This window comes from Protopterus annectens, chromosome 3.part1 (genome assembly GCF_019279795.1).
Source record: "Protopterus annectens isolate FY-2018-M chromosome 3.part1, PAN1.0, whole genome shotgun sequence".
NCBI classification, from domain to species: Eukaryota; Metazoa; Chordata; order Ceratodontiformes; family Protopteridae; genus Protopterus; species Protopterus annectens.
In genome coordinates, this window is record NC_056732.1 from 1,723,816,522 (window position 1) to 1,724,104,879 (window position 288,358).

At 41.0% G+C, this 288,358-nt stretch overlaps 1 protein-coding gene across 1 annotated transcript; it reads left to right on the plus strand.

Moving 5' to 3' along the window:
- The first annotated feature begins 122,113 nt into the window (after positions 1–122,113).
- On the plus strand, positions 122,114–234,166 carry LOC122797846 (metacaspase-3-like). Its single transcript, XM_044066367.1, has 2 exons — positions 122,114–123,279; positions 234,067–234,166. The coding sequence occupies exons 1-2, from the start codon at positions 122,114–122,116 to the stop codon at positions 234,164–234,166; spliced, it is 1,266 nt and encodes a 421-aa protein (XP_043922302.1).
- Positions 234,167–288,358: the final 54,192 nt, after the last annotated feature.

The window sequence follows — 288,358 nt, forward strand, 5'->3', positions numbered from 1 at the left end:
ATCATCACAAGATGTAGAACATTGTGGGTTTATATTAGAACATCAAAATTTCACAATTTTGAATGTTCTAATATCGACCCCTATTCAGTGAATGCTGAAAATAGCGAAATGACAGAAAATCAAATTTTTTCCTAGGGAAAGAATTTGGTTGTCCATTTCTGTCATTTCGCTATTTTCATCACTGTGGTGGAAAGTTACGGGTCAGGTTCAGGTAAGTGTGCAATTGGGTGCGGGTTGGGTGAGTTAGGGTTAGGGCGCAGGTGAGGTGAGTGTGCGATAGTGACAGACCTTAGGGTTGGGGTTTGGGTTACGGTAAGTGGATAGTTAGTGGTGTTTGTACAGTTTAGTGTAGGGTTAGCTGTAAGATTTTAGGTGTATGTGTATGGATTGCTGTTTGTTTGGTGTACTTGTGTTGTGTGTATGTGTTTCGAATCGGAACAGCGAATTTTTTCCCTAGAAAAAAATTTGCTGTTCTGCATGTTCGATGTTGTCAGCATTCGCTGAATAGGGGTCGATGTTAGAACATTTGAAATTGTGAAATTTCATGTTCTAATATAGACCCGAACATTGTATATAAGTTGTTGTAGTTATAAATTTTCATTGTACTTAAGTGGAGCTTTTGTTTTGTTCTTCAAGAAATGTGACATGCCTTTATTCTATAATGTATGTTTATTTATTTATTTTGTGCGCTAGAACCTAGGTCATTGCTGGAAAGAGTTCTAAAACCAGCCCACCCACCCGGTTAAGAAACACAAATAAATAAGTAAATAAACTGGCGCTCGAGAAGACAGTTGAGACATTCTGTTGTGCAGGTAAATTAGTTTGTTCATAGACATACAGTGATTATGAACACATCTTTGGGTCTGCTTGTTTATTTCATCTCATCCACTCTGATAAATGCTATAGTGGTGATTTTATGTTGATGTAGACATCAGTAAGCACAGTGCTATGTGTTATCCATATTGCAAGAAGGATGTCATGCCAGTACCACTGCTGTTCTTGTGCCACATACCTTTCCATTATTTCTTTTTTCTTTTAATCCCCTTGACCATCAAACCTATCCCCTGATGGGCAGCTGGCTCATTTATCCCCCCCCCCCCGAGATAACTTCCCTACAATGCATTCATTTCTTGAGGCACAAGCCGAGTACCAAGAGCGGTGCTTTATCCACAAGTATCAACATTTTCTGCTTGGTGTTAAGTTCCCCATTCCACGTCTGTACACGGGCCCCAGCAAATGTGTGTGTCACCTACGTCTCCTACTAATATGATCCCACAGGAGGCCCTGCACCTCCCTAGCAAGCAAGTGCCTCTGTGTGATCTCTGTTCTTCACCTTAAATTTCAGAATGAAGAATGCATCTTGTGTATATGTACACTACCCTCCCCCTAAAGAGAGGTGAGTGGTCATTGCCTCATCACTCTGCCCTCCTCTACCAATCCCTTCAGTGACCAGGTCTCTAATTAACCCAATATAACTTTAACACTATATATGCCAAAGAGCTGGCTTCGAATTGAATGTGTTGCTTCCATCCATCCATCTACAATCCATTTTCCCATTTTTGCACATGGGGTCAGGGTGTCAACTTCAACAGTGACAATCATCTAGAGCCAAGGTTAGCACTGCCGGGTGGCTAGCCTTGCCAAGGAAATTTTTCTACACCACACTCTCACTCATACATTCACAACTATGACCAATTTAGAGTGTTCAGTCCACCTATTGCATGTGTTTGAAATGTAGGAGAAAACCCACACAAACAGATGGAGGACATGCAGATTCCACACAGAAGTCACTCCAGCTGAGAATCAAACCAGGGAACCTCTTGCTGTGAGGTGACAACACTACTCAATGCAATGTGTTCAACAGGTGATAAATGCATACTCCCCCAAAACTACTGCTGCATTATAGGTAGTTAACTGACTCATTTTGTTTTATTTATTTTTACCTAATTGTTGGCCTAAGAGCACAGTCTGGTGAAATGACTACAACTAACGGCAGAAGAAATCAAACTCTGTACCCTGGGTACAGGAAGCAGTGCATTAGCAATGCAGAGTTTTAGTCCTCTGCGTTAATGGCCTGAATTCTTGTGTAAACTACAACATAACTCAGTACAACACACTGCTTCCTCATGCAATAAATACTTTTCCTTTATTGGGTTGTTATTCAATAAGTCATTCCATCCTGTTCCAACACATCTCTATACCCAACTAAAATACCTGGGCAATCAAAAGCTTGCATTTACTTCCCTCATTAATCCCTGTATTTCTAAAACTGCATTGTGACTTGGGTTCTACAAACATTCATGTAAGCAATTACATCACATAAATGCCCTTCTATGGGAACTAAATCAATTGTTGAGTGATTCTTTCCAGAATGCACCTGTTCTTCCAATACATAGCTTTATACTTATTTGCTTGTACTACATCAAACATCATACTAAATTACATGAATTAATGTGTTGCCATTTTAACTTTCAGTTTTCAGCTATCTTATTTATTAGGCAAGTGGAGGAATGATGCATTCTGCTGTCCATATGTATGTACACTTGAGTGCTAAAACAATGTATCCAGCATTATATAGAAGAAAGGCTCATATAGTCTGCAAATTCAAGATTACTATGTTGTAAAGTCTATGCTACCATATCAACTCTATGTTCTAGTGTTTAGGGTGATGAACCAACAGAACATTTTTTTCTTTCTATGTTTTTTTTTTCTATTTGCTCACTGGCTTGGTATGTGGGCTATAGACGAGATATTCTGATATCAGCATGCCAGACATTCAAGGCCATAGGTAACCCCATCATTGTTTTTACCGAGCTGAACTGAGGTGGCCTACCAGCTACAACTCTGGGCTGAGATACCAGATGACTCAGGGCTTCTGAGCTTCCAAAAACCCATAAATAGCCTGCTTTTTTTTTTTTTTTTTGCTTATTTATACTATTTATTGCACTTTTTATTGCCTGCTACCCTACTTATACTGAATTTATTTACTGTGTACTAAACTACACCGTTATACTGCAATTGCCTGTCACACTGTGCCTGTAAAATCAAATTTTGTTGCTGTTTTCACTGTTTAGCGAAACGTTTTGTTGTTTCCACTGTTTGTTAGGTATGTACTTGCATTTTTCACTGTTTTAAAGCTATCTTCTCTGCTTGCTCTGGCTTTCCCACAAAGCAGTACTTTAACTGATATGTTAACTATTTAGATAATTCTTTAGAGCCTCCTGGCTGATTTTCTGCTGTTTTAAACATTTTTTCAGTGCCCCCCTGCTATTTTTCTGTTGTGTTAAATATTCTCTAGTGTTTCCTGTTGAAACTAGGTTAACTAATAGCTTTAGCATAGTCCATATCCAGGCCTGCTGCTTCTGGAACTGTTTGTAGTAGTTTGTTTGTTCTGAGAATATTTTCCAAGCCATCTTGGATTGGAAGGGACCTATCTGCACTTTTGTGACAGAATTGTGTTTGATTGGCACCTGACTGGTAAATGGAGGCCGGTCTAGGGCTTGGAATAAGCATCCTCATTGGTCTATTGAATTTTGTTAGAGTTTTTTCAAGTTTTACCTTCTGGTATTTTTTAGGCCCTGCATCTGAGCAGGTTTCTGCTTGTTTGCAGCGAGCTGAAATGAGGTGAACTAGGAGATACCAGATGACTAGAGGCTTCTGGACTTCCAAAAAAAAACACAAGTTGCCTTTTTTTGCTTATTTATAGTATTTACTGCACTTTTTTATTGCCTGCTGCCTACTTTTATACTGTATTTATTTACTCTGTACTAAACTACACTGTTATACTGCAATTGCCTGCTACATTGTGCCTTTAAAATTGAATTTTATTGCTGTTTTCACTGTTTTGCAAGCTTTTTTTTTGTTGTTTCTACTGTTTGTTAAGTAGTTACTAGTATTTTTTCACTGTTTTAAAGTTATCTGTTCTGCCTGCTCTGGTTTTCCCACCAAGCAGTAGTTAATTAACTGATCTGTTAACTGTTTAAATCATACTACAGAGCCTCCTGGCTGGTTTTCTGTGGTTTTAAACATTTATTCAGTGCAGACCTCTCAACCAATTGGGGACAAATTTCAACAGAATCAGGGACAAGTCAAGCAAAAATCAGGGACAATCAGGGGCACTTTTAAAATATTAGTGCTATTAACTTGAAACATTGACAGAATCAGAGCATATGAATTAATACATATTTTCTGAAGTAAAAGAAGTTTATAACTCTTAATTATTGTCATTATTCATTAAGTGTAATTCACCACCTTTCCTCCAAAAGTCGCTAATTTTAGGAGGGATTAAGAGGGACAGAGTTAAAATTTGAGTCAAAATCAGGGACGACCCTGAAAATCAGGGACAGTTGAGAGATATGATTCAGTGTCTCACTGCTATTTTTCTGCTGTGTTAAATATTGTCTAGTTCATAGGTTCATGGGTAGGTACTAGGCTATCGGCCCTAGGGCCCATGCAAGCCTAGCCAAAAAATGTACCCTTGCTTTCGCCACCCAAGAAAATTATTTTCCTGTGCCCCTGTCAAGCAGAGCCGCAGAAGTGATCCCCGGGGTGAATTTCCCATTTCCCATCCAATCATCAAGATTTTTCTTGAAGAGTGCTAATGAGGAGCTCTGTTTGACATAGATAGGTAGTCTGTTCCTGAGTATGGGAAGTCTCTGGGACAGGAATCTATCCCTCCAGCATGTTCTGTTTATTGTGGTGACAAGGTTAAGGTCCCTAGAGCGTGTAGCTCGGAGAGATTGGGATTTCTTTAAGTGGAGCATGTCCAACAGCTCTGGGTTTGACATAGCTTTGTATGTTAGGCAGAGATCGCCCCTGAGTAGGCGATATGCGATGGAGTAAAGCTGTAGTTTTTTGAGACGGTCTGCATAGGGCATATGCTTGAGGCCAGTAATCCTCTTTGTGAGGTATTTCTGTGGTCTTTCCACTTGTTGTAGATGTCTTGTGAGGTACATACCAAAAGGGGCGTTGTACTCTATAATGGGTCTAATGAGTGATGAGTAGAGGGAAACAAAGACCTCTTTTTTTCTGGATGAGAATCCTTTTGTGATGAGATGAGTCACGTAGAAGGATTTCCTGACCACTGTGGCGATGTGATTATCAAAGGAGAGACTACTGTCCACCTGTGTCCCAAGGTCTCTTATCACATTTTCGGCATTAAGTAGACTACCAGCTATGTGGTAGTTCATGGGTACAGAATTTTTACCAAAGGTGATGACAATACACTTTTTGGCATTGAGCTTCAGGCCATGGCTTTGACACCAGGTATCTGTCTCACTGAGGCCCTTTTGTAGTTTGTCCACATCGTTAGGAGTTTTGATTATGGCTCCTAGTTTGCAGTCATCTGCAAACTTTGTTAGCCAAAGACCTTCTGTGTTGGCCTGCACTTCAGAGAAGTAGATACCAAACAGGAGAGGACTCAGGACTGAACCCTGTGGTACTCCACTTGTCACTGGTCTGATGTCGGATTTGGAATCCGCTACTTTCACAGTGTGGGTTCTGTCCGTGAGCCAGTTGGCAACCCATCTTGTGACATAGGGATTTATACCTAGTTTAGTGAGCTTATCTATAATTCGAGAGTGGGGGATGGTGTCGAAAGCCTTGGCAAGATCTAGATAAGCTGTGTGAACCCTTTTACCCTCATCTATGGCTTTGGTGACTGCTTCAAAGAAGTCATTCAGGTTTAGGAGACATGATCTGCCTTTTACAAATTCAAACTGAGTAGGGTCCAGAGTTTGGAGATTACCAATGTCTTTGTTTATGAGTTCCATGATGATACGTTCCATGGCCTTGCAGACCAGGCTTGTCAGGCTAATGGGGCGGTAGTTCCCAGGGTCCGTCGTGGCTCCCCCTTTGTGGAGTGGGATAACTGTTGCGGTGTGCCATTCAGTGAGTACAAAGCCTGAGATGAGGCTATGATTGAACATGGTACTTGGGTAGGGTGCCAGTTCATTCTGTAGTTCATGTAGAATGCAGCCTGGGATATTGTCAGGTCCCATGGATGCTGTGTTCTTGGTTTTGGAGAGTGTGTTTTTTACCTGTGCAGCCGTGATTATAGGAACTTTGCATTCTTCAGGTATAGAGATGGGCCCTCTAGGGGGTGAGAGGGGGGAGTAAAGTTAGCACTGAACCTATCTGCCAGAATGTTGGCAATATCAGTTGGTTCTGTATATTTAGTGCCATTATGCTGTAACTCAGAGCAGATTTGAGTGTTCCCATTTAGATTCTTGACATAGCTATAGAATGCTTTGTGGTTATCTTTAGAGTCAGTGGCAATTTTGTTTTTGTAACTAGCTTTGGAGGATTTTATGAGGGATCTCAGCTTCTTACTGAGGTTGACCAGGGAGTTCCTCCAGTCATGGGATTTTACTCTTTTTTGCAACAGTTTCTTTCTTCTGTTGTAGAGTTTGTTTATGGCAGAGGTCCACCAGATTGGCTTCCTTTTTTTGGAGGATAACATCTTGGTTCCATTAGGGATAGCATGATCCATACACTCGTGTAAGTGCTTATAAAGTGCATTTGTGTAGGATTCTGCAGTCATACCTCTATTGTCCGTCTGCATGGGTGTCATGAAGTTTGCCACTTCTGTCTTAAGAAGTGTGAAGTTGGCTTTTGAGAAGTTTTTTACGATGGTTTCCCTAATTGGGGCTGGGTGTTGGATGTGGATGTCTAGGCTGATTAGCTTGTAGTCGGATCTGACCAACGAGGAATTGACCTCTGGTGTGGAACACCAGTTTCCCATGTTGGTAATGACCAGGTCTAGGATATTGCTGCCCCTGGTGGGGGTGTGAATAAGTTGATCCAAGGCGTTGGAATTTATGAATTCTAGAAAACGTTGAGCAAAAGAGTTGGTACATGAGTAGTTTTCCCAGTTAATGGTGGGGTAGTTGAAATCGCCCATTATTATTGTGTTGGGTTGTACCCTAATACTTTCCAGTGTATCAAGAAATGGAGTGTGAATCCTGGGGCATGGTGGGGGGTCTGTAGCAAGCTACAATTTGGATTGCGGTCTTGCCCAGAGTTAGTTGCACTTGGATAATCTCGGATGCATTATGCTGTGCAACTAGCCTGGAGGTGTGGATATCCTTAATGAATATGGACACACCTCTGCCTTTAGTGCTTCTTTCTGGGTTAGGTGGCCAAAAGGTGTGGTATGAATTGAAGCCTGGTAATGCAGGGGTGCTCTCTGTAGCTTTGAACCAGGTATCTGTCACTGCACAGATGTCAATGTTCTCCATTTTAAGGAGTGCCTCGAGTGAGTGCATTTTGAGGTTTAGACTTCTAGCATTGAGTAGCATTACCCTCAGATTTTGCTTGCTTGTACCTGTTACGCTGGTGAATTTGTCATTTGAACCTTGCCTAAAAAGGCACTATAGGGGATGCAAGAGTCTTATCCAGTATCCGGAATCCTAAGGGCGACAGGTGCAGGCCATCTCTGGCAAAGCATCGTGGACTGTCAATCATGTCGTCCCAGGCAGACAAATACTGGATCCCCTTAGAATGACACCAGAAGCTTAGCCAATTGTTGAAGTCAATCATTTTGTCCTTGTACTGTGATATCATTCTGGGTGATGGCAGGATACTACTCAGGGTTAGGGTCATACCTGCCTGGGATACAAGATCGGAGAGCTCCTCCATGTCTCTCTTCATGTAGTCCAGGGAGGTACGTCTCAGGTCATTCACATCAACATGGACAATGACAGTGTCAGATTTGCACTTATTGTGGAGTGACCTGAGTGCATGCGTTATGTGGCGGATCCTGGCAGCTGACAGTAACTTTCTCTTTGTTTAGTCTAGTGAGTGGAACATCAGTGTGCCTGACTATAGAGTCACCTATGACTAGAGTGTTGGGTACGTTGTTATGCCTTATGGGCTGTGGTTGAGTGGCACACTGAGTTTGTGGGCTATGTGTCATTTGGGTTGTGTTGGGGGGGTGGAGTTTGCTTGCGTTTATGCTTTGGATGTCCCTGATGCTTGGGCAGGTTTTTATTGAGAGCCTCCGCGAATGTAGGTGTGTGTTTTGTGTTTCTATGTGTGTGTTTTGGTGGCATAGGTTCTGAGGGACTATGTGATGAGTGTGGTGCGGTGCAAGTGTTTACCTTCTCCTCTTGACTGTCTAGTCCAGTCTTGTGTGAAGAGAGCTTTGCTTCCAGTTTGGCTATATAAGTGCATCTCTCACAGGTTGTAGTGTTGGGTGGTAGGAGGAGAGGGTTGTCTGTGTAGATGAGGCAATTGCTGCATTGCCCCAAGATGCCCAGATTCATCAGGTAGACAGGAGAAATCACTGGGAGCTGACCCTTAGACATGCCCGAATAAGTGCTTATTTATTAAGTACTAAAAACTACTTTCCACTAGACAACTGAGGAAAGTTGAGTGCTGTAGTAATTTGCAGCTTATGTAATGCTTACAATGAGTTCTGAACAAGTGCTGAGATCAAAGAAACAGATTTGAGTGCTGAAACTAGAAAACTGGCTAGTTATAAGAAAAAAAATAAGCTAGAAGGCTTCCCTCCAACACAGAAGGGCTTGGGGGCTCAGAAGCCTGTTTCCCAGATGCTCTCTTTGTACACAGTAGGAGTGCCTGAAATCAGAATATGATCTCACGGCACTCAGTTGAGTTAGCAAATGAGATGGGCCCAGAAGGAGTATCCAAACACAAATTTACAAGAGGGGCGGGCAGTTTCAAGGCCACTAAGATTAACACCAAAACAAAAACAGGGAAGGTGGGTGGGACGAACTGAAGAGCAGAGTGCAGATAAAGGTACTTAAATTCTCTTATACATCCAGTTGAATACAGCTAGTTCTTAGCCGGCCAAAGCTAAGGTTTTTAAGCAGAACATATTTCCCACTGTACCACTTAAATAGGCAAGGACAGAAAATCAAAGAATGTGGCTACCCCCACACCTGCAATTACTAGCAAATAATAAAATTCAGCAAGCACTGACTAACTTCCAGTTCAGTTAATATTCCTGCAACAGTTAAATCAATTTAAATACTGTATTTTTTGAAAAAAAGTGCAGATAAAGGTACTTAAGTTCTCTTATACGTCCAGTTGAATACAACTAGTTCTTAGCCTGCCAAAGCTGAGGTTTTTAAGCAGAAAATATTTCACACTGTACCACTTAAATAGGCAAGGACAGGAAATCAAAGAAAGTGGCTACCCCCACACCTGCAATTACTAGCAAATAATAAAATTCAGCAAGCACTGACTAACTTCCAGTTCAGTTAATATTCCTGCAACAGTTAAATCAATTTAAATACTGTATTTTTTGGAAAAAAATGTCCCTCTAAAACTAGGGTAGCTAGTAGCTGTAGAATAGTCCTGATCCAGTCCCGCTGCTTCATGAACTGTTTGCAGTGGTTTGATTGTTCTGAGCATGTTTTCCAGGCCATCTTAGATTGGAAAGGGCCTATGTGCACTTTTGTGAGAGAATTGTGTTTGGCACCTGACCAATAAAGAGAAGACAGTCTAGGGCTTGACATAAGCATCCTCATTGGTCCTTTTCAATTTTGTTAGAGTTTTTTCAAGTTTTAGCTTCTGGTATTTAGGCACTGCATCAGAACAGGTTACTGTTTGTACCAAGCTGAATTGAGGTGGTCTACCAGTCACAACTCTGAGATGAGATACCAGACAACTAGAGGCTTCTGAGCTTCCAAAAAACATACGTTGCCTGTTTTGCTTATTTATACTATTTACTGTACTTTTTTATTGCCTGCTGCCTACTTTTCTACTGTATTTGTTTACCGTGTACTAACTACACTGTCATTCTGCAGTTGTCTTCTGCACTGTGCCTGTGAAATCAAATTGTATTGCTGTTTTCACTGTTTAGCAAGCTTTTTTGCTATTTCCACTGTTTGTCAAGTATTTACTGGTATTTTGCACTGTTTTAAAGGTATCTGTTCTGCCTGCTCTGGTTTTCCCACCAAGCAGTACTTAATTAACTGATCTGTTAACTGTTTAAATCATTCTTTAGAGCCTCCTGACTGATTTTCTGCTATTTTTAATATTTTTTTCAGTGTCTCACTGCTATTTTTCTGCTATCTTAAATATTCTGTAGTGTTTCCTGCTGAACCCAGGGTAGCTAGCAGCTGTAGCATAGTCCAGATCCAGGCCTGCTGCTTCTGGAACTGTTTATAGTGGTTTGTTTGTTCTGAGCATGTTTTCCAGGCCATCTTGAATTGGAGGGGGCCTATCTGCACTTTTGTGAGAGAACTGTGTTTGACTGGCACCTGACTGGTAAAAAGAGGCCAGTCTAGGGCTTGGAATAAGCATCCTCACTGGTCTTTTTGAATTTTTTTAGAGTTTTTTTTTTTTCACGTTTTAGCATCTGGTGTTTTGGCCCTACATCTTAGCAGGTTTCTGCTTGTTTGCACATTGCATGGCACTATGCAGTGCTGCGCAACTGTGTGCCATAGCCAGACAATTAAATTCAACAAATTTTCCCTTAGAACCCAGGCAAAAATATCCATTCACTGAGCTCCCCCGTGATCTTTTCTGAAAAGCCACCCCTAGTGACAACAGTCTTCAACCTAACATTATAGACAGTTGGACTACCATTGTTTCTCATGCCAACCTAGTTGACTTGGGTCACTTGAGGCAGTGTAGCAATTACCTTGTGTACACAGATAACTCTCTACTAATAACACAGTCTAGTACAGAGTGTGAGAGATGTATTTACACCAAGAATCTAGACTTTATGCTCGGTCTCACTCAAAACAGTAACACAAAGAAGGTTGTCAACTCACCCACCACTACAAAGTCACATAGTACCACTACTCATACACATAGTGCGCACAAACACATAAATCCACATATGCAGGGGTTCTCTCAAAAAACTTAGCGAAACACCAGAGATGTTCAAAACACAAGTCTGCTACAGCTAACACAGTTTTGACAGCACCCATGATACATAACACCAGTGTCTCACCCACCAAGCCCATAAGGTGTAACACTCAAAAAAACAAATTTTCTTGCCTTTGGAGACTCGATAGTGAGACACACGAATATCCCACTCACCAGGATGGACAAGGAGAAAGTCACAGTCAGCTGCCTGTCTAGTGCTAGGATTTGCTAAATCACGCATGTACTCAGGTCTTTCAGCAACAAGTACCATTATGACTCCATCATAGTTCATCTTGGTGTGAATGACCTGAGATGTACCTCATTGGACTATATTAAGACAGATATGGTTGAGCTCTCTGAGTATGTGTCCCAGGCAGGTATGTCCCTAGCCTTGAGCAGCATACTACCCTCACCTAGAATGATGCCACAGTATAAACAAAAAATGATGGATTTCAATTATTTTTGCTAAGTTTTTGGTGTCCTTTCAAGGGGTTCCAGTTCCTGTTCACCAGGGAAGCCATGGTCAACAAACCTCGCTGCTTTCCAGAAACGGTTTGCACCTGGCACCGATAGGCTTTCAGTTGCTGGCAAAGGCTCTTGCCTCCCCCATAGTGCCTTTATTTATGTAAGGTTTTGAAAACAACATTACCAACATGAAATTAACCAATCAGAACAAAATAAGGGTCATGCTGCTAAATGCTAGGAGCTTAAACAAAAAACGGCACTCCCTGGAAGAACTTGTATCACTAGAAGATGTAGTTGCCTGTGCAGTCACAGAAACCTGGTTTAAGGCCTCAGACAGCACCCCAGCCCTGTAAGGCTACAATGCATTCCACACCTTTAGACTGCAAAATGAATGTGAGAAAACCGAAGGAGGTGGTGTTTCAATCTATATTAGAGATAAATTAACCTCACGACTAGTTAGACTAGACAACTCCATGGAGTTACTGCAGGTCAAGGTTACGGTGGGTAAGACCCCCATTCAAGTCCTAGCCAGTTATAGATCCCCATCCACCAACCCATGAAGCCTACTTAAACCAAACTAAAGGCAATCCAAATTTTACCAAACACAGTGGTTATGAGGGATTTCAATTATCCCACCCTCAACTGGAAAACCTACTCTAGCCCAAATTTCACTAGCACAAAAGTTCCTTGATTTTGTGAATTCAAACTCTCTGGAGCAAATTGACTATATCCTAACATGAGGAACAAACATTGTAGAACTGGTCCTCACCAACATGTCAAACATGTCCACTGCTGCAGCTGTGGGACCCTCATTAGTTAAAACTGACCATAAATCAGTCACCTTCAAACTGACACTAACAGCAGAACTCACAAAGGGTGAAATCAGACTAAAGAACTTCACCAAGGCAAATTATACCCTCACAGGTAAAGGTATAAATGCATTCCAAGCCCCACCCCAAGCTGAAAGTGGTAACTACATTGAAATATACACTCACTGGCATAACTGTATACTTGTCTGTACCTGATAGAATCAAAGCCAGAGCCCCAAGTAAAATAAAGCTACCATGGCGGACTTCTATCATCAACAAACTCGACAATAAAGGCAAAAAGTTGCTGTCCAAGAAAACGAAGACAAGGAAGCAACAATGTAAAATCACCCTCCTAGGCCTTAACATGCAAATAAGACAACTTGTCAAATCCTCCTCCTCCAAGAGCTCTTTGGAGAAAAGCCTAGCAAGTACTGTCAAGGATAATCATAAGGCCTTTTACAGCAATGTATGTAACCTAAAGGGTAGGACCCAAGCATGTGCAGAACTGGTGGCCAATAGTATCACATACACTAACCCCACAGAGATAGCGAACCTGCTAGCGGATAGGTTTGTTGAAAATTTCACTCCCTTATTCCCTCCTAATTTACAACAAACCTTCCCCCAAACCTCTCCCCCACCTTCCATATCTGAATTTGCAGGTCCTCCAGGCCCTGTCAAAGGCAAAGAACACTGCCTCTATGGGACCAGATGACATCCCAGACTGTCTTCTAAATAGGTTAAAACATGCACTAGCACCACCACTAAGTACCCTTTTCAATCATAGCCTAGCCACAGTCTTTATTCCTGTGGAATGGAGAACAGCTACAGTTATTCCCCTCCACAAAGGTGGCCTAGCAAAAGACCCAGGGAATTACAGACCAATAAGCCTAACCAGCCTCATCTGTAAGGCTATGGAACATATCATTATGGACCTCATAAATTAAGATATAGGTGATGTCCAAACCCTGGATGCTACCCAATTTGGTTTCGTGAAGGGCAGATCCTACCTGTTAAATCTGATGGATTTCTTTGAAAGTGTGACAAAGGCCATTAATTAGTGCAAATCAGTGCACACAGCATATTTCAACTTGGCAAAGGCTTTTGACACAATCTCACACTCAGAAATCACCAATAAACTTAGCAAACTGAATGTAACCCCCTTTGTTGTAAGATGGGTTATCAACTGGCTCACAAACTGGACACACACTGTCAAAGTGGGTGACTCCACATCAACCAGCAGACCTGTTACCAGTGAGGTGCCAAAGGAGTTAGTGTGGGGCCCTGTACTGTTTGGGATATACTACTCAGAAGTTCAGGTCAAAACTAAAGGGTTATGGCTGATCAAGTTTGCAAATGACTGCAAACTAGGTGCAATCGCTGAATTCCCAAATTATGTCAGTATACTCCAGGAGGGAAACACACAGACCAATGACTTTTTTTCTTTATTTTATAACCAGGTAGGTGGTTTATTCCAAAGCTCCTTTACAGCTATGACACAGGCTAGAGGCACAGTTATAACAATTTCAACAAATATAGTATTACATTTAAGTAACAACTGTTCAACAGTAATCCCCAGTGATCAAAGGACATAGTGAAACAATGTTATTGATTGGAGGATAAGCACATCATTCAGCGAAGAAGTAGTGAGACACAAACAACAATATAACATTATGGTAACAGTTGATAGCCAAAGTGTATGTTAGCATCAGATTACAGACAAAGAGAAAAGAAACAGTGCAGTATGTATGCAATAGATATTCATAGGTTCATAGGAGCTTACTAGGCTAAGGGCCCTAGGGCCTTTACAAGCCTCACCATCATGACCATGTTCCCTAACTGACCTTGGTTAGATGGTCATTATTCACAGAGTCAGGTTATGATTAGCACTGACTGTCCCTGAGCGAGAACTAGATATCACTGATTATGAAGAAAATATCTCAGTGTAACACACCTATACTAAATAATCTTACAGGTTATTCAGTTGATCATTTCCTCTGAAACATTGACAGCTACAAATTGAGTAAAGATGTTTTGGAAGCTTGACTTTTAAGTTTTGCAGATTTTGTTCCAGTATGTTGTGTATATGGCTTTGATGTCACAAATGCAGTTTTACTAAATGCCTTCAGTCTTGGCACTAAATCAAAGCCATGCCTCCTTATTATAATGATAGCTACTTCATTCTGGGTTCTAATATGGTAGTAATGAGATAAGATTTCTAACTTCTGTGCCAGTGAAAGATAATACTCTCCATGGAAGGCTTCAAATGTTATGGCTAAATGAAAAGGGAAGCTGATAGGCAGAAAGAAAGACACATAGGTTCATAGGTTCACCAGTCATTGGTCTCAGTGAGGCCTTTCTGTAGCATGTCAACGACACTTGGGGAGTTAATAATAGCTCCCAACTTGGAAATGTCTGTGAACTTTAAGCCAGAGTCCCCTCGTGTTGACCTATACTTCAGAGAAGTAGATACCAAACAGGAGAGGACCCAGGACCGAACCCTGTGGAACACCAATTGTGATTGGTCAGCAGTCTGACTTGGAGTCAGCTACTTTCACAGTGTGGGTTCTATCTGTGAGCCAGTTTGCAACCCACCTAGTGATATAGGGGTTGACGCCTAGCTTAGTGAGTTTTTTTATGATTCCTGAGTAGGGAATGGTATCAAAGTCCTTGGCCAGATAAGGCAGGCTGTATGAACCACCTTGCCTTCATCCACAGCCTTGGTGACTGACTCAAAGCAGTCGACCAAGTTAAGCAGGCATGATCTACCCTTCACAAAACCAAACTGTCTGGGATCCAGAGTTTGGAGAATCCATGTATCCTTGTTTATTAGGTCCATGATGATGTGTTCCATAGCTTTGCATATCAGACTCATCAGGCTAATCGGGAGATAGTTCCCAGGGTCTGTAGTCGCTCCTCCTTTGTGGAGAGAGAAGACAATAGTAGTGCACCATTCAATAGGGACAAAGCCTGAGGTGAGGCTGTGACTGAACAGGGCACACAGGTAAGGTGTCAGTTCACTCTGTAGTTCATGTAAAACACAACCAGCGGTATTGTTAGGTCCCATAGAAGCTGTATTGTTGGCCTGGGACAGTGCTGTTTTAACCTGTGCAACAGTAATACTGGGTGCCTGGAAATCTACTGACATTGTGATTGGTCTTTTGGGGGGGGGGTAAAGTTGGCACTGAGTCTTGTCAGCCAGTATATTGGCAATATCTGTTGGCTCGGTATAGGAGGTACCATTGTACAGTAGCTCAGAGCAAATCTGGGTATTGCCATGGAGCTTCTTTACATAACTATAGAAGGCCTTGTGGTTGTCTTTACTGTCTGCTGCAATTCTGTTTTCACAACTAGCTTTAGATGATTTGATGAGGGATCTCAACTTTTTGTTGAGGCTAATAAGGGAGTTTTTCCCAGTCTTTTGACTTCACCTTATTCCGCATCACTTTCCTCCTTCTGTTGTAGAGTTTATTTATGGCAGGCAGCCACCAGATTGGCTTCCTTTTTTTGTAGGCGGGCATCTTGGTTCTATTGGGTATGGTAAGATCCATGCTTTTGTGTACATGTTCATACAGTGTATTGGTGTATGATTCAGCAATCATGCAACTATTCTCTATTTGCATGGGTGCCATGAAATTAGCCACCTCTGTTCATAAGAGCCCAAAGTTAGCTTTGGAGAAGATTTTCATGGTGGTTACCTTTGGGGGGGGTGTGGATTTCCAAGATGGCTAGCTTGTGATCTGATCTAACCAGGGAGGAGTTTATATATGGCCATGTTACACTGCAATGTTTCATGGGTTAGTACTAGGCTAACTGCTCTTGTGAGTCATTATAAGCCTAGCCAATTATTGCTTGTGAGACTCAAACCCTGCACCTTGATTTTGTAAGGCAAACACCTTAACCATTAGGCCACCCTCCCAACCCACTATTGGTGTAGAGCAACGGTCGGCCATGTTAGTAATGACCAGGTCAAGGATGTTGCTACCTCTAATGGGGGTAAGAACGAGCTGGTCCAGAGCATCGGAAATAATGAATTCCAAGAAACGTTGGGCAAGTGTATTGGTACATGAGTAGTTTTCCCAGTTAATGGAGGGGTAGTTGAAGTCACCCAGTATGAGAATGTTAGGTTGGACCCTAATATTCTCCATGGTGCTTAGGAACATGGAGTGTGAGTCTTGGGACATGGTTGGGGACCTAGAGCAGGCTACAACATGAATCATTGTCTTACCCAATGTTAGCTGCACCTGAAGTATCTCTGATGTGTTATGTTGGGCCACCAGTCTGGAGGTGTGCACATCCTTTATGAATACGGAAACCCCACTGCCTTTGGAGCTTCGGTCCAATTTCTGGGTCCGAAAGGTGTGGAATGGGTTTTAGTTTTGTAGTGGAGGAGTGCTTTTTGCTGCCTTGAACCAGGTCTCTGTTGCAGCACAAATGTCGATGTTCTCCATTTTAAGGAGTGCTTTGAAACAGTGCATTTTGACATTTAGACTTCTAGCGTTGAGCAGCATGACCCTCAAATTGCATTTGTTTGTAGCTGTTATGGTGGTAATTTGGTCTTTGGAACACCACCTAAAAAAGGCAATATAGGGTTGGCAAGAGCCTTGGCCAGTATCCAGAAGCCCAGGGGTGACAGATGCAAGCCATCTCTGGCAAAGCGTTGAGGTCTGCCAATCATGTCATCTCAGGCAGACAGATACTGAAACCTCTTAGAATGACACCAGAAACTTAGCCAATTGTTGAAACCAATCATTTTCTGCTTGTACTGTGGTAGCATTCTGTGTGATGGTAGGATGCTGCTCAGGGCTAGGGTCATACCCACCTGGGCTACATAATCCGAGAGCTCCTCCATGTCTCTTTTCATGTAGTCCAGGGAGGTACATCTCAGGTCATTCACACCCACATGTACAATGACAGAGTCATATTTGTACCTGTTGTTGAGGGACCTGAGTGTGTGCATTATGGGGTGGATCCTGGCAGGCAGCTGACTATTACTTTCTCCTTATTCAACCTAGTGAGTGGGACATCACTGTGCCTCATTATCGAGTCACCTGTGACTAGTGTGTTGGGCATGCTGTTTTGCCTTGGGGGCTTTGGTTGAGTGGCACACTGTTTAGGAGAGTTATGTGTCTCGTGATTAGTGTTGTGTTGTCGTGTTCGAGTGCATTTCTGCCTTGGAGGTCTCTGCTGTTTGGGTAGATTTTTGAGAGCCTCCATGAAGGTGGGTGTGTGGTTTGTGTTTTTATGTGAAGGCAGTGCTGGTGTGTGTTCTGGAGGGCTATGTGTTCCATGTGGTGTGGTGCAAGTGCTGACCTTCTCCTCTTGACCAGCTATTCTAGTCTTGGCTGGAGAGTGCATGGCTTCCAGTTTGGATATATAAGTGCATCTCTCGCAAGTCTGAGTGTTGGAAGGTAAGAGAAGAGGGGTGTTGGTGTACATGAAGCAGTTGCTACATTGCTTCAGGATGCCCAAGTTCACCAGGTTAATAGGGGAAAGCACAGGGAACTGACCTTTAGACATGCCTGGAGGGGTGGGCATTAATAATAAGTAGTGGAGCTGTTTCCTTGTAGAACACCTGTGTGCTACGATAATTTCTGCAAGAAGTCTGGTAAAGTGCTAGACTAATAAGCTAGTAAACGTGCAGGAAAAGAGAAAACTAGCAGATCTAAGGGAAAATTGAAGAGTGGACTTTGGCACCACTCAGAAGCTTACAAACAGTCCTGGATAGAGCAAATATGTATCTGGACTAGACTAGTTACAGGAAAGGCAGGAAAAAAGTGCAAACTTGGGCTTTTAAACTAGAAAGTTGAGAGAGATTAAAAATCTGTCCAAATGGCCAATAATTACAATTTCAGGGCCAGAAACCACTCCTCTTGTAGTAGATAAGTTAAGCTACCTAGTGCTTACCATTCCCACTGATAAGCTAGAAGGCCTCCCTCCAACACAGAAAGGCTTGGGGGGCTCAGGAGCTTACACACAGTCCTGGATACAGCAAATCTGTATCTGGACTAGACTAATTACAGGAAAGGCAGGAAACAAGCTTAGAATTTTTTTTACAGAAAAGCAGCTAAAACAGCACTAAAAACAATTCAAGTGTAGTGCAAGCTAGCACACTTGAGTGTGTAGCAATATTAAAGCAAGTAGAGTTTAAATAAATGTAGTTTATTCAAACAGTATTCTGAACTGAATTCAATTATTGTTTCATTCAACTCTGAACAGTTAAAGTACCAAAAAAAATTACTAATCAGCTGAGAAGCATACTCCACCAGAACACAAGGAGAGTCTAGCAAAGTTTTTTTAGTAAACTGGAAAGGGAGAAAGGAGAAACAGAAGATATTTATTTATTTCCAGTTTGATGACCAGGGAGGCCCACTGAGCTCAAGGAGCCCATTTTCAGTGGAGGCCCCAGGAGAAAAGCTCCATAAAACATAGCAGACATAGTAACAGTTAAGCAAGTAGTAAGTATTACATAGTAAAACATAAGCACAGTAAAACAGCAACATAGTATAATATACAATGCATATTTACATGTTTATACATTAGAGAACAGTAGTACACAGTCACCATTGTACTGAGATTTTAAAGCATCTGAGAATGGTATAAAAGTAACATTTGTAAGAAAATAGTAAATAAGATTGATCTCCTATTGGGTAAGGTGGAAGGTACTTTATGTGTATGGATGTATTCGTGTATTGGGCAGGATTAATTAGGTAGAGTGCAATTGCATGTCCTGTTATTGGAGAGGTAGGAATGGAGCTGGGTTTTGAAGTGATCAAAGTTTTCAAAAATTCTTAGAGAGGAAGGAAGAAAGTTCAACTTTTTTGGCTAAGGAAAAGGATAGGAGAAGCTGACCTGGGAGATGATTTGGTTTGTGTACAGAAATTAGATTATGGTGGGCAGATCTTGGTGTTCTGTGAGGGATGTATAGTGGTAAGATGTTTGTTAGTGCAGGGTACTTAGTAGGTTTAAAAATAAGCTTGTGGGCTTGTAGTGAGTTAGAGGTAGTCCAGGTAATTGGGAAGTTTTAGCCACTGCAGCAGGTGGAGAGGTATGCAGTGGTGAGTAGAGTACTTGGACTTGGTGGAGAACTTTGAGATTTTGTTGGAACAGTGTGGTGAGTAGAGTACTTGGACTTGGTGGAGAACTTTGAGATTTTGTTGGAACAGTCTTCCAGTTTAGAAGAGATGGAGGAAGACAGGTTGATTAGTAGGGGGGCACCATACATCAGAGATGGTAGTAAGTAGGTAGTGGTGAACGTCTATCTTGTGGAAGGGGAGAGAAAGTGAAAGTTTCTGTACATCATGCCAAGTTTTGGATATATTTTCTTAATATTTAGCTGAATACGGGCATCAAATTTTAGGTGTTCATCAATAGTGACCCCAAGAAGTTTAGCAAAAGGAACAACTTCTATAGTGGAGTTGACATGGCTGATAATATTGAAGGAGGTTTCATCAAGAGGGTGAGATTTAGAGGGAGAGGACAGTAGAATTTTAGATTTGTTGCCATTTATAGAGAGGTGATTTTGAAGCATCCAGTTCTCAGTAGTAGAAAAAGCAGTTTGGGTTTTTGTTTGGAGTTCGGGGAGGTCAGAAGCAGAGCAAACTAGAGTTGAGTCATCTGTGTATTGAATTATCTTAGTGTTAGGAATTGCTGCGTGGAAGTCATTAATAAAGATGATAAAGAGCATTGGGCTGAGTATGGATACTCCAGTTGAGGTTGGAAGGAAAGTAGAGGTGCCAGTTTTCCATTTCATGACCTGAGATTGGTCAGAGAGGTAGCTGCTGAACCAGGCAAGGGTGTTGTGTGAGAGATTAAGATTAGAAAGGTGGTTTAGGAGGTGGGAATGGGAGACAGTATCAAATGCCTTGGAGAGATCAAGGAGGACTGTGGATACAAGTTCTCCAGAGTCACGGGCATGGTTTACTATGTCTAAGAAAGAGAGAAGAGCAGTTAATGTGCTGTGGTCAGGACAGAATCCATGTTGAGTTGGGGTGAGGAGTTGGTTATTTGTAAGGAATGGCATGAGATGGAGGTGGATGCATTTCTCGAGTATTTTTGAAAAAGGTGAGAGAATGTCTATGGTACGGAAGTTGGAGATGCTATTATTTTTGCCTCCTTTGTGGAGGGGTAGGATAAAGGCTGCACGCCACAGTTTGGGGACATAAGATTCCTGTATGGATCTGTTAATGAGAATACTAATGGGGATGGTGATGCCGTCTGCTGCAAGTTTTAGAAAGAGTGAGGGGATGTTGTCAGGGGCATTGGAGCATGGCTTAAGCTTAGAGAGGAGTTTTTTTATATATGAGGTGGAAATGGGTTTGAGATGAAAGATGGGAAAAGAGATAGGGATTGATGGTTGGGGAGGGGGATTGAGTAGGGGGGAGAAGTTGTTTGGGAAGGTCTTGGTGAGTTCTGCTATGGAGTTAGTCTGACCCAGAAATAACCACACTATTCAACTCCTTCTTTACTAACTAGTGTCAGGTCAAGGATTGTTTTTGGTACCTGGGTTGAGAAGAGAGTTGCTGGAATTCCAGAATTGTTTGGGGTTTTTGGAATGACTAGATTGGAGTTTGGTATAGTATGATTTTTTATCCTGTATAGTATGTTTTTTAGATAGGTTATGGAGTTGTTTATATTTAAGAAGGGTGTCAGGGTGATTATTGTGATGGTAAAGTTTCCAGGTCTTGTCCCTTTGTTGCATAAGTATTTTGTGTCTTTAGTAAGCCAAGGGGCTGGATTGTTTTTTATACATTTTGTTCTAGGAGGGGCTTGGGAGTTAAGGGTATTTAAGAAGGTTGAGATGAAGAATTCAATGGCCTGGTCTAGAGGAAGAGTTTTTAGATTGTCCCAGTTTATTAGTTTGAGAGAATTGGAGAAAGTTGTGGGGTTAAAGTTTGTGAAGTTTCATGTGTGGATATATTGGTGTTGGTGAGGAGTGGAGGGGGTTGTTCTATGAATGAAGGCTGGCAAGTGGTCACTAATGGAGTCTGGTAAGTTGCCACTATGAGAGATTTTATTTGGGTGAGAGACTAGGATCCAGACAAGTATGTATTTCTAAGTTGACTGAAATTAAATAGGTTGATTGAGATGGTGGGATTATTGTTATCAATTTTGTTCCTGTCAATGTTTACATCTCCTAGGATGTATGTCTCAAGCTTAATATTGGTTGAGATCCATAGTAGAATGTCTTTGAGTGTAGATGTATCGTCTCCAGGGGGGATATAGAGGGCTATAACACAAATACTTTTATAGTTATTTAATTTGAGTATTCCTATGACTAGTTTGGTGCTGTTGAATTGAGGAATAGGCATTTGGTAGGGAGTAATGGAGAGTAGGCTAGAGTAGATTAAGGCTACTCCACCTCCTTTCCTATTTAGGTGGTCATATCTGAGAGCTTGAAATCCAGAGGGAAGGAATTCAGAGTCAGAAATATTGGGTTTTAGCCATGTCTCTGAGACAGCTACTATGTCAGGAAGGGTATGGTATAGCCAGGCATGGAAGTGGGCTATTTTGTTTTTAGACTCTGGGCATTGATGGTCAGGAGTTTGAGATATTTAAGGTTGGTAGTATTGGTAGTGATAAGGGGAGTTGGATTGTTGCTGGTAGCAGGGCCTGTTGGGGTGTATGTCACCTGCTAAGCACAGGCAGTTGAAGGGGATTGGGAGCAGGGGTTTAGGTTTATTCCTTGAGTTTTGTGGGAGGTGCAGTATTGCTTTAGGTATGTGATGTTTTATTGGGGAGGGAAAAGGTTTTAGTTTGATGCAGTGAAGTGGATTTGGTTGAAGTAGAGAGGAGGATATGGTGTGAAAGTGGGATCTGGAGGGGTGAGGATGAGTGTTGGTGGTGATGGTGAGGGATAGGAAAGAAGGGGCAGTTTGTGAAAGGAATAAGAGGTAGCATGGTATACAGGAATTAGAAGACGTATGGAGAGGGAGAGAAGGATTTGAGATAGTGAGGGAGACATGGTATGATTTAGAAATAAGTGAGTAGTTGGAAGGTATATGTGTAGGAAGAAGTTGGATGATAGGGGATTGTGAGAGGGTAACCGGGTGGAGTATGGAAATGACTAAGGGATGGACCTTATGGGTTGGAATGGGGGACAGGGGTGATTAAGTATTGGAGGAAGTGAAGGGGGGGATAATGACGACATGTGGCTGGATTGGCTAAGTGGAAGGGGATGGGACTTGAGGCTAGAATAAGTTTAGGAATAGTGGGGGCAGGTGGTATTTGGGAGCAGGGTAAGGGAGCGGAGTGAGCCCGAAGGGTGGATGGAGCAGGTAGAGCCAAAGGAGATGAAAGAAGCCAGCAAGAAACAATCAGTGAGCAGGGAGCAGTTAGAAGGTAAGGAAGGTAACAGGAGCTGAGATGGGGCCTTATGTATGTAGGTAAAGAGATAAGCAAGAAGTCACCTGACACAGGGGGCCCTTATAGAGACAGTGCTGTAGGCTAACTTTGGATAGGCTTGGACTATGTGATACACTAGTAATGGGGTGCAAGAAATGTTATCTTCGGATAAGGGTCAGCAAGGGAGTGTGCTGCCACCTAGTGGTTAGACTAAGAGCAAACTACAGGATAAGGACAGGCAGACTAGGGAATGGGTAAGGAGAAGTTAGGAGAATATATGGCTGTATTAGGCTGCTAGCGAGCATACGCTTGGTAAGGTATAACAGTAAAATGACAAAGCAGGGACAGTAGTTCATAATACAGGGTTGCATACACTTAGAAAAATCCTAGGTAGTGGGTAGGCTGATGTGGTAGGAAGCATTGTAGGATCTTCTTTTAGGTGGTTCATTTCAGAGGCAGGATGCCTGGAGTTTAGCAGAATAGAGGGATACACCAGGAGTAACATGGCTGTATTTGAGCTGTTGAGAAAAGGAACAGATAGGTAAGACTTTACAAATAAAATAACTATATGTAATGCTAGCATAGGAAAAAACTTTAAGAAAGAGTGGGTCTGTGTAGACAAATGGTGGGTAACCTAGTGAAGGGTTCATAGTGGAGGGAAGAGCATGCAGACACTAGAGGCAGAGAGGGACCAGATCAAATTAAGCATTTGAAGCAGAGGTATGCATGTTAGAAGACAGGCAGATGAATACAATACACATTGGCAGCAAGAACATTTACACCTTGGGAGAGATTACAGTCCTACTGCAGCAACGCTCATGTACAAGCAGATAGCAGTGCAACTGTTAGGAAACCAACCTGATTTACCGACTGCATAACATTCAGCAGCATATGTGCAGTATGCAGTAAATCTTTTACACATCAGAGGAAGTTAACTGCCCTGAAAAGGTATTCATTCAATCATTTACACTTTGGAGGATACTAAGGTAATTAGCTCTCCTGTAGCCGCCACGCTCATGTACGACCAGACAGCAGTTGTAATTTTATAGAATTAAACTGGAATTACCGGTTACACAAGGTTTGGCAAAGAGGAAGAGACAAGTACTGTTTGTAAGCTAACAGCAACTGCTTAGCCAGTAGTCAACATTAACAAGGCAGCAGTAACACCACTAGCAAGCCGCAACAATACAAACAGGCCACGCACTAAATACCATAACACATGCAGAAGTTATCACAAGGAGGAGGAGGGTAAACCTAGTGAAATCAGCTGTTTAGCTCTATTATGCACACAATGCCCAAAAGCTATGTATAAAGCGTGGAATGATTAACAATCACTGGCAATGATCAGTAACACCTGTGGTCTGAAAACATTCAAAACGAAATACAAAACTTGACAAACTAATAAAACAAAAAACCAAGACAAACTGGAGCAGCGTAGAAGATGCATTCATAGGTTCATGGGTTCATACTAGGCTATCTGCCCTAGTGCATTTATAAGCCTAGCCAGAATGTGTTTGGCTTTCGCCACCCATTTTAAATTAATTTTGCTATGCCCTTTTTCGAGGTTAGTATACTGTGCCTCTGTCTAACAGTGACACAGAAGTGATACCCAAGGTAAACCTACAATCTCCCATCCACTCAACAAGATTCCTCTTGAAGAGAGTCAGTGAGGGACTCTGCCTAACCTGGACTGGGATTTTATTCCGGACTGGGATTTTATTCCAGAGTGAAGGGAGCCTCTGGGTTATGAATCTGTCCCTCCAGCATGTCCTATTTATTTCAGTGCTGAGGTTCAAGTCTCTCGAGCACGTAGCTCAATGGGATTTGGATTTTCTGAGGTGCAGCATGTCCTTTAATTCCGGGCTGGACATGGCTTTATACATCAGGCACAAATCACCTCTAAACAGGCGGTATGCCACTGAGTAGAGCTGGAGTTTCTTTAACCGGGCAGCATATGGCATCTGTTTGAGCCCTTTGATCCTCTTGGTGAGGTACTTTTGGGGTCTTTCCAGTTGCTGCAGGTGTCTGGTAAGGTACATCCCAAAAGGGGCATTGTACTCAATTATGGGCCTGAAGAGGGATGAGTAAAGAGGCACGATGACCTCCCCTGATCTAGATGTGAATCCCTTCATGATTAGGTGGGCTATATAAAATGTTTTTCTAACCACTTTGGCCACGTGGTTGTCAAATGAGAGATTGCTATCAACTTGGGTCCCCAGGTCCCTAATTACTTTTTCTGTACTTAATGGATTACCACCTATGTGGTAATTTGTGGGCACTTTGTTTTTGCCAAAGGGGATGACTATACACTTTTTGGCATTTAGCTTGAGGCCATGGCTCTGGCACCAGTTGTCTGTTTCTATGAGGCCCTTTTGGAGGATGCTTGTGTCAGCTGGAGAGTCGATTATGGTGCCCAGTTTGCAGTCATCTGCAAACTTGGTCAGCCATAGTCCTTCCATGTTGGCCTGTACCTCCGAGAAATATATACCAAACAAGAGAGGTCCCAGAACTGAGCCTTGTGGGATGCCACTTGTAACTGGTTTGGAGTCTGACATGGCTCCAGCAATTCTAACCATGTGGGTTCTGTCCTTGAGCCAGTTTGCAACCCATCTAGTGACATAGGGGTTTATAGTTAAGCTGGTGAGCTTATCTATAATTCCCGAGTGGGGTATTGTATCGAAGGCTTTTGCGAGGTCCAGGTGGGCTGTGTGGACCACCTTCCCCTCGTCAATGGCCTTGGTGACTGTTTCAAAGAAATCAACCAGGTTTAAGAGGCAGGATCTGCCCTTAACAAAGAATAACTGGGTAGGATCCAGTGTCTGTAGGTCCCCAATATCTGTATTTATGAGGTCCATGATGATCCTTTCCATAGCTTTGCAGACCAAGCTAGTCAGGATTATGGGGCGATAGTTTCCAGGATCCGTTGAGGCACCACCTTTGTAGAGAGGGACCACTGTTGCTGTACGCCACTCTTTGGGTACATATCCTGTAGTAAGGCTGAGATTGAACAGTAGTTTTATGTTTGGGTTTAGCTCTTCTTGGAGTTCATGTAGGACGCAGCCCGGGACACCATCTAGTCCCATTGATGCTGTGTTTTTTGCTTTGGAGAGGGCGGCTCTTACCTGAGTATCTGAGATGTCAGGGGGGGCAGCACTCTGCTGGAATAGATATTTGCCCTTTTGGTGGGGAGGGGGTGGAGAAGTTTGCACTGAACCTGTCAGCTAGGATATTGGCAATGTCTGTGGGGTCGGTGTATTTTTTGTCATTTTGGACTAATTCTGAGCATATCTGGGAATTACCACCCAGGTTCCTAACATAACTAAAGAAAGCCTTGTGATTATCCTTAGTGTCCCGTGCAATTTTTCTCTCGAAGCTGGCCTTAGACAATTTTATGAGTGCCCATAGTTTTTTGCTAATACTGATCAGAGTTGCCTTCCCTTTTTGGGATTTTGCTCTATCATTTAGTAGCTTCCTCCTTCTATTGTATAGTTTGTTTATGGCTGTGGTCCACCAGACAGGACGTCTGCCTTTGGAGGATTGGGTCTTGGTTTTATTTGGGATTGCATGATCCATGCATTCCTGAAGGTGTTCATAGAATGCATTTATAAAGGATTCTGCGGTCTGGGCCGTATTTTCCACAGGCCCGGGGGCTTTGAAGGATTCCACCTCAGTTTTGAGGAGTGTGAAATTTGCTTTAGAGAAGTTTTTCACTGTGGTTTTCTGGGCAGGGGGTGGGGCCGGGATGTGAATATCCAGTGAGATTAGTTTATGGTCTGATCTTACCAGTGATTGATACACTTCTGGTCTGGAGCATAGAGTCCCCATGTTGGTGATGATCAGGTCCAATATGTTTTCCCCTCTTGTGGGAGTGGTAACAAGTTGTTCCATAGCATTTGAGTTTATAAATTCTAGGAACATTTGGGCTAGGGTGTTGGAGCTAGAGTAATGCTCCCAGTCTATGTTTGGGTAGTTGAAGTCACCCAATATAATGGTGTTTGGAGATACTTTCATATTTTCCAGTGTTCTCAGGAAGGCTGAGTGGGGTTCCTGGGTTTGGGAGGGTGGTCTGTAGCAGGCTATAAACTGGAAGGCAGTTTTACCCACTGTTAGTTGCACATGGATAGTCTCTGATGCTTCGTGCTGTGCCACCAACCTGGAGGTGTGGGTATCTTTGACGAATATTGATACTCCCCCTCCTTTTGTGGGTTGGTCCAAGTTTTGGGGCTGAAAAGCATGGTATGAGGTATAACCTGGTAGTGCTGGGGTGCTCTTGGGAGCCTTGAACCAGGTTTCTGTTACTGCACAGCTATCGATGTTCTCCATGCTAAGGAGAGTTTCGAAAAGTGCATCTTGAGGTTTAGACTTCTGGCATTGAGTAGCATTACTCTTAGTTTCTTATCCCTTGTGATACCTATGGAGGTGGGTTTGTCTTTTGAGCCTTGCCTAAAAAAGGCACTATGGGGGTAGCAAGAGCCTTTGCCAATATCCGAAAGCCCAGGGATGACAGGTGCAAGCCGTCCCTAGCGAAGCATCGTGGCTTGTCGAGCATGTCATCCCAGGCTGACAGGCATTGGATCCCCTTTGAATGACACCAATACTTAAGCCAATTGTTGAAATTGTTCATCTTGTCTTCATATTGTGGCATCTTTCTTGGTGAGAGTAAGATGCTACTCAAGGTCAGGGTCATACCGGCCTGGGCCACATGCTCAAAGAGCTCCTCTATGTCTCTTTTGATGTAGTCCAGGGAGGTACATCTCAGGTCATTCACACCAGCATGGACAATGACTGAGTCATATTTGTATTTGCCTTGGAGTGTCCTGAGTGCTTGTGTTATGTGGCGGATCCTAGCGCCCGACAGGCAGCTCACCGTGACCTTCTCCTTGTTCAGCCTGGTGAGCGGGACTTCAGTGTGCCTGATGATAGAGTCACCTATTACAAGTGTATCAGATGTGTTGTTTAGCCTTAAGGGCTGTGACTGTTTGGCACACTGGCTTTGTGAGCTATGTGTTGCACGTGTTTTGTTTTGGGGTAGTGGTTGCTTGGGTGTCTGCTTTGGAGGTCTCTGCTGCTTAGGCAGATTTTTATTTAGAACCTCCGAGTATGTTTTTGTGTGTTTATGTGCTTGGTTTGCTGTCGTGGTAGGTCTACGTGAGACTGGAATTGTAGTGAGTGTGGTTTCCTTCTCATCCTGACTGGTTAAGCCAGTACTGAGTTGAGAGAGCTTAGCCTCCAGTTTGGCTATATGGATGCATCTCTCACATGTGTTGGAATTTGTTGGGAGGAGGAGAGAGTTGTCTGTGTACATGAGGCAGTTGTAACATTGACTCAAGATTCCCAGATTCACCAGCTGGACCAGAGAGGAGATTGACAACTGACCTTTGGACATGCTAGAATAGTATTGGTAATTCCTTTATAATTGAAAAAACGGGCCAATGGGGAACAAGGTACTCAAGGGGAGTTTGTGAGGGTGTAGTGCTTTTAATTTTTTAGTTCTGACTTATATAATTGCTTTAGTGAGCAAGTGCCAGGTAAGTTAAATGCAATGTGTTACAGGTAACTTAAATGCAAAAACAACAAACAGTAACTTTCTTTTAAGTGAAACAAGGAAATAAGTACAGTAAGCAATGCAGATATCATTAGGGATCCACAGAAGCGCTGAAAAGCTGCATTTTAGGTGGTATTAGCGTTTCAGGGAAATAACAAGCAAACAAACAAGCATACAAACAAAGCTAGATTCAGCAGGCCTGGATCTAGTCTATGCTACAGCAAACAAGGTGTACCAATTTCAGTAAGAAACAGTTGAAACATGCAGGCTCTATAAGCCTTTAACCAGAAATTCCCAGCTCAGAATTGATTTAATATTGTCTTTTCCTATATTTATTGTCTATTCCTGACCACATTCACTTCGTGACCCTTTTACAGCATGCTGTCCACATGCTATGTACTGCGGATATTATAATGCCCAGATAAATCTGTGAGCTATTGGTATTTAGTGCCAGCAAGTATCAACACCTAGTAGTAACGGCCTACGGCCAGTAAAACTTAATCATTATAGAGGCTGTATTTAATGCATGCACTGTAAAAGCCCTGACTATAAGGGCTGGCGCAAAGAACACAATTGCACAGGGCTTTGTGAACCATCCGCTAACTACAAATCGCTAACTACAAAGCATAGGAACATCCATATTCATCAACTGTACAGTATTACAGCTGAATAACCATACATTCGGCATCAACTAAGGTACAATCTTATTAGAAGCTACAGTCCAGATAAAGAACTTACCAACAAACAGAACCAGCAGCCTAGGGCTGTACAAGGGTGGAGAGTGTAAGAAAGGGCATTTGAAAATTGTGCCACAGCTAGTGACGTAGCTATAATGGTTCTGGAGTGGGGTCCAGGTAAGAGAAAGGAGAGGGAGTGGCCAGCAGGAAGGCAAAAGCAAGGGATGGAGGGAATATAACAAAGAGGTGGAGGGGGAGGGGGTAAGAGCAAAGGAAAAGAATGGAAGTAGAAAGAGCCAAAGGAGATGAAAGAAGCCAGCAAGAAACAATCAGTGAGCAGGGAGCAGTTAAAAGGTAAGGAAGGTAACAGGAGCTGAGATGGGGCCTTATGTATGTAGGTAAAGAGATACGCAAGAAGTCACCTGACACAGGGGGCCCTTATAGAGACAGTGCTGTAGGCTAACTTTGGTTAGGCTTGGACTATGTGATACACTAGTAATGGGGTGCAAGAAATGTTATCTTCGGATAAGGGTCAGCAAGGGAGTGTGCTGCCACCTAGTGGTTAGACTAAGAGCAAACTACAGGATAAGGACAGGCAGACTAGGGAATGGGTAAGGAGAAGTTAGGAGAATATATGGCTGTATTAGGCTGCTAGCGAGCATACGCTTGGTAAGGTATAACAGTAAAATGACAAAGCAGGGACAGTAGTTCATAATACAGGGTTGCATGCACTTAGAAAAATCCTAGGTAGTGGGTAGGCTGATGTGGTAGGAAGCATTGTAGGATCTTCTTTTAGGTAGTTCATTTCAGAAACAGGATGCCTGGAGTTTAGTAGAATAGAGGGAGACACCAGGAGTAACACGGCTGTATTTGAGACTTAGAAAAATACTAGGTAGTGGGTAGGCTGATGTGGGTAGGAAGCACTGTACAATCTTCTTTTAGGTGGTTCAATTCAGAGGCTAGATGCCTGGAGTTTAGTAGAATAGAGGAAGACACCAGGGGTGACACGGCTGTATTTGAGACTTAGAAAAATCCTCTTTTGGTAGATAGATGGGCTAATTCAAGGTTAAGGACCTAAGTGGGTTGGCCTTCTCAAATGTTCTCTCTGTATTAGGTAGAATGAGCTAATGACACTAGACGGACAGAATTGAAAAAGAGATGAACAGATGGGACTGGTAGGGAGTGTCTGAAATCAAAATATGATCTCACTGTATTCGGTTGAGTGAGCAAATGAGATGGACCAAGGAGGAGTGTTCAAACACAAATTTGCAGGAGGGACGGGCAATTCCACCAAGATTAATACCACAACAAGAACAAGGATGGAGGGTGGGAAACCAACTGCAGAAACTCAGAGAGACCACAATACTCAATGAAACAAATAAATAAACAGGAAAATAAAATGCAGTACTATCTTGATCACTGCAAGATTGTACTTAACTTGGCTTGTAATACAGCGGATTGTAGGTATATAGCAACCAGCCAAACAGCTCAGATATTGAGCAGAAATAAATTCACAGATATGTGGCTAACAATTATAAGCACAGAGAAAACCTCTAAGCTAAGATTTAAACACTGGATATCAATTAAGTGAAAACAACAATAACCCCCACTTACTGCAGAGAAACAGAGAGATCACAATATTCAATGAAACAAATAAATAAACAGAAAAATAAAGTGCAGCACTATCTTGAACACTGCAAGTTTGTACTTAACTCAGCTTGTAATACAGTTGATTGCAGGTATATAGCAGCCAGCCAAACAGCTTAGATATTGAGCAGAAATAAATTCCATAGGCTAAGATTCAATAAAATCCATGCATGAATAATGATATTCCTGCATGGAGTGAACCGTGTCCATTTCCCCTTAGCTTTAACAGCAGTACGCCTTTCATATTCATGAAGGCATGCTACTGCTAAGGCTATGTGGCCACGAACACTACTGAGTCCAGTGGGCATGTTTAAGTAGTGGATGCACATCTAACACAACCCCTGCATTCAGAAAGTGCCATATGGCACTTTTTAAAAGCTTTTCAGTATCTGCAGACACTGAAATCAAATAAAATAGTAAAACAGTGTCCGCAGACACTGAAATAGATGGATCAACTAAGTAATGCAGGAGGTGTGTGACAGGTTCTGTCACACACACCCTCTGTATTGTCAAAGTGCCATATGACACTTTGCAAATGCTTTCAGTGTCCGCAGACACTGAAAGTAGGAAGTCTGGATAGGAAGCAATGCATTGGGGTGTGTGGCAGGTGCTGTCACACACCCCCTGCATTGTCAAAGTGCCGTACGGCCATACCCCTCAACTGTACAGATTTTTCAGAATGCCCAGGTGCCTGCTTCACATACCTCTCAACCTTCTAGAGCAAGAAATCTGTACAAAGCCATAAACAATGTTGGGACAAAGGCACAAAAATAGGGACACTTTACAAATATTGCACTTACAAACTTGGAAAGTTGATAGAATAAATAACAATGTTTTGCATTAGCTTGGATTTTCTGAAGGGTATGAAGTCTGAAACTCAAGTGTCTGTCAGTATGTTCTGATGTAAACCCTGACTGATTTGCCAATGATGTGCTAGAAACCCACAGTCATACGAGAAATGGACCACACATATGAGGCAATAAGCTTGACATTCTGCAAATATCTTGCACAGTTATATAATTTCAAAATTATACATTATAAAGTGGTATTATTAATATCCCCTTTAATCCATTCTAGAGCTGCAGCAGAGAGGGCTAGTAACATTGTGGCTCATGCAGACAGACTAACACGGATATGACGACACACTGGTGAATACAGGTCTAACTTGCAGTATATAGTGACATAAATTAGAAGGAGTACATTGTTTACTGCCAGTAGGAATAGTGTGAACTGTGTCTAATGAATAAATTATGTTTGTCACACTAATATTGATCCACAGGACATCCATTAATAAAAGTGTAATTTCACTGTAATAAAGATGTATAACACAAAATGTTGTGTTTACTCTGGTATGTTGTTGTAGAAATAGAATGTGTACAGGTTCATCACAGCAAATATGGCATTGACAGCATGAAATATTTCTTACTGTGGCTGTTCTGAGAACCAGCTAGTATGCAAAACAGTAGAATGTGGAGATGTAAACCAAGATATAAAAGAAATATGAAATAGTCTATGCACTAAGTTCTGAACCCCGAATAGTAATGTTTACAGTATTATAGTGTGTCCCCTGCAGCATTGCATTCTTGTGTTAACCTTTGCTTTACAGATAGTATCATTTCAAAGGATTAATACACAGTACAATAACTATCTGTTATGCATGAATGTCAGGATTACAAGGTCAGGCATTAGGTATTAGGCAGAAATCAGTCAAGCAAGAGACATCAGTTTCCCAGTATCCCGATGTGATGGACAATAGCCATGTTGTTCATTTTAGCACACCCAGACACTGTTCGAATCCAGGGAGCGGTACTGAGATGTGTGCATATATACACAAAGAAATCCTGAATATTTGCAGAAACAGTCAGAAAGTGTTAACAGATATTTTCTCCACAGGTCTTACAGGTAAAGAAATTTGTGTAATAGCTGTATGAAGGGTATACTAATACACTGTCTACAACTGTTCTACTGTCCAAACCCATATGCCTGCAAATGACAACAGGATAGGTACATACACCATGCAATCTCACTGATACATGTCACCTCAAGTGTCACAATGTCACAGCTAGTGGTCACTGCTGCCAATAACCTTGGACACAGACAGGAATCCAGGGAAGTATGCCAGTAGCAGACTCACACAACATCAGTGCAGGGTACCCCTTCTCTGTCAACAATGTAACCCTGACATGTACAAGCCCCCTCCAGTAATGTAGCCATTGTCCTCCCAGTTTGCCCCACACCATTACAGGTTGACAGGCTAATGGGTATGTATGTGCTACAAGAAGCTATAGGCCATAGGTAGATGTAAAGTGAGGGCAGACCTGCAGAGTATCGAGTAGTACAGTTGTAAAAAATGGAACCCTATACAGATGTTAATGGACTTTTTCTCTCCACCTACTCCTCATCTGCATAAATAATTATTATTCATATACTATAGGTATGTTGTTCTCAAAACCTATTGTTGGGACATATGTTCTATTATTGTTCATATATTTAATTGGTTGCATATTAATATACCTTGTTCAAATACTATTATTGGTGGCCTGTTGCCATCAATGTAACTTGCATGCTGTTAAAATGTTTTTTGCTGTCCCATTTATGCATGTGTTATGTTTGCTATGCATCTGTTTCAAATCTGTTGGTTTGGGTTAACTGGAACACCAATGCATGCTGTTATAACTAATTTTGAAATGTTTTGTTCATGACTAACTAATTTATCTTGGATAACCTCAACATCATAGCATGTTTGAGAAGGCAGATCCTGGTGGATCTGCCTGTCACACCCCATCTGGCCATGGCACCGGCCCCCACCAGATCCGGGACCCAAACTGGAACTTCTTCATCTGCTGGTCCTGCACCACCTTCAGGTGGAACTGCATCAGGGGACAGGGCCCACACCCCAGGTGCAGGTGCAGAGAGAAGCCTGTAACTCACCACAAGTTCTGGGGTATGGTGCACAGTGTCATCCACCACAAGTTGGATGGACATCTGCACCAGTTGGAGGGCCACCTGACACACCTGGAGAGGCAGGCTGACCCTGTTGTCCAGCCCCCTGCTTTAGGGCTGTGAAGGTGCAGTGGTGACTGCCCATGGGTGGGGACCTCAGTCCCACTGTATCCATATGGGGGCTCATGGGCCTTTGATTCCCAACCACCCTCCCCATCCAAGGTGTTCACCCCCCTCATGTGTCATATACCACCCCTGTCTGCTGTCTTGTGTGTCTTGTCTGGCTGCGAATGCAACCTATCCTTTCCAACCTACCACCCCAAACATACCTATAGACCTTCCCCAACATCCCACTCACACCTTAATTAAAAAAGAAGGGCATCTGTCCCACAAAAAAAAATCATTGCTCCATACATAGCTCTACATTTTGCCCCCATGCCCAGTGACATAAATCAATCAACACTGAAATTACCCTACAAATGTATGCTGCCAACACCCCTCCCTGTGGGGTGTGAGGCTGTAAATCCCAAATTTTGAACATTAGGCACAGCTGTTGCTGCAGTAGAAATGTAGAGCTATGGTCCTTTCCTACACCCATCTAGCACATCGCTAGCTGGTTTTCCTAATGTTCTACTCCCTGCTTGTCCCCATTTCACCACTTTCCTATCACCCTTTTTTCCTTTTCTTTAATTAAACTTAGCATGGGTGTAAGCAGGAGTAAGCTCCGCTAACTGAAGTTAAGAGGACTTAACCTTCAGTTAGCATTGCTTAGCTTCACGTGAAACAATGCAAACCCGCTTACAACTGCTTAAAAGTGCTTTAATCACTCTGTTTCCAGCAGCTCTTGTTCTGCCCAGCAAGAAAATAATCAGTGTTGCCAAGTCTCAAACCCAGGACCATGTGCACTACAATCACAGCAGTGTACCACTACACAATCTGAGTTGTGGGAATTTGTAATGCTTTTCAAATATATCATGCATTATGCTCATTTAACATGAATGAAAAAAAGTCATCACTACTAAGTCTTGAACCCAGGACTCTGCGCACTACAAGGACTCTGCGCACTACAATCACAGCAAAGTATCTCTACACCATCTGAGCTGTAGGAATTTGTAATGTTTTTCCAAAAATATCATGCACTACAGTCATGTAACATAAGGGAATAATACATATCTGTAGTACTCCTATACACACACACACACACACACACATATATATATATATATATATATATATATATATATATATATATATATATATATATATATATATACACACACACACACATACATGCACACACACACACACACATATATATATGTGTGTGTATATATATATATATATATATATATATATATATATATATATATATATATATACATATAACCAACCTCTTACTGCAAGACATCTGCAAAATGCCTGACAAAGTGGGGGGGGGGGGAATTAAGGGCAAACAATAGTGACATATTTGAAATATGGCTGTTCCACACACAGAAGTCTGCTACAGTAGCATAGTTTGATCAAACATATATTTTCTGATACATTTCAGGTCTGAAATGCAAATGGTTGTCATCATTTACTGATGTCAATGCTCACATCATCCCAGTGATTTGTCAGAAACCCACAACTGTTATGGGGAACAGACCAAGCACATGAGCCACACATCTGGACATTGTCTAGACATCTGAGCAGTGGAAAGGTATGACTGCAGTCATGTAACAGAAGAGAAAAATAATGAGAGCTGCCAATCATTTCATCCAGCACCCTATGAACCACAGTAAGACCAACACAACACTACCCAAAATCAGCTCGGGGGAATTACCCATGTATTTGCAAATATATCATGCACTACAGGGATGTAACTGTAGGGAAAGGCAGACATCGGTGATAAATTGTCCACTCACCCCCATTCACACTACAGTCACAACAACATATCAGTACCCCAAATGAACTCTAGAGTATAACAACTGTTTGAACAAACATATCCTGATTGCCAGTCACACACTACACTGACATATATTGCCCCAACTCACAGCCTACTGGGAATCCTGAGGTGTTATAGGACATTTCTCAGTCTGCCCCTACAAACATATAAACCTGATAGACCACAGCAACTGTAGCAGCATGCACAGTCAGACAGAACAGGATCTATGACACCCACATATGCTACTCTCCCTACTAGACCTAAAACATTTACACACAGCACTGCTATACAATCTTGACAGTCTGTTAACAATGGCCAGACATACATGACACTCAGCTGTACAGATTTCCACAGAATGTCTAGGGGGTGGAACCATATTTATGGCCACTGCCACATAACATGCCCGGGAGTCTGCTACGTCACTGGATGATATCAGTAGTGAAGTAACTAAATAATGATATACCATACATCTGAACCTCTTACAGCAAGACATCTGGACAAAGCCTGACACACCTGGGAATAGGGAGTCAAAAAGAGGTACATATCTCACATAATAGTGTTACAAACTGAAACAGTTGCTGGTGTTACAGGATGTGTTTTAACATAACATCCCTGAAGGATATGATGTCTGAAGCATAAATGGATGTCAGCATTTACTGACTACAATCCTCACATTATCCTACTGATTGCTCAAAAACAGAAATTGTCCGAGGAACAGACCAAACATAACATGCAAACCTCTGGGCAGTATGTGGACATTACACAGTTAAGAGGTATGTCAGAGAAATATCACTGTCAGACATCAAGTCACACACAAAATGCATGTACAGACAAACCCTGTTAATCTAGCAATATTCTATGTGTATAACAGCATATCTTACTTACAATCTGTACCCAATTCTGGAACTTTGTCCCCATGTTGTCCACATTTCTTGTTCTGACTGGTATTTCCACCTACCGTCTATGAAGCTGTACCACCCACACCTCCATAGTAGCCTCCTCACAGGCAAGGAAAAGGGGCAAGGCCCACATGAAAGACTTAATTATAGCACTGTGTTGCTATGGCATTGGTTAATGAAAAAACAACACGGCTACTCTGGATGCAAGTAGCATGTGGGAGACACCAATTGCTGCACAGGCCATCACCTGCTCATGAGCATTACCTAAGGCAAGCTGCTGCCTATGTAACACAGGTCTGAACCCATCTACACAAAGACAGACTGCAACTACACAAACCTAAACATCTGCATAATTCTGAGGAAACCCTTCAGAACTATACCAGGTATGTCAATCACTTAGGCTTGTAATGGAATGCAGAAGGGGGATGCAGTAATGTGAAATAGGAAGTTAAACACTAGGTCGCAACAAGACCTGCTGGACTTACTTGCTGCTGTCCAGCACCTATGGCCATTCCTGGTGGCCCTGTCTGCAGTGACATAGATCACAGCTCTGGCCCCCGAGTCACCCCAGCAAAGGTCAGCTCATGTATGATTACCACTGGATTGTCTGTTGTCCAATACTGACTGTGGCACTGCTAAGGCAGCTACCTGGGATGTTGTAAATATCCATGTCACCTGTGAATGTTACCATGAGAGATATGCTTCTCTTACAAATGAGAGAGACTTATATAGGGTATGTGCATAGTAAACAACAGGGGTAGAAGTGTGTGTTGAACTGTACATGATATATTGAGCCCATACCGGTCAGCTGCCTAGAGTTTTGCAGACTGACCACATGTTTGCCTCATATTTGTAGTCAATGTCACATACAGTCGTGTATTGTTTAGCAAATTACTGGCAACCCATTAAAGACTGAAGTCATAACATAATAGCATATCCTCTGGAGTAGTCCTGTGAATGTGAGACTGTCTTTCCTAGCAAGTAAATATTTAATAGGTTCATGCTAAGCTAACTGCTCCTTGTGAGCCATTTTAAGCCTAGCCAATTATCCATTGTGAGAATCAAACCCTGCACCTTGTGTTTGTAAGGCGAACACCTTAACCATTAGACCACCCCCCAAACCCTGTGTTACAGCTAGATTTATAGCAGATGTCTTGTTCTAACAGGAGCTAGGTGTCTTAGCATGAAACCCATGTCAATGCAAGTGTACCTTGTCCTGTAGGATGCTGACATTTGTGCAGTCACTGACACCTGCTTTGCAGCTGTGGAGAGCACAATACCCTTGTCAGGTTATTCATCCCATCATACATTCAGACCCTAAATGGAGGGCTGCAAAGCCACAGGAGGTGGAGTTTTAAACATTATCATACACATAAAAACCTCCAGGCTGGCCAAACAGGATGACACATGGGAGACATCATAAGTGCAGTTAATTGTGGAAAAAACACATACTCAAATCATAGCTAGCTACAGACCTCCAACCATGATTCTGGACACCCATCACATCTATCTGGACTTGCTTGAATCTGTCAAGATTCAACCATCTACCCTGCTCCTGGGTGACTTTAACTAACCAACCATAATGTGCATGACCTATGCTACCAGAACATGAATGCTCAGAGTTTCCTCAGCTTTGTCAATGGCAATGCAGTAGATCGGCTGGTCAACACTCCTATGACAGGTGAATATCTTGTACCTGGTCCTAACCAACAGGCGTAGCCACTGTAGCACTCCTTAAGGTGCCATCCTCTTTGGTAAGATCTGACCACATAGCCAACACTGTTCATCTCCCCTGCTCTCTCCCCTTGTCAGGGTAAAACAAAATAAACTTTACAAAAATTACCATAAAAGTCATCACAGCAGGTAGAACTAGCTTTACAGCCACTGTCCCATCTGTTGGAACTGGCAGTAGTGTCCAAGCCCACACCACAATACTATGTGAGCACCTACATAGCTGTATGGACTCAGCAATACCTGACAGGACAACATCATCTTCCTCAAGGTAGGGTACATGTCTGTGGTGGACAGCAGCAATACACAAATACCATAATAGGTGGAAATAATTGCCGGGCAGCCAAGATGGAGCAGGTGCCTAATTGGAAGCAATGTCACCTTGGTCTGAACAATCAAATAAGGTCACAAGTGGATTAATCTAAGGCTACCTTTGAGTGCAAATTGGACACATCCACCAAGGCCAATCACTAGGCCTTCCACACATATGTCTGCAATCCCAGGGGCAACACCCAAATCTGCTCAGTAGTGGTGGTCAATAACACCACATACACATATGGTATAGATATAACCAAACTGCTGCAGATAGATGAAGTGTATGTGGTGTTATTGACCACCACTACTGAGCAGATTTGGGTGTTGCCCAAATCTGCTCTGTAGTGGTGGTCAATAACACCACATACACATATGGCATAAATATAGCCAACCTGCTGCAGACAAATGAAGTGTAAACATCACCCCCTTGTCCCCCATCAGTACTCATGTGCATGCACAGCACCTGACCCCCTCTCCTCATCATCAGGAAGCAGGTCCATAATGCCCTCTCAAACGCAACACACAGAAGTCTCCATAGGCCTGATACCATCCCTGGCTGCATCCTACATGAAATCAGGCATGAGCTCTCAGCTCCATTATACACTGTAGTCAACCAAAGCCTGAGCACCAGTGTCAGCCCATTTGCATAGAGGGAAGCCACTGTCATCCCTATACACAAAGGCAGAGCAATCTACTGACCCAGCTAATTAAATGCACATCAGCCTAGCTAGCCTGATCTGCAAGGGCATGGAAAGCAATATCAAGGACATTATGAACAGGAACATCAGCAAACTCAAAATGCTTGAGCCCACATAGTGTGGTGTTGTCAAATGGAGATCAGGCCTGTTAAACCTGGTCGACTTCTCTGAAGTGGTCAACAAACACAAGGACAAGGGGAAGATTTTGAACAATACCTACCTTCAACTAGCCTAACTCTCTCAAAATAATCCCCAGGCAGCCAGGATACATAACCCTACACAACTAGGCATCAATCTGTATGTTACTAGATGGGTAGCTAACTGGCTCAATGATAGTACCCACTCAAAGTAGTGGACACCACCTCTAGAATCTTCTAGAGCAGTGTACCCCAGTTATCAGTCTGGGGGCCTCTACTGTATGAGCTATACGTTTCTGAGGTACAAGACAAAAGCAGTGGTCTGTGGTTGACCAGGTTTACTGATGATTGCCAGCTGGCCACTGTCTTACATTCCCCTACTGATGTGAGTATCTTCCAAGAGGCCCACACCCAAATTAATGACTGGTGCAAGAAGCATTGCCACAAACTGAATACCAGGGGATGCTGCATTCTCCCTGCTGTGGTAGATGTCATCTACACTAATTATGACAGTAATAATGTACTGAGCATGCAATCAGATGTGAGGTGACTTGTGCACCCAGGTTGGTAGCAACCTGACAGTTTCCCACTGTGTGGGCACCATTGTACGGATGGATGTATACATGGCCCACCTCACAAATACATGCATGTCATCCAGGAAAAAGGAGGCCACAACATCCCTGTACTCCACCCTTATTAGAAGCATTACCAAGTACAATAGCTCCTTTGGCATGTACCTTGCCAAGCAAATGCAGCAGTTGCAGAGACCACAAAGGTTCCTGACCAGGCAAATCCAAGGTCTGCAACATCTATCCTATACAGATAGGCTGAAAGCCCTGTCCCTGTACTCAGTCTTATACAGACTGATCTTAGGTGATCTGTTTCTGGCAATACAAGGCCATTTCCCAACCAGCCTTGATGGCATTTCTGCATATCTGTAAGACAAATCCCACTCACACAACACCCACACAAGGCCTTCACATGGTCTGTGACATATATAGTACTTGCTGGCGGGATAGTGGAGTGTCACACACAATAAACTGTCTGTAAAGTACACTCCATCCCTATGTCTAGCAGAGTAATGTGTATAGCCCTCTTGAGGAAGAAGCTGGACATCAGGCATCAGGACCAATAGCCTGGTATCATCTCATGAAGCTATGCATCTAGTACTTTACATGTTTCCTGAATGTATTGCAGACTGTCCTGCACTGTTGTGTGAAATGAATCCCTGTGAGTCTGAACTGTGTGGGTACTGCAGTGAAGGTGTATACTCTTTTACCTTCATCAGTTATCATCACATATCGTCACAACTTGTCATTGTGTGTGTGGTCTGTATAGCAGTAAGTCAGCTTTAACAGTACTTGCATATGCACTTGTTGATACTGTATATCTCACTCCAATAGCCTTGGTCTTGGTCACAATTACCATTCTGCTATTAGCTCCATCACACAGTAGGATTTGTCACGCTTTGTTGTGAGCCTTACAGTTGCTGTGAAAGAGATGGAATGTGGCAGGCAGAACTACCATATGGTCTGGCCTGAAGGGCCCAGAAGTGTCAAAGCTGTGCCAGACTTTACCAGGTGTGTGTGTGTGTGTGTGTGTGTGTGTGTGTGTGTGTGTGTGTGTGTGTGTGTGTGTGTGTGTGTGTGTGTGTCAGCAAAAATAATACTGCAGGGTATTACTTTAATTATGTTGTCTTCCCCTCACAGGTGAACATGGGGATTGGTGTCTCTCCCCCTCACAACCAGATATCAGTGTCTTAGCAGACTACCATAATGATGGTGGTCATAGTGAGGCACATATGGGGTTGTTGGGGCCTGCATTTGTGCCATTTTGTTTGGTATCCCACTGTCACCCACCATGTCCCCATGCACAGTCAGTATGCCCACACATACCCAGTCCCTAGCAGCCACAGATAATGGACATTGGAGAGTGGTGGCATGGAACAGGCTAGTGTGTTGACTATGGCAAGTGTGTGTGTACACACCAGCCATAGCCAGACAGCAGGTGAGGTCACACACAGGCAGATGGACAGGGGTGCTCGACATAGGACTGCTGCCCATCAATCCCCTGTTGCAAGTACCAGAGCAGGAGTCACCAGATGCATGTTATGGTCTGTCAAGGAGGCACAGGTGCATACTGACTGACACTAGGGTATGACCCTAGCCCTGAGCAGCATCTTACCATCACCCAGAATGATACCACAGTACAAGCAGAAAATGATTGATTTCAACAACTGGCTAGGTTTCTGGTGTCATTCTAAGGGGATCCAGTATCTGTCTGCCTGGGATGACATGATTGACAGACCTTGATGCTTTGCCAGAGATGGCCTGCATCCTGTCACCACTGGTCTTACGGATACTGGCCAAGGCTCTTGCCACCCCTATAGTGCATTTTTAAGCTGTGTTCTAAACAACAAATTACCACGGTAACAGCTACAAACAAATGCAGTCTGGGGGTGATGTTGCTCAGAGCTAGAAGTCTAAATCTCAAAATGCTCGAGGCACTCCTTAAAATGGAGAATATCGACATTTGTGCTGTAACAGAGACCTTGTTCAAGCCAGCAGAAAGCACCCCTGCACTAACAGGCTATAACTCATTCCACACCTTTCGGCCCTAGAACTTAGACTGAAGCTCCAAAGGAGGTGGTGTTTCTAAATTCATAAAGGATGTGCACACCTCCAGACAGGTAGCCCAACATAACACATCAGAAATACTTTAGGTGCAGCTAACATTGGGTAAGACAGCAATTCAGGTCGTAGCTTGCTACAGGTCCCCATCCATGTCCCAAGACTCGCACTCCACATTCTTTAGCACCCTGGAGAATATTAGCGTCCAACCTAACATTTTCTTACTAGGCGACTTCAACTACCCCTCCATTAACTGGGTGAACTACTCATGAACCAATGCACTTGTCCAACATTTCCTGGAGTTCATTAATTCCAATGACCTGGACTTGCTCGTTCATACACCTGCTAGAGGTAGCAACATCCTTACCTGGTCATTACTAACATTGCTCTACATCAATAGTCAGCTCCTCCCTGGTTAGCTTCGACCACAAACTAATCACCTTGGAAATCCATATCCCTCCCACCCCCCCTAGGAAAGGTAAGCGCCATGAAAAACTTCTCCAAAGCTAACTTTGGGATTCTAAAATTAGAGGTGGCTAACTTCACGGTACCCATGCAAATGGAGAATAGTTGTTGACTGCAGAATCATACTCCCTGGTTAGCTCTGACCACAAACTAATCACCTTGGAAATTCACATCCCTCCCACCCCCCTAGCAAAGATAAGCACCATGAAAAACTTCTCCAAAGCCAACTTTAGGATTCTAAAAACAGAGGTAGCTAACTTCACAGCACCCATGCAAATGGAGAATAGGTGTTTGACTGCAGAATCATACACCAATGCACTGTACGAAACTTGTACACAGATGCATGGCTCTTGCCATACCCAATAGAATCAAGCCACTCTCCTCAAAAAAAAAAAAGGAAGCCAATCTGGTGGTCCCCTACCATAAACAAACTCTACAACAGAAGGACGAAATTGATGTGAAATAAGGTGAAGTCCCAAGAGTGGAAAAACTCCCTTATCTGCCTCAACAAAAAGTTGAGATCCCTCATCAAATCCTCTAAAAGAGGTATGAAAACAGACCTGCAGCAGATAGTAAAGAAAACCACAAGGCCTTCTACAGTTATGTAAAGAATCTCCACGGCAATACCCAGATTTGCTCTGAGCTACTGCACAATGGTACCTCCTATACCGAGCCAACAGATATTGCCATTACACTGGCCAACAGATTCAGTGCCAACTTTACCCCCTCTCCCCCCCTAAGGACCAATCACAATACCAGTAGATTGCCAGGTACCCACTATTACTGCTGCACAGGTTAAAACAGCACTGTCCAAGTCCAAGAATACAGCTTCTATGGGACGTGACAATATCCCTGGTTGTGTTGTACATGAACTACAGAGTGAACTGGCACCTCACCTGTGTGCCCTGTTCAATCACTGCCTCAGCTCGGGCTTCGTCCCTGACAAATGGCACACTGCTACAGTCATCCCTCTCCACAAAGGAGGAGTGACTACAGACCCTATCACCCCATTAGCCTGATGAGTCTGATATGCAAAGCTATGGAATGCATCATCATGGACCTAATAAAAAAGGATATAGGGATCTACAAACTCTGGATCCCACACAGTTTGGTTTTGTGAAGGGTAGATCATGCATGCCCAACTTGGTCGACTTCTTTGAGTCCGTCACCAGAGCTGTGGATGAAGGTAAGGTGGTTCATATACCTACCTTGATCTGGCCAAGGCTTTTGATACCATTCCCCACTCAGGAATCATAGAAAAACTCATTAAGCTTGGCATCAACCCCTATATCACTAGATGGGATGCAAACTGGCTCACAGAACCCACAGTGTGAAAGTAGCTGAGTCATGTCAGACTGCCAATTAATCACGAATGAAGTCCCACAGGGTTTGCTCTGGGACTTCTCTTGTTTGGCATCTACTTCTCTGAATCCAGGCCAACACGAAGGGACTCTGGCTGACAAAGTTCACAGACGATTGCAAGCTGGGAGCTTAACTCCCCAAGTGATGGTGACATCCTACAGAATGGCCTCACTGTGACCAACAACTGGTGTCAGAACCATGGCCTTAAGCAAAATGCCAAAAAATATGTCTTCATCCCTTTTGGGAAAAACCCACTTCCCATGAATTACCACATTGATGGTAGTCCACTGAACACAGAAGATGTTATAAGAGATCTGGGAACACAGGTTGATGGCAACCTCTCTTTTGATCACCACATTGCCACTGTGGTCAGAAAGTCCTTCTATGTGGCACATCTCATTACTGAGGGTTTTTCATCCAGGAAGAAAGAGGTCATTGTCTCCCTCTATTCTTCCATCTTTAGGCGAATCAGCAAGTACAATGCCCCATTTGGAATGTACCTCACTAGACACCTGCAACAACTGGAGAGGCCGCAAAAGTACCTAACAAAGAGGATCCTAGGCCTTAAACACTTATCCTATATGGACAGATTTAAAAAACTCCAACTATTATATGTCTCATATCACCTACTTAGAGGTGATCTCTGCTTGACTTACAAAGCCATGTCTGACCCAGCTGTTAGAAATGCTACATCTAAAGAAATCCCAATCTCTCCACACCACACACTCCAGAGACCTTAACCTCATTACCACAATTAACAGAACATGTTGGAGGGACAGGTTCATAACCCAGATACTGCCCATGCTATGGAACAGACTTCCCATACATGTCAAGCAGAGCACCTCGCTGACCCTCTTCAAGAGAAATCTTGATGATGGATGGAAAACAGAAAATTCACCCCAGGGATAACACCAGTGGATCTACTTGACAGAGGCACTGGGAACTAAGGCTGGGTAGAACTATGCCAGGGTAATCCTATGGCTAGGCTTGTAAAGGCCCCAGGGCCATTAGCCTAGTACACACCTATGAACCTATGAACTCAAGACAGATGCTCAGAGTCATGACTGCAGCACTTCCTGCCATGCATGATGACTGCCATGGGGTTTATGATGCCATGCATCATTTGTCTGATGTCATGGATAGACAGTGGGGGTGAGACATTGACACTGCTTCATCGTGCAATATCTGTGCTTGAGCATGTGGTGGGAGTAGGGCATTGGTAAGATGGATGTCAGTCAGCAACCTGATCTGCTGGGAGCCCACGTGGCAGTGTACATTCATTGTCCCATAGTGGCAGCACCATCAGCACTATCAGAGGGAGGGTGCTGTCCACACCACACAGGAGCAGGTCATAGGCATGCTGTCCTGTCCAGCCCCATCAGGGATGGAGATCCAGCAGACAGCAGTCACCATCTGGGAGTAGTACTGCATCTGTCCTTGGACCTGGTAGCACCAGTGAGACTCATGCCAGAACCATTTCCAACGTCCCTGTTGAGAGATGGTGAACCATGCATCCTGCCATGTATGGTCCATAGCTATCCAACATAGCCCTGTGTCGGCCATCCACATGGCTTGATGGTGTGCAAAATCTTGCACATCCCTATCACAGGCCATTCACCACCAGACATGCACAGCTCCTCTGCATGGCCCACTTGAACCCCCCCCACACACACACACACGCACATGATGTCAGCCATATGGCCCAGCCTATGTCTCTCGTAATCCAACACCACACCCTGTGCCTTTGATATACTTGTGCCACAATGCAGTTATCCATATCATTGATGTAGGGACATGTTCATATGGGTCTGATGCACAGGGAAACTATAGTACAGCATAATAATATAATGCTGTGTAAGGTGCTGTCTGCTGGTAATAGTTATGGATACACATTGAGGTGTATGTACCTTGTTAGCCATGATGCACTATTGCTGTTAGTACTGTTCATAGGTTCATACTAGGCTATCTGCCCTAGGGCATTTATAAGCCTAGCCAGAATGTGTTTAGCTTTCGCCACCCATTTTAAATTTATTTTGCTATGCCCTTTTTCGAGGTTAGTATACTGTGCCTCTGTCTAACAGTGACACAGAAGTGATACCGGGGTAAACCTATGATCTCCCATCCACTCATATAGGTTCATAAATTTCATAGGTTCATAGAATAGTACTAGACTAACTGCCTTTGTGGGCCATTTTAAGCCTAGCCAATTACCCTATGTGAGAATCAAACCCTGCACCTTTGGTTTATAAGATAAACACCTTAACCATTATGCCAACCTTTCACCTGTTGACACACTGTAGTGTAATGTACTGTATTCTGGTTGTGTTCCAGGTGTCTGTGTGTCTGCAGGCTGTGGGCCTGCTGACAGTAGCAATGATGAGTAAGGCGGAGTGGAAACACAGTGACCTTTCCATAACCAAGGTACAGCTGTATATGTTTACCAGATGTATTCACATGCAACAATGTGTGAGGAGCAATTGTGGCAGACAGTGTGACCTTGCATACATACCCTTGACACAGCCACCTAGCCTTCATACATGTTACCTGGGTGTTCTGTAGGACTGCATGCTCACACATACAGAGGAGGTTACTTGAGTACTGGCACCAGGTCCCTCACAAACATAGCCATTACTTTAATTGCAACAGATTCAGCTATCAGAACCTGTTGCCTCTGCCATTTCTGTCCCATCCAATCAACCATCATGCAGTTGATGAGGGTATGCCTGGTACTATGTATGACAGGTTTGGGGTTTGTATTCCTGACACAGGTCAGCCTGTGTTAGTCTAACCTGACAATCACCAGCATGTGTGTCTGCTATCTTATATGCATGTCTGTCCTCTCGTGCTGGTAGTCCACAGAGAGTCATAGTCCTGTACATGGGTCAGCTGATGAAGGGCTCGGCACAGCCCCTACTTGCACAGTCTTACAAATGATAGTGCTCGATACATAACACAAATAACAAAGTGGTACTGTATTGTGGCAGTGTCTGCCACTACTATTCAAGTGGGTGACAATTGCAGGGGCTTGTGGGTTCAGAGGCACTTAATATGTTAGAGCCATCTCTCACACACACACACACACACACACACACACACACACACACACAAACTCACTGTTGCATGGTGATATAAACTGAAACACACATGCACATGGAGGTGACACTTCTCAGAATAGATGACCTACCCATATATTAATGTACAATACACAGTGATATGACCACTGCATGCACCACAGTGGCTTGGTGTTCAAAATTGTGTAACTGTACTTGTACGGTGGATGACATCTGTATGGGCTGATACTAGGTTGGCAATGGGGGAGTTCACAGGGTGGAAGAGGCACATAGAATGGTATAGCCATCACATACACACACGCACACACACACACACACACACACACACACACACACACACACACACACACACACACTAAAGACAGTCACAGGGGCTGTGCATACAGAAACACATACACAAATACAAAACCACAACACCAGGAACCCAATAAAAGCACAACATTTATTAACTTGACACATACACAGTTGCCAGTAGACATATTAATAACCCTACGTATCCACTTGTATGTACTATATTGCTGAATACACATGACATGCTCCACATAGATTCTATGCCAGGGACATAAAACACAACCTCTTACAACAGTTAATCTTATGAATTCCTTCGTGGATGGTATGATAGCCCACCAGACATAGCGATTGGTCTTGTCTACTGCTCCTACAAACCTGCACAAGTGATAGAGTGACAGACTTGACTTTGTATCAGCATGATGTGTCAATCAGGTATGATGTCTGATGCTGGCATGTGTGTCACTTTGCTAACTGTGACACATCTGGCAATGATATCACAGGAATGCTCATTGTTAACAGACACAGACCACATATAGGTTGCAAATGTGGATATTCCATGCACATCTGTACAGACAACTGGTATGGGCTGTATAGTGTTACATGGTGCATGTGAGGCTGATGCCATTAACAGGCTCTTTAAAGTAATGTCATGTGTATGAGGTCAATAGGCCTTAAAATGGTATAACCTACACACAACAGCCCCAGGGGATATGCTTCACATACACTACTATAGGTGTCAGCATTGAGATTAGAACCCTTACCTATCTAATTATTTCTATAATAGTATTGCGCAGTTACTGCAAACACCACAGAGCTTAGAGGGCTTACAAGTGTATAGAGGTACATCTAAGGTGAATGATACCAGCAGGCCTTGTAAAGAAGGGCAATGGGATGTGGGTACATGCCTCAAAATGGTATAACCCACACCACCAGAGGATATGAGTCTCACCCAAACACACACACACACAGGGATGATGTCATTCTCGCATGCACACACACACACACACACACACGCACACATTTGCCATGACTGAGTGTAGAACCCCTGCCTATCTAATTATCTGTACTATATTGATACTTGGTTATTACACATGCCACAGAGATTACAGGACTGAGAGGCTGTCCAAAGGTACATCTAAGGGCAATGACATCAGCAGGACTGCTAAAGTAGGGCACTGGGAAGTGTTGTAGGTGGGAAAGTCCTCAAAATATTTTGTTCTACAAACATACACACTCCTGTACATACATTTATACACACACACCACACACACACGCACACACACATTTGCCAGACCTGAGAATAGAACCCCTGCCTATCTAGTTATTTGTGCTACACTGTTACATAATTATTACATGGACCATGGAGCTTATACTGCTAAGAGCTGCCCAAAGGTACTTCTGAGAGTAATGACATCAGCAGGACTGCTAAAGTAGGGCAGTAGGAAGTGCAGTGGTTGGGAATGGCCTAAAACTGTTTAACCTATAAAGAAACACAAGTCCAATTATAAAAAATAAAAACTAGCGTAAGCAAAACAATGAAGGGGTGTTCAGATAGCATAAATATGCTATCATGAAAGCATATAAACGTCCCAATACTCCAAAAGATCAGCCAACTCAGTAGTATGTTCAAACAGAATGGTGAACAAAATCCACATATACGAAATAAATATAACAAATTTATTGAGTGCACTTCAGGTAAGCGCTTTCGACATAATCTTCATCAGACCTGAATAGCATGAATAATTAGCTCACTTAAAAACACAGAATGGCGCGAAAAACACGCCAATCAAAAAGCTAAACCTTTTAGCTACATATTTAAAATAATTGTTGACCTACATTAAATTAAGTCAATGGCAAATAACTAAACATAATTCATTTGCATTTAAATGCTATACAAAATCTATTCTAACTGACCTAAAATAAATATATCTATATATATAATCAATATAGCATATAATCATGCATCTATATTAACGCATATACCAACATGACATGTCATAGTGCTTCAATATAAAAAAACACATATAACAAATAAATCAAATATTTATCATATGACACACATACCTTACTAAAATTTACTAATATATAGATAGAAACACTTATAGAATACTTGTATGTATACAAACTGTATATACACATGTATGTATAAAACAAATACCACAAACATATAAATGCAGGTGGATATAATAAAAAAAATTGTAAAAAATTAAAAAAAAAATTTTTTTTAAAAAATGAGAAGACATTTCAAGACTATTGATACACCAATAAGCTCATAGATGTATACATATATTTATTCCAGCAACATCAGAACATTTAAATTTTTAATTTTCTCATTTTCAAAAACGGTCTGATAGGTACTTTTCCATTCAAACCTGGAGCTCTATCTGCTCTCAATTTTATAATCCAATTTGATTCCTTCGATTCAGTAAATGTGTTTACATCCCCACCTCTAATGGTGGTGTATATTTTTTCCAAAATCCTAAATTTGAAGGAATGTTCCTGTCCACACTCTCTAACATGTTTTGCTAACGCATTTGTAGGGGTACCTTTTCTAATGTGATATATGTGTTCCCGCATTGTATCTCTAAGGCATCTGTTAGTCTTGCCAACATAGAATGCGGGACATTTAGTACACACAGCTAAATAGACCACATTGTGAGACATACAATTCCCACTGGCATATGCTGAAAAACATCCCATGCCAGATGGATGTATAAATATTTGTTCCGAGTCTATAAATGAACAAAAATTACATGAATTACAGGGGGAAGTAATACCTGCTTGTTCAAATATGCTAGTAGCATTATTTTTTGCATGCTATTACGGTGAAGCAACATGTTTTTATGACAAGGTTTTCTATATAAACCAGTATTAACCATGCCATTCCCTAATCTCTCTACATATATATCCAAGAAGGGAATTTTTTCTTCTGACCAATCAACAGTAAACTTAAGGAAGTTGCTTCACCGTAATAGCATGCATCCGGGGTATATCTATAAGAATATTGTTTGTGGACAAACTATGCATTTGTCTAGATATACCCCAGTTAACTCAGATTTTGAGGAAGGTTTGATTGAACTTAAACATAGATTGATGGAACGTGGATATGGAGAATTAGATTTAGAGAATGGAATGGAGAATTTAGAATATTTAAGAGGTGAGGTAGCTGCCCCCTATTTCTCTAATGTTGGTTCAGTACAAGTGAGACAGCAGAATACGGGGTTTAATACAAGCAATGTCGTATATCCCATCTTTTATACTCGTGATGTAGGAGATATTAAAGATGTTATTAGAAGGCATTGGCATATCTTGTCAGTGGACCCCAGAATTAGACAACTTTTAGGGGATAGTCCAAAGTTCGTGTATAAAAATAAGATGAACCTTAAGAGGCTATTATGCCATTCAAAAAATAATGCTAACAGACTAACAGATGCCTTAGAGATAGAATGCAGGAACACATATATCACATTAGAAAAGGTACCCCTACAAATGCGTTAGCAAAACATGTTAGGGAGTGTGGACAGGAACATTCCTTCAAATTTAGGATTTTGGAAAAGATATACACCAACATTAGAGGTGGGGATGTAAACACATTTACTGAATCAAAGGAATCAAATTGGATTATAAAATTGAGAGCAGATAGATCTCCAGGTTTGAATGGAAAAGTACCTATCAGACTGTTTTTGAAAATGAGAAAATTAAAAATTTAAATGTTCTGATGTTGCTGGAATAAATATATGTATACATCTATGAGCTTATTGGTGTATCAATAGTCTTGAAATGTCTTCTCATTTTTAAAAAAAATTTTTAAAAAATTTTTTACAATTTTTTTTATTATATCCACCTGCATTTATATGTTTGTGGTATTTGTTTTATACATACATGTGTATATACAGTTTGTATACATACAAGTATTCTATAAGTGTTTCTATCTATATATTAGTAAATTTTAGTAAGGTATGTGTGTCATATGATAAATATTTGATTTATTTGTTATATGTGTTTTTTTTATATTGAAGCACTATGACATGTCATGTTGGTATATGCGTTAATATAGATGCATGATTATATGCTATATTGATTATTTATATAGATATATTTATTTTAGGTCAGTTAGAATAGATTTTGTATAGCATTTAAATGCGAATGAATTATGTTTAGTTATTTGCCATTGACTTAATTTAATGTAGGTCAACAATTATTTTAAATATGTAGCTAAAAGGTTTAGCTTTTTGATTGGCGTGTTTTTCGCGCCATTCTGTGTTTTTAAGTGACCTAATTATTCATGCTATTCAGGTCTGATGAAGATTATGTCGAAAGCGCTTACCTGAAGTGCACTCAATAAATTTGTTATATTTATTTCATATATGTGGATTTTGTTCACCATTCTGTTTGAACATACTACTGAGTTGGCTGATCTTTTGGAGTATTGGGACGTTTATATGCTTTCATGATAGCATATTTATGCTATCTGAACACCCCTTCATTGTTTTGCTTACGCTAGTTTTTATTTTTTATAATTGGACTTGGTTTTTGGCAATCCTAGCGAAAGCATTAACTCCGTGTGTGTTTCTTGGTGTATAAAGAAACACACACACACACACACACACACACACACACACACACACACACACACACACACACACATGCATTTATTTGCCAGCATTAGGATTAGAACCCCTACCTATCTAGTTATTTGTACGATAGTGTTACACAGTTATCCCATGCACTACAGAACTTATAGGGCTGACAATTGCCCAAAGGTACTTCTAAGGTGAATGACAGCAGGAATGCTAAAGTAGGGAACTGGAAAGTGTACTGGGTGGGAATATCTTCAAAATACTTCATCCTACAAACATACACACTTGTACATACACTTATACCCACACAGACGCATTTTCCAGAATGGGGAATAGAACCCCTGCCTATCTAGTTATGTGTACTATAGTGTTACACAGTTATTGCACACACTACAGAGCTTATAGGGCTAACCTGTGCCCAAAGGTACTTCTAAGGTGAATGACATCAGCAGGACTGCTAAAGTAGGGTACTTAAAAAGTGTACTGGGTGGGAAAGTCCTCAAAATACTTTATCCTACAAACACTTGTACACACACACACACACACACGCACACACACATTTTCCAGAAATGGGAATAGAACCCCTGCCTCTCTAGTTATTTGTACTATAGTGTTACACAGTTATCACACATGCTACAGAGCTTATTAGGCTGACAAGTGCCAAAAGGTACTTCTAAGGTGAATGAGATCAGCAGGATTGCTAAAGTACGGCACTGGGAAGTGTAATGGGTGGGAAAGTCCTCAAGATACTTCATCCGACAAACATGCACACTTACAAACATTTGTCCACACACTTATACACACATATTTGCCAGAAATGGGAATGAAACCCCTGTCTTTCTAGTTATTTGCACTATACTGTTACATTGTTATTGCATCTGCTATGGAGCTTATAGGGCTGGGGCTGTGCATAGGTACTTCTGAGGGTAATGACATCAGCAGGACTGTTAAAGTAGGGCACTGGGAAGTGTACTGGGTAGGAATAGCCAACTGTTTAACCTTAAAAGAAACGCGCGCGCGCACACACACACACACACACACACACACACACACACACACACACACACACTCTCACTTGCCAGGACTGAGATTCACACACACACACACACACACACACACACACACACACACACACACACACACACACACACATTCTCAAATTTGCCAGAACTGAGATTAGAACCCCTAGCTATCTAGTTATTTGTACTATAGTGTTACACAGTTATCGCATGTGCTTCACAGCTGATTATGGCTGACAGATATCCAATACTACTTCTAATGTGAATGACAGCAGCAGGTCTTGTGAAATAGGGCAGTCGAAAGTATACTGCATGGGAACGACCTCCAAATACTTAAGCCTACAGACACAGACACACACACACACACACACACACACACACACACACACACACACACACACACACAGGCAGGTGATGTGATATTATAACTCCCACCTCAGTACTATTACACAATGGAGCTCACTTTATGCTGCCATGTGCAACTGGTTATGACTAGTATGCCACTGTCCACAGCAGGAGATCGGTCTATGCCATTCTAGGTATCCCTGTGTATGACTCACTCTCTGTGTGCCCCCCTGTGTGTGTCTCTCTCTACCACTGTCTGTCTCTCTCTTCCCCATGTCTATGTGTGTGTATGTTTGACATATTGTTATATGTTGCCCATATTTATGTCTGTGTATCACAAGCAACAGATGCAGATATATCACATATGGGCCACCTACAGCTAGTTGAGTGTAATAATGTCTGATGGGTGTGTGTAGGGACAGTTAAGGTGTACATAGTTGTCTGTATGCAAAGACATAAATGCACAATATAGTTATATAGTCCGATGTGGGTTCCAATTCTAGGTATCCCTGTGTATGACTCACTCTCTGTGTGTCCCCCTGTGTGTGTCTCTCTCTACCACTGTCTGTCTCTCTCTTCCCCATGTCTATGTGTGTGTATGCTTGACATATTGTTATATGTTGCCCATATTTATGTCTGTGTATCACAAGCAACAGATGCAGATATATCACATATGGGCCACCTACAGCTAGTTGAGTGTAATAATGTCTGATGGGTGTGTGTAGGGACAGTTAAGGTGCACATAGTTGTCTGTATGCAAAGACATAAATGCACAATATAGTTATATAGTCCGATGTGGGTTCCAAAATGCCTGTGATTCTCTAAGTGTAGGAGCATGCCCAGTATGACCTTCTATAGTGAGAGTGGGACTCCATTCCATAGACAGTTGTACTCCAGCCCGGCATTTTGTGACTTTCCTAGAAGTACTGGGTTTGTTTTAGCGGACATTTTCTGACATATCTGAAGTCTGACACTGGAATGTAATGTGTCATTACCTAGTGACAGACATCCTCAGATCATCACAGTGCTTTACCAGAGGAATACAAGATGTATGATGCACAGACCAATATTAGGAGCCAGACTATATAAATTTTTGCACAAAAAGGCCAGTTGAGAGGTGTGGCTACAGCAAGTGTACACACTCCAGCAACTTGGCGATATACTGGCTGGGGATTCTTAGCTGAATATTCATATCCTGGTGTGGCCATACCTCTGAACTATACATTTGTTGGCATATTGTCCAGGTGTTTGTCTAGAAGTTTCATCTAGTCTACATAAACTTGTGTTTTTATGTCAAGTTAGTTGCATATAATTGAAGACTGATGTTACACAATAATGACAGACACTAGTGTTTCAGACTTCATAACCTTCAGACAATTTCTGCTACTGCAAAATCCATTGTTCTATCACCTTTCTCAGTATGAAAGGGCAATCTTTACAACATGTGCCTATCATTGGGCCTTTGTCCCACTTTTATTTATGGCCTTGTCCAGATGTCTTGCTGTCAGAGGTTGAGGTATGGCTGTGGGTACAGAGTGCATTCTACTGTGTGGAAATGTCCATTATATGTGTAGTATATTCCACATAGGACTGTGATTTCCAGGTATGTCAGTGGCAGAGCAGTACAGAGTAATGTGGTGAACCACTGGCAGATGGTTGTGTATAGGTTGATAGGTTGCTATGACATTAGTAGGGTATTGGCACTGAAGCCCTTATAACCCGCAAAGACAGGAGTGTAGCCCATGTTATGACATGTCAGCACCCAGAGCCCCTGTCCAGCAGGGACACAGGTGGAATCACAGGACTGTATTTTGTGTTTCCAATGCACCTATACAGGGAGCACATCACTAGGGGTATTGAGGCACTTGGCTTGCTGTTGACAGGGAGTGTATTCCACAGATGAGGGAGTGTGTGGCACACATATCTGTCACACTGACAAGCCATACTGATATCACAGCCCAGGTTGATGCTGCGCCTACAGGTTAATGGAGTGGGCCTTTTGTTCTAGATGTGCAACAGTCCCATCAAGGCAGGTTCTGGATTGCTTTGTATGCCACACAGGGGTCACTTCAGCAAAGTCTGTATGGCACGGGGTAAAGGGACAGTGTTGTTAGCCTATCTGTGTTGGGTAGGTGTTTGAGATTTGGGATAAGGCCTTACTGTTTGCAAGACCCTGGTGTGTTGAGTCTATGTGGTCTGTGGTGTGGAGTTCTCATGTGATTTTGCCACTGAGGTGTCCATTGTTTGGGTTTTTGTTTTGTTGCAGACCTCTACATACATGGGTATGTGTTGTGTATTTGCAAGCGATATTTACTGACTCCATATGCTGCATGGCACCTATGTTACTGCACAGTGTGTTCTGGTGTGTACATTCTGCATTTGTCTGGCCAGTGGTTCCCCTTCCCCTTATGTGTGTCTCTTTGTCCTTCTGTAGTCCATTCACAGGCTTTGGCCACAGTGGCTGCTGTTATGTATTTTTGATTCTGATGTGAGCAGGGTAAATGCTGTTACATCATACACAAGGTTGTGGACTTCACACCACTGAGTGTACCTATTTAGCGGGTTGTCCATCATTACACCACTCCATTTGCTGTGGTCCTTAGATGGTTTCTGTTGCTATATTATTTATTTATTATTTATTCATTTCCAGTTTGATTACCAGGGAAGTCCACTGGGCTCAGAGAACCCATTTTCAGTGGAGACCTGGGGAAAAAAGCTCCATAACACAGAATACAGTAAAGATACAAGTTTAGAAAAGTTACAGTTAAAAGAACAAGTTACAAATACATGAATTCACTATAAAGCATGAGCAACTTAGCTCATTGTGAAAGCTCATATAGGTTATACTGTACAGATTCATTTAGACATACATTCATTCATTTAAAGTAAGAAACTATTTACAATATTTACATAGTTATGTTATTATAAGGCTACAAGTAGGCCTAGCTGTCATACCATCACAGACTGACATCTGGACAGGCCCAACTATGACAGTCAGACAAAGGCCCACAGATGGGGACAGGGTGTTACTAATGTTCTGCCAAACATAGACAGCTGAGAGACGGGTTTGGTAATTGCTTGTTTGCTGTTATGGCTATAATGTCTGCTTCCACACTGTCTGCCATTGCTGTTTTGACATGACCCTTTCTTGTTTTGCAAATAGCTGAAAGGCAAATGGCATGTTAGGACAAGCAGAACAGATAACCAAAGGCATACATGTGCTCCTTCTGTGATAACCTGTTTCATTCCAGGGGTATGGCGGTTGGCCAGTAACATGTCAGTGTTGACACAGAAAGGTGGCAGCCTTTTATAAACTAGCAGTACACTGACCTTCAGGTACCTACTGTCCTACTAGGCACCATACCTCTCAACTTCTGAGAGCCAGACATCTGGACAAACCCATAAGTAATTGGGGGGGGCAGAGTCCTAAATATAGGGACCATTTTTCAGAATTTGCCTTACAAACCTAGAAAGGTGATTCATTAACAGGTTTTGCATTAGTATGCGTTTTCTATAGGGTATGATGTCTGACACTACAATGTGTCATTATTTCCTGACCTTAGTCTTACGTGATTTGCTACTGAATTGCCAGACAACCAGTATTTCAGGATATAGAGACCACAAATATGATGCAAACCTCTGGACATTCTGCAATAGGTCTGTACAGTTGAGTGGTATGGTAGGCACTGTGTAGGTTACTCTAAGCTGTTTACTGACCGTATGTGTGGCACCATGTCCATGACCTGTCCAGCTTTCCTGCAATAACAGATATTGATGTCTGGACAGTGTGTACAACTCCTACCATAGGTGTAGCTGGCATGCAGAATAGATGGCACTGCAGTTCTTGGAACATGGCCCTGTCAACCACAGTACTGTACCTAGGCCACTACGACACAACAGCCGGGAGTAAGTGCTGGCCACATCCTGACAGTATTAACCACACATATACATAGCTCATTGACCCCCTGCATATTGTGGACATGCAACAAGTTATCATGTTGATTGGGACAGCCCTGGCAATGTGAACTCTGCTGCTATCTCCCTACAAACATACAGGTTACTGCATTTCTATGGGAATGTGGGTGTGGGGGGGCACAACTGTCAACTGTACACATTTGCATAGACTGTGCTGATATTTGCTTTACATTTTGGTTCCATTCAGCGAAGTATTGTGTCCTGTTTTGAAGACTACAGGCATATCATTAAAGACCACAGGTCAGATTGTAATGGCATACATTTTAATTTCAGACGTCTTACCCTTCAGAGCCTTACTGCAACTGCAAGACCTGCTGTACTATCACTGTGTAAGTCTGTATTGGGGTATTTCATCATTGTTGCCATCTGTGGGCCTTTGCCAGACATGTCTTTGTGGTTTTCCATGGCTGACTTGGTGAGTGAGGCTGAGGAGTGAGTATGGGACACCCACACTGACATCCATGCTTGTGACCTATGACCCACCCAGTTAGTTGGGTCCCACATATACTGCAGTGGGATTTGTCACCTTGAGTACTGCTGCATAGTGTGGGGTCATGATAGCTTCCAGGGCTGCCAGCATACACACTAATGATAATGCCCTGGGCATTGCACATGACCTGGCAGTTGATGGAGTGAAAGCCCTTTCAGTTTACATAGACCCTACCCTGTTAACCGTGTATTGCTTTGATTAAGATGTGCATGCAGTGAGTCTATACCTCTGGGTAGTCTGCTACATGGTGGAAGAGGTGCATATTGTTGGTCATCTCCTCATGGGTGCTGAGGAAGTAAATGTGCTCACTGGCATGTGGTAGTATGGCTTCAGGAACTGGTGGAGTATCCTGGATTCACATGCCTATTAGACCCCATGATGTTCCCAGTAGGTCTTTGGAAAGTACATGTAGCTAGTATTCTTAAGGCTACACATACCTTGGTATCCACTGGGATGGGTTCCCCTCTGTTGGCTCTGGGTCTGAGGTGAGGCCGGCACAGCTTGATGAGTTGTTAAAGTATGTCTATGTCCACCCTGTAGCATTCTACTATCTCCAGATCATGTAGCCCCTGGTAGGTTACCCTGGGTCTGAACACTCTTCTCCTCCTCAGTCTGGGGCAGTTGCCAGCATTGTCCTCCTCACTGCCTTAGCCTGTAGCACATACTGATGTATCAAAGTAACAGCAGGCCCTAACATTTTGTCAGTTAAAATCCCCCGAGTGTGTACACCAATGCTGCAGAGTTTGTGGGAAAAAACAGACTGAAAGGTGTTTTCATAGTTTATACTGTTGTGCTGCAGATGCTGCCTGTATGATTGGCTGACTATGATACATTCCACCTCCCAATACTATTGGTACTTGATTGCTTTTATTCTGCTATTTTCCTTGTTTTTTTTTCCTTCCCATTTCTGCCCCTTTTAAGCCCCCAGGCAAGCCCCGCAAACCCACTGCCCAAATGTAAACAGTTCTGCTATTTCCGTTTTTTTTTTTTTGTTTTAGACCCAGTGCATGCCACACAAACCCAGTTAACTAAAGTAAATGCTATTAAACAGAAATGGCCCTCTCCTGGACACGAACATGCTCATTTCATGGAATAAGTAAATACAGCCTCAGACACACCCCCTTGCTTAGCTGTGCTTAGCCAAGCTCAAATGGAAGCTGTGGATCTCCAGTGTGCTTACACCAAGCATGACACACCCCCTTTTTATGTCAGCTGCTTCTCCTGCTTACACCACTGCATTACAGCTCCTACACGGTTAGGTTTTGCTATTCAGTAAATGTTACTCATCTGCATTCCCCACTGCCTTAGTCCCTTGTTACATCACTACACCAGAGCCTTTCTCCTTAGCAACCAGTGTTACCTGTTATTGTTTTGATTCTGCATTCTATCCACTATAATGGCAAAATGCAGATTTCACTTAAAATTGTCTTTTCACATTTTTTTTATTTTCTGCACAATCTCGTTTGTGTGCTCCTGCACTATGCTTAAACAGCTGAAATTGACCAAAAAAAAAAACTTTTATTTTTATAATTTTTGCAACTGTTTTACATGCCAAAGACAATATTTCTGGCCATTTGCATGCCTAATAGTCATAATACATGTTTTACTTTGAGTTGTCATGACCCTGTTTTGATTTTTGTATTAATGTACACTGTCAGTAACCGAATACATTTCTGCAATGAGCACTGTTCTGGCACGGATGCCTGCCTGCTTACTGAATCAGTAATTCACCTCATTTGCATGGTTTTCACCAACAAATGATGTAATTAGCATTATTCAGTGGTGTCCATACCAGAATAGTGTTGGCAGGCTTCTGCGCGCCCACAGCCTTGTTTACTGAATCATTCAGCGGTCATATTCCGGGCAGGAGCTGCTACACTATTCTAGAACAGGAAAAATACTTTATTGAATCCCAGGGTATGTTATTTTAGACATGCCACTTCTGACACCATGTAGTTTTAGACATGCCACTACTGAAACCATGTCCTTTGGCTCATGGATTCAGAAGAGACAATAAAGCAGTGTATGGCTTCAAGATATTTTTTGTACATAAACATTGTCAGGAAATGTAATTAGAACATGTATATTCAAGTTAACTGATTCACACATTGCTTTAAACACACTCGCATGTGCATCTCCATTCATGCCTGCACGCAATCTGGCTGACTGTACAAAATGGCACTGTTCTCGCACATGCTCAGTACTTATATGCACATGCTATTTAGCTACAGTGCCTCAATAGGAACAATACACTCAATGATCTCCACCTCTCAACTTCTTAGAGCAAGAAATTTGGACAAAGCCGTACATAAATATCTAGTACTCATCGTTGTCTCTTCACACCTCTCTCACCATCCCTTTATCAACTTACTGTTTATCTCTTCCTCCCGCCCTATTTTCCTATAAAACCCCCTCTTCCCCTCACATCTTTCTGCCACCACTTACCTTTTACCTCATGGCCCGCTCTTTCCTACCTAACTCTTAACAGTAAGAATTTTTTTTTTAATTCTGTCTTCTGTCCTACACTTGTACAGTGTTATTTTCTGATTTAAAAATATGTATAAATAGTGTGACTAATGTATTCTATAAATTGGCTGTCTGTTGTATTGTATATATCACATTATTGTGTGGAGCTTTTCTCCCCGGGCCTCCACTGAAAATGGACATGTATCCAGTCGGACTATCCTGGTCAACAAATGTAAAATAAATAAAAATGGGGCAAAGGCCCAAAAATAGGGACAATTTTTGACAAAAGCCCAAAAATAGGGACAATTTTAACTGCTGCTCTTACAAACTTAGAAAGTTGATAGAATAGCAGGTTTTACATTTTCATGAATTTTCTGAAGGGTATGAAGTCTGAAACTCAAATGTCTGTCATTATTTTCTATCTTCAGTCTTTAATGATTTGCCACTAATTTGCCAGAAAACCAAATTTTTTTGAAAAATGGACCAGAAATTTGAGTAAAAAATCTGGAAATTCTGTGAAAATCTGTACAACTGAGACGTATGACTCAAACACACATAGAATAGCCATCTATGTGCACATATGGAGCAGGCTGACGCCCACCCATGTAACAGTATTTGACCCATGCATAATACAGCCCATACTCACACATATGGAATAGCCCTCTAAGCACACGTATGGCGCAGACTGATGCCCACACATGTAACAGTATTCGGTACACACATGATACAGTCCAAATTCACACACATGCAATCACCATCTATGCACATGTATGGAGTGCGCTGATGGCCACATACACAGAACAGTATTTGGTCCACATGTGACACAGCCCATACTCACACATATGGAATAGCCATCTATGCATGTGTATGGAGCAGGCTGATGTTGACACAGTTAGAACATTATTCACCCCACACATGATATAGCTTATACTTGCACATATAGAATAGCCATCTATGCACATATATGGGGCAGGCTGATGCCCACACATGTAACAGGATTTGACACACACATGATAAAGGCCATATTCACATGCACATGGAATAGCCATCCATACACATGTATGTACCAGGAAGATGCCCACACATGGAACAGTATTCTATGCACACACATAATATGGCAGAGGTTGCTACCAGCACATACACAGCATTCCCTAGCCACTTATATATGGTCTATCCCAATAACCACATATAGGAACATTATATGGACAATCCCAATAACCACATATAGGAACAATCAGCTATGTACAAACATGGTATAGTCCCCTACCCATCTCATGAAGCAGTCCTTTATATGAACACATGGAACAGTTCCATATCTACACCTGCAGCATAGCACCCTATCCTTGCATATTGTACAGCACCCTATCCACATGCATAGCGTAGCCTATGCATCTGCAAGGATTAGACTAGTACCTACCCAAGGAACAGCCAGACATGCACACATTTGGAACAGTCTTTTATATGCCCATTTGGAGCAGCACTGTACCCACAAAAGTGGTACAACTTCCTTCCAATGTACAAAGAGGATCAATCCCCTCTCCACATATATGGAGCAACTCAGTACTCACATATAGAACAGTCCTCTACACACATACATAGAGCTGCCTGTTACTCAAACATATTGAAAGTCCTCAGCTTCTTTCATGTTTACTTATTCACTACCCACAAATGATGTCAGCCCCTACTTACAAATATGGTATAACCCCTTATGCACAGATATAGAATTGTCCTCTCTTTACTAATATGGAACAATTCATTACCTGCCGAAGAAGCATGCACACACCCACATACATGGAACAGCTCTGTCTCAGCCCTCTTGGAAACGCATTGTACACACACGTCATAAAACTCATGTCTATTCATATTGGAAAAGACCCAAACATACACATATGAAACAGTCCATTAACCAAACATATGGTACAGTTTCCTACTCCAGCATAACTTCTAGCTACTTGCACTTGGAATTTTCTAATATCCAAAACATGGGAAAAGACCAATTGTCACACACACGGAATGGCCATTTACTTGATTATGTAGAACAGTTCTTCCTATGCAAATGAGCCTATACATGGAACAGACTCTTACCCAAACATATGATATATCCCCCAACCCATATACACATCAAGCAGCCTGTTTCTCAACACATGGAATGACTTTTAGTTACATGCATATGAAACAGGCACCAATCCACACACATGGACCCTCCTGATACTCCAACATAAAGCAATGCCAGCACCCACATACATGTGGAATAGTCCAGTACCCACTCATGGAATAGTCCCCCACCTACAGACTCATACTATATCCCCTATCCACTAACACAGAGCAGCCCACATGGAACAGCAACATACCTACAGACCTTTTAAAGCACCCACACACATAGAACTGACTGATTATGAACAGAACATTGATAATCATTTTTACTTGAAAATCAGTTTACATGATACCCCTTCCTGCTGCCAGTGTGTGCCACAGTGCAGGTGATGTTGCACAAGATTCTTTATGTAGTCATCATTTAGTCACATGATCATGCAGAGCAGCACTACAGGCAGTAAATTATATTGTAGTTGTTAATCACAGAACACAAGTCTAATGGACAAATTCCTCTGTTGTTTTGGACAATATGTATTTCAACACCCTGTTTCAAAAATAATGTTCAGCTGCAAAGATTTTGCTGTTTGTGAAAAAATGAATTATATATATATATATATATATATATATATATATATATATATATATATATATATATATATATATATATATAGCAAAGGGCATGAAATGCTCTGCTTTCTATGTTGGTAAATACCAACAGAAGGTCTAGAGATCACATAATGCAACGTGTGTATGATATTAATAAACGTAACTTAAATAACACTTTATCAAAACGTTTCACAGATGGGCAATGAACATTTTTCTTTGTGATACAAGTGATAAAAAATATCAGGAGAAGTGATCTAGTGAATAGAACTGAATGTATACAGTATGAATGGTTAAGTAGACTTAAATCTGCTTGTTTTTCTGCCTTAAATAAAACTTGCCCTTTAAAACCAATACTGTGTAGCAGGTCTCTACTTTACTAATTATGTGTTTTTAAATGTACTTAATAAGATGTTCTGTGTATGCTGTTTTAAAATCCTTGAGAAAGTGTTTATACCTGAAACCATGTTTTTTAAAAATTATTGTAGTGAATTTGACTGTGTTTTTGCTTTTATAAAACATGAACAGTTAATCAGTCTGTGATCATGGGGATGTAACACACTGAGGTCTTGTAGGTTTACCTAAACCTTAATTATATCTCCAGGTATTTCTCTTGGATCATCCTATGACACCTCTACATAGTTATTATTACTTGTACATATTTATATTAATAATTCTAAAACTATGTTACATCCATTTGATTGAAAGACTGTCTTAAAGGTTATATAAAAGGCAACAAAAATACATTCATACTTGACCTCTGTGTAAGAGATAATAAATGTTTTATGTACTATTTATTTACAATGTCATAATTTTCATTTGTCTAAATATTTTCTCAACCAAGAAACACTGACAAAAGTGTTTAGGCTGTTATGAAAACTAACAGATGGAATAAAAAATGCTACTTCTAGTACATGAGTAGCTCAACAGATTTCTGTGGTATTGTAAGCTGTGTACAAATTGTGGCAAAAATTAATATTTACTTAGTTATTTTGCCTTAAAATCTAGTTTGAGGCTCAGAATTTAAAGGAAGTGACAGCTACAAAGATTAGTTTATGCTTCTTTTGTGCCAATTAGGTACAAACCCATATGTCACCTAGTGGATAGCCAACTGGCTCCCAGACAGGACCCAGGAAGTTAGAATTGGGGAGCCCACCTCTACAAAGAGGCCAGTCACAAGTGGAGTCCCTCGAGGATCAGTCCTTCAACCTCTCTTTTTTGGCATTTCCTTCTCAGAAGTCAAGGCCAATGTCAGTGGTCTTTAGCTGACTAAATTTGTAGATGACTGCAAATTAGGAGCTGTCACTGAATCTCACACTGACACAAATGTTTGCCAGGAGGGGCTGACACAGACAAACAATTGGTGTTAGAGCCATGGACTAAAACTAAATGCCAAGAAATATAATAGTATCCATTGGGAAGTCATCCATCCCTGGTAACTATCATATTGACAACACAACCCTTAGAGTTGAACTAATAGTCAGGGATTTAAGGACACACAAAGATAGTAATCTAGCCTTTGATCATCACGTGTCTACAGTGGTGAGTAAATCATTCTATGTTGCACAACTTATAAAAAAAAGTAAGGCATCTAGGATCAAGGAAGTCATTGTTCCACTGTATTCTGCATTTATCAGACCTATCCTTGAGTACAATGCCCCATTTGGTATGTACCTAACCAGGCATATCAAACAACTGGAATGTCCATACAGGTTCCTTACTAAAAGAATACAGGGTGCAAGTAATATGTCCTATGCAGACCGCCTCAAGCCCCTATCCCTGTATTCTGCCTCCTACAGGCTTTTGAGGGGAGATCTATGCCTGGCATACAAGGCATTGTCAGACCCCACTCTGATGGATCCCCTGCATATCCACAAAACAAACAGTACCAGAATTACCCATTCTAAAGACTTAAACCTTCCCTGTGATATAAATAGGACTGGCTGGAGAGATAGATATGCATCCCAGAGACTACCACATTTATGGAACAGGATCCCCATCCATGTGAAGCAGAGTTCCTCCCTAACCCACTTCAAGTGCAACTTGGACAATTGGATGGGAAACCAGAAATTCATCCCTGGTTTGTCACCTATGTCTCTAATGCAAACAGGTAACCTGTAAATGGTTCATCTCCCAGGCCCATGGTTACACTTATCAAGGGTATCAGAACTTGTCAGAGATTTGGGATACATGGCTAGGCTTAAAAGGGCCCTTATGGTCATTAGTCTAGTAAAGACCTATGAATCTATAATTATGGTTCAGGACATACAAACATTTGTATGAATTCAAAGAACATAACTTAATTTTTGTCAAAAGGCTCGGAATAAAACAATTGGACGTCAGCGTACAGGCTTTCAATGATTAATTGTAAGGAATAAGTTAAAATACCACTCAAAATCCAGATTCATTGTGATTGTTTGCATAATTTTATTACAGTTAATTTGTATTTCAAGGCATGATTTTCTTTTCATGAAATGGTTCTTTAGGGATTACTTAGAGAAGAACTAAATTATTTACCCTGTCACGTCATTTAGCTGAGGACCTTAATGATATACAGATCCTCACAGCAATGTATATACTATGTGACATCTGCTTCTGTTTTTGATAATTTTTTAGCCAGAGGCAGGAACATCTAGTTGTAGAGCTTTTCATGTTTACCTTCTCTGTGTACATTTGTATGTATTTAACCATTTGTTATCAGAGAGTGCAGAAATGGGCATGAAAGAATTGGAAAATGATCTAAAGCACAATATTTTAAATTTAGTTTAAGACGTATACAATAATCTATATGGAAAACATTAACCGATTAATTAAAAGGGATGTAACAAAACAAAAACTGAAAGAGTCTGAATGGTGTTAATACTAGATGGTATATAGGCACTGCTATAACCCATTACTTTATTTTTTTATATTTTCTTTTCCTTTCGATTTTGTTTTATTTTTAATTTTATATCTGGGCATATTTTCTCCTATAGCCCCCTCTGAAAATGGACCGTGTCCTACAGGAGCAGCACAAAGATACAAATTAAATTAAAGAAAGAAAGTGGCCAATGAGGCAACTGGATACTGGCCCAGCCAGGCATGCATATAACGCATTGCAAGTAGAACACAACAAGCTGAAATCCATCTATACTATAGCTGCTAACACCAGCTCTGGGAGTATACTGGGTGCGGTTCCAAGTAATTCATATTTGCCAGGGTATAAAACTGAGTGTGTAGAAAGCAAAAAGTGCTATATGGTTTTCACTGGAAGTAATACGACGTGATCTTAATAGCAGTTAACATGTGACATACTGAAGAAAGGAGTAGAGGAGAATTATGGTAGAACCTTTGTGTAGCTAAAGGGTGATCCATAGTGCCCCAAATGGATATTTTCATCCCCTCCCAAAAAATGACATATATGTTTGTGTGTATATATGTATCTCTCGATATATATATATATATATATATATATATATATATATATATATATATATATATATATATATATATATATATATATATATATATATATACAAATATATATATATATATATGTATATATATACAAATTATATATATATATATATATATATATATATATATATACATGGATCTATATTTATACATTGAAAGTATGTTTCATCGAAACGTACATTGAACTCACTATCGCAAAAGTGCATTTTATTGAAAATGCACCCCCGCCAAAAAAAAAACACACGCCAAAAAACTAAATAAATAAAACAGTACTCATGTTTATGCAGGGGGTCGAGCCCCCCCTGCACCCCCCATGTTGGGGGCTGTGCCCCCCCAAAGCCCCTACTTTAATATTCTCACTCCGAGATCGCACTACAGTGAGAAGAAGGGAATATTCCCTAATCCCCACTGTACCGCGATCTAACCAGCAGTTTGCTTAGTTATACAATCAACAGTACAGTCGATGTACAACTACATCTATATGCAAACAACTGTTTGCTTACTTACCTTTCAGCGAAAGTGCATTTTTAACAAAATGCACTTTCATGAAAGTGAGATCGAACAGATCAGGACCCATATATATATATATATATATATATATATATATATATATATATATACACACACACACACACACACATATGTGTGTGTGTGTGTCTGTGTGTGTGTTTGTGTGTGTATTACTCGAAACACACATGATTGAGACCACAACAGAGAAATGACACTTCAACTCCTCACATCACCGACAGGTTAATGAAGGAAAGGAGGTAGTTGGCTAACAGCTGTAAATTTGCTCTTTTGTCCACTATGGTGTGATCTCAGAGTTGGTATATTTAGTTGGGGGTGTGGGGCACAGTCCCCCACATTGGAGGTGTGGTGGGGTGAAGCTGCAACTTGTGTGGGTTCATAGTGTTTTGCTTTGGTTTGTTTTTATTGTTGGCCGACTGCCTTCTTTCTCTCGGTAACCTGTCGGAGATGTGAGGAGTCGATGAAGTGCCATTTCGCCGTTGTCGTCTCGATGTATGTTTCAAGTAAGTGGGTGTTTGATACTAAGAAGTAAACCCATATATATATATATATATATATATATATATATATATATATATATATATATATATATATCTACAGATTAAAAGAATAGCTGTAAGAACATCAGCAGTCAAGATGAACTGATAATGGGGGATGTAAGGTTAAAACAGTAAATAATTATGCCCATTATGTAGTATGTTCTGAAATAGCTCCAGCTGGATAGCACATTAGACAGTTAGGATCAGCTACCCATTTTGTATATCTGTCTGTAAAATCATATAGAGGGACACTGTATTCTGTACCAGAGGTGAGGAGGAAGCCATTCATATGTACAGAGATGTACGGCTTGTGAAAGACAGATGGTCTGTGGAGGGGGATAGTCGACCTGCAAAAGCAAGTGGAGAGCAACTTACAGATGTAGTACAAGAAAGAGAGATAGACAGAGGGAATTAATATCAAAAAAGGTCGACAGAAATGAAGCTTAGAAAAAACAACAAGAGACCCAAAATCAACAATATTAAAGGAGAGGAGGGAACAGAGAGCGCTCCATCAAAATTCACCAGAGGAAAGACACAACATAGGTTCATAGGTTCATAGGTTCATACTAGGCTATCTGCCCAAGGGCATTTACAAGCCTAGCCCATTGTTTTGTGGCTTACGCCACCCCTTTAGTATGGGGAACTATACCCATTATTTTGCTGTGCCTCTGTCGAGCAGTGACACTGAGGTAATCCCTGGGGTATATCTGCGATCTCCCATCCATTGGTCAAGATTTCTCTTGAACAAGGCCAGCGAGGTGCTCTGCCTCACATGTACCGGGATTTTGTTCCACAGCATAGGGAGTCTTTGGGTGATGAATCTATCCCTCCAGCACGTCCTATTAATAGCCGTGTCGAGGTTTAAGTCTCCCGCTCTTGTGGCTCTGATGGATCTAGATTTTTTGAGGTGAAGCATATTCATCAAATCTGGGTTTGACATGGCCTTGTATGTTAGGCAAAGGTCACCTCTGAGCAGCGGTGGCGACTGAATAGAGCTGGAGTTCTTTCAGTCGGGCAGCATAGGACAGATTTTTGAGACCCTTTATCCTTTTGGTGAGGAACTTTTGTGGCCTCTCCAGCTGCTGCAAGTGTCGGGTCAGATACATTCCGAATGGGGCATTGTACTCAATCATTGGTCTGATGAGTGATGAGTAAAGGGAGACTATGACCTCCCTTGATCTAGATGAGAATCCCTTCATGATAAGGTGGGCAATGTAGAAGGTCTTCCTGACTACTTTAGCTACATGGGTGTCGAATGACAGACTACTATCAACCTGGGTCCCCAGGTCCCTGATAACTTCTTCTGTGCTCAGTGGATTGCCACCTATTTGGTAGCTAGGGGTAACCTTGTTTTTCCCGAAGGGTATGACTATGCATTTTTTGGCATTTAACTTTAGGCCGTGGCTCTGGCACCAGTTATCCGTTTCTGTGAGACCCTTCTGAAGGATATCTGTGTCAGATGTGTTTTCTACTATGGCGCCCAGTTTGCAGTCATCTGCAAACTTTGTCAGCCATAACCCTCCTGTGTTTGCTTGTACTTCGGAAAAGTAGATGCCAAACAAGAGTGGGCCCAGGACTGAGCCCTGTGGGACACCACTTGTGACAGGCTTTGAGTCTGACATGGCGCCAGCAACTCTGACCCTGTGGGTTCTGTCACTCAGCCAGTTTGCAACCCATCTTGTGATGTATGGGTTAACATTTAAGCTGATGAGTTTTTCAATGATACCCGAGTGGGGTATTGTACCTACTCAGCACAGATCCTCGTGGTGGCCAGCAGAGTAATCCAAGCTTCAGAGAGCTAAAAAAGCGACTTTACCTGATTTAAGTATAATTTTTGTGGCTTTCCACTTCTATTTATCTAGCAACTGTATTTCGCCTGCTTGCTGATACATTGTTACTGTTTTTCTGCATTTATTCTGTTTTTGCACTTGTTTCTCAATTTGTTACTTTTAAAATCTGTAACTGTTGCAAATTGTTTGTGTAGGCTGTGATAGCCGATTTATAGCATTTATAAGTGTTTACTGTATCTGTTTCTGCTTGTTTTCTGAAAAAAAAAAAACAGAGTAAGTAATGCAAAAGTGAATATAGCAAGTTCTAGAAAATGGGTAGAAGACAGGTGTACTGGTGAGAGTAGGAAAAGATCACTCTCCAAAAGTCAGGCAGGAAAACAGGTATGAATGAGGGAAGGACATAATGTAAATGAGTGGAACATTGGTGAGAAGGAACGTTACTCTCCAGGATGAAGGTCAAGGTGCAGTGGACAGCATAGGGAGGAAGTGAGAAGAACATGCTGCAGAAGGGGCCTATGTACTGTTGGGTCAGGACATCCTTGGTGTGGACACCAAATAAGAAGAACATCCATAAAAGTAGATAAGGTAATTATTTAAGTAAAAAAAACTAGAGAAAGGGAAGAAGGAGCAATTGCTTGCTTAGAAAGCACTGCAATTATGTTCATTTTTGTCTCTTTCGTTTCTCTTTTATTTTCCTTATTTTTCCCAGATTATATACCTGCACCCAGATTTAAAATGCTCAGTTAAGAGGAAGACTGAGGTGCACCTGAGACATGCTGGGGAAATGTGTGACCAGAAAGAGAAACAAAAATATTTACCTCAACATATGTGTGCAATAACTGTTTTTGTTATAAGCATAGATAAGGGATGCAAGTCTCTTGAAAACAGTTTTGAGGCAAGAAACACAAGAGAAACACAAGATATTAGATTATGTTGAAGGGAACAATTAAAAGAGCATGAAGAGGGTTGTAGTGCACCGTCTGACAAAAAAAGGACAGGAAGTTCTTACTGTAACTATACTTGGTTGATGTAATGATGTAACAGAATAAGTGAATATATAGCTCTGAAGTACAAAAGGTAGAATGTAAAATGAATATATCAAGAATTAATGAAGTAAAAAGAAACTTAATGTACTTGTGAATAATGCTGTGTGGAAATGTGTCATCAGAGGAACTGAACAAACTGCTTAAATATGGCTAATAATGATACTGCAATTACTGTAGATGTGTATTTTGTCTGTGACAGATTTTGACACCTTCTCACACCAGCTGTATGTCCGCTATAGCCAAAAATGTGCACCTCCTTAAACTAAAATACGGTTTACCCTTACTCATTTTTCTTAAAATGCAAACTTGATAATTCAAACTGCAAGGAACAAAATATGTAGATTCACGCCATTAGCTAATTCTTGTACACAAGGATGAGCCCTTATAAAAGCACTACATTGGATTTTTGCACAAATTAGAGCCACCTCTCTTTACAACTGTCTCCTGCTCAAAATACTAAAGCTAGGATATTGCCCCCTGTGACAAAAGGAAATACTGCCAGCCCAGCTATCTAGAATTTTGTAAATAATTCTATGTCATTTGTGAATATTAATATGATTTATACAGAAGTATGACAGAAGGAGATACTGCCAGCCCAGCTATCTGGAATTTTGTAAGTGGTTGTGTGTCATTTGTGAATGCCAATATGCTTCATGTATGATGCTTGTGCTACAACTGTGTTAGACCTGTATGCTATGGACTGAGCTAAAATGTAACCACACCATGCCTTGCTGGCTTAGAACAGAAAAGTATATAAACTATTGTAATTGTGTGAATGTATATATTTTTAACAGTGGAAACTAGAACATAGAGGGTTAACTTGCAAAACTTCAAGAAAATAGTTGAAATGAAATTGTTTTATGATTGTGCTATAAAAGTTATCTCTCAAGTTTCATTCAACAGGAGAGAGGATGTCTATACTAGGGGACTCTCTGTGTTGTTTTGTAAGTGTTTTATTGTTTTATATCTTCTAGCAGTTGCAAACATCTGAAGGCTATGTATTTTCACACAGAGATGTTAAATGTTAGTAGTTTCTGGCACTGGGGATTTAGCTTGGGAACTAAAGTCAGGTGACAAAAAATAATGTCATCCAAACTAACCTAGCAGTAATATTTGATATTAATTTAAGAACTATCTGAGAGAGAAAAACAGGGCATTTTGTATTTGTATTTGATCTGACAGCATCAGCTGGGAAACATCCACTCACCTTGGTTTGCTGTAAGTTTTTAGGGCCTAGTAAAGCTTTTAGATTCAGATAGGAATATAGTAAATTATAGCTTAGATGTTTTCTTTATTTATTTGATACTGTCCTGCAATGTCGTTTTAAATATTTCCTGTGGTTTTGAACTCTGATGTAACTGATAACTTACTGAGTATTGTCTTGCTCTTTTATTATTTATTAAATATATTTAAACATATCTTTGCAGTTGATATTTGTGAGACATATTTAAGCTCTTACAGTATTTGCATATCTGTTTGGTGACACTGTACAGGCCACTCTTAAATAGCATGCTCTTGGTCAGTCTACCATTTGGATTAATAGTAATATTACACAGTAGGATTGGGCTCCCTTTGTTAAGCGCCTTAAAGTAGATGATAAAGAGTGGCTGGTGACAGTCGGAACTACCTTATAGTCTGGGCAGAAGGAGGCATAGCTAATAAACTTGTGCCAGAATTTCCCAGGTGTGTGTGTGTGTGTGTTTGTATATAAATCAAATCTTAAAGAGTGTCTGTGTCAGCTACTTGAGCAGGGACACAAAGCACTGGTTGCACAGAGAGGGTACTTGAGATATTGGCTTGGTCACTCAGCTGAGATCTCAACCCTATAGCTGTGCCAGTGGGGAGTTCTATTTGGTATCTGGAGAAAGAGGGAGAAAACAGCTCCAGACTGACTGTGATCTGTGTGTGCTCTTAAGGGAAATTGCACTTTACTGTGTGTGTTTACTTGTCATCCTCCAAGTGTGTACATTTTCCACTGTTTTCAGTGGTGAGGACTGAGGCTCCTTGATTACTGGGCCAGTGCAGGGGCATCATATCCCCCTTTCTCTAAGAGCCAAAATTTAATTCAGAGAAAGTACAGTTGTGCAAAATCTTGCCATAACAGTAGATATCATTCTTTTCACCATTGCAGCATTCATCATCTCTGGGATCTCCTGCCAAGGGCAGCTCAACATCCGACAGTATACCAAACCCTTAATTACTTATACGTGCCCAACTTAGAACTGAGTTAAGCCAGGAGAACAAGGACTCCCAGTGGAAAGTAGAACATGTCCATCCAAAAAAAAGGAATGAAGGAAGAGAAGGAGAGGAGCATCTCAGGCAGTACTAAACTACCACCAGTGCAGAAGGGAGAGAAAAGGGGGCAAGAAGGAGGGAGGGAGTGAATACTGCATCAGTGAAAAGAAGGACAGCTACTGTTATGGTAAGATTTTACACAACTGTACAATGTCTTTTTCTATCACTGTTAGAGTATTCATCACATGGGAGATTACCAAAGCTACTGTAATGGATTAGAAGAGGAAGGCATAGAGAAGCTCTCCCCAAACCTATGAAGGATTGCCCTATCAAATCCTGCCATGGCTCTGGCAATGACATCCAATCTGTAATGTTTAGTGAATGTGTGAATGGAAGACAAAGTAGCAGATTCAGGAATGGAGTGGCTGTACAGACCTTTGAAGAAAGCCCTTGAAGAGGCCACTGCTTTAGTAGAATGAGCCCTCATGGAAGTAGACAGTTGCTTACAATGAAAAGAACAAAAGAAATGGCACTGGAAATCCAGGAGGAGATGGTTTGCTTACAAACTGCCAAACCCAATGTCCTAGTATGAAAAGAAACAAAAATATGATCAGATTTATGAAAGGCCTTAGTTTTGTCTAACAATATCTGAGCTGCCTATGCAAATCCAAGGTAGGAAGAACTTTTTCACTGGCAGATTGCGCAGAAGGGAATAAAGGAGGAGGCTGAACAGACTGATTAAGAAACAGTCCACCAAAAACTCCAAAAGTAAATGGCCAAAATACAGATCCACAGCTCAAACAGGGCAATAACCACCACAGGCACAGTTCGCAGAATAATTGTCACGATGCAACAGTTAAAAATCCAGTTTATTACCAAAGAAAATACACTCCAAAAAAACGGTCAGGTTAAGCGCTTTCATTTGACTACGATCAGACTTCATCAGAACCATTAATTAACAGTTGATCGACCCTTATAAAGTCATTTTGGCGCCAAAAAGTTAATAGATTAATACACCTAAAAATACTTTTTTTAAAAATTCTAGTTTAGCATTTTAATTAACACTTCTTACTTGGAAAAGCATTTTAAATCAAAGTTTTTTAAAAAAAGCTTTGATGCTGTTGTGAAGAATTGCTGAGATGGGTGAGGGGGTGGAAAGGAATACCTGGATTGAAAGATAGCTTTCAAATCCACCAGTAGAATTCCAGTTTGAGACAAGGAAGCAGAGATATAAGATGGCCCAGTGGGTGCAGTTGTTGAAGCCAGACTGATTTCAGGTACCACTGAAACTTCCTCTTATGAAGCCTGACCCTGGGAAACATAGGTATAGTGAAGGCCATACACTCCAGAGCTCTGAGAAACTCATTGGCTGAAATAATCTGTGAGGGTAACTTTGGAGGCAGGATGAGATGCTAGCATTGGAACAGTCTATAATCTGGAGCCTAGGAAAACATTGACCTAAGATGGAGTCAGAATTGATTTCTTAAGGTTGACAGTAACCCCCAGGCTGTGCAACAGATGCTTGTAAAATAAAGATCTTGTACCAGCTTGGAATGGGATGGAGCCTGAAGTAAGAGAGATCATCCAGATAAGGAAATATCTACATGCCCAGATGTCTGAAGAAGGTGAGTACAGGGGCTAGACATTTGGTGAACACCATTGGGGCTGTTGAAAGCCCAAAAGACAAAGCATAGAATTGAACATGAGTGGAACAAACACAGAAATACAAATATTTCCTGAACAGAGAGTGGATAGGGATTTGAAGGTAAGCTTCCTTCAGGTCTAAAGATACTGGTGGAAAGGCCTGGGGTAGCAACAAAGGAAACAGAGTCTGGAGAGAGCATTCAGAAGAAAGACACTATGAGAAAGGTGTTTAGAAAGGAAAGATCAAGGAAAAGTCTCAAAGACCCATCCTTTCTGAGGAACGGAGACATTCTCGAATAAAAACCCAAACCCCTCTCTCTCTCTGCAGAACTGGATGAATTATACTGTGGTCCAACAGACCCTGCAACACTACTGGAAAGTGAGAAAGCTGTTCTTCTGGGGGATGGGGAATACCAGAAAAAGAGGGAAGTGTTTTCCAGATCATAAAGTAATCCTGACAGATAACCAAGAGAACCCAGATCTCTGTGGTAATCACCTGCCAAGGTGGAAGAGAAAGAGAAAGCCTGAGGGACAAGGGAACATGTCTGAGAGGAAGGGAGGGCAGATAGATGGCTGCAGATTTGTCAGGAAAATACTGCTTCTGTGTCCTGGGTGTTTGAGCAAGCTTAGTAGAAAAAAACACACCTGGGAGCCTTCTTACTTTTGGAAGACTGTCTAGGCAGTCTACGCAAAAAAGCAGTCTTACTAGGACAGTTCCTCTGGAACTTGGGGATAGGTGAGACAAAAATGTATTTTGAATCTTTCATAACCTTACCTTGATCCTGTAAGGTCCTGAAAAGTTCAGCCACAGCAGTACAAAAAATTATGGTCATCCAAGGAAGTGTCCAGAAGCTTTGCTTTTATATCATCTTCTAAGGCCTGAAGACGATGCCAGGAATAGCACCTCATCACAAATCCAGAGGCAGCAGCTCTGGAAGATGCATCTGTTGCAACATAACTGCATTTGATACAGTGACAAGGTAACCTGAGAGGTGGAACTGAGCAAGGAGAAAGCTGAGGCCTTACCCACAGAGTCTGGGATATCCGACACAACTTTCCAGTATGGGAAAGAACAGACAGGATGTACCAGGTCATATCAGTCTGGTAACTGATGGCCCTGAAAGCTAAAGTAGCTGAAGGGTATACCTTTTTACCAATCGTTTCCATGGCTCTACTGTCCTTATCTGAAGGAAAGAGGTTGGAAGAGGGCAACAGTCTAGAGGGCTTGTCAGTAGATACAGAAATCACTGCATGATTAGAAGAAGGGCACTTGTACAACTTGCAGGCATCTGGGACCTTATAGAACCTGTCAGGATTCCTGGGAGCTGGGGGGGGGGCTGAGAATCCAGTGTCAGGAAGCAGCAGAGTAAGTATCTAATAGAGCAGCCAACATGGGAGGGACAGCAGAAGGTTTAGGAGAGTCCATTTGTAGCAACTCGTAAAACCTCTTCTGGTTGTCCACTACTTGGAAGCAATCCCATTTGAAATGCTCCTTCACACACAGGACCATGTCACCAATGGAAAGCTCCTCTAAAGAAGAACTGGTAATGATAGATTGCTTCTCTTCAGAGCCATAATCTAAAGATGAAGGCAACTGAGAGAAATAGGGTAAAGAGTCAGCCTCAGAATCTGAATCTGAATCCAAAGATTCCAGGTCTCTAGTCCTCTTTGGGGTAGAGGATCAAGGAGGTGCAGGAATTGAAACCCCTTGAGGAGGCTTCAGTGCTATCAAGGCATTATACAAACATTAAGTAAAGTCCTGCCATTCCCATTGTGGATCCCTGGGACCTTATAACACATGCTTAGTCTTCTGCCTTTTCTTCACCAAGGCATCCTCTCTGAAAAAAGAGAGGTGTGGACCGCTGCCTGGAGCCTATTAGGGTACCCGGCAGCTCTTCTTCAACCAGTGTCTGAGGAATCACTCTGAGCCCCACAGAAATAACTAGATATGGTTCCCCATTAATGTTTGCAGCGGATGTGTGCAATGCATCCAAGGATGTGCGAGAAGAAGGTTCCATGCCAGCCTCCAAGAAAGCCTTGGCAGAAGAAACCAAGGGTAATGCCAGGCTAGTCTCTGGGTTCTCACTGACTTCAAGAGAGAAGTCCAGTAGAGGCTGGACAACAGTAGACTTCTTGGCCTTCTTTTTAAGAGGCTGCTGTACCTCAGGGCAAGCAGATTCTCCCATTATACCCTTGGCTAAAAGCTTGAGATGTTGCTTCTCAAGGTAATTAGAAAGTGAAGATAGGTGGCTATGCAAGGTGTTGGGTACAAAGGCCTGACAGACCATACACTGAGTGTGGTTGTGAGATGCACCTAAGCAAAACAAGCACCTATTGTGGCGGTCTTTATCTTCCTCCCACACTGACATTTCCCTTTCTTGGATGACATATCACCCACTGAACAATGTAAGAAAAAGAAAAAAGAACCCCAACTGGGTAATTATCTGATAGACATACATATAGTCCATATAACCAGTGAATGGAAAGGGCATTCAGACTGACATACAACAAAGGTATTTGGACTGGCAGCAATGGAATTTTGAGTTGGGAGCATACATACAACACCTTTATGCCCTATGCTTTTGCAGGGAGCATACTCCTGACATGCAATGCTCCCTAGGTAATTAAGGCTTTGGTATACTGGCAGGACATTGTGCTATCCTTGGTAGGTGATCCCTGAAGTGATGAGTACTGCAAGAGTGATATGAAAGGACATCCAGTATACACCCTAAGAAAGACACAGACTGAATTTATTACTCTGGTGCAACCCTGCTTCATATCTACAACAGGTAAAAAAGCTTTGTCTAGCCTGGGAATAGTCACTTCAAACCGCCTTCCTAATGAAATTTAAATCTCCATCCACATTAAAAGACTTTCAAAGAGCAGTAGAATAATTCCTCAGTGAGGAGCAATGACAGTTCTTATAAAGATAATGGTTAGTTGCCTACGTTATTTTCTAAGCCGTATTATCAAGCTATTAGCTTTCACTTTCTACTATACCACTCCACAATGGTATCATCTGAACCATGTATACATATTGTAAATAAAATGTGTATATGTTGAGTTTTCTTTTACTTCTGTTAGTACATATTATGAATTTTTCATTCTCCTTCCTCAGTTTAGCTAATTAGGACTATTCCTTTGTGATGCACATGTTCACATACTGTGTACTTTTCAACTATTTTATTGTTCCTACATTGTCTTTTGCATTACTCACTTGTATTAATTGTCTATTGAATCATGTATTCCACTGTTGTTCAAGCATAAGTCATGGCAGAAAAGGGTCAACAGACCAGCCAGCCCACTGCTAATGCATAGAGAATAAAATAAATGGTGTACAGAAAAAGAAACACTAGGCTACAGGTGAACCTCATGATAGAGAGAGAAAAGAAGTAAAAATTCTAGACTATTGGTTTAGTGAAAAGGATAATTAAGGAGAACAGGTTTATTTATACAAATTTGAGGGGTTACCATCAGCATGTTCAGCATGCGCTCTGCAGGAGAGAACTGATAGCTATCACAGTGAAAGCAGGCTTGGGTGACTAGTGCTGCTCACTGCTGTTGGGGGGTGAGATTATAGGTCATCCATTGGGGTTACCCAAGTTCTAGAGGGGAGGGATAGGGTAGGACAGGGATCCTGGAATGTAGGAGGAAGCAATCATCCAATAAATAGGGAGAAAATGTTGCAGAAGATCAAACAGGAGGAACTGGATATAGTTTTCATTCAAGAGTTAAAGTTAAACAAGGAGAAACGTATAAGATGTAGATCAGGAATTTGTTTTAAAAGTGTTCAGATTTGTAAAGTAATACTTACTTTTTCTTTTGTCTTGGTTGGCTCTGCCCCGCTTCGTTCGCCCTCGCTAATGCTTGGGCTCTCTCCGCTCCTCTGCCCTGCCCCCTAGTCCCTCCGGTCCCCACTACCTCTACATTTATAGTAATCACAGCCACACCCACAGCTCACCCTCACATCACCTCCACCAGTCACAGCTCCTGAAATCATATCACATTATACCACACCAACTTGCTCCACACAAAATACTCCCTATAACTATCATTCCCACTAGACATTTTTTACATCACCCACACTACTTCCCCATCCACATATAGTGCAACCCTATAATTCCTATTCAGACCCCCCACCTAGAAACAACTTAAACTTTATAGCCATGACTATTACGCAACTAAGTCTAGTCTGTCTTCTCATAATACTTTACAACACCACAAGTTATCACTCTAGCAATATCCCTAAACTTAGTAGCACAACACTGCATTATGCACTCTCGTATACAGACACCACGCATTATAATAATATCTGCCCACAGTTATTCAAGAACTACATAACGGACCAATTCAGGACTAAGCACATATGCTCTCATTCCTACTCCAAAAAAACACAATACTTTCTCACACTCCTCACCAAACTCCAACATCTGTATAACCATTTTAACTCCAGGCTCACCATAAGTGGGGATATCCACCCCAACCCAGGCCCAAATCCATCCTGTCCAACTCAAACTGCTCCAACACAAATGTCAGAACATAACATCCCCACTTTCTTCATCCTTGGGCAAATCAACAATAGCAGCAAAACCAACCATCTTTTAATGCTAAATATTAATATTAGAAGTATCAAAAATAAAATGCCTGAACTCCAGGCCACAACAGCACACTACTCCCCAGACATAGTTGCTTTAACAGAAATCTGGCTAAATAAAAACATAGCTAACTCAGAAGTTCTCCCTACCGGCTACAATATCATTAGACAAGACAGACCACTTCATAAAGGGGGTGGAACTGCCTTACTGTACAAGTCAAACTTAACTGTCTGTTAATTACCAAACTCCTACCCCTTCCCCAATAATTGGGACATACTTATCTCACAACTTCAATTTCACCCTACAAAGGTCATCACCACAATTGTGATCTATATTCCACCTAGTAATACACCTGCTAGCCTTGAAGACTTCTTATCCTGGTGTTCTTCCACATACTCACAAGAAACCCTTATTCTGGGGGATTTCAACCTAGATTGGTTCACCTGTATATCAGAACCACCAAGTAATCTAATAAATCTCCATGGCTACCAGCAGCTAGTCCAAATTCCAACTAGATGTGATAAAAAATCTCAAAGGGAATCCATCCTTGACTGGGTCCTAACTAACAACCCCACATTGTACCCTCACACAGGCAGTCTCCCAAACACCTTAAGTGACCACAACATAATATACTTTATACGTCGTAGAACAAGCATATGCAAAACCACTAACTGTATATCCACTAGAAACACAAAAAAAATTCTCTCCTGAGGTCCTCAACACTTTACTCTGTAACTGTGACTGGACCCCCCCCTTAAAAACCCTCCCACTTGACCAGGCTGTAGCATATTTCAACAAAACATTTCTACAACACCTAGACACTGTTGCTCCATTGCGCAAAATCAAGGTTAGAACCTCTACAAACCCCTGGCTCAGTAAAGAAACCAAACTATCCTCAAATCCAGAGACACTGCCTGGCTTTACTATCAAAAAAACAAAGAAAAACAAAGCCTAACTAAGTACCAAGAACTGCGCAACCATGCAAAAACATGCATTAGGCTAGACAAAAAATCCTACTACACAACATTACAAACTAAATACCAACACAACTCACAAAAAATTTGGAAAAATGTAAACCAGCTACTAAAATCCACCCAAAAGGCTACCCCCAAACCAACCACCCCTGACACTAAAGTTCCCATTGAAACACAATTCAACTCCCACTTTGTGAACTCAATTCTACCCTTAGTATCACAGGACAGTTCCTTCCTCACTATCCCCCCCAACACAAATAACACTAATACAAGCTTTACCCTCAAAACAGTTTCCACCACTTCAATCAAAAGCATGCTCTCCAAACTAAAAACCTCATCAACAGCAGCCAACCTACTCCCCAGCTATTTCTTGAAACTCACAGTAGATGCTATTGCTATCCCAGGCTCCACTCTCATAAATAGATCAATTGTTGAAAACTTTGTGCCCAAAATCTGGAAAATATCCTATGTTACACCCATAAATAAAGGCGGGACGTCCACTGAACTTAATAACTACAGACCCATTGCTTTACTCTCCCCCCTGGCCAAAATCCTAGAAAAATGCATCCATACCCAGATGCTAAACTATCTCCTAGACAGCAACATCCTGTCACCTACTCAGCATGGTTTCAGACCTGCCCATAGTACCACTACAGCCCTCCTCTGCTTCACAGACACAGTAAACCATCTCAAAAATGAAGGCCTACAAGTGTCAACTCTTTTTTTGGATATGCCCAAAGCATTTTACACAGTCTCACACCAAATCCTGCTAAACAAACTAAACCAATATCATTTATCAAATTCCACTCTTACCTGGTTCCAAAGCTACTTAACTGGCAGGTACCAAGCAGTGAAATGGGTAAATTCTCTCTCTCCTCAGCTGCCCATAACTATAGGGGTCCCACAGGGTTCTATCTTAGGACCACTACTATTCACAGTCTTCACAAATGACCTCCATACCGCCACACAGCATGCATCTATAATTCAGTATGCAGATGACACTACCTTAATTTGTGCTGCACAAAACATTCCCAACCTCCTGCAAACAACTCAACTAGCATTCTCTGACGTTGAAAACTACCTTAGCAAAGCCCAACTTATCCTCAATCCAAAGAAAACTCAGCTTATGATTATAAACAGTTCTAACAAAAACACTAACAGTCAATTCACTATCTACTCCACTAATGCTACTCCAATTGCTCCAGTGGCACAGGCTAAGCTATTGGGAATAACCATAGACTCCCACCTAAAATTTGATAGTCATCTCAACTTAACTATTAAAAAAGTACATGCCAAACTGGGGTCGCTCTACCATATCAAACCATTTCTTACCAACAACACAAGATCAGCCATTGCTCGCTCCCATCTTCTATCCACCCTACTCTATGCATCTCCCATTCTGACTAATCTCAACAAAACTGAACTAAGCAAAATGGAAGCCTGCTATAACAGAATTGCCCACGTTGCTGCAAATTGCTCATACAGAACTCATCACTGTACTGCTTTGAGACAGCTCCACTGGCTTGAACTGCCCAACCTCCTAACCTACAATCAGCTCTGCCTCTGTCATTCTATCTATTACCTCCCCAATAAGTGTCCTGCCCTCAAAAACCTAGTACAACATCACTCAGCCAAAATGCCTCTTAGATCATCAAGCAAACTACTACTAGAAGTCACCAACAGCTACAATAGCTTTGGAGATGCACTATATAGTAGTTCAGTTGCTAAAAAATGGAACTCTGTCACTACAAGCATTCAAAACACATCATCCAAAGCCTCCTTTAAAGACCTCATCAGGCAACATCTCAAGGAAAGTTGGCAGTGCCATGATTGCTCCCCAGGCTAGTGAAAGCGGATAACACATACATACAAAATCTAGAGCACTTGATAATAGTTTTCAATCTTACTCACAAACACTGGCTAATCTACAATGTATGTACTGTACCTGTGTACTATGTATGTATTCTACCTATGTTCCAAATTTCAGCTGTACACCACAAATCTATTAATTACCTTTATTTTTAAAATTAATATTTTTTTGTTTGTTCTCTCCACTGTAACTGTTTATGTGCCGCATACCACTGTAAAATCATGTCTCCTGTAATTTGTGTGTATACTGATCATGTCTAAATAACTAAATGTGTCTGTAATATTTCTTTGTGGAGCTTTTCTCCCAGGGCCTCTGCTGAAAAAGGGCCTTTTCGGCTCAGTCAGACACCCCCGGTTAACAAATGTAAAATAAAATAAAATAAATAAAAAATGATGGTATATAGGTGAGTGGGATGGAGCTGAGCAAATGGTAAAAAAAAAAAAGAGAACAGGTTGGTATTACAGAGGCAGTAGATGAAAGACGGCAGTAAAAAGAAGAAATTAAGGATCAAGCAGGAAGATGGATCTTAATGAAAATGTACAGAGAGGGATGTGAGACAGTACTAAGTGCCTTAGATGGCCCAAATGCAGATTATGCCAAGATCTTAAGAGACTGGTTAGCTTGTATTGGAAAAAATGTGAGGTGTAGAAGACAGGTTGACTACTGATGGAGATTTCAATATGGCCCTCAACAACTGAAGAGAAAGACTGCATTGAAAAACAGTTTCATAATAAAAGCAGAGGAATGCTAAAAATGAGTACAGAAAATCTAGAAATAGAAATATGTACAGCAAGAACTAAAATCAGGTGTAAGTCATTTTACATTTTTGAGAAATGAGAATAAACAGGCAAGTAGACTAGACATACTACTGACAATCAGAAAGATACCGGGGCAGAACTGCATAAAGAGGGGTATGTCTGACCATGATACAGTTACTCTGGAGTAGACAGACTACTGACAATCATAAAGATACCAGGGTGCACTGCAAAGAGAGGGGAGCATGTCGGACATTTTATTTATTTATTTAACATTTGTTAACCGGGAAAGTCTGACTTGGAATGAAGCCAATTTTCAGCGGAGGCCCGGGGAGAAAGGCTTTAGATGCATGTCTAATGTGGGAGGAAACCAGAGCACCCAAAGGAAACCCACACAAATGCAGGGAGGACATGCAGACTCCACACAGAAGGCACCCCAGCCAAGAATTGAACTGGAGAACCTCTTGTTGTGAGGCGACAATGCTACCGCTGCACCACTGCGCCATCTGAATGATACATTGACATGAATGACATGAGTGACGATACAGTTACTAAGGTGTACAGATTACTGATGATCAGAAAGATACTGGGGTGCAATGCAAAGAGAAGGGTATGTCCGACCATGAGACAGACTACTGACAATCAGAAAGATACCAGGGGTGCACTGCGGAGAGAAGGGTATGTCTGACCATGATACAGTCACTATGGAGTAGACAGACTACTGACAATCAGAAAGATAGCAGGGTTGCACTGCAGAGAGAAGGGTATGCCCGACCATGATACAGTTACTCTGGCATAGACAGACTACTGACAATCAGAAAGATATAGGGAGTGAACTGCAGAGAGAGAGAGAGAGAGAGAGAGGAGCATGTCAGACAGCGATTCAGGTCGTAGCCTGCTATAGGTCCCCAACCATGTCTCAAGACTCACACTCCATGTTCCTAAGCACCCTGGAGAATATTAGAGTCCAACCTAACACTCTCATACTAGGCGACTTCAGCTACCCTTCCATTAACTGGGAAAACTACTCATGTACCAATGCACTTGCCCAATGCTTTCTGGATTAATTCTAATGCTCTGGACTAACTTGTTCTTACCCCCAGTAGAGGTAGCAACTTGCTTGACCTGGTCATTACTAACATGGGCAACTGTTGCTCTACAGCAATAGTCATCTCCTCCCTGGTTAGATCCGACCACAAACTAATCACCTTGGAAATCGACATCCCTCCCACCCCCACCCCCCCAGCAAAGGTAACCACCATGAAAAACTTCTCCAAAGCTAACTTTGAGCTCCTAAAAACAGAGGTGGCTAACTTCACGGCACCTATGCAAATGGAGAATAGTTGCATGACCGCTGAATCATACACCAATGCACTGTACGAACATGTACACAAATGCATGAATCTCGTCATACCCAACAGAACTAAGACACTCTCCTCAAAAAAATGGAAGTCAATATGGTGGTCCCCTGCCAAAAACAAACTCTACAACAGAAGGAGGAAACTGATGCAGAATAAGGCGAAGTCCCAAGACTGGAAAAACCCCCTTATCAGCCTCAACAAATGGATGAAATCTCTCATCGACTCCTCTAAAGCTAGCTATGAAAACAGAATTGTAGCAGATAGTAAAGACAACCACAAGGCCTTCTATAGTTATGTAAAGAATTTCCACAGCAATACCCAGATTTACTCTGAGCTGCTGCACAATGGTACCTCCTATACCAAGCCAACAGATATTGCCAATATACTGGCTGACAGATTCAGTGTTAACTTTACCCCTCTCTCCCCCCCCAAAGGACCAATCACAATACCAGTAGATTGCCAGGCACCCAGTATTACTGCTGCACAGGTTAAAACAGCACTGTCTAAGACCAAGAATACAGTTTCTATTTGACCTGACAATATCCCTGGCTGTGTTCTACATGAACTACAGAGTGAACTGGCACCTCACCTGTGTGCCCTGTTCAATCACAGCCTCACCTAAGGCTTTGTCCCTACTGAATGGCACACTGCTACAGTCATCCCTCTCCACAAAGGAGGAGTGACCACAGACCCCAGGAATTATTTCCAAATTAGCCTGATGAGTCTGATATGCAAAGCTATGGAATACATCATCATGGACCTATTAAACAAGGATATAGGGAATCTCCAAACTCTGGATCATACAAAATTTGGTTTTGTGAAGGGAAGATCATGCTTGCTCAACTTCCTTGGTTCGGTCACCATAGCTGTGGATGAAGACAAGGTGGTTCATACAGCCTACCTTGATCTGGCCAAGGCCTTTGATACCATTCCTTACTCAGGAATCATAGGAAAACCTCACTAAGCTAGGCATCAACCCCTATATCACTAGGTGGGTTGCAAATTGGCTCACAGATAGAAACCACAGTGTGAAAGTAACTGACTCCAAGTCAGACTGCTGACCAGTCACGAGTGGAGTCCAGCAGGATACTGTCCTGGGTCCTCTACTGTTTGGTATCTACTTCTCTGAAGTTCAGGCCAATATGAAGGGACTCTGGCTGACAAAGTTCACAGACGATTGCAAGTTGGGAGCTATTATTAACTCCCCAAGTGATATTGACATCCTACAGAAAGGCCTCAATGACATGACTGGTGTCAGAACCATGGCCTTAAGCTCAGTGCCAAAAAATGTGTCATCATTCCCCTTGGGAAAAACCCGGTTGCAATGAATTACCACATTGATGGTAGTGCACTGAACACAGAAGGCATTATAAGAAATCTGGGAACACAGGTTGTCAGCAACCTCTCTTTTGACCACCACATTGCCACTGTGGTCAGAAAGTCCTTCTATGTGGCACATCTCATTACTAAGGGTCTTGCATCCAGTAAGAAAGAAGTCATTGTTTCCCTCTACACTTCCCTCATGGGCCAATCATTGAGTACAATGCCCCATTTGTATGTACCTCACTAGACACCTGCAACAACTGGAGAGGCTGCAAAAGTACTTCACAAAGAGGATCCTAGGCTGTAAACACTTGTCCTATATGGACTGACTCAAAAAACACCAACTATTCTCTGTCTCATATCACCTACTTAGAGGCAATCTCTCCTCTCTTACAAAGCCATGTCTGACCCAGTGCTGTTAGAAATGCTACATCTAAAGAAATCCCAATCCCTCCACACCACACACTCCAGAGACCTCAACCTAATTACCGCAATCAACAGAATATGCTGGAGGGACAGGTTCATAACCCAGAGACTGCTCATGCTATGGAGTAGACTTCCTATATATGTCAAGCAGAGCACCTCACTGGTCCTCTTCAAGAGAAATCTTGATGAGTGGATGGGAAATAGATAATTCACCCCGGGGATCACTCCAGTGGCTCTACTTATAGATGCACTATTTTACTTATTTTATTTCCAGTTTGGTGATCGGGGATGTCCACTGGGCTCAGGAAGCCCATTTTCAGTGGAGGCCCAGGGAGAAAAGCTTTGCATTTCACAGTTTGGTTACAGAGAATATTACAGTGAATTATTGCAAAGCATACTTTAGATAGGTACAATTAAGAAGAAGTAAGCAATTACAATTTCATTTTAACATGAGAAACTGGCAATAGCGTTTAACATACATAGAAGAAGAACAACAACAAGGAAGCAATTACATTTTTGTTTTAGCATGAATAACAGCCAATAACATTTAACATACAAAGTACAGTTTTGTTATTTACAGAGAGTACAAATTGTATCAGGTCAACTGGTCAGCTAGAGTTCAGAGTTAGCCAGGGGAGTAAGGGGGAAGGAGTGGTTAGGAGGAGTGAGGGGGAGAGCACAGTTTCATTTCCTGGTTGAGAAGAGATGGGAATGTAGCTGAGTTTTAAAATTTTCAAAGTTTTTGCAGGTCCTTAGGGAAGTAGTGAGAGAATTCCATTTTTTAGCTGAGGAAAATGATAGGAGATGCTGACCTGCAGGGCGGTTGGGTTTGTGGACAGAGAATAGGTTTTGGTGGGTAGATCTGAGAGTTCTGTGAGGAGTATAAAGTTGGAGGATGTTAGATAGCGCAGGACACCTAGTTGGTTGAAATAATAATTTGTGGGCTGTGATGAGTTGGAGGTAATCTAAATGGTTGGGGAGCTCAAGCCAATTTAGCAAATGAAGGGAAGCACAATGGTGAGAGGAGGATTTGGCCTTGCTAGCGAATTTGGAAATCTTATTGTAACAGACATCCAGTTTGGAGGTAAGAGTAGCGGATAAATTAGTTAGTAGGGGAGCACCATATAGTAGTGAGGGGAGCAGATAGGTAGTGGCTAGCGTTAGTCTAGTGGAGGGAGAGAGGAAGTGGCTGTTTCTGTATAGTAAGCCAAGTTTTATATGGGTTTTCTTAATGTTTTACTGGATGTGAGTATCGAATTTTAGGTTTTCATCGATAGTAAAAACCAAAAAAGTCACTGAGAGCAGCCAAATGGAGCACAAGCTGAAGTAGAGTTTATTCAAACCAAAAAAAACAGAGGTACATGCTATAATGAACGCTACACAGTAAAATTGGCGTTTTCGTAAAACCTTTGTCAGATACAAAAACAAGAATGCCTTAACCTTGCTTAAATAATGAACCAGTTGTGATGTAACCAGGTATAATTGGACAACAAATGAATTAATCGACTCCAATAGGAAAAGACAAACAAAAAAACAATGCTTTGAAAATCGCATGCAGTTAAAACCATTTAAAACATAAATTAAACATATTAGACAACTTAATAAGAACTATTATTGTTCATTAGATAGATAAAAACAATCATATACAACTTATCATATGTAACTTAACGATTTAGCATAAAAAAATGCTTAAATCAACTACATAGCATAGTATATAGTGGTATATGTTCAAATGCATTCCAAAGCTGCCTAGAAGTGTAAAAATTAATTACAATTTGGCAGCTCTTAATTTTAAAACGGGTGCAATGGAAAGCATATCATTGAGCCCTGGCTGTTTAGAAGCATCTAACACTATCTGCCAGTAGAGCTCACGATATTCTAATCTGACTTCCTGCATACCCCTTTTATTTCTTTGGGTACAACTTCCGAAACAAAAAATGAAAAAGTAGCCTTATTACAAACTGTCTTATGATGAAAGAGTGCATTGTTTGTATTAGCCTTACTCATCTTGTATGAATACTCATAAATGCGTGTTTCGAGTTTTCTTTCTGTTTTGCTTATGTAAAAGGATTTACATTCCTTACACAAGGCAAGATAGACCAACCCACTAGTATGACACTTAGAAAAACTATTGCTCCTTACATTTCTATTTCTGCTAGTTATTTCTATGTAGGAAGCATTAAAAATTCATCGATAGTAACACGGAGAAGTTTGGCGAAGGGAACAACTTCTATAGTAGAATTGTTTAGGCTAGTGATTTGGAATGACATTTTGTCAATGTGGGGAGCTTTTGAGGGAGAGAAAAGAAGTATTTTGGATTTGCTAGCATTTAGAGAGAGATGATTTTGGAGCATCCAGTTTTCAGTAGAGGAGAAAGCAGTTTGGGTGACTGTTTGGAGTTCAGAAAGGTTTGAGGCACAGCAGATTAAAGTAGAATCATCTGCGTATTGCACAATTTTGGTGTTGGGTAAGGCTTTGTGGAAGTCGTTAATAAACATGTTGAATAGCATTGGGTCAAGTATGGATCCTTGGAGTACTCCAGTGGGGGTAGGAATGAAGGTAGATGAGCCTTTCTCCCATTTTACAGCCTGAGAACTGTTGGAAAGATAGCTAGAGAACCAGGATAAAGTATTGAGGGAGAGATTAAGATTAGAAATATGGTTTAGGAGGTGGATGTGGGAGATGGTATCAAATGCTTTGGATAAATCCAGTAGAACTGTAGAAACTATTTTTCCAGAGTCATGGGTGAGGTTTACAGTGTGTAGGAAGGAGAGAAGAGCAGTGATGGTACTGTGGCCAGGTCGGAAGCCGTGTTGAGTAGGAGTGATTAATTGGTGTTTGTATAGGAAAGGCATAAGCTGAAGGTGGATGCATTTTTCAAGGAGTTTAGAGATTGGGGAGAGGATAGCTATGGGGTGGAAGTTTGAAGTACTATTATTTTTGCCTTCTTTATGGAGAGGTAGAATAAAGGCGGAACACCTTAATTTAGGAATGTATGATTCCAGCATGGATCGACTGATCAGAATACTGACGGGGAGAGCAATACCATCTGCGGCTGTTTTTAGGAAGGTGGATGGGATGTTGTTAGGGGCATTGGAGCAAGGTTTTAGGTTAGAGAGTAGCTTCTTTATGTGAGAGGTTGAGATAGGTTTAAGTTCAAAAGTAGGAGGAGGAGGAGTTGGGGATGAGGAGGATTGGGTGGATTGAGGGGGAAGGTTATTCTGGGGGAAGGACTTGGTTATTTCTGCTATAGAGTTGGTAAAGAAGGAATTGAATAGAGAGGCTATTTCATGGTCAGATTTGCTGGTGTTTCGGCAGGGATTGATTTTAGTACCTGGGTTGAGAATGGACTTAATGGAGTTCAAGAACAGTTTGGGGTTTTTTGGATTATTTAACTGAAGTTTGGTATAGTAAGACTTTTTGTCTCTCGTTATTTGTTTTTTAACAAGATTGCATAGTTGTTTGTTTCTAAGTATAATTTCAGGCTGTTTGTGTTGGAGATATGTTTTCCATGTTTTGTCTCTTTGTAGCATAAGGTTTTTGGTGTCTTTGGTTAGCCAAGTGGCAGTCTTGGCTTTTACTCTTTTTGTTCTTATTGGAGCTAGGGAGTTCAGGATATTTAAAAAGGTTGAACTGAAAAACTCAATGGTTTGGTCTAGAGGAAGGGTTTTTAGGGGGTTCCAGTTAGTTTGTCTTACAAAGTCAGAGAAAGTTATTGAGTTAAAGTTTGTGAAGTTTCGAGTCTGGATAAACTGGTGTAATTGAGAAGAAGAGGTGGTAGCTCGATGGGTGAAGGCTGGTAAGTGGTCTTCTAATGGGTCAGGTATGACACTGGAATTTCTGACTTTGTTTGGATGGGATACTAGTATCCAGTCTAGTATGGAACCAATGTTTGTTTTGTTAGGCCTGGTAATGGAGTTAGTTAGTTAGTTGTGTATAACTAAATAGATTGATGGATAAGGAGGGGTAAGGGTTGTTGATGTTATTCCAGTTCATGTTTACATCTCCAAGTATATAAGTCTCTAGCTTGATATTGGCGGAGGCCCAGGATAGGATTTCCTCAAGAGTACTGGTGGTGTTATTTCCAGGGGAGATGTAGAGGGAATTATGCAGATACTTTTGTGGTTGTTTACTTTTAGAAGGCTTATTACTAGTTCAGCATTGTTGAATGGAGGGATGAGGTTGGGATATGGGCTGATGGATAGCTGGTTGGAGTAGATTAAGGCTACACCACCACCTTTTCTATTTATGCAGTCATATCTGAGGCATTGGTATCTGGGGGGGGGGGGATTCAGAGTTGCTAATGTGAGGTTTTAGCCATGTTTCAGAGATGGCTACAATGTCGGGCAAGTTGTGATTTAACCAACCATGAAAGTGTGTTACTTTATTTTTTAGGCTTTGGGCATTAATGGTGAGGAATTTTAGGTATTTAAGATTGGACTTATTATTGATTACAGGGGGAGCAAGGGTAGGTGTGGAATTTGGTCCTGGGTTAGGGTGTATGTCCCCAAATAAGCAGAGGTAGTTGAGGAAGGGAATGAAGTAGTTTTGGATTGTTAGATAGTCAAGAATAGTAATGTATTAGTTTAGGCTTGCAGTATTTAATAGAGAGTGGAAGAAGTTTTATTCTGAAAAAGTGGAGAGGATGAGATTGAACTAAAGAGGAGGATATGTTATGAAAGTGTGTTCTTGAGATAAGAGGAAGAGGGTAGAGAGAGGGGGGTCTGATAGGAAGGAAGGGTGAAGATGGATGTAGGTGTAGGAGGTGGCAAGGTATAAAGGGAGTAGGAGCAGGATACAGATAGATGGGATGAGAATGATTGTATGGGGAGGCATGGTAGATGATTTCTGTGGAGATTTAGTAGGGAGGAGGGTGAAGGAAAACTTTAGTGGGTGGGGAGGAGTGGTAGTGATTGGCAAGTGGAGGAGGGTAGGGGAGGAGTAGATGAGTGGAGGGGATTGGTTGGTGGAGTAGTGGAGGGATTTACAGCAGAAATAAATGTAGGAGCACTGGGGCTGGGCCGGAAATGGGGGTAGGGTAGGGGAGCGGAATGAGCCCATAGGGCGTACAGAGTGGGAAGAGCCAAGGAAGAGGAAGAGAAGCAGCAGAAGTGTATCAGTGAAGCAGAGAGGAGTTCCAGGGTATTAAGGTACGGGGTAGGGACTATGTTACAGAAACTAAGGGGCAAGCTGGTGTTGCTAGGATAAGGGGAACAGTTTCAAACTGTTGATCTGTTCAGAAATTGTAAAATGAAAATGAGAGGGTGGACAATTCCACCTAGTGGCCAAACAGTTAATTGCAAGAGAAGACCTCAGGCACTTGAGAGAGAGAGAGGGGGGAGTCTTGTAAATAAGAGGGGAAAAATGTATTCTGTGGTAGGCTGCTAGCTGTATCTCACTGGGTTGGTAGACAACAGGGTAGAATGAGGGTAGAGCTATAGTTTACTATAGGGTACATACACTTGTTTTTAGTCATTAGGAGGGATTACAGTAACACAGCAGTAATTCCACAGTGTTTTTCAAAACTCAGTGGCGGGAAACCAGGGTTCCAAGCAGTGTACTGGGAGGCACCTGGGATGGTACAGATGCAGCAGGAGTGAAACTTGTTTTTAGTCCTTGGGAGGGATTACAGTAACACAGCAGTAATTCCTCAGTGTTTTCCAAAACTCAGTGGCGGGAAACCAGGGTTCCAAGAAGTTTACTGGGAGGCACCTGGGATGGTACAGATGCAGCGGGAGTGAAACTTGTTTTTAGTCCTTGGGAAGGACTACGGTAACACAGCAGTAATTCCTCAGTGTTTTCCAAAACTCAGTGGCAGGAAACCAGGGTTCCAAGCAGCGTACTGGGAGGCACCTGGGATGGTACAGATGCAGCGGGAGTGAAACTTGTTTTTAGTCCTTGGGAGGGATTACAGTAACACAGCAGTAATTCCTCAGTGTTTTCCAAAACTCAGTGGTGGGAAACCAGGGTTACAAGCAGTGTACTGGGAGGCACCTGGGATGGTACAGATGCAGCGGTCAATGCTAGGAACTAAGATTGGGTGGCACGATGCCAGGGTAATCTACGGGCTAGGCTTGTAAAGGCTCCAGGGCCATTAGCCTAGTACACACCTATGAACCTATGAACATGATACAGTTACTATGGAGTAGGCAGATTACTGATGATCAGAAAGATACTGGGGGAGGCACTGCTGAGAGAGGGATATGTCCGAACATGATACAGTTACTATGGTGTTGACAGACTACTGACAATGAGACAGATACCAAGCGTGTACTGTGGAGAGAGGGGTATGTCCGACCATGATACAGTTACTACAGAGTAGACAGACTACTGACAATCAGAAAGCTACCCGGGCTGCACTGTGGATAGAGGAGCATGTCTGAAATTATGCAGTTATTATGGACTGGGAGAGAGGTTCAAATTATACCACAGGATGGAAGTGGAAACCTGGCCCGTGGTAGAACCCATAACATATAGAATTGATGTAGCAGATGGAGAAAGATGTTCCTGACCTAAACAAACACAAAGATATTAAAGAGGAAATAAGGGACTGGGATGGAATAAAAGCAGCTTCAAGAGGATTGATGGGAAAGAAAGTGGAGATGAGAAGAAAACTGGAAGAAATGGTGAGGAGAATAAAAAAATGATCAGGGAAACTGCAAAATGAAGGCAAAAGACAGGAAATGGCAGGAGAGGAGGTAGCTCAGTTAGGTTTTGAGATGAAAATCCAACTGAAAACTTTGGTAGCTATTAAAATTAAAAAAAATGAAAAGAAGGGGATAAGGGTGGTGGACTAATGGAGAAATAAAAACTAAACTACTTATATGAAGGATTAAAGACCAAAGGAGGAAAGCTTGAACTGAATAATACAGTCAAAGGAAGGTCATGTGATAAAAACAGTGCTGGAATAAGGAACATTTTTAGAGGGTATTACATGGACTTATACACTAATAAGACTATGATGGAAGGGGTATTTAATGCCTGGAAGGGAAAAAAATATTGAATGAGGGAAGCTGGAAGGACTGAACACATGGACAGGAAAAAGGACAGGTAAAGAAGGCCATAAGGTTTCCTGATGGAATTATCTAAAAGAGTAAGGATGCAGGTGAGTGACAGTGTATTATTTAATGGGATCTTGGAAGGATAACAGTAATGAATGACAGTACAAGTGTCATCATTTTCGATAACCAGAAAGGCAGCCCGAAACGTGGAATTATATACCAATATTGGAGTGTAATGTAAATGTGAAAATGTTCTGTTCAAAAGATTTTTAACAGCATATTTAGAAAGGTATTACAAGGAATATTAGGAGAACAGGTAGGCTTTGTAAAAGGGAGTTACTCGACAGACCATTGGTATGCACTATTAAATTTTTTGCACTTGTCTGAAAGGGATGGGAACATGAAGTCAAGAATAGCTCTGATGGATATAGAAAAAACTTTTAACTGTATGTACAGCTGGTAAACTGACACAACTGCCATAATGGTTCAGGACTTCAGTTCCCATGCACAAGGTATGAGGTTAAAGCCTGACCTCTGGCCAATGAGTGTGTGGAGTTAGCATGTTCTCACTGTGATGTTTCTTCCTCCTCCCAAAAAAGTTGCTGAGTATTTCCACCTCAGACTCACTCAAGAATGGAGTTGTGGACAGCAGCACAACTTTTAGAAGGTGCCTATTGTGGGAAGAGTTGTACAGACCAATTGCTTTAGGCATCAACCTTGGTACGCAGTATCCTCTAGATTGGAAAACACAGATCACTCATTGCACACTGTGTCAGGGCTAGCCATTCTATGGTATAAAAATTGGTTTTATGTGATTTAGACACATTGGATGAATGCTGCCAAAAATGGACATTAAAGAGATTGAGAAGAGAAATTGGAACGTACTAGCGACCAATGCAGATTTGATCTCTATTATTGGAAATTAACCCCATTTTGTGTATAAGACAGATAAAAACATTAAACAGTACCAAGAAATGAGAAAGGCTTGGTCCAACAACTTTTCTGATAACTGTAAGGACAGAATGATGCAGTTATTGTTCAGACTCTTTGGTGGGGAACAAAACTTTGGCTGGTGCCAACAATGATATTTCAGTTACATTAAAAAATGTAACTGACACAGTGAGTTATTTATATAACAAAGTGTTCTGGATGTACTGCATTCTATACTGGTAAAACAGATAGGAAACTGAACAAGAGTATTTAAGAGCAGAAGCATGTTAAAAATTGTAAATCCAACAACGCCTTGTACAAGCACATCTTGAAATGTGCAGATTGTAATGATTTCAAATTTGGCATTTTAGATACTGTTCTGCTTGACCCCAGGGGTGTTAACTGGCAGAAAGATTTAGAATATAAAGAGATTTGGAGGCAACTTAAGCTGAATGTAGCTACATATCCAGGTTTAAATGAGTACACTTCTTTAGCACCTATTATGAAAATAAGGGCAGCTAAGTTATAATTTCCAATGACAAGCTTTTGCACAAAACATGTCTGTAATCTTTAGAGCATTTTTGGGCATTCAAACAGATTAGTAGGTTGATTTTATATATTTTATGTTTTTTACTGAATTTTTTTAATTGATTTTTTTGGGTCTATATCACATTGTTGAAGTTCCATAATGCCGAACACCTACTGGTCGAACTATTATGTTCAAAGTTACAAACGTTCGACTAAGGAAAAAAAAAAAAAAAAAACCAACGGACAACAAAATAAATTGTAAGCAGGGGGGCAAGCCCCCTGCAATCCCCACATGGGGGGCTGGGCCTACCACCCACCCCCACTACTTAAATATACCAACTCCGAGATTGCAACACATTGAACAAAATGGAAACCTCCGCTTATGTAGATTTCCATTCAAATGCTTGAACTTTTACAAATTCGAACTTATGGTCTCGACCATATGTGGCTCGAACTTGTAAAAGTTAGACTATGTGATAGGAACCTGATTTTTTATTATTTAATGGATTTACTAATTCTATTGGTTGTCACTAATTAGTTCCTATATTTAAAATAGATCTCTGTGGATAGGTTTCACTGTGCTGGACTCAGCAGATGGCATTAGGAAACTCAATCAAGTTACAAAGCAAAAGCATAAAGATAAAGAAGACAGTCATCAGATACCCTTTATAAGGGATGTTAGACCAGCAACACTTGCTCACCAGTCTAAGGGCCATCAACGACATGTGGAAGGAGGGCTTCTAGCAGCTTCTGAATGAAGAAAACTCCAAAGAAGCTGTAGTGTTCTGGACACAGCCTACCATGAAAGAAGAGAAGCTCAGTCTGGAAGGAGGAATAGCGGTAGTAAGGAAAATTAAACCAGGGAAAGCTGCAGGCTCAGATGAGGTCACAGCAGATATGATCAAGATGCTGGGTGAGTTAGGGGAGACATATCTTATTTATATATTTATTGGCATTTATTTACTGGGATAGTCCACTGGGCCAGAGCTCATTGTCAGTGGAGGCCCAGGCAGAAAAGCTCCAAAAATGCATAACAAATAAGAACAATTAGTATGAATTGTACAAACTAAGCAGAAAAATTAAACAAGTTAACTTCAAAAGAATCAATATACATATGGATGTATATACATATATACAAAGCTTACACAGATGAGAGAATGAACAACTTAGATAAGTCTCATAATACATTTAGTGTATGGATAATAACAGTCGCTAGGAATTACAAGTAGCAATACAGAGGCATGGAAACTTGCAAGGTGAAAGTTACAATGTGGTATAGTGATGAAGCTTCAGAAGAAGGTAATCAGGCATCTGTTACATATTGAGGAAAACACAGTGATTGAGTAGTGAGTATAAGAATGTGAGAGGAGCTATGGGAGTAAAGAGGTCAGGATCTTTGAAGGTACAGCAATATGTAGAGAAAGGCATACCCCAGATGACTGGAGAATAAGCATACTAATGCCAGTGTACAAGAACAAAGAGGACATTCACAACTGTGGACAGTACAGAGGTATCAAACTCCTGTCACACTGCATGAAAGTTCTGGAGAGGGTGATTAATAAATTAATATGCAACGTTGTATAAAGTAACAAGGGGGATGAGCAGTTAGGTTTAGATCGGGATGCAGTACAACCGACCTAATGTTTGCTGTGAGACAGGTAGTTGAGGAGAAGCTGGAGATGAGGAAAAAGTACAACTGGGCATTCCTAGACTTGAAGAAAGCATATGACAAGGTGCCAAGAAATTTGATATGGACAGTCATGCAAAGATTCGAAGTCCCTGAAACCCTGGTAGAATTAGTGCAGGCCATGTACAAGGTCCCAATAACTCAGGTATAAACTGTGTTTGGTCTCACGGGAGGGTTCTCAGTAGGAATATGAGTGCATCAGGATTCAACCCTGAGACCACTGCTGTTCATACTGGTGATGAACTATATTAGTAAACACATCAGAGGGACAGATCAACAATGCTTCTGCATGGAGACGATGTGACATTATATGCAGACTCTAAGCAAGAATTTTAGCAAAGGGTGAGGGAAGAAAATATTGAACTAAAGCACGTGGGATAAAAATGAGTGCAGATAAGACAGATGTAATTGCAGCAAATGGGGAAATCAGAAGACATTGAAAGCTCAGATAAAAGGGAAAACGATGGAATGGGTTAACACCTTCAAGTATCTTGGAAGGGTGGTTGAGGAGAAGGGAAGTCTGAATGAGGTTAAAGCTAGAATCAGAGGGGATGTAGCCAACTGGCACATAGTCTCAGGGTTAGTGTATGACAGAAAAATGCCAAAGAAGCTGAAAAGTAATGTGTATACAATAGTGGTGTGACCAGTACTACTGTATGGTACAAAAAACTAGGCAATGAAGGCAGAGCAGTTGCGCAAGCTAGATGTGATGGAAATGATGTGCCTGAGACAAGTGGTAGGTTGCATAGAATGTTAATAGGATAGGGAGCACTGGACAAATGAAGAAATGAGGGCATCACAGCAGAAGCCCAAGTAGCTTCAATTTCAGAGAAGGTCAAGAGCAGATTACGGTGGTTCAGGCACATGCAGAAAAGCAGAATACAATCTGGTGAAGATTATTTTGGAACACACCGGAAGAAGGCAAGAGGATACATGGGTGTCCAGCAAAGAGATGGATGAATTGTGTGAGAAAAGACCCAAGACAGTCAGGCATGATTGTAGAAAAAAGGTAGGAGAGTGGCACTATATCAAGAGAGATTGTGACAGCTGATGCAACACCCCAACTCCGTGTAGAAAATGGGGAAAAATGGGACTGTACAGGAAATTTATGCATAAGGTAATAGGACATATTATGGGGAATGAAATGCATGCAGCAGCTGCCTCATATGAGACTCTCTAGCTGAAATATTTATAAATGGGATTGTCAGACAAAACAGCAATGGGAAGGGGTAGTCAACAAAGATCCCTCTTGTTACCAGGACTGTTCCTAACGGTAACTGAATGTTTGATGCAATTAATTAAATGTATATGGAGGAATCGTGAATGCAGTGATAATAAAAATAATATCTTCTTGTTTGCAGACAACAGTATGCTAAAATTAAAGAATGTAGAAAAAAACAACATATTCTGCAAACTTTCAGAGTGTTTGAATGCAGAGCAGGAATAGAATATCATCAAGAAAAATCAATAGAAATAAAGGAAAGAAGTGGAAATGAAAGATACATGGGGAAGAGAGATTTTTGGGCTTGAAGATTTTCCAAGAAGTAGAACAGGTCAGGTGGAGAAACTGGGAGGAATGCAGGGGGAGATGGGCATACCGTTGGATAAATGGGTGGCAATGTTTATGGTCTGGGGAAGGATTAGTGTGGTCAGGTGCATGATATTACCACATGTATCTTTTATGGGAGACATACTCAAATGAAACCTCAAGAAAAATGAATAAAAGAGATTCACCAGGTATGTGAAATGTTTATTTGGAGAGGGGGATGAGGGAAATAGCAAAGGATAAATTGTAACTGAATAGAACACTAGAGGGATGGGGAGCCCTGTCAGAGGGAATTAAAGAGTGATAAATCTAGCTCAGAGATAAATGGACAATAATGTAATAATGGATTTAGAGGGATGTAAAGGGAAATATATATATATATAGAAATACCTATTCGTACCTTACACCTTAGTCTCCCTTCTTCACTCACTTCCTTACTTCTGTCAATTTCTCTCACTTCGTTTCCTGTCAAAATATACCATAATCCTGCTTTTCACTCACTTCATATTGCAATTGCTATTTGCATTATATTACCTTACCTTTAATTTCTCTATAAACTGACTAAAGTTTTGTAAATATCAAATCATTGTCATGTAACTTATATCTATCCTTAACCAATGTTTTCATATTATGTCTAATTTGGTATAATTTGTTTAAACTGCAGGTTTTTTTTGTGTGTGTGTGTTATTTTTAAAGACTGTAAAATTATTGCTCCTAAAATGATTTTGTTAATTCTCTGAAGCTTTTCCACCCAGGTGTCCGCTGAAAATAGGCTCCTACCTAGTCAGACTTTTCTGGCAAGCTAATGTCAACAAATAAATAAATAAATATTGTGTACCTAAAATGAATAATGGCAGACAGGGCAGTGAAGAGTTTTCTCGGAATAAAACTTACTAAAAGCTATATGGCTAGAAAGCCAATTAGTACATTCCAAAAGAGGAAGCTAAAGAAATTAGAAAACTAAGAAAATGCGAAAAGAAAGGTATGTATATAGTGAAGGACTTGAAACAAGAGGTAGCTGGAGACTGAGCTTCTTTTGAAGAAATTCAGCAAACATATGGAGTAAGAAAAGGGGACTGATTACTTCACAGAAGGCCCATGTGACAGTAAATGATGAAGAGGCAAGTAGGACTGGAAAGGAGGAATGTCTAAAGTGTGTAGGCTAATAGCTTTAGTATTGGTCCGCACCCTCCCTCCCTGTTGGTGTCTTGTTGTTATACTTGGTGACTTTGCAGTTGCCCGCCCCTACTGTAAATCTGATCTGGGACACTCCTCCCAGTCTAGTGTCATTAGGTCATTCTACCCAATACAGAGAGAACATCTGAGAAGGCCAACCCGCTTCTTTCCTTCTGTTCCTCCTTTCTCCCTTTCTTAAAAAAAAAAAATGCCTGAATCTCCTTGTGTTCTGACTGTGCTTCTCAAACATTTTGGAAATATATAGTATATTTTAGAGTATTTATTAGAACTGTAATTGCCTTACTATTGCTACAACTCAAGTGCTCTAGGTTGCACTGCATCTGAATTGTTTGCGTGTTTTAGCTGCTTTTCTTTATATATAGACTTCTCTGTATATGTAGACTAGCTACTTATTCTGCTGTATTACTGCCTCTTAAATCGTTTTTCAGTAGTGCACTTGCCTTGCTTCATTTAAAAAGTTTTAAATTGCTAATTTTGTAGAGTTTTAATTGCATTTACTGTTTAGGACTACACACTCGTGTGTTAGCCTTTTCTGTGCTTATTTACTGTATTATTGCATTGTTTATCCTGTTTTAACAAAAAAAAAACTACTATCATATTTGCTCGTTTCCCACCTTTCCTAGCCAGTCCATATCCCCGGCTTTGCTTGTCTCAGGACTTTATTTTCTGTGTTCAGAGATATCCAGACCTTGCTGTGGCAGAGGGAAGTCCTACTGCTTACCAGTGGGAGTGGTGAGCATTGTACTGCCTATCTAACACTAAAGGAGTAGTTTCCAGCTGTGAAATTGTAATTTTATTAGCCTTTTTGGGCTGATTTCTATCCCTTTCAACTTTCTGGCTTAAAACACGTGTGTTTGCACATTTTTCACATTGTGCAGCACCACGAGGCTACAGTTAAACTATTCCAGGTGACAGAAAGTCTGCTCTTCAAATTTTCCCTTAGAACTAGCTTATTTCTCAGTAGTAGCACTAAAATCTGAACCCCTGTGACTAGTACTTGCTCTAGAACCTGCTGGAAAGCACTAGGAAGCCTGAAACAGATACAAGCACTCAACTCTCCTTGTCATTAAGTAAAAATTAATTGTAGGCGCAAAACAGCCTATAATTGCAAAGTACCTTGCAAAGGTAAGGGAAAACAGCTCTTATATTTTACAAAAAAAGCACTTAAACAGGTATGTCCAAGGGTCAGTTTCTGGTGATTTCTCCTGTCCACCTGGTGAATCTGGGCATACTGCAGCAATGCGACAACTGGCTCATGTACACAGACAACCCTCTCCTCCTACCACCCAACACTACAACCTGCGAGAGATGCACTTACATAGCCAAACTGGAAGTAAAGCTCTCTCCGGTCAAGAGGAGAAGGTTAACACCTGCACTACACCTCATGCAACTTATAGCCCTTCAAAACCCACACCATCAAGACCCACATATAGCAAAACTTAACCCACATATGCGGAGGCCCTTAACATTAACCTGCCCAAGCAACAAGGATCTCTGAAGCTGAAACACAAACAAACACCAGTCACAACTAAAGTGACACATAGCTCACAACACCAGTGTGCCACCCAACAGCCCCTAAGGCAATACAATTTACCCAACACTTTAGTCATAGGTGACTCTATAGTCAGGCACACTGATGTCCCACTCACCAGGCTAAACAAGGAGAAAATTACAGTCAGCTGCCTGTCGGGTTCCAGGATCCACCATATAATGCATGCACTCATGTCACTCCACAACAAGTACAAATACAACTCTGTCATTGTCCATGTTGGAGTGAATGACTTGAGACATACCTCCCTGGACTACATGAAAAGAGACATGGAAGAGCTCTTGGATCATGTGGCCCAGGCAGGTAAGACCCTAGCCCTGAGTAGCATCCTGCCTTCGCCCAGAATGATACCACAGTATAAGGACAAAATGATTGACTTAATAATTGGCTAAGTTTCTGGTGTTATTCAAAGGGGATCCAGTATCTGTCTGCCTGGGAAGACATGATCGACAAACCATGATGCTTTGCCAGAGATGGTCTGCACCTGTCACCCCTGGGATTCAAGTTACTGGCTAAAGCTCTTGCCACCCCTATAGTGCCTTTTTTAGGCAAGGTTCAAAGGACAAAACCACCACCGTAACAGATACAAGCATGCAAAATCTGAAGGAAATGCTACTCAATGCTAGAAGTCTAAATGTCAAAATGCACTCTCTCGAGGCACTTCCAAAAATGGAGAACATTGATATGTGTGCAGTAATTGAGGCCTGGTTCAAGGCTCCAGAGAGCACCCCTGCAATGCCAGGCTACAACTCTTACCACACTTTCGCCTCTTCCCTGACATCAGTGCGCCAGGGGTATAAAAGATGCAGCCGACGCCATTTTCTTCAGTTTTTCTTGCCCCAGATGTCAGGTGACCCCAAAAATGTAGGCTAAAAATTCTGCTCATTAAAAAGCATGCAGTAACATAATCATTACCTTCATCTACAAGCAAATACACCACATAGGTTGTATAGAATAGAGAAGTATAGATAAGTCCCAGCAATGAAAAAGGGGGATGGAGGGAGGGTAACCTGGAATGCAACAGTGAATACACTCGAACATCTAAATTTTTGGTAGGTACACAACTGTACTATGTTCATCATGTTTCACTGTTGCAGTCATTACACTTGGGTTGAATCCCAAAGCTGAGGCTGGGCCTAAATAGAATTAGGAGTGGCTATGAGGCCCTGCAGAACTGCAGTGGCAAAGCCTGCTCTGGATTTAGAGTAAAGAGGAAGGTGGTAGTGCTTTGTAAAAGTGTGTACTGAAGTCCAAGTTGCAGCCTCCAAAATATCCTTGGTTGGTACTCCTCTGAGGAAGGCTGCTGAAGTGGTTGCTGCTCTAGTTGAATGTGGCCTAATGCCCTTAGGGACTGATTTGCCATGTTGTGAATAGCAGAAACTAATGCAGTGGCCTGTCCATTTTGAAATAGTCTGCTTTGAAATAGCCTTTCCTTGTGATCCTGCAGCATACGCCACTAAAAGTTGCTCAGTCTTTCTGAAAGCTTTAGTTTTGTCCAAGTAGAAGCGTAACTGTCTGTGTATGTCCAAAGAATGCAGAAGTCTCTCCCCTTTATTCTGTGCATTTGGATAAAAGGTAGGCAAATGAATGGTTTGGTTAAGAGCCACACTGGACACTACCTTAGGCATAAATGTTGGGTTTGTCCTTAGAGAAACCCTGCCCAGATGGAAAATAATAAAAGGTTCCACAGCCGTTAATGCCTATAACTCTGAGACTCTTCTTGCTGAAGTTATTGTTAGGAGCAGAGCTGTCTTCCATGATAAGAATTTTATCTCAGCTGTATTGGCTGGCTCAAAGGAGGCAGTGTGAGCTTTTCCAAGACAAAATTGAGGTCCCATGCAGGTATTGGTGCTCTCCTTGGAGGTCTTATGTTTTTGGCCCCTCTGAGGTACTGCCTTAGCAGTGGATGTGAAAAAATCGGGGGATCCGTATTGTAATGAGCTGAAATGGCAGAGGCATGGATCTTAATTGATGAGAAGGATAGGCCTTTGTCCAGCAACTCAGGTATTGTAAAATCTGAGGAATATTTGGTACAAGCATGTCAATTCCTTGTGCCTGGTTCCAAGCACAGAATCTCTTCCATTTTTCTGCATAAGATTTTCTGGTGCTGGGCCTCCTGGCCTCCAAAATAACATCCATAACCGCTTTAGAGAGAGGTGTGTTCTGAATGGTTACATTATCCGCCATGCAGCCAGATTTAGGGTTCTGAGTTGGCTGTGCAGGATCTGATTATTTTGTTGGGTCAGTAAATGAGGAATTTGAGGTAATGTCCAGGCTGGGCCTTGAGACAAGCTCTTTAGGATTGGGTACCAGTGCTGGCGTGGCCAATCTGGGGCAATCAGTATCATTTTTGGCATTTCATGTCTGACCTTTAGGAGTACCTTGGGGAGGAGAGGCAGTGGAGGAAAGGCATATACTGTAAGGGTTTTCCAGCTGAATGACAGAGCATACACTTTCCATGCTTGTTTGTGATAAGTCCTTGTGCAGAATCTCTGTAGTTGGCAGTTGTGAGGGGAGGCAAATAGATCTATGTCTGGGCATCCCATTTCCTTGTTATCATGCTGAAGATTTGTGGATCCATGAGGTGTCTGCTTAGTTCATCTGCAAGAGCATTTGTCTTTCCTGGCAGGAATTGTACTTGCAGGTGTACTTGATAAGTCAATGCTGTGTTCCACAAAATCATGGCTTGTCTGCAAAGGGGGTAAGAATGTGTGCCTCCCTGCTTGTTTATGTACCACATGACTGTAGTATTGTCCATCTTTATCAGCAGTTGTCCTGGATGAAGTAGATCCTTGAAGGCTGTCAGGGCATTTTGTACAGCTAGCATCTCTTTTTGATTGATATGAAGATGCCTTTGGCTTGCGGGCCATGTGCCCTGAATATATTTTCCTGCCATGTGTGCCCCCCAGGCATAATCTGATGCATCTGTTGTTAGTGTCTACCTGGCTGTGGGTAAAGTGAATGGCTTTCCCTTGTTGTGGTGACAGACCTGTGCCCACCATCGAAACACCTGTTGCAGGCAAGGAATGAGGGTAATTAATGTTTCCAGGCTGTGGCAATGTTGAGTCCAAACACTTTTTAGATACCATTGTAGCTTCCTCATATGCAGTCTTGCATATGGAATTAGCAGAATGCAGGATGCCATGAAGCCCAAAGCCTGCAGAATTTTTCTTTCAGATAACTGGGTCTTTGTTGCCATGCTTTCGAAGTAAGAAGTCAGTTGCCTTTGTTTGTCTGGTGTGAGATATTCCATCTGGGCAGTTGTATTTAAGCTTGCACCCAGAAATATTATCTCTTGAGAGGGTACTAGTTTTGATTTATTTTCATTTACTGTGTACCCTAGGCAAATTAGTAATCTTTTTACAAACGCCAGATGCTTTAGTAGAATGTCTTTGCTCTCTGCTTGAATAAGGCAGTCGTCCAAGTAGGGATATATTTGAATTCCTCTTTGTCTGCAAAATGCAATTACTGGTGCCAGGCATTTTGTGAAGACCCTGGGCACAGTAGATAAGCCAAAGGGCAGAGCAGAGAATTGGTAGTGCATTGAGCCAGCTATGAATCTGAGGTATCTTCTGCAAGATTGTCTGATTGGGAATGCAGATATGCCTCTTTGAGGTCCAAAGTTACAAGCCAAGCCTTCTTGCCCAGTATGGGCAGAAGCTGCTGCAGAGTCAACATTTTGAATTTTGGAACGTCCAAAAAAGTGTTTAGAATAGACAGATCCAGAATTGGTCTCCAGGCTTTGTGCTTTCTGGGTACTAAGAAAAGTCTTGAGTAAAATCCTTGTCCCTGCTCTTGTTGTGGTACTGGCTGAATAGCCCTCATGTCTATGAGAGATGAAACTTGCTTTTGTGCCTCTGCCCATTGATTGTGTGGCAGGTCTGGCATACCTTTTGCCTTTGGAAGGGTGTAAAAGTGGAACCTGTAGCCCTGAGAGACTATATTTAAGACCCATTTGTCCTGGGTGATCATGTGCCAATTTTGTGAAAAAAGTGCTAGCTTTCCCCCTAAGGGTGCGCCAAAAGGTAAGTGCTTGGCATTGGCAGAGGAAAGTCGTTGGGACTGTCTCCTATATGGCTGTGATTTGTCTTCTCCACTTTTGGAGGTAGAAGCACCCCATTGTTTGGGCCTGCATGAGCCTTGGGGCTGTTGTCTGCCTCTAGGGCATCTGTATCTGCCTCTTTGTAGCCTGTCTGACACTGGAAAGGACCAATTCTTAGAAGGCCATTTCCTGCTAAATCTGGGTGGTTGTACATGTAAGAAATCCTTTACTGTCTGCATAGATTTTGCTTTATCCTCCACTTTCTTCAACACCTCTTTTGCCTTAACACCAAACAAAGTATCATGCTGTAATGGAGCATCCAATAATTTTGCTTTAACATGATCAGGCAGATTCTGTTCCTTTAACCAAGCATGCCTTCTAATGACAGAACCTGTAACAGCGGCCCTGCAAGAGGCCTCCAGTGAATCAAAACCACATTGCAAAGTATGCTTTCCCACTTGTTCAGCTGCATGCAATAAATCCTGCATTTCCTTGTTGTCAGAACATTCAGAATTTGTCAGCATTTTCTGTTTAGCAGTGACATTAAGTATTGTTGATATTTAAGCATATGAAACTGACAATTTAAAGCCCTTACAGCCAAGGTAGCAGAAGTGTAAACGTTTTTCTCCCATCTGTCCAGGGCCGTAGAATCCCTATCCGAGGAGACAGGATTTTTTGCAGCAGAGGCCTTGACCCCTTTGGGACCCTGAGATATAGTTTAGGGGTCAGCAGCAGGTTTTTTATATAGAAATTTATGAGAGTCTGGAAACCTGTAGTATCTGTCTGGCTTAACAGGTGCAGGAGGTAAAGAGTCAGGAGACAGGCTAGACAATGAAAATACATCATCTACAATGTCTAGAACAGGTGGAATAGCAAGAGGTCTGTGCTGAGGTAGTAGAAGAAAGTCTCTGAGCCTTTTCTTAGATTCTGAGTAATCTTGGCTCTCCCAGTGGAAATGCTCCCTCATGGTATGCAGGGTTTCCCCAAAAGAATAATCCTCAGGAGGAGAAGCTGAAGGAATAGATATTTCAGCATCAGAATCCTCATAAGGAGGAAAAGAGTACCCCTGTTCTGAAGAGGAGTCAGAGGAAATGGAAACCTGATCAGAAGAATCATATTATGTGTCTTGCCTAGGCCTCTTATCAGGAGGGGGATGGGAACCCCTGATCAAAGTAATTAGGTCTTCGGCCATTTTAAGCATCTGTTTCTTAGGTATGGAAGTCTGTCTTGGAGAATGCTGTACTTGTTTCTTTGTCTTTAAAGCTGTTTTAGTCTTTGCCTTGGAAGCTGAGGTTGGCTTGATATATAACTGTGTAGGTCTGAAAATACCCTCGGAAGCCGATGCCTGCTCAGTGGCTCCGGACCCATCTGAGAGAATAGTTTCCAAGTGTCCAATACCTTGAGTATCCAGAGGCCTAGCTGTCTCCACGTGGGAGTCGGAAGCGGCCTGTGGCTCTGAGGTAGCGGGCATCAGGGGCTGCAAAAGCGTCTCACTGAGAACCGGCGAACTGGCGACTGGCCTAGCGGAGGCCTCGTCGTTGGTTTTGGACCTCGGATGCCTGTCCTTTCCCTTTTCCTTGCGCTTTTTATAAACTCCGGTTGTCGGCTGTTCCGATGGCATTATATAATTAAACCTTCGGCCAAAGTAATGAAAAACAAAATCGTACCGACGCTTAATAGTGCATTGGTTAAATCTAGCACAAAACCGACAGCTAGCAATGTCGTGGTCAGGGCCTAGGCAAGGAATACAGTAAGAATGAAAATCCTTATGAGGTATTTGCTTCCCACAAGAAATACAATTATTAACTTTTTCTGACATTGGTCTGAGCAAGAAAAAAGTTTCCCCAATGGGGTACTTAGCTTTATTGAAGATTTTGGATCTGAAATTCGATTTCAAAAATCTCAGGAGTCGGCCGACCGGCACTTGCGAACTGATTTTGCTTTGGGCACGGCAAGAAAGACTGAAGAAAATGGTGTCGGCTGCATCTTTTATACCCCCGGCGCACTGACGTCAGGGAAGAGGCGACAGCAACCGACGCCAGACCAGGACTTTGGAATTCAGGCCGACTGTGGGTAGCCTGCCAGCAGGATAACCCAAGTGTAATGACTGCAATAGTGAAAAACAATGAACATGAGCATCTTTCTGCAGTAGTTATCACTGACTGCCCATGTATGCACTGGCAAAGACAACCAATAGTCACTCTTCTATGCACATTCAAGCTCATACACACACACACACACACACACACACACGTCCAGCTTTTACCTACTCCTCAGTTGTCATAACATCCCCAATATCTTTTTTGCTCACACAAAACACAGATCTTACAATCAGTCAATAATGGCAGGCATTAGAGTTTCATTTTCCTTATTGTTTATAAGATGCATCATGAAAATAAACCTGTTTTGCTATTAACTTTTTAATTAATTCCCAGTAAATATTCTCCCTGGTGCTGTCTACTGGTTATTCCTGTATATGTACTGAAGCTTCACTCCACAAAGACACATTCCTGGCTGTTGCTGTTTACAGCTACCCTTCCCACACGATTCATGGACTACTGCAATCATTAACTATATGCCAGATATTAGTGTTTTTTACTACTTATTATTAAAAAGAACCATATCAACACCTAATGATTAGTTAGTATAGTGAGTTAATGCTACTGCTTTGTGTGTCGTGGGTGCAGGGTTTGAAACTTGCTCCCCCATTTACTCTACGTATTTTATGGATGTAAAGAAGGGAAAGTGCAACAAATTGCAAATATAATATTTCTTAATGGAATAAAAGGAAGTGTGAGGTATTAGTGTCACCCTAAAGCTCCTGTCTTTTCTGTGGGGACGTACAAGATAGTAATAAAATAAGAAGTGGTAAAAGTGGGAGACATACTATCAGAAACTGCAGTCAAAAATGCGGGGAATGGAATTAACTTGATCGTTTTTGTTTTATTTGCTCTGTGTTAGAAAATGAAAGGTTAGCTAGTGAGGAAGACTGTACAGAAGAAAGCAGCCTGAAAAAAATGTTTCTGGTATTATGATGGTGAAAAAATATGGGGAAACAAGCAAAGAAGACAGACAAAACTCTGAAAAAGAGAAAAAGTGAAGAGGAAAATATGGATAATATGGAAACATGGGAAGAGAGAAGAAGGCAATGATTTAATCAGAGAATATGCTCAGAAGCAAAAGAAAAAAAAGAATGCATGCTTAACAAGTAATGAAAGGGCTGGAGAATATGAGATGGGAAAAGCATGAGAAAACACTGAAAAATCTAGTGGGGGAAGAGTTAGAAAAATAAAAATAAGAACTAGAAATAAAAAATATACAAAAATGAAAAGGATGACATAGGTATAATAACATTAAATGTGAATAGCATGCAACAATCAGAGGATTAATATTGAATGAATGGTGTACAAAATCAAGTGTAGATGTGATATGTTTGTACGATACAAGGTGTCTAGAGCAGTATGGAGAAGATTATGGTCAGTGAGAAATGACAAATGCACAGGGACACATATCATTATTAAGAGTGAACTAAAAATACTAGATGTTATAACAGTATTGCCAGGGAAGGTGGAAGTACATGATATAAGAAGAAAACAAAAGGGTTATTAGATTAACTGTGTTGTATGCATAGACAGACACAAATGAAAGATTAATGTTTGATGAGATAATGAAGTATGGGTTGATAAATATGCTAATTATGGTGGGAGATTTTAGCAAAATATAAAGGTAATGAAAGTAATAGTAAAATGTGGAGGGTTGAAAATAGCTGAGAAATGTTTAAAACTGAATATATATATATTGTGTGTGTGTGTGTATATATATATATATATATATATATATATATATATATATATATATATATATATATATATATATGTATGGGTCTACCTCGACCCACCAAAATTACACTTTTCTGATCCGTTTTTCTGCAATTATATTTATCCAAAAATGTACTTTCAAAAAAAAATGACTCAATGAACAGCAAGCGAGGTTGGTGTTGTAGATTGCGGCGCAGTGGGGATAAGGGAATATTCCCTTGCCCCCACTGTAATGTGATGTCAGAGTTAGAATATATAAGTTGCGGGGTGTGGGGGTGCAGTGGGGTTATTATGTTTTTTTTTTGTTGTTTGTTGACTCGAGTTTTCATGAAAGTGCATTTTTGAATAAATGCACTTTCAGAAAAATGGAGTCACAAAATTACATTTTGAAAAAATGTAATTTCAGTGGTTCAAGGTACATCCATAGATATATAATATGAAAAAAAGTCACACTTTATTAAGAAGCTTTTACTGTATTTGTGTCTCCTCCTACTTTATTTTGCTTTTGCTACTTGTTATTAAAAGTGTTCAATTGCATTTATTCTGCTGCATTTATTACTGGTTGTTAGTTATTAAATTGTAAATTGTTATTCTAAGCTTCATAGCCTTTGTTTAAAGACTTGGGCTTCAGGCCAATTATTTCACATTAAGAAGGTTTGTGGTCTACAGTCTTGTGGGAGGAAGAGGGTAGCCTCTGCCCTTCTGAGCTGGGAATTGCTGGGTGAAGGCTTATTGTGCTTGTTGTTCTAAGTGTCTTTGTTCTGGTTTAAGCACTAGGGTTCCAAACCAGTTATTTCACATTAGGAAGATTTGTGGTCAAAACTCTTGTGGCAGGACAGGATAGCATGCACCCTTCTAAGCTGGAAATTGCTGTGTGTCTGTTATTCTGAAGTGTTTTTGTTCTGACTTAAGCACTTCAGCTCCAAAGCCAGTTGTTTTACATTCGGAAGATTTGTGGTCTAGACTTTTGTGGCAGAAGAGTGTGGCCTATGCCCTTCTAAGCTAGGAATTGCTGGTGAATTGCTGCTTTATTTAAACTGTTTTTTTTTTTTTTTTTTGCTGTTATGACTATGATTTTATGCACTTTGAATTTCTAGTAGTTTTGTATTTTATAGCATAGGCCAGATTCAGACTTGCTGAATCTAGACTGCTTGGTATCACTCGATTCACTTGAGCATTTAAAACAGTTCTTCACTGAGATACTGAAAGATCTGAGGCATCCATTGCTTCCAACTAACTATAAGTGCCTATTTTTTGCTCTTATATTACATTTTAATTTATATTTGCATTCTACTGTCTGTTTGAATTCTCTAAACTGTTTTGCCACATTTTTTATTTATTTATTTATTATTTATTTATTTTACATTTGTTAACTTGATAGTCCAGCTGGATATATGTCCATTTTCAGTGGAGGTCCGGGGAGAAAAGCTCCAAAGAGACAATTTTTACAGAACATACAGAAAAACTTGGGTACATATTTCATCTAGATCCATAATGGTATCTAATTATTGACACTTATAGGTATAAACTACAGATACTTAAGGTACAAACTACAGACAGATACATTTTACAATAGTCATTAAACAGTTTTACGTTGTTCATACAAATACTGTTATATGTATGTTATCATACCTTTGATGTGGTGTACATTTATATGCAAGTAACTCTAGTTTAGGACAATGGTTATAATAGTACTGGAGTGGATCCAGCATTAGTCTGGAGTTGAACAGGGACATAACCATTTGTTGCTGAGGTAGTTGTAGATGGCTTTTTTTAAATGTAGGTAGTGAGATAATCAGGGATAAGGATGTAGGCAGGGAGTTCCAGATTTTAGCCACATAAGAAGAGTAAAGGGAGTCTCCAGCATGGTTGTTGGATCTAGTAACAGTTAACTGTAATTTGTCAGTTGATCGAAGTTACCTAGGACAGGAATATTGTTGGACAATGTTAGCCAGTGAGGGTGATATATTTTGTTGATGGAGTATCTTATGAGTAGTAACCAGCTGATTAATAAGTAATTTAGGTAGTTCTATCCAGCCCAATTGCTTTAGGTTTAGGCAGTGATGTGTTCTGCAGGAGCTGTTGTTAGCAAATTTGGCTATCTGATTGTAGCAGGGTGTCATTTTATTGATTTCTCTTTTGGATAAGTTAATCAAGATGGGTGAGGCATACAGTAGTGTTGAGAGAAGGTGTGTGCGTGCAATTGTAGTTCTAGCATTATGGGTCAGGAATGCTTTATGTTTGTAGAGGCTACCTAGCTTTTTGTTAGTATTTTTAATGGCCAGATTGATGTGTACATCAAATTTGAGCTTATTGTTAATAGTAATACCCAGTAGTTTTGTCTGGGCGTCAGGTGATATGGGGGTACCGTTATTAGAGTGGAGAGTAATGGTGCATGTGGGGGCAGTAGTAGTTGAGGGATGAAATAGTAGGAGCTTGGTTTTTTGGGGTTGAGTATCAAGCCATTCTCAGAGAGCCATGTTTCCATTGAGTGAAAGTTATCCTGTGTCTTTTTGTGGAGGTCTGGTAAAGTGGGGGCATTACATATTATAGTTGAATCATCTGAATATTGAATAAGTCTTGAACCTTTTGCGACTGAGTGGAGATTATTTGTAAAAATTGAGAACAGCAAGGGGCCCAGTATAGATCCCTGAGGTACTCCGAGTGTTACAGGTAGGAGTGGAGACAAGTTATTATTCCATAGTACTGCCTGTTGTCTATTGTTGAAGTAGTTTTTTAAACCAGGAGGCTGATAAGTTATCTAAGCCTAGGTTTACAAGATGGGAGATTAGTTTTTCATGGTTAACCATATCAAATGCCTTTGATAGGTCTAGGAAGAGGGCTGAAGAAAGCTTACCATTATTCCTGTTGTGGTTAATGGTATCTATGAATGCTAGCAGGGCGGTGGTTGTGCTGTGTCCTGGCCTTTGATAGGTCTAGGAAGAGGGCTGAAGAAAGCTTACCATTATTCGTGTTGTGATTAATGGTATCTATGAATGCTAGCAGGGCGGTGGTTGTGCTATGTCCTGGCCTTTGATAGGTCTAGGAAGAGGGCTGAAGAAAGCTTACCATTATTCCTGTTGTGATTAATGGTATCTATGAATGCTAGCAGGGCGGTGGTTGTGCTATGTCCTGGCCTTTGATAGGTCTAGGAAGAGGGCTGAAGAAAGCTTACCATTATTCCTATTGTGATTAATGGTATCTATGAATGCTAGCAGGGCCATGGTTGTGCTATGTCCTGGCCTTTGATAGGTCTAGGAAGAGGGCTGAAGAAAGCTTACCATTATTCCTGTTGTGGTTAATGGTATCTATGAATGCTAGCAGGGCGGTGGTTGTGCTGTGTCCTGGCCTTTGATAGGTCTAGGAAGAGGGCTGAAGAAAGCTTACCATTATTCGTGTTGTGATTAATGGTATCTATGAATGCTAGCAGGGCGGTGGTTGTGCTATGTCCTGGCCTTTGATAGGTCTAGGAAGAGGGCTGAAGAAAGCTTACCATTATTCCTGTTGTGGTTAATGGTATCTATGAATGCTAGCAGGGCTGTGGTTGTCCTATGTCCTGGCCTTTGATAGGTCTAGGAAGAGGGCTGAAGAAAGCTTACCATTATTCCTGTTGTGGTTAATGGTATCTATGAATGCTAGCAGGGCTGTGGTTGTGCTATGTCCTGGCCTTTGATAGGTCTAGGAAGAGGGCTGAAGAAAGCTTACCATTATTCCTGTTGTGATTAATGGTATCTATGAATGCTAGCAGGGCGGTGGTTGTGCTATGTCCTGGCCTTTGATAGGTCTAGGAAGAGGGCTGAAGAAAGCTTACCATTATTCCTGTTGTGATTAATGGTATCTATGAATGCTAGCAGGGTGGTGGTTGTGCTATGCCCTGGCCAAAACCCATGTTGTGTATGAGATATGAGATCTTGATCAATAAGATGTGCCATTAATTGATGGTGAATGCATTTTTCTAATATTTTAGCAAGTGGGGATAATACTGCCATTGGTCTGTAGTTAGATATGTCATAAGAATTTCCCCCCTTGTGTAGGGGTATGATATAGGTAGTTTTCCAGATCAAGGGTACTGAACCTTCTGAGATGGATCGGTTTATTAGGATTGAGACTGGTTTAGCTATTTAATTTGCTGCTAGTTTTAAGAATTCATTGGGGAGGGAATCTGCTCCTAGTGTTGTTGGTTTTAGTTGGGATAGTAGTTTTCTTATATAGGAGGTTGAGGTGAGTTGTAGCTTAAATGTGGGGCTGTTGTTAGGTTTGGGGGGCACTTGTAGTATTTGTATAGGTTTGGTTTTGGGCAAGGGCAAGTACAGTCTCAGTAAAGAATGAGTTAAATGATTCAGCTATGTTTTCTTTTGTTAAGCCTGTTGTTGGGGGTGGAGTAGTGGTTTTTCCAGGGTGTAGTAACCTATTTAAGCCTGCCCAGAATTTTTTTGGATTGTTTGAATGTTGGGTTTGATGAGTGATAAAGTAATTTCTTTTATCTTGCATAACTAGTTTCTTAGTAAGATTTCTTATCTGTTGGTATGCTTGCTGTGTTGCTGGGTTTTTGTTGGACCTCCAGGCTGTCCAGACACTATTCCTTTCTTTTATGTTTTGCCTTGTTTCCCTTGATAGCCATGGAAATGTTTTAGATTTAATTCTAGTAGTTCTTGGAGGGGCATGCCTGTTTAGTATCTCTAGGAAGGTAGAGTTGAAGTGTTTGATAGCTTTGTCTAGGGGTAGATAATACAGTTGCAACCAGTTATAGAGCTGTAGATCTTATAAGAAGTTTGGTAAGTTGAAGTGTTTTTTGTTTCTTATTGTTTGAAGTATAGGGGTTTGGAGGTGGTGGGAGTTATATTTGAGTAGGAAGGTAGTTTGATGATCACTTAGTGAGTCAGGAAAGGTACCCGCTAAATATGAGCAAGGTATTTTGTTCAGTAGAATCCAGTCTAAAAGTGATTCTCTTTTACTGTTCTTGTCGATTCTAGTGGGTTCTTTGATTATTTGAGAAAAGGTAAGTAGGTTGATATGATTAGTGGGAGCCTGGGAAGAGCATGTGAACCAGTCAATATTAAAGTCCCCTAATAGAATAGTTTCTTGTGGCATGGTTTGTGATAGCCATTGGAGTAGATTTTCCATGATGGGGATATTATTGCCTGGGGGGACATAGCCTGTAACTAAGTTGATAGTTTTGCTGTTACCTATTTTGAGCTTAGTTAGGAATATTTCTGCCTCATTCAGAGGGGGTAAAGTCAACTCGGTTTTAGCTATGGATAGTGTATTTTTATAAAGTAGAGCAATACCTCCACCTTTCTTCATTGGTCTATCTTGCTGAAGGATACTGTATCCAGGTGGTAGTATCTCTGTATCCTTGGTGATTGGTTTTAGCCATGTTTCTGTTAAACTGAGTATATCTGGGAGATATTGAGACATTAGAGTATGAAGCTCATGTATCTTTTTGTTGATGCTCCTGATATTTAGAATGAGTAGACTATTTGCTGGTCTGGTATTGATTTGGGTTAGTTTGGGAGGTTTTATATTAGTAGTAGGATTTGTATCATGAGGACCTGGGTTAGGGTGGATATCTCCATCATTTAATAGTTCATGTTGTTGTTTTTGTAGAGTTTTCACTATCTTTTGCAGTATTATTATGTGTTTGTGGGTAATATTGGATATGGGGTTGGTATTGATCGGTTTAAGAAGGATATAAGTAGTGGTAGTGGTGTTGAATAGGGTCGGGCTTATTGTTAGGGAGTATGTAGAAGGGATGGGAGAGATAATGGATGTGGAATTATGAGTGAAGGAAGAGCTATTTTGTAATGGGTAGTTGTAACAAGTGATATGGTAGGTAAATGTTAGGAGGAGTAGTAGGGTTGATTGCTGGAGGTAGATGTTCATTGTGATTGGCTTTGGTTGATTGACAGGAATGAATCAGAGTGATGTAATTAAGTGTATGAGGGTAGTAAGGTATGATAGGTAACAGGAAATGTAGAGGGCAGGAAGGATGTTGAGTGGATGTAAGTTAATTGTGGGAGGGACTGGACAGGATTGGTAATAAGAAATGTAGAGGGCGGGAAATATGTTGAGTGGATGTAAGTTAAGTGTTGGAGGGACTGGCCAGGTGTAAGTGTAGCTGATGTGGGGGGTGGGTGGGTGGGAATTGGGGGTAGGGTAGGGAAGCGGAGTGAAGTATCTACCTTATCACACATGCACTCAAGTCTCTCAACAACAGGTACTGTTATGACTCTGTCATAGTCCATGTTGTTGTGAATGATTTGAGATGTACCTCTCTGGATTATATGAAGACAGACATGACTGAGCTCTCAGATTATGCATCTCAGGCAGGTATGTCCCTAGCCTTAAGCAGCATTTTACCTTCACTTAGGATGATGTCTCAATAAAACAGAAAATGATTGACTTCAATAATTGGATAGTTTCTGGTGTCATTCTAAGGGGATCCAGTATCTGTCAGCCTGGGATGACATGATCGACAGACCTCGATGCTTTGTTAGAGATGATCATTTGTCATCCCTGGGATTTTGGCTACTGACTAAGGCTCCTGCCACTCCCATACTGTCTTTTTAGGCAGTGCCTCAAGGACAAAATTCCCAACATAAACATTTCATCTAAAAACAATCTCAAGGTTATGCTGCTTACTTTAATAAACAGATTTAGTTCTTCCATCTAAGAACAGTGGCTTTCATGAGAATAACATCAAGTTGGGAACACCCAGCTTTGTAAAATTTAACAACCACATGACTAGAACAATTAGTGAGTTAATAAATAAATTTAAAGAAACATTTTTCATTTAATAACAAGTTCACAACAAACACATCTTTAAAAGCATAAGACAAATAACTAAAAAACAAAATGGCAAAATCTCATTTTTTTTTTAAATCAGCCACTTGAGTATAACAGTTTCAAACTATTAGCATTGGAACAAAACTTATATAACAAACATTGCCTTTAATTTTAGCACAATGCTAATAGAGACCATGTCATTTTGTCCTGGGAAAACAGTAGCATTGCATTTCAGCTGCCACCCGAGTTCCTTATATTCAAGGAATTCATCAAATGGTCCACCCCTGAGTTCTAAATTGACATGGTCAATGGCAATGTTCTTGAAAGAATGAAAGGGATGGTGTTTAATATGATTGCACAGGGCATTCCTTTCATCCCTTCTGTGAATGTCATACTGGTGTTGACAAATTCTACTTCTCAGTGCCCTTTTAGTTTTTCCAATATAAAAACATTCACATATGTGGCACTTAGTGACATATATAATCCTTTTGCTGTCACAGTAAAACTTCTGGTTAAGTTTGATTACACTAAAGCCTTCAAGGAAAAGGCAAGATGCTTCCAATATATATATATATGCATTTTGAGCAATGGCCACACTTCACAACACCATTACACTTGGCCACATGGGGTCACTCAAGGAGGGGTTTTGAAACAAATGTCCTTTTTATATGCTATTACTGGCTTTTCACCCACATTACTAAAATACTCCTGATCAGCCCCAAAAAGACTCCAATTTTTACATATAATTGTTTGAATGTTGTCAAAGTGCAGGTTATACGGTAACCCCAATGCTTTCTGAAAATGGCCCTGGCTGTCAGTTGTAATTGAGTCACAGACCCTAGTTACACACAGGCCACTAGTTCCAGTCCCTAACAAAGGGAAAAAATGCCCCTGCAGTCTTTTTCTTTCCACTTCCCTAAAAATGTTGTGCAGAAACAATTTGGAATACCCTCTCTTTCCCAACATCCCTCATATTTTATCACATTCCACTTGGAAATCAGTATTGTTGGTTACCATACGGGCCAACCTCACACATAGCCCCCTCACTAATGACTTTTTTTGGCGGAGGGGTGCCAGCTATTAAAGTGTAACAGAGAGTTAGAATGGTTGGATTTTCTGTACAATGTAGACTCAATTTTTTTCAAAATTCTGTCCTTGACAATACAAACATTCAAATAGTTTACCCTGTCAAGTTGTACATTTGTGGTAAACTTCAAATAGTGAGTTATAGAATTCAAAAACCGAAAAAAAAATGTTCTAACCTAGCTCTGGAGTCGGTCAAAAAAATGATGTTGTTGTCCAAACAAATGACCATATAAGGACCTACATCCAGTAAATTCAGAGGTAAATACCAGGTTGTTTTCCCAGTGGGATAACATTATATTAGCAAAGACCGGGGCACACGCTGCCCACACACGCTGCCCACACTGATTCATTTCCATGCCTTAACAACCAGCTTGATGTTTCTCTTTCCACCCAGGGGATGGACTGCTCTGGTATTACACCAACCCCAGAGATCTAACACTCTCAATGGAACAACAGTAATCCGGGTACAATGGGTAACAGATGCAACATCTCAACCAATGCAATGGTTCCAAATGTAGAGGGTGGTTTACTCTGGCTCCTACTCTCTTCAGGATTGGCTCGAGCAGAGCAATGATCGTCATCTTTATTCAGAGACCCGTGAGGTAAACTTTGGCTCTGTGGATAAACAGTTAAAAACTTTACATGACTATACCTTAAAACTTCGCAAGCTTCAGCTGGAAAATTGATATTTAAGAGAATGCCTATGGAAGGAAGAGGTCCCAAAAGGCTTAAGAACAGGTATCCCACAGGTCTAACAAAATACTCGGACTTGCACCGAGAGTTGATACAGACATGGTTGTGAATTGTTGGAAGTGTTAATCAGAGACAACAATAGGAAAATGACTGTTTTATCAGACTCTATTACTGTGCTTTATGCCCATATTCAAACAGACTTGACTTTTTAAAGTAAAATAGATCGATATAGGGTTATTTTTTCTAATACTGACAATACTGTTTCAGAGTTAAGGGCTAAGAATGCCAATAAATTACTTAGAGATAAGCAAGATTATGAGTCAGGGACAGCTTATTCCGCACTCCCCACCAATAACCCATATGTTTATAGCAATACTATAGCTAATGATGATGCTTTTAACTGTAAGAACAACAATGTACCCAATGATGGTGATGAAATCATATACATGGAACCTTTAGAGTTTCCCCCTCTGATGAGGTCAGAACAAGTGACGATTCAGAGGGAGGGGAACCTAGGGACCCCAAGGGGGAGGAACAGCTTTGCACAGGGATTTTACCAATGGAGAGGCAGAGTGAGGGAGAGGGGGAGAGGCAACCCATGGTAAACTATTCTACAGACACTTGCAATATTATGTTAAATAGTGCTGATGACTTTAAAATGTATAACCTGAGTGACCTGGAGCTTACATGCTTATGGGCAGACTTGTTTGAGAAAGGTTTAACCTATGTACCAGTTAGGACAGCCAGAATTGAAGATGTTCTTGTTAATTTAAAACTTTTTGTTAGAAAGCTCAATTTTGGATTTTATTTTAATAATGACAACAGCATTTCTGCCAGTACCTCCAATGCATACAAAAGACCCAGTGTGTTTAATCCACCATTGCACCCAGTGGTAAACATCTATGAAAGAATGTGTGAATATGATATTAGGAGGTTACTCTTCCTCCCCACAAATCACCCTTCCAATTTAAGTAGTACTGAATGGGGATTGTTGAAAGACATTATAAACAATGAACCGGTCAGAGTTATGAAACCTGATAAGGGTGGGGGCCAGGTGATTATCGGCACCAATAACTATAGGGGGCCAGGTGATTATCGGCACCAATAACTATATCAACAAAATGTTGTTGTTTTATATACAGATACCTATGAGGAAACTTCCATCAGTGAAATGAACAGGACGAATGTGATATTAGATGACCTTTTGTTGACTGAGCAGATCAGTTTAGTTGATTATAGCTTTCTCAAGGTGCCCCACCCTAGGACCTCGAACATTGTTTGGTATCCCCACACTTCATAAATGCATCAGTAACCCCCCCCCCCTTGCATCCTATTGTTGATGTAAAAGCATCTAATACATTTCCATTAGCTAGGTCCATTGACCATCACAACAAGGGGGCTCTTGCCAACCATCCATACCTATACAAGGACTCATGGGATTTTCTTTCTGAAGTGTCTAATGATTTTTACACCTATGACTTGATCTTTGTTACAACTGACATCCAAGATTTTTTCTCAGTTATTCCCCATGAGGATGTCCTTGAGTGATTCAATGACATTTTTGTAATAATTCTGAGTTTGACCATACCAAAATACTTACCCTTAGAATGCTCATGGAGAATATATTGGAAAACAACATTATTATATTTGAAAACCAGTTATTTAGACATAAGAGTGGCGTAGCAATGGGGGCAGTGTGTGCCCGGCTCTTTGCTAATAGAGTGTTAGCCCATTGGGAAAACAACCTGGTATTTACCTCTGAATTTACTGGATGTTGATCCATACATGGTAGCTTTTTTTAGACAATGTTATAATTTTTTGGACCAACTCTAGAGCTAGGTTAGAACAGTTTTTTTTTTTAATTTTTGAGTTCTACAACCCACTTTTTGAAGTTTACCATGGATGTACAACTTGACAGGGTAAACTATTTGCATGCTTCTATTATCAGGGGCAGAATGTAAAAATAAAATTGAGTCTACATTGTACAGAAAACCCACCTATTCTAACTCTCTGTTACATTTTAATTGTTGGCACCCCTCCATCAAAACAAAAAGTCATTAGTGAAGGGGCAATGTTTGAGGTTGGCCCGCATGGTAACCAATGATACCTCCTTCAAGGTGGAATGTGATAAACTACAAGGGATGTTGAGAAAACTAGGGTATCCCAATTTGTTTCTAAACAACATTTTTAGAGAAGTGGAGAAAAAAGGACAGCAGAGGCATTGTTCCCTTACTTAGGGACTATAAATAGCAGCCCATGTGTAACTAGGGTCTGTGACTCAATTGCAACTGACAAACCAGGGCCATTTTCAGAAAGCATTGGTGTTACCATATAACCTGCACTTTGACAATATTTGAACAATAATATGTAAAAATTGGAGTCTTTTTGGGACTGACCAGAAGTATTTTAGTAAGGTGGGCAAAAAGCCAGTAATATTATATAAAAAAGGACATTTGTTTCAAAACCCTCTCTGAGTGACCACATGTGGCCAATTGTAATGGTGTCATGGTGAAGTCTACATATTACAAACCATCCCTCTCATTCTTTCAAACACATTGCCATTGACCGTGTCAATTTAGGACCCAGGGGTGGACCATCTGATGAATTCCTTGAATACAAGAAACTCAGGTAGCAGCTGAAATGCAATGCTACTGTTTTCCCAGAACAAAACAACATGGTTTCTATTAGCAGTGTGCTACAATTAAAAGCAATGTTTGTTATGTAAGTTTTGTTCCACTGCTAATAAACTGCTTTAAACAAGGAGCCGATTTTTAAAATATGAGTTTTTACCATTTTTTTTTTTTGTTATGTGTCTTATGCTTTTAAAGACGTGTTTGTTGTGAATTTGTTATTAAATAAAAGTGTTTCTTTAAATGTATTCATTAAGTCACTAATTGTTCTGGTCATATGGTTGTTAAATGTTACAAAGCTGGGTGTTCCAGACTTGATGTTATTCTCATAAAGTCCACTGTACTTGGATGGAAGAACCAATCTGTTTATTAAAGTGAAGTGCATCAGTTTCTGGTTCTCCTTTCTTTTTTCCCTTATTGGTTTAAAGTTAAAAAAAATAAAGAGTAAGGGGTTTGGTGATGTAAAAATATAATTCACCACACAGTGAACAAATACGTAATACTGAAAATAGACTTCTCTCTCTGTAATTTGCGTATTTTTCTGTCAATCAATGTTTCCGTTTTACTCAGTACTTTCTCATTCAGATCTTTTAACACACCCTCAAACCTAGGGACCGTCAAAGAATTACACAGGTTTGAGCACAACTTAGCAATATCACTTTTAATCTGTTTTTGTTTTAACAAGTCCCTTTCAACTAAAATAGCCACCCATTCTGTCGTGCAATGATGTGCTGCCATCGCCCATCTTTTGGCAAACTGCACATCTTCTACATTTTTTTCATCGAAGGGTGTAGAAGGATTCTTATAAGCTCTTAGTCCTTCTGGAGTAATATTTAACTCCAAATACCTTTGCAAACTAATAATATTATAATGTGTTGCATTTTCTTTAAAAAGTAGACTTTCAAGTTTATTAATAGTACCTTGTAATTCAGCTGAAATAGCTGTAGTATAAATCTGTTCTATAGTGGAAAAGGGATTAACTGTTCGCTTTTGACATCCATCCAGCAACACTTTATCCCAAATCTTTTGCGACTCACCCAACTGGGATACAGGATTCATACCCCTGTCAGGCATACATTCTCCCACCTGTAAGATATTTTGCTCAAATGTTCTCTTAGTAGTTTCTCCCAGATCCTCTCGAGAGGGAGTCTGAAAGGAAGAATCACTGGCCATGCTGACAGTATAATTCACCACACAATGAACAAATAATCCAAGAAACGACTCAGCCAGTAAATCCAATAAATTTATTTTTGTAAGACTGAAAATAGACTTCTCTTTCTGTAATTTGCATATTTTTCAGTATTACGAAAATAAATTCATTGGATTTACTGGTTGAGTCATTTCTAGGAAGTCAATAGTATTTGGGGGATAACCTTTGGAGAGTATGAGAGCAAAATTGGACAATGGAAAGAAATAATGGAGGAAATTTTTAAAAAAGTTATTGGTATAGTGCAGAGTTTTCATTTACCCTTCATGAAAAATGTGTACATGTTAAATATGTATACATTAGGAAAGCTAACATATTAGGGGTGTATATGTTTCCTGCAAACCTGGAGAAAGAATTGTTAGAGATTTTTTTTATTATTCAGGGATTGAGATTGAACACAATTAAAAGAGACGTGATATATAATAAAAACAAGGTAGTCTGAATTTAAATAATCTAGTATATTTTGCATTGATGCATTTGCTTTGGATAATGGAGAATGAAAAGATAGAAAAAAGTGTTAGGAAAAATGTTATATGTTTAACACGAAGAAGTATGGGGAGAAAAGCACCAATAAATGGAAAAAATGGAAAGTAAGAAATAGGTAAATAAAGTGAAGTTAAGGAAACTGAAAGTTAATGAAGCTAATGGAAATCAATAACAATGTTATAATATGATTACAGAAAATATTATTTGCTATACCCCCTGAAATATTTTAAAAAAATGATGTAAAGAAAGCTATACATAATAGAAAGGAAAGGTTTAAGATGTTTTATGAGGTAGATATTTTTTTGGGATGATGTTACTTGACAAATTACCAGTGAATGGGAATATGAAGTATAAGGTGATAGAGGAAAGGAACTGTAATAAGGAAAAAACAATGGAGCATTTTTTTGGACTGTAGAAAGAACAAAGAAGGGTGGTGCTGCGGCAGCGTTGTCACCTCACAGTAAGATGCTGTCCGGTTCGATTCTCAGCTAGAGCGTCTTCTGCGTGGAGACATGCGTGAATGGGCATACCTTCGTTGAAGGTTGCGTGTCAGGGCTGGCAACTCAGCATGTAAAAATCAACTGCCAATCATTAGTGGACCGGAGTTCTGCTGTGGTGACCCCCTAACTGGAAAAAGCCGAAAGACACAACAAGAAAGAACAAAGAAGTTTGGAAAAAGTTTAAAAATGAATATAAATGGGAAGGATTCAGGAACATAAATATGGATATGATACTGCATGGAAAGCATGACACTAGAAGAAAATATGATACTGAAAAATTAGATAAAATATTATTTGTTAGCAACATGGGATGTGGTAAATTACCATATAATAAGAAGAGAGACAATGAAAATGTGTTAATATGGTTGTGACAGAAAGGATGGTGGTGAAGCAAAAAGTTAAAAGAAAATTGTATGTGTATATTGTAAAAGTGACCATGTAATTATGAAAATATGAAAAATGTGAACAATGCTGTTAAACTGAAAGTGTAACTAATGTGAATGTGAAAGTGCAAATAAAAAGATTTGAATAGTATTAAGTTGAATGAATAAATCAAACCCTGTTCTTTTCAGTCTCTGCCACTAGGTGGTGACAGAGGGCTGCTACTAGGCTCATACACTTTCAACAGCACAGTGGATGATCACAATCATAGAATTGAGAATGTTTAGTGCCTGTGGAGCTTAATGAAGCCGTTAACAGGTATGACATAATGGATAATATTATTAATAATGAAGCCGTTAACAGGTATGACATAATGGATAATATTATTAATAATGAAGCCGTTAACAGGTATGACATAATGGATAATATTATTAATAATGAAGCCGTTAACAGGTATGACATAATGGATAATATTATTAATAATGAAGCCGTTAACAGGTATGACATAATGGATAATATTATTAAAAATGAAGCCGTTAACAGGTATGACATAATATAGCAATAACCCACGCCTGGGTGTGAGTAATGCTGGATTTACCCACGGTTGGCGTGGTTTGGTCCCGAGGGCGAAGCCTGAGGGACCAAACAAAGCCAACCGTGGGTAAATACAGCATTACCCACACCCAGAAGTGGGTTATTGCTATTATACCATGACATTATTTAAGAAAAGAAACTATTACTTTTCTTAAATAATGGCATAGTATAATGCCTGTTTGCTGCCCTTCCGCAGATGTCTGGCATCCGCGGCAGTTCACATGTACTGCGCGCCTGCGCAGTACATCAGAGCTGTGGGCAAAAGCAACGGAGAAAGCAAGATCTCCGTTGCTTTTTTTTTTAGTGTTTCGCTATGTTAAATGGGTTTAACATAGCGAGACAGCTTTAAAATAAGCAACGGAGATTTCCGTTGCTTATTTTAAAGCTGTCTCGCTATGTTAAACCCATTTAACATAGCGAGACAGTGTTTTAAAAAGAGAGTTATACTAATGGAAAAAAGTCCGGGCGACCGGACCTTTTTCCATTAGTATAACTCAATTTACAACAGGCACGCTGGCCAATCAGCATGCACGTTTTGGAATAATAATGGGGGGTCATGGTATAATGGATAATATTATTAATAATGAAGCCGTTAACAAGTATGACATAATGGATAATATTATTAATAATGAAGCCATTAACAGGTATGACATAATGGATAATATTATTAATAATGAAGTCGTTAAAAGGTATGACATAATGGATAATATTATTAATAATGAAGCCATTAACAGGTATGACATAATGGATAATATTATTAATAATGAAGCCGTTAACAGGTATGACATAATGGATAATATTATTAATAATGAAGCTGTTAACAGGTATGACATAATGGATAATATTATTAATAATGAAGCCGTTAACAGGTATGACATAATGGATAATATTAATAATGAAGCCGTTAACAGGCATGACATAATGGATAATATTATTAATAATGAAGCCGTTAACAGGTATGACATAATGGATAATATTATTAATAATGAAGCCGTTAACAGGTATGACATAATGGATAATATTATTAATAATGAAGCCGTTAACAGGTATGACATAATGGATAATATTATTAATAATGAAGCCGTTAACAGGTATGACATAATGGACAATATTATTAATAATGAAGCCGTTAACAGGTATGACATAATGGATAATATTATTAATAATGAAGCTGTTAACAGGTATGACATAATGGATAATATTATTAATAATGAAGTCGTTAACAGATATGACATAATGGATAATATTATTAATAATGAAGCTGTTAACAGGTATGACATAATGGATAATATTATTAATAATGAAGCCGTTAACAGGTATGACATAATGGATAATATTAATAATGAAGCCATTAACAGGTATGACATAAAGGATAATATTATTAATAATGAAGCTGTTAACAGGTATGACATAATGGATAATATTATTAATAATGAAGCCATTAACAGGTATGACATAATGGATAATATTAATAATGAAGCCGTTAACAGGTATGACATAATGGATAATATTATTAATAATGAAGCCGTTAACAGGTATGACATAATGGATAATATTAATAATGAAGCCGTTAACAGGTATGACATAAAGGATAATATTATTAATAATGAAGCTGTTAACAGGTATGACATAATGGATAATATTATTAATAATGAAGCCGTTAACAGGTATGACATAAAGGATAATATTATTAACAATGAAGCCGTTAACAGGTATGACATAATGGATAATATTATTTTGCCACTTAGTTTTTTTTATTTAAAAAAAGAGCATTCATTTACTTACATAATCAGACTTTTGTGAAGTAACGTTAGTAGAATGATTTATTAATGAAGCAGAGAAAAAAGCATGCCGTCACCATGGAAAGATTTTCTGCTTCAGAATTTAAGGATGCAATTAAAAAAAAAATTTGTGTACATTTCTGAACATCAGAAGTAGAAGAATACGAGTTAAGAACATTTTTCTGTTTGAAGTAAAGTATATGAAGATAAGAAAATGTATGGTGGAAGAAAGGTTTGGACAGGAGGATGGAAATTATGGGTAATACTGAATGTGGGTGAAGGAAAATACAACATGTACCAAACATAATGTTAAAGAGGAAAACGTGCCATGTTAAATATTGAGGACAACCTAAATATTTCATGGAGAAAAAACAAATTTGGTGCATGATTGTAACAAAAGAAGATGTGGACAATGTGGGAAGAACTGGTACACTGACAGTACATACAAACTGTAATAAGGCTGGACATTTATGGTTTGGATGCTTTTTGGCAGAACATGAAAAAAGATAGTAGAGAAGAGGGTCAATTAGTTAAAGTCACTGCAGATATTTGTGAAAAATAAAGCACAGGGGAAAAAAGTGGAGAGAGCACTGTAGAAAATCCTCAAAATTATGAGATAAATGAACAGCGGGTAACCTAAAGGCAGGAAGGTCTCAGATAAAAGTTAAAATTATGTATACAGTTTTAGAAATTGATGAATGATATGAGGGAGAGTTGGAGACTGGGATAGACAAGAACAAAATTAAAATCATTTGGGGAGGGCTAAAAGAAGAAATAAAAATAAAAATTGTATGTAAGGAAGATGCAAACAAATGAAAAGGTTCATATATGAATACTGTTGTAAATAGTACGTAAAGTGACACCAGGAGCTTGTTATTGACTGAATGGTGTAAGAAATTAAGTATATGTATAATATTCCTTGGACACAATGTGTATGAAGGAATGAAAAGAGAGTCGAAGCAATATGGGGAAATAAAAGTATAATGGTCAGTGGGAAATGGGATATTTTCAGGGATGGGGATTCTGATAAGAAGTGAAGAAATAAAAATATTACATATGATAGTAGCAGCACCTGGGAGGGAGGTAATCTGTAATACGAGAAGAAAAAGAAGTTATGTCTTTCCATAATGTTCCATCTGTATTCTTGATCTTCGTTCAGTCATTACATGTGGGTATCGGTTCCGACCTCGGAACCAAGCCGGCCATCTTCCAAGCTCGCGTCGAGCTAAAACTCTTACCCAGAATTCCCTTCTCCCTGTTACCTCAGATTGAGTTTGCAAGTCAAAAGAAGGTAGAGGCTACCTCTGGTCAAATGACCTAATAGAACCGGATGGTGAGATCCACTAGAGGCCACAGGATGGGGAAGGAGGGAGGGTCGTAATGACTGAATGAGGATCAACAATACAGATGGAACGTTATGGTAAGACATAACTTCTTTATCTGATATTGTTAATCCTCGTTCATTCCGTACACATGGGACAGAGTCCCCAACTACCTCTATTCTTGGGAGGATCTCATGGAAGGACATTCCTGAGCACCATAGAACCAAAAGATGCTCTTCCCCTGGAGGCCAAATCCAGTTTGTAATGATTGATGAAGGTATGAGGAGTAGCCCAAGTTGCAGCTGCACAAATGTCATGTAAAGAGGCTATGGCATGGAAGGCAGCAGAAGTTGCCACCGACCTTGTAGAATGAGCCTTTATGGTAGTAGGTAATGGAATATTACTTTGTCTATAAATTAAGGTCACGCAGTCTTTCAACCATTTAGCCAATGTGACCTTACTAACAGCACATACATCCTAATCTAGGTCCAGAATAGGACAAAAATAACTGGTCTGATTTACGAGAGGCCTTAATCCTGTTCAAGTAGAAGTGGATTTGCCTGTGAATATCTAGGGTATGTAGGCAATACTTTCCTTTGTTTGAATGATTGGGGAAGAAAACTGGCAATTCAATGGTTTGATTAATGGACATTTCAGAGATCACTTTTGGAAGAAAGGAAGGATTAGTTCTCAATGGCACTCTATCTCTATGAAAAATCAAATATGGACTCGATGCATAAGGCTTGAAGCTCAGAGATGCATCTGGCAGAAGTAATGGTGACCAAAAACAAGGTTTTCCATGACAAATATTTGAGGTTGCAAGAAGAAGCTGGTTCGAAAGGTGGTATTGTCAAAGATTGTAGGACTAATGACAGGTCCTATGGTTGAGTAGGTTCTCTAAAAGGGGGTTTTAGATGATTCACGCCTTTTATGAAAGTCTTGCATAATTTGCATGACATAAGACAGGAGTATTGGACACCATCATGGAAATTAGATATTGCAGCCAAATGAACTCTAATGTTAGAGGCAGATAGACCAGATTGAAATAGGGTAGCTAAATACTCCAGTACTATCGACACTGGTGCTGAAAAAGGATCTACCTGTTTTTCTTTCAGCCAAAAGGTAAATCTTTTCCACTTGCTAAGATATGTAATTCTGGTGGAAGACTTATGAGATGCAATAAGAATGTTACGTTCTGACAAAGAAAGATCATTCTGCCTGGCAATCAAGGGAATTGGAGGAGCCAAGCTGTGAGCTTCAGGCTGTTCAAGTTGAGGTGAAACAGATTCTGTGGATAGAAGATCAACCCCGGCAACCACGGTTAATCTAGCAGGTGAGACCAAAGGAAGGGGAACCAAATCTGACGAGGCCAATATGGTGCTATGAGGATTACTTTGCTCTTCAACCGGCGGGCTTTCTTCAGAAACTGGGGAATGAGGGGGAGAGATGGGAATACATAAAGTAGACCTGAGGCCCAATCGTGGACTAGAGCATCCCTGGGTGACTGTCTCGGGCGAAATAGTTGCTGCATTTGTAGTTGGTCGGGGATGCAAAGAGGTCACAGCAAGAAAGACCCCAGTGGTTGAAAATCTCTGCCACTATCAAGGGATTCAGGCACCACTCATGAGGTTGTAGTATACACCTGCTGAGTCTGTCTGCTATCACGTTGGAACTCCCGGGAATATGCGTTGCTAGAAGAAAATGGTTGGTAGCCATCACCCAATGCCATATCCTCATGGCCTCTCAACAGAGTGGGTAAGATTTGGTTCCACCTTGTTTGTTGATGTACCAGACCACCGCCATGTTGTCTGACTGTATCGCAATAGTCCCAGAAGGCAGCGGGGGATGGAATGCTTGCAATGCCAGAAGCACCGCCCTCAGCTCTACAACATTTATATGCAAATGGGCCTCCATTTCGGACCAAGTACCTTGGACTGTCTGTCCCTGACATAGCCCCCCTACCCCATCAGGGAGGCATCCGTGGTCACTGTAGCCTTGGACTGTTGGGGGGAGAAGGGGCAAGACCGCTGTGATGGATTGTGGGCCATCCACCAATTTTAATCCTGTTTGCACCTGTGAGTTACCCGAATCTTGGCTGAAAGTGGGTACTGAAAGGGATATCATTGGGTGAGCAGTAGCCATTGTAGAAGCCTCATGTGGAACTAGGCCAGGGGAACAATGGTGATGGAGGCTGCCATGGAACCCAAAAACTGTAGAACAGAGTGAGCTGTGGATTTCTCCCTTGAAAGGATTGGGATCAGTTGTTGCTTTATCCTTAGAATTCTGTGCTCTGGAATGGATGCTCTGCAATTCTTTGTATCCAAGATGACCCCTATGAATTCTGTGGACTGAGATGGGGTGAGATTGGATTTTTGCCAGTTTATGGTTATGCCTAGCCTTTCTATAGTGAGGAGAGAGTATGACAGGGCTTCTTCCAATAGATGTCTAGTGGGGGCGGGGATGAGCCAGTCGTCTAGGTATGGAAACACCTGGAATCCTTGTGGTCACAAGTGAGCTGTGATAACTGCCATGCACTTTGTGAACACTCTGGGGGCTGTAGAGAGTCTGAAGGGCACTATTCTGAAATAGTAGTGACTGGCTCCTGCACGGAAGTGAAGGAATCTTCTTGATGGTCTGTCCACTTTTATGTGGTAGTACGCATCTTGAAGATCTATCGAGCACATCCAATCATCTTTTTCCAAAAGCAGAAGGATAGACTGTATTGTGACCATCTGGAATTTTTGTACTTTTACAAACTTGTTCAATACACTGAAATCCAAAATTGGTCTCCAGTCCCCAGTTTTCTTTGGCACCAAAAATAGTCTTGAGTAGACTCCAGATCCTATCTGGTCTGGAGGGACTATTTGGATGACTCTTTTTTCTTAGCAGCTTTAAAATCTCTAATGCTGCTTCTTCCCTTTGACCGGGTGGAAAGTAGAGTAAGTTTGTTAGGGGAGAGGGACAAAAGTTGAATGGAATATGATAACCTCTGGTTACTATCCTTTGTGCCCATGAATCAGTGGTGATGGTTAGCCAGGCAGAAGGGTACAAAGAGAAATGACCCCCAACCACTTCCAGAGGAAAGCAGTTGGGCTGCTCTTCAGGAGCACTGGTAGGATTGGTCAGGGAAAGAGTCCCTGGAACCCTGGTTACACGGACCCCCTCTGCCACAAAAATGGCATCTTCCATGTGAGTTTCCCCTCTGCCTCTAGGGGAGAACTCGACCTGTGTATCATGGAAAGGACCCTGTGACTTTTTGTGCCATATCTTCCCACTCTTCTGGTTTCTGGAAAAAGCTCGTTGAGGGGAAGAATAACAGACACCCATGGCAGAAAGGGTCTTACCATCTTGTTCACATCTGGCCAGTGTGCTTTTAACCTTGGGTCCAAACAATGAAGAGGCTTCGATGGGAGCATTGAGAAAGGAAGCCTTGAAGGGTTCCATGAAATTACACAAGCACATCCAGGTGTGTCATCTCAGAACAATGCCTGAAATCGCCGCTCTAGCTGCTCCTTCTGTTGCATGAGATATCAGGCACATGGAGGAGTTAAATATTGATTCAATGGAGGCTAGCTGAGAGGCCACTTTGTCATGGCCCTCATCAGACACAGCTCCAGCCATAGTTTTGGAGAGCTCAGAAATTAAGTCTCTTTGAAGCCTGGTAAAGTGTGCCATATAGTTCAGGGACCTGATTGCAAAGGTTGCTGATGCAAAAGTACACTTCCCTATTCTGTCCAGAGCATGGGACTCTTTGTTGGGTGGATGAACAGTCTGGCTTTCTTCTTCCACCAGGTCCTTTTTAGTTGCAGCCGCCACCATCAAAGCATCTACAGGAAGACCTTTGTACTGATGGGGATCAGTAGCAGGAGGGGACAAAATTTTATCTGGCCTCTGGGGAATGGCCTCAATGGTGTCAGGAGCCTTCCACGCACACTGCACAATGAACCGGACCAGTTCATCGGCAGGTGGAGTAACCCAGGAGGTAGGGGCCAGGTGCAAAAGGCCTGCAGGAACACAGACTCTTCAGCGGTCAGGTTTGAGGGCTACCAGTCACCTCTCTGTTTAAGAATTTCAATAATATCACCAAAGGATACCTCAGAGGGTGATCATGGGGACACTTCTCCATCATCAAAGTCTGTGTCTTCAGTAAGGGACTCCTCTGTGGAGTCCATGTGCTTCCTCTTGCACGAGCTCTTTTGATGAACTTCCTCAGAGGGAAAAGCTGGGGAAAACAGTGCAAAAGGGGTCTCCTGTGGGAGTATATCTTGTGGCCCTTGCGCCCAGTGTCCACTAGGAGTGACTTGTGTAAATTGCAGTCCAGAGGGGGGTGGGGAGAGTGATAGCGCAGGATCTCCAACCAATGCCAGATCCTTCTCCATTAGCTGGAAGGCCAGTCCACCTGAAGAGGGGTGAGTGCCCTGGGCAGGGGTCACCCCTTTCCTAAGTGGCTCAGCCTGCCAACTCTGAGTCCCTGGATGGCTGTGAAACACCAAAGTATGTACACCACAGCTGACATCCTGGGTTGTAGCAAACCTCTCCTGTCAGAAAGGCAGCTGTGGCTCCTTAGTGAGGTCCATAAAGGGAACCATAGAGGGGGAAGACTGTGCTATATCAAGGGGCTTCAAAGGCAATGAAGGAGGAGAATAAGTAGGGGTCTTTGGTAAAGGGTGATCACCTCCCAAGGAAGGATAGGTTCTGAGGGGGCAGGATACCTCTGGTCAAAAGCACTTGATCCACAAGACGTAACATGTCATGTTCAGAGAGGCTTCTAGTGGATTTCATGGACATGGCTGAGGGGGAGTCAGATCTATCCAGAGACGGAGCAAGCTCAGTGCCCACCTCGGAGGTCTGCACTGAAAACAATGGGGCTGTAAAGGACTGAACTGCAGGTGTCTGCACCGAGGAAATCATCGGTGCTGAAGTCAAGGTCTGCACCGATGATAAGGTCGGTACCAAAGTGGTTGTTGGCGCTAAGGCTGGAACTGAAAAAAATCAGTGCCGATAACTGAATGGTCAGTGCTGAGAGGGTAGTCGGTGCCGGGTAAGTTGCCGGAGCCGAAAAGGCAATGGGTGTCGAAAAATCCATCAATGTCATAACAGTCTGCATCGACTGGACAGTCGTTGCCGGTAAAGAAGTCTCAACCGAGGAGCCCCTCTGTACCGATACGGTAAAGGGCACACTAGTCGGTGCCGAAGTCACAGATGGTGCCCATGGCCTCGGTGTTGAAGGTCTAGGTGCCAAAAGCTCTGGAGCCAAAGAAGTCAAATCCGAACTAGAAAGCTTTGCTTTCTTGGGTCTCGGTTCCTGGGGGTCCCCAGCACGGGATGAAGGAAGAGACTTGGCCTTTATATGTTCATCACTCTTTTTCTTATGGGATCTTGGAGGGGTTGAAGCCTCCAATCCAGAAATAACCTCTGAAAAAGGAGATTTAAGTAGCCCCTTCAATATTAATTTATTTTTTCTCTCAATCAACGTCCTGTTAGAGAAATTCTTACAAATCCCGCAGGGTGGGTCAACTGTTAAATGAGGCACACCCAAGCAATAGATACACAGGGAATGTGCATCTGAAGTAGGTAATTTATGGCCACAATCTAAACATCTTTTAAATCCTGGACAACCTTTTTTATCTGCCATATTAGAAAGAAAGAAAGAAGGAAACCCAGAAAAAATACCAGCAATGGTACAAGAATTATCCGAAGGTAAGAAAGAAAGGAGGTTTACCAACGATGGTAAAAAAGAAATTACCTCACGGTAAAGGGGAGGAAAGGAATTGAAAAGATTCAAGAAAGGATAGTTGCTAAATGCGATAAGGTAAGAGAAAACTATCTAATAACTTTTCTGTGAGAAAAGGCTGTTTTAGAATTTAGTAAGAAGAAAAATATTGTACTTAGTTCAAGAGAAGTAGCTTGACACGACCGAATGGCGACGCGGCAAACAAAATCTGAGGTAACAGGGAGGGGGAATTCTGGGTAAGAGTTTTAGCTCGAGAGTTTGTAGCTGACATGAGCTTAGAAGATGGCTGGCTCGGTTCCGAGGTCATAACCGATACCCACATGTAAGGAATTAACAAGGATTAACAATATCAGATGTAAAAGTTGTATCAGGCTAATAGTGATATGTATACACAAATATGTTTGAAAGGAAAAAGATGTTGGAAGAAATAAGTATGTAATGGTAAATAGGTTAATAATTATGGTGGGAGACTTTAGTTGCAACTTAAGGAAGGAAAGAAGAAGAATAACACAAGATATTAAGATGATAAAAAGATGATGGGCAGGATTCACGAAGCCTCCGTGTAAGAGTTAACAAGTCTTACATGGAGGCTGCAGTTAAACGGTGGGATGTCAGCATGCCATGCATATTCATGAGGGCATGCTGACTCACACCCAAGGCTAACACGGTCCGTGTAAGAAAGTAGGGGGCGTGTCCATAGGGCGAGCCGTGCAAACAGACACGCCCCCAGAAGAGTCACAGTCCCAAAAGGAAACCCCCACGAGCGAGTCCGTGGAAATGTCAACAAACACAACACCACACATGCCCCCACAGACTATAAACCCAACTGAAATGTAAAACGTAAAAATGAACAGTTAAATTTTTTTTTTAAATTTTAAAAACGTTTGCCCGTAATTGCGCTCGTTTGCACGGGTGTGCTCTTCGCTCAGCCACAGTTAGCAGTCAGTGGAAAAGCATATAAGATCTAAATAGACAAAGTAAGCCAAGAAGCAATAGTGTAGTGGTAGAGACATCAGCCAAAGAGGAGGCAGTCACGGTTCGAGCCCCAACAACATCATTTTTTTATTTTTAGTGAAATAAGCACAAAACAATTCCCTGACATATAAGTACATATATATAACTATAATTTAGGTAAAATGTAATGAAATGGGCCATGTATTTTGAAGAAATATGATACAATAAAAAAAAAATTTTATAAGTGCCCATAGCTGAGCTACGCTTCAACAAGCTGAGTATGATTGCCTGCAGATGAGCATTGGTTTAACAGGTGTAATATGGGTGCCTGGAGTTGAGCAGCGCTTTAACACGCTGAAACTGTGTGCCCATAGCTGAGCTGAGTGCAATATGCGTGCTCAGGGCCAAATAACACGTAAACCAGCGTAACTCGTTTGTGCGGAGCTGCACATCGCGCCAACCAGCTTACCGGCGGGCAACGTTGAGCAAGCTGTACCAAAACTGCCTTTACACAGACACACCTCCTAGGCTGTGTAGACAGTCATAAAATAAAAAAGCAATGGCCAGGCTCGAACCCAGGATACCATGCACCATAGTCAAAGCACTGAACCACTAAGCCAGGACAGTTGTACTGAGAAATGCAGTATTAGCATATATATAGGAATGAATGGAAAGAGAAGCATGACAAAGCAGGTTTTGTGAAGCTGATACAGTTCTAAACTGGCCAATCACAGATAAGTGCAGGAAAAACGGCATATATAAGCCCCATAGGCAGGAATACACAGCATAACTGATTATGGAACCTATTTGCAGTCAGGATGGCAGGTGTAGGAGAGGGTAGTCGCTTCCGAGCACAGAGGTGGGGTGTTGAAGAGTCCAAATATATGGTTTGGCTCCTTGTCCACGATCATGAGGCTCAACTCATGCAGGGCCAGGTCCTGTGGGGAGTGTACAAGGCTGAGGCATGGGACCGGTTGGCACATGATCTCACCAGTGCCACAGGCACAGGTTCGTCACCACCATGCGGACCTGAAGAGATGGAAGCAGGACCAACTGAACCGTTGGATCCAGGAGGCCAGGCAAATGCCCAACGCCCCACTACTGAGTAAGTTCCATGTAATTATGTATGTAAGAAATTATCCTAGCTGATATCATGGAGATGTATATTCCAATATTACTTAATTTATATTACAGCTGCAGGTGTGCGTTCTGTGAATCGGTGAGCCTATGCTGATAGGTTGTTGCAGTTGCGCCACCAGGCAGGTTAGTAATTATTTTCCTGTAATTGTTATACAATATAAGTGGGACAGCTTGTAAAAGAGTGCAGTGTAGTTACTTATTAATAAAGTTCAAATAACAGTGTAAGAGAGATTCTGCTAGTACTGTGTGATTAGATTAGTGATGCAGCCTGTAATCCAGAAATAAATATTAAACAAGTCTGAAATAGAGATGTTCCACCTGTATTGTAATAGTAGATAACCTGCTGCAGGCTGAAAATTACTGCTAAACAAGCTAAGTACAACACATGTGTGAAATACATCCCCATTTAAAATCTGACACATGACACAAGTGAGTGTGGTGGAAAGGATTGTTTTAACCAAGTAAAACATGTTAATAAATGCTAGAATTAAGTACCATCCTGAACTGTAAAAATAAAACCAGTGAGAGTGTGAGAAAGAGGTACAAATCTACTAAGAAAGTTGTAATAACTCCTGAATAAATTATACTGCAGTCAGTACATAATGAAATGAATGAGACAGGCACAACCAAAGAGTGAAATGTGTGTAATAAAGTACTGAAGCTGGAATGTCTGTCCCACAATTTTGATATGTTGCTGTACCCTTGCAATATAGAGATAGTATGGTTGTATGAAATACCGAACATCCACAGTTGTCTAGAGCCATATAAATCAAATGGAGCAGAATGCTGTAGCTGAACACAGCCAGATATGAATGTGTATGAATAAAATTGCAATGTATATTAATGTAGCAGTAACATTCCCATCACCAACATACCTAAGGTTACATATAGGATACTGTAGTAAGACCTGTAGGGTATATATATATGCAGCTACTAGAAATGTACAGCATATGTATAGGTAGTTGAAGTTGCTAATGAAATATTTCTTCACCCTAGCCTATATTCACGAATAATCCATTCCACATCAAATGGGTATGTGTAATCACATTAATTCCTCTGGACATTTGTCCTGTTGGTTCATACATATTTGCATGTACGTTGATGCATGTGCCCTGTTCACATATCCAAACCTGATGGCTGTTGCCATCAATCAACCCTGCATGCTGTTGGATTGTGTACTGTTGTTCAAATTATGCATGTGTTATGCTTGCTGTTCAATGTTTGGAATTCATGGGTGTTTGGTTAATGGGATTACTGATGCATGCTGTTACAACTAATTTTGAATGGTATTGTTTGTTACTAACCCAAAATGTCATAAAATATTGCTAAACATAGGACGACAGGGAAGGCGGGTTCCAGCGGACCCACCTCTCCCACCTCAGCTGGCGAGTGCACCTGGCACTAGTGCCCAGGCCGGACCCTCCTCTGGTGGCCCTGTGCCACCTTCAGGTAGAAGCGCTGCAGGGGATGGGGCTCATCCCCCCTCTGCAAGCGTGGCCGGAGGAGACCGTCCACTCACCCTCCAAAGTGTCCTGTCTGTGGTGCGTAGCGAGATCAGGCATTCTGTGCTTGAACCCCTATGCCAACTTGAGGCTCGGGTGGCGCAACTCACGGGTGTGCCTGCTGCCCATCCTACACAGCCCCCAGCACAGCCCCATCCTAGGCTGTAAAGGCACAGTGGCAACTGCCCATGGGTGGGGATCTCAGTTCCACTGTTGCCGTCTGTGGGCTCATGGGCTCGCGATAGCCAAACATCCGTCCCCATCAGTTGTGTTCCCCCCCCACATGTGTCATACTCCGCCCCGTATGCGTCTTATTTGTCTTATCTGTTAACCTCCCCCACCTACCTCCCCAAATATACCTACTTCCTGCACCTGACATCCCACTCTCACCTGTAAAAAAAAAAAAAAAAAAAAAGAGCACTCTGTTCCCGCAAAAAAATTACACCCCATACATAGCTGCCCATTTTGCAGACATGTCTGCTGGACATGTGAACTGGTAATTACAATTGGCTGTACAACATATTTTGTTGTCCTCACCCCTCTCTCAGGGGTGGAAGGTTTCAAAATTTCACACCAAATTACACACGTATGCACAGCTGTTGCTGATAAAGAAATGGGCAGCTATGGGCCTTTCCTACACCCTTCCTGCAAATCCCGAGCTTGTTTTCCTACTGTCCTACCCTCTTTGTGCCCCCTTTTTCACCACTGTCCTATCTCCCCATTTTCTTTTCTTTCAAAGAAATTAGCATGGGTGTGCGCAAGAGTAAGCACTTCTAAGCAGTTGTAAGCGGGTATGTGCTTGTGTGCGCTTTGCTAAGCGTGTGTGCGCGAAACTAAACGCCAGTGCGCATGCGTGAGCCCCACACAAATCAGTGCTAACCCGCTTACAACTGCTTAAAAGTGCCTTAGTCACTCTGAATGACAAGGCCTGTAGTCTGCTCAGAAGCAAAATAAAATCCCACTGTCAGTCTCGAACCCAGGACCTTGGAAACACTAGTCTGCATGACTTACCACTAAGCCATGACTGATATACAAGAACATTGTGCTGAAAGCAATATATCATGAAATAGTAGGAATGAATGTAAAGGGAATATAGGAAGGCTATTACACAAAGCTTTTCATGTATCTTTACTGGCAATTCATGTGGATTTGTATAACATTAGTGTGGGAAGAGAAACAGCCATGCTAGTTGGTAGCTAGTAGGTAATAATGTGACAGTAGCACCTTGCAAGCCACACACACTATCAGAGCAGGATAAACACTGCCATATTTGAATAGGTAAGAGGCCAGACCTTGCAACTGTGACTGATTTACAGGGATGTCCCTGATTTGAAAACAGTTGTTAACTGTGCCCCACTGACTCCCTGTGAAATGTACTAACAGTAGGCAGAAAGGTGTTGTAACCCATTTAATGGTAACTATTAATTACTGAAAGTATGCAACACTTGCACGTCAGAAATGGTGTAGTAATACATATGCTCAAAATACCCCACAGTCACAACTGCAGAATATCTGAAAAGTATCATGGGTGTATCCCACTGATATGTACCATTCCCTGAGGCTGAAGTTGAGAGTATCTGAGGCCTGCTCAGCTGCAAAATCAAATACCCTTGTAGGTGTCAAGCCCCACACCCTGGCCAGACCAGACTGCATGCAGTACCACTCTACCACAACAAACATATAAGGAATTGCTGCCCAAATAAATATAGTAAGCATTACAAGGTGTGAATGTAAATGGAAAATAGGAAAGCCATAGCAACACATTCCAGTAAAGACACCTAGCAGGCATACAAGGAGTGAATGTAAAGGCCAAATAGTGAAGCCATAGCAACAAATTGCAAGAGCCACTGCTATATACCAGTTACTCCACAAGTCCCACATGAAAGCACATACTCCCATTGAAACAGTATTAGTATTCCTAGGTATCAGTTAACATACACACTGAGAAGAATAAACTGGAGGAAGCAATAGTCAGGTTTCAGTACAACATGCATTGCAGTGTCTACAACACAGCCTGAAATATGAGAGACATACCAACCTTTACACTCACAGAACAGTGTCCATAGCATACCAGCATGGTCCCCACTCTGAAAATCTGAAAGGGCTACGCCTACCTAACATAACATTTTATAGCACTGTCCTGAAATCACAGTGAGAACTGCAATCACCACACAGCAGGCTGCATGCAATTAGTAAATGCTGGCTAACAATTGGTGCAGAGGCCATCACATGCACATGTGCATATACCTACAAAAGCATCCTGTATTCCCAGTCCACACTTGCAATACTTTCATTGCACCACCTGGAGGGAGAGGCAGAGAGAGAGAGAGAGAAAAAAAAAAAAAAAAAACAACAAAGGAAAAAAAAAACAGATAAACAGAAACTGACACTGACACAGCCGAAACAAACATCAACCGGCAAGATAAGCAGCAGCAGGCCATCACAAACAGCAGTAACAAACAAAGGTAATGTAAACTAATAATCTAATAGTCTACATACTGTGAACCGTTCATATGTGTTATCAGTCTGTATCTATATATATGAAGATGTGCATAGGGCAGGGGACATACTGCAACTGTTAGTGAAGGCTGGACTTACATATGTATGTGAAGGTTGCTATGTGCACATATCAATGTAGGTTGTAGTGCAACGTACAATGTAGGTTGTACAGTAATGGATGTTTAGCAGTATGTTAGTGTGTGTATACGTATGTGTAAATAAAAAGGTATATATATATATATATATATATATATATATATATATATATGTATGTATATTTATATATGTATATATATATATATATATATATATATATATAGAGAGAGATGTAGAAATAGACATATATAGATAGATAGAATATGTATATACATATATATGTAATAGACACATACATATGTAGATATATATAGATACATACACATATACAGATAGATATGACTGTCTACAGATATGTATGTATATGACTATCTCTCTCTCTCCCACCCCCTCTCTCTCTCTCTCCGTCTCTCTCTCTCTCTATATACATATATATATATATATATATATATATACACACACACACACATCTATATATATATATATATATATATATATATATATATATATATATATATATATATACATATATATATATATATATATATATATATATATATATATATATATATATATATATATATACTCAGCGAGGCACATGTGTGCAGATGTATTGCCACAGGTGCCTGGTGACAAAGGCATGGACTGAACACCAGTGTGGATACTGGAGTACCATACCCTATTCCAAAACACTTACACCACTAACCACCACATATGTGGTTGCCTGCCTACTACCGCATGTGTCAGGAGGGAACATGAGCAACAAGTGAACAATAGCCTCCCCATTGATTTTCACAGTGGCGCACTAGTCCTGTAATACCTGTACATGGTATGTGTCAGCAGACATGGTGTGTCAGCTACGGAAATGTAGGTCACTGTACCCCTCTACACCTCACAATGTCCTACACGGTATGTACCTTCCATGACAACTACAGAAATGGAGAAGGACACAGTCATACCTAACAAACAGTGACAATGCACTCAAACACATTACCTATGCAGAGTGACTGACAGGACCACAGAGCACCCTCATACTACCTACACAGAGGTTACCACTGCTGGATATGCATAGTTATGTCACACCCATGACAGTTGTCCAACAACCATGGTAACACCTCACAACATCCACAGCCTAAATGACCTATGTCTGTCATCCTTGTCACCGCAGTAAAGAGCACATGGTGGAGGTACAGGTTCCTACCCACAAATAAGACATACCTTGGAGTAAACCACCCAGAATTAAGAAGCAAGGCTCCCCATTAGTAGATGTCAGACATACCCGTGTTGAATGTTATGCAGATAGGTAATATGCCATATGAGTCACCCTGTGTAACTGTTTGACAGGAGCAAGTACGATCACATCACATGTGTCCCAAGGGGCAGGGTATCATCATAGTATGCTGCTGTAGGCCCAGGGCCAATAGCATACTACCTACATAAGACACAATGCACACACACATGTACTCATTGCAATACCAACTATGTGAGGTGGAATGAGTCTGCCACTGACTGTGTGCATGTTCTGTAATGGTGTGATTGCTCAGCATGACTTACTGTCTGTCATGGTAGTGTGTGTCCTTGGTGTGAGGCCAGAGACAGATGTGTCAGGTATTGGGATACAAACATACTACATTGCCATATATTGTGCTGTGGTTCCCTGTATGTGACTGCGGTGTAGGTAGGGTTATGGAAACAAAGCGTAGGGTGCATTACCAGTGAAATATGTAAAGTGCATTGCACGCAGTGCATGGGTTGACAATGTTCCCCATACATTACCATGATACAAACCCCCAGTGTGAGGTTGTGCATTTGACCTGAAACAGTGTGCCGACTGCTGGAGTATACTAGTTTGTTGTATGGAGTGTGCCAGGTACTGTCACACAGTTGTCGGCTGAGCACTGATATCTGGTCATTTACATGTGTATCCCCCAATAGATAGACAGATGCTATACATGGCAGTTCAGTGATATCACTACAGTAGAGTATTATGTGTGCCATATCACATGCCGACATATTTTTCTTTTCCTTCCAGGGCAATGGTGCACCAGTGCAACCCCACCTAATCTACTGCGGAGGAAGAGGAGATACACCGGAGCCTGGTGCGGGATTTTGCAACACTCTTTTCCCGCACCAGCCAGTACCAGCAGGAGAGGGCTGCACTGTGGCAAGACCTTGTCCGTCGGGTAAATGACATAGGCATGCATAACTGGACATATGAGCAGGTACGCCATCACTGCAGTGATTTAATTAGAAATGTCCGTCAGCGTGCATCTGATATCCACAGGCAACAGCTTGCCACAGGTGGTGGGGCACCTATACATCCCCCCCTCACCAGACTGGAGGGGCTCCTCCTAAGTGTTGTGGCTCCAGCCCAACAACAACATCAGCACACATGTGTAATGATGGAGGCTGGAGCCACCCAGCATCAGGACTTGGAGCGTGCAGGTAACATGCCATATGTATAGCTGACTGTTCTCTACACTGGTAGTTTATGCATGTGTGAGGTGTGTCCTGTGTTTGTAGCTGTTATCCTGGTAATTATTGTGCAAGAGTGATATTCTCAATATTAGCGGTAGACCTGTGAAAGCCAACTGTTGTACTACTGAACTGTATCATACTCACAGTATCAATGGTACAGTTGTGCCCACTGACAATAAATGTCTTATTTGTGCAGGTCCTTCTGGTGTAACAGCAACACAGCCAATCCATGCTGGTGAGTGTGTAATAACAATACTATTAATACCCTTGATACTAATAGTAATAATACCCTCAAACAGTAGTGCTATGTGTTTGATTGCAGGTGTGTTTGTGTCTGTGTGTTGGTATCTCATATTCTGAGGAGTGTGCATGTGTGCCTGTGTGCATGTGTGCATGTGTGCTTGTGTGCCTGTGTGCCTGTGTGCCTGTGTGCATGTGCGCATGTGTGCATGTGTGTATCTGTGGTAACATTGTGTACACATTGTAAACTGTGTTTCCTGTCTTCCTCTCACAGGTTCTGGTGCTGCTCTGGTGTTGTGCAGCAGGGAACCTGAATCCACTGCTGGGGACAGTGATAATGATGATACCTGGGTAATAGCACAGGGAGGTATGCCAGGGTCCATTGTTGGTCAGCCAGTCGACAGTACACAGCTGTCAACCCCATCAATGCGCACAGTCATCCTGCCAATACATCCATTGTCACCAATGTCCCTAGGTGATGGACAGGATACAGTGGGCATTGACCAGGGTAATGTGGTATCAGTGGCACATGCATCCCCTCACAGCAGCCATGGCCAGAGTCCTGACATGGTACCACACAGGCAGATGTCCAGGGGTTCTCGTGGGAGCATCCGTGGCTGTACCACCCCTGTCAGACGTGCCCACAGAGGTCTTTTAACCTCAGCTATGTTTTGGGCTGTAATGCAGGCACAGTCACATATGGAACGGTACACCAGACAGGGTCTGAGGGAGCTGAGAGCACATCACACTGCTATGAATGACACTATACGTGACGTTGCGGCTGCCATCTGCAATTTCACTGAGGTCATTGACAGACGTTGGGGGGACACATTAGATCTGTTCCACAACTACATATCCATGAGCCAGGGTAATGCAGGACGGTTGAGGCGTCGACGTGGACGTATGCCAGCAACAGCAGCTGCTGGCAGTCGTCGCGGACGACAACAAACCTGCGGCTACTCCCATAGTGCCAGCACCAGCCCCAGCAATGCTGGGTTTGTGCTGTCATCAGACCGCCCCAGGAGACCATGCGCATGTGGCTCTGGACAGTCCCAACAGGGACCTATCTCCAGTCACCAACCACCTGCTTCTGATGACAGTACCCAGTCTGGCTTAGTACCTGATACTGTCCGTAGCACCCCTGCCAGGCACAGGTACCGTGTCCGTGGCCAGAGACAGTGATCTGTATGACCTGGCAGGTACAGTCTGTGGCTGTCCACAAACACCCGTATATGGCAGCCACAAGGTGGAACTGTGTGCATGCATACACACATGCATAATGCTAACACCTAGGGCTAACACATATACGCACACACTGCATCAACATTGCCCCATCTTGTACTGTTGTCCCTCACTAACCCACACACACATACATGTTGATTGGTTGTATCAGTGGCAGACTCAGGCATACCAAGTACACACCCTGTGCATATGATGAAACTGTGCCACATCCTGCAATCTGTAACATCGATGCAGGAACAGGTTAACATGGTGGTGATGCACAGGGTGACTACATAGAAGTGTAGTAATATTATCATGTTGTCAACAGTACAGTGTAATGATATCATTGTGGGTATATCCCATCATGCCTGATGCAGTAACAGTATGATTGTCATTGTATTGTTTGGTACACCCACAGTAATTACCATAGTGTAATGTCTGCACATCTTTGCATACTGGTGGTAAGGCTGTAAACAGAAGGCCACCTACATAGGTAGCATAGGGGATAAGACAATGGAAGTAATGATACTCAATGATGGACATTTAAACCGCAAGGTGCATGCAGTCCAAACTGTACTCTGCATGGAGGATGTTGATATCTGTGCAGTACTACACAACAGGTTCAAGACTCCCAAGAGCACCCTAGCACTACCAGGTTACACCCCATACCATGCTTGACAGCCCCACAACACAGAACTAACTATGACAGGAGGGTGAGTCTCATTAAATGTCAAGGATACTGTGGTGGTAGGACAAGTAGCATACATCCTACTAAGTTGGGAACTGCTGATTGAGGGCTCAGTGTCTGTTATTCTAAATGTGTATTAGTTCAGGTTTAAGCACTTGGCCTTCAGGCCAGTTATTTTACATTATGAAGGTACATGGTCTGCACCCTTGTGGGAGGAGAGGCTGGACCCTGCCCATCTGACCTGTGAATGTCTGGCTGAAGGCTTATAGTGCCTGCATATTTGCACTGTTTCTTGCTGGAAGTGGTACACCTTGTTTGCTGTAGCATAGACTACATCCAGGCCTGCTGCATGTAGCTTTGTTTGTATGCTTGTTTGCTTGTTATTTCCCTGAAACAGTAATTCCACCTGAAATGCAGCTTTACAGTGCCTCTGTGGATCCCTAGTGACATCTGTATTGCTTACTGTACTTGTTTCCATGTTTCACTTGACAGAAAGTCGCTGCTTGCCATGTTTGCATTTAAGTAGCCTGTAACACATTACATAAGAGTTACCTGGCACTTGCTCACCAAAACTTTTATATATGCCAGCACTAACAAATTAAAAGCACTACACCCTCACAAACTCACCTGGAGTACCTTGTTCCCCATTGTCCCTTTGTGTTTTCAATTATTAAGGAATTTCCAATACTATTCTAGCATGTCCAAAGGATAGTTGTCAGTCTCCTCTCTGGTCCAGTTGGTGAATCTGGGAATCGTGGGTCAATGTTACAACTGCCTCATGTACACAGACAACCCTCTCCCCCTCCCATAAACGTCCAACACATGTGAGAGATGCAACCACATAGCCAAACTGCAGGCTAAGCTCTCTCAACTCAGTACTGGCAAAACCTGTCGGGTGGAGAAGGAAACTACATTCACTACAATACCAGTCTCACATAGACCTACCACGACAGCAAGCCAAACACATAAACACACAGAAACATACTTTGAGTCCCTACATAAATTCCTGCCTAAGCGGCAGACACCTCCAAAGCAGACACACAAGCAAACACTATCCCAGAACAGAACACGTGCAACCCATAGCTCACAAAGCCAGTGTGCCAAACAGTCACAGCCCATAAGGCTAAACAACACACCTGATACACTTGTAATAGGTACCTTTATCATCAGGTACACTGAGGTCCCGCTCACCAGGCTGAACAAGGTGAAGGTCACGGTGAGATGCCTGTTGGGCACTATGATCTGCCACATAACACAAGCACACAGGTCACTCCAAGGCATGTACAAATGTGACACAGTCATTGTCCGTGCCAGTGTGAATGACCTGAGATGTACCTCCCTGGACTACATGATAGGAGACATAGAGGAGCTCTCTGAGCATGTGGCACAGGCTGTTATGACCCTGACCTTGAGTAGCATCTTACCCTCACCAAGACAGCTGCCACAATATGAAGACAGGATGAACAATTTCAACAATTGGCTTATGTTTCGGTGTCATTCAAAGAGGATCCAATGCCTATCAGCGTGGGATGACATGCTTGACAAGCCACGATGCTTTGCTAGGGATGGCTTGCACCTGTCACCCATGGGCTTTTGGATATTGGCAAAGGCTCTTGCTACACACATAGTGCATGCTTTAGGCAAGACTCAAAAGACAAAGCCACCTCCATAGGTATCACAAGGGATAGGAAACTAATAGTAATGCTACTCAACACCAGCAGTGTAAACCTCAAGATGCATGCACTGGAAACTGTCCTTACCATGGAGAACATCAATATCTGTGCAGTAACGGAATCCTGGTTCAAGGCTCCCAAGTGCACCTAAGCACTGCGAGGTTATACCTCATGCCATGCTTGTCGGCCCCTAAACTTGCACCGAACCAGAACAGGAGGGGGAGTATCCTAACTCATCAAAGATACACACACCTCCAGGTTGGTGGCACAGCACAAAGCATCAGAGACTATCCATGTGCAACTAACAGTGGGTAAGACTGCCTTCATGTTCATAGCATGGCACACACCACCCTCTCATACCCAGGATACCCACTTGGCCTTCCTGACAACAGTGGAAATATGAAGGTCTCTCCAAACACCATTATATCAGTGGACTGCAACTACCCAAACATAGACTGGGAGCATTACTCTAGCTCCAACACCCTAGCTCAAAGGTTCCTAGCATTTATACACTCAGTTGCTATGGAACAACTTGTTACCACTCCCACATGGGGGAAAAACATACTGCACCTGATCATCAACAACATGTGGACTATATGCTCCAGACCAGATGTGTATCCCTCGCTGGTATGATGGCACCATAGATTACTCTCACTGTATATTCACATACCAAGTGCAGCCCCTGCACAGAAAGCCACAGTCATAAGGTTGTGTAATGCAAATGCCATGTATTCACATGAGGCAGGCGTCAGACATGGGAGCTTTTTAAAGTCACAGTACATATGTCTATGTGGCACACACATACCTCATGTGTGCATTGACATTACTGATATAATCCATGTTGTACAATATTAAGAGCAACACCCCACACACATGGACAAACTGTGTGACAAAAAACACAGAAGGCCTTTGCAGGGTTCAAACCCCTACCTAACTATGTTATGACACTTGAGAGAGATGCATTAGTAGAGCACGCTATTTCCATTACTGGGAGGTTTCCCCTTCACCTGCCGTACTTATGAGGTGCTGACATCATCAGTGTTTACAAAGAGGACTGTGCATCATGTAGTGTGTTCTTCTAGTTGTCAAAAGGGACATTTCTTTCACACACACACACACACACATCCCCCCTCACCCAAACACACACTGAGCATTTGCAGGATTCAAACCCCTACCTAACTATATTATGACACGAGAGAGACGCAGTAGCAGAGCGCGCTATTTCCATTACTGTGAGGTTTCTCTTCTCCTGCTGTACTTATAGGGTGCTGACATCATCAGTGTTTAGAAGGTGGAATGTGCATCATGTGGTGTGTTCTTCTACTTGCCAAAAGGAATATTTCTCTTCAAATAAAATTGCACACACCCTAATCCATTTGCAGGATTCAAACCCCTACCTAACTATATTATGACACTTGAGAGAGACGCAGTAGCAGAGCATGCTATTTGCATTACTGGGAGGTTTCTCTTCTCCTGCTGTACTTATAGGGTGCTGACATCATCAGTGTTTAGAAGGTGGAATGTGCATCATGTGGTGTGTTCTTCTACTTGCCAAAAGGGACATTTCTCTTTCAGATGGAATTGCACACACCGTAACCCCCCCTCCCCAATCACACATACACTGAGCATTTTCAGGATTCAAACCCCTACCTAACTATGTTATGACACTTGCAAGAAATGCATTAGTGGAGTGCGCTATTCAAATTACTGGGCATCATTTCTTCCCCTGCAATATTTATAGGGTGCTGACATCATTATTTATAAACAGGTATGTACATCTATTACTATCTGTCAGTAAGGGGGATAGCATATATATGCATTAACTTTGCAGAAGCACAGTAGCCTACTGTGCTGTGGAGGCAGACGCCAAATACACTCTGGATAAGCTTATGTATTCCCTAGGGCAAACAGCCTAGTATTGACCTCTACAACCATATGTTTCATTGTCAGATGCGCAATATCTGTTGCTGATAAACTGTTTGCGGGTCTTTATTGCCATAGCTTTCCCTATCTCTATAAACAAATTGTGTATCTGTGGAAGATGTTTGCATATGGCAGGGATCCAGTACTTTACTTATGTCTCTGTTGTCCTTTAACTGTGTGCACTAGGCAGATTGCTGTATTGTGGGAGGTTCCTGGATTAACACATACAAATGTCAGATATGTGTGGGCAACTGCTGCACTGAGACATGGCCTAAGTGTGTGAGCATGCCCAGTTCACGCTTTGCATGGCTTGTTGCCTGACATATGTCTCATTTATCAAAGTGTGCGAGCATGCCCACTCTGAGCTTTCCATATGTTGAGATCTTGGGTCCACCACATTTGTGGTTGTGTGTGCACTTAATTTAGATTTCACATGTACAGTTGTGTGTTGGAAGTCATGTTGTGTTCTTACTGCCCAAGTGATTTGTGTCAGAACCTAACAGGGATTATAATGTGCCTGCAGGGTTTCCATGGGATAGTTTGCATACAGTTGTCAACATCCTTTCATACTGACACAACACTGTGCTATTGTATAGTGTACTGGTTCAGTGCTTTTACTGTGGTGGACAGTATCCTGGGTTTCAGTCCTATCACTGCTTTAAATATTCATAGTGAGCACACCAGACTGGTTAAGGGCCAGTTTTGCAGATATGACCATGTTGCATTTTGTTCAGATATGCATGACTTAGACCAGGGTTGTCCAACATTGGTAGTGTATTCCACAACTTAAGTGGACAATGACAAACACTAGCTATGTGCCCTAGGCCATATCTAATACTAGTCAGAGAGTGCATTTGTCCTTCAACACACATTTTAACTGGAGTTTGCCATTACATATTTCAAGGTTAGTGTACTGTGCCTCTGTCAACCAGTGACATACAAGTGATAGCCAGGGTAAACCTGCCATCTCCCATCCACTCATCAAGATTCCTCTGGAAGAGAGTCAATGAGGGACTCTCTGGCTAACCTGTACTGGGAGTTTACTCAAGAGTGGAGGGAGCTTCTGGGTTATGGATCAATCAGTACAGCATGTCCTATTTATGTCGGTGCTGGGGTTCAGGTCTCTCATGTGCATAGGTCACTAGCATTCAGATTTTACAAGGTGCCGCATGTTCATTGATTCCAACTTGGACATGGCTTTATACAACAGGCACAGATCACCTCTAGCCAGGCAGTATGGCACTGTGTGGAGCTGCAGTTTGTTTAATCAGGCAACACATGGCATCTGTTAGAGCTTTTAGATCCTCCTGGTGAGGTACTTTTGGGGTCTTTCCAGTTGATGCAGGTGTCTGCTAAGGTACATCCCACAAGGGCCATTGGATGCAATTGTGAGGTTGATGATGGATGACTGGAGAGGCACGATGACATCCCCTGATCTAGATGTGCACACCTTCATGATTAGGTGGGTATATGGTATGTTTCTGTAACCACTATGGCCACATTGTTGTCACATGCAAGATATCTCTCAACTTGTGTCCCCAGGTCTCTTATTACTCCTAAAGTACTTCATGGGTTAACACCTATGTGGTAATTGGTGGGCACGTACTGTTTTTCCGAAGGGGATGACTATACACTATTCTGCATTTCACTTGATAACATGGCTGTGGCACCAGTTGTCTGTTTCTATGTGGCCTATTTGTAGGATGCTTGTGTCAGCTGGAGGGTCCGATATGGTGGGTAGTTTGTATTCATCTGCTAACCTGTTCAGACACAGTCCTTCCATGTTGGCTGTACCTATGGGAATTATATAGCAAACAAGAGAGGTCCCATGACCGAGCCTTGTGGGATGCCAGTTGTAGCTGGTTTGTAGTCTGACATGGCTGCAGCATTTCTAACCATGTCAGTTCTGTCCTTGAGCTGGTTTGCAACCCATCTACTTGAATAGGGGTTTATATTTAGGCTGGTGAGCTTATCTGTAATGAACAACTGGGGTATTGTATGGAAGACTTTAGCAAGGTCCAGATAGGCTGTGTGGACCACATTCCCCTCATCAATGGCCTTGGTGCCTGTTTCACATGAGTCATACATGTTTAAGGGGCAGGATCTGCCCTTAAGAAAGCCACACTGGGTAGGTTCCAATGTCTGTAGGTACCCAATATCTTCATTTCTGGGGTCCATGATGATCCTTTCCATAACTTTGACAACCAAGCTAGTCAGGGTTCTGGGGTGATAGTCTGCAGTATCCATTCAGGCACCACCTTTGTGGAGAGGGACCACTGTTGCTGTACACTGCTCTTTGGGTACATATCCTGTGGTAAGACTGAGAGTGAGCAGTAGTGCTATTTGGTGCTCCATTCTTCTTAGAGTTGTTGTTGGACACAACCCAGGACACCATCTCGTACCATTGATGCTGTGTGGTTTGCTTTGAAGATGCTGGCTGTTACCTCAGCATCTGCAATATCAGGGGGCCAGCACTCTGCTGGGATAGATATTTGGCATTTTGGTGGTGGTGGGGAGTTTGCACTGAACCTGTCAGGTTGGATGTTGGCAATGTAAGTGGGTTTGGTGTATTGCTTGTGATATTTGTGTAATGCAGAGCATATCTGCAAATTCCCACCAAGGTTCCTACCATCAGTTAAGACAGCTGTGTGATTATCCTTTGAGTCCTGCACAATTTGTATCATCGTAGGTTCATAGGTTCATACTAGGCTATCTGCCCTGGGCATTTTTATGCCTAGCCAGACTGTGTGTGGCTTTCGCCACCCCTTGCAATGTGAATATTATGCCCATTTAGGGTTTACTTTACTACACATGACATAGAGATGGCCCCCAGTGTAAATCTACTATCTCCCATGCACTCGACAAGATTTCTCTTGAAGAGTGTCAGTGTGGAGCTCTGCCTAACATGGACTGGGATTCTGTTCCAGAGTGTAGGGAGCCTCTGGTTTGTAAATCTGTCCCTCCAGCACATCCTATTTATTTATGTGTTGAGGTTCAAATCCCTCGCTCTGGTGTCTCTGCTGGATTTGGATTTTCTGAAGTGGAGCATGTCCATTAATTCTGGATTGGACGTGGCCTTGTACATCAGGCATACATCGCCTCAGACTGGGCAGTATGCAACTGAATAGAGCTGGGGTTTCTTCAGCCGGGCAGCAGATGACAATTATTTGAGACCCTTTATCCTCTTGGTGAGGTACGTTTGGGGTCTTTCTAACTGCTGCAGGTGTCAGGTAAGGTACATCCAACATGGGGCATTGTACTCAATTATGGGCCTGATAAGGGAAGATCTAGATGTGCATCCTTTCATGATAAGGTGGCCAATATAGATGGTCTTCCTAGCCACCTTGGTAATGTGAGTGTCACACGAGAGGTTACTGTCCACTTGTGTCCCTAGGTCCCTGATTACTTCTTCCGTACATAATGGATTACCACCTATGTGGTAATTTGTGTGTACTTTGTTTGGTATTTGGACAGACATTCATACTCTGTGGTGTCTTGAGGAAGGCTGAGTGGGGTTCCTGTGTTTGGGAGGGTGGTCTGTAGCAGGCTGCAAACTGGGAGGCGGTTTTAGCTGCTGTTACTTGCCCATGGATAGTCCATGCTGCTTCTTGCTGTGGTACCAACCTGGGGGTGTGGTTATCCTTGACAGTTATTGATAGCCACCCTCCTATTGTAGTTTGTTCCATGTTTTGGGGCTGTATAGCATGGTATAAGGTGTAACCTGGTAGTGTTAGGGTGCTCTTCTGAGCCTTGACCCAGGTTTCTGTTACAGAACAGATATCAACATTCTCCATGCTGAGGAGAGTTTGGACTGCATGCATATTGCAGTTTAAACTTCTGGCATTGGGTAGCATTACGTCCAGGTTCTTATCCCTTGTGCTACCTATGGAGGTGGGTTTGTGTTTTCAGCCTTACCTATTCAAGGCACAGTGGAGGTGACAACAGCCTTTGCCAGTATCCAAATGGCCAGGAGTGATGGGTGCAGGCCATCCCTAGCAGGTGGAGCATCATGTCTTGCTCAGCATGTCATCCCAGGCTGACAGGCATTGGATCCCCTTTGACTAACAGCAATACTTCAGCCAATTATTGTAATTGATCTTCTTGTCTTCATATTGTGGCATCATGCTCGGTGAGGGTAGGATGTTAGTCAGGGTCATCATGTTTGCATATACTAGATGGTGTTACATTGCTTAACACATGGCAATCATGCCTCAGGTGGTGCTGCAAGGCTGCCTATGTTGGATGCACATACTACACTCCCTGTACCTGTATGTAAGCAGGTTGTGTCAACTTAGGCATCCCTTTTACTATATGTGTGAGTCAGAGAGAGGTATCATTCCCAGGGTTCCTATTGAGCTAGTGTATGTGCTATGCATTGCCTCTTTGCCAAGGCCAAGGCATACTGGGAATGCTTCCTTCTGCCTACTGGGGCAGGCGCAAGTTGTTCCTCTTCAAAGTCACACTCTGCCTGTGATGGCCTTGGCAATGGTGGGGGGCTGTTTGGCCCGGCCCTATGCTGGTCCTGCTGCAGCTGTTTTTGCAGAATCATATTATGTAGCATAGCACATACCATGACAATTTGGGTACATGTAGTTGGTGAGTACTGCAAGGCTCCACCAGATGTGTCCAGGCACCGGAACCGTGACTTGAGCAGCCCAAACACACGCTCAATTACATTTTGTGTTTGTGCGTGTGCCTCATTATGGCATTCTTGTTCAGGTGTGTGTGCATTTCTGATAGGTGTCATCAGCCACGGCTCCAGTGCATAGCCATCATCCCCCCACTAAGTGACCATGTGGGATGTCCCCATTGGCAAATGTCTTGTACAGCTGCATCAGATGCCAGATATGGGAATCATGGTAGCTTCCAGGGCAGCCAGCACACACATTCATTATTATGCCCTGGGCATCACACATGACCTGGCAGTTGATGGAGGGGAAGCCCTTGTGGTTAATGTAGGCCCTACCCCACTCACCAGCTGGTGCCTTGATGCGTATATGCGTGCAGTCTATTGCACCCACTACCTCAGGGTATTCCACTATTTGCTGGAAGAGACGCATATTGCTGGCCAATATCTCACGGGAATTGGGGAAATATACATGATCTCCGACATGTGCTGACATGGCATCCAGGAACTGGTGCAGTACCCTGGATGTTGATGCCTGTGAGATCCCCATCATATCACCAGTTGGTCTCTGGAAGGTACCTGTTGCTAGTATTCTTAGGCCAACACATACCTTGGTTTCCACTGGGATGGGTTCCCATCTGTTGGTTCTGTGTGTGAGGCATGGCCTGCACAGCTCAACAATTTGCTGCAGGAGGTCTCTGTCCACTCTATAGCGCTCCACTATCTCCAGCTCATGTAACCCCTAGTAGGTGACCCTGGGCCTGTACATTCTTCTCCGTCTCCTCACTGTGGGTTGTCTGGCAGCATTTGCATTGTCACCACCCTCAGCAAGTCGCCTATGTCTCCTTATAACAGCTATGGCAGCCCCTAGCATTTTTGGTCTGAGTGAAGCTTTTTCAGTTTTCACTTCTAATAGCTTACTCCTCTGTTGCAGTGTCTCTTGAGAGAAACATACTGCACTGCTGTTTGCAGGGTTTTAAGTGCTGGGCTGGGCTGGGCTAGTGTTCTGCTTGTGTAATTGCCTGCTTCTGATTGTTTTCACCTGCTAGCTCTACCAGTATTCCCTGCTAGCTTCCTACTATTTCTCCTGCTTCCTTTTTCCTTTCTGTTTCCTCAGGGGGGAGCTACGCGCATACAAGTGCAAACATGCTCACAGTGGCTAACACGCATGCACACATGCTTACATGGACTAGAATCTGCTTATTCGGGTTAAAACGCGCACACCAGCGCAAACAGGTTTACAGGTCTTTAAACAGGCTCCTACATGCTTACTCTGCCTTAGACGCGCGCACTCGTGCTTACAAGCGTGCACTCTGTTTTACTCGCGCCTCTCAGCACACACACGCGTGCATGCACACCCAGCAAGAAACTTTGGTGTTATCCATAGTGTACACCTTCCATTTCTTGGTTTTCCCATGCCTATTTGTTGACACTCCTCTTTCCCTGATGTGTGACTGACATCTTTCACATGCCACTTTGCTCCAATGAGCTTGATTTCTTTCTGACATTCCCCCCTGTGATGTCACCCATCTCCTACTCTGTTACTCCCCCTTATCTAACTCTTGCAATACACGGAATGTGCTCATTTGCTATGTGACTGTGAGATTCACTATCCTACCACTCATTTACATAGGATTGCCTACTAATGCTTAGTTACGTGTCTTACACTCAGCTGCCCCCCTTAGCAACCACTACACGGTGGCCATGTTGTTTTCAGTCTGTTATTTCCTGCATTGTACATTCATGCATTGCATAAAACCCACATTTGTGGGTTTAAAACTTTTATTTTCTGTTTTTTGTAGCGCAGCCCATTTGCGCAGCGCTGTGCTACATTTAAACATCACCGAACTAAAAAAAAAAACTTTTTTTTTATGTTTGCATTGGGTTACGTTGCCAATGGCCACATATTTGGCCATTGGCATGCTGCCTGGTACATATGCACCCTTTATTTGGAGCTGACAAGGCTCCATTGTGTTATTTGCAGAAACGTACTCAGTTGTCAACTGAGTACATTTCTGCAGATAACACAAGGAGAGGGTCACAGTAAGCTGCCTATCGGGCGCTAGAATCCGCCACATAACACAAGCACTCGGGTCACTCCACGGCAAGTACAAATATGACACAGTCATTGTCCATGCTGGTGTGAACGACCTGAGACGTACCTCCCTGGACTACATGAAAAGAGACATAGAGGAGCTCTCTGATTATGTAGCCCAGGCAGGTATGACCCTGACCCTGAGCAGTATCCTTCCTTCACCAAGAATGATGCCACAATATAGAGACAAGATGATCAGCTTTAACAATTGGCTTAATGTCTGGTGTCATTCAAAGGGGATCTAGTGTCTGTCTGCCTGGGATGACATGCTTGACAAGCCACGCTGCTTCACAAGGGACGGCTTGCACCTGTCACCCTGGGATTCGAATATTGGCTAAGGCTCTTGCCACCCCATAGTGCCTTTTTAGGCAAGGCTCAAATTCTAAACCTACCACCCTAGAAAACAAAAATGGGAAGAAACTGAGGGTAATGCTGCTCAATGCCAGAAGTCTAAATCTCAAAATGCACGCACTCGAGGCCCTTCTCAGTATGGAGAACATCAATGTCTGTGCTGTAACTGAAACCTGGTTCAAGGCTCCTGAGAGCACCCCGGCACTATTAGGTTTTACCTCATATCATGCGTTCCGGCCCCAAAATCCGGACCACACCACAAAAGGAGGGGGTGTATCCATATTCATAAAGGATACCCACACCTCCAGGTTGGTGGCAACGCATGCTGCTTCGGATACCATCCAGGTGCAACTAACCATAGGCAAAACTGCTCTACAAATTGTAGCATGCTACAGGCCACCCTCGCAAACCCAGGAACCCCACACAGCCTTCCTGAAGACACTGGAGGGTATAAATATATCTCCAAACACCATCATATTGGGTGACTTCAACTACCCGAATATAGACTGGGAACATTACTCAAGCCCTAACTTTCTAGCCCAATGGTTCGTGGAGTTCATAAATTCAAATGCCATGGAACAGCTAGTCACTGTTCCCACGAGAGGAGAAAATATACTAGATCTCATTATCACAAACATGGGGACAAAATGCTCCACACCGGAAGTATATCCCTCATTGGTGAGATCTGATCATAAACTAATCTCACTGGAAATCCACATCCGCCCCACTCCAAACAAAAAGGACCACAGTGAAGAACTTCTCTAAAGCAAACTTCACACTACTCAAGACTGGTGTGGTATCCTTCAAGGCCCCTGAGCCAGTGGAAACCACAACCCAAGCTGGAAGCCCTTACAAATGCCTTCTATGAACACCTCCAGGACTGCATGGATCAGGCAATCCCAAATAAAACCAAGACTCTTTCCACAAAGGGCAAATGTCCAGTCTGGTGGACCCCAGCCATTAACAAACTTTACAATAAGAGGAGAAAGCTATTACATGATAGAACAAAATCCATAAAAGGAAGTCACCCTGATCATTATTAGTAAAAGAATACGAGCACTCATAAAATCAACTAAGGCCAATTTTGAGAGAAAAATTGCCATGGATTCAAAGGACAATCATAAGGCCTTTTTCAGCTATGTTAGGAACCTGGGTGGAAACTCCCAGATATGCTCAGAATTAGTCCAAAATGATACAAAAATCACTGAACCCACAGACATTGCCAACATACTGGCAGACAGGTTCAGTGCAAACTTCACCCTCTCCCCTAAAGGAGAGATAACTATCCCAGCGGTGTAGCCTCCCAGAATCTCAAATGCACAGGTGAAAGCTGCTCTCTCTAAAGCTAAAACACAGCATCAATGGGACCGGATGGTGTCCCGGCTGTGTGTTACATGAGCTAAATGAGGAATTAAACCCGCACATAAGGCAGCTGTTTAATCTCAGCCTTACCACAGGATACGTGCCCAAGGAGTGGCGTACGGCAACTGTGGTCCCACTCCACAAAGGCGGTGCCTCTATGGACCCTGGTAATTACCGCCCCATAAGCTTAACAAGTCTAGTCTGCAAAGCTATGGAGAGGATCATAATGGAGCTCATAAACAAAGATATAAGGGACTTGCAGACATTGGACCCGACCCAGTTTGGCTTCGTCAAGGGAAGATCATGCCTTTTGAACTTGGTCGACTTCTTCGAAACAGTCACCAAGGCCATTGATGAGGGGAAAGGCAGTCCATACAGCCTACCTTGACCTTGCAAAGGCTTTCGACACAATACCCACTCGGGTATTGTAGAAAAACTTACCAGCTTAAATGTAAACCCGTATGTCACAAGATGGGTTGCAAACTGGCTTAAGGACAGAACCCACAGGGTTAGAGTTGCTGGCGCTATGTCCGACTCCAAGCCGGTCACAAGTGGTGTCCCACAGGGCTCGGTCCTTGGCCCCCTACTGTTCGGCATCTACTTCTCAGAAGTACAGGCCAACATGGGAGGACTTTGGCTGACAAAGTTTGCAGATGACTGCAAACTGGGCGCCATAGTGGAAAGTGCATCGGACACGGATATCCTTCAGAAGGGACTCACGGAAACAGATAGCTGGTGCCAGAGCCATGGCCTGAAGTTAAACGCCAAAAAATGTATAGTCATACCCTTCGGGAAAAACAAGGTAACCCCAAGCTACCATATAGGTGGCAATCCACTAAGCACAGAAGAGGTTATCAGGGACCTGGGGACCCAGGTTGACAGTGGCCTTTCTTTTGACACTCGCATTGCTAAAGTGGTTAGAAAGACCTTCTACATTGCCCACCTGATCATGAAGGGATTCACATCCAGATCTAGTGAGGTCATTGTTCCCCTGTACTCTTCACTTATCAGACCAATGATCGAGTACAATGCCCCATTCGGGATGTATCGCACCCGACATCTGCAGCAATTGGAGAGACCCCAAAAGTTCCTCACCAAAAGGATAAAGGGACTCCAAAATCTGTCATATGCTGCCAGATTGAAGAAACTCCAGCTCTATTCAGTCGCATACCATCTGCTCAGAGGTGACATGCACCTGACATACAAGGCCATGTCCAACCCGGAATTAATGGACATGCTCCACATCAAAAAATCCAAATCCATCAAAACCACTAGAGCAAGTAACTTAAACCTTAGCATGGATATAAATAGGATGTGCTGGAGGGATAGATTTATCACTCAGAGACTCCCTATGCTGTGGAATAAAATCCCGGTCCATGTGAGGCAGAGCACCTCACTGGCTCTGTTCAAGAGAAATCTTGACCTGTGGATGGGAGATCGTAGATTTACCCCGGGAATCATCTCTGTGTCACTGCTGGACAGATGCACAACAAACTAATGGGCACAGTATTTTTTCATATAAGGGGTGGCGTAAGCCACAAAAATTTGGGCTAGGCTTATAAATGCCTTAGGGCAGATAGCCTAGTATAAACCTATGAACCTACGAACCTATGAACCTTACACGGGCTGGTTTCAGCTTCGTGGATCTCTAAACTACCTCATTTGCATGCCTTTCAGCTGCAAGTGAGGTAATTAGCATATACACGCCCTGTCCGTGTAAGAGATGTTTTAGCTGGTCTCTTACATGGAAATTCAGGCTGTTCCTGGATCGCTATGGCTGCATGGAGTCTTACACAACTCTTAGACTCCGTGCAAGCCATCGTGAATCCAGCCCGATATGTGGATGCTTGTAAATAGGGAATACAGAAGAGGAATTGTTAAAACTGAAATTGATTATATAATATATTCAAAAAAATATGAAGGAAGTGATGGGGTGGAATTGGTTAAATTTTCAGATAGAACAGGGTGGACTATAATAGGATATGACAGGAAGATAAAGTAAAATAATTGAATAAAAAGGTTAACTGGTGAGCTTAGCAAAAAGGCTGAAGTGAAAGAAGATCATAGACAATTATGGAAAGAGCATATGACAGTGAGACAGCACTAAAAAAATTAGACATACTAGTGGGTGGTGTATAAGGAAAAGTATAAAAACATGTTACCAATAATGCCAGAATATGGCATAGTACCAAAGGCCTTAGCCAAGTCCAATTAAGCAGTGTGAAGTGTAATGCATCAGTGACATGTTCAAAAAAAGCTCACCAGGTCTGGGAGGCAGGCTCATGCCTTTAACAGATCTAATTTGGCTTGGGACAAGGGCTTGCAGACTACCTATATCCTTGTCAGTAAATTCTATAATGACATGATACATTGCTTACAGATCTGAAGTTTCCTGGATCAGTTAGTGGATTCTCTGCTTACAGATCTAAAGTTTTCTAGATCAGTAGTGGATTCTCCCTTGTACAGCATTATGACTACCTCAATTCTCAATTCCTCTGGAATTATTCAAGTGGAGAGTTTGCGGTTGAATAGGTTTAGTAGGTAAGAAGCTCGTGTGTGTCATACTGTTTGGCCAGTCTTGAAGAATGTTTGCTCACGGTCCACCTTTTGTTCCTTCCTCCAAAGTATCTGGTCTAAATGTGTGGAAGGCATTATAGCCCTGCATTACAGGGGTGCTTTCTGCCTCTTTAAAACCATGTCTCAGTAATGTCACAGAAGTCAGCATTCTCAAGGAGTGAGGAGAACTTGCAGGGACTGAAGTGTCTTGCTTAAACTCCTGATATTAGCAGTAACACCTTTAGATGCTCTTGGTCTGGTTTTGCTATTCTATGAGGGATATCAGATTGGCAGTGCCTAAAAAAGGCACTATGAGGGTAAACAAGGTTTTAACAAGTATTCAAAAGCTTAGCAGGGACAGGTGCAGACCATTCCTGGCAAAGCACCAGACTTATCCTCCCAGACTGACAAATATTATACCCACTTTGAATGACACTAAAAATGTAATCAATTATTAAAGTCAGTTATTTTCTGTTCATAGTGTGGCATCATCCTTGGAGAAGGTAAAATGCTGGTCAATGCTAGGATCATATCAGCCTGGGCATACAGTCTGAGAACTACATCATGCCTGTCTTCATATAGTCCAGGGAGATACCTCTCAGGCCACTTACATCCAGCTGGACTATGACTTAATCACATTTGTACTTGTGGTTCAATGACCTGAGCGTGGGTGTATGTGAACTGTCTGATCCTGGCCTGATAGCAACTAACAGTGACTCTCTCCTTACACAGCCTGATGACTGGGACATCTGTGTGCCTCACAATGGAGTCTCCTATAAAGAAAATGTTGAGTTGTCTGGAGGTTTGCCTTGTGGGCTTAGAAGTTGAGACCCCATGAGATGTGACTGTATGTGTCGTGGTGGGTGCTGTTTTGGCAAAGGGCTTTTGAAGTTAGTGAGGATAATTATTTTAAATTCAAAGTCTGGGAGGCCTTTGGGGTTTAGGAAAGTTACATTTAAGAACCTCGGCATATGTGGATCTGCTTATGTGGTCCGTACTGTATGTGGTGGGTGTAATGTGTATGTTTCTAACAACCTGTTTGGTATTATAAATGATTACGTGAGAGCCTTACCTCCAGTGACATTGTGTAACTATATCTCTCACATACAGTTATAACTTTGTTTAAGAATTAAACCAAAAAATAAGCACCTGGTAGTCAGTCTCCAGTCTCCAGTCCATTTTATTGTATACGTTAAGCACTTTCATCAAACACAGTTGACTTCATCAGTTCTGATGAAGTCAACTGTGTTTGATGAAAGTGCTTAACTGATTTTTTTATACAATAAACGGACTGGAGACTGGAGACTGACTACCAGGTGCTTATTTTTTTGGTTTATTTGTTTTTTGGTAAGCACTTTCACACCACTTTACTGGTTTTATTTGTTTAAGAATTAGATGGTTTCCAGTAAACATGACACAACTGCTACTTAACTTCAGGATGTCCACATTCACCAAACTGGCTACAGAGATTGTAGGAAAGTGTGTATCCATGGTTACAGATCCTTAGTACATGACTACAAGGGGATGATGCATGAAAAGTTTACAGCTGGCTAAAGAGATAGTACGAAGGTGCATATCCATGGTTACAGATCCTTATTACATGATCTACAATGGGCTGACACAAGAGGGTTTTACAGATGATTGCAAAGATAGTAGGAAAGTGCATATAGGTTCATAGATGTGTACTAGGCCAATGGCCCTGGAGCCTTTACAAGCCTAGCCCATAAAAGTGCCCTGGCATCATGCCACTGTTAGTTCCTGGTCCTTCTATCAAGTAGAGCCACTGGAGTGATCCCTGGGGTGAACTTTCTACTTTCATTCCACTCATCAAGATTTCTCTTGAAAAGCACCAGTGAGGTGCTCTGCTTGACATGTATGGGACGTCTATTCCAGAGCATGGTCAGTCTCTGGGTTATGAACCAGTCCCTCCAGCTCCAGCATGCTCTGTTGATTCTGGTAATAAGGTTGAGGTCTCTGGAGTGTGTAGTGTGGAGGGATTGGGATTTCTTTAGGTGTATCATTTCTAACAGGGCTGGGTCAGACATAGCTTTGTAAGTCAAGCAGAGATCACCTCTTAATAGATGATATGAGACAGAGAAAAGCTGGAGTTTTTTGAGTCTGTCCATGTAGGGCATGTGTTGGTACTTTTGTGGCCTTTCCAGCTGTTGCAGGTGTTTAGTGAAGTACATGCCAAATGGGGCATTACACTCGATGACTGTTCTAATGAGGGAAGTGTAGAGAGAGATGAGAACCTCTTTCTTCCAGGATGCAAAACCCTTGGTAATGAGATGTACCACACAGAAGGACTTTGTGCCACACAGAAGGACTTTCTGACCACAGTGGCAATGTGTTGGTCAAGGAGAGGTTGCTGTCAAGCTGTGTCACCAGATCTCTTATAACGCCTCCAGTGTTCAGTAGGCTACCATCAATGTAGTAATTAGTGGGAACCAAGTTTTTCCCATAGGGAATGATGATGCATTTTTTGACCTTAAGCTTAAGGCCATGGTTTCAACACCAGTCATTGGTCTCAATGAGGCCTTTCTGTAGGATATCAACATCACTGGGGAGTTAATCATGGCTCCCAGCTTGCAATCGTCAGTGAACTTGGCCAGCCAGAGTCCCTCCATATTGGCCTGGACTTCTGAGAAGTAGATGCCAAACAGGAGAGGACCCAGGACCGATCCCTGTGGGACTCCACTCGTGACTGGTTGGCAGTCTGACTTGGAGTCTGCTACTTTCATGTGGTTTCTATCTGTGAGCCAATTTGCAACCCATCTAGTGATATAGGGGTTGATGCCTATCAATAATTCCTGAGTGGGGAATGGTATCAAAGGCCTTGGCCAGATCACGGTAGGCTGTATGAACTGCCTTGCCCTCATCCACACCTCTGGTGACTGACTCAAAGAAGTCAACCAGGTTGAGCAGGCATGATCTACCATTTGCAAAACCAAATTGCATGGGATCCAGAGTTGGAGATTCCCTATATCCTTGTTAATTAAGTCCATGATGATGTGCTCCATAGCCTTACATATCAGACTTGTCAGGCTAATGGGATGATAATTCCCAGGGTCTGTAGTCACTCCCCCTGTGTAGCAGTGCGCCATTCTATAGGGACAAAGCCTGAGGTGAGGCTGTGATTGAACAGGGCACACAGGTGTGGTGCCAGTTCACTTTGTAGTTAATGTAAAAACAGCTAGGGATATTGTCGGGTCCCATGGAAGCTGTATCCTTGGCCTTGGACAATGCAGCTTTAACCTGTGCTGCAGTAATGCTGGGTGCCTGGCATTCTTACGGTATTGTGATTACTCCTTTGGGGGGGGGGGTATAGTTGGCACTGAATCTGTCAGCCAGTATGTTGGCAATATCTGTTGGCTCAGTATAGGAGGTACCATTGTGCAGTAACTCAGAATAAATCTAGGTATTACCATGGAGATTCTTCATATAACTATAGAAGGCTTTATGGTTGTTTTTAGTGTCTGCCACAATTCTGCCTTCATAGCTAGCTTTAGAGGTTTTGATGAGGGATCTCAACTTTTTGTTGAGGCTAATAGAGTTTTTCCAGTCTTGGGACTTCACCTTTTTCTGCAACAGTTTCTTCCTTCTGTTGTAGAGTTTGTTAATGGCAGAGGACCACCAGATTGGCTTCCTTTTTTTGGAGGAGAGTGTCTTGGTTCTGTTGGGTATGGCTAGTTCCATGCATTTATGTACGTGATCATACAGGTCACTGGTATATGATTTGGTGGTCATGCACCTATTTTCCATTTGCATGGGTGCTGTGAAGTTAGCCGCTTTTGTTTTTAAGAGCCCAAAGTCAGCTTTGGAGAAGTTTTTCATGGTGGTTACCTTTGCTGGTGGTCTGGGTGAGATGTGGATTTCCATGGTAATTAGTTTGTGGTCAGATCTAACCACAGAGGAATTGACTATTGCCTTTGAGCAACGGTTGCCCATGTTAGTAATAACCAGGTCAAGGATGTTGCTTGTTCTAGTGGGGGTAAGAATGAGCTGGTCCAGCGCATTGGGAATAATGAATTCCAGGAAGCATTGAGCAAGTGTATTGGCGCATGAGTAGTTTTCCCAGTTGATGGAGGGGTAGTTGAAGTCACCCAGTATGAGAGTGTTGGGTGGACCCTAATAGTTTCAAGGGTGCTTAGGAACGTGGAATGAGAGTCTTGGGACATGGTTGGGAACCTATAGCAGGCTACAACCTGAATTGCCGTCTTACCCACTGTTAGTTGTACTTGAAGTATCTCTGATTCGTTATGCTGGGCTACTAGTCTGGAGGTGTGCATATCCTTTATGAATATGGAGACACCACTGCCTTTGGAGTTTTGGTCCATTTTTTGGGGCCGAAAGGTGTGGAATGAGTTATAGCCTGGTAGCGCAGGGGTGCTTTCTACTACTTTAAACAAGGTCTCTGTTACAGCACAAATGTCGATGTTCTCCATTTTGAGCAGTGCTTTGAGTGAGTGCATCTTGAGATTTAGACTTCTAACATTGAGCAGAATGACCCTCAGATTGCATTTATTTATAGCTGTTATGGTGGTAATTTGGTCTTTGGAGCACTGACTAAAAAAGGCACTATAGAGGTGGCAAGAGCCTTAGCCAGTGTCCGGAAACCTAGGGGTGACAGATGCAGGCCATCTCTGGCAAAGCATCGAGGTCTGTCAATCATGTCATCCCAAGCAGACAAATACTGGATCCCCTTAGAATGACACCAGAAACTTAGCCAACTGTTGAAGTTAATCATTTTCTACTTGTACTGCGGTATCTTTCTGGGTGATGGTAGGATCAGGGCTAGTGTCATACCTGCCTGGGCCACATAATCCAGAGCTCCTCCATGTCTCTTTTCATGTAGTCCAGGGAGGTGCATCTCAGGTCATTCACACCCACATGGACAGTGACAGAGTCATACTTGTACTTGTTGTGGAGTGACCTGAGTGTGTGTGTTATGTGTCAGATCCTGGCAGCCGACAGACAGCTGACTGTTACCTTCTCCTTATTCAACCTTTTGAGCGGGACATCAGTATGCCTCACTATTGAGTCACCTATGATTAGTGTATTGAGCAAGCTGTTTTGCCTTAGGGCCTTAGGTTGAGGGGCACACTGTGTAGGTGAGCTATAGCAGACTATGACCTGAATCGCCATCCTACCCACTGTTAGTTGTACTTGAAGTATCTCTGATTCATTATGCTGGGCTACTAATCTGGAGGTGTGCATATCCTTTATGAATATGGAGACACCACTGCCTTTGGAGCTTTGTTCCATTTTCTGGGGCCAAAAGGTGTGGAATTAGTTATAGCCTGGTAGCGCAGGGGTGCTTTCTACTGCTTTAAACCAGGTGATTTGCGCTGTGTTGAGATTTGGAGTTCTCTGCTGTTTGGGTAGATTTCTATTGAAAGCCTTCGCAAAGGTGGGTGTGTGGTTTGTGTTGTTATGTGAGAGCTGTGATGGTGGGTGTTCTGGAGGGCTATGTGTTCCATGTGGTGTGGTGCAGATGTTGACCTTCTCCTCTTCACCAGCTATTTTGGTCTTAGCTGGAGAGTGCATGTCTTCCAGTTTGGATATATAAGTGCATCTCTCACAAGTCTGAGTGTTGGGAGGTAAGAGGAAAGGGTCATCTGTGTACATTAGGCAGTTGCTACACTGCCTCAGAATGCCCAAGTTCACCAGGTTAATAGCAGAAAGCACAGGAAACTGACCTTTGGACATGCCAGGAGGGATGGTCATTATTAATAAGTACTGGAGCTGTTTCCTTATAGGACGTTTAGTGTTGTTAGCACTTATGTGTGCTACAATAATTGCTACAAGAAACCAGATGAAGTGCTGGGCGAATAAACTAGTTAAATGCAAGAGAGAAAAGAACTAGCAAGATCTAAGGGAAAAACTGAAGAGCAGACTTTCTGACACCGGTAATAGTTTACCCTAGCTTAGTAGCGTTGCACGGTGCACAAACCTGTGAAAACATATACTTTTAAAGCAGAAAGTTGAAAGGGAGCTAGAAACCACTCCTCTTGTGGTAGATAGGCTACCTAGTGCTTACCACTCCCACTGATAAGCTGAGAGGCTTCCCTCTAACACAGAAATGTCTGGGTAACTCAGAAACTACAATACAGTCCTGAATACAGCAAATCTGTATCTGGACTACTCTAGTAACAGGAAAGTCGGGAAAACAAGCTAGAACTTTTTTTTTCATATCCATGGTTACAGATGCTTATTACATGATCTGCAAGGGGATGATACATGAGAAGTTTACAGCTGGCTAGCTTGGGTGCTTTAGAGTACAGACTACAATCAAGACTATCTAAGGTTAAACTTTACTCCTTCTTCTACCAGAAGTAAAAGACTAACACTAGTTCCTAGCTGCTTCCTGACAAGTAGTGTTAACCCAGATGTTTATGGGTTCAGTACACTTGATGTTGTCTTTTCTTAGCAGATACCTGGAAAGAACCTATAGCAGTTGGACAAACTAAAAAGCCAAGCTGCACAAAGCATCTGAAGAGCTTCTCAACAAATGTGCAAACAGATCGAAGTCCCATACACACATAATACCTTATCAGAGACCAGCGGAACCAATGTCCCTCCGCTCCTTCCATAACTCTCAAGAGACCTATTCCACAAGTAAAAATAAATTTTAACCATCCTATGAACTTCCTAGTTGAAGTTGCTAGTAAGCCATTAGTAAGTGTTCTACATTTTGCCATTTGTTCCACATTATGAAAGGCAGTGTTCCTCATTTTGGAGATGGAAGGTTGAGAGCTATGGGTCCTTCTCTCACCAGGAGCAAATTAGAGGCAATAATCCCAAGCTGATTCTTGTGAAGCACTTCATAGGCTCACCAATGATTCTTAGCCTAGTCCCAGATGTTGCAGATTTTAAAAGTAAGATAGTAAAAAAGTATTAACATTCTAAAATTTGCAGTGTGTACTAAGTGAGTGAGAGGGTATAAAACAGAAGATAACTTAAATGTCAAGGGGAGGGCCTTCCTAACTGATCTCTCAGTGTCCAGTAGGAATAAGAAGATGAGATGAGACTGGGAGGAGCTTCCAAATTCAAATTTATAGCTGAGGTGGGCAGCTCACAAGCCACCAAGTTTAAAAGCACAATACGTATGGGGCAGGTGGATGGGAAAATCAAATTCAGTCAGACTAGTCACACAGCACTTCAGCTAAATAATAAATCCTATTTCTCAGTACCCCCAACATATTAAGTAGATTGGATTCCTTTTCAGTCAGTGAATGGAAAAGATTTTTTTTCTAACTGACCCTAGCTAAAAACTTTTAACACTCAGAGAAGAAAAAACTTTTGAGGTTAAACAAAATTTAAAATAAAACAAACTGTAATATAAGAGCAACAATAATAAGCAAATGGAAGTAACCAAACCTTAAATGAATAAATCCAATTCATTGTGTCATCCAGGCATTGTCTGGTGCCAACAAAAAGGTATCCTGTCACAATATCAGGACCCAATGGGACAAGTATTTTTGTCTTCAAAGAGAGTATTCTGGACCTGCTCTGATGTGATCAGAGGTGGGTGGTGTGAGTATAGTAATAAGCTGGGGGAAGGTAGGAAAATACAGTTAGAGCTGAATGTGTCCACTAATATGTTGGCTACTTCTTTAGGGAATGAATAAGTGCTATTATTTTGTATTAGCTCTGGGCATTACCTCTAGGGTGTCTAACATAGTTGAAGTTTTAGTGGTTTTCCATAACAGAGATAGCAATTCTCAGTTAGTACTTACTTTTGAAGGATTTGATTTTGTTTCTGACTTATTGGTTGAACTTTCTGAGTCTATCCTCTTATTGTATAGTTTTGTATGCCAGGGGTCCATCACAGAGGTTTATTCCAGAATCTGGCATTGTCTTGAGTGAATACAACATTCTGCCCATAAGTTGACTGTTTCCCAGTGAAGCAAAATGTTTTATTTCTGGAATCCCCCACCTGTGAACTAAATGAAGGAATATGCCCCCATGTAGCATCCACTTCTGCAGGTCCACACCTATCCTGTTTAGCTGGTTTGTTAAAGACTTCTCCAGAGATGAGAGTCATTCCAAGCTCTTGAAACAAATGTCATGCCTGCATTGCCAATATGCACAAAGGTATGAGTTCCCTCCTTCCTGTTTGTTGATGGTTTTTTTTCTCTTTTCTCATACCTCACCCTAGTGACGCCCTTCATTTCATTTCCACTCCCTCTCCCTTTTTCCTTTCTCATAACTCACACTAGTGACTCCATTTCATTTCCAATCCCGCTCCCTATTTCCTTTCTCATAACTCACCCTAATGACTCCATTCATTTAATTTCCTCTCCATCTCCCTTTTTTCCTTTCTCAAAACTCACCCTAGTGACTCCATTCATTTAATTTCCTCTCCATCTTCCTTTTTCCTTTCTCATAACTCACACTAGTGACTCCATTTCATTTCCACTCCCGCTCCCTTTTTCCTTTCTCATAACTCACCCTAATGACTCCCTTCATTTCATTTCCTCTCCCTCTCCCTTTTTCCTTTCTCATAACTCACCCTAATGACTCCCTTCATTTCATTTCCTCTCCCGCTCCCTTTCCTCCTTTCTCATAACTCAACCTATTGACTCCCATCATTTAATTTCCACCCCTCTCCCTTTTTCCTTTCTCATAACTCAGCCTATAGTCTCCCTTCATTTAATTTCCACTCCCTCTCCCTTTTTCCTTTCTCATAACTCACCCTAGTGACTCCCTTAATTTCATTTCAACTCCCTCTCCCTTTTTCCTGTCTCATAACTCACCCTAGTGACTCCCTTCATTTCATTTCCAGTCCCTCTCCCTTTTTTTCTGTTTCCTAACTCACCCTAGTGACTCCCTTCATTTTATTTCCAGTTCCTCTCCCTTTTTCCTTTCTCATAACTCACCCTAGTGACTCCCTTAATTTCATTTCCACTCCCACTCTCTTTCCTCCTTTCTCATAACTCACCCTAGTGACTCCCTTCATTTCATTTCCACTCCCTCTCCCTTTTTCCTTTCTCATAACTCACACTAGTGACTCCCTTCATTTCATTCCCACTCCCTCTCCCTTTGTTCCTTTCTCATAACTCACCCTAATGACTCCCTTCATTTAATTTTCACTCGCTCTCCCTTTCCTCCTTTCTCATAACTCACCCTAGTGACTCCCTTCATTTCATTTCCACTCCCGCTCCCTTTCCTCCTTTCTCATAACTCAACCTATTGACTCCCATCATTTAATTTCCACTCCCTCTCCCTTTTCCTTTCTCATGACTCACCCTAGTGACTCCCTTCATTAATTTCCACTCCCTGTCCCTTTTTTCCTTTCTCATAACTCACCCTAGTGACTCCCTTCATTTCATTTCCAGTCCCTCTCCCCTTTTTTTCCTTTCTCATGACTCACCCTAGTGACTCCCTTCATTTCATTTCCACTCCCTCTCCCTTTTTCCTGTCTCATAACTCACCCTAGTGACTTCCTTCATTTAATTTCCAGTCCCTCTCCCTTTTTTTCTGTTTCATAACTCACCCTAGTGACTCCCTTCAATTTATTTCCAGTTCCTCTCCCTTTTTCCTTTCTCATAACTCACCCTAGTGACTCCCTTCATTTCATTTCCACTCCCACTCCCTTTCCTCCTTTCTCATAACTCACCCTAGTGACTCCTTCATTTCATTTCCACTCCCTCTCCCTTTTTCCTTTCTCATAACTCACCCTAGTGACTCCCTTCATTTCATTTCCACTCCCTCTCCCTTTGTTCCTTTCTCATAACTCACCCTAATGACTCCCTTCATTTAATTTTCACTCGCTCTCCCTTTCCTCCTTTCTCATAACTCACCCTAGTGACTCCCTTCATTTCATTTCCACTCCCGCTCCCTTTCCTCCTTTCTCATAACTCAACCTATTGACTCCCATCATTTAATTTCCACTCCCTCTCCCTTTTCCTTTCTCATGACTCACCCTAGTGACTCCCTTCATTCATTTCCACTCCCTGTCCCTTTTTTCCTTTCTCATAACTCACCCTAGTGACTCCCTTCATTTCATTTCCAGTCCCTCTCCCTTTTTCCTTTCTCATGACTCACCCTAGTGACTCCCTTCATTTCATTTCCACTCCCTGTCCCTTTTTCCTTTCTCATAACTCACCCTAGTGACTCCCTTCATTTCATTCCCACTCCCTTTCCCTTTTTCCTTTCTCATAACTCACCCTAGTGACTCCCTTCATTTCATTTCCACTCCCACTCCCTTTCCTCCTTTCTCATAACTCACCCTAGTGACTCCTTCATTTCATTTCCAGTCCCTCTCCCTTTTTTTCCTTTCTCATGACTCACCCTAGTGACTCCCTTCATTTCATTTCCACTCCCTGTCCCTTTTTCCTTTCTCATAACTCACCCTAGTGACTCCACTCATTTAATTCCCAATCCCTTTCCCTTTTTCCTTTCTCATAACTCACCCTAGTGAGTCCCTTCATTTCATTTCCTGTCCCTCTCCCTTTTTTTCTTTCTCATAACTCACCCTAGTGACTCCCTTCATTTAATTTCCAGTCCCTCTCCCTTTTTTCTGTTTCATAACTCACCCTAGTGACTCCCTTCATTTCATTTCCACTTCCTCTCCCTTTGTTTTCTGTTTCATAACTCACCCTAGTGACTCCCTTCATTTCATTTCCACTCCCTCTCCCTTTTCCTTTCTCATAACTCACCCTAGTGACTCCCTTCATTTCATTTCATTTCCACTCCCTCTCCCTTTTTTCCTGTTTCATAACTCACCCTAGTGACTCCCTTCATTTCATTTCCACTCCCGCTCCCTTTCCTCCTTTCTCATAACTCAGCCTAGTGACTCCCTTCATTTCATTTCCACTCCCTTTCCCTTCCCCCTTTCTCATAACTCACCCTAGTGACTCCCTTCATTTCATTTCCACTCCCTCTCCCTTTTTTCCTTTCTCATAACTCACCCTAGTGACTCCCTTAATTTCATTTCATCTCCCTCTCCCTTTTTTCTTTTCTCATAACTCACCCTAGTGACTCCCTTCATTTCATTTTGAGTCCCTCTCCCTTTTTTCCTTTCTCATAACTCACCCTAGTGACTCCCTTCATTTCATTTCCACTTCCTCTCCCTTTTTTCCTGTTTCATAACTCACCCTAGTGACTCCCATCATTTCATTTCCACTCCCGCTCCCTTTTCCTTTCTCATAACTCACCCTAGTGACTCCCTTCATTTTGTTTCCACTTCCTCTCCCTTTTTTCCTGTTTCATAACTCACCCTAGTGACTCCCTTAATTTCATTTCCACTCCCTATCCCTTTTTTCCTTTCTCATAACTCACCCTAGTGACTCCCTTCATTTCATTTCCACTCCCGCTCCTTTTTTCCTTTCTCATAACTCACCCTAGTGACTCCCTTCATTTAATTTCCTCTCCCTCTCCCTTTTTCTTTTCTCATAACTCACCCTAGTGACTCCCTTCATTTCATTTTGAGTCCCTCTCCCTTTTATCTTTTCTCATAACTCACCCTAGTAACTCCCTTCATTTCATTTCCAGTCCCTCTCCCTTTTTTTCTGTTTCATAACTCACCCTAGTGACTCCCATTATTTCATTTCCACTCCCTCTCCCTTTTTCCTTTCTCATAACTCACCCTAGTGACTCCCTTCATTTCATTTCCACTCCCTCTCCCTTTGTTCCTTTCTCATAACTCACCCTAATGACTCCCTTCATTTAATTTTCACTCGCTCTCCCTTTCCTCCTTTCTCATAACTCACCCTAGTGACTCCCTTCATTTCATTTCCACTCCCGCTCCCTTTCCTCCTTTCTTATAACTCAACCTATTGACTCCCATCATTTAATTTCCACTCCCTCTCCCTTTTCCTTTCTCATGACTCACCCTAGTGACTCCCTTCATTTCATTTCCACTCCCTGTCCCTTTTTCCTTTCTCATAACTCACCCTAGTGACTCCCTTCATTTCATTCCCACTCCCTTTCCCTTTTTTCCTTTCTCATAACTCACCCTAGTGACTCCCTTCATTTCATTTCCAGTCCCTCTCCCTTTTTCCTTTCTCATAACTCACCCTAGTGACTCCCTTCATTTCATTTCCAGTCCCTCTCCCTTTTTTCTGTTTCATAACTCACCCTATTGACTCCCTTCATTTCATTTCCACTTCCTCTCCCTTTTTTTTCTGTTTCATAACTCACCCTAGTGACTCCCTTCATTCCATTTCCACTTCCTCTTCCTTTTTTTTCCTGTTTCATAACTCACCCTAGTGACTCCCTTCATTTCATTTCCACTCCCTCTCCCTTTTCCTTTCTCATAACTCACCCTAGTGACTCCCTTCATTTCATTTCCACTCCCTCTCCCTTTTTTCCTTTTTCATAACTCACCCTAGTGACTACCTTCATTTCATTTCCATTCCCGCTCCCTTTCCTCCATTTCCATTCCCTTTCCCTTCCCCCTTTCTCATAACTCACCCTAGTGACTCCCTTCATTTCCACTCCCTCTCCCTTTTTCCTTTCTCATAACTCACCCTAGTGACTCCCTTCATTTCATTTCCACTTCCTCTCCCTTTTTTCCTGTTTCATAACTCACCCTAGTGACTCCCATCATTTCATTTCCACTCCCGCTCCCTTTTCCTTTCTCATAACTCACCCTAGTGACTCCCTTCATTTTGTTTCCACTTCCTCTCCCTTTTTTCCTGTTTCATAACTCACCCTAGTGACTCCCTTCATTTCATTTCCACTCCCTATCCCTTTTTTCCTTTCTCATAACTCACCCTAGTGACTCCGTTCATTTCATTTCCACTCCCGCTCCTTTTTTTCCTTTCTCATAACTCACCCTAGTGACTCCCTTCATTTCATTTCCTTTCCCTCTCCCTTTTTTCTTTTCTCATAACTCACCCTAGTGACTCCCTTCATTTCATTTTGAGTCCCTCTCCCTTTTTTCTTTTCTCATAACTCACCCTAGTAACTCCCTTCATTTCATTTCCAGTCCCTCTCCCTTTTTTCTGTTTCATAACTCACCCTAGTGACTCCCGTTATTTCATTTCCACTCCCGCTCCCTTTTCCTTTCTCATAACTCACCCTAGTGACTCCCTTTATTTCATTTCCACTCCCTCTCCTTTTTTCCTGTTTCATAACTCACCCTAGTGACTCCCTTCATTTCATTTCCAGTCCCTCTCCCTTTTTTTCTGTTTCATAACTCACCCTAGTGACTCCCTTCATTTCATTTCCACTTCCTCTCCCTTTTTTCCTGTTTCATAACTCACCCTAGTGACTCCCTTCATTTCATTTCCACTTCCTCTCCCTTTGTTTTCTGTTTCATAACTCACCCTAGTGATTCCCTTCATTTCATTTCCACTCCCTCTCCCTTTTCCTTTCTCATAACTCACCCTAGTGACTCCCTTCATTTCATTTCATTTCCACTCCCTCTCCCTTTTTTCCTGTTTCATAACTCACCCTAGTGACTCCCTTCATTTCATTTCCACTCCCGCTCCCTTTCCTCCTTTCTCATAACTCAGCCTAGTGACTCCCTTCATTTCATTTCCACTCCCGCTCCCTTTCCTCCTTTCTCATAACTCAGCCTAGTGACTCCCTTCATTTCATTTCCACTCCCTCTCCCTTCCCCCTTTCTCATAACTCACCCTAGTGACTCCCTTCATTTCATTTCCACTTCCTCTCCCTTTTGTCCTGTTTCATACCTCACCCTAGTGACTCCCTTCATTTCATTTCCACTTCCTCTCCCTTTGTTTTCTGTTTCATAACTCACCCTAGTGACTCCCTTCATTTCATTTCCACTCCCTCTCCCTTTTCCTTTCTCATAACTCACCCTAGTGACTCCCTTCATTTCATTTCATTTCCACTCCCTCTCCCTTTTTTCCTGTTTCATAACTCACCCTAGTGACTCCCTTCATTTCATTTCCACTCCGCTCCCTTTCCTCCTTTCTCATAACTCAGCCTAGTGACTCCCTTCATTTCATTTCCACTCCCTCTCCCTTCCCCCTTTCTCATAACTCACCCTAGTGACTCCCTTCATTTCATTTCCACTCCCTCTCCCTTTTTTCCTTTCTCATAACTCACCCTAGTGACTCCCTTAATTTCATTTCATCTCCCTCTCCCTTTTTTCTTTTCTCATAACTCACCCTAGTGACTCCCTTCATTTCATTTTGAGTCCCTCTCCCTTTTTTCCTTTCTCATAACTCACCCTAGTGACTCCCTTCATTTCATTTCCACTTCCTCTCCCTTTTTTCCTGTTTCATAACTCACCCTAGTGACTCCCATCATTTCATTTCCACTCCCGCTCCCTTTTCCTTTCTCATAACTCACCCTAGTGACTCCCTTCATTTCCACTCCCTCTCCCTTTTTTCCTTTCTCATAACTCACCCTAGTGACTCACTTCATTTCATTTCCACTTCCTCTCCCTTTTTTCCTGTTTCATAACTCACCCTAGTGACTCCCATCATTTCATTTCCACTCCCGCTCCCTTTTCCTTTCTCATAACTCACCCTAGTGACTCCCTTCATTTTGTTTCCACTTCCTCTCCCTTTTTTCCTGTTTCATAACTCACCCTAGTGACCCCTTCATTTCATTTCCACTCCCTATCCCTTTTTTCCTTTCTCATAACTCACCCTAGTGACTCCCTTCATTTCATTTCCACTCCCGCTCCTTTTTTCCTTTCTCATAACTCACCCTAGTGACTCCCTTCATTTCATTTCCCTCTCCCTTTTTTCTTTTCTCATAACTCACCCTAGTGACTCCCTTCATTTCATTTTGAGTCCCTCTCCCTTTTTTCTTTTCTCATAACTCACCCTAGTAACTCCCTTCATTTCATTTCCAGTCCCTCTCCCTTTTTTCTGTTTCATAACTCACCCTAGTGACTCCCGTTATTTCATTTCCACTCCCGCTCCCTTTTCCTTTCTCATAACTCACCCTAGTGACTCCCTTTATTTCATTTCCACTCCCTCTCCTTTTTTCCTGTTTCATAACTCACCCTAGTGACTCCCTTCATTTCATTTCCAGTCCCTCTCCCTTTTTTCTGTTTCATAACTCACCTTAGTGACTCCTTTCATTTCATTTCCACTTCCTCTCCCTTTTTTCCTGTTTCATAACTCACCCTAGTGACTCCCTTAATTTCATTTCCACTTCCTCTCCCTTTGTTTTCTGTTTCATAACTCACCCTAGTGACTCCCTTCATTTCATTTCCACTCCCTCTCCCTTTTCCTTTCTCATAACTCAGCCTAGTGACTCCCTTCATTTCATTTCACTTCCTCTCCCTCTCCTTTTTCCTGTTTCATAACTCACACTAGTGACTCCTTTCATTTCATTTCCATTCCCACTCCTTTCCTCCTTTCTCATAACTCAGCCTAGTGACTCCCTTCATTTCATTTCCCCTCATTCTCCCTTCCCCTTTCTCATAACTCACCATAGTGATTCCCTTTATTTCATTTCCATTCCCTATCCCTTTTTCCTCTGTCATAACTCACCCTAGTGACTCCCTTAATTTCATTTAATCTCCCTCTCCCTTTTTTCTTTTCTCATAACTCACCCTAGTGACTCCCTTCATTTCATTTTGAGTCCCTCTCCCTTTTTTCCTTTCTCATAACTCACCCTAGTGACTCCCTTCATTTCATTTCCACTCCCTCTCCCTTTTTCCAGTCTCATAACTCACCCTAGTGACTCCCTGAATTTCATTTCCACTCACTATCCCTTTTTTCCTTTCTCATAACTCACGCTAGTGACTCACTTCATTTCATTTCCACTCCCTTTGCCTTTTCTTTTCCTTTCTCATAACTCGCCCTAGTGACTCCTTTCATTTCATTTCCTTTCCCACTCCCTTTTTCTTTTCTCATAACTCACCCTAGTGACTCCCTTCATTTCATTTTGAGTCCCTCTCCCTTTTTTCTTTTCTCATAACTCACCCTAGTAACTCCCTTCATTTCATTTCCAGTCCCTCTCTCTTTTTTCTGTTTCATAACTCACCCTAGTGTCTCCCGTTATTTCATTTCCACTCCCGCTCCCTTTTCCTTTCTCATAACTCACCCTAGTGACTCCCTTTATTTCATTTCCACTCCCTCTCCTTTTTTCCTGTTTCATAACTCACCCTAGTGACTCCCTTCATTTCATTTCCAGTCCCTCTCCCTTTTTTTCTGTTTCATAACTCACCCTAGTGACTCCCTTCATTTCATTTCCACTTCCTCTCCCTTTTTTCCTGTTTCATAACTCACCCTAGTGACTCCCTTCATTTCATTTCCACTTCCTCTCCCTTTGTTTTCTGTTTCATAACTCACCCTAGTGACTCCCTTCAGTTCATTTCCACTCCCTCTCCCTTTTCCTTTCTCATAACTCACCCTAGTGACTCCCTTCATTTCATTTCATTTCCACTCCCTCTCCCTTTTTTCCTGTTTCATAACTCACCCTAGTGACTCCCTTCATTTCATTTCCACTCCCGCTCCCTTTCCTCCTTTCTCATAACTCAGCCTAGTGACTCCCTTCATTTCATTTCCACTCCCTCTCCCTTCCCCTTTCTCATAACTCACCCTAGTGACTCCCTTCATTTCATTTCCACTCCCTCTCCCTTTTTTCCTTTCTCATAACTCACCCTAGTGACTCCCTTAATTTCATTTCATCTCCCTCTCCCTTTTTCTTTTCTCATAACTCACCCTAGTGACTCCCTTCATTTCATTTTGAGTCCCTCTCCCTTTTTTCCTTTCTCATAACTCACCCTAGTGACTCCCTTCATTTCATTTCCACTTCCTCTCCCTTTTTTCCTGTTTCATAACTCACCCTAGTGACTCCCATCATTTCATTTCCACTCCCGCTCCCTTTTCCTTTCTCATAACTCACCCTAGTTACTCCCTTCATTTTGTTTCCACTTCCTCTCCCTTTTTTCCTGTTTCATAACTCACCCTAGTGACTCCCTTCATTTCATTTCCACTCCCTATCCCTTTTTTCCTTTCTCATAACTCACCATAGTGACTCCCTTCATTTCATTTCCACTCCCTTCTTTCCTTTCTCATAACTCACCCTAGTGACTCCCTTCATTTAATTTCCTCTCCCTCTCCCTTTTTTCTTTTCTCATAACTCACCCTAGTGACTCCCTTCATTTCATTTTGAGTCCCTCTCCCTTTTTTCTTTTCTCATAACTCACCCTAGTAACTCCCTTAATTTCATTTCCAGTCCCTCTCCCTTTTTTTCTGTTTCATAACTCACCCTAGTGACTCCCATTATTTCATTTCCACTCCCGCTCCCTTTTCCTTTCTCATAACTCACCCTAGTGACTCCCTTCATTTCATTTTCACTCCCTCTCCCTTTTTCCTTTCTCATAACTAATGCCAATGACTCCCTACATTTCATTTCCACTCCTCCTTTCCTCCTTTCTTATAACTCAACCTATTGCCTCCCATCATTTAATTTCCACTCCCTCTCCCTTTCCTCCTTTCTCATAACTCACCCTAGTGACTCCCTTCATTTCATTTCCACTCCCTTTCACATTTTTCCTCTCTCATAACTCACTTTAGTGACTCCATTTCATTTCCACTCCCTCTCCCTTTTTTCCTTTCTCATAACTCACCCTAGTGACACCCTTCATTTCATTTCCACTCCCTCTCCCTTTTTTCTGTTTCATAACTCACCCTATTGACTCCCTTCATTTCATTTCCACTTCTTCTCCCTTTTTTTTCTGTTTCATAACTCACCCTAGTGACTCCCTTCATTCCATTTCCACTTCCTCTTCCTTTTTTTTCCTGTTTCATAACTCACCCTAGTGACTCCCTTCATTTCATTTCCACTCCCTCTCCCTTTTCCTTTCTCATAACTCACCCTAGTGACTCCCTTCATTTCATTTCCACTCCCTCTCCCTTTTTTCCTGTTTCATAACTCACCCTAGTGACTACCTTCATTTCATTTCCACTCCCGCTCCCTTTCCTCCTTTCTCATAACTCAGCCTAGTGACTCCCTTCATTTCATTTCCATTCCCTTTCCCTTCCCCCTTTCTCATAACTCACCCTAGTGACTCCCTTCATTTCCACTCCCTCTCCCTTTTTCCTTTCTCATAACTCACCCTAGTGACTCCCTTCATTTCATTTCCACTTCCTCTCCCTTTTTCCTGTTTCATAACTCACCCTAGTGACTCCCATCATTTCATTTCCACCCCCGCTCCCTTTTCCTTTCTCATAACTCACCCTAGTGACTCCCTTCATTTTGTTTCCACTTCCTCTCCCTTTTTTCCTGTTTCATAACTCACCCTAGTGACTCCCTTCATTTCATTTCCACTCCCTATCCCTTTTTTCCTTTCTCATAACTCACCCTAGTGACTCCCTTCATTTCATTTCCACTCCCTCCTTTTTTCCTTTCTCATAACTCACCCTAGTGACTCCCTTCATTTCATTTCCTTTCCCTCTCCCTTTTTTCTTTTCTCATAACTCACCCTAGTGACTCCCTTCATTTCATTTTGAGTCCCTCTCCCTTTTTTCTTTTCTCATAACTCACCCTAGTAACTCCCTTCATTTCATTTCCAGTCCCTCTCCCTTTTTTCTGTTTCATAACTCACCCTAGTGACTCCCTTCATTTCATTTCCAGTCTCTCTCCCTTTTTTTCTGTTTCATAACTCACCCTAGTGACTCCCTTCATTTCATTTCCACTTCCTCTCCCTTTTTTCCTGTTTCATAACTCACCCTAGTAACTCCCTTCATTTCATTTCCACTCCCTCTCCCTTTTCCTTTCTCATGACTCACCCTAGTGATTCCCTTCATTTCATTTCCACTCCCGCTCCCTTTTTTCCTTTCTCATAACTCACCCTAGTGACTCCCTTAATTTCATTTTCACTCCCTCTCCCTTTTTCCTTTCTCATAACTCACCCTAGTGACTCCCTTTATTTCATTTCCACTCCCTCTCCCTTTTTCCTTTTTCATAACTCAGCCTAGTGACTCCCTTCATTTCATTTCCACTCCCTCTCCCTTTGTTCCTTTCTCATAACTCACCCTAGTGACTCCCTTCATTTCATTTTCACTCCCTCTCCCTTTTTTTCCTTTCTCATAACTCGGCCTAGTGACTCCCTTCATTTCATCTCCCTTTTTTGCTTTCTCATAATTCGGCCTACTCACCTCTCACTGTTCTACTTGCTTGCTCTAATTCTTCCTACCTCTGACCTCATGAAACTTTGAGTGCATAACTGCCCGCACTCCAAATTATACATATGTACTCCAAAATACTTGTTTTAATTTCATTCAATTCTCTGTTACAACACCTTGCTCATATGTTAGTATTCTGTCTTCTATATCACTGTGTTTTTAGTAGTTTTGAAAATTGTATTGTACTTAACTTTGTTGATATTAGCTTTGTAATAATTGTATATGGATTTTTTCTGCCCAGGCCTCCATTGAAAACAGCCTTATTTTGGCCTAATGGACTTTCCCAGTTAACAAACTGCAAATAAAATTAAAAAAAAAAATAAATGTTTCCCATAACTGTCGTGCTAACAATGTCTGTGGGATTCCTTTTTACCAAATGCACTTGAATGTGTATTTGAATAGTAAGAATAAGTTGTATGACTTCAGAAGATTCTGAATTTTTAAAGGAATGTGATTTTGTTACCACCTTTACCTGCTTCACAATTGAATACCTCTAATACTTCTTCCCCAACCTTTCATATACACCCTGTTCCAACATCTCTTATTTACAAACTACTTACTAAACTAAAACCTTGTACCCCATCCGCTGACCGTCTCCCATCTGAATACCTACAAATTGCTGCACAAGCCATTGACTACCCCATATCTATCCTGATTAACAGAACTATCACTGAAGGCAAAATCCCTACCATATGGAAAATATCACACATTATCCCTCTACACAAAGGTGGAACTTCAATTGACCTCTCTAACTACCGACCTATTGCCTTACTCTCCCCATTAGCCAAAATAATGGAAAAATGTATTCACAAACAAATACTTAACCATCTTTTACAAAACAATCTACTAGCCAACTGCCAACATGGCTTTAGACCATTCCATAGTACTACTACTGCTCTTCTCTCCTTCACTGACACTATAAACAAAAACCGCAATAATAACTCCTTTTCCTCTGCACTATTTTTAGACCTGTCAAAAGCCTTTGATATGGTTAATCATACCCTACTTCTTGAAAAACTAAAGCACCTTTCTCTCGACCTACAAGCATTACAATGGTTCAGATGTTATCTTCAAAATAGACAGCAAGCTGTACTCTGGGATAACAATTTGTCTTCCTTTCTTCCTGTTAATATTGGAGTCCCTCAAGGCTCTATCTTAGGTCCACTTCTTTTTTCCATATTTATTAACGATCTCCACTTGAACATACCCCACGCCACTTGTATCCAATATGCAGATGACTTTACCTTAATCTGTACTACCAATAATATACCCTCACTCCAATCCCTAACCCAAACTGTATTCCAAAAAGTAGAAAACTGGTTCATGCAACATTGTCTTCTCCTGAATCCAAAAAAAACAAAACTACTACTTTTTACACCAACACATAAGTCACCCACTCCATTCTTCTCTATAACCTCCAATAATGCTACTAATATAGCACCAGATACTACCACCCGCCTACTAGGTGTCACAATCGACAATCATCTTAACTTTGATGACCATATTAACTCCACCATAAAGACTGTCAACAGAAAACTTGGTACCCTCTACAGAATCAAACCCTTCCTTACACCCTCAGCCAGGCAAACTATCATACAAACTCACCTCATTTCTACCCTTTTCTATGCCTCTGCTATATATACCAACCTATCAAAAAACAACATCTTCAAACTTTCTACCTGCTATAATAGTATTGCTAGATTCATCACATGCTCTCCCTTTAAAACCCACCACTGCCTTAACCTTAAACAACTAGGATGGTTATAAATACAGAACCATATACTCTGTCAACAGTTACTTATGACACAAAAGATCCTATACCACCCCAATGATACACCCATCCTCTCTAATCTGATCTCTCCATATAAAAATCTGGCTACACTATGTTCTGCAAATAAACTACTTGTCTCCTTAACTAAATCAAACAACAAAGCTGGTGACTCTCTTTTCTCAAACACTATAGGAAAAAAATGGAATCAGCTCCCTCCTGAACTATCTACCCTAGCATCTGCTTCTCAATTCAAAAAACAAATAAAAGAACATCTAAAAACTAAGTGGCTTTGTCCTTGTGCAAACCCAGACTGAAACTTGTATTTCACTTCTACTCCAACACTACCCCTCCCTCTTGCCTCCAAAACTTATTTCTCTCCTCTTGCTTTATTCTTAGTAATTTGATAGGATTTGGGAACTTTGTTCTTTCTGCAATTGCCCTGGTGCTGTCTAGTGCATTTGCTTGTTTATGTCTGGTCTGGCTTTTGCCTAAATGTTTTGTAGTCACTGTTTGTTAGTCCCATTTGCTTTTCTCATTTTACCTATGTTACTATGGTACTGTTGCTTTATTACTTTATTTCACTTGTTTGCTTTTTGTTATATTGTTATTCTTATGCTTGGAGCTTTTCTCCCCGGGCCTCTACTGAAAATGGACATGTATCCAGTTAGACTAGCCCGGTCAACAAATGTAAAATGTAAAATAAAATAAATAAAATAAAATAAATAAATGTTTAGAGACCGATGTTACCCTGAAAACCTGATTTGTGAAGTTAGTAAAGAAGTTTCTGAAGGTAGGAAAGGAGGTTTGCCCCCATTTTGGGTTGTGATGAAGGACCCAACTTTTGTTATAATCCTAACACTTCTACTAATAATTGGGATGAAACATATGTTATGGATTATACAGGTGATTCAGGGTATATAAAACAAACTGTCTCTAGAGAATGGGAACATTTTAGACAAATTTCAGAACTTAAACAAATTCACAGTAAACCTTTAATATTTACTTACAGAAGGGACACTAATTTTAAGAAGTTATTTGAGTTTGGGGGTGGTTCAACAGTTCAAGGTACATCCAAAAGATTAGGGACTTTTAAATGTGGTTCATGTTCCCAATGTTCACACATTATAAATGGTTCCAGTATTTACATCCCCAGTCGCAACAAGCATATTAAAGGCCACTCTTTTTTTAACTGTAATACTAATGGTGTGGTTTATTTAGCTCTATGTTTAATCTGTGGTTCCTTTTATGTTGGTAAAACGGAGAGGAAGCTAAAATTAAGAATATATGAACACTATTATGAAATTAAAAAGCATAATATGAATAATGCATTTTTAAACACACTTTAACCTGCCCACAAGCCTCCTTTGGTTTTTTTGTAATTTAAATGTTGGCCAGAGAAATTAGGGGGGGGGGGGCATGTAGGAGACAAAACTTGAATACAGAGAGTTATTATGGCAAATTATTTTGGAAGCTAATAGAAACCCTGGTTTAAATGATATGCTTTCTATCCTTCCAGTTTTAAAATTAAGGAGTGCTAAACTATAAATTTCCACTAGAGGGTAGTACAGGATTATAATTGGTTCAAAATGACTTATAACATGTTTTAAGTAATTTTATATGGGTACAAAATTGATTATATATTTTACATTGCATATTTTACATTGCATATTTATTTTAAGGAAAATTTTTTTTATATAAATATATTCATTTATTACTGATGTTGAATTGATAATGAAAATTATACTTGAAAAGTTTCTACTTTTAACTAATGTCACTTTTATTGGAAAAAAATGTTTTTAATTGAATCATTGATATGTCAATTGCTTTGAATTCATTGGTCTATTTATTCAAACAGATGTATTTAATAGTAATTTTATTCAGGCTCGGTGTTTGCTTTCTGATGAAGATTTTCGAAAACGTACTTTGTGTGTGTTAAGCATTAGTGTGTTAGCGTTAACCTTGTGTGTCAAGCATTGCAATATTAAATATTCAACATTTGTCTGCAGTCTCGGTCTGGACCCTTATTTGGTTCTCAACTAGCGAACGTTTTTTTGTGGTTTTGGTGCTTTTTGTTCGCTTTCCATCTCTTCGTTTTGGGTTGAAATGCACTTGAATGCCTTGCTAGCTTCAATGATTGCCATCATCTGTTCTGTACAGATTTACATCCTCCTCTGTTTTTATCCTAGACACCATGGATCCTCAGCTCTCCTGAGAGGGCTTCTCAGACTCTGTCCAAACAGTTTGTGGTGAACATCTAAATAACCAGGCCTACCTTGAAAGGTAACCATCTACTGAAATGCACTTGTTGAATCCATCGATAGAGCTCTTCTTTTAAGTAGCTCAGTAGTTGAATGGGACAATGCAGGGAACTCGCATTGCTGGCACAATCTGCTCTCCAGGTACCCCTGTAACTTCCTCATGCATAGCCTCACTAGCGCTATCATCAGATGGGAAAAGACCATGTATCCCAATACTCTCAGGAATTTGTTTACACTAATTTATCTTTGTGTTTCACACTTTAGCTTGACAGGAAAGTGCATTCTGTGATTGAGGAAGGTTCATAGGTGGTTAGTAGATTGAAGTCCAGGGGACTATTGAGACATAAAGACCAAAATTCCCAGTTAGCCCCCAAGCACTGCCTAGTTAAGTGACTTGCTCAAGATCACACAGTAGGTACACTTGGGCTGATAGATTCAAACCCTGTATCCCAGGAACTACAGCTCACACCCATAACCGTATGTACCAACTGCCAGACAAAAGACTTCTGGTGCTATGTGTACAGCAATAACCCTGACAACAGGATCTGTCTGCTGGGTCTAGATGTGATTTTTGTAGGTTTAGAGAGAGACTCACATTTTGTAAACAAGCTAGGGCAAATTGTAGAGCCTTCTGAATTTGCACTAAAGTTGTTTCCTGAATGAGGCAGTCCTCCAGATAAGGTTATATGAATATGCTCTTGGTTTTCAGGTAAACAGTTACTGGAGACATGCACTCCGGGCACAAGGGCAAGAAAGTGAACAGACAGTGGCAAGCACCTTTGAAATCGTATTTCAACCCTGGCTATAGCTATATGTGGATAGGTATCCTTTAGGTCAAGGGTGAGTTGTGGGAACAGGAGAGACAAAAGGCCCAACATGGTTAGCATTTTGAAATTTGAAATCTTTACAAACTTGTATAGCCTTCAGTGATCCAAGATAGGTATCCATGCACCTTCTTTTCATAGAACAAGGAACAGTCTGGAGTAAAAGACAATTCTTTCTTCTGCTTCTTTACTCTCTCTTCATTTCCCTGTTAAAGTAGGTTTTGTATATAGGGCTGGATTGTGTGTGTTTGGTCTATGGGACTGCAGGAATACCTGAGACTTCTGATCACATTATGAACTGCCTTAAAAAACGAAGCACCCATTTGTCTTAGGTGATTTAATTCCATTGTTTATAAAGAGTAGACATATTCCCAATTCGTCCATGGGAAGAATTTGAGTAAAAGTTATTGTGAAGGGAGTGCATTGGATGTAATGTGGTATGTGGGGGGGGGGGGGATAACATGACTAAATTGTAACTGTCCCTCTCTGTGTCTTGGCCTGAGGGCCCAAGATATTCCCCATACAGGTGTTTGACATTGCTTGACACTGTTAATAATAGAAGCTTTTCTTTTCTTCCTGATGTTTTGCTTTGTCTTGCCTAGTATAGAAAAGTTAGCTTTTTTAGGGTAGTCACTGCTGCATTTTGATGAGGGTGAATGGAACAATTATTTTACAAACTCCATAGACTTCCCTTTTTCCTCTAGTTCTTTAAGCATCTTAGGCATCTTTTAGGCAGTTGGTCCAGTTAGTCTCCTTTTCTAAAGGAGCGTAAAGAAGCTCTGCATTTACATGGTCTGTCAAGGCTGTGGCCTTAGGCCAGACTTCTTAAAAATTACTCAGTAGCTGCTACCCTCCATAATGCATCCGGTAAACCATAGCCACATTCCACGTACTGCTTAACTAGAACTAAAGCTTCACATGTCTAGCACTTTCTCTTTTTAGGTCTTCATCTTTTATCTTCTAAGACATTTCCTTTAGTTAAGGCAGGAGTTTCTCCTAGCACTTTAGCATGACAACTTGAACATGAGGATCCTTTCTTCCCTATCTGTTAGGAATCTTACTCTCTGTATCACTGGTAGATGTGTTCTTGGTTGAAGTCACTATTTTTCCTTTACTGGAATACATGATTGGTACAGACAGACAGCAATAAGGTTCTTATAAAGGTATTTGATGGAGTCACAACCCTGTTAAAACAGGTATGCTTATGGGGGAAGGAGTTGGGAATCTGGATCCAAGGATGCACTGGTAAAGACATACTCCAAGGCTGCACTGACTGGAGAAATGGCTAAAGGCTCAGGATCAGGCAGTTCCAGAAGATCTCTTGATCTCTACCAGACATAATTCTTTATCATCCCATTTGAAATTATTCCTCACTCAATGAAGGGTATAAGCAAAGCAAACATCCTTTGATGGAGATGCAGAGGACAGGGTGTACCCACTATTAGGTTCATAGGTTGATACTAGGCTATCTGCCCTAGGGCATTTACAAGTCTAGCCAGAGTGTGTTTGGCTTTCACCACCCTTTTATATTAGTTGACTGTGCTTCTTGTTAGTAGGTCACAGAAGATAGCCCTTTTAAGGTTAGTTTACTGTGCCTCTGTCTAACAGGGACACAGAAGAGATCCCAGGGGTAAACTTATGATCTCCCATCCACTCGTCAAGATTTCTTGTAAAGAGGGTCAGTGAGGGGCTCTGCCTAACCTGGATTGGGATATTGTTCCAGAGTGAGGGGAGCCTCTGGTATATGAATTTGTCCCTCCAGCATGTCCTATTAATTTCTGTGCTGAGGTTTAAGTCCCTGGCGCGTGTAGCTCTCAGGTATTTGGATTTCCTGAGTTGGAGCATGTCCATTAATTTTGGGTTGGACATGGCTTTATACGTCAGGCACAGATTGCTTCTGAGTAGTCAGTAAGCAACTGAGTAGAGCTGGAGTTTCTTTAGCCGAACTGCATAGGGCATCTGTTTGAGACCCTTGATCCTCTTGGTGAGGTACTTTTGGGGTCTTTCCAGTTGCTGCAGGTGTCGGGTGAGGTACATCCCAAATGGGGCATTGTATTCAATTATGGGCCTGATGAGTGACGAGTACAAAGGTACAATGACCTCTCTTGATCTAGATGTGAACCCTTTTGTGATGAGGTGGGCTATATAGAAGGTCTTTCTAATGACTTTGGCAACATGATTGTCAAAGGATAGGTTACTATCTACTTGGGTCCCCAAACCCCTAATTACTTCTTCCATACTTAATGGATTACCACCTATGTGGTAATTTGTGGGCACTTTGTTTTTCCCAAAGGGGATGACTATGCACTGTTTGGCATTTAGCTTTAGGCCATGGCTCTGGCACTAGTTATCCGTCTCTGTGAGACCCTTTTGGAGGATGCTTGTGTCAGCCAGAGAGTCGATTATGGCACCCAGTTTGCAGTCATCTGCGAACTTGGTCAGCCATAGTCCTCCTGTGTTAGCCTGTACCTCAGAGAAATATATACCGAACAAGAGAGGTCCCAGGACTGAGCCTTGTGGGATGCCACTTGTAACTGGTTTAGAGTCTGACATGGCACCTGCGATTCTGACCATGTGGGTTCTATCCCTGAGCCAGTTTGCAACCCATCTTGTGACATAGGGGTTGATATTTAAGCTGGTGAGCTTATTTATGATGCCCGAGTGGGGTATTGTGTCAAAGGCTTTTGCGAGGTCCAGGTAGGCTGTGTAGACTACCTTCCCTTCATCTATGGCCTTGGTAACTGTTTCAAAGAAAATGACCAGGTTCAAGAGGCAAGATCTGCCTTTAACAAAGCCTAATTGGGAAGGATCCAGTGTCTGGAGGTTCCCAATGTCTTTGTTTATGAGTTCCATGATGATATGCTCCATAGCTTTGCAGACCAGGCTAGTCAGGCTTATAGCGTGATAGTTTCCGGGGTCCATTGTGGCACCACCTTTGTGGAACAGGACCGCTGTTGCTGTACACCATTCCTTGGGTACATATCCTGTAGTAAGGCTGAGACTGAACAGAGACTTTATGTGAGGATTCAGTTCTTCTTGGAGCTCGTGTAAGATGCAGCCCGGGACACCGTCCGGTCCCACTGATGCTGTGTTTTTTGCTTTGGAGAGGGCAGCTCTCACCTGTGTATCTGTGATGTCAGGGAGGCTACACTCTTTTGGGATAGACATTTGCTCTTTTGGGGGGGAAGGGGGGAAGAAGTTTGCACTGAACCTGTCTGCCAGGATGTTGGCAATGTCTGTGGGTTCAGTGTATTTTTTGTCATTTTGTGCTAACTCAGAGCATATCTGGGAGTTGCCACCCAGGTTCCTGACATAACTAAAGAAGGCCTTGTGATTATCTTTAGCGTCTTGTGCAATTTTTCTTTCGAAGCTGGCCTTGGATGATTTTATGAGGGATCGTAGTTTCTTGCTAGTACTGATCAGAGATGCCTTCCCCTTTTGGGATTTTGCTCTATCATGTAGTAGCTTCCTCCTTCTGTTGTAAAGCTTATTTATGGCCAGGGTCCACCAGACAGGTCTCCTGCCTTTGGAGGAGTGAGTCCTGGTTTTATTTGGGATAGCACGATCCATGCATTCCTGTAGGTGTCCATAGAATGCGTTTGAAAAGGATTCTGCGGTTTGGGCCGTATTTTCCACTGGCCCGGGGGCTTTGAAGGATTCCACCTCAGTTTTGAGAAGTGTGAAGTTTGCTTTTGAGAAGTTCTTCACCGTGGTTTCCTTGGCTGGGGGGTGGGGATGGGATATGGATGTCCAGTGAGATTAATTTATGGTCTGATCTTACCAATGAGGGGTATACCTCTGGTGTGGAACATAAGAGTCCCCATGTTGGTAATGACCAGATCCAGTATGTTTTCCCCTCTTGTGGAAGTGGTGACCAGTTGTTCCATAGCATTTGAGTTTATAAATTCTAAGAACCGTTGGGCGAGGGTGTTGTGGCTTGAGTAGTTTTCCTAGTCAATGTTTGGGTAGTTGAAGTCATCCATTATAATGGTGTTTGGAGAGACCTTCATGTTCTCCAGTGTTCTCAGGAAGGCCGAGTGGGGTTCCTGAGTTTGGGAGGGTGGTCTGTAGCAGGCTACAATGTGAAAGGCAGTTTTGCCCACTGTTAGTTGCACATGGATGGTCTCCGATGCTTCGTGCAGTGCCACTAACCTGGAGGTGTGGGTATCTTTGATGAATATGGATAATCCCCCTCCTTTTGTGGTTCGGTCCGAGTTTTGGGGCTGAAAACATGGTATGAGGTATAACCTGGTAGTGCTGGGGTGCTCTAGGGAGCCTTGAACCAGGTTTCTGTTACTGCACAGATATCAATATTCTCCATACTAAGGAGAGCCTCGAGTGCGTGCATCTTGAGGTTTATACTTCTGGCGTTGAGCAGCATTACCCTTAGTTTCTTTTTCCTTGTGTTGTCTATGGAGGTGGGTTTGTCTTTTGAGCCTTGCCTAAAAAAGGCACTGTGGGGGTGGCAAGAGCCTTAGCCAGTATTCGAAAGCCCAGGGGTGACAGGTGCAAGCCATCCCTAGAGAAGCAACGTGGCTTGTTGAGCATGTCATCCCAGGCTGACAGACACTGGATCCCCTTTGAATGACACCAATACTTTAGCCAATTGTTAAAATTGATCATTTTATCTTTATACTGCAGCATCATTCTTGGTGAGGGTAAGATGCTACTCAAGGTCAGGGTCATACCGGCCTGGGCTACATGATCAGAGAGCTCCTCTATGTCTCTTTTCATGTAGTCCAGGGAGATACATCTCAGGTCATTCACACCAGCATGGACAATGACAGAGTCATATTTGTACATGCTTTGGAGTGACCTGAGTGCCTGTGTTATGTGGCGGATCCTGGCACCCGACAGGCAGCTTACAGTGACCTTCTTGTTCAGTCTTGTGAGTGGGACATCAGTGTGTCTGACAACAGAGTCACCTATTACAAGTGTATTAGGTGTGTTGTTTAGCCTTAAGGGCTGTGACTGTGTAGCACACTGACTTTGTGAACTATGTGATACGTGCATATTGTTGTGGGGTAGCGGTTGCTTGGATGTCTGCTTTGGAGGTCTCTGCTGCTTAGGCAGATTTTTATTTAGAACCTCTGAGTATGTTTTTGTGTGTTTATTTGTTTGATTTGCTGTTGCGATAGGTCTATGTGAAACTGGATTTGTGGTGTGTGTGGTTACCTTCTCCTCCTGACTGACTGTGCCAGTACTGGGTTGAGAGAGCTCAGCCTCCAGTTTGGCTATATAGTTGCATCTCTCACATATATTTGAGCTTGTTGGGAGGAGGAGAGGGTGGTCTGTGTACATAAGGCAGTTGTAACATTGCTTCAAAATTCCCAGATTTACCAGCTGGACTGGAGAGTAAACCCGAATCTGACCTTTGGACATGCCAGAATAGTATAAGGGACTACTTTTTTTTTTTCAAAACAGGTTTATTGTTTTAACATATAAGAGAAATATCATAACAATTTTATACAAGTAATTAAAAATAGGTATTATTATAATATTCAACAAAACAACTAAAGTATTTACAAAGACATCCACTACAATCAGATCAATTAATTAAACTAAAATACCGTGCTATTGAAATTAGAATTTTTTTAACAAATTTTGTAAATTATCCCATACAATATAATATGATGTTTTTCTAGTTGTTCTCATTCTAATTGTGCTTATTTCCATATGGCACATTATATTCATAACATTTTTAAATTCATTGAACGAAGGAGGTGTATCTGAAATCCAATTTCTAGTTATTATTTTCCTGGCCACTGCTAGGATAGACCATAACAAGGGAAGCTTAATCTTTTAACACATTGAGGTACAGGTGTGTTGAATAATATAAGAGACTTAGAAATAATTAAATTATCTGTAAAAGAGCCTGTAAAATTCATTAATTGACTTCCAGTATTCTTTCAACTTCATACAGTCATAAAACATATGAGCCCAGTCAGCATTAATTTCTACATTACATCTCTTACATAGATTATCTTTATTATTTATTTTATTCATCATCAAAGGTGTATAAAAGATCTATGTAAAAATTTCCATGTATAAAGTCTCCAGACAATGGAAGATGTAGTTCTATAAGCAGATTCCAATATATATTGTTTATCTTGTTGAGTTGGTGGGTCCCCATTAATAGAGGTGAAATAATTCCAGTATGAATCTACACTGTAAAAAGTTTCTTGTCTGATAATTTTATGTATATATGAAAGTTTACCTTTATCAGAAACTTTATGCTGTAAATTTAATATCAAGTAATCAATCAGTTTTGGAATAGATTCTTTAACTGTTATAGACATTAGATCTATTCTATCAATGAGATGTTGTCTAAAGATCTGAACCTCTAACCAGCAAGTTTCTCTTAGATCAAATTCTTGTTTTAAGAAATCTAGATTTTTAACTTTATTATCAGATATCAGCTGATACCAGTACTTTAGATCATTATCTATAGCTAAATGAGCTCCTTCAGAAGTAGATGACATAAGCATACCCTGAGTATACATTATAGGAATACAATAAAATTCCATTCCCTATACTTAGGGTGCATGAATATAAAGTTACGATAACTAATAATAATATTTAATGGGTAACAAACCATATGTTTAGATGTAATAGGTGAAGTACAAAATTCCTTTAGCAACCACAACATGGAGTTATTTACAATCATATTTTTATGTGTTAAGGAGATTTTCATGAAGTGCATACTAATTAGCTCCCAATAATCTTTCCATTTTGCGATATATGACTGATCTATTAATAAAGTAATAACTTTTATAATAGAAGAGATAATATATAAATTAAAGTCTGGAAAAGAAATACCCCTTGAGAACAGCTATTAGTATGTTTTTTAATGCAATCCTAGGTCTATTAGGTGCCCATAAGAAATTTAACATTAGTGTATTCAGTTTCTTGATAATTATTTTTGTAGGTGAAAGTATTATTGATTGTATTAAGTATAAAATCTTGGGGAATATTATCATTTTAATAATTGTAAGTCTCTCCTCCATAGTAAAAACATATTATTCCAGGTATTAAAAAGATTTTGTATATTAAGAAAACAGGTATTATAGTTATTATATATAATAGATTTAATATCTTTAGATAGTATTATACCTAAATAAGTTATCTGACCTGAATTTGGTACATATTTAGTAAAATCACTAATGAGAATATTTTTTCGTGTATATATAGGTAGTATTTTAATTTTTTCTTCATTGAATATTAAACCAGAAATACTTTTAAAATTCATCATTTTATCAAATAAAGACTGCATAGAAGAATTAGATCCTGCTGATGTTATTAGAACATCATCTGCAAAAAGTTGAATTTTTGATGTTGTATTTTCGTCTATTTCAAAACCCTCTATGTCAGTACTTTTTCTAATCAGATTAGCCCAAGGCTCCATTACTAAAGTGAATAATAGTGGAGAAAGTGGACATCCTTGCTTTGTACCTTTAAGAATGGGTATTTTTTGTGAAACATATCTTCCTACCTTAATATAAGCCAGCGTTCCTTTGTATAAATGCTCAATTAAATTTACAAATGCATCAGAGAAGTTTGTGCATTTCAGTAAGGTAAACAGATAGTCCCAACTTACTGAATCAAATGCTGAACCTATATCAAGACTAATAAGTGTTAAATCTTTCTTTTTCCTATTTGCAAAATCAATTAATGTTAAAGTTCTTCTTATATTATCAAAAGTATTTCTATTTACAATGAAGCCCGTCTGATCTATATCTATAATGCCGGGATGATTGTCTTCAATCTATCAGCAAAAATACTCATAAACATTTTATAATCAACATTAAGTAATGAGATGGGTCGATATGAAGAACATCTAGTTGGATCTTTATTAGGTTTTAAAATTGGTGAAATAAATGTATATTGCCAAGATGGGGGTTATTAACTCAGTTTGGGCCAAAATAAAACCTTATGTATTAATGAATATGTAGTTTTAGAAAGGATTTTATATATCTCTGGTATAATACCATCATTACCCGGTGCTTTGTTTGATTTAAGCTTATTTATTTGTGTAATAACTTCTGTATATGAAATACTCTTGTCCAATAGTTTAATCTGTTGTTTATTAAGCTTTTATTCATGTTTGTGGTTATAAACTCCTTTATTTTATCTTTAGGTTCCATGTTAATGTTGTTATGGTTAATCTTGTGAAAGTGATTTCTAAATTCATCCAGTATTTCTGGTATACTAGAAACATTCTTCTTTTCCTTAGAGAAAAGATTTCTTTGATATGGTTTTGTTTATTCAATCTTTTGTTTTATTTTTAAGTCTATGTAAGTATTTGGGGCTTATTGAATAAGACAAAAACTTATATTTCTCTAAAGTTATTTTAACTTTATGAGTTAACATTTCTTTGTATTTCTCATTTAGTTTGTTTATTTCTTCAATAACTTTCTTGTCCATAATATTTTCTTTATTATTATGTTTATAAGAGTCTAATTTACTTTGAATATCTAACAATTCCTTATCCCAAGATTTCCTTTTATTATTATACCATCTGATACTTTGTCTATATATATATGATTTTAAGGCATCCCAAACATAGACAATGGAGACTTCAGGAGTATTATTTATGTCTAGAAAATGTTGTACTTCTGAAAGTATATATTCTTTATAGTCTTTTAGCTGAGTTAAGTATGCTGGTATCCTTTTGATCTGAACATTATGAGTATTTTTTATCATGAATTCAAAAACAATTGAGTTATGATCAGATATAGGACATGAAATGATTTTGGAATTAATTAAATCTGTTACCATCTGGTTAGAAATAAAGACCCTATCTATTTTTGAATAAGTTTTGTATCTGTTAGAAAAAAGGTGTATGGTAATGATTTTGAATCTATCTGATTATTAATATCATTCAAATGATAAGAATTAGCAAAATCATTTAAATGTTTTGCATTAGATGTAATTCTTCTTTTCCTTATAGTGGTAGTATCACTTTCATGTAGTATACAATTAAAATCACCAGCTAAAATAATATCCCCTATAGAGAATGATATGATCTTATCAATATGATGTTTCACTGTATTAATACCAATTCCAGGTATCCAATATACATTAATTAAAGTGTAAGTCTTCCCATTAATTTGTATTGTAACCATACAAAACATTCCTTTGTCATCCTGATAAGACTTAATGGTTTTAGGAATGGGCATACTTTTATTCCATAAAATAGCCACTCCTCTTTTTCTGAGTGTGCTCTGAACTAACCAATACTGTATACTTATTAGTGGCTAGTTTATCAATATCTTTTTTCAAGAGATGGGTTTCTTGCAGGAAGACTAGATTGGCCTTGTGTAAATTAATGTATCTTATTAGGCTTGCCCTTTTACACGGATTATTCAATCCATTAATGTTTAAAGAAATTCCTTTTAAAGATGTCATTTGGCATTTTTAAAACTCAAGAATCTTATGATCGAAATAACAAATAACAAGATAAATAATGCTACATCTCCTCTTTTAGGTGTACCTTTAAATATAGCTGTATTTATTAAATCCCTTATGGGATTTTGTATAGGATTCAATTTTGTTTGTAGTGACAATGAGTGTACAAAATATATTGTGGATGTCAAAACTATATACATATAACAATGAACAAGTGAAAATAATGTAAGGATTAAACCTTGCATCCAGCCTGGAGTTGAAAACTCCAACTTAGAGTAGTATTTACTACTCAAGTTAACCCCCTACCCTAAGCAGCAGTACCTCAGCTACCACCTTATCAATTTAATACTAGTTATATTTAACTGAGGTTAACAGTTTTCAATTCAATTATCTATCAAGACAAAACTACACATTTGGTAAAACAGCATCATATAAACTAAAATAAACTTTTTTTTTTTTTTTTTTTTTTTTTAAACTGTTCATACTACTATATAGGGCTATGTAATATATAACACTTGTATTCAAATAGCATTCAAATAATCTTGATGTTAGAAATCAAGAGGAGAGAAAATTAGGTTCTAACATTCATTTAAATCAAAAACTTTGGCTAATATGATTCAGACATTACATATATTAAGATGCATCTATTTTCTGTCATGTGAATACTATTAACAGCTTCCAAAAAAAAATCTTGAATTGTTTGTATATGAGCATTTACTTAAACTCATTATTGTCAATAAAGTAAAATATTGTATTCATAAAAATTATTATAAATCATATTGCATAGTTATGCTAATTCTCAGAAACACTTGCATTATTAAAAAAAAAAAGCCATCACACACATACACACAGACACACACACACATACATACACACACATACACACACACACACACACACATATATATATATATATATATATATATATATATATATGATCTCACTGAGTTGTGTCTTTGTTGAGCACTATCCTACTTGCTGTCCCTAGAATAAATCTGTCTGCTTTATAGAAAATAATGCACAACAAACACATTTTAGTAACCAGATTTTACAATCATGCTAACCTACTGCTTTAAAATATATCACATGACATTTCTTCCAGAATAGAATTATAAAATTGTTTATGCTTGTCAATCAGATGAATTAAATGAATTATAATAAAGTATATGTTTGGAACAGAAGTTTTTAACACAGATTATTATGCTGCTGTTAAGTAGATTTTCAAAAACATTTAAATAAATGTTTCATTTTCTATGCCTTCTAAAATAAGACATTTACTTACTACAAGAAACTAGATTATTTAAACTCATTATAACTGGCATATTTTATGAATAGAGTATTTTTCCTGAATCTGTGGTGTGTCAGTATGATAACTAGGTCAGAGGTTATACTAACTGCTTTCAGTTTCTCTGTGAGAATTCTGTGAGTTGAAGCTTTTGAAGTAGTTCATGGACACTGTGCATGAGACAGCCCACATCCCAGATTGTCTCCCTTAACATTTTGGCGGGAAACTTATTAAAACTTGTGACAAACATTCATTTTGTCAATAGAGTAAAATATTGTATTCATAGAAATTATTATAAATCATATTGGATAGTTATGCAGATTCTCAGAAACACTTGCATTATTATATAAGAAAAAAAAAGCCATCACACTCACACACACACACATACACACACACACACACACACACACACACACATATATATATATATATATATATATATATCTGATCTCACTGAGTTGTGTCTTTGTTGAGCACTATCCTACTTGCTGTCCCTAGAATAAATCTGTCTGCTTTATACAAAATAATGCACAGCAAACACATTTTAGTAACCAGATTTTACAATCATGCTAACCTACTGCTTTAAAATATATCACATGACATTTCTTCCAGAATAGAGTTATAAGATTATTTATGCTTGTCAATCAGATGAATTAAATGAGTTATAGTAAAGTATATGTTTGGAACACAAATTTTAACACAGATTATTATGCTGCTGTTAAGTAAATTTTCAAAAACATTTAAATAAATGTTTCATTTTCTATGCCTTCTAAAATAAGACATTTACTTACTACAAGAAACTACATCATTTAGACTCATTATAACTGGCATATTTTATGAATAGAGTATTTTTCCTGAATCTGTGGTGTGTCAGTGTGATAACTATGTCAAAGGTTATACTAACTGCTTTCAGTTTCTCTGTGAGAATTCTGTGAGTTGAAGTTTTTGAAGTAGTTCATGGACACTGTGCATGAGACAGCCCACATCTCAGATTGTCTCTATTAACATTTTGGCGGGAAACTTATTAAAAACTAGTGACAAACATTCATTTAGTAGTGTAAATGTATGTAAACATGACAAAACCTTCACAATGTATTCCACAAACCATTACAGCCTCTTACTTCTTTTCAGAAAGAGAAACAAATTGAATCACAGCTTGCCATTAAATCTTCAGATATTTTGACTGATTATGAAACAAAACATTATAACTGACATATTTTATGAATAGAGTATTTTCCTGAATATGTGGTGTGTCCGTGTGATAACTATGTCAAAGGTTATACTAACTGCTTTCAGTTTCTCTGTGAGAATTCTGTGAGCTGAAGCTTCTGATGTAACTCATGAACACTGTGCATGAGACAGCCCACATCTCAGATTGTCTCTCTTAACATTTTGGCGGGAAACTTATTAAAAACTAGTGACAAACATTCATTTAGCAGTGTAAATGCATCTAAACATGACAAAACCTTCACAATGTATTCCACAGATCATTACAGCCTCTATGTAAGTGAAATTAAGCCCAAAATTACCAACAAGCAATAAAACTCAACATTCTTCTCCCAACTCAATTTTCATACAAATCCTATTATTCACTGTGCCCACACAATCAAAAGCATTTCTATATATTAATAAAGAAAAGAAAAAGAGAGTAGAAAATAAAAGGAGTGAGGCAGAAATAAAAAAATGTAAGAGAAAGCTGTAAGAAGTATATACAATGGAATGTTACTTACTGTTTATATTAATAGAGTTAAAAATAAAACATATTATTTACTCTTATTTAGTTCTGATTATTATTAGTTAAAGCATAACAGATTATTTACAAACAAGCATAAGCAGTATAATCAAGAAAGTATAATTAGAAATAGCATTTGAAGAACTTATAAAATCTTTTACAAGGAATAAATATGTTATTATTCTATTAATGATATTTTCATTACTGTTCACTCCCTGCCCTCCCCCACCCTTTACCCACTACATAATCTAAATAGAATGTCATTGTTTAAACAAAGAAAATAATAAAAGGAGAAGGAAAAAAAGGTAAAGATAAAAAAATGTATCAAATTACTAACCTTACTTCTTTTCAGAAAGAGAAACAAATTGAATCACAGCTTGCCATTAAATCTTCAGGTATTTTGACTGGTTATGAAACAAAACATTTCTTTGCACATAGAGAATAACTTTGATTAAATCTTTTCCAAAATATTTGTGGCTTTCTGGAAATGCAGGAACTATATTCAAAAAGATTAATAATGAACTAAAATGATGAGAGAGAAAAAACATATAACAAATCATTTGTTTTTTGTCTCTTCTTCTCTGAAGTCTTCCACGAAGCTTCAGTTGCCAATCTCTTTAATGAAGAACTAGCCCATTCCATTTCTTCTATTTTATCCAAAATCCTTTTTTTTTGACAAACAGTAAAGCAGAGTCTAAATCATCGAAAACCTTAGGACCATCAGGAAGGAAGATTTTAAGCTTGGCAGGAAACAGAAGGTATGTTTTAAACTGTGCTTTTTTAAGCTCCCTTATTAGTGGCAGAAAAACTTTTCTTTTAGCTATTACCATGGAAGAATAGTCATTGTCAAAACGCACAGTTGTCTCATTAATCTTAACAGGAGCTTTAGCCGAAGCAGATTTAAGAACCATCTCTTTATCAAAAGATGATAGAAATCTAACTATAACTGATCTAGGATATTTTTTGTTAGAGTTAGTATTAGCTATAGATCTATGTGCTCTTTCGATACCAAAAGAGAATGCTTCTGTTAAGTCTAAAGTTTTATGGAGCCAAGTTGTTAAAAAAGAAGTAATATTGTTACCTTCAATATTTTCTGGCAGTCCAAAAATCCTAATGTTATTGCGCCTAGATCTATTTTCCAGGTCATCCAGCTTTGTTTGTAAATGTGTATTTTGTTTCAGCAGAAACTCAATGTTGATTTCCTCTTCTTGGATTCTATTTTCCATGTCATTCACAGCTTCTTCTATGCCTGTCATCTGGATCTTCTGTTGTTGCAGGTCTGTATGTAACAGGTCTATTTGTTTTGTAGTTTTTTCTATGAAGGTGTCTATTTTAGTATCCATTTTATCCATTTTATCAGTAAGTTGCTGGATTATAATTATCAGAGACTGAAGTTCTTTCTTGATGCTGGAGTCTTGAGAATTTGTCTTACTGGAACTCATTTCAGACTGATAAATTGACAGGAAAATTTCCACAGTGATTTCTGACAGGAATATTGTTAAGATTTCCTTTCTTTTTTAGATATAGTTCAAGAGCTATATAAAACAAACGTATTTAGAAAGAAAATTACTTCAAAAATTAATTTTTTAAGTAATTAATTCCTGTCAGTGTAATGAAATTGGTGGAGCTGAAGAAATCTGCTGCTATCCTGTGTTCATCCTTGGCCACGCCCCTTCAAGGGACTACTTTTTGACTGATTAGAAAGGGCCAATAGAGAGCCAAGTACTTAAAAGGAGTATAAGAGGGTGTAGTGCTTTAGTATTAGTGTTTACTTATAAGAGCAAGTGCAGGGCTTTAAAATGAAAAGAGAGTGCTTACTTTGAGATTTAGAGCAGTTCTAAGGGTTCAAGTGAAGAGCAGACTTTGTGGAGCCGGTAATAGTTTAAACCTGTTTAAGCGGCGCTGCCCGATGCTGCGCTATGCGCAAATCACGCAAAACCACGCTAAAGCGGGTTTTTAAGCAGAGGATTTGAAAGAGCTAGGAATTAGCCAAAACGGCCAATAAACAACTAGTTTCTGGGCTGAGACCACTCCTCTAGGGACAGATGGGCTGCTCAAAGCTCCCCACTCTCACTGGTGAACAGAGAAGCTTCCTCCTATCCAAGTAAGGATATGGGCAGCACAGGAACTTGTACTAAAGTCCAGAATTCATCAAAACCTGAATTCAGGACTATTCTAGCTCAGAAAAGGTGGGAAACAAGGATATATTTTTTTTGTTTTTTTTTTTCTTTTTTTAAGACAGATAGCAGGAAACACAGTAAATGCTTTGCACAGGCTAGCGCACTTGAGTGGGCAGCCTCAACAGTTAAACAAAAAAACTATTTTAAAGTGCAGGTAAGCAAATAAATACAATAACAAGCTTATTTAAGTAGTACAGCAGTTTCAAACTTGCTATTCGGCGAGAATATGCAGTCACTAATGTAAAGGCAATAAAGAATACTTAGATCAGGTAGCAGTCACTCTTTTTAGTCGCTCTGCTGCTAGCACCAATCTGCAGGACTACAAAGAGCTTTGCTGAGTCGGAACAAGTGCAAAAACTGCGCCAAAGCGGGTTTTTAAGCAGGGGAATTGAAAGAGCTAGGAATTAGCCCAAAACAGCCAATAAACAACTAGTTTCTGGGCTGAGACCACTCCTCCAGGGACAGATAGGCTGCTGAAAGCTTCTCACTCTCACTGGTGAACAGAGAAGCTTCCTCCTATCCAAGTAAGGATATGGGAAACACAGGAACTTGTACTAAAGTCCAGAATACAGCAAAACCTGAATTCAGGACTATTCTAGCTCAGAAAAGGTGGGAAACAAGGATATATTTTTTTGTTTTTTTTTTCTTTTTTTAAGACAGATAGCAGGAAACACAGTAAATGCTTTGCACAGGCTAGCGCACTTGAGTGGGCAGCCTCAACAGTTAAATTAAACAAAAAACGATTTTAAAGTACAGATAAGCAAATAAATGCAATAATAAGCTTATTTAAGTAGTACAGTAGTTTCAAATTTGCTTTTCGGTGAGAATATGCAGTCGCATATGTAAAGGCCGTAAAGAATACTTAGATCAGGTAGCAGTCACTCTTTTTCATCGCTCTGCTGCTAGCACCACTCTGCAGGACCATGAGGAGCTTTGCTGAGTCGGAACAATCGCAAAAACCACGCCAAAGCGAGTTTTTAAGTAGGGGACTTGAAGGAGCTAGGAATTAGCCCAAAACAGCCAATAAACAACTAGTTTCTGGGCTGAGATCACTCTTCCAGGGACAGATAGGCTGCTCAAAGCTCCCCACTCTCACTGCTGAACAGAGAGGCTTCCTCCTATCCAGGTAAGGATATGGGCAACACAGGAACTTGTACTAAAGTCCAGAATACAGCAAAACCTGAATTCAGGACTATTCTAGCTCAGAAAAGGCGGGAAACAAGGATATTTTTTTTTTGTTTTTTTTTTTCTTTTTTTAAGACAGATAGCAGGAAACACAGTAAATTCTTTGCACAGGCTAGCGCACTTGAGTGGGCAGCCTCAACAGTTAAATTAAACAACAAAACTATTTTAAAGTGCAGGTAAGCAAATAAATGCAATAACAAGCTTATTTAAGTAGTACAGTAGTTTCAAACTCACTTTTCGGTGAGAATATGCAGTCGCTAATGTAAAGGCAGTAAAGAATACTTGGATCAGGTAGCAGTCACTCTTTTTTATTGCTCTGCTGCTAGCACCACTCTGCAGGACCACGAAGAGCTTTGCTGAGTATGCAGAGAAGGGGAAATGTGGTTAACATTGACCAGTTCATCCCTATTAGTGGAGTTGGGATTCCTTGGAGTAGTTTCCTTTTCCACCTATGAAAAGAGATCCATGACAATGATGGATGTAAAGAAGGTAACAAAGTGTTCAAGAAATACACAAAAGCCTAGGCCAATCTGTTGACATCCTATGAGAGATGGGGGTGGGGACTATCAGGTCGCATCCAACACATGCAGGATGTGGGCTGGGGTCAAAGACCTCATTCTTGAACTGCTAGCACACCTGCAGACAAAGAAAGAAAGACAACCTCCCTCAACCTTGTTTTTAATATTAGGCAACAAAGCAAGGGGCCTATGTAGATACCTTTGGATCATTCATGCCAAGGAATAATTCAGTTTGGGAGGATATACTATTTTTGCAGTGCATGGTGGCCTTGAAAGATAACACTAGAGACCTTGGCAAAGGATGATACCAGAATCAGGGGATGCAAAATGCCTTGGTACCCTTTCTCTTTATGGTACATCTTCATTTTTTTTTTTTGGTGGGGTGTCCAAAGCAGTTTTGGCCAACATCATAATGGTCCTAGAAATGGAGCATAACTTTTTGTGATTAACTCATTACAGCCGAGTGACGTCTCCAAGCATTTCTGCAGTTACCTCCTACTGCTCCTCTAGACATCAAATATTTCCTGTTCATATTTGCATTAATTATTCCAAATCCATGCTACACACGACATATCAGAATATTTTATCTTGAAGCATACATGATGGCAAACACAACTGTATTGATATTTGACCTCTGTCAATAAGTACTTGTTAGAAATGTAAAGTGATAACTTAAACTTTAAAGGCTCAATACACACCCACTAGGAGTTAAAGGTACACACTCAAAAGAGCGGTACTGCAGGAAATGAGTTAAGGTAGTCATAGAGAGATTTACTTTCTGTTTGACTGTTTTCTTGTTAAGCCTTGAAAAATGGAGACAATTAGCAGTGCTGTTCTCAGGCTGAAGACAAAAAACACCTTTAATGTGGAAGTTGCTATGGGACAGCTACTTCTCACATTCAGTACAATTATTTACGTTTTCAATACCTGATATCTAGCCCTGACATTGAAAGACTACCTGCGAAGCATTTAACTTGGATATAAAAATTAGCTGTTGCTCCCCAATGGGATACTTAGTTGCCAGTACTGGAAGCCAGGCCAAACCCATGGACTAAGAGCATTGTAAGAATAGCTCATTCATTCTTAAGTGAACAGCAGCAAAAAAGACCTGACTATGGTATGAGAGGATGTCCCTCTTATACAACTTATGTTCTATCATCCAGGTTGGAAGGCTGTTCACACTGCCTAGAAAAGGAAGAGTGCTAAGCTCTGGAAGTCAGGTCAATGTCTGGGTCTTTTGTAATAGGCCTACTCTAAAATTATTGCTGCAAAAGTGAACCATGTGATGAACCATGTGATACTCTGTCACATGTCATCTACTCAGAGGTGATCTCTGCTTAACATACAAGGCCATGTCAAACCCAGAACTGTTGGACATGCTACACTTAAAGAAATCCCAATCCATCAGAGCCACACGCTCCAGGGATCTAAACCTTGTCATCACAATGAACAAAACATGCTGGAGGGGTAGGTTGCTGACTCAGAGACTCCCCAGACTCTGGAATAGACTGCCCATACATGTCAAGCAGAGCGCTTCTTTGGCCCTCTTCAAAAGGAACCTTGATGACTGGATGGGAGATAGGAAATTCACCACGGGGATCATGTCAGCTGCCCTGCTAGACAGGGGTCTAGGGAAGTAAATATTGTGGGAAGAAATAGCCAGGGAATTGTTATGGCTACGCTTGTATAGGCCCTAGGGCCGGTAGTCTAGTACCAACCTATGAACCTATGAACATCATGGATGTCAGCTAGACTATCTGGTTCAGGGTTGAGAACCATGGCTACAGGGCCAAAAGTGATCTATCAAAATGCAAATAGCTCCTTCTGTATTTCCTTATTGCAATAACATAAGAGAATAAGGGGAAAAGGCATATTCTAGACCTTTGCCTGGGACATGCATAAAGTGCCCATGGTCAAGAATTTATCACTATGAAATTCATAGTAGAGTGTGGGGAGTTAGTGTTTTTTATTTGAGATGGAATTGTCCACATGCAATTTCACAGTGGGATCTGAAATGACCCAGAAAACCTATTGATCTAGTCTTTGCTTACAGTTGTTAATGGAAGAATAGGTTAGTTTGCCTTCTATGTTATTTTGATCGGACAGAACGGAAAAAGCTTACAAGTGGTGACTCAGATATGTGATTGTCTTCTGAAATAGCATCATCAGTATGAAGCTGTTATAGGTGTGCCCCTTTGCTTGCTAAAGTACAGAGTAACCATATTTTTGTGTCATTATCTTTAGGGTGCCTCACCATAGCTCATTTTTGAAAGAAGTTAAGATAAGTTAGAGGACCATCATTCATAGTTATGTGCTTTTCTGTATGTTTCTATCACATGAGCTACTCACCGTAAGGCACCCAAAATAGGCTACTCATTCCACATCTGAGGAATCTGTGGTGACAGTGACTGGAGGAAGGGTGAGGGTCATGCCTTAGCCTTGTTGGTCCATACCTATGATGAGAACCAAGACAGAAACCCATAAACATTTTGGGAAAAGCTAAAGCATTGTTTAATGTAGTTCAAATGCCTTGGCGCGAACTACAAACTACCAGTTTCAACGTACAGCTTCATCAAAATCTACCTAAGATACCCACCAGACCAAATCCTTTTTTATGGATGACAAGGCAGGAATCCCACTCACTAGCAAAGACAGTAATAATGCTGCAGCCAAACGCTCTTCTGATACAACTGAATTTTTCTTATAAGTCCTACAGCTAGTGGCAACATCAGAATGAATCCTTTTAAGATCTCCTAGGTCAGCAGGTTAACTGCTTGCAATTAACATTGAGATTGTCTCCATTTGGAAGAGGACTTGGGCCTTCTCCTTATTCAGGAGGGCTTCCAATACATTCATAGTCTACAGTTGCAAGATGGAATTGGGGATGGTCAAGCTAATTCCCATCCCAGATAAGTAAACATAACATCTATTGCCACTGAATGGACTTGAGTTGGGAAATCAGCCAGGTATGGATAGAGATGCATCCCTTTTGTTCGCAGACAGGTAAACACTGGGGCTGCACACTTCACAAATATCCTTGGTGTCATGAAAAATACAAAATGTCAGAAGGTGGACTGGAAGAGGTGGACCCCATCATTCACCTGAGAAAGCATCAGTACTCAGGATTAATTAAAATGTATGGAATATAGAAATACAGGAACAAATTAGGCACGAGGACTATAAGATGCCTAGTCATATATACTGTTAAACAAACAAATGTATCATACTATGTCTCCTTCTTCAAGCACTTAAAAGTGTTTAATTCCCAAATTGAGCAACACTGTATATAATAGTCCTGGTGTATGGTTGTACATATCTATCCACTCATTAACACTAGCCTTAAAGGTAGTCAAGTATTAATTTTTTTGACCTGTTGTGGTAAGTTATTCCATAGGCTGTTAATTTTCTAAAACTGGAGCATATCTCTTCATGTATTTTTATTTATTAATGTATTTACTTATTCATTTATTTATTTATGTTTGTTTACAGGGGTAGTGCACTGATCTCAATGGACCATTTGCAAGCATAGCCCATGTGACTAGAATCATATAAGAAATGAACAAGCATGTTTAAAAATACACAGTTATGCCAAAACATATGTATTTACAGATGCAAGAATATAATATAATATTTAGTTGAAGACGCAGTTTACAATGTCAAAACACGGATGGAAAAATGGAGTTTATCTTAGCAGAGCTTTCTGGATAAGATGTAGCCATAACAACTGAGATGGCTTATGTAACAGAAATATCAGCATATCATTATATAGAGAGATATGAAGACATTAGAAGAGTCAAGAGAGAACACTTACAGGAAATTATACCATGGGGAGAAGATAAAGTAATTTTTAGACAGGCATACAGAGGGAAGAGGAGTAGCAGGGAGAGGAAGCATGAGATGCAAACAGAAGAGGGATATAGGATGAATAAGAGGCAGTAACTGAGAGGATGACAAGATGAAATAAGGAAGGATAAAATAGGAATAAAGGGGTTGTGAGAAAACTCCAGGGTTCATGTTACATGTTTGGGTGAAGAGGTGTTCCTTGAGCTGTTGTCTGAAGATCATGTACTTTCTGATCTCTCTGAATGAGAAAGGAATCGAGTCCCATAGTTTAGGTGCTAGAGTGGAGAAAGCATAGTCCGTGTGATGAAGTTTAATTTTTGGAGTTTGTAGGATGGGCTGAGATTGAGAGATACCATTCAGATTATATGTGGGGTTTTCATGAAGAGTTTATAGTAAGAAGGGAAGATGTCTCAGGAGAAAGGCCTTTTTTGAAATAGTCACCCTATTAGAAGATTGTCTCTCAAATGCATTGGGAGAAATTTAGCTTTGGCAAGAGTTATGCAGTGGTGTTCATTAATGGGGGAGTTGCAAATGAACTAGCAGAGTTTACTGGAGATGGTTTGCAAGGTGGTGGTATTTTTCTTTGATACTACCGCTGTGATGGGTAGTCCATATCTGAGTTAAGAGTATTCATTTGCCTATGACAGCTTTGGCTGGCTTGGATAAAAAAAAAGTTGATGGCTTATTGCTCAAAAAATGATGTGTTGATCTTTTCACAAGTGTTTTGAATGTGTAGTTGAAAGTTAAGAGATTGGTTGAGCCAAATCCCAAGGTATTTGAAGGATGTGGTAGTTTCAATGGTGATATTGTTAACATCTTTAATATTAAGTAAGCTGTGTGCTTTCGCTATTTTTGGTTGGTTCCAAACAACATTGCTTTTTTTTTGAGGGAACTGGTGTAAGTTTCTGGCCTATTAGCCATGGCTGAGGGTTAGGATATCATCTTAGAGCAGAGTTTGTATAACAGAGTAGGATTTGCTTGACTTATAGATGACCATGTCATCTGCATAAAGAATTAGCTGTACCTGAGGGTGATCAGATGGAGTTTGTTGATAAATATGGAAAGGTTCAGAGAGGCTAAAGTGGAAAATCGGGGACTCCCTTCATAAGAGGAGCTATTTCATAGGTGTTGGTACCTACATTCACCTTGAAGAATCTACTGGTGAGAAAATTTAAAAAAACAAGATTTTGTGTCGTCACTAATGCCTATTTCATAGGTAGGTACTAGGCTATTGGCCCTAAGGGCCTATATAAGCCTAGCCAAAAGGTACCCTGGCTTTCGCCACCCAAGAAAATTATTTTCTGGTGCCACTGTTGAGCAGAGCCACAGAAGTGATCCCCGGGGTGAATTTCCTATCTCCCATCCAATCAAAGATTTTTCTTGAAGAGTGCTAATGAGGAGCTTTGTTTGATATAGATAGGTAGTTTGTTCCAGAGTATGGGAAGTCTCTGGGACAGGAATCTATCCTTCCAGCATGTTCTGTTTATTGTGGTGACAAGGTTTAGGTCCCTAAAGCATGTATCTCAGAGGGATTGGGATTTCTTTAAGTGGGTTTGTGTCTGGGTTTGACATAGCTTTGTGTGTTAGGCAGAGATCGCCTCTGAGAAGGCGATATGCGACTAAGTTATGGTCAATTAGAGCAAATGCTTTTGTGAGGTCAATAAATTCAGCTCCTGTCAGGTTGTCTTTGCCCAGATTAAACAGGATGGATGCCATCTCTGAATGAGTTCAAAGCTGTTATGGTGCTACATTCAGAACAAAACCAATGTTGTTTCCTAGATAGAAGATTGCCTTGATGTAAATAAGTAGTAATTTGGTTATATTTTTTCACTATTTTACCAGAAGTGGCAAGTATTGAGATAGGATGTTATTGCAAAGCAGTACTTGCCTTAGATAGTTTTGGAATAGGACCGACTATTGCTGTTTTCCATACCTGAGGCATAACCTTATTAGTTAAGCAGAGGTTGTATATGTGAGTGAGAAGGTGGGAGAGAAGTCCTTACAGAGGTGAATGAGCCAATGGGCTAAATTATCTAAGCTCGGGGAAGTATCTATTTGTATTTGTAAAATGTCCTTCAGCTCCTGAGGACTATCCCTGCAAAGCAGTTTAAGGAAGACATGCAGAGTTAGCATTCACTGCCAGAAAACTGGTTAATCTGGATAAGTCCAGATACGGTCTCCACTACCTACTTTTTCCTCAGTCACCCTATAAACAGCAACTACCTCAATATCTCCAATTCATAACCTTGTTGGCATTCTGATATGGCCATGGTGTTCATAAAATGGGGGGTGGGGGGGTTTACATAAGAATTCTGACTGTATCCTTAAAAAGTAATAAATCTTTTTCATTAGCTGCAAGCAAGTTGCATTGAGCAAAGTTATCATATTGCTCAAGGGATAAACAAAGAAAAAGGAAGAGAAATAAAGGGTAGTCTGTACCCTCTGATGAGTTTCTTGTGTGGGTGATAACTATTGATCCTTCCCCTGCCTTGCTGTTTCTCACAACTCCTGTCACCTCTTTTCAACTATCACCTTTCAAACAGCTTTTCTGGCTGTACTGATCTGCTCTTGTTTGCTTTCAGTAAAAGGAACAGGATTTATTGGGATACTATGGTTTATCTTTAGCAACAGACATATGGGACATTTGCATAACTGTCTACATCATTTCCCTCTCCTCTCCAGGAGTTTTGAATACTGAATGGAGTGCAGGCCTAAAGGGAAGTTTTTCAGTAAAGAAACATTTGAGAGTTCGGTATTAACATCTTCTGGTTAGGACTGCAGCCTAAATCACATATGCCGTTTCACCATTTTCTTAGATGCTGCTACACTGATGCTTGAATCCACTATGCTGCATTTGCATTTTATTGTGTGTGTTCCCTCTATCAAGGCTCTTTCAGTAATTCTGAAGATTTTTTATCTCCTAGATTTTCATCAGGGACACCCAGGAACATGTCCATGATTTGTTTTCAGACACCTCCCTATACTTTACATATGCATATGACAATTAACTGTCCTGAATGATAGCATGTCTCAGGTGGAAACCTTCCTGATTTTATTATTTGATAAACTGTTAAGGCCTTGTACCAATTTGGATCATTTGGAAATCTGCAGATAACACTACCACTAGGATGTTAAGACATTTGTCAGAGGTAGCTGTCTGGATGTTTCAGGACAGGTGGATGAAACTCAGTATTAAATGATGCAACCTCAAGGCTCCTCTGCAGGCTGGCAGCATTGCAGAGACAGCCAGTGGCTTGGTCGCTTTTATCTCAACCTTCTCTAACCACTTCTTCTTGAAGTCAAGTATCTCTTTTGCCTTCCACCTGATGATGGAAGCCTGAAGAGTAGATTTTTTTGGATGTTGGTGTCACATCCTAAAGGACAAACCATTTTATGTAAGAAGGACAAATGTTGTACCTCCAATTCTGACTATGACTACTCAGAGGGAAGTATCTCCCCTCCTCTTTTGGGAGGTAGAACTCCCAACACAGAAGGCTGCCAAGGTAAATCAACATCATCATCATCATCATCATCAACATCCCCTTTGTTTCCTATTTTCTACATGGGATCAGGGTATCGTGTTAACTGTCGCCATTTCTCTTGATTCAGTGCCACACTCCTGCCTTCTTCAGTACTCATGCCTGACTGTTGAAGATCTTCTTTCACACAATCCATCCACTTTTTTGCTGGATGTCCTTGTTTCCTCTTACCTTCTTCCTGTCTGTCTCAAATCTTTTTCATCAGCTTGTCTTCTGCTTTTCTGCAAGTGTCTGAACCACCATAATCTGTTCTCTTTCATCTTTTCTGCAATTGGAGCTACTTTGGCTTCTGCTGTTATGTCCTTGTTTCTTCGCCTCTCCCACAGTGTGCATTCTATCACCCTTTTCAGAAACTTCATTTCCATCACATCTAGCTTCTTCATCTGCTCTGCCTTTACTGCCCAGGTTTCTGTACCATACAGTAGTACTGGTCACACCACTATCTTGTACCCCTTACTTTTCAGCTTCTTTGGCATTCTTCTGTCATAGACTACTCCTGAGACTCTCTACCAGTTGGCTGCATCCCCTCTGATTCTAGCTTTGACCTCTTCATTCAGACTTCCCTTCTCCTCAACCACCTCTCCCAGATACTTGAAGCTATTTACCTATTCCACTATCTTCCCTTCTATCTCAATTCTCAGCTTCTTCAGATTTCCCCAATTTGTTGCCATTACCACCATCTTTTCTGTGATTAGTTTCATCCCATGTGCCTTCAGTTTTGCATTCCATTCTCTTATCCTTTGCTGCAGTTCTTACTCAGAGTCTGCCTGTAATGCCACATCATCTACATACAGCAACTTTGTTGATCTGTCCTCTCTGACCTGTTTGCTAATGTATTCCCTCACCAGGATGAAAAGCAGTGGTCTCAGAGCTGAACCCTGGTGTATACCTACTCCCAATGGGACCCCCTCTGTGAGGCCAAACACTGTTCATATTTGAGTCATCGGGTCCTTGTACATAGCCTGCACTAATTCTACCAATGTTTTTAGGACTTCGAACCAACGCAGTACTGCCCACATAAGCTTCTTGGGACCTTGCCATATGCTTTCTCCAAGTCTAGGAATGCCCAGTTGGACTCTTTCCTCATCTCTAGCTTCTTCTCAACTATCTGTCTCACTGCTAACATCAGGGCAATTGTGCTGCATGCTGATCTGAACAGCTCATCTCTCATTTTACGTTCTACTACTCTGTGTATCTGTTTATCAACCACTCTCTCCAGGACTTTCATGCAATGTGATACGGGTTTGATGCCCCTGTACTGTCCACAGTTGTGGATGTCCCCTTTGTTCTTGTACACTGGCATGAGTATGCTTATTCCTCAGTCATCTGGGATACATCTTTCTCTCTCCACTGCTATGAGTACCCTCAAGATCCATTTCTCCACTATTTCACCCAGCATCTTTATCATATTTGCTATGACCTCATCTGAGCCTGCTGTTTTCCCTAACTTCATTTTCCTTAGTGCTGTTCTTACTTCTCCTAGGGTTTCCTCCTCTTCTTCTCTCATCATAGGCTGTTTCAGGGGCAGTACAGCTTCTGTGGGGTTTTCTTCATTCAGACGCTGCTGGAAATCTTCCTTTCATCTGCCTTTGATGTCCTGTGGACTGGGGAGGAGATTGTTGCTGGAATCCCTTATGAAGGGTGTCTGACTATCTTCTTTATCTTTCTGTCTTTGCCTTGCAATCTAATTAGTTTCTTTGTGCACTACTGAGTCACTTTGCAAAAGTTTGTAGAATGCCTCCAGTGCCCCATTCTTTGCTACTGCAACTCCTTTCTTAGCTTCTTTGTTAGCCAACCAGTATTCCTTCCTAGCTTGTTTGGTCTTTTCTATCTCCCATTTTTTCCTACACTCCTTCTTTATTTTGATGACTTCCTAGACTTCTGCATTTCACCACCAGCTGTCCTTATGTACCTTATTTCCATACCTGGCCACATATCTATTCTATAGTCCTAACACATGCTGTTCTGAGGCACTGCCATTCTTCTTCAACTCCACCTATTTCCTCCTCTTCTTGAGTTGCTAGAGCCCTGAGTAATGCCTTGAACTGTTGTACTTTCTCTCCAGTCAACTTCCAGGTCTTCAGCCTGGTCTCTGTTGACCTTAGAGCCTTCTGACCACTGCTTGCAGCTGATTGTGGCAACCAGTTGTTTATGCTGTGGCTGACTGTTTCAATGGGGATGACTTTGCAGTCATGGATTCTACCCCAGTGCCTTTTTCTTAGCAGGAGGAAGTCTACCTGACTCGCATGTTGGATACTCTTGTATGTGATCTTGTGACTGTCTCTCTTTCCGAAGCATGTGTTGGCTACTCTCCAGCCATTTGCCAGACAGAAGTCTAGAATGGCCTCTCTTTTTATTCCTGTTGCCCAACCCATGTGGACCCAGGCAGTCCCAATATCCTATTCTGTTTGTCCTGATATGTGCATTCCAGTCAATTGTTATCAACAACAATTCATGTTGTCCTGCTTTATCTAGTAGGTCCTGCACTGCAGTCTGAATGCACTCTTTTCCTCACTATCACAACCCTACTATGGGGCACAGACTGAGATTACAAATACTGCCCTATCATTACACTGGAGTCTGACTGCCATGAGTCTGTCATTAAAGGACCACAAGGGGATTCTCTTATTAAATGCTCAAGTTCTCTGTCCTTTTTCTCCCTATTTATTGTCCCTGCTATGAATAAACAACAACAGCATTTAAATATTTTATATTGACTGTTTCTCTCCACTACAGCAGTACCTTACCATACTGTGGTGGTTTCACTTTCAAAAAACTGTTATCCTACCCTGAAAAGTCTACAATTCACTGATGTCATTAAGGCCACTGACTACAGGTAGTTTTCTGGCTAATTCCCTCCCCAAACTGACATCATCATGACCATCCTAAAAACCCACCCATGCTGTGATGTCACAGCTCCCTGGCCCTTCCCCTACCCATACAGAAAGTAAAGGCTAGAACAGGGAAACAGTACGAGTCAAGTCTCCTGCTGTGAGCTGTCAATCAAAGCAGGTAACAGCTCATATTACCCTTAGCATTTTGACAGCTAGGTAAGGTAGTTGTGAAGGGGGTGGGAGATGAGTCAAACTAGTACAATTCAAGCTTCACAAAAAAAAACTGCAGTTTAGCCATTCTAAAAAGAAGCAACTGTAAAAACCACTTTGAAAGTCTGTTCTGTGGCATTTGCACTTTGTGTTTTAAGTAGTAACCATAAAAATAAAAAAAACAGCCAATTTATTATTTAAGCAACGTGCTTGTAATATTCAAATGACTCTGAAGAAGCCAGTGTGTTTTTCTGGTGAAAGCGCTTAGTCATTTATGTTTTAGTCTTGCATTAAATTCATTTTTCACTGATCAAGACTACCGGTTTTGTCCTTGGTGGCTGTTTTTTTATTTTTATGGTTACTGCAGTTTTTTACAGTTTTTTTTCCGTTTGGAATTTATGTTATTTTGGGTGTTTTAAGTAGTCATTGAATGGCATGAAATGTTACTTAAAACTAACTGACTGAAAGACAGCAGTGCATGCTGTGACAAGAGCTTTAGGAAGAAAGAGGCCTGCATGATGTAACCTTTTACAGACGAGCAGTGCATTGTGGGATACCTAGAGGCAGACTAAACAATTAAAATTACTTCAAAATGCCAGACCCCATGTGGTCAGACTCAGAACTTACATATTAAAATATTTAAAAACCTGGAAATAGTCCCAGAGTAATGTTAAAATGTAGGAAACACTGAACCATGATGAAATAAACATGTTTTTTGAGTCTGTGGGTGCGGTTCTCCTTTAATTCTAATGATTTCCCTCACTGTCTTCTGAAGCCTCTCTCTCAGTACAATTCCCACACCATTTCTAGCCTATTCCCCTCCTGAGAAGTAGAGTCTGTATCCCAAGCCAAGTGGCTTTGCTGCACTGCCCTTCCATCTTGTCTCTTGGATACATAGGATGTCCAGCCTCCTTGGTATGATCATGTCATCCACTTCCAAGCTGTGTCCTGTCAGTGAACCTACATCAAGTATAGCAATTTTCAGTTCATGTTTGGCAGGTTGATTGGTTTTTGGTTTTTCATCCAGCTTTCGCTGAACAGAGCTCTCCCAGGTAACCCAAGCTGGGCAACTAGCCACCGGCCGGCCAGTAGCTTATTGACCCAGGGTGCTGGGCTTTATGGCAGGCACACACTTGCCAATACTGGCACATACACCCATCCCACCATTAGCATGGGTCCCTTGTGTAGGTTGGATTAGGCCAGGCCCTCAACTCACTTATCACCAGTAACTACCCATGCCCATTTTGGCGACATTAGTCAACATGACCAAATCACTTAGAGCCATATATTACATCGTTGAGTGGCTAGCTCTGCCACAGCATGCAGTCTAATTTGTGTTATCCTATCTTGAGGATACTGCACACCACAGTAGATGCCCAAAGTGGTTGGTCTGTACAACACTTCCTGCTATAGGGCACCATGTAGAGTCTGAGCTGCTGCCCACAGCTCCATTCCTAGGTGAGTTTGAGAGGGAAAAACTCAGCATATTTTTCAGAGGTGGGAGGAACCCACAGAGACAAAGGGAGAACATGCGTACTCCAAACAGGTATTGGTCAGAGGTCAGGATCAAACCTTGTGTGGAGCTCATCTGGTCAGGATAAAACAGATGAACAGGCGGGGTGTTCATTTAAGTAGCTTTATTTTATACAAACACATCAGGATGGAGGATTTGCAACAAACAGACTATAAACTGACTACTTCACTTATACATGTTAACACTCTGACTGCTCACTCAAAATGGCACTGCTGCCTCCACATGCTCTGTATTTATAAGCATGTGGCCACTGACTGGAAAGCTTCTTAAAGATACAAACACACACTCTAATCTACATCCTCCCTCTTTGAAATTCTGGTCATGTACAGTAACATGACGATAAGATTTGGCATGCAATTATACAGACATAATTACAAACAAAACAATCATGTCCAGGTTGCCGTGTATCTTGTACCAGGTCTGGTAATATGACCTGATCTTGTTATATAAACATTAGAACTGGGTTTAGCAACAGGGATAGTCACTGGTGAATGTTCAGCTTCTGGGACATCAGAAACAACATCAGGAACAGGAATGGATGCTGAAACATGTCCTTGGACAGGAACATCATTCAAGCTGCTCTGAGATTTAGAGTCTGTATCACAGGTATGATGCTGCGATGTTGATTCAGACACTGGAAGAAGATGCCTCTGATTCCTTCTGTATTCTATACCCCCAGATTTTACTATGTAAGATCTTGGCTCTGCACATTAACTTTTCACTTGACCAATTCGATTAAAACGTTTTGCCATTTGGATCCTCACTATCTCTCCTTCTTTCAACAGACTGAGAAATTTGCTCATTTTGTCATAATAAGATTTCTGAGATGAAAACTTTTTGAAAAGTTGGGCTTTGGTTGCTCTGTTGTTTTTGGCACTGGGCACTAACAAACTTGTAGTGATTGGCAAGGTGGTTCTGGTTTGCCTCGCTAGAAGTGTCTATGCAGGTGGACCAAGTAAATTGTCTCTGGGTATATTTCTGAGATTAAGCAAATTCAAGAAAACATTGGCATTGTCATGCTTAGATCTCAACAACTGTTTTCCACTTTGTACTGCATGCTCAGCCAAACCATTTGATTGTGGATACTCAGGACTACTGGTAACATGGGAAGTCCCACTCTCTTCCAAATTTCTTGAACTGCTGACTGATAAACTGGGCACCATTGTCAGACATAACTTTGTGTGGACTACCATGGCCTGAGAAATTATGTTTCAACTTAGTAATGACGGGTAGTAGACAATCTCAAACCAATTTGAATAAGAGTCAACTAACACTAAGTAATGACCATTCCACTCGAAGATGTCTGTGGCTACTGTCAACCAAGGTAGTTCAGGAATCTGGCTTAAATGAAGTGGTTCTTTTTGCAAGTGTGGTGTAGTACTATTACAAACTAAACAAGATGAAAGTACTTTTTTGATATCTTTTGATATAGAAGGCCAAAGTACTATTCCTTTCATCCTTCTTTTGGTAGAGTCAGAACCTAGGTGGCTACAATACAAAATTTGGATGTACTCTTGTTGTAAGGATGTTGGAACGATGACTTTAGGACCTTTGAAAATTATACCATCTTCTATTAACATCTCGTCTTGGTAAGAAAAATAAGGTTGTACTTCTGGGGGTAAACAAGATTGCTTTGATGACCATCCAACATTGATGAAGTGGTTGAGCTTTTGTAAAATTGAATAAGATGCTGTATGATCTCTGATTTCATCGAGTCTTGTGGTAGAAAAATTACGCACTTCCATGACATTGAAGTCAAGTGTCTCTCTGTCAAGCTTTTCTGTGGTATTTCTAGGTGATTTGGATAAAGTATCAACAAGATAAAGAAGTTTACCTTTTGTATAGACCACTTTGAAGTTGTACATTTGCAATTTGAGCATCATGCACTGTAGTCTTGCTGGAGCTCTGTGCTTTCTCATAATAGTAACTAGAGGTTGCTGATCAGTCTCAATCTGGACAGGTTGGCCATAAATATAATCATGGAACTTCCAACACGTAAACATAATTGCCAAGAGTTCCTTCTCAATTTGAGCATACTGCATCTCAGTTTGGTAAGAGTTCTTGATGCATAGGCTTCAGGTCTACCCTCTTGAAGAATAACTGCACCTACACCAAACTTTGAAACATCACAGGAAAGGGTTACTGGTTTGCGGATATCATAGTACTTTAATATTGGTGGACTGGCAATTTTCTTTTTCAGGACCTCAAATGCTATTTGGTGTTGGTCCAACCAGGACAAGGAAACATTTTTGCAGGTCACTTCTCTTAAAGGTGCTGATAGTTCACTGAAGTATGGTATAAACTTGCCCAAATAACTGACCATACCAAGAAAACATTGTAAGGCTTGGACATTGTCTGGAGGTGGTACCTCAAGAATGGCTGTTTGGAAGGATCTGGTCATAAGCCTGAACTGTTAAACAAATGACAAACATAAGTGACTTCACGTAACCTGAATTTGCACTTTTGAGGATTGACCTTAAGATTCACTTCACATGCTCTTTCCAGAATTTTCCTGAGGTTTCTGTCATGCTCTGCTTCACCACTGCCTCGAACTAGTATATCATCTACTATAATAGCAAAGGGGTAGCCAGAAAAAAATGTGCTCCATTGCACACTTAAAGACTTCACTGGCAGAATTTATTCTAAATGTCATTCTAAGAAATCTGTATCTACCAAATGGCGTACTGAAAGTAGTCAGTAGTGAAGATTTTCGATCAAGCATTATTTGCCAAAATGAACTTTCTGCATCTAAGACAGAAAAAAAAATTGTGGCATTTGGCATGCGGGCAGCAATTTCCTCAACTGTATGCATGGGATGGTGAGGTCACTTTAATTCTTTGTTCAAATCTCTTGGATCAATACATATTCTGATATAATTTGAGCTTTTCTTGTGCATTACCACCATGGACAATACCCTGGACAAATCACTCCCAAATGCATAATTTTGTCTAACTGAGCTTTGACTCTATTCTGCATAGCTACCAGAACTTTTCTTACTGGACTGACCTCTGGGTCTAACTTCATGGAGTACACAACTGGGAGTTTGCCTAGCTTGTCTTTGAAAATATCAGCATACTCAGAGAAAACAGCATCGGTGAAACTAGAGTGAAGATGTGCTTACATGATGGACTTCATTGGTGAAGGAAAGAAGTTTCATTTTCAAACTGTCTCTGAGGCCTGATAATGACTGCATAAAACTGCAAGTCATAGCAGTTCCCATCAGAGTAACATGAAAGCATTACTGAGCCTTTGGTTTGAATCTCTTCACCTCCATAAGCAACAAGATTCACACAGTTGGCTAAATTAAGATGAACCCCAGCTCTTACTCTAGCAAATATTTTTGCTGACATAAATTACACTTTGAACCAGTATCTACTTTGAGCTTTGTGGATCTCCCATTAATCAGAACAGTAAAAAACACTTTGTTTTCTGGCAACAAATCTACTGCATTGACCTTTTCACCAAACACAGACACACCATCAACATAAAAAGTAAGGTCACAGCTTTCTACTTGATTGACTTGCTTCTTTGAATAACTTTTCTTAATAAAAGAATGTGCCTTGCTTGATTTAAAGAGCATTTGAAAGTGGTACCATTTTTTACACTTGTGGCATTGTTGACCAAAAGCTAAGCACTTTTCTTGCTTGGGTTCATGATTTTCACCACAGTTATGAGAATTAACTATTAAGCCTGCTTCAGGTTTTGCCGAGTCACCCCTTTACTTAACTGCGTGTCCTCTAGGCCTTACTGAAGCTGCACTGAGTTTTGTCTGAATTCGAGCTGTGCTTCTGGGTGTGGCAAGCACGCTCTTAGGCCTGCTTCTGTTAATCACATGCTGCATACTCTCTATGTTTGCTCTAAAAGGTGTTGAAACTACACTCCAAGCACCTGTAAGCATATTGTGTGCTTCTCTGTAAGCTTGTATATTTGACAAATCTCTATGACTTTGCTCAATGTTGTCACAGTCTTGAAGCAAAACTTTTCTCACTGCATCATTAACACCGTACATAAGCCTGTCTTTTATCAACTTGTCTTTCAAATCACCAGATCTGCACGTTTTAGCCTTATTTCTCAAGTCAGTAATATATTCTGGAAAAGTTTCCAGTCTTTTGATCTCTTGTGTAAAATTAAGTGTCTTTCTAATGTAACATTTGTTTGAGGGTTACACATCTTTCTAAATTTACATTTTAAGGACTCAGTGTTCTCCCTTGATTCTGCTTGTACCACAATATAGCAGTTTCCCCCCTCTCCTGCATATACTGCTGGTGCATACACAAATAAATGCTCTTTCAATGGCTTCTGAACCAGCTAAATTAAGCAGAATAAATGCTTTTGTATGTGCATCTTTGTCAGAAAAAGCACCCTGTACAGAAATATTGTATTCCTGTTCACTGTCCATTTTTCCTGCAATATTATCACACACAAGTGGTGAGGGTCTGCAAAATGACTCTGCCATGCCTGAGTAGTTTCAAACACACACACATATGCCAGAAACTTATAGTAATGCTGAACTGCACAATAAACTCTTTGAAATAACTGTACTTTGTGAAATAACTATACTGCGATAAAGCACACGCTGCAAACACTCTGCAAGCTTTGTTTTATACTTTGAATAACTAGTTATGCTTCAAGTAACTTTAGTTAATATGAAATAATAGCTCATATCAAGAAATGTGGTTGTTTGCTAAAAAATGTAGTCATTTTGCCCTTTTCATGCTCATTATGCGAGTCAGAAACTACTACGAGTGTTTTCATATGTATTTTGAATATTTTTATCTAATATCGTAGTTTTGAGCACTTTGTTTAATTAATAATTTATTTTGAACATCTTGAATGCTACATTTTATATTTGTTGCAAGAAAAATAATTTTTGCGAGTTTTAGTACCTGAAATTATTTTCTGACCTGTTTGTGAGTCGTTTTAGCAGTTCAGGATGATGCACTCATATATATTCCTCCATCTTTAGCCAGACACCTCATGGTTTGACTTTTGAATCCCATTCTGACACCATATCACTTGTCTGGTCAGGATAAAACAGATGACCAGGCAGGGTGTTCATTTAAGCAGCTTTATTTCATACAATCACATAAGGGTGGAGGATTTTCAACATAAGCTTAAATGAACTATAAACTGACTGACTACTTCACTCATACATGTTAACATTCTGGCTGTTGACCCAAAATGGCACTGGTGCCTGCACATGCTCTGTATTTATATGCATGTGCAAACTGACTGTACAGCTTCTTAAAGATACAAACACACACATTGATTTACACCTTGTACCTTGTGCATGGGAGGTGAAGACGTTAACCGTTATCCCAACTGGTCATTGTCTAAAGTGACATACCATGGTAAAGTACCTTCTGCCATATCACAACATATTTCTTGACAATTTATTTTTTCACTCAAATTGTAGCAATGGTGGCTGAGGGAACTGGACTGTGATGTCTAATGATGGATGGGGTGTACTTTTTGCTGGGAAGTAGTTTTAACCAACTAATCTAGAATGAGGAATCTATCAAATAACCCTCTGGGGTGCTAGCAATGTGAATTTTAGGGACATAATCTCTTTCATGACAATTTTTAGGGACACCATCTCATTTTTGACATTCATATGAAATGCTACCACCTGAAGAGTGCTGGCATCTTCTGTGGGCATCTGGAAACCAGCATCTAGCCTACATGTCAGTAAGTACTCCTTTGAGGCCTATGTAATAGCAATAGTGTCAGCAGCTACTGATTTGGATCCACTTTCCATCTCTGCTTGGTTTCAACAAAAGTGGTGATTACTTTAGGTACTGTCATTAGGCTGGAGAGGCATGAGACTCCTAATTCATAGGATCAACAGGTACACACCTCTGTGGACTGTCAGGGTCTCTAGGACCTCATGCTTATGTTCAGTTAAGTTAATGTTTGGCCTCACTGAGGGGTTCCCAGTGGGAGTGGGTGTACACCAGGGTTCAGCTCTGAGCCCACTGCTGTTCATACTGGTAATGGACTACATCAGCAAACAGGTTGGAGGGGTCAGAGCAACAAAGCTGCTGTATACAGACGATGTGGCAGTACAGGCAGACTCTGATCTAGAACTTCAGCAAAGGATAGGAGAATGGAATGCAAATCTGAAGGCATATGGGATAAAACTAAGCACAGATAAGACAGTGGTAATGGCAGCAGATTGGGGAAATCAGAAGAAGCTGAGAATAGAGATAGATGGGAAGATAGTGGAACAGGTAAACAGCTTCAAGTATCTGGGAGGGGTGGTTGAGGAGAAGGGTAGTCTGAATGAAGAGGTCAAAGCTAGAATCAGAGGGGCTGCAGCCAACTGGCATAGAGTATCAGCTGTAGTATATGACAGAAGAATGCCAAAGAAGCTGAAAAGTAAGGTGTACAAGACAGTGGTGCGACCAGTACTACTGTATGGTACAGAAGCCTGGGCAGTAAAGGCAGAACAGTTGAAGAAGCTAGAGGTGATGGAAATTAAGTGCCTGAGAAAGGTGGTAGGATGCACACTGTGGGACAGGCGAAGAAATGAGGACATAAGAGCAGAAGCCAAAGTAGCTCCAATTGCAGAAAAGATCAAAGAAAACAGATTACGATGGTTTGGGCACATGTGTTAAAAAGCAGAAGGCAATCTGGTGAGGGAGATTTGGGACAGACAGGAAGAAGGTAAGAGGAAGCGAGGGCATTCAGCAAAGAGGTGGATGGATTGTGTGAAAGAAGATCTGCGACAGTCAGGCATGAGTGTTGAAGAAGGCAGGAGAGTGGCACTGAATCGAGAGAGATGGCAACAGTTAATATGATAACCCGACCCATGTAAATGGGAAAAAGGGGATGATGATGATGATGATGATGATTAGGCTGGAGAGGCATGAGACTCCTAATTCATAGGATCAACAGGTACACACCTCTGTGGACTGTCAGGGTCTCTAGGACCTCATGCTTATGTTCAGTTAAACAGACTTGAATTTGGGGAGTTGTGACATTTTCCTCTTAAGATGAATGACAGAATTTAGCAGTTCAGCTTTTGACTGGCCTGCCAGCATTGTTTCCAGATTCTTCTATTTTAAATAGGATTCCAAATTTCCAATCATAGTCTAAGTTTCTCTCACTGGATAGAGCAGTATTTCCAGGAGAATGCACTGCATTATTCCCCCAAGAATATCAGACAGTGTGAATGTAAGTCTTTGAGTGGAATTTATTGTCTGCAAGCCTACTTTACAGAAAATTTTTAAGGATGTCAAGGACCTTGTAAATATATTGTTTAATTTTAAGCACATAGGTCCTAATAGGGAAACTTTTTTGGTCACGATCAGGAAAGAATAATCAAGAAAATAATAAGATCCTAAACTGTGTACTTATATTTCCTGAAAGTAATCTGGAACCTGCCTGACAGATGTGAACAATCCATACGCTCTGAATAGTAAAACCAACTGAAGTAATGGCATAATCACTGTCTCTTTTATAAAAAAAATCAATCCAACAGCAGCACAGAGAGAGACAGTCACAAGGGGACACCTGAAGAAAGTCCTGTAGGTCAGACTGGAAGTCAGATATTTGGCATTCTGACAGAATCCTGGTGTAAGGAACAGTCACAATATGAAATAATGGGACCCATTAAAGCAAGTCTTCAAACATGGAGAGTGAATGGCAGGAAAAAAAAAATATATGCCAAGTCTGTCAGCAGTCAACATTTTGAGTGCTGACATTTCAAATGAGAGCCATAAGGAACATGACTGCAACAGTGATCCTTACAATGACATCTTTGTGGACTCAACATTTCTAGCTTTGTGCATTTGTGGACCAAAGATTAAGAAATAGATTTAAAATATGGAAAGAGAGGGCAAAACCATTTTTGCTCTGAGCATAATTCAGCTGCCACAGCACTCATTTTCAAGGATACAGAGAAACCACCACCAAATGTGGTTTGGGGGTTGCAAACAGTGAAAACCAAACAACAGGCAGCTGGGACAAATCACACTTTCAAGGGTTACTTCTAGCAAGGTCATAGCCATAAAGACATAGCTTCTCAGTATACACCAAGAGACAGTAATCTGCCTTCACTGATGGGCAAACAGCATTCCTGAAGCAGGGTTTGACTGTCTTAGTCTGAAGGCAGCAAGGGGCATCTTCCTCTATACCTGTCTGCATGAAAATTCAGCACATTAGACAATATTCAAAAGGTACAAAATCCCATGCCAAACTCTACAAATGGCACTCTCTCTTCTTTTGCCCATTGCCACCCTCTGTCAAAAATCTTTTCAAAGAAGACGGTGCTTAAACTGCTCACCAAATATTCCAAAAGACTGTAAAAGGTTAGAATTTTATTTGAGATTATTTCTGGTGTCCAAACATACAAAGGGCTTCATATCAGTTTTGGATCTAAGTAGCCTTAAACTCTTTATCCTGAAGGTTACCTTCTGTGTTGTCATGGAGCAGTCTTTGTCAAAAAGATACAGGATTCACTGTTTAGACTTCAAAAATGCCTACTTACAAACGTTTGCACTTCTGGGTAGGAACTCATGACTACCAGTTCTGGGCAACTCCATTAGGTCTGACCTCAGCCCAAAGGGCTTCCACCAAATACATGTTCAATGTAATAGCTCACTATATGTTATATGGAGCCAGTATCTTTGCACACTAAACTGAAAGGTTCCTAGATGCTCCTTGAGTTCATTCTCCATCAGCTTCTAGGGAGCTCCTCATCAAAGTGTTCCACTGTATAGGGCTAGATCATCCACCAGTTTAATCTGATACTCTCACTTTATACCAAGGATTTAGTCCAGCTATTTTTAAAAACCCTAGGAATAATGACAGCATCCGTTCCAGTAGTGTCACACCAGGCTCCACATGAGGTTACTAAAATGTATATTCAAGATTTCAGACTCTGTATTTGTGCCTTTCAGCTACTAACACCAGTAGCCTCAATCAACACGGGCTCTTTTACCCAAATCAAGCCTATACATTACACCCATCAGCAGCCTACAAAGAAGGCAGTTCTTATAGTTTGGTCTTCCCAAATTCCATCTCTCAGGACATGGCTGTAATCCACTGGGACAAAATGGCAGTTCTTTGGCATATCATCGAACAAGGTGAGCATACTCTTAACCCTTATGTTAAGGAACTATGAGGGTATGGGAATGTGCCATTCAATAAAATCACTTTTCTGTGGCAAATCACATTAAAGGGTAGCCCTATTCTTTAAAAGAAAAAAGTCACTTTCTCATGATGCCTCAAGAGTGAACCAAGTCTTTATATGACTCAGAAGTTGCTCAGCATGTGAAGTCAACCTTGGTGCAACTTCTTTACAATTCCCCAAAACAAAGTCTGCTGCAGTGACTTTACCTTAATTTTCTCAATTTTGGGATGCCCCATGGATGCTTTGGTTGAGAAGTACCTTTATAAGTTTCTTTATGCTCTTCAGCAGTTTCATCTGGTGACTCAGGTTCATCAAGAAAGCTAAAACTGCATAAAGCAAATATCCATTCTCCAAGCATCTTACTGGTTTCAGCAGGTTTGGTTCCCACTACTAATATCTCACCTCCTGGAGAAGTCCTGTACATTATTGGTCAATAAAATGCTTTACTTATTTCTTCTCTCATATATTTCAAATAACCACTTCTCATAAACATCTGTAAGATGTCCATAGGTAAAGGGACTTTCTTCTCTATGTGGGCCACAGCAAAAAGAAAAAGAACCCTTTTTGCATCTTCTGCTTCTTTTAAGTTACATTGTCTCTCTGAATTTTTTTATTCAAGGCTGAAGTACTCCTCCAGCAAAGTACATCATGAGGCTATGTCTAATTTTCAAGTAGTGTTTCTTCACCAGCAATACTAAAGTGATATAGTGCTCAGAAAGGCCACTTTTCTTTGGAGACCTCCACAACAGGATTTTATGCCCCATGAGATTTGTACTTCATGTTGAGATACTGAGCTTGCTATCTTTTGACCATGCAGCTTCAGATGAAATGCTTATCTTGGTTCAGCTCTGTGGCCAAGAAGACTGTAGCCTTGACTATGACCCCTGAGTTTGGAGTTCATTTAGCAGTTTTGGCACTGAAAGAATTAGATGAGGGTTAGAAAGAAAGGAAGGAAGTGGAAGGGCCCCTCATTTCTCTCACAAGAGAGAGACAGTGTGGGGCACATATAAATGCTGCATGGTCCAATGACAGACTCCCTGATGAAGACAACAGATCACACAGGAGCACTGGCAAGAAGTGGGCAGGGATGTCCTGAGGGAGCTGCATCACATCCAGAAGTGAGCAACATGCTTTCACTGATGCCTGTGGCATGACATACCTTTAACAAGTTGCTGGACATGCTCAGTGGGGATAATGCGTAAAGTCAAGTTTAATTTCTCCATGTCTTTTAGTTTCTAATACCATGATGGGAATGGACCTCATTCCTAAGTCAAAGTACGATTAAAGTTAATGAAATTAGTATTGTTTCAATCTTTGATGTCAGCCATAAGTGCCCTTCACAGCACCTGCAATGTGCCCAGTATTGACTCCTTCTTCAGTTCATACAGACTTACATGTGTCGGTAACATATCCAAGCATGATTGTAAATTCATTTTTATAAGACCCATTGCTCCTACTAGTATTGGAACTGACTGGGTATCCTTCTTCCATATTGCCCTCATTTCTGCCTGCAAATCCTGGCATTTTATGACTTTGCATCTCTCTGTACCTAAGACACTGTAGTCAATGTGTATACCAATTTCAATGATCAAAGTCAAAGTCAAAGTAAACTTTATTGTCATGCAATCAACACAGAGGAAAAAGTGCTTGTGTCTGCATGAAATTTCGATACTCGGGCTCATACCATAAGAATTATAGTTTATAGAAGGAAGATTAATAATAATTTAAAAATACTGAAATAGAAATAAAAAATAAGATACTAAAAATAAACACAATAAATTATAAAGTGTAAAGTGAGCTATGTAGATAACAATGACATATTGCACATAAATAGTTTGTTTACCCATTTAGCAGCTTAGGCTATGGGTTAGTTGTTCAGCAGTCTGATAACACGTGGGAAGAAGCTGTTATGAAATCTGGATGTCCTGCATCTAATGCTTCTGTAGCGCTTCCTTGTTGGCAGGAGTTTAAACAGTCAATAGGCCGGACGATGTATATCCCTCAGTAGTTTTCGAACTCTGCCATAGCATCTGTTTGAATATATGTCCTGTAGGGACTGAAGGTTGGAGCCAATGATTTTTGTGGCTTGTTTAATGATCTTATCCAGTGCCTTCCAATCGGCTTGAGAGCAATTTCCATACCAGACAATGATGTTGTTTGTCAGTACGCTCTCAATTGTGGCTCTGTAGAAAGTAAGTAGGACCTGTGGGGGGAGGATAGCTCTATGAAGTCTCCTAAGGAAGTGGAGACGTTGTTGGGCTCTCTTTATAAGGTAGGAAGTGTTTGTGGCCCAACTGAGGTCTTGTGAGATATGTATCCCTAGGAATTTGGTGCTATTAACTCTCTCCACAGTGGCACCATTGATGATGATAGGGGTGTGTGGCTTATTTACCTTCCTAAAATCGATGATGATTTCCTTGTTTTCCCAACATTTAATGCTAAGTTGTTGTCCATGCACCAATGAACGAGTTGGGTCACCTTCCTCCTGTAGGCTCCCTCATCTTCCTTCTTGATAAGGCTGATTACTGTGGTGTCATCTGCAAATTTGATGATTCTGTTTGAATGATGCTTAGCTGTGCAGTCATGTATTAGAATTGTGAAAAGAAGTGGACTGAGTACACAACCTTGTGGGACCCTGGTGTTTAGGGTGATGCTGTTTGAGTGATGTTTTCCAGCTCAAACTATTTGTGGCCTTTCAGTCAGGAAGTTGAGGCTCCAGTTGCATATTTTGTTTTCTATGCCTAGATTACTCAGCTTAGACAGCAGTTGTTGTGGAATTACTGTATTGAAGGCAGAGCTGAAGTCTATGAACAGCATGCGTACATAACAGTCCTTATTTTCCAGGTGGTCCAAGGTGTGATGAAGTGTTAAGGCTATGGCATCTGCAGCAGAATGATTTGGCCTGTATGCAAATTGAAAAGGATCAAATGTAGCAGGTAGGCAGGATGTTATGTGATCCTTGACCATTTTTTTCAAAACACTTCATTACTACTGAGGTAAGTGCAATTGGCCGATAATCATTTAATGATGCTGGAGATAGTTTCTTGGACAGAGGGATAATGTCGGTGGTCTTGAAGCATTTGGGCACTTTTTCCTGGCTGAGAGATATATTGAAAATGTCTGTGAAGACTGGTGCCAGCTGATCAGCACAGATTTTAAGTAGTCTCCCTGGGATCATATCTGGACCAGATGCTTTCCCTGGGTGAACCCTATGTAGGTTCCTGCGTACCTCTTCCAAGTTGAGGTATAGTGATGTGCCATCTGCGTTGGTCGGTAGTCTCTTTGGTATGGTTCTATTTGATTCCTCGAATCTACTGAAGTAGATATTAAGCTTGTTTAAAAAGTCTGGGTTATCATCACAACATGTCGATGGTGGCTTATAGTTTGTGATGTTTTGGATCCCGTTCCACAGGTGCTTGGGATCTTTCTGGTCAGTGAGGTGTCTCTGTATTTTCAGACTGTAGGCCTGTTTTGCTATTCTCACACCTTTGTTCAAGTTGGCCCTGGCCTTTTTCAAAGCATCTCTGTCTCCAGCCTTAAAGGCAGAATTGTGCACTCTCAGTAATCAGTATACCTCACTGGTGATCCAGGGTTTTTTGGTTGGCTCTGATGGTTACATCTTTCAGGGTGGTGACATCTTCGACACATTTTGTGATGTCACCAGTGATGTGATCAATGGTACTTTTGACTTCTTTTCATAGACTACTACATCTGGTTTTCTTGCATCTATTTTTGAACTGTTGGTAATGGGTGATCCCATGTGATATAAACTGCATCATTTTCCTTAATGCTTTGTGGCTCATGTTTCCAATGTTTTTCAGTTACTTCAATATTATAATTATTTATTTATTTTTATAATTTTATAATAAATTATTTTATAATAATCTACTTTTTAATATATTTACAAATAATCTCCATATCTCCTGCCCCCACTCTACCTTATTACAGTACGCAGATGATTCCACAATTATTAACACCTTTGACAATATACAAAATCTCCACACTGTCACTCAACAATCTCTGCACCTAGAAGAACAATGGCTTACTGAAAACAACCTGCTTCTCATCCCCAAAAAGATCAAGCTTCTCCTTCCAAAAAAACCTCAATCCAGCTAAAGACAACTTCACCATCTGATCGTTAGATAATACAATTATCACCACTGACTCAAACACCAAATTGCTTGGCTTTACTACAGACGACTAAATAAAATTCAACCTACATATCTTAAACTGTATCAAAAAGTCCAATCAAAAACTAGGTCTTCTATACCACAACAATAAATATATACCTAACAAATCTAGACCTATACTGGTTGAAACATTTGTTCTACCATCCCTGCTTATGCTGCTCCCACACATACTAATCTCCAAAATAATCTCTTAACCAAACTAGAAACCACCTATAACAAGATAGCAAGATTTGCAGCCAGTAATAGCTACAAATCCCATCCCTGTATATCCCTGGAAAGCTTAAAATGGCCTGAGTTCCCCCACATGCTTCAAATATCACAACTACAACTTGCACACAGCATCCTAAATAGCTCCAAGTCCTGTCCTACCCTTACATCCATAATTACACACTACACACCCAATCGTGACTTCAGAAGCACACAACAAAATCTTCTGCAGGTGACCAAGCTAAACAAAAATATTGGAAAAATACTTTACAGTCATTCAATTGCATATTCATGGAACAAGCTTCCATTGTTCCTTCGATCCACTACCAAAAGTGGCAAATTCAAAAAGCAACTAAAAATTCATTTCCAACATGTATGGAAATGTACTTGACAGGAAATTACTTAATGAATATTTCTTCTTCTCTCAATTAACATATCTGCCTGGTATCTACCTAAACTGTCTACAAATATTACTCTCTAAATGCATCTTTGTTGTATTATGCCATAATGTTACTCTAAAGTTTGTTTTTTTATTTTAAGCATTGCTACATTCCTTAATGCTAATCAAATTTCTCAAACATATTGTTACTGCATTCTCAAAAGACTGTACTTTTGCCTTGTATATATTCGTATTGTATATTTCTCTCTGTTTTTGTACTATTAAGTATCTTTCAACTTGAATTGTTAGGTTTTTCTTATTTTTTAATTACTTTCCTGGAGCTTTTCTCCCCACTAAAAAAGGGCTTTCTGGGTCCAGTCGGACTAACCTGGTTAACAAATGTAAAAATAAAATAAATAAAATAAAATGTTCAATGGATTTTCTAAACCAACTTGTAAATAGTCCACTATCTTTGGCCACCAATATTAACCTTTCATATTTTGGTTTAAATTCACCTTTCCTTAACCATTCCTGCTTTGATCCGGATCAACATGAGGTTTTTTCCAAAAGTTTTTTTAACTTGCAACCATATTTATCTATTTCACATATTTATTGCCTTCTCATCTGATTCTTCACCTTATAGTCTTTATTTTGTTTTTTTTGGCACATTCAGTTCCTGCCTCAATATTATTTACTTCTGTTTTGATTTCCATTCCCACTTGAAACTAATATCTTTCTTCTAAACTAAGCATGAAAGTCATCTTAGGTTTATTCTTGTCATGTTTTAAAACTTTCACTACATTTGGGTCTTGTGAGGTCAGTAAACATGTACATAGTCATACAACTGCAAATGAATACATGTAATCAATTTCGAGGAGGCCCAAACATCCTTCAGAATGGGGAATATATAGTCTTTGTATACACTGATTTTTATAAATCATTTTATAAGCATAAAGCATCCTTCTTGTTTTCCTGTCCAACTGATCCAACACCTTTTGCGGCCAGTCAGTCACTCCAAAACTGTAAGTTAGAACAGGAAAAGTAAATGGTTTATAGCCTTGGCTTTGTTCCTAGATGTCAGCGCTGTTTTCAGTATTAATTTTTGTCTTCTAAAATATTCCTTACTAAGTTTTATTTACATTTGTTCATGCTTTATTGTTGATCCTTCATCAATTCCCAAATATTTATACACTCTGTCTCACTCAATTTCATTTATATCACATTCCTTTCCCAGGCTGAGTTTTGTTTTGGTGCTTCAGGATCCTGTTTTAAAGGTTGCTTTTGCAGATTTCTCAAGACCAAATGACATTATATCATTCAAAGTTTTGACCACTTGCAGTTGTGCTTTCAGTTACTCATCTGATGAACTACACAGTTTTAAAGCAACCACAAAAAGAAGAGAAGTCTTTACAATTTGTTGTTCTCTGGGAGCCAAATTGTAGCCATGACCTAATCTGTTAAGTAGACAGCTGAATGGGTTAAGGGCAAGAGAAAAGAGCAGCCGTGACAAAGAGTCACACTGGAATATTTTTTATGTATTTATTTTTATTTAATATTTGTTAACCGGGAAAGTCTGACTTGGAACAAAGCCAATTTTCAATGGAGGCCCGGGGAGAAATTCTCCAGATGCATGTCTTTGTAATGTGGGAGGAAACTGGAGCACCCGGAGGAAACCCACATGAGTGCAGGGAGGACATGCAGACTCCACACAGAAGGAACCCCAGCTAAGAATCAAACTGGAGAACATCTTGCTGTGAGGTGACAACGCTACCACTGTGCCGTCCTATCCCCCTTTGAATTTTTATCCCTGGAATAATAATTTCTCCTTTATCATGGCTTAACTGCAAAGTGGTTTGCCACTGTTTCAGGGTCACTGTAATGTAATCAATCAGTGTAGGGTGTATCTTATACATTTTTAAGCACTCTTTTATCCATGAATGTGGAATACTGTCAAATCCGTTTTTGTAATTTACCCATGTCATATATTAGCGTCTTCCCCTTTTTAACAGTTCTGCATTATGACTTTATTTAAAAACGAATGTTCCTTTGATCCACATGACTTTATTTAATTACCCTTTTGATCTACTGCCATGACTGCATTTTTTTTACATGACTCCAAACTCTGTCACTATCAATTTATACATTGTTGGAAGGCAAGTTATTGGTCTTTAGTTTTTACGACAGATTGCAAGTTCACTCAAGTAGGAGTATTGTGTTTCCTGCTGTTAACCAGGTTGGTGTCTGTGCATATATAAACAGTTCTTACTCATGGCTAAATCTTTATGTAACAATGGTAATACTTTTAGACAGAAGTTAAGTACTGAGCCTAGACCTGGGGGGTTTCCACTTAGGAGCTTTCTTTAACTTTGTTTCAATCTCTCTGGTCATTACTTCATCCCTTTTCTTATCCTGCATATTTGAACTTCTTATTTTTTCTATCCATTCAGCATCTTTGTTATGTTCCACAGGCTCTTTATAGATATTTCTCCAAAATGTATCTATTTCTTCTTTTTTGGTGGTGTTTCAATTCTTTTTGCTCTACAAAACTTGTTTTGGCTCATCAATAAATTACTTATTTTTCTACTTCCCTTTATATTTATCTGCATATTTTCTAAGCTTTTCTGCCTGTACTGATACCTTTAGTTTATTATTTGGAACAGTGCATGATAGATCCTGATCTGTTCTGATATTGTGCACTTCTATCTTTCTGAGTATTTTTGCTGATGTTTTCCCTCTTCTATACTTTTCTAACAGTGCCACTTTTTGTCTTAAATGCTTTACAGTTTTCTCTATTCAATACTTCCATTATAGCATTTGATTTCTCCACTTCCTTTATCTTATTGCCCTGCACTTTTCTGGTAAGACTCTATCTGTTATTAATTTAGTTGCACAGTAATATATCCCATTTACTTCTGTTATATTGCAGGAATCTCTATAAACATTATTACGGTGTTCATTTGTTTTGTCAAACTGCTACTTTTTGGGGGTTTATTGGCTTTCTGTAATCTATTTCTTTCATTAATCTTAATGTGTCTGTTCATCTCTATTAAATCAAGCAACTCTTCTCAGATCATTTTCTTCTAAACTGGGGGCACATTCTTTGTTCTCTGTTTCATGCAGGCTTTCTACAGAAAGTTTCAGAGCATCGTCCTGCACCACATTCTCTTCAGTTTCATCCTGTGTCATCCATTGCTCTTTTACATGGCAACTCACAGGCTCATCACTCCACAACACTGACTGAGGCAGAGTTGATACAGTTTCATGTTCCTTCCCTTGCTGTGCAACTCCGACTAAAGTTCTGCAATGGTTTCTTATGGAAGGCTCTAACATATCTTCATATGGCAACTGGTCAGATATTTCTAGCTCCACTAGTTCCTCCTTAATTTGGGGATCCATTGCTCTATCCTGCTGTGATTTTATCAGAGTTCGATTTTCTACATTAAATCCTTCACTTTGCAAGTAATCCATTACCTCAGTTTCCATTTCTTTAACTTCTCCAGTACTAATCCTCTTTTCTACTTTTCAGTCTGTTTTCTTATTATTGTACTGTAAAATTTTCCATATCTGGATGCCTTTACCTACATTGCTCTTCAAATATTGTTGGTGCCCCTCTTTTTGTATGAATCAGTTTTGCTTTTTCATTTGAATAAATATTGCACCATATGAAATCTGTTTTCTTTTCCACATGCATATTTCTTCTTCAGATACAGAGAAGATAATTATCACATCAAATAGCATTATGCTTGCCTGGAGCCAAAATAGAAGATGTGAAACAAGCCTTTGAATTCCTTAAAGAAGTATGGATCCATTTTTATTCATGTTGATACAAATGATGTAATCTGCAAAGATTCTCTAACTGTTAGTAGGAAACTGATAACCCTATTAAATAGTATAGCTTGTATTGGTGTTAGGATGTATTTTTCACAGATCACCTATAGAAAGGATAGTCAGGTTACTGTGAATGAAAAGATTTTTTGAGTAAATACCTACATGGAGAAAATGTCCTGTTTTAAAAAATGGAAATGTGCAGAGCACCCAAGCCTTGTTTAGAGCACACATGTTCAGACTAGATGGCATGCATTTGTCAAGTCAGGGAAGAGAATTTTTGCAGCAGATATTTTGCAATACTTGGCAAACACTAGATAGGATTTTTGCCATAACAGTTCACAGATAGTGACATTTGATGCATCTCTGATGGTTGTTAATGTTAGGAGCATTAATAACAAAGTTTATTTTTTACTGGAAAATTTACTACATTCGCACAAGATTGATGTTGCTATTGTTTGTGAAACATGGTTAAAGAACAATGACTGGAAACCAGTTCTGTCAGGGTATAAATGTTTTTACTGTAACAGACGTTTTAACAAAAAATCAGGTGGAGGTGTTATGATAGCAATTAAAGATAGTTACAAGACTTGTGATTTTTACATGTTCAATGATAACACCAATACTACAGATTGTGCAACTGTGACAATAAAGACAACCCTGGAACATATAAAAATTCTTGGAGTATATAGACCACCAAAGTCAAGTGCAGATGACCTACAAGAATTCATACATTTCTTGCACGAAACTCAAGAGGGAAGAATAATATTAGCTAGGGTCTTAAATTTACCAGAAACAGACTGGAATAATATTGATTCAATAACGTTAGTAAGGAAATTATTCACAACATATATTCAGGAAAAATTGCTTCAGATTGTAACATACTACAAATTGTTTGTGTTCCTAAAGAAATTACTGTTACTTCAAGTCAAGTTTTACAACCGTTGATGTGTAGTGATCATGGGGTTGTAAAGGTCAATTTGTTGCTACACAATTCTGCCAAACTGAAATCTAAACCAATGCACAGAAGGTTAATTACAGATTATATGGAAGCAAAACAGTCACTATGTAAAACTAACAGGAGTGAGGTGTTCAATGGAAAAACTGCAGATGGAATGTGGAAAGTTTTGAAAGAGAAACTGAGTGCAAAGAAAAACTGTTTAACATCAGCATCTAGGCATACAACGTCAGGGGGATATACTTCTATAAGAAAAAGAAATCTGATAAAGGTGTGAGACAAAAATTAAAAAATGGAAGAGAGGTCAAATTGCAACTTTGCAAACTGAAATAAACAAGATGGACAAACAGATTAAGCACACAACATTAAGAAAAAAATTGAACAAAATTTATAGAAAGACATTGAGTATAATAAGAAACTTTTATAAATACCCAAGATGTGGAAGGAGTAGACATGCAAATTATAAAATCTGGGCAGATTCTAAAATTTATTTTCAGACACAACAGATTATAGATATATTTACAAAATCTTATGTAAAAGAGTTTGGCTCCAGAAAAGGGGTGATAAGTTGTCCTAGTGACATCCAGGTAACCTCAGATACTGGAATCAAATTAGAGTATATTGAAAAAGAACTGCACAAACTGGATTCAAACAAAGCACAGAGAGGAGACAGACTTAGTAACAATAACCTGAGAACACTTCAGAAAGAACTTATGGTGCAATCATATCTATTACTCACTAGGTCATATAAATATGGGAGATTCCTCAAGATTGGAGATATGCAATTATTAAACCTGTCTTTAAGGAAAAAGGGAGTAGGACAAACCTAGAGTCATATAGACCCTTAAGTCTACTTTCATGTTGTGGAAAAATAATGGAGAAGGTAATACTGGATAAGTTATTGTCAGAACTGGATAGGTTTGGACTTGAAACCATATATCAGCATGCATATGTTGAAACCAGACCTATTATCACCTGTAACATGATGTTCTATAACAATATAATAACGGATATTAATGAAAAATTGTGTGGTGATATAATTTATATAGATTTAACTTCAGTATTTGACAGAGTCATACACAAAACACTGATCAACAAATGAGTACAACTAGCTCTTGATGTACTCTTGATAAGATGGATAGCTGCATGGCTTACAAATAGGATATGGCAAGTATCATGCAGCAACTGGACAGGTTATAGTCAGGGTGTCCCATAGGGCTCTGTCCTAGGCCCTTACTTGTTTAGATTGTATCGTTCAGACCTATTTTTTTTTCGTCGGAGGTGTTCTACAGTCTATATGCAGACAACCTGAAATTGGGTAAACTGATTACATGTGTTACAGATCAGGCATGTTTGCAAAATAACTTGGCTAAATTGACCATTTGGACACAGGAGAATAATATGCTGATAAATACTTCAAAAACTAAGCATATGAAATTTGTGAGACATAAATTGAAAGGTGAATATTTAATACAGCAGACAGTGACTGAAACTGTAGACTCATTTAAGAACCTGGGTATATCGGTAGATTCAGCTATCAGTTTTTCTAATCATATCAACCAATTGGTTAATGATAGTTATGGAACAATAGGTTGTATAAAAAATGCATAAAGTCTAGGAAATCAAAAATTATGACATCATTGTTAGTTACATTAGACCCAAACTTGAGTATGGAATAACAATATGGAAACCCTATAAGAAAACAACCATGATTAAACTGGAAAGTATACAGCAGAAATATAACAAGAGCATCCATGGATGTGAAAATTTAAGTTATTATGGAAGACTAAAATATATGAACCTGTACAGTGTCTCATACAGATATCTAAGAGAAGATCTTATTGAGGTATATAGGACATTTAGAGACAACTACCTCTGAGAATGTTTGCGGTTATCAAAAGGTACTAGAAAATCATCAGAAGACATATGTAGAAGATTCTATAGGAATGAGAAGTGTACTAATTTGTTCTCTGACAGAATAGCTGATGCATGGGACAGACTACCAAATTATATTAAAGCAAGTACTAGTTTAGATACTTTTAAGAACAGCCTGGACAATATCTTATGGGAACAAGTGTTTTGGTATATTGGCAAGCTAGAAGGGCATTAAGGCTCTTGCTTCAAATATTTGTATGTATGTATGTGTGTATGTCTCCTGCTCCTCCTCTTTCACTTCACAAATACTCCATAACTACAACTTCTATTTTATTAACTTCTGCTTTACTAATGTTTTGTTCTATGTTCCCTCTTTGTAATCTTATTTTGTGTACTGTGAAATTTTCTATATCTGGATGCATTTGCCTGTATTTCTCTTCAAATATCTTTGGAGCCTTTTTTTATTGATTAATTTGGCTTTCCCCTTTGCATAAATATTGCACCATATCCAAGCTCTCTTTCTTTCTTTCTCATGTCCATATTTCTTTTTTATACTTTTCAAAAATTTCTAGATTTTGTTCTTTATATTTTTGCACTTCCTCAGTCGCTTCTTTTCCAAATGGCCCAAGGTTTCTTGGTCTATATAATGTTTTTCATAAAGCTGTTGTATTAATGAACACAAATTTTTATTTGAAGCTTCTGACAGTTTTCCCTGTGCTGGTATTTTTCTTTCCTCTAATTTCTCTTAATCTTTTTGTATATCGTGTCTGGAAATTCTGGGCTTCTATCATAATAACAATACATAATTTCTTTCTTATCCTCAATAGTCCACTATCATCTTTGTGGCTCTTTTTCAGCCCATCAGTTTTTATCATTTTTGTGGACTGCTACTTCCTTCTACAAAAGGGGGTGGCATCCTCCCCCTTCACCTGGCTCCATTGTAGGAATGTATCCATATCTTGAGTGTCATTTTTTCCAGTCCTGGCAGAAGTGCACCTACCAGAATTGGGCACATTTTTGTCCTGGGTCTTGTGCACAAAGCTATCTTTTTTATTTTTTTAACCTACTTCTGTCCAGGATATATGCTATATAAAATACAGTCTATATATCAGTGTCATCTTGGTGAGATTTTGTGAAAAACAAGGCCGATATCAAGAAGGTATTCACCAAGACTTGAGGATGAATTAAATTCCAGCAATGCTACTTTTCTTTACTTGCTGATTTATCATCTCTCCATTCAGACCTCTTTTTTTATTTCTCTGAGTCTTTTGGGTTTCTTATACCATGACGGGAATGGACCCCATTCCTAAGTCAAAGTACAATTAAAGTTCAGGAAATTAGTATTGTTTCAATCTTTGATGTCAGCCAGAAGTGCAGAACTCGCAATGTGCCCAGTAATTACTCCTTCTGTAATTCGTATGGGGTTACTTGTGTTGATACCATATCTGAAAACGATTGTAGATTCTTTTTTATAAGACTCATTGCTACAACTACTATTGGAACTGTCTGGGTATCTTTCTTCTACATTGCTCTTGTTCCTCCCTGCAAATCCTAATATTTTATGACTTTGTGTCTCTCTGTACGCAAGACAATGTAGTCAATGAGTGTGACGATTTCAATAATCAATGGTACTTTTGTCTTCTTTTCATGAACCACTGTATCCAACTGTATCCCATTTTCTAGCATCTGTCTTTTGAACTGTTGGTAATGGGTGATCCCATGTGATGTAGGCTTCATTATTTTCTATGATGTTTTGTAGCTCATGTTTCCAGTGTTTTTCAGTCACTTCAGTACCATAATGTTTGCACAATCCCCAGTGCAACAGTCCTGCCACATTATTATGCCTTTCAGTATAAAGTCCTTCTGCCATTAGTATGTCACAACCATCAGTGAGGTGGGCAACTACTTCCAATTCTGTTTTACAAAACCTACATTTGTCTGTTTCTCCCACATGTTCAATGGACTTCATAAACCAACTTGTACATAGCACACTACCTTGGGCTGCCAATATTGATCTTTCATCTCTTGGTTTGAATTCACCTCTCCTTAACCATTCCTGTGTTTGAGCCTGATCAACATAAGGTTCTTCCAGAATTTTTCTATACTTGCAACTATATTTATGCATTTTCCACATTTACTACCTTCTCATCTGGTCCTTTACATTGTATTCTTTCTTCTGTTTTTTGGCACATTTAGTTGCTGCCTGATTTTTATCTACTTCTGGTTTGATTTCCATTCCTGCTTGATGCCGAAATGCTTTTGCAAGACTAAGCAGAGAAGTCATCTTAGATTTATTCTCCCCATGTTTCAAAATTTTCACTATGTTTGGATCTTGTGAGGGCAGCACATAGGTGTGCAGTCTTATGACTGCAGATCTATACATGTAATCAATTTCAAGGAGGCCCATCCCTCCTTCGGAATAAGGAATATATAATCTTGGTATGCAATGATTTTTATAAATCATTTGGTGAACATGAAGCATCCTTCTTGTTTTCCTGTCTAATCTATCCACCATGTTCTGGTGCCAGTCAATTACTCCAAAACTTTAAGTTAGGACAGGAAGAGAAAACTGGTTTATAGCTTGAATATTGTTCCTAGATGTCAATGCTGTTTTCAGGATTAATTTAAGTCTTCTAAAGTATTCCTTACTAAGTTTTGCTCGCATTTGTTCATGTTTTATTGCTAATCCTTCATCATTTCCCAAACATTTATACACTCCCTCTTGCTCAAATTCTTTTATGTTGCAGTTTTCCTGATTTAAAGGTTGCTTTTGCAAATTTATCAAGACCAAATGACATTCTTATATCATCTGAAAAAGTTTTTGACAATCTGCAGTTGTGTTTTCAGTTCCTCATGTGATGAGCTATACAGTAGATGAGAAGTCTTTATACTTTGTTGTTTTCTAGGAGCCAAATTATAGCCATGGCCTAAGCTGTTAAGTAGACAGTTTAATGGATTAAGGGCAAGGTGAAATAACAGCGTTGACAGAGTCTCACCCTGGAATATCCCCCTTTGAATTGTTATCCCTGGAATAATAATTTGCCCTTTATCATGGCTTAATTGTAAATTGGTCTGCCACTGTTTCATAGTGTAGTGTGCATCTTATACATTTTTAAGCACTCTTTTATCCATGAATATGGGATACTATCAACTCCTTTTGTATATTCAATCCATGCTATACTTAGATTCTTCCGCTTTTTACAGTTCTTCACTGACTTTAACAACAAATGATCTTTTGTTCCATATAACTTTTTTATTGTCCTTTTGTTCTATTGCCATAATTTAATTTTCTTCTAAATGGGTATAAACTCTGTTGGCATCAATTCCAGTGTATGGTTTATATGTCATCGGAAGGAAAGTTATTGGTATATAGTTTTTAGGGTAGTTTGAAGGTTCACTCTTAAGTAGGAGCATTGTTTTTCCTGTTTTTAGCCAGGCTGGTGTCTGTTCAGGGTGTGCATATAAATAGTTCTTACTCATAGATAAATCTTCATGCAAAGATGTTAATACTTTTAACCAGAAGTTAGGTACTGCATCTGGGCCTGGGTTTTTCAATTAGAGGCTTTTCTTAACTTTGATTCAATCTTTCTGCCTGTTACTTAATCTCATTTCATATCCTGTACCTTTAGACTTCTTATTCTTTCATTTCTTTTATCCATTTGGCATCTTTGTTATGTGAAACAGGATACTCATAAATACTTCTCCAAAATGTATCTATTTCTTCTTTTTTTTGTGGTCTTTCAATTCATTTTACCTTGTTTCCCAATTCTCTATAAAACTTTTTTGGGTCATCAATAAATTGCTTATTTTGTACTTTTCCTTTATATTTATTTGCGTGTCTTCTAAGTTTTTCCACCTGTGCTAAGATTTTTAGTTTATTTGCAACAGTGCAAGATAGATCCTCATCTGTTCTAATACTGTGCATTGCTTTTATCACGTATATCTTTCTTAATATTTTTGTTCTGTTCCCTCTTCTATATTCTCCTAACAGTGACACTTCTTGTCTTAACTGCTTTATAGTTTTCTGTATTCAATACTTCCATGATGGTATTCGATTTCTCACTGTCCTTTCCCTTACTACCCTTGTGGTAGAACTTTATCAGTTATTAATTTAGCTGCACAGTAATATATCCTGTTTACTAATGTTATATTGCATGGATCTCTATGGGCAGTCCTAATTACTGTATTCATTTGTTTTATCAAACTTCTGACTTTTTTGGCTTTATTGACCTTCTGTAGTCTATTTCTTTCATTGATTTTAACATGTCTATATATTTCTATTAAATCAAGCAACTCTTCTCTTAGCTCATTTTCTTCTAAACTGACGGCACATTTTTTGTTTTCCATTTCCTGCAGGCATTCTGTAGAAAGTTCTATAGGATTTTCCTGTGGCACATTCTCTTCAATTTCATCCTGTGCCATCTGGTGCTCTGTCATATGGGAACTCATTGGCCTATCACTCCTCAACATTGACTGCATCAGAGTTTCCTGTTCCTTCCCTTGCTGTCCAGCTTCAAGTGAACATTTATAGTGCTTTCCTGTGGAAGGCTCCAAAATATCTTCATATGGCACCTGACCAATTGCTACCTGTTCCACTGGTTTCCCGTTAATTTGGATACCCATTGTTGGATCCTGTTGTGGTACTTTCTGAATTAGATTTTCTACACTGAATCCTTCACTCCACAGATACTCCATAATCTCATTTTCTATTTCTTTAACTTCTCCATTACTAATTTCATTTTCTACTTTTCCTCTTTCCCATGTCCATATTTCTTCTTCAGATGTCTCCTGATATTCCTGTTTCTCCTTACTTTGGAGACACGCTCCCTCATCCTGTGATATAACTTGTGTTAAACCTTCTACATCAAATCCTTCACTTCGCAGACACTCCATAACTTCAACTTCTATTTTTTTTTACTTCTACTTTACTAATCTTTCTTTCTATTCCTACATTCCCTCTTTGTGATATTTTTTTTTATTGTGAAGTTTTCCATATCTGGATGCATTTCCCTGTATTTCTCCTCGAATATCTTTGGGGCTGCCTTCTTTATATTGATTGATTTTGGCTTTCTCCTTTGCATAAATATTGTACCATATCAAATCTCTCTTTCTTTTTCATGTCCATATTTCTTTTTTGTACTTTTCAAAAATCTCTAGGTTTTTTGTTTATATTTTCATACTTTCTCAGATGCTTCTTTTTCTAAACAGATGAAAGTTTCTTGATCTATATACTGCTTTTCACAAATTTGTTGTATTAATGAGTACAAATTTTTATTTGAAGCTTCTAACAGTTTTTCTTATGGAAGTATTTTTCTTTCCTCTAATTTCTCTCTTAATCATTTTGTATATCTTGTGCAGACCTCTCAACCGTACCAAATTTCTCGTTTTTTACCGGTTTTGAGGTCCAAATTAATGTAGTGTCACGATTCCCGAGTGGCACCCCTTTATTTCTGATTTTCCTGGCTTTTTTTTTTATTTTCCGTCTTTTTGTAGACTGACATCATCACGGGGAGGTGTGCACGGTGATGTCAGCTACATGAGCAGCCTGCCAGCCTGTCAGATTTCAGCTGAGGAGGCAGTCTGCTACTGTTAAAATCACAAATACATTACATACACACCCCTGCCCTGCAGGCCACGTAAACCAGAAGAAAATGCATTGCATTACATACAGTTATACACTTTTACACACACACACACACACACACTCTCTCTCTCTCTCTCTCTCTCATCTCATTCTTATCATCACACACACACACACATACACAGATAGTAAGAACTAATCTAGAACTAGTCTCCTGGCTGTGAGTCCGTGTCTGTGACCCTCCCATCCCGTCCTTTTTCAATCACAAAATAAATAATTATGCAATATACAGTCAGTCAGAAAGAATCATAATTTCAGAAAAAAATCCTTTTCAGTTCAGGCCAGGGTTTAACTTCTCTCACGTACGTCTTCACGACTTCACCCCAGCCAGCTGAGCAGCTCATGTTAGAAGATTCAGCACTCAGCAGCATTTTTACACACACTCTCCCTGACTCTGTCATCATCATCACTGACACACACACAAAAAAGAACTCCCGTGACCGTGTCCGGGACTATGAGTTCGTGACTCCTCCTGTCCCTTTCCAATTCCAAAATAAATAATAAAAATTCTTTTCATCCATTCACCCTGTCACTGTCCCCAGAGCTGAGCAGCTCATGTTAGAAAAAAAATCAGCATTCGGGGACTCAAACAGCTCATGTCATCATATCTCAATAATAATCTTCTTTATTCTCATGTTATACTAAGAAGAGAGAACTGAAGATTCAGCAATGTCAGCAGCATTAGGACTCGAGATGAGTAGACTCTTTAAAAGGCAGGTTGGCAGCTATAACATTACACCCTGGAATGTATGTGTATACTCTGTCTCTATGGCAAAACTGACTAGTGATGAATGACTACATAAAGTAAAATCATAACTTGTGTTTCAAATCTGTCCTCTATTATTTGGTTGACAGGCTGACCGACAAAGCACACAGCAGTAGGTAGGGTAGAGAGATAAATAAATATTTTAGTAAGTAAAGTAAGCAATAAGCATTAAGCAACTCTGTCTCCACATTTACCATATAAACTTAAGGCATGGCTTGCCAAATGTCTCTAAGGAGTCCGAGATCTATGTTTTGCTTTGCCGATGCCATTTGCAAGTTAACTTTTTTGCCCTAGTGACAGAGAGGCTGACTACTAGTCTGAGTCTCACTCTCTCAACTCAAGACATTAAATAAGGAGTAAAAACTGGTCTGGTAGAACTGATGGGGAGGGGAATTGGGAACACAGAGCAGCAGATCATGAACAGAACAGCCCGGGCCGTGAGTTGTGACTGCCTGCCTGGTTACCCAGCCATTCTCTTTTACAGCAGGTTGCAGGTCTGCAGCAGGGATGGACAGATGGTGTGTGCAAGATGTGTGATTGAGTGATGAGCGGCAGCCTGTCAGAAATGAGCTCAAGGACTCATGTGCATGCATTTCCGGCTAGCCTGTTTGACTGGAACTGCGGGCGGGAATGCTTCATTGTTTGAAAGGCTAGGTATCTATTTCATTTCAGAAGGAAACAACTGCTATGAAAGGCTGGCTGCTGCAGAGCTTATGGTATCTTCTGGAGCGCGAGATTTCATTTTGGGTATCTAGTCTACCTGAACAGTGGAAACAATTTATTCCATTGGCTGGAGCACAAGATTTTGTTGCAGGTATCTGTATTTCATTTCAGAAGGACTGCTGTGTGGGTACTGCACAGCTTAAGGTATTATCTTCTGGAGCACAAGGAGATTCATTTGTGTAGTGAGATTTAATTTAAGGTATTGTAGCAGTCTCTTTTTATCTGGAATGGTTGGGTACACTAGCTTAAGGTATTTTATCTGGAATGGCAGAGCTTAAGTGTGTGTGTGTGTGTGTGTGTGTGAAAATGCCCCAGGTGAATACACCTGGTGCCTAGAGGCACTGATGCTCAAATCCTGTCCCCTGAGTACAAGTAAAAAGACCCAAAGTCCCTAACCACCACCACTTGTGAATTTATGCCTCATAGTTTTGTTCTGTTCCTCATAAAATCTGTGGTTTTCAGGATTTTTGTGGCAAATCACTGAAGGATTGTTGTGTCTTTTGGCTTTTTCCTGTTTAGGGGTCGCCATAGCAGAACTCCGGTCTGCTAATGATTGGCAGTTGATTTTTAAATGCCGAGTTGCCAGCCCTGATGCACAACCTTCAACGAAGGTACGCCCATTCACGCATGTCTCCACGCAGAAGACGCTCTAGCTGAGAATTGAACCGGGCAGCGTCTTACTGTGAGGTGACAACGCTACCACAGCACAACCACCGCAAATCACTGAAGGATGAAATTCACTAAATAATGACAGGCATTTGAATTTCAGACTTTATATTCTTTAGAAAATAAATGGTAACACAAAACCTTTTATTCTAGCAATTTTCTAAATTTTAAGATCAGTATCTGAAATTTGTCACTATTTTGGGGCTGCATTCCCCCATTCATGGCTTTGTCCAGGTTTTTTGTACTAACATTTTGAGAGCTATGGTGAGAAGGGAGAACTGAATTCTGTATTCCCTCATTATTGGCTTTGTCCGGGTTTTTATGTGTCTTTGTGGAAGTAGTCTTTTATGATGGAAATGTTCTGAATTGGGCAGTTTTGTCATTATTGGTGCATGCATTTTGTTTCATTGCCTACTGGAAAAATGTTCAAACAATAAATTTAAAATGCGCTTTAAGTCTAACAAGTGTGCTGTATTATACAAGGAATATAATTTATTAAAGTCAGGAAGGTGCATCAAAGAACACATGTATGTTTCTTGTTTTGTGTGCAAGGGGCCTATGATTTGAAAACAGCCCAAAGGTAATCTTTATCCACCACTGGCCAGATGCATTTTCTTTGGATGTGGTGTAGGTTTCAATGCTGTTTCAATGAATGTGAGTTTCAAGGGCAGAGAAGTTTTAATGCTAAGTCGATTTTCATTGTGAGACAGTATTGCTTTGTTTAGCACATGTCTATTAGTGTCTGTGCATTGTGCTATAAAATGTAAAAATAAAATCCTAATAATCATTGTAGAACTAAAACAGTATGCATATTAGTGTTTATGGTAAATGGGGAGAAATAGCCAGGTAATGGGGCATTGGAATGGCTGCAGGAGGACTCTGGTGCCATATTTTGGTTGTCAGTTCTTTAGTTTGCATTTGAAAGTTGACATCCCACAATTCCATTGGAGTGGGTGGGGTTACATAATTATGTATGCAAATGTTATGTTAATCAGCGTACAGATTTGTACCTATTTTTCATGGGTCTTGTCCAGACTTTTGATGTTTCCAGGTTGAGAGGTACGATTTTGTGTCTGGAAATTCTGAGCTTTTTGCATAATAGAAATAATACATAATTTATTTTTTGTCCTCAATAGCCCACTTGTCTTTATGGTTTTTCTTTGGCCTATCACTTTTTGTGATTTTTGTGGACTACTACTTCATTCTACAACATGGGGACCATCCTCACCATGGGCTAGGCCTGGCCAAATTGTAGGAATGTTTTCATATTTTGAGGATTCTACACTGTTATTTTTCCAGTCCTGGCATCAGTATGCCTACCAGGATTGGGAACTTTTTTATCTTCGGTCTTGTGCGCCCAGCTATTTTTTTAATTTTGACTCTATTTCTGTTCATGATATATGCTATATAAATACAGTCTATATATCAGTGTCATCTTGGTGATATTTTGTGAAAAATGGGGCCCACCTCATGAAGGTACTAAGTAAGACTTGAGGATGAATTTATTTTCAGCAATACCACTCTCCTTTGCTTGCTGACTTATCATCTCTCCATTTGGATCTCTCAGTAGGTGGAAAGGATGGATATTGAAATTGTCAAGAGGAGGACTGGAACTAAAAAATAAATAAAAATAAAAAAATAAAAACCTAAACCAGAGGTGGGGTTTACATTGGCAGTTCCATCTGCTAGAAAAAGATTAGAGCTAAATGCACTTTCTGCCGATTTTCAGTTTCTGTGTTTTGGGAAAACAAGTTCACTATCTGAAGCCATCACTTTTTTGTAAAATATTTTTACTGATTTCAAATATGTAACAATCAACTACATACAAACTCAACAATTTTAATAAAAAAATCAGTGTAACATTAAATGTCATAGTACAGTATTACATACCATACAGTTTAGATATTATACAGCTTTACTATATTTCACCAATTATACTTCCATGTTTATCCTATTTAAAATTAGAACAAATATTAGAACTTGGCTTCATAATTTAATTTCTTTCTGGCAAAGTACAATGGTCAAATCCCTAAAAATCTTGAAACTTGGTAGATATACCTCTTTTCAAATTCCTTGTTTTAATTTCCTTGAAATTACCAACAGAGTACAAAATAAAGAAACTTGTTTTGTTTTAATACTGTACAGAACTGGAGCATTTAACATCACTGTTTTTATAAAGTTACAATTATCTGATAACAAATTTACCCCTGGTCTGGCACAAATGTCTCTAGTAGACAAAGGCTGCCAATGTTTAATCACATGTACCCAAGCCTACATATTCCCCTTTAAAAACAAAACTAGAGTATTCAAACTTGTCAGCTACATTTGGGAAGCATGACTAGCCATAAAAAGGCCCCCTGGGGTCATTAGCCGAGTAGTCACTTACAAAACTTTAAACAAAGGTTTAAAGGATGCCCAGAAATTTATTAGCAATCCTAGCATGAGCTGTATGACCCACGTTAAAAATGCCCCATTTATACAATACAGTATTTTGCAATTCATAGACTCATTATCCACAATGAGGAAATACATCACTATTGGCTAAGTTGTACATCTGTGAATGGCTGAACTGCAGATCTTCATTTGCCTTGGTAGTTCTGTGGTAGCTGACTGTAAGCACAACACCCTTTCCCTCAGTCACTTTCCACACTCAAGCCAAAGGTAAAATGCATGAGCATACACAAACACATATGCATGTACATGCACACATACCACATATTCTACACATGTTCCTGTTGTCAGTTCATCTACGATATCTCTTTTTCCCCCTGCACAGATGATTAGTCAGTCTTTAATGCCAGACATTCAGATTTCACAATGCATATCTTTAAGTAAATACATGCTAAGGCAAAAGCCATTTACAAGTTGGAGAGGTATGCCTTACATTTCTGGTACTTCTCCCTTGTAAGGCAAAACCTGTTGCAGGCAGTGCATAATGCCTCTCATCCTCACTATATCTATCTATAAACTGCTGCACTAACACAACTGTAGATATTCCTTATTTCAAGGGTGCATGGTTGAAGTCTTCCCCCCTCCCACTTTTTTTAACTTTTTTATTTTTATTAATCCCTCCTGTATATTGTTTCCCCTACCTCTGATCCACATACTACTTTAAATGCCATTATGACATGAAAATGCTATCCCTGGTGTCTGCTATATCATCTTGACCCTTACATTGTTTTAAGTGTCATTAAGGCAAGGCAGTACTAACCCCACTGGCTAGCGGTACCCCCTACCCAAAGATGCAGGATTTACTCATTACTCTAGGGGTGAGAGAAAGCATAATAGCCACCTAAACCCAGCTACCCACCAACACAAACAAATAAGCACACACTCGGCATACAATTGTTTCTAGTATAGCAAAAGAAATCTTCCAGAAATCAGTACAATTAACAGAATGTTTATATAAAGCATTCATAGCATTCTTTTTTCATATAGCATGTACATGCTAGCAAATTCTGTTTTTTAAAGGGCTCTCTGTTTTGCCCACATAAAATACAGGACAGGTAAACATAAGGCTATTTATGCAATACCCCTAGTGTTGCAATCATAGCTACACTTAAGGGAAATTTACTTAGAAAAAACAGGAATGGAAAAATGAATAGCCTGGCAAATATATCTGTTTGCAAGCTCCACAGTCCCTCATCCCACATTCCTAGTGGAGGTTTTCACCTTAGATTAATTCATCTCCAGGATAATTTTCAACATAAAACTGTTTTGGTACACAAATCTTGTGGTCAGACCTAATTTAGCCAGCAAATCAAATATACTAAAAATATTACTCCAATGACAACTAATCAACTTCCTCAAAGATGATCTATCCCTGTTTTATTCCAATACCAGGGCTTTAGACAAATTCCTATTAATAGCTACCTTACATATTACACCATCAATCTGACACAAAAGTGGTTTATATTTGGTGTTCCTCGGACTTTTCACCTAATCACTTAATTCTTGTAATAAGTGAAGTGGATAACTCTCATGCAAAAACATATCCCACAAAATCAATATTTCTTGGTCAAAAACATAATTAGCAGAAACAAGTCTACTCAGTCCTATTAACTGACCCTTAACCAAGCTCTTCTTTTGTCATAGTGGATGATGGTTACCATAGTGGAAATAACTGCTTCAGCATGTCTCCTCCCTATAAATAGTTGATTCAAATTTGCCTTCCATTATATTTCTAGTAATTTGATATAACCAAGAAATGGATCAAAACAGGGCCACACAGATAGGTAAAATGTAAAAAATCAGTGAAAGAATTAATATAATTAATGAAAAGTACTAAATCATCCACCCCTTCAAAACATATAAAATATCATCCAAATACCTTGGATCTTTGACCACAAGTGGGAAGTAAAAAAAAAAAATTGTTCTCCCAAAGCCATAAAACTAAATTAGTAAAAATCGGTGCTGAGGTTGCCCCCATAGCAAAGCCTCTAAGCTGTTTAAAATACTCCCGCTTATAAAATACAAAATTGTTTTTCAATACTATGTTGGTACAATGATGAATAATGTCCATTTCAGTTTTATCATAACTGATGCCAACCACCACAGCTTCAAAAAAAGCATTCTAAACCCAGGCCGATGAGGTATCACTAAAAATAAATCCTTGATATCAATAGTTACAAGGAGGGAATCAGGTAAAAAAATTAGTCCAGGATAAAACTTTTAAAAAAATGGCAAGAGTCCTTCAATATGCGTCCCTTATTCACGCAAAACTTTTTCAATTTTTCAAAGGTGGATCTGCTATAGACTTGTGTATTTTTGGCATTCCAAAAATAGCAGAGATTTTAGGTTGTCTGGACAAGAACAGAGATTTTACTCTTCATGTGAAGATTCAGAACTTTGAGAAATTACTTAAAAAAATACTGTGCCCTACAACTGGATAATTCTTTTTCGAATAACTGCATTCACAATAAGCGTGTGCCTTAAATTTCCTAATGACTTAATTTTTGGTTCGGTTTTACATCTGGAGTTACTGGATTTATTTGACTGAACAGGAGTTGAACTTATGGTATGTGATAACCTTCAGCAGATGACAACTCTGCAGCAGCAGATTCAAGTTAAGAATGAGGCTATTACTAAAGATCAAGAAGTTATGTACTCACCATAATGTTCAATGTATTTAGTCCATCTCGCCTCACATTCTTACCCATGGGTTCGGAGCCGAATGTCGGCTCTGACTCGACCATACTTTAGCTTGAAGTCTTTCTATTGGCTGATCTAAGATGGTATCCCATGCTGCACTGCTCTCTATCCCCAGATCTTGTTTCCTGCAAGAACCAGCACTCACTCTCCATGCATAACAACACCTAAGGAAGGAAGAACAAACCAAGAATGAAGGGAACTCTGAAACCAGGCCTAATCTCCAGATCCTCCAGGACGGGGGAAGGTGGGGGGTAAGTAAGAATGTGAGGCGAGATGGACTACATACATCGAACTTTATGGTGAGTACATAACTTATTGATGTTATGTAGTCCAATCTCACCTACATTCTTACCCGTGGGACAGCGTCCCCAGCACCTAAAGCCTGGGAGGCTCAGTGGAAAATACTCCTGAGCACTGTGGAACCAAAGGAAGACCTGCCTCTAGAAACCACATCTAGCTTGTAATGAGTAACAAAGGTGTGAGGAGATGCCCAAGTAGCCGCAACACAAATATCATCCATAGACAATCTGGCCTGAAAAGCTGTAGATGTAGATACAGACCGGGTAGAGTGAGCCTTCACTCGGAACAGTAAATCTCTTCCCCCTGAAGTATAAATGAAAGAAATACAACTGGAAATCCACCTGGACAACATGACTTTGGAAACAGGAGACCTAATTCTGTTTTCCAAAAATGAAACAAACAACTGATCAGATTTTCTGAGGTCCTTCGTTCTTTGTAAATAAAATCGCAATTGTCTGTGCACATCCAGCTGATGAAATTTGAATTCTGCCTTGTTCGAGAACTGAGGAAAAAACACAGGTAATTCAATGGATTGGTTAAGGTTATTAACTGACGCTACTTTGGGAAGAAAGGAAGGATTCAGTCTGAGAGAAACCCTGTCCTTATGAAATATCAAATAAGGTGGTTTGATTGATAAAGCTTGAAGCTCCAAAACAGGTCTGGCTGACGTGATGGCTACCAAAAAGACAGATTTCCAAGTTAAGAATTTTAAATCACAAGTGGCTTCAGGCTAAAAGGGGGATGAAGTAAGACCCTGTAGAACAAAGTTTTAAGATCCAAGGCATAACAGGATCAGACACAGGAGGACGAAGCAACAAAATGCCCTTCAGGAAAGCCTTACAGAGTCTATGTGCCATTAGACTAGGTTTGTCTGCGACATGAAAGGTAGAAATCACTGCCAACTAGACTTTAACGGCTGCGGCAGCTGATCCCTGGTTGAAAAGCATAGAAAGGAACTCCAATACTGACGAGATTGGAGCTGTGTAAGGGTCAATCTTTTTGGCATGTGCCCAGATGGAAAATTTCTTCCATTTGCTGAAATAAATCTTCCTGGTCGAAGACTTATGAGAGGAAGATAAAATATGAACCACCTTCAGTGAAAAATGGTGAAGCCTAACTAATGATGGAAGTGGAGTAGCCAAGCTGCCAACTGGAGGGTCCAAAGAGAGGGATGGAGCTGCCCTGACATGTGAGTCAGTAAGTCTGGTTGTGGGTTCAGAATCCAAAGAGCGTCCATGAGATAGAGATGGAGAAAGGGAACCAAATTTGACGAGGCCAGTGTGGAGCAATCAGAATCATTTTGCTTCCCAAGGATTGCGCTTTCTGAATAACCTTTGACAGCAAAGGAACCAGAGGGAAGGCATATAGTAGACCAGAGGGCCAATCATGGACTAGAGCATCCCTGGGTGACTCCCCCTTGGGGGGGATAAGGGTGAAGTAGCTGCTGCATTTGGCATTGAGGGGGCTGGCAAAAAGGTCGCAGCAAGGTTGACCCCACCTGCGGAAAATCTGCTCCGCAACTTGACAGTTCAGGGACCACTCATGAGGCATCAGGATAGCCCTGCTTAGCCTGTCTGCGATCTCATTGGACTTTCCCGGAATGTGCGTTGCTACCAGAAAATGTTGGGAAGACACTGCCCAATGCCACACTCACATGGCCTCTCTGCAAAGGGGGTACGACTTGGTTCCTCCCTGTTTGTTCAGATACCATACCACCGACATATTGTCTGAGTGGATTGCAATAGTCCCGAGAGTAAGAAAGCTATAAAGTGCTTTCAACGCTAGTAGCACTGATCTCATCTCCAGGACATTGATATGCAGATGCATCTCGTGCTCTTGCCACGTGCCTTGGACTGTCCTGCCTAGATAATGCCCCCCCACCCCATCTGGGAGGCATCCGTGGCCACCGGAGGTGAAGGAACAAAGGGCTTTCCGGCATTGAGGTTGTCGGTGTGAAGCCACCAACTGAGATCCTGTTTGCACCTGTCTGTGAGTAGAATAGGATGAGAAAGTGGAAGACATTGAAGAGACCACTGGGCGAAGAGTAGCCACTGAAGGAGCCTCATATGTAACCTTGCCAGGGGGACTAACATAATCACAGCAGCCATCGTCCCCAACAAATGGAGGACCAATCTTGCCTTTAATCTTCTCAGAGGGAGCAAGGCATAAACCTGTTGTTGTAGGACTCGATTCTTTCCTGTGGTAGAAACGCCCACATGAGGATGGTGTCTAATTCTGCGCTTATAAATGTGACATGCTGCGAGGGCAGCAAGGCAGATTTTTCCCAGTTCAAGGTGATGCCCAACTGTTGCCATAGGTTGATAGTAGTGTCTCTGGTCTGAAGTAGCAGATGCCTGGTGGTGGTAGTGAGGAGCCAGTCGTCCAGGTATGGAAACACTTGGAATCCCTGACGTCTCAAGTGAGCAGTCACCACTGCCATGCATTTGGTAAACACCCTGGGGGCTGTGGTGAGACCAAAGGGCAGGGCTCAAAACTGAAAGTAACTGGCTCCCAGCAGGAAGCGTAGGTGACTTCTGGATGCCCTGTCCATCTTTATGTGGTAGTAATCATTCTTGAGGTTGATGGAGCACATCCACATTTCTTTTTCCAACAATGGGAGAATAGATTGGAATGTGACCATTCGGAATTTGAACTTTTGTACATGGGTGTTCAATCGGCTGAGATCCAAAATGGGTCTCAGATCCCCTGTCCTTTTCGGCACCAAAAAGAATCTGGAGTAAGTCCCTAATCCAATCTGGTCTGAGGAGACATGTTGGATGGCTCCTTTTTCTAGCAGCTTTGAAACTTCTGAAGCTGCGGAATCCCTTTGACTGGGTGGAACATCCGGGATTTTCTTGATTGGAGGGGGAGTTGAAGAGAAGGGAAAGACATATCCTCTGGAAATTATTCGTAGAACCCAAAGGTCCTGGGTGATATCTTGCCAGGCCTCCGGGTATAGTGAGATTAGACCCCTGACAGGCTCCAGAAATGCACAGTCGGACCTCCCATCAGGTGCGGTGGTAGGGAGAACCACGAAAGGAATCGCAGTCTCCCAAGTTGCAAGGGCTTCTTCTGCCCCTAGGATGGCGTCAACCTGAATAACCACCCCTCCCCTGCCCCTGGAGGGGGGCTCACCTTGTGCATCAGGAAAAGAACCTCTGTGATTTCTTGAAACACATTTTTCCACCCCTCTGGGCCTTGGGATAAGGCCTAGAGGGAAGGGAAAAACGGACTCCTACGGCAGACAAGAGTTTTTCCCTCTTGCTCGGACCTAGTGAGAGTGTCTTTTACCTTGGTTCCGAACAAAGAGGAACCATCAAACAGGGCGTTGGTGAATGTAGACTTGAAGGCCTCCGTGAAATGATAAAGGCGCATCCAGGCATGTCTCCTAAGAGCGACTCCTGAACTTGCTGCCCTACTCGCTCCCTCGGCTGCGTGAGAGATCAGCCTCATGGAGGAGTTCACAATAGAACTGAGGGTAGACATTTGAGCATTGACCTTCTGAGCCACCGCCTCAGAAACGTTACCTGTTAAGAGTATCTTCAAGCTCCTTTAGGAGATCTCTCTGGAGCCGTGTAAAGTGTGATAAGTAATTCAGTGATCGCAAAGTAAAGGCAGCTGAAGAAAATGTACATTTCCTGTACCGGTCCACAATCCTAGACTCCTTGTTAGGGGGATGGACGGTGGAAGAAGTCTCAGCTAATTCCTTCTTGGTCACCGCTGCCACAACCATGGCATCCACAGGGACTCCCTTGGATAGAAATTCCTTATCAGGAGGGGCAGACAAAAATTTATTGGGTCTCCTGGGGACTGGTTCCACAGAGTCAGGGGATTCCCACACCCTTCAACAAACCAGATCCAGAAGCTCAGAGGGTGGAGATACCCTGGAGGCAAAGGGCTGAGCACCAAAGGCCTTCAGGAACACCGACTCCTCTTCTGAGGGGGCTCTGGGTGGCCAGTCACCTCTTTGCTTCAAAATCTCTAGGATGTCAGAGAAAGAAACATCTTCAGAGGATGACTTAGGGGACTCCTCCGATTCCTCGAGGTCAGTGTCTGACGTGAGAGACTCATCTTGGGAATCTATGTGCATCCTCTTGCACGTTCTCTTTCTGGGTGGCTCCTCAGGCAAAAACTCTGAGGGACCCTCAGAAATATGGGGACCACTCGTGAGGGTACCCTGAGGCCTTGGGGCTCCACTGTCAAGAGATAGAGGGTGATCAGAGACCTGCACTGGTGCTGTAAGGGACAGAGTGAGTGAACCGTATGATGCCACTGATGACCTGGCCAGCCCGCTCTGCATGGTGTCAAAAGATGGTCCTCCCAGGTCCAAAGATTGACCAGCCTCCGAAGCCGAGACAGGAGTCAGGCTTCCCCGCGCCAAAGCACTGAGAGGGAGACTAGGAACAGAGAGATGTCCTGAAGCATCTACCTTGGGTCTGACTGAGGAATCATGAGTTCTGAACCTCGTGGATGGCACCGACGGGGTCGGAGCTGACGCTGGAACTGATAAGCCAGGAGGGGCTGTTGGAACTGACCTAGGGACATCACACAGTGCCGAACACTCCAGCTCCGAATGCTGAGATGCGCTCAGAGGAGGAAGTATCGATGTAGGTAGAGGGACCAGCTCTGGAGACGACTGGGTCAGAGCCGAAAACAATTTTGCCAGTACCGGTGACTGAAGAAGTCTCTGCACCACTCTATCGACGTCCAGATCTGATAAGGTCTTGGAGGATTTGGAGGATAGGGAAGGAGATCGAGACCTCTTCTCTGAAGGAGACCTGCGAGGAGGATACCAGCCTAATGCTAGGTTACCGGCTCTGAACAGGCTCCAAGAAAATTAGAGCCGAAGCAGGTTCCATAACCACTGACACTTCCTGCGGCCCCGAGGACAATGGAGCCAAGGATGTCATATAAGATTTTGCTGTTTTCTCCGGCGGTTCCGATAATACTGATAGAGCCGGGGATCGCTTTTTAGCCTTTGATGGAGAAGACTTAAAACTGGAAGCACTCTCCAAACCCTCCTCGAAGCAGGGTTTCAGAAGTCCCTTCAAAATCAATTTGTTCTTCCTTTCCTGAAGAAAACATGGGCTAAAAGCATGAAAAAAACTACACGATTCCTGGAGGTGAATTGCTCCCAGACAGTACACACAAAGAGTTTCCATCAGTGATGGACATCTTATAACTACACTTGGTGCACTTCTTAAAGCCCGAGGGCTTATGCTCCTCAGTATCTTTAGACATAGTTACCACAAACACCGAGTAACTAACTCAAAACTAGACCAACGGTCAAACAGCCACAAATGCGGGAACAGGACAAACAAACAGAACACCACAAAGACCTCTAACTGAAACGGCCCTAGACACAAATACAAGGGAGAGGACTAATTCCTCTAATTTAAATGGTTTTATCCCAGGGAAAAAGTTATCACACAAGGAAGCAAGGGGACAGACTAGGTCCTCTTAACTGAAACGGGCCTAGCCCATTGGAAACAGCTAGTGGGATACCACAAGAACACGCTAGAAGAAAAAAAACACAAGTAGCTATGAAAATAGCTTTTTAAACAAAAAACTTCTCTGCTATAAAGAAGAAAAGGTACTTAGCCACAGCCAAGAGTGAGACCACATCCGAGCTACACGAGTGGCAAACAAGATCTGGGGGTAGATAGCAGTGCAGCATGGGATACCATCTTAGTCCGGCCAATAGAAAGACTTTGAGCTAAAGTATGGCCGAGTCAGAGCCGACATTCGGCTCCGAACCCACGGGTAAGAATGTAGGCGAGACTGGACTACATAACATCTATTGTTTTTGGAATATTTGGATGAGTTTTAAAATGTTTTTTTGCCATAGAGAGGGGTATGGTTCTTTGATTTTCAAAAGGAAACAGAAAACGATTTTAATGGATGAATCAGAATAAAGAAAGTACAGTTGTGTACACTTACCATAAATGTAAATGTTCGAGTGTATTCACTGTTGCAGTCATTACATTTGGGTAATCCTGCTGGCAGGTTGCCCTCAGTAGGCCTGAATTCCAAAGTCCTGGGTCCTGCGTTGGTTGCTGTCGCCCCTTCCCTGATGTCAGGTTGTCAGGGGTATAAAAGATGCAGCCGACGCCATTTTCTTCAGTTTTTCTTGCCCTAGATGTCAGGTGCCCCCTAAAGGGTAGCCAAATTTATATATATTTATATATAAAAACACATGCACCAAAATAAACTTTACCTTCATCTACAAGCAAATGCACTACATAGGTTGTATAGATCAGAAAAGGAAAGATAATTTTCAGCAGAAATAAGGGGGATGGTGGGTGGGTAACCTGGACTGCAACAGTGAATACACTCAAACATCTACATTTATGGAAGTGTACACAACTGTACTATGTTCTTCGTATTTCACTGTTGCAGTCATTACATTTGGGTAGAGTCCCAAAGCTATGGTTGGGAGGCTGGAACTAAACAGCATTAGGAGCGGCTATGAGGCCCTGCAGAACTGCAGTGGCAAAGCCCGCCCTGGATTTGAAGGAGAGTGGCAGATGTTAATGCTGTGTAAAAGGGTGCACTGAACTAGCAGCTTCTAAAATGTCTTTGGTTGGTACTCCCCTGAGAAAGGCTGCTGAAGTGGCTGCAGCTCTGGCTGAATGTGGCCTAATGCCCTTAGGCACTCGCTTACCATGCTGTAAATAGCAGAAACAAATGCAGTGGCCTATCCACTTTGAAATAGTCTGCTTGGAGATAGCCTTTCCTTGTGATCATGCAGCATATGCCACTAGTAATTGCTCTGTCTTCCTGAAAACTTTGGTTCTGTCCAAAAAGAATCTAAGCTGTCTGTGTACGTCCAAAGAATGCAGAATTCTCTCCCCCTGGTTCTGTGGTTTTGGATAAAAAGTTGGCAAATGAATAATTTGGTTAAGGGCCACACTGGACACCACCTTAGGCATAAATGTTGGGTTTGTCCTCAGAGAGACCCTGTCTGGATAAAAAATGATAAAAGGTTCCACAGCCATGGGTGCCTGTAGCTCTGATACTCATCTTGCAGAAGTTATTGCTAGCAGCAGAGCTGTTTTCCAAGATAAAAACTTTATATCAGCAATAGCCACTGGCTCAGAAGGAGGCAGGGTGAGTTTTTCCAAGACATAGTTGAGGTCCCATGCAGGTATTGATGATCTCCTTGGAGGCCTTAAGTTTTTGGCTCCTCTGAGGTACTGCCTTAATAAAGGATGAGAAAAGATTGGTGGCTCTGTACTGTAATGAGCCAAAGTGGCAGAGGCATGAATTTTAATTAATGAAAATGATAGGCCTTTGTCCAGCATCTCAGTTAAGTATTGCAAAATCTGAGGAATATTTGGCACAGCTGTATTAGTTCCTTGTGTGTGGTTCCAAGAACAAAATTTCTTCCATTTTCCAGCATAAGATTTTCTAGTACTAGGCCTTCTGGTTTCCAAAATGACATCCATCACAGCTTTGCTGAGAGGTGTGCTTTGTATGCCTACATTATCCGCCATGCTGCCAGGTTTAGAGTCCTGAGTTGGCTGTGCATGATCTGATTGTTTTGTTGGGACAGTAGATAAGGTATTTGAGGTAAGGTCCAGGCTGGGCATTGAGACAAGTTCCTTAAGACTGGATACCAGTACTGGCGGGGCCAGTCTGGGGCAATCAGTATCATCTTTGGCTTCTCCTGTCTGACCTTTAGGAGTACCTTGGGGAGGAAAGGTAGTGGAGGAAAGGCATATACTGATAGGTTTTTCCAGCTGAAAGATAAGGCATCCAATTTCTGTGCTTGTCTGTGATAAGTCCTTGTGCAGAATCTTTTTAGTTGGTAGTTGTGAGGAGAGGCAAATAGATCTATGTCCGGGCATCCCCATTTCCTTGTTATCATGCTGAAGACTTGTGGATCCAGCTGCCGCTCATGGGGATCCATGGGGTTTCTGCTTAGTTCATCTGCCAGAGTATTTTCCTTTCCTGGCAGGAATTGTGCCTGCAGATGAATTTGGTAAGTCAATGCTGTGTCCCACAAAGCCATGGCTAGTCTGCAAAGGGGGTAAGAATGTGTGCCCCCCTGCTTGTTTATATACCACATGACCGTGGTGTTGTCTGACCTTATCAGTAGTTGTCCCAGATGAATTAGGTCCTTAAAGGCTGTCAGGGCATTTTGAACAGCTAGCATCTCTTTTTGATTGATATGTAGATGCATTTGGTTTGTGGACCATGTGCCCTGAATGCATCTTCCTGCCATGTGGGCCCCAGGCATAATCTGATGCATCCATTGTTAGGTTTTGCCTGGCTGGGGGCAATGTGAATGGCTGTCCCTTGTTCTGGTGACAAGCCTTCGCCCACCATCGAAACTCCTGTTACAGGCAGGGAATGAGAGTAATCATTGTTTCTAGGCTGTGGCAATGTTGAGCCCAAACACTTTTTAGGTACCATTGAAATTTCCTCATATGCAGTCTTGCATATGGAATTAGTAAGACGCAGGATGCCATGAAGCCCAAAGCCTGCAGAATTTTTCTTGCAGATAACTGGGCCTTTGTTGCCAATATTTTGAAATAGGTAGGCAGCTGCCTTTGTTTGTTCTGGCATGAGATAAGCCATCTGGGCAGTTGTATTTAAGCTTGCATCCAGGAATATTATCTCTTGAGAGGGTACTAGTTTTGATTTCTTTTTATTGACTGTGTAACCTAGGCATGTTAGAAGTTTTTTCACAAATGCCAGATGCTGTAGAAGAATGTCTGTGTTCTCTGCTTGAATTAGGCAGTCATCCAAGTAAGGATATATTTGTATTCCTCTTTGTCTGCAGAATGCAATTACTGGTGCCAGGCATTTTGTAAAGACCCTGGGGGCAGTAGATAAGCCAAAGGGCAGTGCAGAAAATTGGTAATGCATTCAGCCAGCCTTGAATCTGAGGTATTCGTGCCCAGCATGGGCAGAAGCTGCTGCAAGGTTAACATTTTGAATTTTGGTATATCCAGGAATGTGTTTAGAATAGATAGGTTCAGTATTGGTCTCCAGGCTTTGTCCTTTCTGGGTACCAATAACAGTCGAGTAAAATCCTTGTCCCTGCTCTTGCTCTGGTACTTGTTGAATGGCCCCCATGTCCATGAGGGATGAGACTTGTTTTTGTGCCTCTGCCCATTGATTTTTTTGGCAGATCTGGCCAAACTTTTGCCTTTGGAAGGGTATGGAAATGGAACTTGTAGCCTTGTGACACTATGTTTAGAACCCACTTGTCCTGGGTTATAAGGTGCTAATTTTGAGAAAAAAGTGCTATTTTTCCCCCTAAGGGTGCTGCCAGGAGATAAGTGCTTGGTGCAGGCAGGGGGAAGTCATTGAAACTGTTTCCTGTAAGGTTGTGATTTGTCTTCTCCGCTTGTGGAGGTAGAAGAACCCCATTGCTTTGACCTGTATGGACCTTGCGCCTGGAATCTGCCTCTAGGGCATCTGGATCTGCCCCTTTGAGGTCTGTCTGACACAGGAAAGTACCAATTCTTTGTAGGCCAGTGTCTATTAAACCTAGGTGGCTGTACTTGTAAAAAATCTTTGACAGTTTGCATAGATTTAGCTTTGTCCTCCATTTTCTTTAACACCTCTTCTGCCTTAACACCAAACAAAGTATCATGCTGTAAAGGTGCATCTAATAATTTAACTTTGACATGATCAGGCAGATTTTGTTCCTTTAACCAAGCATGCCTCCTAATTACAGAACCCGTAACTGTGGCCCTGCAAGAGGCCTCCAGAGAATCAAAACCACATTGCAAAGTATGTTTTCCGACTTGTTCTGCTGCATGCAATAAATCCTGCATTTCCTGGTTTTCTGCACATTCAGAGTTTAACAACATTTTCTGTTTAAGTAATGCCATGACATGTTGCTGATATTTGAGCATATGAAACTGACAGTTTAAGGCCCTTATAGCCAAGGTAGCAGAAGTGTAAACCTTTTTTCTCCATCTATCCAGAGCCCTAGAATCTCTGTCAGCGAGGGTAGGGTTTTTTGCAGCAGAAGTCTTAACCCCTTTTGGGACCCTTTGAAATAGTTTCTGGGTCTGCAGCAGGGTTTTTGAAAAGGAATTTATGAGAGTCAGGAACCCTGTAATATCTGTCAGGCTTAACAGGAGCTGGAGGTAAGGAGTCAGGGGTCAGACTAGACTCTGAAAATACATAATCTACAATGTCTAACACAGGTGGAATGGTTAGAGGCCTGTGTTGAGGTAGTAAAAGGAAGTCCCTGAGCCTCTTTTTAGATTCTGAAAAATCTTGGCTCTCCCAGTGGAAGTGCTCCCTCATGGTACGCAAGGTTTCCCCAAAAGAATAGTCCTCAGAAGGAGAAGCTGAAGGAATAGATTCTTCAGCATCCGAATCCTCATAGGGGGGGGGGTATTCCTGATCAGCAGAGGAATCAGAAAAAAAAGAAACCTGATCTGAAGATTCATAGTCTGTCTCTTGGCTAGGCCTCTTTATCAGGAGGGGGACAGGAACCCCTGATCAAGGTAATCAAGTCTTCGGCCATTTTGAGCATCTGTTTTTTGGGCATGGAAGCCTGTCCACGTGGCTCTTCATTTTGTTTCTTTGTCTTTAAAGGTGCTTTAGTCTTTGCCTTTGAAGCTGAAGTCAGTTTAATGTATAGATGTTTAGGTCTGAATACACCCTCAGAAGCCGGTGCCTGCTCAGCAGCTCGGGACCCATCTGAAGGAATAGTGTCCAAGGCTCTGATACCTTGAGTTTCCAGTGGCATAGCCAACTCCACGTGGGAGTTGGTAGCAGCCTGCTACTCTAAAGTAGCGGGCGTCAGGGGCTGCGAAAGCACCTCACTGAGAACTGGCAACTGGCTTAGGAGAAGCCTCGTTGTCGGTTTTGGGCCTCGGTTGTCTATCTTTTTCTTTGCATATTTTGTGAACTCCAGTAGTCAGATGGCTACCCGATGACATTTCTGGATAATTAAACCTGCGTCCAAAATAGTTTAATGCAACATCATACCAACGCTTAATAGTGCGTTGGTTAAATCTAGCACAAAACCGACAACCTGAAACATTATGGTCAAGGCCTAGGCAAGGAATACAGTAAGAATGAAAGTCCTTAAGAGGTATTTGTTTTCCACAAGAAATACAACTATTAACTTTTTCTGACATCGGTCTGGAACAAGAAAAAAGTTTCCCTAACAGGGTACTTAGTTTTAATGAAGACTTCGGATCTGAAATCTCAGGAGTCGGCCGACTGGCACTTGCAAACTGCTTCTGCTTCTGCTTCGGGCACCGCGTGGCAAGAAAGACTGAAGAAAATGGAGTCGGCTGCATCTTTTATACCCCTGACGACCTGATGTCAGGGAAGGGGTGACAGCAACCAATGCTGGACCCAGGACTTTGGAATTCAGGCGGACTGAGGGCAACCTGTCAGCAGGATTACCCAAATGTAATGACTGCAACAGTGAAACACGAAGAACATAAACAAGCCTGCTTATCCTAATCTTGAGCAACGTCATAATAAGGATTTGTGATCTAGTGACTCGGTCCCTACTGTGAGTAACAATGACTATGATTCATTTGTGGAGGTACTGAATGATGATAACAGGTCAAGTAGACTGGAGGGGAAACAATTGAGGAAGCAAGAAAGGACTGTCAGCCCATCCCCTGCCAACAAACCAAGACGGAATCATCAAAGGGGCAATTATGTAAATTGGCAGCCCTGTTGGCAGAACCATTATGAGCAACCTTGATGCGATTGACTTTTTGGGCAGGTAACTTTGTATATTTGGATGGTTTTAAAATTGAAAACTATTCTCACCTTGACATTACTCCAGTTTTTTTGTTCCCTTTTTAAGAAGGGTTTTAAATATGACCCATCTAGAAGTCCTAATGTTATGGATATGTTATTGGAACTTGTACTTTTTGTGAGAAAATTACATCTTGTAAGTTTTTTAACTTCAAAAAATGTATGTCATGATAATTATGCTGGATTAAGTAGGAAAAGTACTTTTAGTCCCCCTATGTTACCCCCAATTGTACCTTTTGAAAAATTGTATGGAAATGACACCTGGGGTTGGTGTAGTCAAAAAGACAGATTTTTTATAACCTTACCAGAGAAGAGAAAATTTTACTAGATCAAATCTCACATGACAAAAAATTAAGAACTATGAAACCTGATAAAGGTATGGGACATGGGTATTATGGACCAATTTATGTATTTTTCAAAAAATGTCAGAATATTTGAATAACAGTGAGTTTATTAATGTTTCTCTCAATGAGATTAATACTGTATACAACAGAATTGATATGTGGTTGGAGGACATGACATTTATACATAACTTACCACATAGGTTGAGAGATTATTTGAGGGTGGGAATCCTAAAATCCTGGCTATTTTTGGGATACCAAAAATACAGAAGTCAATTGCAGATTCACCTCTGAGACCAATAGCATCCCTGGCAGGCTCAAAGACAGAACCATTAGCTAAATATGTGGACTTTAAATTGAAAAAGTTGTGGATGGATAAAGGACACATATTGAAGGACTCTCATTTTTTAGAAGTTTTATTCAGGACTGTTCTTTTTACCCGATATCCTCCTTGTGACTATTTATTTATTTTTATTTTATTTTTCTTTTGACTGGGAAAGTCCAACTAGGACAGAGCCTATTTTCAGCAGAGGCCCGGGGAGAAATGCTCTGGATGCATGTCTTTAGACTGTGGGAGGAAACCGGAGTACCCAGACAAAACCCACATGAACACAGAAAGAACATCCAAACTCCACACAGAAGGAACCCCAGCTGAGAATCAAACTGGAGAATCTCTTGATGTGAGGAGGCAACATTAACTGTTGCACCACTGCACTACCCAATTGATATCAATGATTTATTTTTAGTGATGCTCATAATTTGGGTTTGGAATTTTTTTAAAAGCTATGGTGGTTGACACCAACTGTGATAAAACTGAAATGGACATTATTTACCATTGTATGGACATAGTATTGAAAAACAATTTTGCATTTTATAAAGGGAAATTTTTTAAACAGCTTAAAGACACTGCTATGGAAGCAGCCTCAGCACCAATTTTTACTAATTTAGTTTTAAGGTTTTGGGTGAGCAATATTTTTTCTTCTCCCTTTAGGTAAAATATGCAGGTTTACTTGAGGAATTTGAATGATATTTTTATGATATGGAGGGGAGGGGTGGATGATGTAATACTTTTCATTGATTATATTAATTCTTTCACTAATTTTTTTTTTTATATTTTACCTGTCAGTGTGACCCTATTTCAATCCATTTCCTGGATATATCAATTACTAAAAATATAATGGAGGATAAAGTTGAATCAAGTATCTATAGGAAGGTGACATACTGAGACAGTTATCTCCACTATGATAGCCATCAACCACTATGGCAAAAGAAGAAATTTAAGGGTCACAATATACATTGAGTAGATTTGTTTTGGATGATTCTGATTTTGACCAAGAAGTATTGATTTTGGGGGTTATGCACTTCACTTATTACAAGAATTAAGAGACTGTGTGAAAAGTGAGAGAAACATCAAATATAAACTACTTCTGCATTGGACTGATGCTGCAATATATAAGGAAACTATTAATAAGAATTTGTTTATAGACCTGGTATTGCAATATAATAGGCATGTACCATCTTTGAGGAAGTTGATTAGTTCTCATTGGACTAACATTCTTGGTGCATTTGATCTGTTAGGTAAATTAGGTCTGATCCCAAGATTTGTGTATAAAAAGAGTTTTAATTTGAAAACTATCCTGGAGATGAATCAATCTAAAGTAGTAACCTCCACTAGGAATGTGAGGATGAGGGACTGTGGAGCTTGTAAACAATGTAGACATATTCTCCAAGGTAGTCATTTATCCATTCCTGGTCTTGCTAAATTCTAAGTTAATTTCCCTTAAGGGTGGTTATGACTGTAATACTAGGGGCTTTATAGCCTTATGTTCCACCTGTCCTGCATTTTACATTGGTAAAACAAAGGGCAGGATTTACCAGAATGTATATGCTATTCAAAAAAGGAATACTATGAATGCTTTATATAAATATTCTATTTATTGTAATGATTTCATTAAGTTTTCTTTTTCCATACTGGAAAAAGTTGTACATCCAGTTAGAGATGGAGAGTAGCAGCTTTTGTTGGAACAAAAGGAGCTTTATTGACAGATCCTTCTTAATGCTATCACCACACTTGGCATTAATGATATGATACCAATTGGTTGTATATTGAAAAAAAAGCTAATCTACTAGATTTCTTTGACATTTCCATTTATGATTTTTTGATAAAAAGTTTTTGTTTTGATACATTTATTGGCTGATATTGTGAGTGGTAGTAATGGTAGTAAATGTATTATAGGTTGATTGATTCAGGATTTTGATATAGTTATATTTATATATTTTGAATTTTTTTAATGTTTTTCATATAGTAAATAATGTTTTTTAAATTCACTACTTTGTTTGTGGCAGTTTAATTTTTACACACTGTGATTTTGGTGCCAACGTTTTTATTTAAGCAAAGGGAAATGATGTGAATTTTAGCTCTGATGAAGTTCCAGTACTTAGAGGAACAATTCAAACACACACACACACACACACTACACAAAGTACAGTTGTGTACATACATTTAGATGTTTGAGTGTATTCACTGTTGCAGTCATCTTATCTATCTGCAGGTAGCCCTCAGCCGGCCTGAATATCAAAGCCTTGGGTCCTGCGTCAGATGCTGTCTCATCTTCCATGACGTCAGGTAGTCAGGGGTATAAAGCATGCAACCCACGCCATTACATCCATTTTTCTTGCCCCAGATTTCAGGTGCTCCTATAACGGGAAGCACTTATATATATACATATATATATCTATATATAAAGGTTACACCTCTAACAAAAAAACAAATACAACAGAAAGTTGAAATACACTAAACAAGAAGAAAGGTATAGGCAATAGAAGTCAGGGGGCTGGAGGGAGGGTAACCAGGACTGCAACAGTGAATACACTGGAACATCTACATTTATGGTAAGTGTACACAACTGTACTATGTTCTTCATGTTTCACTGTTGCAGTCATTACATTTGGGTAGATTCCCAAAGCTAAGGCAGGGAGAAGGAAGTTACAGAGCATTAGGACCAGCTATTAAGCTCCGCAAGACTGCAGTGGCAAAACCAGCTCTGGATTTAGAAAACATAGGCAAGTGGTAATGCTTTGCGAAGGAATGTACAGAGCTCCAGGTAGCAGCTTCTAGGATGCCCCTGGTAGGGACACTTCTGAGAAATGCAGTAGAGGTAGATGCAGTCCTGGTGGAATGTGATATTATCCCCTGTGGGGTAGGTTTCCATGTTGCTTATAGCAGAAAAGAATGCAATGGCCTATCCACTTAGTTTGCTTTGCTTTGAAATGGCCTTCCCCTCTGCCCGTGTAGCAAAGGCCACTAGCAGCTGTTCAGTTTTTCTGAGAGGCTTAGTCCTGCCCAAATAAAATCTTAGTTGTCTGTGTACGTCCAAAGAGTGCAATATCCATTCTCCTTTGTTCTGTGGATTTGGAAAAAAAGGTAGGCAAATGAATGGACTGATTAAGGGCCACACTGGATACCACCTTGAGCATAAAGGAAGGATTGGTCCTGAGGGACACCCTGTCAGCATGGAAGGTGATGAAGGGCTCCACTGCCATGAGGGCCTGAAGTTCAGACACACTTCTTGCTGAAGTGATGGCTAGAAGGAAAGCAGTTTTCCAAGAAAGAAATTTCAACTCTGCAGTTGCAGCTGGCTCAAAAGGAGGTAGCGTGAGCTTTTCCAATACAAAGTTAAGGTCCCAGGCTGTAGTAGGGGCTCTCCCGGGTGGTCTTAAATTTTTGGCCCCTCTGAGGAATTGTTTCAGCAGGGGGTGAGAGAAGACAGGTGGCTCATTATTATAATGTGCTGAAATGGCTGAGGCATGAATTTTAATTGAAGAGAAGGAAAGGCCCTTGTGGAGCATCTCTGTTAAGTATTGAAGAATATGAGGTAAGCTGAGCACTGTTGTGCCCATCCCTTGAGTCTGGCTCCAGGAACAGTATATTTTCCACTTTTCAGCATAGGATTTTCTAGTACTAGGCCTCCTGGCCTCAAGAATGACATCTAGCACCTGCTTACTGTGTGATGCTATTGGAGAGCTCAGGGAATTAGCCAGGCTGCAAGGTTCAGAGTTTGAAGCTGGGGGTGCAGAATCTGGCCCTCCTGCTGGGACAGCAGGGAAGGGGTCTAAGACAGGTGCCATGGATCCAGCAGTGACATACTGCGCAAGAGGGCATACCAGTGTTGGCGTAGCCAGTCTGGTGCAATCAGTACTGTCCTTGGTTTGTCTTGTTTGATCTTCAGCAGAACTTTCAAGAGGAGAGGCAGAGGGAGGAAAGCATAAACTGAGAGGCTTTCCCATGTGAAGGACAGGGCATCCACTTTCCAAGCTTGGCTGTGGAGAGTCCTTGTGTAGAATTTGTCCTATTGGCAGTTCTGAGGGGAGGCAAACAGGTCTATCTCTGGGTTCCCCCATTTGTTTCTCAAAATGTTAAATATCTTTGGTTCCAGTTTCCACTTGTGTGGGTCCATGAGATTTCTGCCTAGGTCATCTGCCAGTGAATTTAGCTTGCCTGGCAGGAATTGAGCTTGTAGGTGCACTTTGTAGTTCAAGGCTGTGTTCCACAGAGCCATGGCTAGTCTGCAGAGAGGATACGAGTGGGTTCCCCCCTGCTTGTTTATGTACCACATAAAATACAGTTGTGTACCTACCATAAATGTAGATGTTCGAGTGTATTCACTGTTGCAGTCATGCAGTCATTACACTTGGGTTATCCTGCTGGCAGGCTACCCGCAGTCGGCCTGAATTCCAAAGTCTTGGTCCGGCGTCGCTTGCTGTCGCCTCTTCCCTGACGTCAGTGTGCCAGGGGTATAAAAGATGAAGCCGATGCCATTTTCTTCAGTTTTTCTTGCCCCAGATGTCAGGTGCCCCCAAAAGGGTAGGCTAAAAATTATGGCAATAAAAAAGCATGCACTGATATAAACATTACCTTCATCTATAAGCAAATACACCACATAGGTTGTATAGAATAGAGAAGTACAGATTAGTCCCAGCAATGAAAGGGGGATGGTGGGAGGGTAACCTGGACTGCAACAGTGAATACACTCGAACATCTACATTTATGGTAGGTACACAACTGTACTATGTTCATCATGTTTCACTGTTGCAGTCATTACACTTGGGTTGAATCCCAACGCTGAGGTAGGGTGGTTGGGCCTAAATAGAATTAGGAGTGGCTATGAGGCCCTGCAGAACTGCAGTGGCAAAGCCTGCTCTGGATTTAGAGTAAAGAGGTAAGTGGTAGTGCTTTGTGAAAGTGTGCACTGAAGTCCAAGTTGCACCCTCCAAAATGTCCCTGGTTGGTACTCCTCTGAGCAAGGCTGCTGAAGTGGCTGCTGCTCTGGTTGAATGTGGCCTAATGCCCTTAGGCACTGATTTGCCATGTTGAGATAGCAGAAATGAATGCAGTGGCCTATCCATTTTGAAATAGTCTGCTTTGAGATAGCTTTTCCTTGTGATCCTGCAGCATATGCCACTAAGAGTTGCTCAGTCTTTCTGAAAGCTTTAGTTCTGTCTAAGTAAAAGCGTAGCTGTCTGTTTATGTCTAGAGAATGCAGAAGTCTCTCCCCCTTATTCTGTGGGTTTGGATAAAAGGTAGGCAAATGAATGGTTTGGTTAAGAGCCATGATGGACACTACCTTTGGCATAAATGTTGGGTTTATCCTTAGAGAAACCATGTCTGGATGGAAAATTATAAAAGGTTCCACAGCCATAAGTGCCTGTAACTCTGAGACTCTTCTAGCCGAAATTATTGCTAGGAGCACAGCTGGTTTCCATGATAAGAATTTTATCTCAACTGTATTGGCTGGCTCAAAAGGAGGCAGTGTGAGTTTTCCCAAAACAAAATTAGGTCCCATGCAGGTATTGGCGCTCTCCTTGGAGGTCTTATGTTTTTGGCTCCTCTGAAGTACTGCCTTAGTAGTGGATGTGAAAAAATAGGTGGGTCTGTATTGTAATGAGCTGAAATGGCAGAGGCATGGATCTTAATTGATGAAAAGGATAGGCCTTTGTCCAGCATCTCAGTTAGGTATTGTAAAATCTGAGGAATATTTGGTACAAGCGTGTCAATACCCTGTGCCTGGTTCCAAGCACAGAATCTCTTCCATTTTGCTGCATAAGATTTTCTGGTGCTGGGCTTCCTGGCTTCCAAAATAACATCCATAACTGCTTTAGAGAGAGGTGTGTTCTGAATGGTTACATTATCTGCCATGCTTTCAGATTTAGGGTTCTGAGTTGGCTGTGCAGGATCTGATTGTTTTGTTGCGTCAGTAAATAAGGAATTTGAGGCAATGTCCAGGCTGGGCCTTGAGACAAGCTCTTTAAGATTGGGTACCAGTGCTGGCGGGGCCAGTCTGGGACAATCAGTATCATTTTTGGCTTCTCTTGTCCGACCTTTAGGAGTACCTTGGGGAGGAAAGGCATATACTGTAAGGGTTTTCCAGATGAATGACAGATCATCCACTTTCCATGCTTGCTTGTGATAAGTCCTTGTGCAGAATCTCTGTAATTGGCAGTTGTGAGGGGAGGCAAATAGATCTATGTCTGGGCATCCCCATTTCTTTGTTATCATGCTGAAGATTTGTGGATTTAGTTTCCACTCGTGAGGATCCATGAGGTTTCTCCTTAGTTCATCTGCCAGAGTATTTGTCTTTCCTGGCAGGAATTGTGCTTGCAGGTGTACTTGATAAGTCAATGCTGTGTTCCACAAAGTCATGGCTTGTCTGCAGAGGAGGTAGGAATGTGTGCCTCCCTGCTTGTTTATGTACCACATGACTGTAGTATTGTCCATCTTTATCAGCAGTTGTCCTGGATGAAGTAGATCCTTGAAGGCTGTCAGGGCATTCTGAACAGCCAGCATCTCTTTTTGATTGATATGAAGATGCATTTGGCTTGTGGGCCATGTGCCCTGAGAATACATTTTCCTGCCATGTGGGCCCCCCAGGCATAATCTGATGCATCTGTTGTTAGTGTTTGCCTGGCTGTGGGTAAAGTGAATGGCTGTCCCTTGTTGAGGTGACAGGCCTGTGCCCACCATCGAAACTCCTGTTGCAGGCAGGGAATGAGTGAAATTAATTTTTCCAGGCTGTGGCAATGTTGAGTCCAAACACTTTTCAGATACCATTGTAGTTTCCTCATATGCAGTCTTGCATATGGAATTAACAGAATGCAGGATGCCATGAAGCCCAAAGCCTGCAGAATTTTTCTTGCAGATAACTGAGTTTTTGTTGCCAGCATTTTGAAGTAAGAAGTCAGTTGCCTTTGTTTGTCTGGCATGAGATAAGCCATCTGGGCAGTTGTATTTAAGCTTGCACCCAGGAATATTACCTCTTGTGAAAGTACTAGCTTTTATTTCTTTTCGTTTACTGTGTGCCCTAGGCAAATTAGCAATCTTTTTACAAACGCCAGATGATTTAGTAAAATGTCCTTGTTCTCTGCTTGAATAAGGCAGTCGTCCAAGTAGGGATATATTTGAATTCCTCTTTGTCTGCAAAAAGCAATTACTGGTGCCAGGCATTTTGTGAAGACCCTGGGCGCAGTAGATAAGCCAAAGGGCAGTACAGAGAATTGGTAGTGCATTGATCCAACTATGAATCTGAGGTATCTTCTGCAAGATTGTCTGATTGGGACATGCAGGTATGCCTCTTTTAGGTCCAAAGTTACAAGCCAAGCCTTCTTGCCCAGCATGGGCAGATGTTGCTGCAGAGTCAACATTTTGAATTTTGGAACATCCAGAAAAGTGTTTAGAATAGACAGGTCCAGTATTGGCCTCCAGGCTTTGTCCTTTCTGGGCACCAGGAAAAGTCATAAGTAAAATCCTTGTCCTTGCTCCTGTAGTAGAACTCGCTGAATGGCCCCCATGTCCATGAGGGATGAAACTTGTTTTTGTGCCTCTGCCCATTGATTGTGTGGCAGGTCTGGCATGCCTCTTGCCTTTGGCAGGGTGTGAAAATGGAACCTGTAGCCCTGAGACACTATCCTGGGTGATCATGTGCCAGTTTTGTGAAAAAAGTGCTAGTTTTCCCCGTAAGGGAGCTTCCAAAAGGTAAGTGCTTGGTACTGGTAGAGGAAAGTCATTGGGACTGTTTCCTATAAGGTTGAGATTTGCCTTCTCCACTATTGGAGTTAGAAGCACCCCATTGTTTAGGCCTGTATGAGCCTTGGGGCTGGGATCTGCCTCTAGGGTGTCTGTATCTGCCTCTTTGTGGCCTGTCCGACACTGGAAAGGACCAATTTTTTGAAGGCCAGTTCCTACTAAATCTGGGTGGCTGTACCTGTAAGAAATCCTTAACTGTCTGCATAGATTTCGCTTTATCCTCCATTTTCTTCAACACCTCTTCTGCTTTAACACCAAACAAAGTATCATGCTGTAATGGAGCATCTAATAATTTTGCTTTAACATGATCAGGCAGATCCTGTTCCTTTAATCAAGCATGCCTCCTAATCACAGAACCTGTTACAGTGGCCCTGCAAGAGGCCTCCAAAGAATCAAAACCACATCGCAAAGTATGTTTTTCCACTTGTTCAGCTGCATGCAATAAATCCTGCATTTCCTTGTTTTCTATACATTCAGAGTCAGACAACATTTTCTGTTTTAATAGTGACATTAAGTATTGCTGATATTTAAGCATTTGAAATTGACAATTTAAGGCCCTTACAGCCAAAGTAGCAGAAGTGTAAACTTTTTCCCCCATCTGTCCAGTGCTCTTGAATCTCTATCAGAAGGGACAGGGTTTTTTAGCAGTGGAAGCTTTGACACCCTTAGGATGCTGAAATATGGTTTCTGGATCAGCAGCAGGGTTTTTGTATAGAAATTTATGGGAATCTGGGAGCCTGTAGTATCTGTCAGGCTTTACCGGTGCAGGGTGTATAGAGTCTGGAGACAGGCCGGACTCCGAAAAAACATCATCTACAATGTCCAGAACAGGGGGAATAGCAAGGGGCCTGTGCTGAGGAAGTTAAAAGAAAATCTCTGAGCCTTTTCTTAGATTCTGAGTAATCCTGGCTCTCCCAATGAAAGTGCTCCCTCATGGTATGCAGGGTTTCCCCAAAGGAGAAATCTTCAGGAGGAGAGGCTGAAGGAATAGATTCTTCAGCATCAGAATCCTCATGGGGAGGAAAAAAAGTATTCCTGATCAGAGGAGGAATCAGAGGAAATGGAAACCTGATCTGAAGATTCGTATTCTGTCTCTTGCCTAGGCCTCTTATCAGGAGGGGGTTGGGAACCCCTGATCAAAGTAACAAGGTCTTCGGCCATTTTAAGCATTTTTTTTTTTTAGGCATGGAAGTCTGTCCTGCAGAATGCTGTACTTGTTTCTTTGTCTTTGGAGCTGCTTTAGTCTTTGGTTTAAAAGCTGAAGATGGCTTTACATATAACTGAGTTGGTCTGAAAACACCCACAGAAGCCGATGCCTGCACAGCAGCTCTGGACCCATCTGAGGGAATATTTTCCGAGGATCCAATACCTTGAGTTTCCAGAAGCCCAGTCGGCTCCACGTGGGAGACGGAAGTAGCCTGTGGCTCTGAGGTAGCAGGCGTCAGGGGCTGCGAGAGCACCTCACTGAGAACTGGTGAACCGACGACTAGCTTAGCGGAAGCCTCATCGTCGGTTTTTGACCTCGGATGCCTGTCCTTGTTTTTATCCTTGCGTTTTTTAGAAACTCCGGTCATCGGTTGTTCTGACGGCATTGTATAATTGAATCTTTGGCCGAAGTAATGAAAGGCAAAATTGTACCGATGCTTAATAGTGCATTGGTTAAATCTAGCACAAAACCGACAACAAGCAACGTCGTGGTCAGGGCCTAGGCAAGGAATACAGTAAGAGTGAAAATCCTTATGAGGTATTTGCTTCCCACAAGAAATACAATTGTTAACTTTTTCTGACATCGGTCTGGAGCAAGAAAAAAAATAGCTTCAATGAAGACTTCAGATCTGAAATTCGATTTTGAAAATCTGAGGAGTCGGCCGACCGGCACTTGCAAACTGCTTTTGCTTCGGGCACCGCGCAGCAAGAAAGACTGAAGAAAATGGTGTCGGCTGCATCTTTTATACCCCTGGCACACTGACTTCAGGGAAGAGGCGACAGCAACCGATGCCAGACCAAGACTTTGGAATTCAGGTCAACTGCAGGTAGCCTGCCAGCAGGATAACCCAAGTGTAATGACTGCAACAGTGAAACACGATGAACATCAGTGGTGTTGCCTGTCTTTACCAATAATTGTCCTGGAAGAATGTGGTCCTTGAAGGCCGTCAGTGAATTCTGTACAGCCAACATTTCTTTTTGATTGATATGCAGGTGCATCTTATTTGGGTTCCATTTGCCCTGAATGCACTGCCCTGCCAAGTGAGCCCCCGATGCATAGTCTGATACATCTGTTGTTAAGGTTTGGGTGGCAGGGGGTAGAATGAATGGCAGTCCCTTGTTGTGGTAGCAGGCCTCTGCCCACCAAAGGAACTCTGTCTTTATACAAGGAATGATAGAAATCATTGATTCCAGGTCCTGTGAATGTTGACACCATAGGCTTTTTAGACACCATTGTAGTTTCCTCATATGCAGTCTTGCATATGGAATTAGAAGAATGTAAGAGGCCATGAACCCCATGGCTTGCAGGATTTTCCTTGCAGATAGCTGGGTCTTTGTGGCCAGTAGTTTGAAGTAGGCTGTCAAATAAACTTGTTTCGCTGGCATGAGGTACGCCATCTGGGAAGTTGTATTTAAGCTTGCTCCCAGGAACACAATTTGCTGGCAGGGTACTAGATGAGATTTCTTTTTGTTTATGGTGTACCCCAGTGAGGTCAGAAGTTTTTTTTACAAACGCCAGATGGTTTAGAAGCATGTCCTGGCTTTCAGTCTGAATTAGACAATCGTCCAGGTATGGATATATTTGAATATTTCTTTGCCTGCAACATGCAATGGCTGGAGCTAAAACACTTTGTGAATACCCTGGGTGCAGTAGATAAGCCAAAGGGAAATGCAGAGAACTGATGGTGCATGGAGCCAGCTCTGAAGCGTAGGTATTTCCTGCAAGATTCCCTTGTTGGAATGTGCAGGTAAGCTTCCTTTAAGTCTAAGGTTGCCAACCAGGCATCTTTGCCTAGCATAGGAAGCAGCTGAAGAAGTGTTAACATTTTGAATTTTGGGATTACCAAAAAGGTGTTTAGAATAGAGAGGTCCAGGATAGGATGCCAGGAGCTGTCTTTTCTGGGTGCCAGGAATAGTCTTAAGTAAAAATCTTGTCCCCTTTCTTCTGCTGGGACAGGCTGAATAGCCCTGATACTTAGAAGAGAGAGAACCTGCTGTTGAGCTTCTGCCCACTAATTTGGGGGTAGGTCTGGTCAACCGTTTGTGGTTGGTAAGGTGTGGAAGTGGAATCTGTATCCTTGGGAAACTATATTTAAAACCCATTTGCCCTGGGTAATGAGTTCCCAGTTTTTTGCATGCAGTGTGATCTTTCCCCCTAAGGGAGCATGCAGTTGAGCAGGGCTGGGGAGGATTAAGATTAAGTCATTGTGACAGTTTTCCATGGGGGGGTATCTTACTACTTCCAGCTTTAGAAGTGGAAGCCCCCCACTGCTTAGGCCTGTGAGTACCTTGAAACTGTAGCCTAGGTGGTCTGCTGTTCCTGGGTTTGGACTGAGAAGGCCTGGAAGAGACAGGAAAGGATAAATTCTTAGAAGGTCAATGCCTACTGAATCTGGGAGGCTGTACTTGCAGGAAATCTTTAACAGTTTGAATAGATTTAGCTTTCTACTCCATCTTTTTAAGGGCTTCTTCTGCTTTGTTGCCAAACAGGCGATCTTGGTTTAAGGGAGCATCCAGTAATTTAGCTTTAACATGATCTATCAAATGTTGCTACTTAAGCCAGGCATGCCTTCTAAGAACAGACCCAGTGACAGCAACCCTGCAAGATGCTTCTAAAGAGTCAAAACCACATTGCAAAGTATGTTTACCAACTTGTTCAGCAGAATGCATTAAATCCTGTAATTCTTTATTTTCAGCACAGTCAGGAATCTAGATCGTTTTCTGTTTAAGTAGTCCCATAATATGTTGCTGATACTTTAACATATGAAACTGGCAGTTTAAGGCCCTAATGGCCAAAGTAGCAGAAGTGTATACCTTCTTACCCCATCTGTCCAAGGCCCTGAAATCTCTATCAGAAGGGGTAGAGTTTTTGGCAGTAATAGCCTTAATGCCTTTAGGTCCCTGTGAAATGGTCTCTGGGTCTGCAGTAGGATTCTTGAAAAGGAACTTGTGAGAGTAAGATACTCTGTAATATCTGTCAGGTTTCCTGGGGGCTGGAGGTAAAGTGTAAGGGGTGGGTCTACATCAAAATTCCGAAGAGGTTCAACGCTGAATGTGAAAACACTGAACCCAAAATATCGAATGGTGAAAATAGCGAAGCCCTGGAACATCGAAATCTTACCTAGGGCAAGATTTCAGTGGGCTGTTCTGTGGCTTCGCTATTTCCTCCACTGTGGTGTGAGAGTTACGAACCTTAGGGTTAGGGTGCCGGTTAAGGTAAGTGGATAGTTAGTAGTGTATGTATGGTGTAGTGTAGGGTTGTGTTTTGTTAACTGGATGTGTGTGTATTAATTAGTTTGTGTATAGATTTGTAGGGTATGTGTGCGATAGTTACGGACCTTAGGGTTAGGGTGCGGGTTAAGGTAAGTGGATAGTTAGTAATGCATGTGTGGTTTAGTGTGGGGTTGGGTTTTGTTAAATGTATGTGTGTGGTTTATTTATTTTGGTGTGCTTGTGTTGGGTGTATGTTTCTCTGAACAGCAATTTTTTTCCCTGGGAAAAAATTCACTATTCTGAGCGTTCGATGTTTTCAATATTCGAAATTCCAAGTTCGAACATATGGTGTTCGACATTTTGGAATTTCGAATATATGATATAGACCAGTCTGGGGCCAGGCTAGATTCCAAGAAGGCATCATCTACAATGTCCAGGACAGGAGGGATAGCTAAAGGCCTGTGTTGAGGTAGGAGGAGAATTCCCTAAGCCTCTTTTTGGAGTCAGAGTAATCTTGGCTTTCCCAGCGGAAATGCTCCCTAAGAGTGTGCAAGGTTTCACCAAAAGAAAAATCTTCTGGAGGGGAAGCAGAGGGAATGGAGTCCTCTGCATCAGAATCCTCATAGGTAGATAAGGGCAAATCCTGGTAATCAGAAGAAAAGCACAGTTTTTGTACCTACCATAAATGTAGATGTTCGAGTGCTAATACAGCTGCAGTCATAACAGATGGGTTACCCTGCCGTCAGGCGGGTCCTCGGTCGGCCGAATTCCAAAGTCTAGGTCCGGCGTCGGATGTCGTTGCTTCTTCCCTGACGTCAGTGTGACAGGGGTATAAAAGAACCAGCCGACGCCATTTTCTTCAGTTTTTCTTGCCCCAGATGTCAGGTGACCCAGAAGGAAGGCAAAACATGAATTTATGTAATAATGCAATGCAATATAATCAAAAAACAGTAGTTGCAAGCAAATACACCATAAAAGAATACCCCAATCAGGTTGTATGAGGAGGTGTTAGCCATTAGGCCTGTCCCAAGAGGGGAAGGAGGGAGGGAAACCTGGACTGCAGCTGTATTAGCACTCGAACATCTACATTTATGGTAGGTACAAAACTGTACTATGTTCATCGTGCATACAGCTGTAGTCATAACAGATGGGTAGAATCCCAAAGCTAAAAAAAGGGTGGTAGGCACTAAGTGGAACTAGGAAGAGCAAGGATGCCCTGCAAGCAAGACTGCAGTGGCAAAGCCCGCTCTAGATTTGGAGTATAATGGTAGGTGATAGTGCTTGGAGAAAGTATGCACAGAACTCCAAGTGGCTGCTTCCAAAATATCCTTGGTAGGAACCCCCCTGAGGAAAGCTGCAGAGGTAGCTGTGGCCCTTGTGGAGTGAGATCTGATGCTTGCAGGTACAGTTTTACCATGAAAAGAATAGCAAAAGCGTATGCAGTGGGCTATCCATTTTGAGATTGTCTGTTTGGAAATAGCCTTCCCTTGAGCACCTGTAGCATAGGACACAAAGAGTTGCTCTGATTTTCTGAATGGCTTTGTCCTGTCCAAGTAATAACAAAGCTGTCTGTGAATGTCCAAGGAATGTAGTAGTCTCTCCCCTTTGTTTTGTGGATTAGTGTAAAAGGTAGGTAAGTGGATAGCCTGATTCAAGGCTACACTGGATACTACCTTTGGCATAAAGGAAGGGTTGGTTCGTAAGGAAACTCTGTCCTGATGGAAAATGATGAAAGGCTGCACAGCCATGAGGGCTTGTAGTTCTGAAACCCTGCATGCTGAGGTGATAGCCAGAAGGAAGGCTGTTTTCCATGACAAAAAATTGCAGTTCTGTTGAAGCAGCTGGCTCAAATGGAGGCAGGGTCAGTTTTTCTAGAATTAAATTGAGGTCCCAAGCAGGTACTGGTTGCTTCCTTGGGGGTTTTATATTCTTAGCCCCTCTGAGGAACTGTCTTAAGAGAGGATGAGAGAATAAAGGAGGATCAGTGTTGTATTGAGCAGAAATGGCTGAGGCATGGATTTTGATGGAGGAGAATGAAAGTCCACTGCTTAGCATCTCAGCTAGGTACTGTAATATTTGAGGTAAATTCAGTATTCCAGGATTCTGTCCCTTTTTCTGATTCCAGGCACAAAACCATTTCCATTTTGTGGAGTAGGCTTTTCTAGTAGAAGGCCTTCTGGCCTCCAAAATGACATCCTGCACCTCCTTGGAGAGGAGGGTCTGTTGTGAATTTAAGGAATCCTCCATGCGGCTAGATTGAGTGTTTTCAGCTGACTGTGAAGAGTTTTGAAGTTATGCTGGGTCAACAGAAGAGGCATTAGAGGCAGGATCCATGGTGGGGAATGCATCAGGCTCCTCAGGAGTGGGTACCAGTGTTGTCTTGGCCAATCTGGAGCAATAAGAATCATCTTTGGTCTGTCTGCTCTGGCTTTTAATAGAACTTTGGACAGCAGAGGAAGAGGTGGAAAGGCATAAACTGTCATTGTTGTCCACTTTCCAGGCCTGTGGATGATAGGTCCTTGAGCAGAATTTTGTCAATTGGTAATTTCTGTGGGTAGCAAAGAGATCTATATCTGGCCTTCCCCATGCTTGAATTATCTTTGCAAAAACTTGAGGATGCAACTTCCATTCGTGTGGATCTGGCATATTTCTGCTTAGGTTGTCTGCCAGCATGTTTTCCTTGCCTGGCAGGAATTGTGCTTGAAGTTGGATTTGTAATTCCAGAGCCATGTTCCAAAGAGACGTGGCTAGCCTGCACAGGGGATATGAATGGGTTCCTCCCTGTTTATGTACCACATCACTGTGGTGTTGTCTGTCCTTATCAATAGCTGGCCTGGATGCAGTAGGTCTTTGAAAGCCATAATAGCATTTTTTACTGCTAGCATTTCCTTTTGATTGATGTGTAGGTGCTTTTCTTTTTGGGACCATTTGCACTGAATGCACTGATCTGTCATGTGCACCCCCCAGGCGTAGTCCGAGGCGTCTGTTGTGATGATTTGATTTGCTTGAGGCAAGCAGAATGGGAGACCTATGTTTCTTTGGCATGATTGAGCCCACCACAGAAATTCCTTTTGGAGACATGGAATCAGTGGTATAATTGTTTCCAAACTGTGGCTGTGTTGAGACCATAAGTTTTTTAGGTACCATTGAAGTTTCCTCATATGCAGCTTTGCACATGGGATTAGCAGGATGCAAGATGCCATGAATCCCAGAGCCTGCAGGATTTTCCTTGCAGTCAGCCTGGTGAAGATTGCCATTTTTCTGAAGTATTGAGATAGTTGCCCTTGTTTCTCTGGCGTGAGGTAGGCCATCTGGGTGTTTGTATTCAAGCTGGCACCCAGGAAAATTATTGCTTGAGAGGGTATTAGTTTTGATTTCTTTTTGTACTGTGTATCCCAGAGAGTTCAACAACTTTATTACAAATGCCAGATGTTTCAGAAGTGTTTGCTGTCCGCTAGGATCAGGCAGTCATCAAAATATGGGTATATTTGTATCCCTTGAAGTCTGCAATAGGCAATTAGTGATGCCATGCATTTCGTGAACACTCTGGGCGCAGTAGATAAGCCAAAGGGCAATGCAGAGAATTGATAATGGGTTGAACCTGCAAGAAATCTGAGGTATCTTCTGCAATCTTGTCTGATAGGGACATGCAGGTATGCCTCCTTGAGGTCCAATGTTACCAGCCAAGACTCCTTGCCCAGCATGGGAAGAAGCTGCTGTAATGTGAGCATCTTGAATTTTGGTACGAGTAAATATGTGTTTAGGATGGATAGGTCCAAAATAGGTCTCTAATCTTTGTCCTTCCTTGGTAGCAGGAATAGTCTGGAATAAAAACCTTGACCCTGTTCTTGTGCAGGTACCTCTTGAATAGCTTTCATGTCCATGAGAGCTGAAATTTGTTTTTGTGCCTCTACCCTTTGATTTTGTGGCAGGTTTGGCATGCCTCTCATTTTTGGAAGGGTGTGAAAGTGGAATCTGTAGCCTCTGTCTATAATGTCCAGGATCCATTTGTCTTTTGTGACAATATGCCGATTTTTCAAAAATAATGCCAGTTTTCCACCTAAAGGTGCTGCCATTACAGCTTTGCTTGGCATGCAAAGGGGAAAGTCATTGTGTCTGCTTTCTGAATGGCTGTGATCTATCCTCTCCACCTCTTGGTGTAGGTGCTTGCCATTGTCTGCCTCTAAATGATCCTTGAGATTGCCCTCTACCCCTTGGGCGCCTGTATCTACCTCTTTGAGGTCTGTCCATGGCTGGAAAGGACCAATTTTTTGAAGGCCAGTTTCTACTGAAACATGGAGGTTGTACCTGTAGGAAATCTTTCACTGTTTGTATTGATCTTGCCTTTTCCTCCATTTTCTTTAATACCTCCTCAGCTTTAACACCAAACAATACATCTTTTTGAAGAGGTGCATCTAGTAATTTAGCTTTGACATGATCTGGTAAGGTTTGCTCTGTGAGCCAAGCATGTCTACGTATGACAGACCCTGTAACAGCAGCTCTATATGAGGCCTCTAAAGCATCAAAACCACATTGCAAGGTATGTTTACCCACTTGTTCTGCACTATGCAACAAATCCTGCAACTCTTTCAAGTCTGGTTGTTCAGGTTGTGACATTTTGTTTTTCAACTGAGATAACAAAAACTGTTGATACTTTAACATATGGAACTGACAGTTTAATGCCCTCATGGTTAAAGTGGCCGAGGTGTATACCTTTTCCCCCCACCTTTCTAAAGCTCTGGAATCTCTCTCTGAAGGTAATGGATTTTTGGCAGTAGAGGCCTTAATTCCCTTGGGACCCTGTGAAATAGTTTCCGGGTCAGCAGCATGGCTTTTGTATAGGAATTGGTGTGAATCAGGAACCCGGTAATACCTGTCAGGCTTAACTGGAGCTGGTGGTAAAGAATCTGGGTTAAAGCTGGCCTCTGAATACACATCATCTAGTATGTCTAAGACAGGAGGGATAGCCAGAGGCCTGTGCTGAGGGAGCAAGAGGAAATCCCTGAGCCTTTTCTTGGAATCTGATTGATCTTGGCCTTCCCAGTGGAAGTGTTCCCTCAAGGTATGCAAGGTTTCCCCAAAAGAATAGTCCTCAGGGGGGGAGACAGAGGGAATGGACTCCTCTGCATCAGAATCTTCAAAAGGGGAGTATGAATGTTCCTGGTCTTCAGAATGTTCTGAAGTAATGGAGGCCTGGTCCGAGGAAGGGTATTCTTCCTCCACTCTGGGCCTTTTTTCCGAGGGGGTCTGAGAACCCCTGATAAGAGTAATCAAATCCTCAGCCATTTTGAGCATCTGTTTTTTAGGCATGGGGCCTTGAGAGGGGCCCTGTGGAGCTTGTCTTTTAGTTTGCATGGCTGCTTTAGATTTAGTGTAAGCCTTAATGGAAAAAGAAGAAGGCCTGAAGACACCTTGAAAGGTGGCAGGCCTGTCTAAACTCTGAGTTTCCCCACCAAGAGTGGCGTTGGTATCTGTAATCGGGGTGTGGGCCGAGGAGCCTGCGACCTCGGGCACAGAAGACACCACTAGGGAAGTGTCATCGGTAGTCAGGGGCTGTGTAGGCGCCTCACTGAGAACCGGAGCACCTGTAGTCGGCTTTAGCGTGGTGTCGGTAAAAGTGGCGGACCTCGTATGTTGGACCTTATCTTTGCGTCTTTTACTCAAAACTGGAGTCGGGGTATCAGACGACATAATGTAATTAAATTTTTTGCCAAAATAGTGTTGGGCGAACTCCGCCCGATGCTTAATAGTGCGTTTGTTGAAGCTAGTACAAAAACGACAGGCCGAGACGTCGTGGTCTGGGCCTAAGCAAGGAATGCAGAAGGAATGGAAATCCTTATGCGATATTTGCTTCCCACATGAAATGCAATTATTAACTTTGTCTGACATCGGTCTGAGGCAAGAAAAGTTTCCCCAATGGGGTACTTGGCTTTCAAGAAGACTTCGGTTGAAAAATATTCGTAATCTCAGGAGCTGGCCGACCGGCACTTGCGAACTGCTTCTGCTTCGGGCACCGAGCGGCAAGAAAGACTGGGGAAAATGGCATCAGCTGGTTCTTTTATACCCCTGCCGCACTGACATCAGGGAAGAACCGACGACATCAGACGCCGGACCTAGACTTTGGAATTCGGCCGACCGAGGACCCGCCTGACGGCAGGATAACCCATCTGTTATGACTGCAGCTGCATGCACGATGAACATCAGAAATTTCAGCATCCTGATCAGAAGAATCAGAAGGAAAATCAATTTTAGGTCTCTTAGAGGGAGAAGGCAGGTTTCCCCTAAGTAAAGTAATAAGGTCTTCAGCCATTCTTATCATTTGTTTTTTAGGCATATGGGCCTGACCATGTGGTTTGGATGTCAGTTTTCTAGGCGTGGGTCGAGATTTAGGCCTTGAAGGAGAAGATGGCGTCGGTTTCAAATGCAAGTCCATAGGCCTGAATACGCCCTCAGAAGCCGGTGCCTGCACAGCGGCTCTGGACCCATCCAAGGTAGAGACATCTGCAGGTTCCATAGTCGAAGAAGCATCTCGCAGCATACCGGACTCCAAATGGGTCTCAGTAGAGGCCTGCAAATCTAAAGTAGCAGGTATCAGGGGCTGCGAAAGCGCCTCACTGAGTATTGGAGAACTGGCAACTAGCTTAACGGAAGTGTCGGCAGCTTTGGACCTATGCGGTCTGTCTCTGTCTTTATCTTTATGTTTTTTCAGAATGTCGGTAGTCAGATGGCTTACCGAAGCTATTTCTGGATAATTAAACTGAGTACCGAAATAGTTTGCTGCAAATATGGACCAGCGAATAGTTCGAGGACTGAATAAGGCACAAAACCAACAGCGATGGACATTGTGGTCTGGGCCTAAGCAAGGAATGCAGTACAAATTAAATTTTTATGAGGTATTTGCTTTCGACAGGTAATACAATTGTTAACTTTTACTGACATCGGTTTAGAGCAAGAAAAAGGATCCCCAATGGGGTACTTAACTTTTTTGAAGACTTTGGTTCTGAAACTCGAAAATTAAAATTTCAGAAGTCGGCCGACCGGCACTTGAGAACTGCTTCTGCTTCGGGCACCACATGGCAAGAAAGACTGATGTAATGGCATCTGCTGCATGCTTTATGCCCCTGACTACCTGAAGACATGGAAGATGAGACAGTATCCAGTGCAGGACCCAAGACTTTGATATTCAGGCTGGCTGAGGGCTACCTCCAGGCAGATAACCCAAATGTAATGACTGCAACAGTGAAACACGAAGAACATCTGTAGTGTGTGTGTGTATGGCATTCACTCACATAAACAACCATTCATCCATACACCCACATAGTACACAAGTGGACTATGTGTGTATGTGTGTGTGTCTGCGTGTGCATGTCATTCCCTCTCACACAACCATTTTCACACACACACACACATATAAATGTATTTTGTGCATGTGTGTTTGTATATGGCATTCCTTTACACACACAACCATCATCCACACAGACACATATAGTACAGTGATGTCACTCTTACTGGAACTATAGATGTTTGAGTAGATCAGTGCTGCAGGACTGATCCTTGTAGTATCCTGTCATGCAGAAGCCTGTGACCAGCTCAGTTTCCAAAGTCTTTTCATCACCCCTAGCTGACAGCTGATGTTTGGGCATCGGGGTATAAGAGGGGTGTCTGCTGGTGTGACCTTCAGTTCTTTCTAGACAGTGAGTAGCAGTATAATAACTGAGGGCAGCACAACCCTTCCAGCTGTGAGTAAAATTTTCATGTAAGTATAAGAAAAAGGTGTAGGGACTGATGAAGAATAGTGGCTACCCATCTGATGTGCTTTCTTCAGCCTCCATCTCCCCAGCATGGATGGGTTAGGAGAGGCTAGCAGACTGAGAGGTAGGAGGGTGGGAATTTGTAATGCAACACTGACCTACTTGAACATCAATAGTTGTGGTAAGTGGGACACAACTGTACAATATGTTTTGTGGTTAGTGTTTCAGTACTAATCATTGGGAGGACTCCCAAAGTTACTAGTTGGGGGTGGCTGCTTTATGGCCCCTGGAAGAGCAGATTTTGCAGAATAGCAGTTGTAAACCCTGTGCTAGACCTGGAGGCATTTATTTAATGGTAGTGTTTAGTAAAGGTGTGGACAGATGCCCAAGTTTTAAATTCCAGGAGAGCCTGTGTGAGGACAACTTTATGGAAGTCAGTGGTGGCTAGCACTGTGTCTGGTGGAGTGTGTCCTGACATGGGTTGCCCCTGGCTTACCATGGTGGGCATAACAAAAGTTGATGCAAGAAGCACCAATAGTTAGTCTGCTCTGTTATGGAATTTACTCCTGCTCAGGTAATATCTGATTTGATGGCATACATCCATGGAATGTAAGATTTGTTCCACCTTATTCTCTGGGTTAGGAAAGAACACTTGTAAATTAAATAGCTTAGTTCAAGAAAAACTCTGACACTACTTTGGGCATAAAGGACATATTAGTTCTAAGGGTTAACCCTGCCCCTATGGGACAGAGTGAAGGGTTCCTTGCACCTCAAGGCTTGCATCTCTGACACACACCTAGCTGAAGTAATCGCTATGAGCAAGGCAGTCATTCAAGTGAGTATCTTTAGGGGAGCAGGTGCCACTGGTTCAAAGGGTGGTAAAGTAAGCTTCTCTGAAACATAGTTTAAATCCCAGGTAGGGACAGGGTTTTTCTGGGAGGAAACAAGGTGCATTACCCTTTTCAGAAAAGTTTCAAGTCTGGGTAGGAGTAAATACAGTAAGAACAGAAAAAACAAGCAGAGACAGTTGAAACATGGACCTTAATGCTGGAGTATGACAGTCCTTGGTGAAATAACCCTGACAGGTATTGTAACAGAAGATTCATGTCTGCCCTTGATGGGTTAATGCTTTTTTTTGCACCATGATTTTCTGGTATTTGGTTTTCTAGCCTCTTTCAGTTTAGACAGCACTTATGTAGAAAAGGCTAAATTATATGGGGTCAAAAACTGATCCTTCAAGCCTTAAGTCTGTCTTCAGATAAGGGTGAATGACAAACTTACTCACACAGCTAAAGGGGTCTATCACTTATAGTAGGATGGGAAATGTTTTCTCACTCAGGGCCCAGAGAAGGAAGAACCAAAGTTGTCTTGGGCAGGAGGAGTCTATAAGAATCCTGCTTAGTTTGTCTGACATCACCTTTCCAGAACCATGGGCATCAGGAAAAAGGGTGTGAAGGCATAAAGGAAGAGTCATGTCCATTTGAAAGAGAAAGCATCTGCTCTCCATGTTCCTGGTTGTTGTGTTCTTGAACAAAACCTTTGAAGTTGCCGGTTGTGGCGGTTGGCAAGAAACAAGGTGTATTACCCTTTCAGAAAAGTTTCAAGTCTGGGTAGGAGTAAATACAGTAAGAACAGAAAAAACAAGCAGAGACAGTTGAAACATGGACCTTAATGCTGGAGTACGACAGTCCTTGGTGAAATAACCCTGACAGGTATTGTAACAGAAGATTCATGTCTGCCCTTGATGGGTTAATGCTTTTTTTTTGCACCATGATTTTCTGGTATTTGGTTTTCTAGCCTCTTTCAGTTCAGACAGCACTTATGTAGAAAAGGCTAAATTATATGGGGTCAAAAACTGATCCTTCAAGCCTTGAGTCTGTCTTCAGATAAGGGTGAATGACAAACTTACTCACACAGCTAAAGGGGTCTATCACTTGTAGTAGGATGGGAAATGTTTTCTCACTCAGGGCCCAGAGAAGGAAGAACCAAAGTTGTATTGGGCAGGAGGAGGCTATAAGAATCCTGCTTAGCTTGTCTGACATCACCTTTCCAGAACCATGGGCATCAGGAGAAAGGGTGTGAAAGCATAAAGGAAGAGTCATGTCCATTTGAAAGAGAAAGCATCTGCTCTCCATGTTCCTGGTTGTTGTGTTCTTGAACAAAACCTTTGAAGTTGCCGGTTGTGGCGGTTGACAAACGGGTCTATGCTGGGGGTCCCTAAAGATGAGTAAGGTCCAGGAAACTCTCCTAATTTTAGCATCCATTCAGTGGGTCCAGTATGTCCCTGCTCAATGAGGCTGCCAGGGTGGTGTTCAGCCATATGATGTAAGATGGTACTACAGTCAACTACAACTGTTGTGTCAAGAGCCAAATTTGTATAGCTAGACTGCAAAAGGGGTAAGAGTGAGTTCCCTCTTGTTTGCTGATGTACCAGATGACTGTGGTGTTGTCTGTCCATATTTGCTGTGTACCTGGAGATAAACAGTTTGGAAAGGCTTTCATGGCTAGAAAGACTGCTTTTTGGTTTATGTGAAGTCTTCTTTGTTCCTGGGCCTAGACAACCTACACCATCATGGGGGACTAAGTGTACTCCCCTAAGCTACCTCTTAATTGTCCATGGTGATGGCCTTGTCTATCTCCAGTAGGGAAAACACTGCACCTGTATTCACCTTGATGGTGTCTTTCCAAGGTGGAAGTGGCACCTGTGTTTCTAGAGGTTAAGAATGTTGTTACCAACAGTTTTTCACAGCCATTAAAGTTTTTTTTTTCATGTGTAATTTTGCCAAGGAGATCATAAGGATAGTTGATGCCATGAACCCTAAGGCCTTTAGATACTCCTGTGATGGTCTGCTTTGGCAGTAGGCTGAGTAGGTAATCTGTCAGGAAGGAGATCTTGTCTTTGGACAAGAAAGCTGTCTGTTGTACTTAGTCTATCAATGCACCCAGAAAAAGAATTCTTGTCTGGGGCTGAAGCTGGGACTTGCACAGATTAAGGGTGAGTCTTACCATCTGAAAACAGTTCATGGTGGCCTGTAAAGCTGTTTGAAGTTCCAAAATAGTTTTGCCCCTGGATGAGACAATCATCTGGCAGGGGTACATGTGCACTCTCCATGTTCTACAATGTGCTATAACTGGAGCTAGACATTTGCTAAATACTCTAAATGCAGTGGATAAACCAAATGTTTACGCACGGAAGTGGTACTGCCATGAACCAAAGGAATCTTCTGTGCTCCTTTGCTATAAGAACATGGGGATAGGCATCTTTCAGGTTTATTGTAACTGCATATGCTCCTTGAAAAGTCATTGGCAGCAGTTTCTCTAGGGTCAACATCATGAGTTTGGGAATGTTTAGGTACGTGTCTAACTTGGAGAGGTCTAATATTGGCCTCCATGTATCTCCATTTCTTTGGACAAGGAAAATTCTTGAATTCAAGCCTGTTACATCCTCCATAACAGGGACTGGCTGGCTGGATTCCTGGTGCAAGAGTTCTTACAAGATGACAGGAAGATGAGATTGTTGGTCCTTTGGTTGCTTTGGTATCATGAACAAAGGAGTTCTCCCTATGAATTGGATGAAGTAACCTTTTTGTATGATGCTTAGCACCCACAGGTCTAAGGTGATGAACCTTCACTGGTGTAGAAAGGAAGATAGTCTTCCTGCCAGTGGAATGGATGTGGGGAAAGGGTTGTACAGGTGGGGAAAGGAAGCTGTGGATAGTCACCACTGTTCCCTTTGGGGGTAGAATCTTTGGGCCCCTCCCAAGCCTGCAACATTGTGTGGGTTGCCATATTCTGGACAGTCTTAGTCTTTTAGTTCTGGCAAGCCTCCACTTATCCTGAACAGGTAAAAAAGTTCAAGGTTTAGAAAGGTAGTTTTCTTTATACCTAGGAGATCGCATCAAATAAAATTCCTTTACAGTTTTTGTTTATCTTTCTTATCCAGTTTCTCAAAAACCTTCTTGGCAGGAGGCCCAAAAAGGGACTCTTTTTTTTTTTTTTTTTCCAATGAGGCATCCAAGAATTAAGATTTTTCTTAGTCAGAAAGTGTCTGGGTCCTAATCCAAGCAAGCCTTCTGATGACAGAACCAATAGCTGTTGTTCTGCTTGAAGTATCTACCCACATTTCAGTATATGCCTGGAAAGCTGAAGTCTGCTCTGTCTCCTGTATGCCCTTTAGTAAGGACGTATCTGCAACACCCTCTACTTTGCCAATAATTTCTTGTTGCAAGTATTTTAACATGTAGAATTGACAGCTAAGAGCCGACACAGATAGGGTAACAGACGTACATGTCTTTTTTTCCATACCTGTCCAGTAGTCTATTTTCCCTGTCATTAGGTAAGGGATGTCTAGCAGCAGATTTAGGTGCTCCCTAACTGGATTAAGTAGATACTATAATGAGTCAGCTTATGGATTTTTGTAAAGGTGTTTATGCGAGTCAAGCACTCTGTAAAAATGATCATGCTTCCTAAGCAAAGAAGGAAGGAAGTCTGGGTAAAAACAGATGTCCTTGAAGACATGTAACACCACATAGACCACAGGAATAGCTAGTGGTCTGGGAGGTCGCACTCCCTTACAGCTGCTATAAAGAGTTTGAGCTTGAGAAAACTCCTTAATCTCCCACTGAAAAGCCTCATTGATTTTATGAAGTGCATCCCCAAAGGAAAGATCTATGGTAGAAGTCACGGAAAGAATATCATCTGAGTCAGAGTAAAGATAGGATTGAAGAGGGAGGTGTTCAGAGTAATAAAATTCTTACTCATCCTCAGATCCTGAAGAACTCTTCTAGAAAGGCGCTCCTGTTAGTCTTAACTAGGAGAAGTTACAGGGGTAGTCTTCATAAAAGCCAAGAATTTCTGGGCAATATTTAGCAATTCCGGAGATTCAACCAGGATTTTAGTAGCAGAGGACTGGAAAACAGGCTGAGGCAGGCTGGCTGTTCATTTTGGTTTATATGCCGACTTAGTAAGGGTAGGATCAATCCTTGGTTGGGCAACCAGGTCATTGGTCCTAGTAGGAGGTGTCTGTTCCAGTATTACTGTGGCATAGTCTCTCTTGATAACTGATATTAACACGTCAGCAGTTGAGACCTGCTCAGTGATCTCAGAATCAACCAATGAAGGAGTTGGGGGAAAGTAACTTTGCACTGCCTGCTGCCATGGTGGCCTCCCGAGGGGTCACACCAGTGGACTCATGCCTGGATGTCACTGAACCTGAAGGCATCTCATCAGAGTTTGTTGATCAACTCATTTGCAGAATGATCACCAGTGCCTGCTGATTCCCTCTCAGGCTTTTTATTTTTCCATTCCTTTGGTAAAGTAGCAGTCGAGGCTGAGGCAGGCTGAACTGCGATCAAGGACTCCATGTGTACCATTAGGACTTTGGGTCCTATGCTTAAGGGTTTTAGCTCTAAACCTAGCACAATCTTGGCAATTAGAAACATCATACTGAAGCCCCAAAGAAAACAGACAAAAGGAATAAAAATCCTTATGCGGGATTTGCTTCCCACACTTCAAACAGTTAACCACTTTGAACATTAATCAGAGAAAAGAATTCCCCAGTGGAGTACTTATCACCAAATTATTTGCTGAAAACTCTAAAGAAAATGAAATAGCCAATGGACTGTGACTGCTAGGTACATGTAGAAATGCATTGAACTATATGACTAGAAAGATATGAAGATGAGTTCGACACATGCCCTCCTATATTATAACATCTGAATGTCAGCCATCGGACTTTTTCGGTAAGGGATGATGATGTAAAGACTATGGAAACTGGTCTTGTAGCGGTCTCATGGCAGAAACACCCAGGGATCAGTACTGCAACACTGACTATGAAGAACATCTAACATAACCCCCTTACACCTCTATTGCTACCTCCCAGGCAGACACGCACACACTTCAAACACACACACAAAGCCCATTGCAAACACACACATGTACATCTCCTAACCCTACCTATACTGTGAACACATCCATTTGGCAGTGTACACTACCATGATGTGGTAGGAGCAGCCATGATAAACTACATTCATAGAATAATGAAGATGCCTCTCCCCCTAGCTGACTCATTACAACATTGCGTGAAAACACTCTGATGTGGTGTTGTACATTTTATTGCAAAAGCACCACATTAAGGCTATCTTTGAATTCAAAAAGGTTACCGGAATGTAACCATTGTGAATTTGGCCCTTGTATCTATTTCTTCCTCAAAATTATTTACTTTCTCATAACTGAAGTATAGTGGAAGATATTTACAGCATTGCATATTTGGGAGGGGTGGCTGAGGAGAATGGAACTCTGAAGATGTCAGCTAGAATCAGAGGGTCTGCAGCCAATGCACAAAGTGTCTGGGGGGCATGACAAAAGAATGTCACAGAAGCTGAATAGTAAGGTATAAAAATAATGCTGTAACATACAGAAACCTTGACAGTAAAGCTAAAGCAGTTGAAGAAGTTAAAGGAGATGCAGATGAAGCACCTGAGATGGCTGGTAGGATGCACACTGCGGGATAGATGGAGAAATGAGGAGATCAATACAGAAACCAAAGAAGATCCAGTTGTAGAGAAGGTCAAATGTAACAGATTAAGGTGGTTCAGGCACATGTATATGAAGATGATGAATTGAAGAATATGTGCTGCCAATCTACTTTTAATTCTTTATTACATAGCCAACATTTAATCACTTTAGTTTTACAATTTTCTAATTTTACATGGTATTATAAATATTCTGTGATAGCTTTGTCTGGAAATACATCCAGTACATACAATTTATTAAATTTACTGATTTCCAGATCAGCTTTTATTGACATCATAATCTAAACTTCCTAAATCACTTTCATTCAAAAAATTCCAGTCTTTTTTCTTTCTTGTTTGTATCATGACATTATTTAACATCAATTTACACAATTTAGACAACTGATTTTTTCCAACATTCTTTACTTGCATTTTTAACAAATAGCCATTCTGGGTGACCTGTAACATTTCTTCTGTTTGCTATCCATTAACATAATCTCATTTTCTTTAAAACAATCCAATCTGTAAACCAAGTTATTATTTAAAATCCAGTCATATCTGTATCCTCTACAAATTCAACTGTATTAGCTACAAGGCATATTACAAAATCATTTTTAAGACCGGAAATTTTATATATAGATGTATCTATTGCTCTTTCTATACGTGTAATAGCTATATCAATAAACATATACATATATAATTATAATTATATATCTTTCTCTCTCTCTCTCTGTATATATATATATATATATATATATATATATATATATATATATATGGAGAGAGAGATATATAAATGTATGTGTCTTTGCTCAAGCAATTTCTGTGTTTTTTAATATTATATTAACATATCTGCAGTTTACAATTTGACATTTATATAGTGCTTAAGAATGCGTAAAGTATTTACTAATTCTAATGAACTGGGTAAAAATTTATTTTTGAATTATCACACACATTATTCATAAGAATTTTCAATATATTAGTGTTTTATATACTGATGCACTGCAATTTCTCTGTGTAAGGGAAATCTATCTCAGCTTGGTCTCAAACTTCAATACAGTTACATTGTGTTATTTTAGACTTTATACAATTTATTTCAGAAATATCACAACTATATTCATAAGAATTTTCAGTATATTAGTGTTTTGAATACCAATGCCACTACAATGTTTCTGTGTCAGGGAAACCCATCTCATCTTCCTCTCAAACTCTAACATGTAACATGGGTTACATGGTGTTACTCTAGTCTTTAAATGACACCAGAAACATTGTTAATAATAATTTACCTATTTTCCTTCTACCTGGATTGGCTGCCATTAGGCAATAATTATCTGGGTTATAATCCATACACTAATGCTGGCAGTATTACTTTAATATATTTACACAGTGAAATGCAAAGAGATAATTAAATCTATATTATTAAAAAAAAATCTTTAGCTAAAAAATGGGAAAAACAAGAAGTAAAATGTTTAAGAATAATATCCAAAGATATAAACTATATTATTCAAAAGAGCTATGAAAGCAAAATAAGACATTGATGAGATTACTAAAAAATGGAGCAATATGCAATATGTATGTAGACCATAAGATCGAAGTTTTGAAATTTCGAACCATTTAAATAGAGATTGCTGTACAGAGTGAAATGGTATATTTACCGTTTTCTTCTCTGTAATGTGATCTCGGAGTTGGTATATTTAATTAGCAGGGGTGGGGGTGGGGGTTTGTCCCCACTGCAAAAATGTAAGAAAAAAAAAGATTTTCTTTTTTTACTTAAACTTCAAAGTTTCAAAACTTCGATCTTATGGTCTCGACCATAAGAAATTTGAGGTTTGTGAAACTTCGAAGTCTAGAAGTAGACCCATATATATAATGAGGCAATGCATATATTATATGTGTGTGTGTGTGATTGCGCAGTTTTACACACACACACACACACACACACACACACACACACACTGTCAGAAAAATATGTACTAATATGTGTGCTTAGTGCTAATTAGAAGCTAAAAGAGTTAACACGTTTTTCATTCTATTTTATATACAGTTTAGTTTTATATGAGACTAAAAGATGTTTTTGAAACTGCAGTATGCTTTCTGAAACTTGCAAGATGCCCTCTGACCTAGTGTTTGTTAGCACAGCAAAATTCATGCTTATGCCTTTTGGAAATGTACTGAGAAGCAGGTGATTATCTGCTAGGTCAGGAAGTAATAAATGAAACAATACCATATTCTATAATGTTATGATTTTGAACAATTAGCTCTGTTCGTGTTATGAGAACATGCACAGCTGCTGAGGGAAGAGATAAAGACAGACAAAGGACTGTTTAAAGAAATAAACTGCAATCTATACCTGCTTTGTGCTCAAATTAGCTGTAGTACCTTGAATGGTAACGTTGCATAGAGGAAAGTTGTATCTAACCGGTGGTCGTCAAGGCCACGTTTTTTTTCTTAGGAAGTTTCTCACAAAATTGATAGTGCAAGCAGAAAAACATGAATAAACAGCTGCTATGAAGTAATGATGCTAAAACTTGTGATCTGCTACGTCAGCTTGGTAGGCAATGTCTTATTAGAAAATGTATAAAAATGTCTGTACTTCCTGATTCTAGTTAGACAAACTCTGTATTAGAATGTTTTTGTCTCCTTGCTACAAGATTAAAGTGCCTTAACCTGAACCTGCCGTGTATTGATCTTTTTGAAGTTAATTTTTACTTTGACAGAATTGGTCCTCCGGACCGGAAACTCTCGCTCTGACTCAGGTCAGATGGGCCCGGTGGCATGAAACCGTATGGGGAAGAGACCACATTGGTTCTTCTGCTTTGAAAGACCTCCGACTAAATTTTCATTCAAAAGAGGCCAGCCACGGTTTCTGATCTGCGATTGGAGGACGAATCGACGGCCCCAGTGCAGTAGTCAATCACAGAGGCTCAGGTAAGGAGGAATTTACCTTTTTTCTGTTTTAGATCAGGGACTTGTTACAGTATTTGTTTTTGTCAGGGAGGTCTGTAAAATACAGATCAGGGACAAAAAAGATTGCTGTCTTGTCATAGATCAGGGAAACAGAATAGGTAGACAGTTATTATAGATAAACTGTGAAAAAAGAGAAATCGTGGTACCACATGATAAGAAGGGTTACGTAACATTTTTCTTTAACTAAGTTAGGACAACATGGGAAATAAGTGCACAAAAAGATCCCGAGACCCGCCATTAACCGAAGATGCAAAATATGCAAAATATATGCAATTACATTGTGTCGACAATGTTAGGTACTATACAAAATGGGTTAATAAATATGAATTTGATGGCAAACTAGAAAAATCTTCACTTATTAAACTTGTCAAACAGCTCAAAACTGACGCAAAAGGTCAGGTAAAAAAGCAACAACAATTAGGCATTCCCCAGGCACACAGGTGGCTTGAGAAAGCAAATCGCAGGGAACAAAAGACTAAGAATTCAAAAGCAATGTTTTTAGATAAAGAAGACAATAACTTGGTAATACCATCGGCCCCTCCGCTTCCCTTACCAAAATATGAAGCAAGTGGACAAGCTGATCCACCTCCGCTATACCCAACTGTCCCTGCGAAACCAAAACAGTTTGTCAGAGATCCTGTCGAGACTAGGTCTCGAACACGTAAAACAAGAGGGGATATGGAGTTATATGAAATGAATGAAAATTCATGAGCTATGAGTCAAGAAGAGATATGTCCGCTCATAGAAGTACCAAATCCTCAGGCAGGACAGGAAGGGCAAGACCAAACTATCCTAGTATATAGACCATGGACACCGGAAGACATCCGGAAAGCCACAGAGGGGATTCCCCATCCAAAAGTTAATTTAGAAAATTCTTAGAAGATTTACAGGACATGAGGTTAAGTTACTATTTAAATGGGAAAGTAGTAGAAAAAGTAGTCAGACAAATCGTAGGTCCAGATTGGCACATCATCAGTGGCAACTGGAATTCCTGTGACGCAGAACATAAGCCACTCCCACATAGTAACGCAGAGCTGGATAACAGAGTGAAAGGTCTGACAGACCGAATCTCTGAGAAATGGAAGCCTAGGGCAGACTGGACTTGCATTAATCAATGCATCCAAAAAGAAGGTGAAACTGTTGATAGATATTTTGCTAGATATACTAGAATGTTTTAATAACCATTGTGGAATGCAGGTACATGAAGACCAAACACATGATTCCCCATATGAGCAGCAGCTAAAGAATGCATTTTTGAAAGGTAGTATTGCACCTAACAGTAGTTTTATTACAAAACACATGGTAGATCACCGCACAAGTAGATTATAGTCCTTACTTGAATATGCAAGACATGCTGAAAGGCATTTTAATAGCAAAAAGAAAAAGAAAACCCAAGTATTTGCAGTAGAAGATGGAGCAGAAGTCTTTGTAGTACAGTCTGGGAAAAAGGGCAAGAAAAATGCTCAGGGAAACAAACAATCTGATAAGCGATCAGAAGAGTTTGAAGAGAGAAAGAAAAGGGGTGAATGCTTTAAATGCGGGAAAAAGGGACATTTGGCAAGGGATTGCAAGCAAAATAAGAAGGTAGCCACGGAAGATAAGGCGGGTGAGGACTGACTATATGGTAGTCAGGAATCACTAGAAAGAAATAACCAAGAAAAGACAAATGTGAATGTGATAGAGGGAACAGAGGATGTGATGGGAGAAATAGAGGATGTGCAAGAAGTCACAGACAGTGAAGAGAATGAAATTTTGGACTTAGCATTATTGAGTCTGGAGCTCTATTTAGCAGACACGAAACCGGAAGTTACACTTCTGGTAGAGGGGAGGGAAGTTACATTTTTGTGTGACTCAGGGGCATCACGGACCCTGATACATCCTTCCAAACTACCAGAAAATTCAGAATCACTTGATTATATATTAGTGAAAGCAGCTAATGGGCAGCTGTATCGGGAGCCACTCTCCCATAACATAGCAATAACTGACCCTGTTTCAGGGATGACCCAGAAAAGCAAAATTGTTGTTTCTGCAAAATGCCCAGTAAACCTTTTGGGCAGAGACCTTATGCAGACTTTTGGCATAGCAGTAGTTCCAACTATGCAAGGTATGGAAGCACAGTGACAAATAGATACTTTTGTAGTGCGATCGGAGGGTGAAACATTTTACTGGTACAGCCAGGACTTGGTTACGACTGGTCCAGGGGCAGGAACCGAAGAACTGATGAATGTAGCCATCAGTAAGTCCCCCTCCCTTGACACTGATAAACAACATTTGTTGCATTGTACTCTGTATTATTGCAGCACACAGGACCTGATAGGGAATATGAGCAAGAATTGTTTAAAAACCATGCAAACAGATTAGTGTTATGCAATCTGTACTGGGACACAGAGGGGAACAGTGTAGTTAGCTGTTCATTGCCCCAGGAATTCTTTGCACTTTATAAATCTAATCGACTGCCACATGTGAGTTTAACTAAGGACAAGAAAGTAAAGTGGGCAGACCTAGGAGAAAAAGTCACAAGGTGGGAAAAACAGACAGAACTAGAGCTATCCAAACAGGGAGTACAAAAGCAGAAGTTAAATTGGATAACACAGACACACCCAGCTGTGCACCTGCAGTCTAGCGAGGACAGCTGATTAGCACTCTTACTAGAAGAGGAAGAGAAAGCCTTACGAAGCATACCAGAAACTCTCTGGTCAACAGGGAAATCAGATGTAGGACTTATTCGTACAGCAGGACCAGTTACAATCACGCCAAAGTCAGCATTTAGACCACAGAAAAAGACAGTATCCCTTGAGAAAGGATGCAGAAGTAGGAATCAAACCTATAATAGCAGCCTTACTTAAGGAAGGAGTACTGGTAGAATCTCCCGATTCACCATGTAATACACCCTTATTTCCTGTTAGAAAAGCATATGGAGAATGGCGTATGGTCCAAGATTTACAAGCTGTAAATGATGCAGTGATACCCAGAGCACCTACGGTGCCAGATCCACACACCTTACTGAATGATTTACAACCTCAACAGAAGTATTTTTCTGTGGTAGATATTAGCAAGGCGTTTTTCTCAATACCGATACACCCTGACAGCCAACATTGGTTTGCATTTACATTTCAGGGGAAAAGGTACACATATACGTGACTACCACAGGGATATTGTGAAAGCCCAACAACATTCACACAGGAAATGGCAAGTAACTTGGCGGGATTTATCCCACCGAAAGGCAGCCAAATTCTACTTTATGTAGACGACATTAAGCTGGCAACCCCCACCCAGCAAGAATGCAGAGAAGATATCATAGCATTACTACAATTTTTAGCCACTCAAGGACACAAAGTAAACAAAAACAAACTGCAACTTTGGAAAAAGCAGGTTAAATACCTAGGATATGTAATATCCAAAGAAGGCAGAATATTAGATGAAGACAGAAAAATAGCAATCTTACAAGCACCCAAACCAACTACCAAGAAGGAAATGATGTCCTTCTTAGGTACGACTAATTTTTGTCAGAGTTGGATTCCAAACTATGCCTTGGAATCTGCTCCATTGACCAACTTGATATACAAGAAACCTATGGCAGCACAAGATTTATTACAATGGACACCAGAAGCAGAATTAGCTTTCTGCAAACTGAAGCAATTGATAGCATCTTCATTAGTTTTAGGATTACCAAATTATCATAAACATTTTTTCCAAACTGTAGATTGTAAGCAAGGCTATATGACATCAGTATTGACACAGCAACATGGGGACAAGCAACGCCCCATAGCTTACTATTCATCACAGCTAGACCCAGTGGAGCGATCTCTGCCCCACTGTGTACAAGCAGTAGTCGCAGCTGCAATGGCAGTGCAGGCTTCGGCCTCAGTAGTGTTGTTCCACCCTCTCACATTGAGAGTGCCTCATGCAGTCGCGATTATTTTACTGCAAGAAAAAGTAGCATATCTTTCTCCTGCTAGACATCTTTCTTGTATGACTATACTGTTGAGCCAACCTCATATGACAATTGAACGATGCACAACTTTGAATCCATCAACCTTGCTCCCAACCCCTGCAGATAGCACACCACATTGTTGCCTGCAGGAGATTGAGCAAAATACACTACCTAGAAAAGAACTTACGGATGTTCCCTTGGATGATGCCGAGGTGACATACTACGTGGACGGCTCATGCAGAAAGGGTCCTACAGGGCAGAATCTAGTAGGGTATGTAGTAGTTTCTGATACTGAGATTTTAGAGGCAAAGTCTTTACCACACAACTTATCTGCACAAGCAGAATTGATTGCCTTGACATGGGCATGCACCTTAGCAAAGGGTAAATGTGTAAACATTTTTACTGATAGCCAGTACACTTTTTCTACTGTACATGTTTTTGCACAACAGTGGAAGAATAGAGAAATTATAACATCTACTGGCAAACTGATTAATCATGCGCAGTTTATTTTAGATTTGTTAGAATCTATTCAGTTACCTCGAAAAGTAGCTCATAGCTCATACCAAACAACACGATAGGATTTCAAAAGGTAATGCGAGAGCCGAGGCAGCTACAGCTTCAGAAGTATTTCTTTTGAGTGAAGAATTACAACCTTCTGAGATTTTTGATTTAGAAATGTTAAAAACAATGCAGACACTCACTACGAAAGTAGAGAAACAGAAATGGGTAAAACAAGGAGCAATCCTTGAGAAAGGGCTGTACATTTCCAAGGAAGGGGAA

Coding starts and splice junctions, on each gene's coding strand:
- LOC122797846 (XM_044066367.1), top strand. CDS start 122,114: ATGGGGGGTCATGGTATAATGGATAATATTATTAATAATGAAGCCGTT. Junction 123,280..234,066: donor AACAATGAAGCCGTTAACAG/GTATGACATAAT, acceptor GTCTTTTTGTAG/ACTGACATCATCACGGGGAG.